Here is a 288358-nt window from a genome sequence, read left to right on the forward strand (position 1 = left end):
ATAACTCAACTGGTACTCCAGCTTGGGTAAGACATGCACTGGCACAAACTGTTGGGGTAGAAAACAATGGACAGAAATAAGGCTGTTACTTTCATACTTCAATATATGACATTACACTATGAAATTCTGGAGGATGTGTGCAGATGTGTACCTCATTTTGGTTGTTCGGGCCTACTTTTCCTGTATGGGTCAGTGAGACAGAGCTGCGCACCATGATCAACACATCCTGCAGACTGTAGAGCTTGTAGAGCAGGTTGCCTTCCTCTGGAGCTTTGTAATCTTGTTCATCTTCCGCACCAGCCTGCAGGTCCTCTGACAGTATTTCTGTATGAGGGTACATAATATACTATGGTTATCAAGCACGTAGACACAACTCAAATCCACAGAATGAAAATCAAGTTGACACTAACTTTTGTGCTCTCTGGTAGTAACGTTGACCACTGGTGCAGATTCATGAGCAACAGCGCAGGTCTCTCCAGTCTGGTTCTGGCTTCTCTCCAAATATGAGGACACACAGGGCTTAACCAGAGACACTGGATGGGAGTGACCTGAGAGTCCTGTACCTCGCATGGGTGAACTGGTCTCCTGGATTGTGGTGGAGCATTTGGCTGTGTCACTGGCAGAGCTGAACATGGCTGTCTGCATAGCCAGGATGTCACCCAGCTGGTCGCCAGATACCTTTGCTCTTTTGGACTGTCGCCTCTGCTTTGTGACTTTTTGAGGGGAAGATAACTCTGGATTTACAGGTGTCTGGGCGTCTGTAGAGCGTTGTGTGGTGTTAGGCTTAAGTGGTTTTGTAGGTGTTTTGGCCGGAGAGTCATCAATGACCAGCTTTTCCTCATCTGAGTCTCCTAGAAAAGGTATGTCTTCGTCACTCTGTTCAGTTTTTGGTGCAATGGCCTTTGTCTCCTCTGTTACAACATCATCTGCATCTGTCAGTGAGGCGCTCACCTCTTCTTGTGAACTGCTGCTAGTGCTTACAAGATGCTCACTAGACCTTTTAGTTTTACATAAAGCCTGAGAAGGTTTTTTACTTTTACTACATGTCTCTCCAAAAGTCTCCAGGTCAGTGAGGTCCACCTCAAAGTCGAGACCATTGTCTTCAAAAGGCTCCAACTTTCTTTGTGAGCTCTCCCGTTTTAACTGATTTAGAAACAGAAAACAAAAACTCATTGTCCTGATGAAGTAAGACCACAAACAAAATATTATCCACAGGACCACGTCTGTTTCTGCAATTACATACCGGCGAGTTTTGCTGCTCATCTACAGGAAGCTCTGTCACTAAATGGAACACATTTCTGCTTCCATTCTTGTTGATGGAAAGCTTCAAACTCTCCTCATGGTAGATGTGACTCCTCTCTCTAACTGTCATTTCAGTCCTCAGAAGGGGTGAGTCTATGTACACAGTCTTCTTCTGACTGCTGCCTGTAAGTAAGACATATGAATTAAAGGATGTGTGAAACAGTGCCACCATGAGGCCATTCAATGTCAATACATGCTGTGATTTATCTCAGATTTCCTAACTGCTGCATTCTGCATTTCTTTCACAAACATGACTAAAAATGTCCCAACCCTCAAAGACAGAGTCAGGTGACTGCCATGCAAAATCTTACACTGCCACTTTAAATGTACGGCCAATGTGAATCTATTTTTTTTGGTTTGTTTTTACAGGGATTGTTAGCAACCTTGTTTGGTATATATAGATCCCTATATTTTAAGATGAGACGAGACAAGACGAGACAAAACTACATAAAACCCATATTAATCTAATAAATAAAGATAAAGTAAAGCACAGAACAGCTGGCCCTAGATATCTGCACTGGATCTCTGAATGAGTGAAAGAGTGAAGAGTCTATCAGTAAACAGTCTATCTATCAATCTCTGTCTATCAATAGATATGAATGCTCATATGTGAATATGAATGAATATATGAATGAATAAATGAGTCCATGTGCAAATGTACCAAGGACTCAGTACTTAAGGGTCAAAAGTAAGTAACAGGTGTGCAGGTGTCCTGAACGTATTAAAAACTTTTGGAACATGTCAAACTCAAGTACAAATCCTCTCCTTTCCGATGTAATTGCTATTCAGCAAGCTAAACCCACATGGGTACATTTTTTATTCATGCCCTGAAAATTCAAAATCACTTATTGAGAAGAAATATAAAAATTCTAAGCGTCACTCAATCATAAAAAATTACACTGAACTCCTGGTGTAGGTTTTTTTTTTTTTTTTTTTTTAGCAATTTCTCATATATACACATTGCAAACTATATTATTATTATTAAAAAAGCAGGTCATTATTTAACTCAGCACATTGGCACATTTAAAAAAAATGTCTACATTTTGTTGTTAAGATGTAGGTTACTACATGTATAGTATTCAGAACACAGAGAAGTATTCTAATATCTTGCTTTAAATGGATAAAACAGGGTGATTATTTAGAGGCATTTTTGCCATATTTTGACAGCTGAAAGTGAACAACAATACAAAAAGGAAAGAGAATTGTTCTTAAACATTTTTACCCACTGCAAGTAAAGCCTAAATCGGCCCTTTTAAAACCAACTCACACCAAAACAGCCTGAGTGTCCAAATGATATTTGCTGTACCTTTTCCTGGGTTTAATTCGACCAGAACAGGAAGCTCCCACTGCTCTCCAAAGTCAGGGCCATGGTTGTCCAGCAGCCTGACCAGAGCATCTCGAGTCAGACACACGTGAGGCTCATACCGTGCACACAGGCTCTTGGCATTACTGTCACTGCTGACTGCCTGTGGAGACAAACACAACCAGGTCACACCACCAGAACATCTACTGTATCAGTCAAACACACACAGGTCACTGTCCACAATGAACTAGCCTTTGACAGTACTGTGTGTGACCTGGCATCTTTCAGAAACACAATTAGCACTGGTTTTGCTGAGCAAGACATGAACACCCTCTGGTGTCTTCTTGTGAAAACTGCAAGAGCCCAAATGGAGTTACAATAGACCTGCGGTCATGAATCCCATTCTAGCAGTAAAACATCTTTGTGACTTACTTTATTGGAGTAATTAAAAAAGCGAGACAATTGCTTACAGCGTGCATGTCCTTGGCTTTTTTAGCTGGAGGATTCTCTGATGAAACACTCTGATAATCCGATGCAAGCTGTGCATCAGCAGGCGCTATCTTGTGGAGGGTAATATCCACATTGCCCTGGAGAAATAAAGGGTACAAATATGGAAATACAGGAAGTGAATCAACAGCAAAAAGACTGATTCTGCAGTTCAACACTTCAAAGGTTGTAAAGGTTGAATAGAAAACTGGACAATGGGATTTATGAAGAACATACATATGATGTGCTAATCCTACATGTCTGGGACTGGAACCACTCCTGTGTGATATTAGCATTTCAAAAGTACATTACCATGATGAGCAGCTGTTTCTCAAAGGTCAGCGTCAGCCCTGGGTTGAATGTTCCCCCTGTCAAACTTGTCATCTCATGGATCTGGTAGACCTCAGGAAATGTTTTAATGTGCTCCAAACATGCTCTAAAGAACTCCTGAAACACAAAAAAACGGCTCTACGTTTTAACACCTATGAAAACACATCTCAAAGAACTGATGACAGGTGAAATCCTTGCAGCATCAGTACCTCTGAATATTGCATAGCTCCCTGTGATATGAAGTTGTAGTCATCAGCACATATTTTGGCCACATCTTGCAGGTACCTCGTGAACTGCATCACTTCATTGTTTACTCGTGCCTGTAAGTTCTAAAATATTACAGCGGGTTACTGAAGACGCAATGCAACAAGGACAGGCAGGATTAAAATACTATTAAAGAGAGAATATGGTACCTGTGGAGGATCCCTTGGTTTCTTGCTCATCAAAATGCCAAGATACGTCTGCTGGTCTTTGCTAGACAGGCTGGACATACACGGGTAAGGCAGTCTGGGTTCAGGATAAGCAGCACTTGCCACATCGTCAACCTGCTTCAGATTTACTCTTGATCTTTTTGTACTCTTACATTCCTCTGCACCTCCAGCAGCATTGTCTGCACTCAGATCATCACTATCACAGCTGTCCCAACAGGACTCGTCCTTCCTAATGCAACTGTTGTCTTTAAAGTCTGCGGTTTCTTTTGTGGAGGGAGGGCAGGAGGCTTTTGCAGCCCCAACATCACAGCCCTGTTTTATGTTCTCTACAGGACTGGAGGAGGGAGAAGAAATTGAGGGGGAAAACATGTCAGACAAATACTCAGTAGTTAGCCTTTAGAAACACAGCACAAATGCACCCGAATTGATCTGTTTATTTACTGACATACCTTTGGAGAGAGGCCCATAGTTCTCTGATATTAGGAGCAAGTGAGTATTTGTCATAGAGGTCTCTGGTAAAGAAAGGAGCCTCAGGGACTGGAGGGTCCTCCCTTAAATTAAAAGGAGAAAAATATATTAGAGGGCCTGTGTTATACCAAAAACATCCACAACTGGTTCTGCACTGCTTTTATACTGGAACAGACTTACATTTCTTCTGACATGCCAGACAGAAGAATGTAATTAGTGTCTCCAAGTTGCTGTTGTAGGGTAGTGCACATTATAAATGACCATTACTCTGAGTAATGGATGACTCAGGTGCAGTGGCTTTCTTTTCTGTTTTCCAAAATACACCACTGCTGAGTCTAAGTCTGCGTAAAAGCGATGACTTTGACATGAAATAAATATTTAGAAGCTGGCGACTCCATTTGAAAGGTTCACTGTAAAAAATAAACTACAAGAGCCATTTCTGGTCTGGTCTTAACTCATCTTGCTTAGAAGAATAATTAAAGGTCCAGTGTGTAGGATTTAAGGGGGGATATATTGGCAGAAATGGAATATGATATGATAAATATGTTTTCTTTAGTGCATAATAACCCGAAAATAAGAATCACTGTGTTTTTGTTACCTTAGAATGAGCCAATCTATTGACATCGGGAGTGGGTCCACAACTAGAGATCGCCATGTTTCTACAGTAGCCCAGAACAAGTAGGGCCATTAACATTTTTGTGTCAGCCTTTGTAGTTAGTAGCCTTTCCGCAACAAGAGCGTCAGAAAAACACTGATTTTTTAAATGAGAAACTGCTTTATTCATTGTTTTTATCATCTTAAATGACCAGGTCTGTTTGTTTTGGAGGAGAAGAGACCCCTGAGGATAACTCAGCCCCTGATAAAAACCTCCTAAACATCTGGATCTTAAGTTATCAGAGATAAAAGGTGAACACAGATTAGCAGGTTTGAGGTTAGCAACCCGTCTCCGATACCAAACAACGTTGGAGAAACACTAATTTGTAATGTGCAACTGCTTTATACAGGTCTGTTCTTTTTGGAGAGGAAGAGACTTCCTTAGCTAACTCAGCTCAGGGTACAACATTCCTAAATGTTTAAGTCATGAATAAGGTGAGCACATATTTGCAGGTGCTTTGCAAGCACGTTGTCTGCACCGTGCCAAACAAGGTATGAGAAACACTAATTTGTAACATGACAATGCTATTTTCAGTATTTTTAATCACTGGTCATTTTGTTTTGGGGAGGAAGAGACCCCTGAGGATAACTCAGCTCCTGGTAAAAACCTCCTTAACACTGACCACTGAAGGAATCCTAACCAGAAGTTTCAGCTGGTTGCAATCTGCCAGGTAGGTCAGGTAGGCTGTTGTGTTTAAACAATGCTCAGTTGGCGCTAAGGGGCCAAAGTGTGCCAAGAAAATCTCCCCCACACCATTACATCACCACCACCAGCCTGAACCGTTGATACAAGGCAGGATGGATCCATGCTTTTTGTTTGTCGCAGCAGAAATCGAGACTCATCAGACCAGGCAACATTTTCCCAATCTTGTATTGTTTCATTTTGGTGAGCCCATGTGAATTGCAGCCTCAGTTTCCTGTTGTTAGCTGACAGGAGTGGCACCTGGTGCGGTCTTCTGCTGCTGTAGCCCATCTGCTTCAAGGTTGGACGTGTTGTTGGTTCAGAGATGGTCTTCTGCAGACCTTGGTTGTAACCAGTGGTTATTTGAGTTACTGTTGCCTTTCTATCATCTTGAACCAGTCTGGCCATTCTCCTCTGACCTCTGGCATCAACAAGGCATTTTCACCCAGAGAACTGCTGCTCACTGGATATTTTCTCTTTTGCAGACCATCCTCTGTAAACTCTAGAGATGGTTGTGTGAAAATCACAGTAGATCAGCAGTTTCTGACAGACCAGCCCGTCTGGCACCAACAACCATGCCACGTTCAAAGTCACTAAAAATCACCTTTCTTCCTCATTTTGATGCTCAGTTTGAACTTCAGCTGGTCGTCTTGACCATGTCTACATGCCTAGATTTGCTGCCACGTGATTGGCTGGTTAGCTAATTGAGTTAACGAACAGTTTAACAGGTGTACCTAACAAGGTGGGCGGTGAGTGTTAAAATCCACGCAATTAAACTGTGTCATGCATGTTACAATTACAGGTTGTTTTAAATGATAGTACTATCAAATTACCAAGCTATTTACAATGACTTATTTAAACGTTTTAATACGGTTATTCGTCATTACGGAGTAACAAAACTAAGGACTCTATTTGTCGCTACAGAGCATCAAGTCAAGTAGAGTACATAACGTTACAACTTCCCGTTTCAACCTTCAAAATACAAGCTAACGTTAACGTAATCTTGACGTTAACATTTAGCATTTAAAACATAAATTAGGATAGCGCCCTGAGGCACGTATCAATGATTTACTTTAGTTCATTAACAGCTACAACAACAGCAACATGATGCTCCCGTTCAGCGCACGTTTATCATACGAGCAGCTAACGTTAGTTTGGTTAGCATAGCTTGCTAACAGTCACAACACAACTCTAGGGACGCCGACTAGCTTGTTAGCTAACATTAGCTAGCGTAAAGTTAATGTAGGTTGGTTGAATTGCCCGAACTGTCACTAAATCTATATGACATTGTCGAAATGTTCACAGCGAAAATATTACTTACCACACCAGCTCCATTATGGTCACCACTAAGCGGTCCACACGAATGACAACATTGAAGCTACAGTAAATACAGTGGTTAGCTTTAGCCTGCTAGCAAACGTTTGACTGATGACATTCTTCGTCTGGTGAAATTGTGTTGACATTAAAGCGCTCTGTGTGCATTGCTGCCCCCCTCCGGACATTGACTGTAATCGATCTTCCTATTTACTGTGTATTTGAATACAGGTCCATGAAACAAGAGGATCCTTTTGCAGCTTCATGTGTTCTCCAATAACCGACCTCCAACCCACCTGAAAGAGAAGTTGATGACACCCTTTTGTGTTCGCACCAGCACCAACATCTGGCTACAGCATCTTAACGTATGTTGAAAATAATTCTCTTTACTTAAAGTTATTGAGAGCCTTTGTGCAGCACTTTGTTTTGCATGCATTCTCTTCTTTTTGGGTGTCTGAGGAAGTCTTGAGATGTGATTTCCAGCTCCAGTGCAAACACTTTCTCAGCAGACCTACCTGGATATCCTGCATTTTCCACCCTTAATGATGCTCATATCCACATCTGGCTCAGACATTAACCTCAGAATACATGCACCATTGTTTTGGTGAAGTCTATCTAAAAATAACAAAAAGCATTACAAGTATCTGGACACATATACCTTATTGGTCTTGCTTATCGAAATTGGAAAGATGCTTTTTCTTTTACACATGGCTAACAATTATAATCTGACATCTTTGCAAATATTTTAAGATGTATGTGTGGAATAATTTGAATTTTGACTTATTTTTCCACAACTTTATCATAACCCTTTGTCAAATTGGCCCCCAAAAATTGAGATGAAACATTAATAGGCCTATTCCTCGCAGGGAAATTGGGCAATTTGTTAAATTAATAGCCATTTTCACCCAGAGGAAACTACAGACCTACGACCTGTCACAAAGTATTTGCCAAATCCGTGTCATGAATTGAGAACAGTGCTGAAAGTGATCCTTCAGAGAGTCTCTCCAGTTCCAGTCACCAGCAGATTTTACACTTAGAAGCTGCACAGATTCCTTTTTTAATTCTCTGATTGGACAGAGTTGCTCATTGTTTCATCAATCAGCACATTTAATTGATGAATTGTGTAACAAGAGCATTAATGCCTGGATTTAAAATTGATATCTGTCATTACCACTACGTTTGTTTATATGGTTAGTGATGTATTTACAGTGTTAAAGTATGTCTTAGATAATAATGTCTTTTGTAATAATCATTTTTAATGTGTGGTTAAAATATTGTCATACCTTCAGATTTTCGTCACCAGTTGCACAGGTTTAGATGTAATAATGAAATGAATTTAATTCTATTTTTTGTTCATAGAATTTGGACAATAGTTTCCATTGAAGTGAGGCTACCACCTCTGATTAAATATTGAAACACTAATTTGGACTGTAAGGCCCAATGGAATTATTGAGTGAGTGAACTAAAGAGAGAGCAGACAACAGAGACAGATAAACAGTCAGGAAATAAAAGCCCATTACAAGCGGTAAATTTTATTATGGGATAACAGCACATAAAGCACATCTAAAATCGATGTGTCCAATGCACTTTTAATAAAGGTAATATTAAAGGTACAGTTTCTAAGTACAATATAACAACATTCATATTAGAATGAAAAGTATTTAAAAGACAACATTAAATTTCTTATTTTTCTTTACAGCTGTATTTACAAAATGAATCAAAATACTTATTTTCATATTTAAGAATCAGACAAGAAGGAGCAAAACTACGTTTGTGAATAGACTACCTGCTAAAGAGAGTTCAAAAGAGCTGGATAAAAAGGTACATGATCATCTGTCCCCATTTTAACATCAGTAGCAAACATGTGACTTAGAAATTTGTGACAACCACACACTAGTTTCGGCTTTCCCATAATTTGCACTGCTTTTTGCATGGAAAAAAAAAAGAATCCGCCCCTGCTCCACCCACCCGTCATGTTAAGTTACCCCCAGCCGACTGAGCGCACATTGAACACAGAACATTAAAGAAATCCAGATGTGTTGTATGCCTCTTTTACAAACAACTACTCGATATACAATGCATTAGTAAATCTCAGTGAAAAAAAAAAAAAGTTGATATAAAACAAACAGAAAGTGAAGAAATGTGGGTCGCCTGTTTGTTTTTTGCCTGATAGAAAAAAAAGGTGAACATTTCTGCAGTATTGTCTGCGAGCATTTATTTGACCATTCAAGATCAACATGAGACAAACTTCCCAGTTAACGTTTCTCAAAAAAAACCAAAGGTGAGGGGTGACAGGTACACTCTAAACGGACCATCTATACATTGAAACCCTTTAACAAAACGCATCAACCCACGTGAAAAATGATTAACATCACATAAAGAAAGAATCTGAAAAAACATTTGAAGCATGTGAGAGCTGAGAATTCCTCCTCATGTACAAAATACATTGTCACTTCAGTACACGTGGGGAAAAAAAACACAAAAAAGAAAGACAATCGAAACCATGTATGCATCTTGTTACACCGAGAGGCACTCAGTGTGATACGTTGTGTATTATTGCAAGCATATTCTCACTGATATTTGCTACAGAGTGGAGAGAAAAAGGTCGACTTTGTCCTCGAATGGCAATTCTTTCATGTAAATTTGTAACACTTCATGTGGTGCAAGAGGTTTACGCCACTGGTCTGCAGACACCAGTGTCGGGATAGTCTAAAATGGGGGATAACAAAAGCATACAGAGGCTCTGTTTAATAAAATCCAAGCACCACTTCCCTGCATCAGGTGAAGAACTATGCAGACACAAGAGAGGTAAATATTTAGTATCTTAAAACCTGACAAACTATAGCCTCAGTGAGTGGTTTTTTTACAATCAGACAAAGGAAAAAAACACAATACTGCTGTTTCAGTTTGATTATTATCATTTTTCCACAAACCAGAAAAGCAACCTTAAATAGCTTGTTAATTAGCAGATACTAGCTTTGCTATAAGTCAGAAGGAAATAAGTGCCTTATCCCAAGACGAGCACACTGATACAGGTGCTGGCTGGGTAATTTTATCCACTATAATTTTCATTATCATTATCATTTATTGAGTCCTAATATCAATAATACATTAATATGCAATGAAATGAATGGACTAATAGGGCGGCCAGGCTTAGGAATCAATACTTTGTTCACAAAATTAACTTACCTAGCACCACACATCAGGGCAACACAAAATAAATGTCAGCACACCCTATCTCTATCAAACTAATCCTAAAGGAGGGAAGCAAACTAGAAACAGAGTTATCGTACAATATGGTGTCACTGATAAACAGATAAATAGTTTCACTGGGTAGGCCTTAGTAGCAGTATTTTCCTCTTACCTATACAGACAGAAATAACAAAGCTACCTTTATACACGTGATCAATAATAACATTAAATATGGTGAATAAACAGCCGAGAATGAGGGAGAGAGAGAGAGAGTGAGAAAAATAAGATATACAGCATACAGGCCATGTCAAGTTCTTAGTTCTCCACCTGGGAACAGAACTGGTCAAATATACAGATGAAACATAAAAACATCCACGAAAAATCAACACAAAATAAACCAAAAAAAAAAAAAAAAAAGTGATAAATAAGAGGTGTATTTACATGCAGATGTTCAAAGACTATTATGCACAAAAGAATCAGAAATAATACACAGACATATATTATTGCTTGACATTCGATTATGGCTAAAAGTTGCTTTTCGTTTTTTCTTCTTTTTAAACTATATTCTTAAACGTATTTTTAATCATAAATCCTTATCAGCTGTGCTTTGGAAAATGAGTTCTGTTTAAAAATGTGACGACTGACTCGTAATTCTGGGTAACACACCGACACTCCAGCACAACTTTTTTTTGAAAGCGTGACATAACACTGATCTTCACAATTTATGGCCCCTGAGAAGACTCATTTTCACAATTTGCGCTCCTGAATTCATTTCAGTTCATCTCAGCTCAGGCCCGTGGCCGCGCCGTCCCAACTGATAGCAAAGCGTGTTCTCGCTGTGAAGCTGGTCAATGTTGCCTCACAGCTCTCTGCAGACCGATGAATTGTCGAAGGCATTATGTCATGCTTTTTAAAAACCTACACCTATTATGGATGGATCAAGCTCAGCATTTCCAAAAACCTTTTTTTTTAATACTTTTTTTCAAAAGTCCAAAATAAAAATCCTCGTCCACATAACCCTGTTCCTCTGTAATTATTAAAGCCTTGTCTGGGGTTTATTTTATTCACACACTGTGAGAACAAACACATACGCACACGCACACACACACACTATTGCTTTGTACAAACAGACAACAGAGCAGAGACAGAAGGACCAGCACATTTTACTGTATACTATACACTGATTGAATAGCACACTTAGCATCAATCCCTTACTTAAACCGGGATTATCTCAAGTGAGAATATACAGAAGGACATCACTTTACAGGCCTGTGTGAAGGCGCAGTTTATAGTTAGACACAAGTGTGTTTTGATGACCAGTTTCTGCTATCCTGCCAGTATCGCAGCCACACCAGTACATAGGATGAAAACAAGAGTGATGGGGCTTTTTGTTCTAGACTGAGAGTAAACGTCATCAGCTCAGTGAGTAAAGTCAATTCAAAAAAAGGATGATGACTGCACTGTAGAGACCCGTAATTGTAACACAAGGCATATTGCTTGTTTTATACTGAACACATTACATGCCACTCAACCATTTCGACTTGAATGCAAATAAAAAAACATATTTTCACTTCATGAGAGCAGAACCGTTTTGGTGGTAGACCTCAAACTGATCATATCTGAGAAAATACTGAACTGTTTGATGTGACAAGCGATATTACAACAGTTTCAAAAAATGGAATCATTTTCAAGAAACAAACCTTTTTCTTTTTTGCAAATAAATAACAGGATATCAGCCAAACCTCCATCTTTTCTTAATTATTTTCTGAACAGTAAGTGCTGAACTGCGTGTTCAGTGTGCTACGCCACCTCTTCGTATTAATCGAGTGCTTTGAAGAGATTTTTTTTTTCCTTTTTTAAAGACCTCATAAATTCACATAATCAAATGCAACTGTCCAGAGGAAAGCGAGCTGCTTCTTCGGTCTACCTGTTACCTCCCTGAGCGTTCACACCTCATCCTCTTTTCGCTGCTCTCGCCGGGGGGCCACTGGGCCCTCTCAACCTGGATTGTCTAGCAGTGTTCCAGACTGGGTTTTTCTTTTGCTGGGAGACTGAGGTTTACTAGTCGTAGAGGGCTTGTGCATATCCAAAATAGCATTGGATCATAACAGAGATTATTACTTAGGTACAGCATATCTACTACAACCCAAACACAACAGATTTAGTATTGCATAAGAATATTTGGTTTTTCTAACAAAGAGGGTTATCATTTTTAAAGACCCTGATGACACCGTTTTAAAACCAAAACAGATTTTTTTTGTTTGTGTGTGTGACAGGAATATGCTGTGTGCTGATAAAACTGTGGTTTGTAAAAGTGATGGGCTTTGTTTTTTCTTTTAAACAAATGAAATTCTCTTGACCGTAGGGGCGCAGTGATCTTTGAGTGGCTTGGGGGCCCCGTTAAGGACATCCATAATGTAAAATTCTGATGAATATTCAAATGTTAATCTCAACCACGTCTCATGGAACATCCCTGACAAAAAGAAAAAACACAAACTAAACCTAATGAGTACAGACAAATGTCCTCTCAAACAGAAAGCGCAAAAGAAACTCTTCCCTGAGGGGTGACAGCACGAGGCATTAACGCCTCGTACAAATTGCACGGCAGAGGAATGATAGTGTGCAAACAGAAAACAAAAGACATACAACTGGATTCTATGTTACGGATGGTGACAGATGTATCAACATGCTTTGTTGGGTTTCTAAAGGGATATCATTTTTTCGTCTTTTCTTTTTCTTCTTTTTGCTCTTTTTTTGTTTAAAGATATTTCTAGAAGCCGCTACTGAGATTGCTGGAATGTCTTAGGAATCCATTCTACGTTATAGACGAGTAGACTGGAAAAAGCGGAAGCAACGACTACTGTTTGGCACATCCAGGGTTTTTTTGTTTTTTTTTCTACCACTTTACTACCACACTGACAAGAAAGACACACTCAACAAAACAGAAGCACAACAACAAAGCATTCTGAAAATAGCACTTGTCCTACCATTTTTATGTTTCTCCCCTAATCATACAAACAACAGCTAGTCTAATTATTGCAGGAATATAGTTAAGTGCTACCTGACATCTTTTTCTCTCCCTCGTTCTCTTTCATGAGTTTATTAACCAAAACATGTTACAAAAATAGAAGCTTTAATACCAGACAAGGCTTTGAATATTCACTTTCCCTTCACTGTTCCTTCTGTATCCTGTTGTGGCGTTGCTGAGGCTGTGGTGAGAAGGCAAGATAAAGTCACTCAAAAGAAACACTTTGACAGAGGCTCGCGAGTGTGCTTTAAGGTTAGACCTTGTGTCTTTGTCATTAGGCTGTTAGCTTGCTTGTTGTTTCTTTACCTTCCACTAGATGGAACAATTGGATTACAGTCTACGTGTGTGGCTCTTCACAGCCCGGCCATACGGCTATTCAACGTTGATTTGTGAGGCCTGGCTGGGGAAACGTTTGATTTTTATGTTTCACTGTGGCTTTCTTAACATAACACGAAAGGTTTTTCAAAGTAAAATTAGTACCAAATATGTAGTGAGTCTTATAAAAAAATATAAAAGCCAATGTGTCGCAAATGTCTCACCGTGCAATATGTCAGTTTCCTTGTATTTTTACACAACAAAAGATCAAGAAAGCCACGAGACTGCAACGTCACTACAAGGTTTGTCGGCTGTGTGCGTTCTCGCTAAAAGGAGCTTCAAAGCTACATTTTGACAGGTGTCGTGCAGGCGGTTGTTGAGGTAACAGGTGACGGAGCTCCTCTAACCTGCCTTCTCATGCACGCCTCTTTGTTCTCCAACCAGCAGCCTCACCAGCAAATCCTAACAGACAGCCCTTGCACTTCCAGACCAGTATCATCCGCAGCTCCCAGGACAAGCCTCTGTGACCATGGTTCAACTTGTATTTCTTGTGCACATGCAACACATCACTAGGTAAATATACAAGTCTTAAATTAAAGGAAAGGTGTAAATAAAAGTGCCTTATCAATTCAACAATTAAGAATGGTCTAACTACTAATATCATACATGTTATTTAAAATAGATTCTATAAACATTACTTTTTTTCTGTATAGTAAGTACTTATGACCATATACCCTGTAGTACATTATAAAACAGGTGGAATGGACCCTTTTCATTGTGTTGGTGCCCCGTGCTTCTCCAGGGCACCTGTCCAGAGAAGGATTAATAGCAGATGGCCTTACATGATTTCACTATGCAACAATGGTGGATGGAGTCTTTGACAGCTAAAATCATTGCGTTTGTCATTAGAATTACCAGAATTCTATGTTCCTTTTTTTTTTTTTTTAAACGATTGTCCACAGAGAGGTGCCGATTTGCATCACCATGCCGACAGACCCTCCCTCAAAGTCGCTGTGAGTTTTCATTCCAAGAACTGCGTCCAAAAAGATACGACTGAACACAAGAGAAAAAAGGGGCTGAACTTGACCAAAGTGTGCGCATTTGTCAGCTGTTTGGGAATATCAGGGGTAAAAGTGTTGAATGTTTTTAATGTGACAATACTGTTTTGGGAATGTAATTTGAAAAAAATTATAATACCGATGCAGATTTCAGCTATTTTAATCTGTAATTGACTCAGTAATTGTTTGTACAATTACAAGTCAGATACACAGATGAATCATTATAATGCAATGATGCAATAAATACTGGTGAACATTAAGGGATGACATTAATTTCCATGTTAGAAATGCGCAAAAGAGGGCCAAGTTCAACCAGACAGAAATTATTTGTCCCTATCTCCTCTTCGTGTCCCATGGGGTGTCGGGTCCCACAAGTCTTCCAAAAGAGAACTAAAATTCAATAAAGTAAACCTTGAGAATCAACTCTCTAAGCCCTCCCCTCCGATGTAAAAGAAGAAGTTGAACAGCGTGCCATCTGTCCGCTCTGGTTTGTGCAGGGCACCAATAAAGTGTCTCAGATTCCTCCTCCACATTCCCCTACGGTGGGCACACTGGCACCTGGCAGGGCTGCTACCCGTCAACGGGCATGGACTGCTCAAAGTCTGATCCGAACAGCTCCTTGTATAAGGGGGGGAAGTGGGCACGCACAATGTCTGGGTATATTGCTTTGAAAGCTGTAAGCTTCTCTGTATGCCTACTGCACAGCGCTCGCAGTGTCGACACTTTGCATATCAACTGTGGAGAGAGAGGAGACAGGCTGTTTAGATTCACAGGGAGGCAAGGACATGGAGCAATGGTAGCGAAAAACATTCCTCCCTACAGTGTATTCCCTCTCACACAGGGGCAAACAGACTTGTAAATATTGAGACAAGCGCTCAGGCACGAGGAAAACTTGACACTTCATATTATGGAGCTGGTACAATTGATAAATTGCCACTTCTCTGCTGATAAAAAGGCATTTCATGTAACATTATGAATGCTTCCCCTGAAATGTGTGTTAGTTTAATCTAATGCACTAAAAAATGGTTGATGGCCTGTGGATAAAGATCCTAAACAGTGGGAGATTACAGCGCTACAAGGGTAGAGCATGCTTAGCAAGACAGCCACTTTCAGGGATAATGGATGGAGTGTGTTCGGCATCGCACTGTACCTTTGTAAGAATACCATCCTCTCTGTGGTTCTTCTGCAGGACGTGCTGGAGGGCCAGTTGGATCTTCTGCTGGAGTTTCTCCACCTTCACTTTCTCCTGGAGCCAAGACCGGTCTGGAAGGTAAATGATGACAAGTTTTTGTCACGGGAAACACCACACACGCTTCTTACAGTCTAGCTCGTGTGACAAGGAAATGATGCAGTGCCACTAATAAAAGATACTAATTGACAGAGAAAAACAGGAGGGCAACCGCGTTTCCTGTCGTGGTGAATGTGCGTCTCCCCCCCCCCTTTTTTTTTCTCTTTGCACTGTGAGTGACACCTACCAGCAGACATCAACACAAAGGCGGAGAACAGGGCGATCTCATCCTCAGACAGGTGCATAGAACACAAGTTTTTCCCAAACTCGAAGACGGAGCTGATCAAGTCGTCACAGCCTGCCACAGCAAAGGACACAGAGAGAGAGGGCTTAGGATGAGGAAGACCAAAGAACAACATTCACTCTTGATCTTTATTGGGAGAGAGGCACACAGGGAGGGGAGAGGAAGGGGAAGGAATGAAAAAGAGCGGCATGCTGACAGCACATGGGAGCGTCTTAAGCAGAACAGGCAATGCTTTTACTGAGTTTTGCCTCCCAGACGAGTCACTTTTGGCAGTTGGGTGGTGTTATGCAAGCCAAAATGAGGTCACTATTGAGGCTTTTAGTTAAATCAATTATCAGGGATAGAGAGAGACAGGCGGATGCCACCGCGGCTCGGGAAGCCCATCACTCTGCCTCCCCCGCCGCGGACCCCTCTGCACAGAACACACAGGACACTGGGACTCTCGAAGCTGGGACAGATACACATGCTCACTCGCATACACACACACAAACAGGGAGTTACAAGGGATGGCAAACTTACACACCAAGAAATAGAATTCAGCATTTTTTTTTTACCGCCACCATGGGACGCATTTACATTTTTTCCGTCAAAAGGCAGTTGGAAATGTGAGGAAAATCCACGGTGGAGAGTCTTACTAATGTCATGGCAGTCAAACACGAATGCTATTTGCTTTCGCCTGAGATGTTTTATATCAGACTATCAATGATGGTTTTGATAGCGCTCTCCCTAAAGACACTCCGTCTGGCTTTATTTATTCCACAGTTACAGGAGCCATATGCAGCAGAGCCTCACTAACATCTCTGTTCTACCATAAATAACCATTGCAGAGACAGCAATGCCAGGTGAGGCAGGGATGAGTGCTCAGTGTTTGCTTCCAGCCCTTCAGCGTTGTGTAGAACAGAACAGCAGACTCTAATTTTGGCTATTACACCAAGGGAAGGAGTGAGACACTGTAAGAAACACACACAAACACAGCGGCATACAAATACACGCGTGCAAACTCATTCAAACATGCACACACCTACTCACAACACACACACACACACACTCCACTTACCTAATGACTTGAACACATCAGGTCCGGCATACTTTCCATCAAAATAGACTGTGTTGTTTTGCGAGTCAAAGGCACGGCACATTCTGACAAACACAACTTCCAAAGAGCCTGTGGAGACAGACAGGAACAAGATGCTGAATCTGAGTGTTGTTTCTTTTCTTTTTTTTTTTCTTCCTAACAGTTACACATCAGTAAGGGATGCAAAACACATGATTGTGCTTTGTGCTATTCTTCTACAATATGAGTAACACAACCACTTTGAAATAAAGAAGCCTGCCGTCAGAGGGAGAGAGGGGGGGAAAAAAACACCTCTGCAGATGATAATATCATAGACAGGAGGCTATTCTTCTATAATGACATGCCAGATAAAAATTGCGCTTCATTCAGTAGTGACAGTGCTTATTCATTCAACCTTTATTTAGCAAGATAGGTAGGGAATTTATTCTATCCTGCAATTTTGTACCACTCTGTGGGAGTGGATAAGAGGATCAAGAAAATGTAACAGAAGCCATTACTGCCTCTAAGGGAGATGCTACTGTTTTAAAATGTCATGTCTGACAAGGGATCTCAGTCTTTATTTCATTATTCATATTGGCTGTGCTAATGTAAATAATACTCAGGGAGAGACCCAGGGGAGGTGTTTGTTTGCCGCATGTGCGGTATGTTTGTATCTGCGCGTTTGAACATCTGTATTTATGAGTAAATATAGGTGACAGTGTGCAGAGAGCCATCGCTGCATTTAATATTCTGCAAGTATGTCTTCATGAGAGCAGTCTGAATAAGCAGACATCATCGGTGTCTGAGGAAAGAGAGGGGAATGGCAGCCGTCACGATAGGTATTATCTGAGCTCGGGAACACGTTGCTTATCTAACGCTGTGTCCATCGCTGCTATGTATGTAATGAACAGTAGAAAACAGAGAGCGACAGAGACAGAGAGAGGAAACAGGCAGGGTGGGGTCTTCTCTCTGTGACACTGTCTGTGCGTGTGAAGAAGAGGGCTTTGTGCAGTCAGGTCAGCTACGCCCTTGTGACAATGCCAGAGGGGGGTGGTGGTGGTTGTGGTGGTGGTGGTGGTGGGTGAGTTTGACGGCAGCAGGCCATGTTGACAGGCTGTCATACCTGCTTTCAGCAGCACTATCTGATCGTTCTGACACAGCTCCATGAAGCCGTCGATGCGCTTGGCGAACTCCACCACATACTGAATGGCCTCTGTTATTTTGATAGCGCACAGCTGCCACATGACTTCCCGGGGCTAAGAACAGATAGGACAGAGAATGGGTTATCTGCTTTAAAACAATGGATTTGATTGCTGTAAGTGCTGCGGAGGCCAGCACAGGCCCGGCTGTGGTCGAGGTACCTTGCTCTGGTAGCTCTCCACCTCCTCCTGCAGGAAGGCCTGCCAGGTCATCTGCTGCAGCTCCTCCCTCAGATACTGACATGTCTCCATGTGTGACTTGGAGATGTTCTGGGCCAGGTGCTCTGCAACACAAACCATCGTAGCATCGTCACAAACACAGAAGATCACAGCTGAGATCTGAATGTTACTCACAGAGCTATGTGAAAGTGAAGACCCTGCTGATGAAATATGCCACAGGAAAAGAAGATTTATTTACCGAGCTTTCAAAAAGGAGGAGAGGCGGATACGCGTGGGCTTTTTTGACTGGGAAAAGGCTTGTTGACATTTCCTTTTACTGCCTGCAGGAAGCTCATAACTTAAGGTTGAGGCAAAGCCAATCTAGTTATGACACAAATGCATGGAGAGGAGGAGGGGCGCCACGTTACTCACTGAAACAAAGGTCACATTTTCTCTGAGAGAAATATTGAGTATAAGGATTTAAATGGTTTTGAAAACACATCTGTTAAAAGGAGTTCCTAGGCACAGGGGAGCCTAAAAAAATGATTTCCCCAGACGCCTGCCCTGCTGGATCCTGATTGGCCCTAATTAATGGAAACTAATTACAAAAAAGAGGCTCTTTTAATGAGTGTTGGAGATGAGTCTCCAACCTCCTGCTATTTTAAGCAACCTTTGTGTCGTTTGCCCCACGGTTGAGTTGTTCTCCCCCCTCCTCCATTTTGCTGTCTCTCCTCTCGTCTCCCCCTGTCTCTCTCCTGCTCCTTACCTAGTTCAGCCATGGACACGGTGGGGGAGGTTTCTCCGTTGGTGAAGGAGCAGTAAGGGAAGAAGCCAGAGCCGGGGGCAAAGTCGCAGATGGGCTCCGGCTTGATGCCGTTGATGTCCAGGCCTGACTGGTCAGGAGATGGCTGGATGTCCAGGTAGAAGCTGCTGACCGCCGAGTCTGGTTTGCTGCCATCAGGGGTGTGACCATCCATGTAGCCGCTGAGGTCGTCATGGAGCTCTGTGAGGCCATTGGCTGAGAGGCCATAGCTAGGTGTGAGTGGCTCCGCCTCTCCAGGCTGTTGTTGGTGGTCACGCTGCTGCTGCTGCAGCCGGTGCTTCTGGACCTCAGCGTACAGGCTGTCTCGCTGCTTCTTGGACATGCGGCCGAACTTCACCGCTGTGAATAACAGGACAAAAACGTGAGAATCAAGTGAAACACCACAAACAATCAACCTGTGCTCAAATCATACATCCTTTAAAATGCTATTGCCATTTTACTGAGCATTTTTGTTCATTTTATTGTTGAGTCTTAACATTTTACTCTTCAATAAGTAAAATAATCTTACCAGTGGGGTGGATTACCAACATAAAAGGCTTATTTCAACAGTTTGCTAGATACTGACAGTCATGTCTAGGAAATGCCTGAAACAGTGGAAGTGGTCTGAGAACAAACTGTATTATCTCTCTTACTGCTGGCTAAATTCTGATTCCTTTAACGAAATAACTAAATCTTGCCGTCTGAGACTTGTTTAGACGAGAGGAAAGGATTGAATTGGGGATTTTTGGGGCACATTACTTCCCTACTTGCTATAAATTGTGTACCACATTCAAAGATCATTTTTGAATCAGTGCCCTCCCCTGACACGGCAATACAGCACTAATCTATGTTAAAGTTGTGCGTTACTATTAAACCAAAAGATGCCGGCTATTAGCATCACACTCCCATGTACTGATGTACAGTACATTACATTACAAGTGCTATACTCTTAACAGATAACACTGATGAAAAAAAAAAGCAAATCTCCATATTTCAGGAGGGATCAGTTATGACAGAGATTATTACAAAAATGAACAGCCTCATAAATACACAGGCAGAAGTGGGAAGTGACTAACAGCTTACCAGCCACTCAAACATGAGACAGGCTAAGTTGCTGCCTCCTGTTTCAAGGTTTCCAGACTAAACAATGTTGCTGAGAATGAGACTCCTTGGCCAGAGTTCTGGGGGCCTGGCAGTATGTCAGACGGTCACAGTGTGTGTATATGTGTGTCTGTGTGTGTGTTTGTCTACGCACAGTGGAAAGCGAGTGGAGCGGCGAGGAGGAGAGTGCGGGCAGATGGGCTCTGGTGTGTTGAGTGAAGGCAAGAGTCACCTTCGTCCGTCCTAAGTGTGTGTATATATATGTGTGTGTGTGCGTCTGGCTATGCAAAGGCACTCATAAGTGCTAATGTACTTCTGTGTTCATTCACTTTCATGAATATGTATGCATGTGTGTGTCTGAGTTTAAGTAACGCAGTGTGCATACAGATATGTATGCTTCTGTGCATTCATGTTCAGGTTTTCTCTTGTCTGTGTGAATTCCTGTGTGTGTGTGTTCAACAAAAAAACTCCATCATAGATCTGCTTTGTTCTGACATAATCTGCTCAGCTCATCCCAGTCTGGACCAGTCCAGTCTGGACCAGCCTGGCACAGCAGGAGCCCTCCAGCGCACATTCCCACCTGTGTGCTCCCATTACAGCATCTCAGCTGCAGCAGCACTAATGACAACCTCTAACAACCTCCTATTTCATCAAACCTAGTTTCTATCACAGCAACAAATTAGTCCCACAGACAAAGCACTCACCTGCTACTGGCAGACAATGAACACAGACTGGCGTCTTAGCATGTGTTCATGTCACCATTTTCTTGGGATATGTCTGCTGTGTCTCTTTGAGAATAATGGCAGTCATTATCTGTGTGAGTGTGTGTATTTTCTTTGTCTCTAAACCGAAATATCAGTATACAGTACAATATCAATATGATGAACAACTTCAACTTAAACAACTAACGGTGTGTTTTTTTTTTTTTTTCTCCACTGAAAAATACTCTGATTCCTACCTGGGCGCAAGGATGTTTGTGTAATTGATTTTTTTATGCAGTCTACACTCAGTCTTTTAAAGAAGCTGTATGCTATATTCAGAGCATATCTCTGACTCAGTCTGGGGCAGGATTGTCTACACACAGTTCTCACCATAGAAGTGGAAAAGCTAACAGTGTTAACTCCATAATCAGTGCTAACAATGGCAACAGTGCTGACAGAAGGCCCGTTTCCACTGAAGAAGTTCCTGGCTCTCTCAACCGCTGTGTCTCCACTGAGAGAGCGGAGTACGAGGAAGGTTCCTGTAAAATTACGGGCTCTGGATGTGACGTAATTGTTGCGCGACCATTTTGACCGGGGCGACGTAGGGACGTTGTTAGCTGTAAGCCGATAGCGGTGTCTGTAATAACTCAGTAAATGGCCCGTGAAAAAAATATTTTTTCCAGCGGATGTCTTAGTTACAACATGATTGAGCTAACTGGAGTAGTTTCATGTCGTATCCGACAACGGGAGGCTTTTAACAGATGCTGTTGTGAGCTGTCCCTGTCAGCTGCAGCCACTACTGATGCTTTCTAGACATCGTGACTTCCCATAACTGAATAAATACCACACATAGCAACACAAAACTGCTTTGCTAGCTCAATCATGTTGTAACTAAGAAAAAAATATTTTTTTCACGGGCCATTTAGTGAGTTTTTTTTACATGTCGGCGGAAGCTATATGAACAAGCTAACCCTCGTCGGCTGAGTTTTAAAAATGCCAGCTATTTTGTAGCTTTTTGTTCACATCACATCCCTCCTTGAGTATATCCAATCAGCACCAAGTAATCCCCAAGCCCCAGCCAGGAGTCTTTCGGGGCCGTTCTGAGTACCTACCCCGAGGCAGGGACTTGTTTAGCCCCTGTAAAAGTTCCGGAACTCTGTCCTTAGGGGGTGGTTCCTGCAGTGGAGACACGCACCAACGGCCCCGGCCCCGTAAAATTACCCCGAAGTTCCTGCGGTGGAAACGGGCCTAGAGCTAACATTGTTAACCAGAGGAAATATCGGAGGGGGGCCACCACACTTTGCAGACAATGCCATTCCATTATCAATGGTAACCACCATATGAGCGCAGTGTAGGGTGGTGGCGATAAGCTAGCCAGTGGATGCATTCACAGGCACTCACATGCATATATAGCCAGATTATCTACCACATGACTGTGCATTTCCATAGGTATTTGTACAAGCAGTGCAGTCATGAAATTAGCGCACCAGAATTCGTATAATGATCATCGTAATCATGAACTAGCAATTTGTATAACTAATCGTTAAGGCTACGATAACATGATAAATGCACGTCGGGTGTAAAGAAGGATGTAATGTAAAGAGCACAAATCTATGTAAGAAAGTAGGTTGGGGTGGTGGATTGGTCAAACAAACCTAGGACTTTCCCCCAAGAGACCTGTGTTTGTGTCCTGGTGAAACCAACAAAACACTGAGTCATTATAAGGTATGTTGCCACGTTGCGTTAAGCATGTAACTTTAGCTTAAGTACGTAACATGACGACTCCAAACAATGTTTCTTTTCCTAAACCTAACCTATGTAACTTTGCATCCCTAAACCTAACAAACATGACTTTACGCTAAGTATGTAACATGACGACACCTAATAATGTTTCTCTTCCTAAGCCTAACCTGCGTAACGTGGCAACATCAACCATGATTCTTTTCCTAAACCTGACCTAATCAGTGGGGGTGCTAATTTGCTGGGTGCAAATTTATTACATATCAAATAAACAATTGTATGAGGACACCAGACCAGAACAACTAACAGAGAAGTTTGGATTACAACACACACACACACACACACACACACACACACACACACACACACACACACACACACACAGGTAGCATGACTTTACTCTCTGCTCAGGATGCCATTAATCCACTATATCTTTACATAGCAAGTAGTTGTTGGCTGCTATATTAATGTTCTTAATGTCCCATACAGCTCATTTAAATTCAAAGCAATGGACTGTTTTTTGTAATAAATAATGAGCCCTAAATATACACTACCAGTAAGCTCTGGTCAGAGTCCAGAGCCGCATCCCTGAAGCACTGGTTCAAAGGCACTTCAGAAGAGCAGATTCTTGCCCACACAGGGGCTTGAACCTGGGCTCTTCACCTCTCCCTACTCACCATGCCACCCTGCCGCATCCGCCCACCTCTCCCATCAAGCACTTACCATCTCGTGACATGCCCACTGCCAGGCACTTCTGCAGCCGGCAGTGCTGGCAGCGGTTGCGGCTGGTACGGTCGATCAGGCAGTTCTTCTGACGGGGGCAGGAGTAGGCTGCATTGCTCTGCTGACTCCTCCTGAAGAAGCCCTGCACAGGAAAGGGGCACGGAAACACCTCGGGTTACTGTGTGAACCACAGTGAGTGGAAAAATGTCCTGGGACTGAAGGATCAATTCATGTCTTCATGGCGTTTCAGTGCTGACAAAATTCATTACTGATTGATAGTGATTTACTGTATTCCTAGTGGTGATATTTTTATTTTACTGCTGCCAAAATAGATTAGATAATAACACTGCTGCGATGGTATTTTCCTGGCTGTTACACTGTAATATCTGGCATTCACACAGCGCTGTATTTCAGCAGTGTGTACAGCATGAGGGTGGTGTGTTTGGGTAGGAATGATAACAGTGGATGGTATTTTTCTTCACTGGGGTTATTAGTGTTGATTAACGCAGCACCGGCATGTGCAGTGCTAAAGGATTGCGAATGCACACCGACTGGATTCCTCATCCTTTGACTTAATGAATTGATTCCAGCACATCATTAACATGCCCCACTCTACTGCTCCATACACATATGTCTTAATTAGCTGCTCATTGGCTGTTTAATTACAAGAAAACAGCTGACAGCTGCCAAGTTGCTTTATAATGGAAGCCATTATGGAAACAGGCTATAACTGCCAGTGACAAGCAGCACTCTTTAATAATGCTATGATTTATGGTGCAAACTTTTGTACTCGCACATATCATTAAAGGCCTCTCTGCCTTGGACTAATTAGCAATCATTAAAGATAGATTTCAGCAGTTTATTCTTTAGTGTTTTGTTCCTTCCAGCTCCTGTGTGAGGGAGAGGAGTACTGGGAAGAACAGGAGCTCTCTCTCTCTCTCTCTCTCTCTCTCTCTCTCTCTCTCTCTCTCTCTCCTTAACACACACACACACACACACACACACACACACGCACACACGCAGGAGCAAACAGCAAAGGTGCAGGCTGGCTGAGGAATGCTAATGATGTGCCTGGTGACAAGCACAGGGACAAGAATACACTCTAAGCACAAAATTCCCCTCACTGTGAATGGCTGGTGCATTTGAAACAGTACAAAAGGCGGCTTCAATGGAAGCAACACTGTAGCAAACAGCCAACAATCTGCTATAATTCAAAGCACTCTCCTTTTGATCATTTTATTTCAAGAAGAGCAGGCTGCAGCAGAAGCAAAAAACACAGTGAAAAGACATGTCCCTGGGAGGGAAAGGCAGAGCAAGGCAGAGGGATGACTTTGTCCTACTAATTGTGGTTTTCTGTGATGTCCTCTGTGGTGCTTGACCACTTTAATGATCATGCTCCGTGTGTTTACACTTCGCAGTCCCTCTCCAAATCGTCGTAAAACTTCAGCAACATTTTCAAACGTTTTTCCTAGCAAGCAACTTTCTTTACCTCCTCAATTTTCCCCCCCGTCTCTCCCCTATCAGCTCTCCTGTCCCTCTCACACACACATACACACACTCACACACAAACACTACTTCCCATGACACAAACAGGTTCAGTCTCTTGATGCTTACCTTACAGCCTTCACATGTTATCACGCCATAATGGATGCCTGATGATTTGTCTCCACAGATCTTGCAGGGAATTATTTCGATTTGAGCTGCAGAGAAGAAAAGGGAATGAAAGAAATAAAAAAAATCAACATTTTGCTGTCACAAGTCACTGTACAACACCCTCACCATGGATCCATGTTGTTACATGAAAGAGCACTGTGCTTCTAAAAACATCTCATCCGGTGGCTTTTGAATCCTCACTTCCACAGAGCATTAGCTGAATATTTACAGAGTTGTGTGTGTGTGTGTGTGTGTGTGTGTGTGTGTGTGTGTGTAAGGAGGCCATTTTAAGTCCTCACAAGCAGCCAATGTAAACATGGTGTCAATTTGCATCCTAAACACAACTTACATAAGGAAAAACCCAGCTCACCACAAACCCTAATACTGCACAGTAGTACTAATACTAGCCTTGTGCAATGACAAAGGCTCATTTAGCCACATGAGGAGACATTTTCGCCGTTGGAAAACTTGACTTCATGAAGCCTCTTAAACTTCAAAACCATAAAAACCTCGGGAGTAAATCCACTGCGGCCACAAAGAATCATAACACTGTGCCTGGACGGAGCGGTGGCAGCGACTGTGTGCATCTACAGGAAAAAGGGCTCGGCGGCTGTGGTGTTGTGCCGTTGACAGGCGTGTGATTCACCCGCCATAGAGGACAAAAGCGCAGAGAGGACAGGCCTCATCCATCGTTGGCCTTCTCTTCAGGAGCGGACCACAGGGCAACACAACAGAACACACAGACATCAGAGACATAGAACTCCCAGCTCGTCCCCTTGCTCTGAGCTTTATCACTGCAGCCACTGATGCTACATCCCTCTCCACCTCTACCTCCCCCCCTCTGTCTCCCCCCCAACCTCCCTCCAGAGATATCTATCTCACAGCCCTCCTCCACATCTCCAACATCTCAGTCCCACCATCCCAACAGTGCACTGCAGTGCCAGACGAACTCCGCTATCTGATCTAAATCGAGGAAAGATCACCGCGGGATATTTCCTCACAATGTAATGGTTTTCTCCAACCAGCCATGCAGCCAGCCAATGAGAGCACGTGGAGCTATTGCAACACAAGTCTATACCAATTAGCAGAGGAATATTATGATTTTTGCCTTAATAAGATGCAATAAAAATTATAATAATTAAAAAAGTGGTGGTACACTCGCTATGTCAAAGTGTTACATCAGCCTCTCCCCTCTAGCCAGGCCTAACTGTCTCTTACCAAGACTAGAAGCTTCAAATATCCCTTGTACACCTTAACAACCAACCTCTTTAAACTAGTTTGATCACATCAAAAGTACTTCTGCAAAGGTTCAATCCGGAGATCCCTGCCCATTTTAATCATCTGCCTAGGAGCTTGTAATGTGTCATGTGGATAATGTCCTTGTCCCTGAGGCATGCCCGGGAGAGGCCCTTAACACAGAGCCTCTAATCCACTAACCCCGGAGCCACACTCTATTCATTCAGGAATCTGTGTCTGTTCTCCTCGCGCTGCTGGAGTCAACAAGACCGGCCATGTTTACATGGAATTAGCCTACATTTTAGTAAAATGAACAAAAGGGAGTGGTGAAACATGCACAATTAATTCTCCTCCAGATAACACCTCCTGCGATTTGTGATTCTCACATACAATAGAGGGCACTGCACCTCGTCGGCCCGGATTAGAGTGAAATCCAGGCAGGAGGCGGGCTCTGACAACCTAACTGAGAGGGTTAATTTATAATTAATCTTTTCCTTACTGTGCACAGTTGCTTGTTATTTCGGTTAGGTCTATCTCTGTATGAGTGCACTCTATTGTTTGTTTTTGTGTTCTCCCTGCATGAGCATTAGCAGTGCAGTGTGTTTCGACTCCTATAGCGTTTTCAGCCTCATTACTTACATAATTTGTTCTGACATGCACTCACAACAACTGAAGCGTGCTGTAATTATGACTAGCTGTAGTTATGGTGAACTAAAGGTTGTAGTGACAGGCCCCAGCCATTGGGTGGCAGTGCAGGGCTGTGGCTATGGTTGTCTTGCCAAGTTAAGCCAAGCTTCCACCCACCCTATCCAGCCCACAGGCTTTTGGCTCTGAGCTCCAGCCTCTGATAGCTCCAGGCTTAGGCTGCTGCTAGCTTCCCCCACCCCCACAGCATAGCTGTGAGATGCCTTCATCTCTCCTGAAGAAGCGGAGCTGGCTAGGCGCTCGCTCAGGCCTGACAGAGGCTGTGCCACATCAGGTGAAAGCAGTGGGAGTAGAGACGCGGGGGTGCCAGGCCGGGCAGGGCATACACATACACGAGCATGCCTCACAAAGCCCTATCTGCAGCAGGAAGGCCCTGAGTGCACACAGCCTCACCAGCTAACACCCTCTCACTCCACTGCTGCACAAGCCCCTGGATGCTCAGTGCACTCAACAGTAAAAAGGGTTTGTCTCTGGACCGGCTGAGGCAGGCTCTGTAGTTTCTTGTATGAGAAAAGACCTCAGTCTGAACATATAGTAATTTCCACACTGGGATAAGCTGCTTTCAAAAAGATGTGGAGAGCGGGGTCAAGGAGAATGAAACCCCAGCACTGACACAATGGAGACCAAATACACCATGAAGTCACCTACACCCTCAGCCTAAGTCAATATTTGTATGTCTGTATGACTATGCAAGTTGTACTCTTGAGTGACTGGTCATGGGGCCCCTAAGCTACGCATTAGACACTGAGGATGATTTAAACTGAATTCACACAGGAGAGTCAGTCAAACAAAAAAGGCCTGCGCTTATAAGCACTCCCAATCTGGCAGTCAATATCTATTGACATGAGCTGCGGTGTTAACTGCCTCTTGGTGTGAAACAGGCAGCTGCTGGCTCGCTTGAGCTTGACCAGCGCAGTGCCACTGATCCCATTCACCGCGCCTGCCTGCCTGCCTGCCTGCCTGCCTGCCTGCCTCCCTGCCTCCCTGCCTGCCCGCTTCCCTGCCAGCCAGCACTGCCTGCTCTGTTTACGACATCAAAGCCAGGCACAGTTAGACGGGCAGCCATGCTAAAACCCATCCCAGCAGCCTGACGCTGCCTCACAGCACTGCGAGATGGCCTCTGCACGCAGGCCACTTCAAAGACACCTGCTGAGACGCCAAGATTATGTATGAATCACACTGCAGCACAATCGCACCATGCGCATAACCACAAGGGCCGGACAGCGGCTCAAGTCTGATTTCCTGTATGCAGCATTGCAGTCTGGCGTGGGTGTCTTGGACAATGGGCATGGCAGAGAGAGGAGACAGTCAAGCCGAATGCTAAAGCTTGTTCTTTGTCTGTCTGTGGTTGAGCAGTTCAAGGACACTGATTCACCACACTAGCAGGCCCTTTGAGGGGATGACGTGTCACTCAGAGCACATGTACAATAGGACAGCTAGGCCTCTGCATGTTCACCCAGTGCCCTTCGCTGTCTTCTCCACAGCCCTGAGATCAACCTCACTGCTAAAACTACACCACGTTATCAAAGACGTGGAGACTGACAGTCAAATGTGAACACCTAGAACAATTTGCCAAATGTGCACTAACAGCTTACAGGGGCCCTGTCATAGTTTATTTTATTAAGCGTCGGGGAGACAGACACTGTCAGACAGAACACTTCCCCCCTATGCAGTGCACATGTAGCACCGCTTCATTCAAAGATATAAGGAGTCATTCACAAGACATAATGAAACTGTGAAGCTGAGAAATATATTTGTGATGAGAAACAATTAGTGCTATTGCTATCTGCACCTGCAAGTGAGCTTTATTCTTATCAGATTATTTAAAAAAATCGCTTAGTTCCTGATATTGTTCTTAATTTTTTTATACCCTTTAGAGTGATTTTGTTTCAATTTAGCATGCTGGTAACACAAAATAAAATCCTACAGGCTTGTGCAAACATGGAAAATCACTAGTCAAAATCTCCTGGCTGTTCCCGCTGAACCCTTGGACTACTGACATAACGTTGAAGGATTAAGATTATCCCTTACATTACAGACCCATGCCCAGGCCACCGTCATAATGCTGAGAGCTTAACCCATTACTCGATTGGACCATTAAATCATTTTCTCATGGCCTGATGATTCATGATAGGTGTGCACAATAAATGAAGTCTGAAATTGAGGCTTCTATATGTCTGTCTGTCTGTCTATGCAGAGCCCTTTTTTTTTTTTTTTTTTTTTTAAACCGACTCATTTCTAATGCACATCATCCTGAGAGAAAGCATGTGAAGCAGTCGGAGGAGAAAAACACATTTGCTTCTCTGGTGGTGTGTGTGAGTAAGTGCGTGTATTTGTGTGCGTTGGTCGTGTTGTGTTGACAGCTGTCAATGACAGAGTGACGCAAGCCAGCGGGCTCATGTCAGAGATTATGTAAGGAACTGGACAGGGCAGAGCGTTATGAGCAGATTAACAATTCTTCTACCATCAGACAAACTGTGTTCATACATCCTCCTTTTATAATATTTATGCAACAAAACCAAACAAAAGCTTAGACAGGGTCATGTGGCTGCTCTCAGGACTGTTACACAAAAGCAAATGTTCTTAATAACAGCATTTACACATGGTCAACATTCAGACACCAGACGCACAAAGCTATGTTCCCTCTGTCATTATGTTCTTGCTATTCATTTTGCTACATGAACTTCCCATTTGGCGCTTGAGATCAGCTGTCGGTTGATAAAGAGTCTTCTCTAAACAGATACCCATGACAGTCAGATCTAGCTATAGAGAGACGACAGCCTAACAAGAGCTGGAATCAGAATTCTGCCTCTTTTCATCTGCCAGGGCTCTGCTGTCATGTGAAGTCGCACAACACAATACTTTTTTATTCCCATTTATGCAGCAGAAGAAAGGTTATTTGAATGTCAGCGGCAAAGGACAGTCGTGGCACGGAACACAGGCTGAATAGTATAAATGTGTTATTTGTTTAGGGATCGGAGGCTGTTGGCGTATTACCACACAGACGTTCTAATGGCATTTGCTGGGTTTGGAGCACAAAGAAAACGCACAGCGCCGGAGAGAAATTCACCTGCAGACCAGAAGTCTGTATCATCACTTTAAACAGCTTCCATTCAACCTGTAAACACGCTGAAGTCATCAAAAAATATTCTGACCAGGGGGATTAGAGCACGGAAAGACATAATTGACACATTTTGATGTCTCTGTGCTGCGTCTTGCTAATTCCCCCCCAATCATTTAGCTGCCTAAGCTGTGATCCCCCTTCACTGGAGACCAGCTATATTTGAAGAGATATTTCCGTTTCAAAAGATGGGCTCTTTAAGCCATTCCCTATTATTCCTTCATAGCAGTGCAGTGACTTTGCTAAAGCTCAGGTCTGGACCATCGCCCTGGGCTGCTTTTTGGATGAACTCATGCGTACATCTCTGTGTTTGTTTGTGTGTGAGGCCTATTAATATTTCAACACTGCCCAACTCCAGATGCCTGTACAACACAGCAGTGCTTCTCTCTTCATGTCTCTCCCTGTATTTACTTGACTGTTTTATTGAAGTGCATTCTGACACCCTCTATGAGGGGGAGCTGGAGAGGGGAAGATGTATTCCCAAACCGCAGCACAAGACATCTCTCTCCATGTCTCTTTCTCCACCGGCGTAACAGTAATTTGGGCACTAATTTATGTGTTGTTGTGGCAAAGATTGACGAGCTTCCTGACTGGGAGTCTGCGCGCCTGCACTCTGGGGGAAACAACAAAAGCCCGGGTTTACCGAGCAGACGAGCACCATGAAGGGTAGCATGTGTGCGGCGCTCCTCTCCCCTCCCTTGTCTGCCCCACCTGAGCTCAAATCTCTCTCCCCATCGCTCCTTACCTCCCTCTATCCATCTTCCCCCCACCTATCCCCTTCTTGTCTGTGACTGCGGTGACAAGTGAAGTTGTGCCTGGGTGCTAGGGACCGGAGGGCACGCCCCCTTCCATGTGTGCGAGCGTGTGCGTGCGGGCGGGTGTACATGTGCGCCAGGAGGGAGAAAGGCTCACACTGTTTACTCTGATGGCAAAATACAATCTGTAGACAGCACTCACTTATGCATTCTACCAGCCCCTAGTTAGTCATAGAGAGCCATGAGAGCTGAATAAAAAATCTGTGTTGCAAATATTTACATGCTTTGTCTAACTATTTAGATCATTCTAATGTGATACATCCCCTATTATAATGACATGCATTTTTTGAAGGGAAATAGAAAGTTTTCATAAGTCTGAGTCAGAGCTGCTTGTGCATTGTTTGCTTTACTCATGCATTGTGCAGCAAGGCATTGGGATGCGCCAAAACTCAAAATCACTGAGGCTGAAATCACACAGGACCGACTGATTGACTGGCGCAGGAGCTGCTGTTTGAATTCTAAGATTTAGCCGGGGATCATGTGATGCCTCTGAACCTTTAGTCTGGCCACTTAAACTAAGCAGGGAATGGTTAAAGCCACGATTGTGGTACAGTGCCTTAGTTAAGCACCTCTCAGCCCCTCATCTCCCTGCAGGGACAGCAGCCTAGTAGGCTCCTTTAGAAAAACACAGGAATATATAAATAATGAATCCCTCAAAACATCCACTGCAATTACACGCAGAAACCTTTACATAACAACAAAGAGCCTTGTTCCATTGCACCAGGGAATTTGCTACTGCCACACTGTACAACTTCCTTCCTCCTATAATTGCTGTATTAGTATGCATTTCTGTAAGACAACCAGGACTCTGCTGTGGGTTTTTGAATAGAATTTTTCTACTGTTCACACAAAGAAATCAAAACTTACACCCATAGAGCTTCCTGCATGGTCTTTTTTTGCCAGAGGGGTGACAGAGTATATGAGCATTTTGCGTGCATTTAGACACTTGCACAGCGCTTGCTTGGGTGCTTCAGTTTTGGAGGATACAAGGGGGAATAGAGGGGTTTGAGGGGCGGGGGGGGCTGGAGGTCTCATCTCATGCTGCTGCTCAGGGTCAGTGGGTCAGAGGCACGCAGCCAGAACACACATGGAGAGCAGGCTGAATAGTTCAGCTGACAGTAATTGTCCCTCTGTGGTCTCCTTAGGAAAACATGTTTCCAGACAACGCAGACCGGCTGCACGGGCCAGATAGTAATCATGATCTTGATTTGCTCCATCGAAGAGGGAAGCTCGGCATAAGCCTGCAGTTATGGCGCGAGTCAGTATTTCCATTGGAGCTGACATCAGCTGAAGCCTGCTCTGCGTGGGGACGCAGCACATGCGTTAATAGATCAAGTGAACTTTATTCCAAAACATTCAAAATCAATTTTTGGGGAGGAAAAAAAATGCTTCATGCAATATCTCTACAAGTAAGAAAATAAGGAGGAGACACAGTGTAAATGTGTGTCTCAATTAATAACTGTCCCCTAAAAATTGTGATGCTTAAATTTGTCTTAAATTACAGGGATTAGTGTGTGAGAAATACTAAACTGTAGGTAACATAATAACGATGCAGATGGCTTAAAGGTCCAGTGTGTAGGATTTTAGGGGGATGATTTTAGGGCCATTTGCAGCTTCACATCAGCCACTATAGTTAGCAGCCCCTCCCTGACAAGCAGCATTGAAAAACACTGATTTTTTTTATGTGAAACTTCTTTAAATCAACGGGTCTGTTTGTTTTGGAGAGGAGGAGATCTCTGCGGATAATTAAGCTCCCTGTAAAAACCTCCTGAGCAATGAACACTGAAGGAATTCTAACCAGGAGACGGTTCAGCTGCAACCTGCAATCCTCATTGCTAGATGCCACTAAATCCCCAAACAGATAAGCACAAATTAGCATGTGCTGGGCTAGCGGCCCATCTGCGATATGCCAAACAGCGTGGGAGAAACATTAATTTTTAACGTGAAACTGCTTTATTTAGTGCTTTACCAGTTTAAATCACCTAAAGTCTCATATGTAAACATTGTGTACGCACAGAACGAGGCCTGAATGAGGCGTACGCCACTTCCAACGCAACAGATGTGATCTATAAAAACAGACTTGATGGGAGAAACTTTGACCCATGCTAATGAACATTTTATAGACAGGAAATTGGCGACCCAGATGGTGAGGTGGAGGCCTGATTGTAGACACTATTGATCATTTTTTGGCACGCATCATTTTTGGCTTTTTTCTGTATGTACATTTTTAGTATAGATCTTAGGCATTGTTTTATAAATGAGACCCCTGCTCTGTTTGTTTTGTGGAGGAAGAGTCCTCTGCAGATAATTCAGCTCCAGGTAAAAACCTCCTGAATGATGGACACTGAAAGAATTCTACCCAGGAGAAGGTTAAACTGGTTGTAATCTGCAATCCTCACCACTACATGCCACTAAATCTTACACACTGTTCCTTTAAGCTATTCCTGCAGTTAGCTCCTGCTTCACATCATGCTGTTCGCTGCAGCCTGTTAATTATTTATGCGTAAATATTAGTGCACAACACCTTGAATCATTCCTTATATACAGTAACAGACATCAGACTGTGGAAGGAAACTTAAAATTCAATAAAGTTATGAAACCATATACACATATATCTTACTATTATAATGTATTTTAATCCCAAAATAATAAGTCGCTCTCCAAAACATGAGCAAGTCTGTCTGCCTTTGATGAAATCTGTAAAGTTATTGTCTGCGAGTTTTATGAACGCTGCACACAGTAGCGCCATTACTCAACAGTTTTTTACGGCCGGGCTGATGAGCACTTTTTACAGCACCTCTGCCATTCTGCTTGAAGGTCTTGGGTTTTCATCAGCTGAAAAAGAGCCGGCAAGGACAGGGAAGATGAATGACATCAATGGCCAGCCGATACTACCAGGGACGTGTGATTGAGACAAATGAGCCTTGTTACATTAGCTGGTGATACTGAATCCTGCTGCTCAAAGATCCAGAGCTTGATAGAGCTGAAACTAGAGGCACCCAACCTTTCCACAGATCACCGGTGTCATGGGGCCCCAGAAGAAGAGCTTTCTCAGAGAGGCTGCTTCACTGGGTTCGCTCTTTCTGTTTCTACCTGGACGACATTTGTTTCCCCTAATGTGAGCCCCTTTTTATGTGCATGTGCACACACACACACACACTATGATTTGGCCTTCAAAGATTTTCTAGTCTCTGTCTTCCAGGTGCAGAGAGAAATGAGAAATGTGCAATTATCTAATCCATACACAGTGCCCTTGGCCATTAGCGTCTCTTAAGAAGTGACTTTGAATCCTTCCATCATGCATCATTTATCTTCAATACTACTAAATGTTCAAAATGACTGAACTAGAATGTTATGATCGCCAGCCATGTTAAATATTTACTTGTGATAAAATTTGCAAGGCATTTTGAAAAATCAATCTGTTTATTTCATTTTGCCCCTGGCAGTATCAGGGCCATGATAAGCAGACTGAGGCAATGAATGTCAATGGCTTGCTTAATTGTCAGTACACGGCTATGTCACTTAATCAGGAAACATGTAAGTGTGCATCTGGTGATATTAAATGGACTTGCAGCAAATTATTTATATATTATATAGTTTTATATATGTATGGTTGCTGTGCAATCACAACATTGTCTCCAAGTTTGGTGATTATAAAGGGACAAAGTCCTTCCCCTTTCAATGGAGCACCATGGCACCTTGTTATGAAAAAAATATGTACGGTAGTTAATTGTGCCATGAATTACACATGTGATGTTTGTAAATGTAAAAGATAATTTTGCAAGTCGGCACAGTTAAAGGTAGTCATAAAACTGTTTAAGTATAGACAGTAAAAATACATAATCAGAAAGACTACACAAGTTGCGTAAGTGACGTCATAACTTTCTCCCTCACTGATGCTACAATGCCTTTTTGTTTCGTACTGGTGTGTATTTACATGAGCAAAGGGTCCTGCTTGTTCTTTCACTTCCCAGCTGATAAAAAGAGTGGGAGGCATGGAACATAGCCAAGCTACCTAGCCAGCAAGCTAGCTGGTGTCAGTGAGACACACTGTGCAAGATGGGAGATGTAGTTCACTGAGCAGTTTCACGTAGAACTGAATGGTACTAAAACAAACCTGTGACAAATTGCAACTTTTTTAACTTGCAAAATGATCTTTTAAATTGACTAAAATCATGTGTCATACATAGCACAATTTGAACAGCATCAAATTGGGGGGTAGGACTAGACAAGCATATTGCTTCTTCCTACTCCTTTTTCGGACATGATATGTAAATTTATATTTCTCTATGTAAGTCTGTTTATGATTTCTCATTTGTCTCTGTTTTGTAGGTTGTTTTTTTCCCTGCAATATATTCTATTTTTATCTTTTTTAGATGCTTGACTGACTATTGCACGTATTTTTTCGGAAACATGGTCCCATAGGGGGACATCGAAAGGGGAGGGACTTCACCTCAATATACCACTTTAACAAAAAAATAAATAAAATGAAGCATTATCTGTACCTTTATATTCTTTTCCTTTGGGGTTATAAGGGTTATAATACCCTTTTTAAAAATGCATTATCACTAAATTCAATGGGACAATATACCATTTTAAACACTCACAATAAGTCGATCGTGGTGAATTTCCATTATTGGGATAATCGTGAATTTCGTGTCCAGTGGCACCCAAAAGTTGCTGGGCTGCCAACAACAAGAGACTCTGCAAAAAAAGGCTGCATACACACCACCCTCAAAAAATGCAAATATCATGCATCGATATATTGAAGGATATGACGTTTAAAATTGTTTAAAAAAAACCCCCACCCTTTTAGGTTTGTGTTTTCACTAAAAAGGATGTTCACTAAAAAAAGATGTGTCCTATCTGTGATGCTGTAAAAATATTTTTGTCATAACAAAATGTAAGGTAAAGTGATTCCAGTATGTTTTAGTGTAATTTAAGAGTTTTAAGCATATTTTGGTTATTAATGAGATAATATTATGATTTGCACTTATTTTAGCCAGGATAATCATGACATGAAATTTTCACATCATCCCACGCGTACAAGGCTGTTTATATTAGTGTCTAAAACATGACCTGTTTCACAAATTTAAATTGAATACAGTAAAAAAACTACAGTAACTTTTGCTCTGTGGAGGAGCTGCTGAGCAACTCCGCCGTCATCCTCCCTCTCCTCCAGTTGTAGCAGACCGTATGAAAGGCATTCCTAGACGACAGGGGTGCGCGAGGAGTGTCTACTGCCACACAGAGTTCACAGACTGCTTACAGCGTGTGAGGCACATTCCCCCTGCACTGCTGTTTTCATAGTCCTACAAACACTGGCCTGGTTTTGTTTAACATGGCAGGATTAAGCAGCCATGCGCAAAGCATGCTTCCCTCCTTGCACGCTTTTGCTTACAGTGGAAGGCCTGAGCGCTCGCTGCAACCTTTTGGTGAACCAGCTTCCCTGAGTGCTGGTGAATGCGCTGTGGTGCTCTAATCCCAGGCAAATAAACAAGTGCCAAGATTAATGATTGCATAAACGCATCCCAAAAGCCCTGGAATAACAATCAGCTCTTCAGCCCTTTCTGCTGCCATTGCGAAGGCTCTTGGAGTCAGCTGACAGCCAGTATATCCCTCTCTCCCTTCCTACAGCCTCACAACAGCCAGGAATTGTCTGTGATTTGTTGCTTCATTAACGACAGGAAGCTGTCAATATTTTCCACATGAGAGTGGGTATTTGCAGCACTGCACTAGGAGGGAACTTCTGAGCCTGAGCGGGACACAGGGTCCTACACAGCTCTTCACTTCTTCCATGTTTTTTGCTAACCAAGGCCTCCACACAGCATGCCTGACCCTGAGCGCATGACTTAACGCACATGTCTGTCTGAGACCATAATGAAGACAGCATGGCTGGTGAAAGTGGACATCGCAGTGCAGTTCTGATTAGTTTGTCAACCAGTACCTTATTATATCCTAAAACAACAGCATCTTTGACTTGTGAAAAAGACAGTCAAGTAGACCTCTAGGAGGACATTAGAAGAGTGTGTACAGCGATAAATCACAACCACAACAGACCGAACAAGGCCATTAAAATGACATTAGGAGCACGGACGTCCTCTCATCCCTGTCATCCCCGGTCTGCGACTATAAGACGAGCTGCTTTGTGGCGAGAGGGAAGTAGTGGAGAGATAGAAAGTGAGGAAGAGAGAGAGCAGAGCAGTCCACTGGTCCAGGGCAGGGGAGCGTGGGACGTTCAGATGAAGTGGGAGGCCCCTCTCCAGGAGGTTGCTCCTCAGCATGAAGGCAGAGGCAGCACCCCGCCTAATGAGGGGTGAAGTGGAGCCCCCTGTGGGACCCCCTCAGGCACATTCATTAGGAGATGAAAAAGCGTTTCCCGCGGCAGAGCAAGTGCCTGCCTTGGCTCGGACATGTTTAATTTAGGGCCATATGAAAACACAAGGCCACACTGGCCAGGTCTGCTAGCGTGGGTCAGGGGAATCAACAACACACAGGGCCAGCGAGCCGCAGCCCGACTAAATGACTGTGTGTAGAATTGAATTATGCTTTTTTTTCTTTCTTGGAAAGGTTTAGGGTTTGATACCACCTTTTAAGCTTACAACATCCACATTATTAAAAAGGTCAAGTGTGCTCATACTTCCAACTATGAGTAAAAAGTCTGTTGTAGACAGGCTATTATAGAGAAAATGTGCGGCTTATCACAAGTTTCACTCCCTTCAATGCATTGCATTTTGTTGCATCTTTTCGGCTCCAGGCAAAAATAATAGATTCATTTAGCCAGTGGTGGTTTGTGGAAGGGAACCAAGGATTATGGTAATGCAGCATTGAACGCTGCAAGCGTAATACAGTAAAAGAGAAATTGCTGCAGTAAGAGACACAGGAAGAATATCTGAGAGGTTAATTTATATGATTGCACAAATCTGCATTCACAAATGCATCTCGAAAATCTCATATCGCACAAGGTGTGCTGTTTGTAAAGACAATAGAGGAGACAGTGCGTCTTTCCTTTCACTGTGCGATGAAGGGCATTACAGGGTATCAATCTATGGTGATTCAAATACATGTCCGCTTATCACAGCCGCTTATCCTTGTTCCTGATGAATCCTCACATTTATTAAGGCTGTCTCCTTGCCTTGTTAGATATGTATAACCAATCTCCTGTAATTAGCAACTGCTAACCTTTGGGGTGCTAATCCTCCATGAATTGTGGATTTGTACATCAAAGCCCACTCTCTCCCTTATAGCTGGTGCTTGAAATTACACTCGATTTGAAACCTGCAATTATTTGTATAGCATGGATGCAAACAGTCTCCTCTTTTATGTCTCTGAGAATCCCGTGGGTTTGCAGTAAAGAATCCTTAATCCACTCCAGTGGAATCCAAATATAGAGTTAACACTAGCTCCCTAAAATTTAGATGCACAGCCAAGTGCCTGCTGTGCACGTAAAGTGAAGAAAGCTTCTCTCTCTTTTTTGCATAGTTAAGATTAGATTTCTTTAGTGGCTTAGATGCATCATATAAGAAGCAAAGGGGGGATTGCCCAGGGGTATAACACAACCATGCTTCCACAATGGAGCCCGGCTACGCTTGTGATACTGTCCTTCTCACGAGCAATAATTGAAAGTTAATCAATTAATCAATGGTCTTGCCCCTTTGTTTAATGTAATCACATGTCCAGGGCTCTGTTGACAGGGTGAATGTCCAGCTGTTTAGAGTCAGCTGCAATTTGTACTCTCTCCCATTCAAGGCCAGGCTAAATCCATTGTGCAAGGAGGGAAAGATTATAGAGAGGGAAAACAACTGAGATAGCTTCCCACACACACACACACACACACTCCGGCATACACAAGCACACACACACACACACACACACACACACACACACAAACTTGATGCTTTTGCAGGGAGGATGCCTGAAGCATTTATTTTCTTTAATGAGAGACAAGAGTCTCACATGTGTCAGTGATGCACAGCATGGGAACAATAGGGTGGGCTTTAATTCCATCAATCTACCGCATTTATCCTTGTATCACATCAATACCTGTCAGTTAAGCAGGATAAGATAAATCATGTCAAGCAGACTGAGTCAGGGCCACACTGAGCTCAGTAAATATGCAGACTTAAAACTCGTCTTAAAACTCGGGGGGTGAACGCGGTTCCACACAGTCGGTGACAAATTTAGAGCATGGGTCTTAAGCAAGGAAATACAAGAGATTACCTTGTGAGACAACATGACACAAAGATCATCCTTCCTGCACTTACTCTGGTAAGTGATTAAATAGCTATGAATTAACAATGATGTTGTTAGGTATTTAGAGGAAACGCTACACCCCGGCTGTCACCTAAGCCTCCCATGGAAATCTCTTTACTTACCTTTCTGTAACAAGGATCCCACAGTTACACTTCTTCTACCATCTTAAATGTGAACTGACACCCCACCTTCCGACACCTGACATAAAATGCATGCATAAATGGGCAAGGTGCTATTGAATGACACGGAAAACCTGACTGTGACATGCAGAATCGAGATTCATATAGCTCATCCCTGTATATGTTTTGCATGCCTAAACTTACTGTACAGCATGTGTAAAGCTGAGAGCAGGCAGCGGGATCTTGAGCAGTCCTCCCCATGTATGTGCAATAACATCAGATTTATCGTCAGATAAAAAACACATAAAACACTTCAAGGATTGGCTTTGAGCGATAGCAATAACCCTGCAGGCGGCGAAATTATGATTTATGTACTTTGGCTTGAGAGTGCACGGGGCAGTAATGTACATGTCTGTGGTAGCCGGGCTTCTCACTGTAGCATAGGAGCGACTCAGAGAGAATACATTTGGTGTAAAATTGCTTCATCTGTTTACAATTCCATTTGGAGTTTATGAGAAAGACAGGCAAACACAGCCTGATATATTGCCCCTGTGTCACGGCATGGCAGGAGCATCCACACAAAGATTCATCTCTCACTTAGAAGCCAAATGATACGTCTAATTTGCTGCGAGCACAGTTATTTTTAACCTCTCCAGCTGTCAGATAATGGAGCTTGACTGTCAGCGCTGGTGTGTGTGAGTGTGTTAAAAGGTTGCAAACTCTTTTCAATTTACCATTCCCTTTGAGTGAATTACAAAATGCACATTCCCATTAGTTCACCTGATTGACATTGCTTTTTCTTTTATCACAACCAAAGGGCTGGTTCAAAAAGAGTTGACTGAATTAAGATGGAGACTTCCAACGGCAATCTAAATTTGTTTTTTGTTTTTTTTTTTCTATTTTTTTTTTTTTTTTCCCTGACGATGCCGTTAAAACATCTCAGAAATCACACGGATGTGAAGGTTGTTTTCGTGGTTGTAAATTGGACAATGTGATGTGTCTTTACGACTCCCCTGTATGATCCGAGTCCTTTTGTGCAGCACACCACAGCACCATCATGTACAAATCTGCTTCAACGCCTACCCTCTACAATTGTTCCTACATTATTCAATCTCAATTTAGGAAGGTGAGTCACTGGGTTTAAAAAATGTGCTGTTTAATATTGGCAGCTTTTATTTCATTTAGGCATTTCTCTCTGACAAGAGAAAACTGTTTTGCACAACGGCCCCTTCTTGCACTGTAAAATCTGACAAGTTGAGCTTACTTGATAAAAGTCTAGGAAAGGAAAGGAAATAAAACTATTAGACTTAAGTCATGTTTAAATTACATCTAATTGTTGAGTTTCCTTAAAATTGAGTTGCATTTAATTAATTCTGTTAAGTTGTATCAACATAAAAATGATGAGAAAATTAACTTGTTTTTTCAAGTGTTTGCAACTTAAACCAAGTTAGTCTGACATAACTGAACAATTGGGTTTCCTCAGTAGAATTGACGAAACTGATTGCCTTAGATAAATATGTAAAATATGTACTTTGTTTCATAACAAGATTTTGCGTACAGTGCAGGTAGGGTATCTGCAAGATCGTTTACATGTTTAAGAACATACAAAGGTGATTGGCTAGTTTACCGCCAGCAGAATACAGATATACAGCCATGTTAAGACCTGAAGTGCTGTTTTGTTTATTACAGTTTCAAGCATATGCATAATTTGGTGGAATTATTTGGATTATTTATCTAGGGAATCAGTTCCCTGAATCAGCGGTTACCAAGTGGTGGGTCTCAGTCCAAATGTGCGTCACAGATCCACTCTGAATGGACCGCAAGTTTGTAAAAAACACACTTTATTTTTAAGTACAGTGCATTTCTGGCACAGAGCTTTTATTTTGAAGTGCCGTTTCCTGCTGTAGAGTGAGTGAATAAAAGACAGCTATTCAACAGAGACGGCAAACTAGCTAGACGACATGGACCAACGAAAGTATGGCGCTGAAATTATTCAACTCTGTGGACCTTGAACTAATGGACAAGGAGAAACCTGGACCCCGTGGCTGGACCAGTTGGGAACCACTGCCCTAAATTACACTGAGTAAATACAACTATTCAGTTAAGTCAGACTAACTTGACTTACTTAAGTTAGTCACACTTAAAGAATAAATTAATGTTGCAACTTCACAAAATTAAGTAAATTCAACTAAATATTAAGTAAACCCAACTATTAAATACAAAGTAAACATAACTTAGAACTAATAGTTATACTAACTTTCCTTTTGCAAGGATTTTTTAAAGTAAGATCAACCTTTCAGATTTTACAGTGTGCCACTAACAGGAGAGCAGCACCAGCAGAGGGCCGGTTACATAAGGCCATTGGAAACAGTTCTTAATCAATGAGCTGGCAGTGGACTGCAGGCTGGTGTCAGTGGTTTGGCTGATGTAATTTAGATGGACACTAATGGATTCCCCAGCCTCTCTTCATCAAACATAGGTGTAAATCATTGCGCCGTCATTGTGAAGGGATGTTAGACATTTCTAACAGGCTGCACTGGTTAGATGGCGCTAACATGATACAGTAATAGAAAAACATCATGTCCTCAAGGCATGGAAAGATCCAAAGAACATAACAAAGAGCTGGGTGCGGGCAGTGGCACCGAGACATGGACAGAATAGAACAAGTCGCGTCAGTCTGGTTTTGTTTAACATTCGACATGCCCTCTATGTTGAGCTTTTTCGGCATTGTAAGGAATACAAACTACATACACACACAAGAAAAGTTTATTTTCATCTTAAGACAAATGGCAGGAGGAAAACCATTGTTTGCCTCATTCATTTTTCTACTGTAAATACTGCTCCAGTGAATGACTACATTTCCACTGTCCCAATAACCAGCTGACCTCTAATGTTTGCTAACTCCAGCTTAACAGCGTGTTATGTAAGAGAAGTGAAGGGGACATGTGGGGAGTGAGCTCAGTTTACTTCGACCAGGCCAGCAGAGGCAGCCGCCTGCCTGTTCTCCTGCCTGCCTTTGTGTATCATAGTGCTCTTACAAAAAGGTATAGCATGCTCTCAGTGGGCAATGACACTTCACACTGACCAGGTCTGACTTGAGCTCTGAGGAAACTCAAAATACAAACCACGCTCATGGCACAACCCCAGCTGCTCTCAGCTCTGCGCTTACATGACCAGACCAGAGCTCAAGTGAACTGTTATAGAATAGTTCCTGACCTCGGTGTTAAACTATAATCTGCAGTTGTTATTGCCTTTAAAGCTCCCTGCAAGGTGTTGTATCACTGCTAAGAACTGCTTCAGCATGAGAGAGAGAAAGGAGAGGAGAAGAGAAAATACTGTAGCACACTATAATGTGGCAAAATATCTGGTATAAAAATGTAATATTCAGATGTTATTTCATCAAGACTCGCTTCATTTGGTGTGAAATAACATTCGCCAATTATATAGAGCCTTTTTATTCCATGACAGAAATTAAAAAATCATGTGCTGGGCTTGGAAGTTAATGTGCTCCAAAATAAAGGGGAGCATCATCCCTTTTTTTCCTTCAAAAGATGCATGCTTATCAAAACTGAATTTTTTGCAAATAGGCTGATGCAGTACAATGCTGCTCTTGCTCAAAAAACCTGCTGAAAAAGCCTTTATGTATTCTAACCAAGCACTCACACTTCATGCTGTAGCGAGTGAGCAGCCACTGTATTGTTAATATGCTTCCATATTGGGATTGTGTCTCCTGCTTCACTTCATAGGCGGCTAAGCTTCATACTTAGGTGCCAACAGTAGTGCTCTTTAAGGGTTACATAATCAGCAGCTAATGGTGCTGGGTCAGTATTTGGGATCTAATCCTCAGTGGCAATGTGATCCACAACAACAACTTTCTACATGTTGCCCCAGCCCGGCAGGAAACACTCTTTATGAATCGAAACAAATTGCATACAGTGGTGACTAGTGAGAGCAATGATTTCTCTCTTTCTCTCTGCCTTCTTGACACAGTAGATCCATTTCTCTGCCTGTTCAGTTGGCACCAACATCACCCCGTCACAAAAGAACACAAGGCTCGGGGAATTTTCTAGAAAACCCGTTGCAGCTCTCCTCCATGCTAGTTAAATTACAGAAGAGGTCACAGCAGGGGACTTCGGAACACAGCTACCAATCAACTGCAGCAATTCTCCTGGTGTGTTTGTCAACACTGCTGCCTGGTGTAATTGGCATAATTGTCAGGTTAGTGCTCGGCACAAACTGGGCGTCCTCTTGGCGAGTACGGGCCGTGTCATTAAAGGGACATGTTTCTGGAGGCGCTCCCGGGGACACATAACACGCAAGCATGTTGGAGCGACAGCTCGCCTGATAAAATGGCTGCCTCTTATCTCTTCTATGCATATGAAAGGCTTATGCCTTCTCCATGACAGATTCTACGCCTCATCACCATGGGATTTGCCCAGATACACCAGAACAGAAGCTGGGAGAAAAACAATGTATCACATGTATAGCCTCATCTTAACACTGTCAACTGATCTTTGTGTGGATGTGTGTGTATCCTTGCGCGTATGTACACACACGCTCACTTAAGAAGAATGCAGAGTGAACATGAACTCACCAGACCGATTTAGTGCTAGTTTGCTGTGGATAACATAATGTGTGTGTTTCTCCCCTGCACAGTAATTCCCAGTTCACTGGCAGCACAGTCAACTTGGCAATCCTGGAGCAAGCTTCAATTATCTTGATAATCTGTAGTGAATACTTGATATAATAATGATATAGTATCTATAATTACCATGATGAGGTGGGGTAGAGTCTGCTGAAAAATAATCGTTTGTATCATCACCGCTGGGTAGCATCATTATTAATCTGACAGCACTCATAAAGCGCTTTGTTTGTTTTCTCTGATTGCTCTTTTACTACCAAAATAAACAACTTGGCTCCTTTGAGTTACAGTGGTATAATTTGCTGGAACAGCAAAGGCATTTATCTATAAATTTATTTTCAATTTGAGGTAAGCTGCAGTCATGAAAGCTAAATCACTACCAGGGAGAAGATTATTCTAATTACTAACCAGCTGTCGCACAGGCTGCATGAGCACAGGATGTGTCAGAACACAGAGCAACCAGTAATCAGTTTCACAGAATCATTTGAGCACACATTTACATCTCGCACTAAATGTTAAACATGAAATTGTCTTCATTTGTATGGTAATGTTGTAAAACTAAAAGAAGCATATGCAGTAACATGGCGTGACTGAATTTAGAAACACAAATTTTATGGTCAATTTGTGATGCAATCTTAAAAGCTGAGTGTTTATTTGCAGCTGAAATCAGGCTGATGGTATTTTAGTTTCCACTCAGATTATTACGGCGGATATGTTGACCATCTGACTGCATACTGTAGGAATGTAACTCATGTACTTTGACTAATGCGGGTGATGTTTATTTTAAAAAGGGAAAAGTGAGCCCAAAGGTATTCTGTGATTCAGCCACACAGTAAGCTAAGAAGGCAAAGTAGAGGAATTTTCTCACGTCTTTTCCGAGCTGTATCTGAATTAGACCATAATGCTAGCATGGCTTGGTCCCTGGGGTTTTCTTTGCCATTTGCACTGCTAGCGCTGCAATCCCCCTGACAGGCCTGTTTACGACTGCTCTGCTATCAGAGGGCTGAGCAGAGCCAGGGACGAGCCTTCATTAGAGATTAAAGTGACCGTCACAAAGTCCAAAATCATCACTGCTTCCCACAGCAAGGCGAGGGGAGACACTGAATGGGCTTAAGCTCATGCATCAACAACAACTCCCTATCAGACGGATCCTCTGCTTAACACACAAGTTCCTTTTAAATTTCAATGCGCATTCGTGAATGACATTTAAAGACATTTTTTAAAGTGGCTACAATCAATCTCCTCGCTGGCAAAAGCTGTCATGTTCGTGGCTTCGTTGCCATAAAACAGAGATGCATTTTGGCAAATACCATGCATGACATTTCCTTCTAAAAACAGCAATATTGGAAGCAGGAATATGTGTGCTGCAGACATTTATAACAGGAAAATAAGGACATTCTGCATCATATCAAGATCGGATGCAGTTTCTTGCTTATTACAGCTATCATGCATTATTCCAACCGACCGCAGAGGTTAGGCTGAGTGTAGCTTCTCGCCGTTAGTGGTAAAGCTGATCCATGCCCTGATCCAGAGCCGCTGGACATTATTACTGATAGGAATGAATAGAGTGAGACAGAATATGTGCAGCTGGATGGAATTCCTGGCTTTCTGACCATATCCACTCAAGATGTCTTCCCCTCCTAGGCATTGTATGCCATGTACTCATCCACCTCTCTCCCAAAACCCTCACAGGATTCACAGAGAGGAAGATGCTACTCTGTTATAACGCTGATAGTTTCTCCGTTGGGGAAACTCACTGATGAGTTTAAATTCAGAAAATCCGGGAGTTCTTTTACACCTACACTGTAGGTAACAAAGAGCGATGTGACGCATAACAATACTGCCCGGAAATAATGGCAGACGGAGGTTAAACAAAGCAACAAAGCCTTTATACACATTACGCACTCATTTCTCCTTCCATCAAAATTCTTGCTGTAACTCCAGAACAAAGCAGCTATTCTCAGAGGAACATGAAAGACAGACACCTGTCAATCACCGCTCCTGTGACTCCATATTTCCTGTGTCAGAGGCTGCAGGATGGAGAAATGTGCAATATTCTGATAATATTTCATGCAAACTAATGCAAGTCAGAACACTTCCCTGCTGGCCAGAAGGAGGGGAAATGAGAACAGGTAATTATCGGATTGCCTCAAGGCAAGAAATGATAGAGATTGCAGAGAACGGGGATATTTAGCCCTGCTAATGAAGGCCCATGTTGTGGGAGCACCGGGAAGGGGGAGCAGAGGGAAGCTAGGCTGTGGCTCAGCAGGAGGTAGAGCCTGATAAGACCATCTTACATAATGGCCACATCCAGGCCTGGCTCACTGTTTGGACTGAGGCTCCCTGTCCCTCACGTTCTCTCCCATCCTCTCATCATGTCCAGCTAAGGGAGCGTAACATTGCCTGGGTATTCCATTTCCCTAAACATTACCATTTAATATGTTAATCTACACCGAGTAGTAACATTTACAATGTTGAGGACTGGGGGTTGGGCCTGTTTACAGAGGCGCAGATGCAGTAGAATAATGGCTGTGATGCAAATCATTGCTGCGGCACGTTAAATACAGTGTCTTATGGTAAGTGTATAGATACAAATTACATTCACTGAGGAGATACAACGAATTGAGTGATTTGAGTGAAGGATCACCCCCCCCCTCAGTTGGCCCGGTCCATTTAACCCTATTGAAGGGTTTAGGTTTGCCCATCTCAACAGCCTTACTTAAAGTGCTGAAAAATAAAAAGAGATTGCTTATTTTGTATATGCAGCACTTCCCCCGGACGGATATGAAAGTTTAATCATGGCATTAGGATTCACAGGCATTCCCTTGCCAGACCTGCTTGCAGACATCAGAATTGCTAATTTGCTGGTTTGCCCAGGAAGGGCTGGCTGGTGGGTGAGGAGGGGATGAATGGAAACAGGAGTCTGATTTGTCCAGATAACCTTGAACCCCAACGCTCAGCTTCCTGTGGATGTACGGAGCTCAATCAGTCCCCTCTTTATCATGTTGATCTGAGCCGCTGTCCAGTGTAGCGGCCGGCACAGCGCCGCACTCGCTCTTACCTGACTGCTTTGAGAGTGTGTCATTAAGCCAAAATCATTTCCTGCTCTCTTCCCTGCCTGCTCCGACACAGCCATTAACTCGCGCTGAAATGTCATGAATGAATAAATACAGCAAAATAACTGCTTTCAAATGCAATCTTGGCTCTGCAGTAATGTCCCGATCAGATATCAACATTAAGCCAAAACAAAGCCTTTGACAAAAATCACAGTGATTGTGGCTCCGTGTCTAATCTGAATAATTAATTCCTATTGCTTGTGATGAGAGTCCACCGGAGACACAGACATGATAAAGAAGAAAGGTCCTGACAGGGTTATGAGTCAGCAGAGATGTGAAATTCAAATTGGCCAGGCTAAGCAGTTTGGAGCTGATGGTGATTTGAGTGGACTCACTGGTCAGCCCTACAGTACAGTACAAGAGCCCAGGGCTGAAAGATGGTGGAGTTACTCATGGGCACAGGTGCTTTATCAGCAGACCACATGTGAGGGGTGAAGCAGTAATAATTGTAAGCTTTATCGAATGACACGCTGTACTCTCCATGTTACAGTAAATCACCAAATATCTTCATACAAGCTAAGCTTTCCGCTCCTCCTTTTTTCCAAATAAACCAAACACATCTTTTTGATTAGCTTCATCTGGAGCGAAAAGGAAGGTGGAATAGCTGTTCATGTGCTGCTCTGAGTCCTCCTCGCTGGACTCGTGCTATTAACTAAATTAAAGTGGAGATCTATCATTGGCAGGGGAAGAAGAAGCAGCAGGAGCAGAAGTCTCACTGTTTTCTGTCACAGCCTCAGCTGTGTGCACACACTCTCCTTGCACACTGCCATCTTTCACTCAGCCAGGCACTTGCCTCCTCGCCCACTGCGCCCACCAGGCCCGGGCAGCACATGCCACTGCCAAACATCCATTTACTCCCCGCAGGACTCCCGCGTATCTGAAGTGGGCCTGTCATTGAGACCTGTTTAGATTTTACTACGCTGTACACCCAGTGCTCGGGTGAGTACGTGTTATTCGGTCAGCTACACACACACACGCGCGAACACACACAATGCACGTAATTAAATGCTTCGTTTAAAATCAGCTTTGATAATTTCTCCGGTAACACCTTGTCAAGCTGACCGGCTAGACTCGACGGAGGGTGGTAATTGCATCCCTGTAGAGAGGCCGGTAGCCTGCAAGGGTGTGTGTGTGGAATTACTGTACCACACATGTCCACTGGATTCAGCCAGTGAAAGCTCAAAAAACACAGCACACACGCTAAGTGCGCATTCGTGAGTCTTTGTTTACCTATGTGATCATAGGTTCAAGCTGTGTGAGCAAACATACAAACATTAATTGGCTAATATATGAGCAGTGTGACCCGATGACCAGAGATATGTTCTCTCTACAAAGAATCCCACCTCCAACATCTTAGCCTGGAGGCAGGTTTAATGCTTACCTGCAGATGCTGCCTTTGTCTTTGAAGTCGAGCGATGGATGCAGCAGAACAGATGGAGATGTTGGATGCTTTCAGGAATTATTAATGGCACGCTATGATCCCAAATGACCTTCAGCAAATAGTCTCCCAGCACTGGAGTACACAGGCAGCCCTGCACATCCATATTGTATTTAGACAACACACCTGGGTCAATGGAGAAACACCGAGCCATCATTACTGTACTTGGAGCTCTAATCCAGTCGGGAAACTTTGCTTCCCTTTTTCACTCGCAGAAGCGCCCAGTCGCATTCGACTTGTACGTGTTTCAGGAATAGATTCGAGATTTATGCAGCAAACGCACTAATTCCGTGAAGCTCAATTTGTTTCTCCCACAATGGGAACCATACGCTGGAATTAATCTGCAGAAAGCCTTTCCTGTAGTTTTAAAAATAAACCCTTCATCACTGGAGGCTTTTGTGGTTGCTCAAGGGATATACCATTGTGACATCAAATCTATCTTACGAACATACATCAGTAACAGCCATAAAATATCTGTTGCCTATGGATAACGTTCAGTTTACAGTACAAAACTGAACAATCACTGCATTGCCTCGGAGAGAGGCTGAGCTGCTGAAATACACCACCTCTGCTTTTGCCTTTTATGTGATAGAACCGACGTAAACAACTCAAGGAAACGTAGGAAATGTAGGAAAATAAAAGGCTCACAATGCTGGAATCTTTTTAAATTCTGGACCAAAAGAAGCACACTTATGCATCGAATTTATGATTTATAATTCACAGGATCGTGTAGCCTGATTTAAGAGTGTCAGATGTGTAGTTGGATGGCCTTCCTTCTACCACTTCAACATGAAAAAACAAAATATATCACTAGGATCTATAGAGACTTTGAGAAAACATAAAGTCCTCTAAAACCGCGCTGCTCTTTTCAGGACGTTCATTTAAAATGCGTGCAGTTAGCATGTGATTTACAGGGCAGCTACTAATTATTCCATCAGCTACCAAGACTGCCCTCCAGGCACATTCATGTAGTAACAAAATTCATTTACATTGGTTGCAATTAAAGCCTGAAGCTGTCGCCATATGATCACTTGCAGAATTGTTACGTGCCAGATTGAGCCATCGTTCTACTTTAGAGAAAGCCAGTATGTTGGATCTTACTGCAGCACTACTTCAAGTGTTGCATACCATTTACATTATATCTACACCAGCTGCGCTTGAAGTAGCAAGAAGTGCTATTGGGTAAGCCACTAAACCTAAAATTGCTCCCCATGGTCAGGCAAACACTTTGCATGGTAGCTCATGGTAGCTCACTTTGCATGTGTGAATGGATGAATAAGAGGCAAACTGTAAAGCGTTTTGGTCTTCTTATGGAAAAGCCAATATACTGTATTACTTCACGAACTGATTACATCATCTAGCACCACCAGATATTGTTTTTATTCCTGTATACTTTACAGCTGTACAGTTTTGTTTTAGTGGAGCTCTCTTGCAGCCCCTTTACAACCCTGTCCCTTAGAAATTACATTTGTATGTTACTAAACTGCTTTCTTAATTACAATGTTGTGGCAACTAAATCGCCGCCTGGTTTAAGTTCGAAGACAACTTCTTTCAAGTGACAAAACACTACATTCTTGTACCACTTAGGCTTTGGAAAGGAAGTGGTTGGGGCGGATGGCGGAGATCAAAGTGCAGGACTGTGACACCAGAACTTCGAGTTTGTGTCCAGACTCCTGTCTTACATTTCGGCAACAAAGGCACTTTGGATAAGGTTAGGGAAAGATTGTGATTTCGGTTAGCTGTTAAAAAAAGAAATAATGCTGGAGTCACTACGAGTGGATACTCTTTTCCAAGACTGAAACATGTTGTTAGTGAAGAGTTTGCTGATATGTTCAGTGTCAACATTTTTAATTAATAGTTAGTTAGTTAATTAGCAACATTTCCTCATTATGTTATGTTATCCTCATTAAACGTAATTTGCTTGGCATTACGTTTCGATCAAAACATATTTTCTGTTTCAAATCAGTTGTATATCAATGTAATTTTTAAGGAGACAATGCTGCCTTTAGGTGGTGCACTTACTATTCATCACTTATTAAGATTTTTACATGTTGCAACCTTTCTTTCTCACATATGCACCCACTTTGTTACTGCAAAACCTCCCACAGTCCTGTTTCTTGCACTCTCCTCTCTCAATGCATATACATAAAAGAAAGACATGTTTTTTCTGCTTTCATGAAGTTGTGCCTCAAAACATGAAATCATAAATAATCTGCATATCTCAAAGCACAGAATGGCACAAGTGAGGCACACAAAGCTTACTATCTGGCCTCCTGTATTTTCCATTCTGTAAACATTAACCATGAACTCTGAACCTTGTAGCTGCAGTGCTGCAACATAAGACAGCAAAGTGTTTTACACCTGTATGGGTTTAATTGGGGTGATACGGTTCCTGTATTTAGGGGGAATTGTGGGCTATTAGGATGAGGCAACAATGCCCTGCAATGTTTGTACAGTATATGCAAGGTCTGCAGCCTTCAGTTTCCAGAGAATAAATACCGTGGTGGTGCTCTCATAAGACACTGCATGTCTTCAAAGAGCTACATCTAAGGGAGGAATTGATCAGACACTTTTTTTCTCACACTCTGTAAGAGTAGAAAGGAATAAATTATTTGAACGGTGTCTATCTCCTTATATACCACGGCCTCTGATTAATTACCTTAGGGCTCGCTAATGAGAATGTGTAAATGAATACAATGTTAATCTACTACGTATACCGTGTTTACTCAAGTTTGCTGAGACTCAAGGAAAAAAAAACAAAATCCCTTATGTATAAATTATAATAATCCCACATCAAGAGGAAGAAAAAAAAATCCATGGTGAGATCAAAGCAGAACGGCCCGATGCAATCATGTGTCAAAAGATAAAAAAAACAACTTCCTTACGCACTCAAGTGGGCAAGGTATGTCAGACGTACAGTAGTTTGACTCTGATCATCCTCAATTTGAGGGAAATCTGCTTCACCTATCTCCCATCATTTTCCCTCTTACCTTTCGTGTATCCAGAGTGACAGCTAATGTGATCCAGAACAATGAGGCTGATACAGTACGTGATGAAAGGAAATATTAAAAGATGGAATGTGCCTGTGTAACAAAGAAATGTCACTGAAATAAAAATCTAAGCATGACAATCCTGACGTTTAGCAATTTATTCACTAAAAAAATTAATTACACTTAAAGGAGCTATATGTAAGAAATCTAAAGCAAATAGTTGTAAAATCATCCTAATATGTCACAGAGACTAAGGAATAATGTTCATATAAAATACTGATCTCACCGACAACAATAGTACAGCCAGAATATTCGCATTTAAAAAAAAAAAAATTACGGTCCACAAATCATGTTTATGTTTTGAATTTGTGTTCTGGCCTGTTGCGCCACCCACTGCTGTCTACCAGTCTCAGCATCAGTTACAGTTACGACTGAGCTACAGCAGCACGGCAAGCAGCATTAGCAGTGTCCCGGTACATAGCATTAGCAGCCGGCTCCTCAGCTGTATCCCGGCAGCAGCGTTAGCAGTGTCCCGGTACATAGCATTAGCAGCTGGCTCCTCCTCAACTGTATCCCGGCAGCAGCGTTAGCAGCAGAGAAGCCGGACTTGCTCAAACGGTCCGCTGGAAAACCGAAGATCAAGGACGTGGCGACGCGGCCCTGCCACGGCAGCCGCCCGTGGGCAAACAAATCAGTGTCCAGCGTGCCGCTGTCCAGCAACCTCGAATCTGTAGGGGAGGGGGGGCGAACACGACTCGCGGCAGTATTTTGAATTTGAGTGCAGTAACCGTTTTGGCCACATTCTTACATACAGCGCCTTTAAATTAAACTTTGCATAAACAAATAAAATCATGTAATTTTATATACACATAAGAAAGATTCCCTCCATAGAAACAAAAAAACATACCCACTGACAAACACAAACACACAGTCTGGGAGGACCTTCCCACCCATCACTTCTCAGACATTGCGGTTTAGACTCTTAGTCTTTCATCACAGCAGTGTAACACCTTAAAACATTTCATTTACACGAGGAAGCAGAACTCAGACAATAGCCATTTGTTTACTGGGACTGGTGGTGTCACATCTGGAACTGCATTAGCTTCACTGTTGACTGCAGATCCAGGCACGCTAACATAACAAGCCTTCAACTACAAACACACAACAGCAAATGACAGTTTTCTTACTTCCTTTATCAGACTATGTGTGTCTGTATAATGCTGCTGGTAATGTTTCTGCCTTAACTGGACAGCATGCAGTATATTCGCTGTGCTTTTAAGAGGTAACGAAACATTTCAGCATTAAAGCAATAAGCGGTAAAACTGTGGGTGATGCGTTTGACAGCAGTGGGCTGTTACAGCTTTGATAGTAATTGAGAATGCTCCGTTTGGGCAGATTCCTCCTCTGTTGCCCCAAGTCACACATTAAAGAGATTAAAACAGCCATCAGCGCAGTAGGAACAGGACTGTCTTCCTCTCCCCTCCAACTATTGACACAAACAAAACTTAGAGACGACAGCTGCTGATTTGTAACTAAGCGACAGATCCCTGCAAGCAAATAAAGCAGTCGTGCCAGTCTCTTTGCTAGAAAACTCTATTTGTTTCCTCGTGACAGAAATCCATTGAACGCCACATAAACCCTTAAAAGTTTACATGAGGACATATTTCTTGAGGAGCTATTTCTTTCAATTTATCTGATGCCTTTGTCCCATGTATTGGATTCTGGGAGCTCTGAAAATGAGCAAAGGGAAAGCTTTTTTACATCAGGGATGAAGATTCCTTTTTTTTTTTTTTTTCCCCCAAATTAGGCTCCTGTAAGAGGGTGATCATAAGCACATCCGGAGACTTTGAGCGAGGGTCTTTGCTGACGTTGCTGTTGTTGAGGCTGGACTAGGCTGAGCTGAGCAGCCAGGTTGACAAGGACCTGTGCTCAGCACTAGGAAAGCTCTCATCCAGAAACAAGAAGCCCAGGGGAACAAAGACAACAATATGCCAAAAACACCCACTTGAAAACAACAAAACAACCCCAAAAAGCCTCCAAAAGAGTCAGTGGTGGGTGATTGCCAGCTGCACTCCAGATTACCAGGCTCTCTGAGAGTCTTTCAGCAATCGCTGAGAGCTGTAGCATCATCTCCAGCTCCTTAATCAGTTCAGCTGGGGAGGGATGGATCCTGACATGCAAAAGGCTCAGCACGATGGGGAATAAACTCATAATCAGCAATCAGATATTCCACATTGCTGGAGGGGGCGGGGAGCTATCTCAGATAGGTCAAGGATCTCTCCACAGCCAGTTAACCCCTTTGCTCCAGCTGGGAAACACTCTCATTGTCTAGGACACGCATTGTTTAGTTGGCTCTGCTGCCTGACTCGCTGAATTAGGACGTTGAGCCCGACACGTGCAAAGGGGTGCATGTTTTTTTTCCTCTTGTATATAACTGTGTAAATACAATTTTAATTTCAAAACATACTCTACGAGTCCGTAAACGGAGTTGGATTTCATTAAAACACCATGTCCCTGAAAAAGCCATGTGCTGCGCCTTTAAACAAAGTTCATTGCCTTGCACATTCTACTTCCTTTCATCTTTGTAATTAGCACTGAAACAGCATTTCTTTTATTTCAAATGAATGCATGTGCATAAAAATCAATCTTAAGCAGACTGCTCCAGCAAGGCTGTTTTTCTTTGTTATTTATGATGATAAGATTCCTTTCATGCATCTTGGTTGGGGTGAGGAGGGCCTAATGCTTCCAACCTTGAGAGATAGTTTCCACTCCGGCCTGCACAGTCTCCTCTGGGAGATTCACGCATTCTGCCGCAGCAGTGACACTGAAGTTCAGAGTGTAGCAACTTCAAAACTCTGTAGTAGGTTATTCATATCATTTGTCATCTTGAAGAGCACCCCCTAGTGTTCAGGAGGATTCACAAACCTTTGTTTTTTCATCAGCGCAGGCGCCAGATCAGATGAGTGTAAATGATGCCATCCTACAAGTAGGAACCCCTAATGGCCTCTGCTGGGACGTGTAATCAAACGCCTCACACACTTCTCTCCCTTTTGTAATCAAGCGGCGGAGCACATGTTGTGACGATCTTTGTTATAACACTGCCTGCTCCCTTGTCTCATCAAAATTCCATGCACCTCTCATTTTTCATCCTTTGTTCCCCCGCCGGGGTCCCTGGATGCTGCAGTCGCTCTCCGTGGAGCAGAGGGGAGTGTGACTTAGTATGCTGTGACCTCTGACCCCTTCCCATCTCCCTGACTCTACAGCATGCTTCTGCTGAGACTCTGGCAATGCCATCACTATTTACAGCCTGTTAATACAAATTCCACAGACCTCCATATGTCCAACCTAGGAAATCACTTTCAATAAAGTTCACAGAACATGGCTATACCATATGTCCATTGCATAAGTGCTGAGTAAGCCGTAATAGTGACAGCTTTTATCAGCGCCTGTCACTGAGAGCTCCTTACTGGTCACCCCAGGTCACATTAACACTAGAAACGTAGTCCACTCTCATCTCACCTCTGCCGGGCTGACACAGGAGGAGGATAAAGGTGATAAACCGCACAAACAATACTCCTCTTCTTGCCTGCTGCCGGCATGCTTGCCTAGCAGGGAGATCTGATTACAACTGAGAAGAGAGCAGCTTGGTGTTTCATGGAAAAGCAGGTCAACTGGAGAGTGCTGTCAGAGCTCGAGAGTCACCGGCCTGATGGAGGAGGAGGAAAAGCTATCCGACACGGCGGGGAGAGACGGAGGTTTGTCTCCAGCTGTACAGTAATGGGCTTTATTTACTCTGCCATTAAAAAACGAAAGGAGAGGAGAAATGATGGAAGCGAGTGGACTGAGCATACGACTCCAGGGAGAGATGCATTAGTGTTGTCTGGTGTTCCCCCTCACCTTCTACCTCTTTTCGGTTTTCTCCCCCGCCCCCCCCTCCTCCATCCCCGTCTCCCTTTGGCTCACACACAGGAGACGGAGCTGCCCCACTGCCAACACCTAACTCCTTATGTGTTTTTCTGTCCTCAGTGTTTGAGTCAGACAAAACGCAAAATCAATAATGCTTTTTCTCCCCCATTTCCTCTTTGATGCAACTTCAAAAAGCCAATGGACAGCCCTCCAGAGGCCCACAGAGGAAAAAAGCCAATGGTACGAAACACGCTCAGAATGAAAGTACAGGGGGAAAAACTTCACCCTTCACTCTCTTAAAACACTGTTAACTTCTGAGCCCCAAGTGGCAAAGCCTATGAGGGTGAAACAGGGCACGGGAGGCTAAAGAAATGTTATATATTCCTATTATTAATCCATGTGTTTGCACTTTAGTCCAGTCCAGTGACTGACCACAATATTAGAATGTAAAGCAAAGGGTTTCTGTGAAGAGTGATATCCAATCCCTACTCCCTGTACATATTCGACAGTGGGAGCTACAGGAAGAAAGAGAGAAAAAAAAATGAAAGTGAAACTATTCTTTAACTCCATGGACTGTGGTATATGATTATCTAAGGAGCGCTGACAGAGGAAGTATTCTATCAGTAGCTAAATGCTGCATGACAGGAAGACACTTCAAAGGATCTATAAGTGACTCCTGAAATACTGAGTGAAAGTAAAGTAGGAAATTACCCTTAAGTTAGAGGCATTTGACTAAGCCCAGCTCTGTGTTTTACCTGACTGGGGAGCCAAATTGAGAACCCTGACTGAACTCGGTGTGAATGTTTCAGAATGAACAAAAATCATCTCGTGTTAGCCCGATGGTTATCTTGAGCCGCTTGCTGTTTGTTGTACCCTGCTGTTTGATTGGGCATGGGACAGGAGAGTCATTTAACCTTGTCTGTGATTGGGCTAATCTGTCAAAGCCACAAGGTGTGACTGACAAGACAAGATGACTGACAGAGCTGTCGGGCACCCTGGCTCGGATGGAATCGTAGATTAATGTTTGTGCAGCATAAAAAACTATACTCAGACACGGCTCCACAAAGACTGCTCATTTTTAATTGGTTGCTGCAAAGATTCTTACAGTTTCCTTTATGTACTATATGGAAAAATCAATTCTACAGTAACAGTAATACTTCCACGCTAAGTAGCCTTTCATTTTGTATCAATATATTTTAAGGTATGGACGTGGAGAATGTATTTTTGCAGCCAGCACATACATGACTGGCATTTAATTTCAAAAGAAACCAAATCACAACATCATAAACAATGACTATTGGTAACTCAGAACAAAAAAACAGTATCAAATTCAGAAATTAGTGCCCTCCTCTGCTCTCCTCTCCTCTCCTCTCCTCTCCTCTCTTCTCCTCTCCTCCTCCTCCCCCTCCTCCTCTTCAGAGTGCACCTCCCTATCCTCCCAACTTCTATGGAGCCAAATCAAAAATCCATGCTCTCAATGGGCAGTCAATATCTCATTAACCAGTCCCTCCACACACAGTCAGGCAGCCAGGATGTTCGTCTCAGTGTGCACAGCACAGACTGGCACACCTCACACACTTTAATAACCTGTAGGGACGCCATTCGACTTCCTCCACCAGCTAAGAGGCGAGAGAGAGGGCTAAAGCACACACCCTCAATCAGTCAGAGTTGTTTGTCTTTCCTCTGCTCTGATATTATCTTTTAAATTTGACTGTAACATGTAAATGATCCCTCAAAGAAGGTGAAATTAAATCAAGAGACATTTTATAAATTTAAAGGTAGAACAAAATTGGGTTTCGTATTATTAATATTGGCATTGGAGTTACATTCACACTCAAATTATTTAATCACACACTAAAATAAATATGAATACTTCCTCTTAAAATAAACTCTCTTTGTAATAGGGTCTTTTATTTTAAATCCTTGCAGGTGACTTGTGCTATATTTGCCTTCACCTTAATCTGTGGCCATTTTTTCCTCGGCTCTTCGTGTCCTCAGTCCCTAACTGGATAATAGCCAATCTTGTTAACCTCTTCTTTAATGTGCGAGAGCCTGCAGCACTGTGTGGTGAACACTTCAATCGGCCACTGATACAAAGAGACAAAGAGTACCAAATCTACAGCAAATATTTACAGCCTTGTTAACATAGCCTTAAAGCGCCTATCACAAGATATTTGGCTTTACCTTCTCTACGGGCCCCAGAACATTTTTTACAGTCTAGTACACACTCGTGCTAAATCACATATTTATGTTCAGTCTGCATGCACTGTAGTGGCTTACTGGGCCTTGCTTTTCATGATTTTAAAACACTAGTGCTATGCTGTAGTGGATGAGGTATGCAGATTTAAATAAAAGTAACAATAGCACACTGTAAAAATACTCTGTTACAAGCATTGGAAGTGTTACTTAAGTGTAAGTATGTAGATATTATGTGGAAAATGTACTTTGAGTATCAAAAGTAGGTACTCAATGCAAAGAAATAGCCCCTGTGGGTGCATATAGTACATCTGTTGATACAGTATACAATATGTATACACGTAAATATACTATTTTATAGTATATCATTAGATCCTCATTACTACTACTTATTATAATTTTACACAGGGCTGCAACTAACATGTTTTTTCATTATGGCTTAATCTGATGTTGTTGTTGTTTTTTCATCAATCCATTGTTTGTTAGTTTTATAGAACAAAAAAATATTACCCAGAGCTCAAAGTGACACCTTCAAATGTTTGTTTTTTCCCCGACAAACAGTCTCGACGTCAAAATTATTTACTTTACTTTAGTTTAAGATTAAGGTTAATTGACTAATCACGCTAAATCTTAATTTTTAACGCAATTAGTAACTATAACTCCCAGATAAATGTAGTGTATAAAAAAGTACAATATAGAGTATAACTATAAAATGTCACAAAATGGAAATACTCGAATAAAGTACAAGTACCTGAGTGAATGTGCTTTGTTACATTCCATCACTGCTGCAACATATACCTCACCACTGTCATGCTCTTTATGAAGGGTTAATTATATGTACTGAGGCTGAGACGCACATTTTTTTTTATCTTTTCTGTCAATCTACACATCAAACAACTTTCTTTAATTATGTAATTGGAATTTTCATCCTAATTGTGCTGAGTAGGCTGGCTAATTTGCATGGGGTAATGAGAGGGATGTTTCCATTACAGGTAATTAGGTACTTGAGAGGCAGTGGTGTGGTAGAGGGGCTGAATCGAGAGGGAGAGGTGGGTAGAGGGTAGAGACAAAGCCACAGAGACACAGAGATGTTTGGTTTAATATATCAGCGTTATTTTGTGGTGCACCGTATCAAAAACAATTATTTAAAATAATCAGCCCCCCCCCTCTAAAAAAAAGGCACGTACAGTATGAACAATATTAACATAACAATAAGGAAGTGCATGGCAAGGCAGCGAGTCATTGTTCTGTTCATCCATTTCACTGACCATTTTCAGGAAGAAATTACTACTGCCGTTTAAATGAGTTTCCAATTATACAGCTTGTTCACATTTTAATTTAATTTCTGACATTGTCACAGTGTCCTATCATGACACCAGCAGCTCCTATCACTCTGAAAGGACCAATAAAGGGAAGCTAAAAGAAGATATAAAGACTGGCAGATAGACAGGCAGACACTGGCTACTAAACAGGTTAACTTATAAATACAGAAACTGTCAACACGGCTCATCTTTAATCACATGCCTAATTATCACATTTATCAAATACAAAAAAACTACACCCAGTCTAGAGAAGAAGAAATACACACATTACAATCTCTCATATTCGCCACACTTTTAAAAAAGTCACAGAAAAGATACACAGCACTCGATTCTGACAAAAGTATGTGATTTCGTGAAGCCCTTCAGTATAAATTGCATATAAAGGACATTAGGTCAAAGGCCATTTTTCATATGCGTCTCGTCGAAAATAAGATACAGGACTGCTCTCCATTTCAATTTCATACAATTTCAGAACTGACTCTGAGCCTCACTTCATAAATTAATTCTCACACACTCATCGATGGGAAAAAAAAAAAAAGGAAATTAACACTATGGTCAGAGTTGCCAGTTTCACACAAAGAGCAGGATACTTAGCTGCATCTAGATCGCAAACTAACATGTGAAAAAATAAACAAAAATTATGATAAGCTGTAAGCGTCATTATCAATATTAGTGATACAGATAGTAATTTATACATTTAATCATTTTCACACTTTCATTATATTTCTATATGTCAATATATGTACACAAAGAAATATTTCACTTCACTGCTTTTTTGTCCTGAGAGTAAAAATGATTTTAAAAACAGCACAAATCTAAATTTATTTTTGGACAGATGGGAAGAAAAAAAAAGCAGCAAATCTAATCATTACTGATATTTTTCATTGAACACAGAATGCATGTGCCTCCTCATGTTTATTATATTTGACAGTATCACGAGTGCACATGAGCACATATGTTTGGTTGTTCACAATTCTCTGTATGGAAGAATGAGAGTGTATTCATATGTGTGAAAAGCATGATTATGTGTGCGTGTGCAAGCATGCGTGAGAGAAGTGTGTGCTGCACTGTATGTCTGACTGCACTTTCAGTATCTGTCTGCACGGATGTGTGTGTGCGCATGTATGCCTGTATGATGGAGGGGGTGGAAGAGCTGGGATTAAGCATACTAGATCAACATCACAGCGACTGGGAGGACCCAGTCCTGCTCTCATGGCCACACATGTAAACCCGACTACCCAAAAAATAGGTCAGTGGAACACAACACACTCTCACACACAGATGTATACACACACACACACACACATGCACCAGTATCAACTCAAAGAATCACAGTCTGCCAGGCGCGCCAGTGCCTTGTCGCCCGTCTGCGACCCACGTTCAACACTGCCACGCACATCTTTCCCGCGGAACAGACACATCCTCTGGACTGGAACAACAGGATTAAGAACGGGGCAGAAAGGAATAGCGACAAGAACCCCCCTCCAACCCTCGCCGACCCTTTGCCCCCCTCTCTGCATGCTACCTCACATCTATGCCAAAAAAACTTCTGCTCTGAAGCTCAGGAGCTGTTCTTGTCAGAGACGTGCAAAGATTACACCGGCTGTGGTTTCCACAGCACCCCACATAACAGCAGCAGCGAGAAAACACACACACACACACACACACACACACACACACACTGAAAATAATAAAATCAAAGCAAAAAAATACCTTTACAGATTTTTACAAGTTGAATAATTCTAACTCAGTTTCTCTCTTTGAATAAAGAAATAAAATTCTCTTCATGCATTAAAGGGAATATTTAAAAAAAAAAAGCTTAATTCACTTGCATGCATTCAGAAGCACTGTATTACTGTATTTCTCCCTCCCTTCCTCTCCCTCTCTCTCTCTCTCTCTCTCTGTCACACTCATGCCTTGCAAATGAAATGCAAAGAGTTGGCAGGCTATGAATAGCGGAGCCGTACTTCCCTACTTGTTACTCAGGGTGCAGGATCAGCATGCATTTTGCTCTTACCTTTCATAGCTGAAATCACAAAATACATCATTAAGCTTCGAGTCCATAAGAGAACAGCTATCACCAGCGCAAAGCCCTCCACTGCTGTCTCAGCAGCAGCTGGCCAGCACAGCTCTGTCTCTCAGCCTCCGAGCATGACCACACCAGAATCCATGTGACTGTGACATCAGTGTTCATGTCTGACTGCTCCCCACCCACTAGCCTTTGATTGGCACAGCATGCAGCCAGTAGGGGCGCTGAGAGCTCAGGCAGGGAAGCTGGCCCTCTTCCCACTGATTGCAGTCAGAGCCTTGTATACCGGCTTGCTAGACACAGCACACTCTCACTATCTCCTCTGTCTTATCTTTTTAGTGCAAGGATAAAGTCAGAACCAGTTCTAGCAGACATCAGTTTTTCATGCTCTTGTTCTGCCCCTTCTACTCTCTTGGTTTTCTGCCTTTAAAAAAAATGGTGCAATGTCAAGGATAAGAAAAAAGTCAAAGAGGGGATAAAAAGCTAGATGGGGATGAGAGAGGGGTGAATGAGAAAAATAGCAGAGGAAACAACAGAGAGAGGACGTTTAAAAAAAAAAAAAAAAGGAGAGCGGAGAGGATGGATAAGAGGGGGATCTGTAATTTTTCTGTGGCTCAAAGATCGAAGCGCTCCGCTCTTCTCCTCCTCCCTGTCTGTAGATATGAGTGATCAGTGTGAGGCCAGATGTCTGCGAGCAGCAGTGGGCCCTACACAGAGAGAAGATGAGTGGAGCCTCAGCTTCTTCCCCTGACCTCTCAGAGGACCCGCATGCCCCTCTCCCTCTCTCTCCCTCACACACACACACACACACACACACTCTGACGGCTCTCACACACTCTTTTTGACAGGTGAAGAAGGGGAGATAGTGACGGAAGGGTTTGGATGATCCCCTCCACCCCACAGCGACTGGGCGATGAGTTTCTCGCTATCATTTCTCCTTCTCTCCCTCCTGTGCCCCTCGCTCTCGCCCCCTGCTTCCCATTCCAGTCCCTACCTCTCTCCCTCTCTCTCTGCCTCACTCTCCTCCCCCTCTCCTCGCTCATCCTCTCTCATATGATAATCTGTTCTGACTCCTAACCAGCTGCCTCTCTCTGATACAATATTCTGGTTTTAGTGCAATCCAGCCTTGGCCAATAACCACGTTGCATTTGGCATTTCCATGAATAAGCTGGCGCTCATATCATCTCGTCTCAAGACAAACATCATGCAGCTTCGGTTTCAGGCGCTGCAATATTTGAAATCCAAAAACTAAAAGGAAAAGTATTTTTTTTTAACACCAGCTATATTTCAAATTTGGATATTTTAGAGGCTCGTTTCACATTCTCTACAATGGTTTGATATTAATAACACTACAGCAGCGGTGTATCTTTGCCACTGAGTTATGACGCTTCCACGGGGCAAGATTTTCATTTTGATTATTTATTTCTTGTTTTACACACTAAATATCTATATTCATTTGATGCCTTCCAATGTCTTCTGTTCATTGAATAAAGGTGTAAAATGGAAATGAGGACTCAGCAGCTTGCAACATAAATCTTCCCACGACAATGTTTCATTAGGACCTCTATGATCCATTAGAGACACTAAACACATTAACTCACGTTGTGTCAACACTGGTCTCTTATTGCACACTGTCTAATGAACAAAATATCATTCAGAGGCTGATAGCATCAAATGGAGCGTGCTCGGGATGCAAACTACACGTAGACAGGCCCCGGTAAACAATGTGATGTCAGAGACAGAGCAGTTGTCTCATTTCGGTGTTGGTGTCTCCCCGCAAGATCTTCAAAGTTCACCAGATGAGTCAGGGCCAAGGCCTACGCAGGAACATGTTTAACTGCCACTATCTGTGGTTGTCTCTCAGAAACTGGCTGCTGTATCAGTCTAGAACCAACCGTGGCTCGACACACTGTGGCTTAACACTGAGCTATGGTTAAGGGAGGAGAAAAAAACATAATACTGTAGCAGTTGAGTCTGTCAGCTGGTTATCCAAGAACATCTGAGAGGTGGATAACATCCATATTACCATCTGAGTGTCAGGAGAGAGTTGGAAGGAGTGCATGTTTTGTCTGCCGACAATCTACATGGTGAATAAATGTAGATCTCAAAAACTTCCTTTTTGCATCTACAGACCGTGAACTAAAAAATCTCAGTTGTCCCCCAACTTGTCCACTTTCACATTTGAAAGGTTGGTTCATGCAAATTACAAAAGAAAAACCAAAAGCATTCTACTTTCTACCAAGGAAAGCACTTCTCACAGGGACTGTCCCTGTGAGAAGTGCTGTGTGTTCTGCAGATTATCCAGAGTAACTTGGACACTTTCTGTGGCCAGACAATTTTTCCCGTGGCTTTGGGGTTAACACACTGACCATGAAACACAATGTCTGTGGTTCAGATCTGGCTGGAGGTCTTTGTTGCACGCCATTCCCCATCTCTTTGTCTCCTCATTTCCTGTCATCTCTCCACTGTTGCAATCCAACAACTGAATATGATGCTTTTTTTTCTCAATATGCACTACAAACAAAAATTTAATTAATCTCCACTGCACCACAATTATCTGCACAGTAGTGTTGTCGCGGTACTGGAATTTCTAACTTCAGTGCAAAACCTTTTAAAATACCGATATTTACTACAAGCTACAAACTATACAAGTTGTATTTTTTTTATTAAAAGATAAACACTTCGAAACGTCATTAATATCCAAGGCTTTAATTTGCTCCAATCACTGAACTCAACCAGCATATATTTGGGGCAAGTGTCTATATGGGACGAGCCTTTAATTCCTTCCACACTCAACTCTTGCTCAGCAAAGATGGGAAATACTATCAAATTAATTATTTAAACCCGAATTACTTAAATAAAAAATAAGCTGGGCGACACAGTGGTGCAGTGGTTAGCATTGTCACTTCACAGCAAGAAGGTGGGGGAGCCCTTCTGATTTTGAGTTTACATGTTCTCCCTGTGTCAGCGTGGGTTTTCTGTGGGTACCCCGGCTTCCTCCCACAGTCCAAAGACATGCAGATTAATTGGTGACTCTAAATTGGCCGTAGGTGTGAATGTGAACCTGAGTGGTTGTCTGTCTCTATGTGTCAGCCCTGTGATAGTCTGGCAACCTGTTCTTGGTGTACAACGCCTCTTGCCCAATGTCAGCTAGGATAGGCTCCTGCCGCCCCGGGACCCCTAACCTAAAAAACAGGCTATTGATAAGATATCAATTACGAATCATTCATTTGATCTAGTTCTGAGGGACAGAATTGAGGGAGATACCCTTTTTCCACCAAAATTAGCACATGTAAGCAGGTTTTTCAAACATAGGTTAACCGGCTAAGTCTGTCTGCTTGCTCATTACCAGTAGACCAGAGCTGTGTACATGGCTGTGTACTTTTTGTGTGTGTTCAACGTCACGACTGGCCGGAGAACATAGAGATGAGCATGGAGGCCATTGAAAATTTTATGGTGGTTTCTTCTTTTTATTAATTACTCTTTGGTGCTTATGGCTCTAGTAAAATGAACTGAATGATTGAACCGAGAATCTTACCAAGCTAACGATGTGTAGCATGCCCATATCGACAAAAGTTCCAACATTTGTATGTGTATGCGCCATCTAAGCAGCTAACTAATGTTGGCTCAAGTGGGTAACCGACGACCAGCGGGCTTGAAGAGGTTTTATACATCCAGAAAACCAGAAACAACCAGACGTCCAATTGAGACCTGCATTTATTTGTCGAAACCAGTTACCACACCCAGCTAGTAAAAGGGACTTTGTGTTTAATTCAGGCTCAGCTTTGAGGACAGCAGAATTAAAGTAGCCAATGTTAACAATGAGAGAGCGAGAAAGTGCAGAGGTACCTGTATTACGATACTACGGAAAATGAGAACTGAAACCGATGTGTCGATATATCAGTTTTTTTGACAACATTACTAATCCTTTGTAGTTGTGATGAACTGAACTTCAAGAAAAACATAAAACTAATACACCAGTCTTGATGTTGTTCTACGCTTTCAACTTTACAGCAAATATAGTTCCTCCAAATGTATATAATTGTGCTTAAAAGCCCAGGCCTCCCTAAGGAGAAATGTTTCTAGCAAAGCTGCCTCATTTGCTCTTGATCACACTCTCCCTTGACTGCTCCACATTACCAGTGACAGTATGCCAATACCCTGCTAATACTCGTTCATTAGGGAATTGATTAAGCCACAAAGGCTGTGATGGTCAAACGTCCGCGGGTTTTAATGTAGTGATTACTGACATGCAGCCATCAATAGAATCATTTTAGTCAATCATTTCCTTATATCCAAGTATAAAAGAGAAATGGTGATAGGGAAGTGGTGATGGCTTCAGGAGTGACCGAGTTTCTGAATCAGGCACAACACACTAAATTTGTGCATTTTAGGCCAGCCCAGTCATGTGTCTCGCACTCCTCTTGGATTAATTCAAGCAAATGTATTTACTGTAAACAAGCCCTGTGGAATGGAATTCAATTGAGATGAGGTGCAGACCATCCACTGGTGCCCCTGGAGGAGCGGAGAGGACTAGAGCTGATAATGGCCTCATTAGCAGTCTGTCAGTAGCCATTCCACGCACAGACTCACCATGCAGCTGATCCATGTTAACTCTTACAGCTCTGGACCAGCTTCAAACCTGCGGTCTGCATGCCGTTGCACTCTGTAGCCTTTGACCCCACAACACAAACACTTACACACTTCCTAATTTTGTGTCCCGGTCTCGTGGGGTATTTTAGAGAGTTGAGGCTTTATATTCCACCACAAGAGGCACCTGGATGTTTGGAACACCAGCCTGAAGCAGCAGTAGAATTAACAAGCTTCAACAGGCACTCCATGAAAACAATACAGATCAATTTAATATAGATGCCAAGGAGAGGAGGGCATAATATTAGAACCATAACAGCACCGGCCCACACCACACAATCATAAACCAATTTAGGGCCATTCCAGGCAATTTCCTGGGGGCTTCCACTTGTGGGAAGACTTCAATAAATCACACAGACAACAAAGGGAATATCTATTTCAGTGAAAATAGAGGACACTATTGGGTTGTGTCCAGAGCACTGCGGAGGGTTGCATTTAAAGGCAAGTTTGAATAAGGGAAGCGAGAGTTTAAAAACATACTACATGCCTCTGCTATGCCTGGGTTTACGGTATAATGTGTAGCTACAGGAAATGCTGTTAACTCATTACCACTAATGGATTTTCCATGGAGTGGAGCAGTGTGTCTAGTCTGGCAAGGTGGCAGCTGCAGGTAAGTCTTGTGCTTTTTACAATCTTAACCGATCACATGACTCTGCGTTAGTGACTATACACACTGCCCTTCATCCTTTATATACGCAGCAACCACGGGGCCAGCTCAGCACTATTACTACACCACACTCTCCTTCTAACTGTCACTCAATACACGTACACACAAGCACAATATTTATAGAACAGCGGGGTCAAAAGGAAGAAATATGAAAGCATATCATTCCTACACAGGTGAAGTGTACACCTGTCAACTGTCATGTAATCCGAATCAACAACACAGTACTTATAGTGAATGGTTGACAAGGCTATAGCCTTTTGTTTTACTGCCACGGTTATTTATAGAGTGAATTTAAACCTTTTTTTTTTTTTTGAACAAACACAAAAATAAGAGCCTGTGGTATTTCCAAATCAATTCAATCAAATGCTTTTGTCAAAGAAACAAAACAAACAAACAAACAAAAAACTACAAGTACTGTGTCACCGTGGCAGCAAAGCCAATTTGTCCTGCACAGACTGACCACGCTTCACATCTTGCATGCCGGCTCCACATTAAATGACCTCTCGCAGGTATGAGTGAGGTGCTGACAAGAGGCTGTGAACAATATTATAAGCGCTGCACTTCAATGAAAAACATCAAATGCCCTCAGCTACTTTTTAGTTGCTATTTTATTTAGTGGCAGTTTGGTTGTTGCTGTTATTTCTCTGCTGGATCCAAACTAAGTGAAATGCCAGGCCATTTCTGTCTGTCTTTGGGCACTTGAGCAGCAAGAAAAGTGTTTACAATCTGCCCACTGGAACTGGATGTTCAATTGATTGATGCAGCCTTGGAAAAAATATGCGCCTGGCAAATTCAACAAAGGTTGTCATTTAAGTGACTAGAATAAATCAGTTTATTTATCTGGTTTATCAGATGAAAAGGCAGTGGTAAGGAGGGATCATCAGCGCCGCTGGAGTGCTAGCATATATCTCACGGAGCAATTTTTTCAATAGATCAATAGAAATCAGATTTAACAATGAATTGCACTGCATCTCCTTTGTGCGAAGCTGCCCTTGGGGACAGAAAGGAAAGGGATAGGAGGATAGAGAGAGAGAAGGAGCGAAAGGGAACGAGGAGGGGAGATTATCGCAGGCATGGCAGCCTGTGTGAGAGGCTTAGCCTGGCTAGGCAGGGAGGTGGAACCCTGTGAATTCTAATGAACTGGCAAGACTCCCCCAAAACCAGCTCCATCTCCATGGCATGAGGACGACAGGAGGGAAGGAGGAGGTGATTAGGAAGGCGCAGCCCCTCCACGGCAAACCAAACAGAGCAGGTCATTTTCCCTGTGATAATTATGGCTATAACCAGGCATGAGGGATTGGTAATGGACCTGCTTATTCTTCATGCCCTGCAAAGGCAACCACTGAGCCTGTCAAGGGGAAAAGCATGATGATGTGTTTTTTTCTTCCTGTTGGTCGGGTGACTCTAGTAAGAGTTGCGATGGCTGTTGAAAAGGGCAGCAGGGGAACTTGGCCTTTGAGGGAGAAGTTAACGAATGAACTTCATTATTGAGGAGCATACCAGGGAGACCCCCCGGAGTGTGTGATGTATTACCTAGCGTCAAACTTACACACTCCCCCAACATCACCAATATAGCCCGACATCAGCTCTGGGGGGAGGTAGACGTGTAAACTAAAATAGTTAACCTTCTGGCTTAAGGCGAGAAGAAAAGAAGAAAACAGAGAAACAAACTGCGATGTACAATATTTGCTTCAATAAAAAAAAAAAAAAAAAAAAATCTATTTTAAAACCTCTAAATTAAGCAATATTTCTTCTGCTTTTAGGCTGAACAGTTTCACCATTATTCCCTCTATTGAAACACTAAAATGAGTAATGAGGCAGAGCCTTTTCCTGTGACTGCTCAGTGCAGAAACCCTCAGAAGAAAACTGTTTTAGCTTAAACTAACACATATTTAATGTTCTCTCTGTGACTTCAGGTAATGCAGTTGGTCCGGTGAGGCACTCCAGATCAACGCAATCTAGATTACTCTCATTTATTAAAAAGCAGCTCTGTTCATGCATGAAAGTAACTTTTCCTAAGTTCTATGAGCTCTATAAAAACAAGTGACCCACCGGAGGGACTAGTGCTTTCCTCAAGATTGAGGGAGATCTTCAGGCTATGCGCGACGAGCACCACTTAGCCTTCCCCCTTCCCCTCTTCCGCCGGGCCTGGATGGAGTTTCTCTATGGTGGACGGGACGAAGGAGCTCTTTTACTGTGCGCACTCTCAACACTTTTACTCTTGACTTATGAGGATGCCATGGGTGCAGGGGAGTGATTCATCACTGGGTGTGCTCCTCTTGCACCCTCACACATTAGTAATGTGGTCCGCTGAGGAGGAGTCCTGTCATCAGTCTGTACCTGGACCCTCTGAACAAGGTAGGTCAACAGGAGGCAGCAGCGGCTGGCCCACTTTTAGTCTTTCACAGCACCTTTAAGTTTCCTCCAGCTCTGCCACAGCTGAGCCTGACGGACACACTAAGACCAGCCTGGTCAAGGGGAGACGCTGCCTCGGTGCTGAACCGGTGTACTCGCTATATCTGTTGACTCAGTGAGGCTCGTCCTCCCCCAGTGCCCAAGCACAACAGGCCAAATGAAACTTGGTGAGAGATTAAGCGAGGAGGGAATAGTATCTTCATTCAAATATTACAGTGTATCAGAGCACAAAAAAAAAATAGAAAAACAAACAAATGACTCATAGTTTGGATGAAAAGTTCCCAGACTTATCCATCTGAAACTGCCTGAGGAAATTTCATCACAAGACTCCCTAGTCTGCTGTAATGCAACCGCAACAAAATAAGTGGCAAACACATGATCATCTGTTCTTTCACAAAATATAGAGCCACTTTAAGTCAGCGTAAGCCTTTGACCTTAACATTGCAGGTAATGCACATTTAAATACCTACCTCAGTATTCATGTTTGTCATTTTACTTGTGAAGATTAGGTGTAAAAAGGCTATTTGAAACCAAAACACAGGATTAAGGGATAATGCTGCTCTGTGTCTTGTGAGTCGACCTTGATTCTGTAATCCAGCACAATACTGGAGAACAGCATATTTCTCTCTCTTGTACATTCAATACTCTCACTGTAGAACAGCTCACGCTGATGTAATGGCAAAAGCATAATGGCACCACGCTGGAAGAGAAAGTAATCTGAATTAAGGGGAACTTCATTGTAATATCTGTGTAATAGAACTGGAAATAGTATTACAAGATTTATACAAAGAAAAATACCATTGACAGCACCTTTACATTGATTGGATATAAAGCAAGGTGAGATAAAAGTATGAGCTGACATGTTGTTGCACTGAAAGCGGAGAAAAAAATCCAGGCGGTAAAAAGAAAAAAAAAAAAAAAGAACATAAGTGAATTGATTTGAATTACGCAGACCTGCACTTTAATGACCATGGTGAGAAATGAACTTGATCTTTAAAGTGAACCAACCTGCAGTCAGCCACGGCGTTATTAAGGACTGTGCCACTTAATCAGAGAGGACGCCAATTTAGCAGGGAGCTAACTATGCAGGAGGGACCCTCAGTGGCAGCAAACACATTACAGAGCGTGGTGTCACCTGACTGGCGCAGGTACGTATACATGCTCCTCTCTCTTCTCCCAATCTCCCTTATTTTCCTGACTCCATGTCTCCTTTCCTGTGTTTTTTTTTTCTTCTTCACCCTGCCGCAGACACAGTAGAATGAAAACCTGCCTTTGATGTCTGGGATCCTATAATGCTGAGCAGTAGAAATCCGCATGCCTGTTATCTGTAGAATCTTAATGATGACGGCTAACTTCACAATGGGTTAACCACATCTCTCTGTTCTCACACTGCATACCCACAGAAACACAAATTAATAGCAACGGGGAAAAAACAGCATTTCTCTAATAAAGCAGATTCAACAAAATGTGCACAATGCGATCAGCACAAATGTCAATGTATAATATCACCGAAAGCTTTTGTGAGCACTTCTGCTTTCTTCTCTGTCGATGTAACTTTTTTTTCCTCTACTTTACTTTCCGAGCAGAATGACATTATTTGTCGGCGAGATGTGATCCTCACTTCAAATTTATCTAATTCAGTTTCAATAAACATTTGACGCCGGGTATGCAAACAGTCTGTTTTGTTGTGTTTTGTCCCAACACGTTTCTTTTTCTTTGATGCACTGTGACGATTATTATTGATTTTGAAACGGTGCTCACAGGATATTTCACAATGATTTTATTATGGGGGACGTCTCCTTCATTGCATGGTTTATTCAACAACATTCTTGTGAATAATTCAGGAATGAAATTATATATGTTAATTTTACCCACCTTTATTCATGCATGATATTGCATCAGGATTTTTCCATCCTAAAAAATCCATAATGGGATATTTCTGACAATACATTTTTTCTTACTCCACTTCAGTTTAGAATAATTTGTCTCAAAGTGCACTTCAGTGAAAAGGGAAGACCATCAATATCAGATACATGCTGGTCAGAGTGATAAGCCCTGCGCACGAGCGGACAGTCTATGTGTATGGCTGCGACTGAGGAACTTGATGATGGCACAAGGACATTTAATTATGGCCCCCATCTTAAAGCTTCCCCATCAGCATCAGTCAGGATCATATCTGGAGGAGCTCCATGACCTCCGCCTCTGTCGCCCTCCATGAATCAAACCTTTCATTACATGCTGACACTCTTGTCCTGCACTGAATGTGTGTTCACCATGGGAAAGTGATGAGGCATCGGAAACCTGATGAGTGACGGATAACCTGCACTTGTGCAAAGGCTGGCCGACTGTGCGCCGCGGCTGAGCGCAACGCCGGCCGTGCCCTCCCAGCCATGCCAACTGCTTCGCCTGGCAGACGCCACCATCTCGGCATGGCTCTTGGTCCCTGGCCCCTCTCACCTGAGGTGGCAGGCAGCCGGCAGAAGAGGAATCGCCCGCAGCAGATGGGGCCACTTACTTTGGCTGGCCCAGCCAAGCATTGTGTCCTTGTCACATGTCACTTACTCTTGTTTTCTGGTCTGACAACACTTCAAGACAGGGGCCTTTCAGTTCTCAGCGAGACACAAAAGAAAAAGGGTGAGGAAAAGCTGACGAGGCCTCTCTTCGCTCCAGCTCAAATTCTCTGAAAGAGCCGAAACCAAGAGAAGAACCAGATTAAGAGCCAACAAAAGCAGAGCTCCCCCACAAAAAGCTGTCTTGCACCCCTACAGTTCCCCTTACCATTCTCCTCCTTATAAAACACCCTGGGCCCCCAGGAGATGATAAAAAGAAGCGTCCATACTCACAGAAACGTATGCAAAGAAAGTGCATGTACAAAGGCCATTTGCAATTTTACAAAATGGCAGACATAATGCTTTTACTGAAAAATGAGGACCTGCCATATTGTGTTGGAGAGAAAAAAGTATGGCAGCGCACGAAAAATGGAGAAAAATCATGCTGGCCTGGTTTACGACAAATAGATAGCTCTATTGATTTCCCTTTTACAGTGACTGTCCATCCCTCACTGTTGTGATTACACTGACCTATTTCAGAAAAAAAATAGCCGTCTATTATAGATTATACCAAAATGTCCAAAAAGAATACTCTTTTTGAGGAACAAACAAATGGAGTAAGATGAAACATAACCTACAGTACAGAGGGAGAAAAAGATTGTGTCAATTTAAGCGTTCAATGCTGCTCTGGGAGAAGAGGAAACAACGAGTTCTTGCACCATGCTGAGAATCAAATAACTTTCAACAGAAAAGAGCGGCTGCGCTTAGTGGGGCCCTGCATTGTCAATTTCAATCATAACAAAAAGGCAACAACATTAAAATGACTGCAATATTGCTTAACCGACGTTTAGACATAATAATGGCAATTTTACAAACTTGGAATAATGTTCAGTAAGAACAACAGAGTCTAACATATTTGATAATAATCTAATGCACTGTATGCGCTACTGTATTGTGTTTCTTACTCTAATACACTACACCACAGTTCAGTGTTGTATGCTTTGTGCTGATGATTCCTCTGTGTCTGTGTGTATTGCTGTGTGTGCTCGTCCTGCTCCACTATGTCTGTGCCGCGCGTCTCACTAGACTATCTCTCTCCGCGTAGCTCAGGGGACTCTGGCTGGCTGATCTTCATTATCAGCCCTAGCTTAACAATGTACTGGATGCACTTCCCACATGAGTGCAACTAACAAATCCCCACAGAGCTGAATCAAGGCAACAATGTGATGAAATACCTTCAAACAGCCACTGAGCATGGAACACTGAGCTATGCAGAGACAACTCACACTGCCCCAGGCGATTCCACAGGAGTGCGCCTGTTGCCAAGCAAAATTAGACAGCAACTGGGACATATTATTCTCCTAAATTGGCAATGTACAGCACTATTAAGGACCATAAATCTCATGTTTGATTAACTGAAAATACCTCAACTCACAGAGCCAATGCGTTAGCACTCTACCACTCAGAAATCCAGGCGGGATCTGATGTCATTTAGAGGTAAAGCAGATGCTTTACAGAGGTAAAAGCTGTCATGGTGCGGTGTGAACACAGAGAGCATTATTGGGATTAATAATGCTGTTAGCATATTGTTCCAAACATACACCAAACTACTTTTATGAGAGATATTTCAAATGCACAAAGGCACAAAATCTTCAAACTCTGGCTTTATAACTTTGAGTTGAGTCTCGATGACGGATGTAATTTCACTGTAACTCTGCACTCTGTTTTTCTAAGGCAGTGCAGAAGAATCTAAATCATCTGGTTCCTTTAAAACAGATTGGCTGTGCTATTACTATGTGAGCGCAGATCTCTGACGAGAGAAACTCAATACAAGCTGCGAGCAAATAAATGAAGATGCAGGAGTGAGGCCATGTTTCTCAATCAGTGTAAGGAGTCTGTCACCGCAATGGAGATAAATACAGGGTGAAAAAAAAAAAGAAAAAAGTGAGACTCTCTTCAACGCGTCTGTAAGACTGAGGAGAGGAAGCCTCGTCTGTCTCCTTTTCTCTTTTCCCGGAGTTACATTTGTACTACTGCCTCCCTCTGGCCACTCTATTCCCAATGTACAGACAGGCACACACTACATATAATACACATCAATACAGGGGATTGGCAGAATAACACAAATCAAATACAATGCATAATTAGTTCTTGAAATATAGTCAAAAGTACATTTTTCAGTTTTTGTTGAGGCTGCAAATTCAGCTCTGTAGTGATGTTGGGGACAGCTTTTTTTGGATTTTATTATAATATTGTAAGGGTGTTTCTTTTATGTGGACATATTAGCATAGTACCAGTTATCCTGTACACCTTGTCAAATCTTTTACAAAGCAAGCTATAAAAAAACTTAATGTAGATACGCCAGCCTTTGTCTTGTTGTGTATCATAGTCTGAACAGTCAGTCAGACAATCAGTATATTGTACATCTACAGCTGCAAGAGAGTGAGAGGCTTAGCTCTAGGTAATCAGGAGATCTACTCTGTTCGGGGAAGAGCATCCTGGCTACACGACCTGTGTGCGTGCGTGCGCGCGTTAGCTAGCTCTTTGCTATCCGAGCTATGAGACAGAGCCCCAGACTGCTGATGGTAGATTAGAGGTGAGACGTCTAATCTCAGTGTAATCAGCTGCTGCATCTGATCCTCCGCTCCACACCATCTCTCTCAACAGGTCCAAACAGAAACTCATCTCACAGCAACGCAGCCTTGCTGAGGTAGGAGGAGGTGACGCGTGTATCTGGTGTCCGGCATCAAAGTAAGAAAAAAAGAAAAAGAAACTACAATTCAAAATTTAAGCCCTTGATCTCTCGCTGTCACCTCTGTCACAGGCAGTTTTAGGGATAAATCAAGTGCTACTAAAAGTCAGTATAGCAGGGTATATGTAAAACTGTCAGGGAAATGTACAGGAAAACCACAGCTGACTTCTTGCTGAGAATTATAGCCTTGTGGTTAAAGAAAGTGCTGGCAAGGGGCCGCCCCTTATGGGGAGTGAAGAAAGAAGGGGAGTCAGAGAGAGAGAAGAAAGGCTGCTGCCTCACACAGTAAATCTACTTAAGTCCTTATAACAGCCAGAATGGGGCGAGGACATCACAGTCATTGGCACAATGATATAAGTATCTGTTTTCATCTAGAATACTTCACCTTCTGATGGCTCGATGATTAGTCCAGTCGGGTGGATGGAATAGGGAAGGAGAGGAGAGGAGAGGAAAAGGAGAGGAGAGGAGTCTGCCAGTGAACAGCTGCCCCTGTAATTTATATTGATGAGGGGACTGGCATGGCAGGGAGCTTCCAGCAGTTTGATCACTCAGGCAGAGTGGGGAGTTAGTCAGAGACATGGCCCATCCCTGTGGTCTGGGTTAGACTAGGAAGACCTCCTAAAACACACACACACACACATACTTGCACACACACATACAAGCAAGACTGCCAAGCTCACATTACGAGTGGCAGTGTGGACCGGCGTAGTGGGGAAGCCAATGTTTTCACTCCGAGAACAGAAATAGATCTACAGCCTGACTATAACCATGTAGGGCAGAGCGATCTCCCTCATTATTACTCCACCAGCCATATAATCACCAGGCTTCTCTGAGAAAGACCTTCCCTCCACATCCTCAATGACCATTAACTGGCCCTTGAACTTCTTCTTGTGCACACAGCTCTGACGAGGTACTACAGCCGCTTCCTGTCTGTGAGGCGCAGCAATCAACTACTTGTTAAGGGGCTTTACTTTGATTTCCTCACATGGACAAGATTTGAATATTTCTCACTGATATGAGACAGCGTAGTCCAGTCTCTGCCCAGGGCTTTGAACCCAAGACTCCTAAATCATGCTCTTTGATTTGAGCCCCCTTCCGGTGTAGAGGTGCTTAGCGCCGCACTAATTAAGATAGTGGGGCGGTGGATGGTGGGTCAAAGCGTTTCTGTTCTACCTTGAAGATATCCTGACACAAACATGAACATGCACACACACACATCAAAAAAGGAATTCCATAACCCCTCCAGACAAGCAAATAGCTTAACACACAATCGTGCTGCTGTTTTGACGGGGCTGTTTGAGTAAGGTGGAGCTGTCTTGCATAGAAGATCATATCCTTTGCCCTGCTGTCTGATGTAAGAAAGAGCCGGGGTGTTTTACAGGGCGAGATGCAGCCTCTCACAATCTGAAACACTCCGACCGCTCTTACAGAAAAGCCCTCTGGCCTTCCCTCTCCACAAGTTTCATCAGAGTGATCAGAGGGAAAGGATAGCCTTCAGGGCTAGTTTCTTCCGTTCACACAGTGGGGTATGAACACACACGCATAGATGTACACACATACACAGACACACTGCAGTACACTACACAAAAGCGATTTTACATGCCTTTTCGATTGCACTTCACACGTGTCAAAATACAGTACAAATCTCTTGGAAATCATTGATTTCTACAGGTTTGACTGTTCATCAATTCTTCATGAGCACACTGAAATTGAAAAGGCAGTGGTGGTTAGACACGGCAAAGCCCGTGTACTATCGTTGTAGTGAACAAAGAAGTCTGGCATCTCACATGTGAGACGTGTCACATACTGAGTCTGTATCTTTCAATTGTAGTGATATGATCTGTGCTTAAATACAAACTCTTGGTAGTTAATGCCGCCTCAAAGGTTACAAACCACCACACAACACCACATCCGCGTTGCTCAGCTGCAAGGCCTTGCAGAAAACAAAGAGGAGCTTTAGCAGACTGCCTGCTTCAACTGTGCATGATTATCAAACAGTCATAAGACTGCAAAGCATTTTAATTTCCTCTCTGGGGTTATCATCATATTCTCTCCAGGATGGAGAAATACGAAATGGTGAAAGTGGATGGCACGGATCTAATTGAAGGTATTGATTTATTATAATACAAGTCAGGCAACAATATGCATATAGGCACTGATGAAAGAAGAGTCAACAGAGATAGAAACAAGATGATCTTATCATCTCTACTGTATATGAGGCAGGGAGAATTTGTTTTTTTCCTCACATTAAGTCCGTGTAGAATTTGTCTTTGAATTAAATTACATTTTAACAGCCTTGAAATTGAAGTGCAACAGAAATAAAAAGTCATAAAAAAATCTTTGTACTCACAGGTATGCGTCTTCTTTGTTACTGAGATACCTGCAGAAAGACATAAAACAAACCATAAAAAAACATATTAAAACAACTGTAAAATACCAAGCACAAACCATATTTTACATAGAGCTCTGCTTATAGCTAAGTGATGGTGATGATGATGATGAAGAGGCAGACCCTGTGGTCCAACAGACTGTCACTGTCCAAGGTTACTGAGGTGGCAGGCCCAGGGCAATTATGTGTGTAGGCTGGTGTCTGACCTACGGCCATGCTACATCAACATCCACGACAAGGTGGTTGAAACTCTATCCTCTGCGGGCGATGAATGAAAAATTATACTAAAACAAACAACATTTGGAATGCTAATGTGTTGAGCAGCCACACTGATTGGGCCCAAGCACATGACTCAGCCTGTGGCCCAGAGCGGGATGGAGGCACTTTGACCTTAATGCTAGTTAGTGAATCCTTTATTTGAACAGGTTGTCTCACTGAGATCAGGGCCTCTTTTCAGGAGGGTACAGAAAACATATATGGAATTATAAGACAAAAGTATATTAACGTACTTAACAGATTTTAAAGGTACGCCATGCTTCAAAACAATGTATTAACTCATTCAAAAGTAATCCCTCTAAATGATCACTTATGACCCACTATAAGTGTGTGGCTGTGTATTTATCTGCAGAGACTCTGCCCTTGCCTGTATTTTCCTTTTTTTTGCTGTGTTTGGTACGTTCTTAGGCAAAGCGCACAGCTGAGTCCAACAAAAAAGGCGATTCTCAGGTGGTATTTTGTTTTAATTTTATTTCAGTGTTCAGTTCTGGATGAAAGAAGAGCATGCAGGTCAGACAGCAGGTGCTGGATGATAAATATATTAAAATAAATGAGGATAATAGTTTAATGTTTAAATGTTTTAACCCTATGACTCTTGACTTTGTGTGTCAGCCCTGTCCCCTGTATCAACTCAAAGCTGCTTCAATCAGGTGAGTTACCAATGGGCATGTCAACTGTGGAGATGAGCTGCTCAAGGTCATGAGAATAAGCAAAAAATACTCATTTAAAATGTATTTCCTGAAATACTTTCCTCTCAAAATATAATATCTTAGATCAACTGAACATGCTGCTTAACACAATTATATGAAAGGCACGTATGGTTATTATAGGATTTGCAGTTTTGGGTTGGGCCAAGAATCCTGTGTCGGTGAGTTGGATTGGGTTGTGGAACTGATTGGTCATATGTGCAGGTGGCCAGGCCAGTGCAGTGTGGGAGCAGGTCTTGAAAATCAGACCTGAGCAGGACTCTGGTGCACTGATGAGGTAGCCTGGAAATCCAGACCCAAATCTAGAGAGATTTAGGGTCTGGCTATGAGTAATGCAAATGGCCCAACTCAAGGGGCAGCACCAAGCATGCATTTGAAAATATCACTGCATGCAACTGGATAACACTACGACCAATCAGAACAATACACGGGGTGACGTATCCGGAGCGCTACCAGCGGAGCTAACTGGTAGATTAGACTCTTGCCGTATCCGGTCGGCAAAACAGCAAAAGCGTCCTTCTTGAAAAGGAAAGATTCGAGCGCCGTCTTCTGTTCCTCTTTTAGAGAAAAAGCCATGTCTAACTCATTCATTGTAGCGGCCAAAGCCGTTTCAAACAACTGGTGTTCATCCATAGCCATCTTGCAATGTTTACTGACTGATTCCGGACTTCGTCGTCGCAGCGCTGTCATCATCTGTTTAGTGCGCCTCTGGCCCGCCTATATCAGGTACATCGATGTGATTGGTGCAGCTCGGCTCCAAGGGCATGGGTAATGAGCATCATTACTGATTGCCAGAGTGACTCGCTGAGCAAATTCAAATTGTGCTCTAGCAAGAACTCTGGATTTCCAGGGTGCTGATGATGGGGCTTTCTAAAAAGGTAGCAACAAGCTGCCAGATCGTAAGCATTCCAAAGGAAATTACAGAAATTGTGGACACGGTGCCAAAGAAGTGCAAGTATGGCAAGGTGAAACACTTCGGCAACAAAGCTTGTTCCGAAACAAGAGTGAACTTGGGTTGACTTTTACTTTCACTGGCAACACTGTTTACAAACGATAACAGCAACTCCTGCATAGTATATCTTAAATCCAGAATACCAAAAAAATAAAAAATAAAAACATGTAACATGCTGTTGGATACCAAATGAAGGTGAAATGCAAATCAATGACCTTGAAAATAGCCTACACTTTTTTGTTTCAATTATTATCAATTTAACAAACTAATGATTGATGAGAGAATAAAAGCATCAAATCAAATCTTAAGAATCCAAAGCGTAAAGTTGCAATTGTCAGATTAAGGCCATACCAAACGATACCATCTAACTTTACATTATAGTGTTGAGTGGCAGAGACTTTACGCCATTCTTGTATTGTGAGAATGAAAGAGGTCCCAGTGCGGACCCTTGTGGGACACCTTTACTAACTTTAAAAGCATTACATTTTTGTACCATTGCAACAGCTAAATTATTTCTGGAAACACTGAATTGAAAAATAATCTTAACCTTTAAAAGATGACTTTTTTAAGAAATGGCACTGTCCATAGTCTCAAATCTATGAAGTTGATAAAACGCACAACAAATTGAGGGTGGCTGTCCAGTGCACTGACAACAACATGAAGCTGTTATAGTGCTATTACATTGTTTAAATGCAGCCTGCTATGGCTGTAATATTACTAGTTTCCAGAAAGGCATGTGGTGAAGGAGTCCAATATTTTAGCCAAGCAGGTAGTTCTGAATTTGGATGGAAATTATTTTAAAAAGTAACAAACCTTCCATACATGTGGAAAAGTACTGGATATAAAAGTAAGCTCAAAATAGAGAATTAGCAAGTGGTTCTGCAATTAAATGAGCACTGAGGTGTAGAAGAGGAAAGACCTAAAATAGTCTCATCCTAACATTTCCTATAATCTAAACTGACTGGAATTTGTTAAACCCAGAAATGATTAGATAAACTACAGATAAGATATGAATAGTGTTGTGTGTAGTTGCATACTGCTTATCGAACAAGTGACCAGTCTGGCCAGTGTGAGTCAGACCTGGCTGTGGCTGAGGCTGGGGCGGAGCTGGGCTGCCGCTGTTCACGTTTCTGTTCCTTGCCCCTTTGGGTGTCAACTCATCGAGTGAGCCACTTCGGCTCTTGCTGTGGCTCTGGCTGTTTCTCCTGTCTGCAACATTGGTCTAATGCCCCAGGAGCCTGACGCGGACGAGCGCACAGCCAGCCGTGGTCCCCAGCGGCCCGCGGGATGCTCATGCTTTGCAGGGCGATAGCACACTAATAGATCCCACTTGTCATGCGGAAGCAATGGCTAATTTTTCTACGGCTTGCATTTGAAACTCGGGGGACGGCGAGCTGACATGATTCAATAACTCTTTGTGAAAAAGGCGTCTGGCCGGAGATAACAATGTTTCAGACACGTTTGAGGGGAAACGAGTCAAAGAGCAACGAGGGGGAAAACAAATAAGCCCTTCAGCCTCCTATAGACATACACACAGAAACACATAACTAATATCAACTCCACTGAGCAGAAAGAAGGAAACAGTCACCTAGGGGCCAGCAGTCTGTGATGGAGCTCTAGCATTGTTCCAGTGCTCAGGGCCAAAAGCTTCTGTTCTGTCCAACTGTGACATTACGCAAGGAGAAAATAAACAGTAATCCAGTCTTAATTCTACACTTCAATCAAATGACATTGAAGCCAGCAAGAGCTGATGGTCCATTAAGGAGCAGTGGTCTCAAGGTGCTGCAACACGAGGCAGCTGTAAAAGCCTATATTAAGCAGTTAACTGGCTCTTTGTTTTGATGGGTAAGACAACCTCTTAGACCATGTAAGGAACAGAGCTGGTGTGCTTAGTGGAAACTGTATTAGAAGGAAATAGCAAATAAGCAGCTTTTTCCTGGCTTTTCGTCAAACCTTACACTACAATTACAGACACATAAAGCAGACATTCACTGACTATTCGAGGGAAGTCTGGTGACAATTAGACAACCAGTATTACTTAATCTAAAGGTAATTTATTTCATATTAAATGTGCATGATGTACAGGAGACGCGAAAAGTGACAGACACTCAAAAAAAACAGCCTGTCTGCCTGTGTTTCTCCTCAGACTGACCACAGATCTTTAAGTTATAAACAACCACTTGCTTTGCAAAATGTTTATGACAGAGGAAGTGAAAGAAACACGTGTGTGTGTACAGTATATGCGTGTGTTTTCGCCGAAGGTTAGCCACACAGACCACACTGATAATCTTCATGAGCAGTTTTGCTGTCGCTGGCTCCTTCGCTGACAAAGTCAAGAAAGATCAATACATCTGGCACCGGGAAGGCTCATGTTTCTCAACCTCAAATGTGCAACTCTATATTAAAGACGCAGTATTGAATCATCATTATTCCACACTGACTGACCAAAAATTTAAACGTATCGCTATGGCTCCTATTTTTTTTATGCACACAAAAGACTTTTTGCCATTATATTTTGGTCGCAGATTTGTTCAATTTTGTGTTAGTGAGCACCTCTCCTTTTTCAAGATAATCCATCCACCTGACAGGTGCAGTGTATTAAGATATGCCTCATTAAACAGCCTTACATTTATTGGGATTTTACAACTAGCGCAACAACATTTTTTGGTCACTGATATCTCAAAGAATCAGTCAGTATCGTCTTCACAGAGTCAATCAGGTTGTTGATTGTGGCCTGTAGAATGTGCCCCACTCCTCCTTAATGGTCGTGTAAAATTTGTCACCAACATTTGAGAGAAAGAAAAAACCCCATGAAAGATGGAATCAGAAACAAAAGTGTAATTCTGGTACTAAGTAAACTTTTACCAGCACATGCTAAATCTGAATGCTCCAGTCTATTTAAGGAAGGATATCTACTGTAAAGGTACCCTGGGGAATTTTCTGTGTAAACAAAAACAGTTTTGTTTACTGAACTTTGGACTTTTCTTACTACAATATATTGTGCCTTAGGGTTGAAAAAAATGCATGAAAATTAGCAAATTTGTTATTAAATCTGCATTGTTTTAAATCACCCTGCTTCCTCTCTTTTTTTGTCCACTCTGCTACCTGTTGTGTTGTGTTACTGGCACCAGCGGTCGATATGCAATACTCTGCATTCAGCAGAAATGTGCACCACATCACCACCATGCTTGTGGTGTGCAAGTGTGTGTTCTCCTGTGCATGCTTCAAGAAAGAGATAAACAAATCAGTCCTCTACAGTGCCCCTGGTGGTCAAAAACTCCACACTGTACCTTTAGCAGATTTGTTATTGAGTCAATAAAACCAGATGCACAGATAGAAATATATATGTACATCACAAACTTTGGAAGAACACACAAAAGTATCCAACACAGCCAGAGCTATTAAGGAGCCTCACCAACTAGTGTACTACTTAAAATTATGAAAACTAATCTCTTCATTAATATTTTCTAAAGTACAGGGAGAAAAGCAATTCTATCTTTTTTACAGCAAAGGCTCGTGTGGCCTGTTGCTATGCAGGTTAGAGGAAGCAGGAGGGGCCGTCGGTGGGCCCACTTCCTCCTCTATGTGTCATTCAGAGCCCTGTGATCGGAGGTGGCAAGGAGAAGGGGCCACAAAGCCAATGAATGAGTCAGGCGGTGAGAAAGAAGGAGTTAGCTCTGGGCACTGACATTGGCAATGCCTGCCAGCTCATGTCTTCTCCACTGGATGGCAGGTTCAGAGGTCAGTGTGGAGGTGAAGCTCTCCTTGGCTGACAAACAGGCTGCCGTAAACACGCTTGCAACTTTGAAGGATCGCCCTTCATAGACATCTATGTGCTTTAATATTTTGTAATGAAAGGCGAGTTTGTTTTCTATATGAGCAGCTGAAGTCTGATTTCAACATTACCATTCGTCACGAAGGAAGGAGGGACTGTTGTCGCTGTGTGGCCTTTGATCAGTCATATTTCCCTTGCATTGGTAAACAGTTCAGCTCATGTTCTCATGAGACTTTGCCTATGCTATAGAGGAAGAGAGGAACTGTGCAGGCAACTGGAGGTTAACCTCCACCACATCTATCTGCAGGGGGGCACACATCCTGTAAACATGCCACTTAGACAGGAGGAGAGTGAGTCTGGGTTTTGGCAGCCATAGTGCTGCAGCCGGCTGTGGAGCACCGTGCCATCGCAGGCGACTCAAAGTGACAGCGCTGTAATGAACTCTGAGGCGCATGGCAGGCTGTACGTCATAATTTCAGGTTCCTTAAAGCCTGACAGGGAATGATTATCATGGATGGTTATTGTCACCCTGCCTCCCTGGGAGACGAGGCATGCTCTGGGGTTGTTGCACCGTGACATTCAAAGTTACAGTCTCCTTCATATAATGGAGCTGTCCTCTCAGCGCGCTAATGGGAGCGATCCATTTAACCTGTGCCAGAAACACACAGACGAGGAAGTTCCTAATGCGAGGCCTCTCCCGTGGGGACGTCACACTCCCCCCCTGGCTGCTCCCTTCCTGCTGCTTGATTCATTGACTGGCGCTCCTCACTTATCCTCATTCACTGTTCAGTCTGGGGAGACAGGGAGGCTCGCTTCCTGCCGCCTGCTCCACATGCCACTGCTGCACGCCCGCCGCACACAAGGACACAGCCAGCGCAACAGACCCAGCTGCAGGAAGAGCCAGCGAGGGCCCAGCGAGGGACGGGCTAGACACCTACTGGAATTACGGGTCAATACCATAGGCCTTGGGAATGCTGGCAGTACACACTCTCTACGGTTAATAAGGCCTCTCGGATAGATGAAAAAACATCAGACAATAATGAGAAGGTTCGGTTATTGTCCTGTCTTAATGATGGCAGTTGTACGGGACTGTTAATTTTAGGCTACTCCTGAGGTTGCTGGTTAATGATGGTGCCTATGCCATGGTCATCTTAAGAATGATAGATGTAGCCACATTCAGTAGTCCATCTTTCCCTGCCTGCCCAACTGACAAATTGCTGCTAGATTCCTGAGAGGAAATAATTAGAAACAATTAATGTGTTTCTCTTCTTGGCCATCACAAAGCTCCAAAAACATGTTTTACTGTGATTAATGGTGCTGTAAATTTAAGAAATTTAACATCGTGAAAATTCAGGCTTAAAGGAAACCGGAATATTCAGTAGGTGACTTGTTTGATAGTCTGTTGAGGCAATTCATACAATTATTTTAAAGAAATGAAGTAATGTAGCAGGTCAAAGAGTGTAAAGCACAGCCAAAGTACAAAGATATAATGCAAGGTTATTCTCGTATTAATGCTCATCTCATCAAAAGTCATAAAATAAGATGGATGAGTTGATTCAAGGACCTCTGTGCTGTTCTAACTTTGGCAGTCTTTGTGAAGGCCAAGTTTCATACACAAAGTCATTTAAACAATCTTCCCTTTTGCAGTGACACACTTAGCCTTATTAGCTATTATACTGCTATAAACTATACATGCAAAAATGTAATGATTAAAAAAGCACAATGATTCTAATCAGCTGCCCCCTAATATACTAAAACACTTAATCCATGGAGAGGCCAACTCTCTGGGGAGGCTCAAGAGAAAAATGACTTCTCTGTCTCCAGGCGCTGTTATTTCTGGTCATTTCTAATTGGTTTTAACTAAAAGCAACCACTCCGAGACTCCACAGGTTACTCCAATGCATCGCTATGGAATTGTCTGCAAATAGAAGATATACATCCAAATTAGTTTTAGAGGACACCACAATTGTCTTTCAGAAGACGCAAGGAGAAAGGGCAGAAAAAAATAAAAGCATACATGCCTTACTGAGAAAGGCAAGAAGTTATGAGATCCCAACGGAGAGGCGATGTTATCAGGGTGACCCTGAGATCACAGAAGCCCTGGCTGACTTGAGGTACCATGTCATATGCAGCTCGCCCCCTACAAATGTCTCCCAGGCTTCGTGTACAACGACTCCCCCCGTGCAGTTCTGCATTGCTGGGCCTGCGAGTCTCCAGGTGAGTCCTCAGTGCTGTTTGGTGGCTCGTGAATTATACATTGCAGCAGAGGAATTGACGTGGCCCAGGAGGGCCGAGAAACAGCAGGCATGGCTGGGAGGCAGATTGAAGACTCTGACGGAATTTTAATTGTACCGCAGGGAACGCTGCGATAAGTGCTATTGTTATTGGTAAGACACTGCTGCACAGGTTCACTTAGCTGAGAGCTTAAAAAAATGACAAGATACAACTCTGCTGTGCAACGTCCAACAACATCAGGACAACAGCCCTATTGTTAATGACTATTCTGAGGAACAGGTGTCGTACTAATATTTATCACTGTCTTCAGTATTTATCTGCAACACGCTCAGAGGGGCAGCGAAGGTCAGCTACAGCGAAGGAAGAAAAATTCAGCAAACATGTTAAAAAAAAAACAAAAAAAAAAAGGAACCGCTCAATCCGAAACCACTGAGGCATTCCATTCAGTTGTGTTGTTGTGAGATTCAGTACAGTACTGCAGGTGAAAAGCCAAAATGTTAGGGTATGTGCAGCTCTGATGTTGTTCACTCTGATCCTGGCTCTAGCTGTACTATACAGTAATTCTCCTCTGAGTGCGTGCCAGTCCCAGGGGGCCTGACGGATGCAGGAAGGCCCAGGGCACTGGTCAAAGTGAGGCCAGGGGCACAGACAGGCCTCTGTGTACTCTCCGCGCTGGCGGTTCCCAGCCCAGCGGTAATCTCCCAGTGATCCAGCCTCAACCACACATGAAACCCAATAGCCTCTCAGCCCGCACCATAAATAAAGACAAACCACATTCAGCAGACCACCCTGGTTTACTTTACTGTTACGGAGCTCCACTGAACGGCAGTCTGAAAAGGCCACCACTGGGTGTGTTTACACACTTAGATATAAAGGCTTTAACTACAGATGTGAAATGGATACGTTGTCAGAGGACCGTTTATTTCAAGTGGTGTAATTACATTAAACCATCATGGAGGCCTTTCAGTATTTTCTTATTTACAGAATGTATACAGAAAAACACATCACAATTCCCATTATTCCAATATAGAGGTTGGAGGTTGCTCTGCCTCTCAAGTAGACAACAGTAATGATCCCCAGAGACAACACTTGTGAATTTCTGCTCACATTACAATATATTACCTTAGCCCTACACAGGTTGAAATCTAGAGGGGGGAATACAATTACCTACAGCTCCTGAGGCACACACTCCAGTTATGCACAATAATAGGTTGTAAGAGTATTACAGTCAGCCAATAGAGATGTGCCCCTTTGGGCTAACCTATTCAGAAGAGCTTAAATATTCACAATACGCAGCACACGGCAGTTAAATAAAGAGAATCATAGATCTACAGTGTGCTCGCATTGCTTGTTTTTCACTTTTTGTTTTTTTTTTGTCTGTCTGCTGTTTCTATGCACGGTTGCAAAGGATGATTCACAGGCCATCTACTTCAGGAAACCACAGCGGTAGGCAGCTTTTGCCAAAAGGTAGATGTCATTTTAACAGATGAAGCGCTGCTCGATGTTTGTTTGTTCAACTCCCCTGTCCGAGCTCAGTATGCATTTCATATCATCTCAAGAATAGCAGTTACAAAAGATGGGATTAGAACAGGTGAGTTGATATGTGCTCTGACAGTTAGTGACAATCTGTTACCAGAGCTGTCCAGGTCTGTCAATAGACTGTACACACAGACCTGCTTGTATAATCACCTGGAGGGGGGAGAAGACTAGAGCTTTGATGACAAACTAATGTCAGCTAATATCAGCTCCATAAAGGCTGACTCAGAAATATATTGGAACCCTTTCATTACCATCACTCATTCAGTCTCAATTCTCATCCAGTAAAGTACAGTACAGCAGGCACTTGTCTAATGAACAAGGGTCTATGGGGAAGGATCACTCTGTGCAAGTGTGTTGGAAGTCAAGGTCCCACAACAGTGGACTCGTGGCTCTGCTGATAAGGACTTGGCTGTAATTGCTCAAAAGGGAGGGAACTGCAGCCCCATTAGGTCTGGTCTTAGCACTTGCCAATAAGCCAAACTGCCCCTCTGAAGCCTCCCATGTAATGAAAACTTCCTCTGAGATGAATTACATGTCTGTCAATCCACTAATTAATATCATGGACTTGTCTTTTTGGCTTCTCTGCAGTAACGAACTGAGTCAGAGAGACGGGGATTGAGGTATTTCTGAGCACTGGAAGACATAAAGGAAGGAAAAGCAGAGGCAAACTAGTGAGCGTGCTGCTACTGTGATTCACTGCAGTCATGGTCGGCACTTAGTGCAGCATCTATTTTTCATGTATTTCATAATTAAAACCTGCGAGTTCTGTAAGCCCTCCATGCTCCATGCAGATCAAAGGTAGTCCTATTAGCAGGGAGTTCATCAGTGGAGCCACTCTTCCATTTCCAGGCAACAGAGCCATGCTTAAAGCACAAATACCCTGTAATTACACACATGTGTGATAACGGGACAGCCACGGAGCTGGACTATGATTAATAGAACACAGATCACAGTTTCCTCCTCCTTTTTCAAAGCTAACACAACAGAGGACTTTACACACGAGGATAACCCATGCGTAGCAGATAAAGAGGTTGATGAAAGACTGAATACATATTTCACACATCGCCTCTTGTGGTGCAGGTGGAGTGTGATTCAGTTTGTTGCCTTCTCCCTCCCCGCTGCATTCTCTATGTAAATGTAATCGGAGGATAAAACTCTGCAGAGCGAAGACATGATGCTTCACTTCTGCGTGGATAGAGGGGTACAAACCTACTTCACATGGTGCCACCAACAGAGTGAACTGCATTATGATGTTCATTTGTCCCACTGACTCTTGGGTAACCTGATGCCATAAAGTGCCTTCTCTAGATGCTAAGATTCTTTCTACCAACACTGTTCTTTATTTTGGAAAAAAAATACAATTTAAAAAAAAAAAAAAAAAAAAAAATATATATATATATATATATATATATATATATATATATATATATATATATATATATATATATATATACAGTACAGGCCAAAAGTTTGGACACACCTTCTCATTCAATGTGTTTTCTTTATTTTCATGACTATTTACATTGTAGATTCTCACTGAAGGCATCAAAACTATGAATGAACACATGTGGAGTTATGTACTTAACAAAAAAAGGTGAAATAACTGAAAACATGTTTTATATTCTAGTTTCTTCTAAATAGCCACCCTTTGCTCTGATTACTGCTTTGCACACTCTTGGCATTCTCTCGATGAGCTTCAAGAGGTAGTCACCTGAAATGGTTTTCCAACAGTCTTGAAGGAGTTCCCAGAGGTGTTTAGCACTTGTTGGCCCCTTTGCCTTCACTCTGCAGTCCAGCTCACCCCAAACCATCTCGATTGGGTTCAGGTCCGGTGACTGTGGAGGCCAGGTCATCTGCCGCAGCACTCCATCACTCTCCTTCTTGGTCAAATAGCCCTTACACAGCCTGGAGGTGTGTTTGGGGTCATTGTCCTGTTGAAAAATAAATGATGGTCCAACTAAACGCAAACCGGATGGGATGGCATGTCGCTGCAGGATGCTGTGGTAGCCATGCTGGTTCAGTGTGCCTTCAATTTTGAATAAATCCCCAACAGTGTCACCAGCAAAACACCCCCACACCATCACACCTCCTCCTCCATGCTTCACAGTGGGAACCAGGCATGTGGAATCCATCCGTTCACCTTTTCTGCGTCTCACAAAGACACGGCGGTTGGAACCAAAGATCTCAAATTTGGACTCATCAGACCAAAGCACAGATTTCCACTGGTCTAATGTCCATTCCTTGTGTTTCTTGGCCCAAACAAATCTCTTCTGCTTGTTGCCTCTCCTTAGCAGTGGTTTCCTAGCAGCTATTTGACCATGAAGGCCTGATTCGCGCAGTCTCCTCTTAACAGTTGTTCTAGAGATGGATCTGCTGCTAGAACTCTGTGTGGCATTCATCTGGTCTCTGATCTGAGCTGCTGTTAACTTGCAATTTCTGAGGCTGGTGACTCGGATGAACTTATCCTCAGAAGCAGAGGTGACTCTTGGTCTTCCTTTCCTGGGTCGGTCCTCATGTGTGCCAGTTTCGTTGTAGCGCTTGATGGTTTTTGCGACTCCACTTGGGGACACATTTAAAGTTTTTGCAATTTTGCGGACTGACTGACCTTCATTTCTTAAAGTAATGATGGCCACTCGTTTTTCTTTAGTTAGCTGATTGGTTCTTGCCATAATATGAATTTTAACAGTTGTCCAATAGGGCTGTCGGCTGTGTATTAACCTGACTTCTGCACAACACAACTGATGGTCCCAACCCCATTGATAAAGCAAGAAATTCCACTAATTAACCCTGATAAGGCACACCTGTGAAGTGGAAACCATTTCAGGTGACTACCTCTTGAAGCTCATCGAGAGAATGCCAAGAGTGTGCAAAGCAGTAATCAGAGCAAAGGGTGGCTATTTTGAAGAAACTAGAATATAAAACATGTTTTCAGTTATTTCACCTTTTTTTGTTAAGTACATAACTCCACATGTGTTCATTCATAGTTTTGATGCCTTCAGTGAGAATCTACAATGTAAATAGTCATGAAAATAAAGAAAACACATTGAATGAGAAGGTGTGTCCAAACTTTTGGCCTGTACTGTATATACATTTAAAAAAATATATCGTAATTAAATAAGATAAGTCAAGATTAGAGGAAAGTCTGAAAATTAAACGTAATTTGGAGAGGCAAAATAAATAAATAAATAAATAAATTCACTCTCCCTTTAACATTTTTGCCCTTGTCACTGTCTCGAGGGAATGTCTGTGTCCCTTTAAGAGAGTAGCCTATTCTCCAGTGTTTGTTGCTTTCAGTGCAGCTTTTGCCCGAGATAACTGAATCAAACGGTATTTAATTTAGTGTTCATTTTTTTGGTCTATACATCTTTTGCGCAGATTAGGCTACATTAAAAAAAACCTCTCATTTGCTTATTTCACACTAAGCTGAAATAAAATGAGTGCTCAAAATTTGGGTAAAAAACACAAATAAAAAGTCTCGTATTGGAAAAAAACAAAATGTTTTGCTTTCCTGTTCTTGTAATCAGCCGGTGACCTCTCTAATTTGTCTTGCAATCCCTGTTGGGGGTCAGTTAGGAACCACTCATTTATCTGATATGATAGTAACCTTAAAAAAAAACAACATCTACGAATGCTAATACCTTTTAGAGTATTACCATGATTGTTATGTACTGATTTATGATTATTATTATTTTTGTGACTTAGCTATCTGTAGGGCTGTTCGGGGCGGCTGTGGCTCAGAGGTCAGAGCAGGTCGTGCACAAATCGGAAGATCAGCAGTTCGATCCATGGCTCCCCCAGTCTGCATGTTGAAGTATCCTTGAGCAAGATACTGACCCCAAATTGCTCCCGCTAGCTGTTAAATCGGTGTGTGAGTGTGTTAAAAAAGGTGGCACTTTGTATGGTAGCCTTGGCCACCAGTGTATGAAATGTGTGTGCGAATGGGTGAATGCGACTCGTTGTGTTAAAAGTGCTTTGAGTGGTCCTCTACTGGAGTAAAAATAACATTATCACAATATGAAAATTGCTCCATTAGAAGTAAAAGTTTTGCATTCAAAATTCAATTCAAGTAAAATCGTATTTTTTTACATTTTAATGCAGCTAATTGAAACTATCTTCAAGGTTCTGTACATGAGATTCAGAGTATTAATAAAGCAGCAAAAAACTATTTGCCATGTAAAGACGTAGTGGAGTAATGAAGATGGCACAGCTGCACATAGTGCATGTGAATCTCTGTGTGTGTGGTTAGCTAATTGCTGCTGCATTCTTACGACGGTTACCACTGATAACACCTTTCCTCCGGTTCCCCTCAGTTAACACAGTTAGTTCTGTGAGTACTGTCTCCGTTAATAGCACTGTTCCCAGTGTTAGCACCATTAGCTGCTAGCCACTGGCACAGCCATCTCCATGTTCAGAGCCGTGTGCAGACAAACCCGGCTTAGACTCTGAATCAGAGATATCTGAATATTGTATACAGCTCCTTTAAAGACTGCTGGGTGGTGTGATTTTGTCGTTGCGGGTTTTAATCTGCAAAGGGATGAGTAACTATGACAAAGGTAGCGGGCTATAAAGTACAAGATTTCCCTCTGAACTGAGATGAAGTATTGAAATATTCGAATAAAGTATCTCAAATACAGTTCTTGAGTAAATATACTTTCCATCCCATTCCTTGACCACATCACCACCCACGATCGAAACTGATCAGTAAGCTCATACAGTGATTTAAAATGTATCAATTTATATCTCAAACTCTGCCTGCTGTATCTTGCTGCTACAAAGCTTCCTGCTGTCAATGGGGTTATTCTTATGCCACTGCATAACAATGTCAGAGGAAGAACTTGGGGTGAAGTCATATGAAAGAGGAACTATAATTAGCCATACTAGCATTCGCACACTCATAGGCATTGCAGTTGAGTTGTTTATGCTTTCCTTTCTGAAAGCATAAACAACTCTCCACTCCAGAGCCAAGTAAACGGCAGGGAGCAAACCACTGAACTTCCTCGAGGCTCACGAGGTCAGTCGCAGTTCACAGTACACTTGCCCTACACTAACAACTGGACAAGGTAACAGGAAGGGCTAGTGGTTTATCAAGAAGGCAGATGACAATCCTAATATACACTCCTAATGTTACACAATAAAAACGGGGCACTTGTCCAGGAGGCACAGCGAGATAACACATCCTACAGCCAAGCCAGGTTACAGAGAGGACGGACAGAGGGCAGGGATTTTTGCACTTTACACAAGGGGAACATCCAATCAGCATCAGCAATCACAATGCTGGTCTGTAACAAAGGCAGTATCGTTTCCTATGGTGTGCAGGAAGGCTTTGTGGCAAACTGTCTACTCTAATAAATGTTTTGTTTTGAATCTACATTACATCATTCATGCAACCTTGTGATGTAGATGGCCAGACACGTAGTATGAGCGCACAGAATACACAAATGGCCCAATGCACACTACAGATATCCGCAACATATGCACAGACAGCCCACTGACACTCAGTGCAATCACAGAGTCAAGAGGGGTCTGAGGTTGAGGCTGAGTGCACGTCTATACTGCAGCCAAAGCCATACATTCTCAGCAATATGAAAGCTTGCAGCCGTGGCCAGCAGTAATAATTAATAGCATAGTCTATAAGCATTCCATTAGGTGCAAGCAGCTGTCATAAACATCTTAATTAATTTACAAAGCAAGCAACTGGGGAATTATGGCGACGTAAAAATCTGCTTCCCTCTGCCGCTCCATAGCACTGGAACAGATCGGGCTTTTAAATTTTTAAACATGCCTTTCATGTTCTCTAGAGCACTAAAAAGCCTTTGAACAGTCAGCTTGTTAGGAGATGCACCTAGCAGCCCAATACCTACGGGTCGTCTTGCTATTCTTTTCATACAGTGACAAGAGGTTTCAGGCTTCTCTTTGCTGCTCCAGCTTGACTCAAGGAATCTCTCTCTTCCTGTATGGCATCTGCCCTCCCTCACATTTTCTTTGTCACAGTGACATAACGGCACTGTGTTTTTCTGTCGAACACTCCATCAGAGCTCTCGCCGTCCATCTTTCTCAGTTAGGGTCTATGATTTTTTAAAATGTTACAGTGAATCTGTGGGATTAGCAGCTACTTTTGAACATTTGCCTTACAGATTTAATAGGAAATACGACAATAAGAGCATTAACAAGGCTTTCACATCCAAAACAAAAACCTCCCAGTGTGCGTCTTATGTAAGAGGGACATCCTCCTGAGGATACCGGATGGTGCAGCTGACAGTGGCAAAAGCAGGAGGAGGATGCCACTCTTGCACTGCACTGTAATCTGGACAGCATAGTGCCACAGCAAGGGTCAGAGTGTTGTGGTAAAAACTCCTCTCTTCCTTACCTGCTCTCACTCAGAGAGGGCAAGATTAGACCGGCCACTCCATTATAGGAGAAAGGCTTAAGAGCATTTCCACTTTCAGAGCGAGGATATCAGCAGCTTCTGACACTAAGCAGGGCTGACCCATCATTTTGGAGGGAGTTGAGTCGAGGGTAACGGCTGTCTGCCCGGCAATACAGTTGGGCTAAGAACCATTTTTTTCCCCCAACCACTACAGTTTAAAAGAAAATAAATACACTCAGAGACAACACTACATGTGTGATTTTTCTATTAAGGAACACCTCCCCCTGTCATTAATATATATATTCACCATCTGCAATTATGAATCAATTTAACTATGCATAACATCTACAGTATGCCATTTACCAAGCGGACATTGAATTTTAATGTGCCCATTACTCTCTGATGATAGCCAGGCATCACATATCCCTTTTTTCTCACTCCCATTCTAACCTGTCTCTTCCTCTCCATCTCTCTCCATTTCTGCCCATGCCATATTTGCTTAACCCAGCCAGTGTGACAGCACTCAATGCTAAAGCACTCCCAAGGCAGATGATCAAAGTCAGCAGTCAATTCACATTACAATGCATTGATTTGATGTTTCCTAACCTCCCAGGCCTTTCTCTAATGCTGCCAAGGACCTTCAGGATATTTCACAGTGTACCTCCTTTCCCAGCTTTTCTCTGTCTCCCTCTCTCTCTTTTCTAAGTGTGTGTGTGTGTGTGTGTGTGTGTGTGTAACTGAGAGTATGGTTGACAGAGATGTTTCCCTGGTCATGTTTGCATACGATTTGATATTCTGTGTAGTTCACAAGCGGACGTTTTAAAAATAACAGGCCCGACTCAAAGCCCAGCAGTGATTCATACGAGGCCGACCACTTCAAAACCGCCCATCCCTCTCACAATGTAATTATTGCCCTTCATTCACCTGCTGTTTCAAATATTGTTTTAGAGTAAATCACCCCCTTGTTCTCATATAGCACACTTCGTTTGCTTCTCATCTCTTATTCATTTGCAATTCTTTATTGAGTTGGCTTCTATGCTTTAGTGACTGCCATTTCCCTCTGAGGGGATGTTCAGAGCACTTCCATGTTTTATTCAATTATGAAAACCTAATATGGTGGAAAGGTGTGCACGGCGCTCACTCATAACCATGCATTATTTCACACGTATTTATTCTGTCTCTCCGTTGTTGTTTAGGGGGGGAGGACTTGAACAAGCGGCCTAAACAGATGCATGCATTTTTTGTTCCTGAGCGTGACCCCTGTGTGCAGGTTAATACAGGCCGCAGACGGGAAAAAGAGCCAGAGAGTTACCATATCTATGTATAACAACTGAAACTATCGCATGTTTTATGCTTTTGGGGGGCAGAGAGTTACGTTGTTTGTGTTGTTTTTTTTTCACCACTCAGTGGTTGTCAAAATGCATGAGCATCATGGCCCTGGCACAGTGACACACTGACCTACAAGCACAAAGGAGAACTTTGTCTGCCTTGATAAACACACACACAAACACACAGGGAAAGAGCCAGAGAGAGGAGAAGGAGGGAGAGAGTGCGTGTGTGTGTGTGTGTGTGTGTGTGAAAGAGAGAAAGGAGGAGAGAGAAATAAGAACTATTGATTTAAGTAAGAGAGGCATTCCTTAAGCAGCATTAGTCATCATGGTTGTGTGAAGCAAGCTGGCTCTTTAATTATTCCTCAGAAGCCAGACAAACTCAGCACGGCGTGAAGAGCGCCTATTGATTTCTGCCAGATGGGACACACTTACTTATAGCAATTCACAGAGCGTGTGGATGATCAGAAAGACAGAGATGGCACTTACCTCCTATTCAATCTACAGAGGAACAACAGAGCAACTGTTAAGAACGGCCATTACACAAGTGAGGCGGACTCGAGAGTACGTCTCAGGTCAGACTACAGAGGTAAGAGAACCTGTTGTTTCGTGGCGACTGTATCCGACAGGTGAACGGCACCTGTTACACATCACAGCGAGAGGTCCCACACACAGAAAGCGAGAGATGAGCTACGTGTTATTTAGTGTTAAGAGAGGGTTAAATCAGAGGAGGATGATGGGATATGTATTATTTACATTTGGCTTGTTGTTTGTGTTTATGTGCCAGTGATTATTAATTATTATTGATTATAATTCATTAAATATTTAGTCTGGAAATGTCGAATAATAAAGGAAAGGCTTTAAGTTTCTTTATAGATTATATTTTATGTATTATATTGATATTGTTCAACAGAAGACAAAAACCTAAAGATATTAAATCTCAACATTTGAGAAGCAAGAACTAGTAATGATAACTTTATTTATACAGCATCTTTAAAAACAGTGCTTTGGCAGACAAAACAGGTTACTTAGTGGAAAGTCACACAGTAGAGTTGCAACAGTATGAGATTTTCAGGATACGATAACCAACCTAAGATTTTTTTTTGGAACACTTTTTTATAACTGAAACTTAAAACCATTTCTTTTTTTGATGGAAGTATGTGTCAAAAGCCTGACAGACAGTCGATAAGGAAAGCGGATGTGCACGTGCAGGTGAGATTCTTCATCTAGATACATTTTTTTTTTCAGTACCATGGCGACAAAAATGTGCACAGCGCTGCAAACTAATCAAACAGTGAAGCCAAACAAAAGCATGGCAAAATTAAGGTAAAGTTAAGAAGAAGACAAAAGATGAAAAAATGGAAAACACAAAATGTTATTATAAAAAATCCAAATAAAAAAATAATAAAAAAGGCACAAAGGCATGTCTATAAAAACTGATTTCTATAGGTTATTTAAAAAATTATTTTGGATTATCTTATCAGACAGGTTGTTCCAAAGCCTAATGGCAAAAGCACGGTCACCTTTAGATTTAAGCCTCCACTTTGGAACGGACAAGAGGGCCCCACCTGTAGATCTATGGCTGTAAACTGGGTTATATGGGGTCACCATTTCTGCTATTTGTACGCATTTGCTATTTTTGCCTGATAAATGATAAATTGATTATCAGAACTGTTGCCTAATTTTCTGTCATTCTGTTGTATCACTGAGTTTCTGCTTTCTGTTTGGCTAGGCTTTTGCATATTTGTATGTATTAGTGTTGTCAACACTATAAATCTAATGATACTCAGCAATTGTGAGTATTTGAAATGGTTTCAATACTCATTTTCCACAGTATGGATCTGATCAAGAAAAGAAAATTGTTGTTGTCATGTTATAGCCTTGTTATATTTATCTTTTAATAAAGAAAAACAATAATAATTTCATGCACTTAGTGTCAACTTTTCCCTGCGGTATCCAAAATGGTATGTGAGTGTGTAAAGGGATGGGACTGAGAAAGAAAGACACACAAAGACAGAGATGATGTGTGTCTTGGCTGCTTAACACAGTTACATACAGTACGTTCTTTGCCCATGAAGAGCAGCTTTGAAGAACATGTAGAATACTTAGAGGACAAAATCAAAAAGAACTGCATATATTTAACTCTATGGTATTGGCTCCTTGATACACTAAATCTGCTGCAGGATATTAAAAATGTTCCAATTAAATATCAAATAATCCATAACAAATACCAAAAGCACATAGTAAGCTTTAGCATAAAAGTCCATCTGTCTTGCCTGCATGCCTTTTTTGGAGCCGACTGCTCATCTTCTGTGAGGTCTGCGTTTTAAAGTGCCACTCTATTGTTATTTTATGAGAGGGGCTGAACACAGAGCCAGAGCCTCGTCTGAGCTGTGGAGAGAGAGAGAGGGAGAATTCCCCTGCATGGCTACACAGTACACAGACAGCACATTTAAAGATGTCAGCCCCTAACTAGAGAACAGTCAGTGAGGTGAACCCACTAACCCCATGTCTTCACCATGTCTAGGCAGGCTGCTCTGGAAACCCCAGTTAAAAATGCATTTGGTGTCGCTGATGCGGCGGGCAGACCATGCTAGGGCATGGCAGGCAGGCGGGCTAGCGGGCTCACATGTGCAGCTCACAGGGAAATGCCACTACTGTATGCCTCATCACTGCTGCTTCCCCCTGCACTTACATAATTTACACAAGCAAAGGGAGGGGAGGACAGTGGGGGGGGTGGGGTGTCGGGTTGGCGGGGGGAGGCTGAGCTACGGGGAGCTCACGTCCAATTGCATTTGGCCATGTGGAGAGACAAACACGGCAGTATGAGGGGAGCTCAAGCCACAGCGGGCTTTGATGACTACATGCTGAGACGCCCCTACGACATGCTGATAGACAGCAGCAAGACCCCACCCCTCCTTTGCATTTACGAAGCCAAGCGGAATATAGACGCAACAGGAACAAGGCAGAGAGTCTGAGCACATTAGAGGTGCACTGATCCAAGACCATGGCATGGTTATTTATTAATCAGCTGAGCTTAGCTAACTGCCTGCTTAGATGAACAGCACAAGCTCGTGGTACATTGCAGCATCAGCCCCAAGACAGCAAAACTGTTGACATAATGCAACTTAAAATACATGATGCGTCAACTTCAGATAACACGGTTCACTACTGCAATGTTGCATTTCCTTATATTTCCATGTAGCATGTATCAGTTTCCCATTAATGATCACAGGGAGTGTGAAAATAATGCAATCTAACACCGGGAGCAAATAATCTAAAGCTTAGCACTGTAAATCTATTTGTGCTTATTTGGCTGCAAAACAAAACATTACTATGTGATCCAAAGTAAATACTGTCAGAGTGTACAACAAACAAAGAATGTTTGCCCATTTGCACATTATTCATCTCCTAGGGTGAAGTCAGTGATGAGTAACAGCGTGGCGATGTTGTCAGTAAATACGCTCTAACATACACAAAATCACCCTTTTCATGTTGTACTTTTGGAGTTCACTGGCACCACAACACCGTGCGCTGACAATGTTTTTTTTTTTGCCAATTTCAACACCTCACAGTTGGGGTGTCAGCACATTGAAATGGTGTTGAGAAACATAGCCTTTTAACTGAGAAGAAACATCTCTTGGAGGAGAAAAAAAAGGAGAGAAAAGAAAAACAGAATGGGATGCAATTCTCCAGAGTGTATCCCCCTCATGTCTCTTCCACTGTTTTTTTGGCAGGCCGGGTAATACACAGGAAAGCACTGGCACACAACACTCTCTCTACCTGAACACAAAGGGAAACATCTCAGCCTGGAGTTTGGGCTTCAGAGACTAATAGGAGGCTTGCACATCACCACAGGGAAAATGAGTGTTAGGCTCTCCATTGGCATATAGTGTTGATGTAAGCTTTACAGGCTGAGGTGTTTTTGCTAAGTTCTTCATTACTTCAGGAGCCATTTAAGGCGGCGCCGTGATAGAGACTTCTGAAAACATTTGGGGAACAGGCAGCGAACAGGAGAGGTGGAAACTAGATGTGGTCATTACTCGACACTTCCTTTCATCATTTCTGAGACTACCTCACACACTCTCTCATTCTCCCAGACTTCTGCGGCACTGAGCTGAGAGAGTCTAAGCCTCTTGGACAGTTCATTTAGGATAATGCAATGATGAGAAATGGGGAGGGGGGGAGTCTTGTGTGTGTGTGTGTGTGTGTGTGTGTGTGTGTGTGTGTGTGTGTGTTTGTGTGTGAGTGTGAGTGTGTGTGCATGTGCCAAATCATGTCTGATAAATGTATCTTTTCAAAATGTCTCCTCTGACTCAAACGCATTTTGAGCGGGATGCGAAACACGTCAGCAAAGACAAGAATGATTATTTTCATAACCTGCCGAAACATAAAAAGGCAATCTAAAGTGCAGGCATATAATTATTTTATGAATTCAAACAACACAAAAAGGATATTTCAAAGAAATTTTCACATAAAAAAAGATGGAACAGAAATTATCTGGGGGCTTCTTTCCCTTTCTTCAGACTTCAGAAAAGAGAAATTTATTTCTGCCTTCATCTCTAAATTGGATGCAATTTATTGCCTCTCCAAAGCTCATTTTTCACTGGCTTGCAGGATCCATGGGCCATGGCAGGCAATGCGTATCTGCCCGCCTCCCCTGGCCTCGGGTGCTAATATGTGGAAACTGGCCTGGGGATATGGAGCCCAACCAATGGAAGAGGAGGCAGAGGGACAGAGGAGAGAATCAATCCCTAATCGCTGAGGAGTAGGGAGTAGGAGGGGTGAAGAGGAAGTGAAAAAAAAAAATCGGGAGAGAGAAAAGACAGAAAGCAGTGTGTTTACCAGCAGACATTTGGGTGCTGTCAGCTGACTGCAAGAGCTCTGGGATGTCTGAGAGAGAAAAGGGAGTTATATAACCAGGCTGTTAAAGCAAGGGGGAGAGAGTTAGAGAGACAGACAGACAGAGACGGAGACAGAGAATGAGAGAAGGACCGGGAGGGAAAAAAAAAAACGTCGCCATTTAAAGTGACAGGGACAACATTATCAAAGCAAAAACAAACATGGTACACGGTGCTGCCTACACAGACACCAGGCAGAGAGAAGTGAGTGTCCGACGAGCAGACATCTGTGGTGGGTAGTTAAAAATGCAAGTGCCGCACAGATGTGAACACAGGTCAGAGGTTATTGCATCCATTATGTATGCATTATCTTGGCGCAGGGTCTCATGTAAGCAATGCTTGCATGCCCCTGGAGCTACACGGTTGCTTGGTTACCTCTGTGCTTTTTGGGAATTATCCAGCTCCACAGAAAGGAATCTCAGATAGTCCAAGCCGCACCACTAGCCAATACCCACTAAGGCCACTAATAGCCTCTTAAAGTCCACTAAACCCTGCAGTGGCCACCCATCGACTACCATTAGCTTTACACTGGACTAATTGTTGGACTCCATCAGCTTGGTATGTTTGTGCAAAATAAAAATTAATCTTATATTCTTATTTGTGGAGAGTGCAAAATAAGAGCTTTATTTGAGAAATCTGTTCAGTTGGACACCAAACATGCTGTGCAGCCACACATGAGCATTAAGTACAGTTAGCTCAAGGTGCATTCTGTCCTGTGACCTTGCTGTTACACTTCCGCAGAGCAATGAATAACTATCGCATTTCTTTGGCTGACAGCTGACACCAAGAGGCCCAGGTGATATACGAGACATGACAAGTGATTCTAATTAAATGTAGAGCTTGTGGATGTAAAGTGGCAGGAAGGGAACAAATCCTGTCCAGGCAGCAAGCGGCAAAGCGGCATGCCTTGCTCCAAACGAGATGAGCCGGGCTGTCAGGGTTGCCTCAGCTGTCCTGTAAACCTGGGCCCAGTTCCCCAGGGGGACTGACAGGTTTCAGCTGGAGGGGAGAAGGCACACCGCAAGCCTCCCACCCCCCCCCCCCCCCCCCCCCCCCCCCACAACAACAAACACATGACACACAAACAGGCAGTTCTGATGCAAAGCAAAAGCCATGCGGACCATGTGCATTTGTCACATAACTGTGTGCTAACAAGGTACAAAGCATGGTCGTCTGTATCCTGAGCCTAGATGAAGGCTGTCATCTAGGTTCCGGTGTGATTCGGTGACTAAATAAAAAAACAGGCTACAATCACAAAGAATCAATAGATACAGGAAGCAAGACACCTCTGTTGATGCTGCATCCCGCTTGTATTTTCACCATGACTGTATTCATCCAGCTCAGGTTGAGAACAAAGGACTAGACATGGTGAGAGTTTTTTTCACAGACAGCAGGGTTTTTTTTTTTTTTTTCAGGACACGGCAGAGGACCCACTGGTACTCAAGGCAAACACGAGTGTGTCAGTATGTGACACAGGACTGCACTTTGCAGAGGACACTCACAGGGCCGTCAGCTTCCCAATCAGACCCCCGGAGACAACCCTCACCAAATCAGTTAACCTTTGACCCATCTGGAACAACTTGTGGCCCAAGAGTCACGGTCAGCTCGCTGAAAGACAATGCGCATCACGCTCCTTTCGACTGACAGAAGCAGTCGTGTCGGTTGGCGTCCATCCACTCCGGATAATGAAGGAACATCGGTCTATCGTGAGCCCATCTAATACCAGCCAAGAAGTATTTCTCTGATAATACAAAGTCATGGCTCAATGCTTTCCTGTTCTCTCCAGCAAAGCAGGGCCTGACTTGATACATCTGGCTTATGACCTGTCGATTTTTTCCACTATGGCTGTATAATATAATGTCTTCAGCATGACACTGAAAATGATTTAAACACATCGTGCATTCAGACATGTGCACTTCATAGTTGTTGGTTGCTGAAACATGTTTTCCATTTCACTGTTTAAGAAATATACTTTTGAAAGCCTGGGAATCTCTCCTGCAGGTTATTCACCGAAACAACTGCACACACACACATGCACTGCGCCTGGCCAACACATATCTGCAAGACAGGAGGCTGGAAAATATTTAATACAGACTTCAATTTGAGGTAGTCATCATTTATATGTACAATTGTACGGGATAATGGCCCTTCAGTATACTGTCACTGAGTAAATAAGAAATTAAGAGGACTACTTGTGTCCTTAACTTTTCTGATAAGGTCATCAGACAGCTGTTTGCCTGGTGTTGCAGCATTAAAATCATTATTTTTGCAAGTTAGACAGTGTGCAGGAGTTTATCTACACATCATATGAGGCTAAACAGCAGGCTGTTCATTTATCTCCTAGGGGTGTATGGTACACAGAAGTCACAGTTTGTGTTATACTGGTGTAGGAGTCACATTCCAGTGTGAGGTTGGCACATCTCAGCAAAATCCAAAATGCATAGGGATACATTTCTTTTCATTTATTTTGAAAAGATAGCAGTGCAAGATGGACAGTAGTGCAAGTGTTGAAGACCGACAAAATCCTCTTGGTGGAGAATAAGGCAGCATTTTTCCAACTGGCACCTTTGGTGAACTATTTGCATTATAAAAATAAAGCACCTCTCCAAAAGGCAAGAGATCACAATGGGCTGTTAAAGGGCCAGTGTGTAAAATGGGTTGAAAACCGTTGGAAACAGTGACATCAGTGGTCAAATTCTAGATTGCAGGGCTCACTCGCTCACCCCTCCCGTCGGGTAAATGACGGTGGCCTCGTAGGGACAAAAAGCCTTGCGCACAAGTTTTTCAGGAGTAGGTCTATCTAGGGACGAGGTGAATGTTTATTTAGAAATCTAAACCATGTTACGATATTGTAATGAATCCCTCACGAGCAGGAGACCAGAGGAGCGTTCGGGAAAAAGGCCCGTTTATTTGAGCACTCCAGAAACTCCGGTAACACTCCACTCCGTCCCAAACTCTGACTCTTCTAGCGTAACAGACACACTTCATAACTTTACACACATACTCGTTTACGATACTAAGTGGGGACCGACCCCCCTCCCCTCTCTGCTCCGCCAATCTCCAGCCCGCACACTGACTGACAGGGTAGCCGGTAAACAGAGCTCAGCTGTTTATTTAGCCTAGCAATATCTCCGGACTATAGTAGCTGCAATGGACGACTTTGAACGTGATTTTGAAGAGTTTCTTGTAGCGGACACAGACCCAGAGCCATACCTGTTTGAGCCAGAGCACACAGATGAGGAACTCCATGTGTTTGATGCTGAGCGGGTGAGAAGAGAGGCTGAATGCACAGAATGGGATTCGGTGCTACTGCTACCATTATTGGGGAGATATCACCAGGAGGAAAAGGGCCGCAGAGAGTGCATCACAAGGAGTGAAGCTGCGTCTTCTTTTCCTCACAGATGACGGTTCGGGTTCATTCTCTCCTGTTGCGTGGTAAGTGTGGTCCATTTGCAAACTTTATAACTAAAAAAACTTTTCACTACTCTCTATCGACGAACTACTAACACTGCTGTTTCCTCCTCCTTCTTCCTTCCTTCCGCTGTCTTCGTTGGTTCATTTATACACGCGAAACGCGTTCTCTGGCTGGCTGGATTGTCCACTCAGTCTGCCGTACATACATGGCGGCGCAAGATGGCGACCTCTCTAAAGTAAGGCCCTTGATATATATATATATAAAAGCATAATTATAAGGCTACGAAAACCAAACGAATTTTATTTTATAGCGATCATACACTTGTATAAACATATTAATGGGTAGAATATTCAGATTCAGATTGACAATAAACCATGCCAAATATTACACACTGGCCCTTTAAGACTGAAAAGCATCTCTTTTGCTATAAAATTGTAAATAACAGTATACTATGGAATAAGAGAATGAGAAATGTTTCAATTAGTTCCACCTTAGCTATATTCATCAACTTGGCAGTCAGAAAATGTGGGTGATGCCACTGCATTTGCGCGAGCATGCTGAATGTGTTTCCATTCACACACCCCATTAATTCTTGAGCCTTAGTGGTGCTGTTTATTTGTACATTGGGACAGTCAGGCTAGCTGTTTCACCCTGTTTTCAGTCTTTATGCTAAGCTAAGCTAATTTGCTACTGGCTTCATATTTAGAGTACAGACATGAGAGTAATATCAGTCCTCTCGTGTAACTCTCAGCAAGAAAGCAAACAAGTGCATTTCCCAAAACTATTCTTTAAAGTAATGCAATTGTCACAAAAACCTGTGATTCTGTATGAGCTCCATGTACAGCAAACCTAAGGATTAAGTTAGCGGCTGCTGATAGGGTTAAAATACAATATCTCTGAAGACCAAAACCCTACGATGAAATGTAAATACATTTCATTTGTTTCTGGAGAATTGCTTCCCATTCTGTTTTTGTCTAGTCAACTTAGTTGCCCCTTTCATTTGCGACATCTGTCTTTTTCAGACGCTTGCCGCCAGGCCCCCGTCCATTTACTTTCTTTGGCCCTCAGCAACACAGACCCTTCACTTTGCCCCGCCTCCTGTCCAGCCCACAATCCCTCTATTTTGGGTGTCTCACAAAGCCACTGATGTGATTAGAGAGGATGATGATTACAGTTACATAACAGAATCAAATTAATTTGTGGCCTGAACACAGCGGTGGCAGCAGAAAATCACTCAAGCTCTCAAATCTCCCTTTCTCTTGGTTGCTCCTGTGTTCCCTATCTTCACTCAACAAAACCCCCGCCCTTCCCCTTCCCTGCACCCGCTGCCCCCTCCTAGAACACACAGACACACCCCTCTCTCCTCCCTGCCCCTCCCTCTAGTCAATTAAAGTCACATCGAGGGATTAAAAGGAAGTAGGTCAGTGGAGCATTGCTGGGGGAAAAAATGCAACAAACCACGTCAGAAGTCACTGTATCGACCTTGTGAAACACAGACCAAACTAGTGGTGGCTTGTGATCTCATCCTGTCTCGACCAATGCCGGGGCTCCACACAGAAGCCAGGTTCAAATCCCACAGACCGAGCTTTGCCCTCACCTTGATTTCTGTGCGGCTCACATGAAACCCCCCTGGAGGGCAGCCTAGGGAGCTGGGCTTTGGTGGCGGACACTTGATACCCTCTACAGAATGCTTTGTCTCCAGTCCCCCGAACAGATCCTCTTCAAATGCAGGATTATAGCAGTGCTACAGGCAGTGAGAGCCCCATAGCTCCACTGCGAGCAGACAATGCCAATAGCCACCATGCAAGGCAGAAACAGTACACATGCTGTGACACTTTCATATCCCTTTCATACAGTCCATGCACATAAAATGACTGAGTGCACATTCTGACTGCCTTTGACCCATTGATACTGTACAAGACTGCTGTCACAGGTTAATCCTGTGCCTGTACAGTTTACAGTCTCAAATCCTACACTGTATCTACATATGCATTACTGATAAATAACAGATTAACAATAACTCACATCACATACTGTAAGTGGTAAATGAAATGACAGGACTAACTGTGTTTGCATGTTTTAGCTTTGCAACTACCAATTAAGTATACTTAATATTTTAATAGTTATACATTTTTTAACGTACAGTACTACCGATACAAACAGCCACTGATTTCCCTTCTGTTCCATATGGTATAACAATCAATTAGCAGTACACATCAAGTCTGCATTTATAACAGTTAATGTTATTATTATACTGATTTATTTTCATACTGAGGGTATTAATGGAAACCAGTGAGTACTTAAAAGGAAGCATCATGGTTGCAAACAACAAACTGTGACGTTAAGTATGTGTTAATTGTAGTAAATGGACTGTCATGGTCTCCTGTTCTCCGGGTGCTAATGTTAGCCTAACACTGCTAGTAGCCTGGTAATGAAGCACTAGTCTTGTTTGATCATTTGAAACTTGTGTATGAATGGCGGGCATCCATGCTATTCAGATGCTGTTGCGTCTGCTGATGTACACGCCATCAACAACTACTAATCATGTATCAGGGTCTTGAAGGGATGTCCCATTTCATAAGGGAAAATTTCAACCACTACCCCTTATACAGTAACTGTGTCCTGAGGGGTAAAGGAGCACTTGAAAATGAAGGGTAAAAATAACACATGGGATGGTGGCTTGATCTCTTTCATACAGGTCGTGCACTTGGTCTCTCTCCTCCTTCCTCTAACTCTTTTTAAATGAGCCTGGGAGTTGGTTAAATGCTGCTTAAACATAAGTAACATTCATTTATTAAATTACACTCCTTAATATAAATGCCAACGCAGATTTAACCTGCCTGAATGTAGCATTAGAATTGGTCTCCACTGTGTGATGAAAACTCAGCAGGGGAGGTGAGCAGGGAACGGCCTCACTTGTGCTGCGCGATGACAGAGTGGTGCTGCTGTCAACATATTGTACTGCATTTGTCCAACTTAATCAGCCTCATATCACCACACACTATAGGGGAGTGAATAATAATGGGAAACAAAGTAACAAGCTTGTCACCGCCGCACATTAACAATTGAAAATTATCTTAGCTAGTTCCACTCTCGCCAGCTGTGAGCGACTTGACGAATAATGTAAAAGGGGGTTTTCTATGACAGTCACAGACACGAGACGACACATCTAATCGTCTCGCAACGTCGTGTGTTGAGATGACAAAGGATGTGAAGTAGAGGGATGCTGCAAGTGATTTGTTTACTTTCTTAAAGACGACAAGATTATTAGAGGAGACACTGAGAACAACAGAAAAACAGTAACACAATTTATCATGCATTTCAAATGCAATACTGTAAATGAGGTTAATGGAATACTTGTTGATGTCTGATGTTTGAGCATTGTGTTTGCTTTTTTATTCAGTTTACTTGGACATTGCAAGGATTTAACAGTAAAGATGCAATATATTTTTTGTGTTGTCAGAGATTTGCGTAGGTCATCTCATGCAAGTATCGAAGTTGTTACTAAAATAAAGTATTACACATTGCTACTTTTAAAAACGGTAATGTGTTGCTATACTACCCAATTACTCCCTCTGTATCATATCTATGTCTTATACACACAGGCCAGAAATACACACACATGTACAGATAGGACCTATACACACATTAAATGGAGAGATGCCAGATGCTCATGGACAGGCGCCCCGAGCAGTTGGGGGTTCGGTCCCTTGCTCAAGGGCATCTCACCAGTGCTCAGGAGGCGATTGGCACCTCTCCAGCTACCAGTCCATGCTCCATACTTGGTCTGGACGGGGACTTTAGTCGGCGACCCTCCAGTTCCTGACCCAAGTCCCTTTGGACTGAGCTACTGCCACCCCTCAAGATGCACTGTCACACAATTGCAAGTAATCAATATAACATTAAACCTTACACATGCCCACATATATCAGCACAAACGAGGATCAGGAGAATCAAGACGACACTGCAGTATAACTGCCTCTAAAAATACACAACAATAACAGAGATTATTTCAAATATTACTTGCCTCAAAATAATATATTAACAGGCCTAAATAAATGAATATGAGACTAGCTTTCCTAACAGCACTAGATGATTCCAGACTTAAAAAGGAAAACACACATTTAAATGGCATTTGAATTGCATTTAACAGGCAAAACAAACTAATCTGAGTCGCTCGCTCACCACACCATTGTTTTATACTGGGCTGAGACCAGTCCAGCTTATTTGATGTGTTTATCACTAAAGCAGCAGTTGTTCCTCATGAGGAGGAGATCCTCGTTTTTCAGACAACCTGTTCCTCCACAAAGACAGCATAAGACCACCCAAGCTGAAGAGCCTCTCCGCAATCCACCCACTATGAGGATAATTACTGAACTTATGTAATGCATGTAACCAAAGTTACATTGTACTCTAGCACTCTCACTTGCAGGTGCTAATTTGGAAAGTCATTTAACATTTAACATACAATTCCTGTGAATAAACTGACTTAATGTTACATGACGCATTGATTTATTGCATTTCTTTTTTCATGAGTCCATCTTGTGTTGAATCAAGTTTAAGAGATGCAAATTCCCACCACAGCTGCTCACAGTCTCAGGACTTGACTCTTAACCCACCTGTGCTGTGTGTTGTGGGATACAGTGTGTTGCTTCATGAGAACATAACGAAGTCTTACGTCATTTACATGCTTTATGCTTTTTATGCTTACTTTTTATATGCTATAGGCACACCCATCATATCCTTAGCTTACATGTATTTTACACAAGTACACTTTAGACAAGAAACATAGTACAACAGTCTCACTGAATACTTTTTTTTTTTTTACAGCAATCAGGTTTTATAGAGTTATATTACGTGTATGAAAAAATGTTGCTGCTGTGGAAACACATGCTACAATGTAAATACTTGAGCTGCCGCACACATTTATCCCATTACCACAAAGCCACCTGACTGATTTATATACAGAGAGAGTAAACTCAACATACATGTACAAACAGACAAAAAGGTACGGAAACAGTTGTCATCGATCTGCGGAGCTGATTTACAGAGCAACGCCGAGATCAACAGAGTTCATTTAAGGTGTGGGCAGATGAGCGAAGCTGCAGCCGCACTGAAATCAGTGGGATTTGCAGCGCCATGTCTAATGCTCCCTGATGACCACTAAAGGGCCTAGATGGAGGAAATGAAATAATTCCCTTTGACATCAGATAGTCCAAAAGACTTTCCCAAACTGAGCTCATAATGCAGCTCCCTTACTGCACATCTAACCCTTTCCAACATGCTGCAGCACTGCAGTACAACAAAACCACTACTGCTAACTACTGCTTAAAATACTATGATAGGTGCTCCAGTGACAGCCATATGTCCTGTTAGAAACTATACTGGATTTTTATCAATAAAGTCATATTTTACAGTGTTTTTCCTGCTTCACCTGAGAACCATGACTGAGTAACTAGCACAGTGTTGTGTAATTATCTCTGGCGATGAGGCATGAAGGAATCAATATCTCCTGTGACAACCTGGTTTGAGTAAACAGCAGTGTTTTGCTTTGTGAGTGACCACACTCATTATTTCATAATGTGGATACCTGAGGCCTGCTCAATCACTCCCTTTACAGCCATTAGCCTTTCATTATACTGCTGGGAGGATGGGTTAATGTAACACACTGAGTGCTGTAACATATATTAAAAAAAAGAATAGCACTCTTTCACACATTATTTTCCAGAAGGTGAGTGTCACAATGTCGGCTAAATAGGCGACTAAACACTGCTTTCAAAATGCAATTAAAGGACTTAGAGTACATAAGGATAACTGAATACAAACTTACAGTTTAACAGCTGAACTGCTGCTACTCTGGAGAAAAAGAAATAAAAATGGGTCTCATTCACCGAGCGCAAAGATTTTAACATGCACCAGTGCTTTATTTGGGATATGTTCTTAACAGAATCTACACACACTCAAGAGCACACTTAATAACATTTTGTGCTGACGTGATTGTGTACAATATTTAGTTATTGCGTTTTCTGCTATTCTACAGTTGTTTAATATTATATGAATTTATAAATTAAATTCTGCTAATATTTTTAAAAATTGTAATATTCTGAATAATTTTTTTTGATTATTTTAAGATAAACACTACACTAACACTTGAATTGATATGAGCTATGTTGATGGGAACAATGCCAATTAATAATTAGTGACTGATCACGTCAGAAATATCACAGGTGGTTCGAACGGGCAGGACAAAAAGTGATAAAGCAGCAGTTCTTAATAACTCTGCGTAAAATAGTCCACCTTCCACCTTCCCTCCCTCTTTCTCTGTCAATCTCTTTATCATACACAGACACACACCTTGAAGAGTGCTAGCAGTGTAAATCACTGATTTCATCACAACACAATATCACATCAATTCTTTGGACAACAATATGATATGTGCCAATATTACAAAGTCTGCCACGATACGATTTTGATACCCTGGAAATCCAGAGTTCTCGCTAGAGCACAATTTGAATTTGCTCAGCGAGTCACTCTGGCAATCAGTAATGATGCTCATTACCCATGCCCTTGTAGCCGAGCTGCATCAATCACATCGGTGTATCTGATATAGGCGGGCCAGAGGCTAGCTAAACAGGTGACAACAGCGCTGTGACGACGAAGTCCGGAATCAGTCAGTAAACATTGCAAGATGGCTACGGATGAACACCAGTTGTTTGAAACGGCTTTGGCCGCTACAATGAACAAGTTAGACTTGGCTTTTTCTCTAAAAGAGGAACAGAAGACGGCGCTCGAGTCTTTCCTTTGCAAGAAGGACGTTTTTGCTGTTTTGCCGACCTGATACGGCAAGAGTCTAATCTAACAGTTAGCTCCGCTGGTAGCGCTCTGGATACCCCGTGTATTGTTCTGATTGGTCGTAATGTTATCCAATTGCGTGCAGTGATACTTTCAAATGCATGCTTGGTGCCACCCCTCGAGCTGGGCCATTTGCATTACTCACAGCCAGACCCTAAATCTTTCTAGATTTGGGTCTGGATTTCCAGGCTACGATTTTGATACAATGCGAGACAATATCATCTGTCCATTTAACACGATCAGTTCCAGAAGAGGCTGCCATACATTTCTTTTTTACTTTTGGCCATAAACGACAGAAACAACACATAAATAATGAAAATAATTGTAACTGCTTAAAGGCAGTAAAATTTGCTTTATACTGACGCCACTAGCACACATTACACAGTACATGGGATAAGTTAGCCTTTAGGGCTTTCTGCCAGAAAGTCCTTTATGGAAGAAATATTTTCACTTTAACCCCAATCACCAAATCAAATTCAGCTCAGTAATAACTTTCAAGGTTCATGGCCATGTCAATTGTTTTTTGTTGGCCACCCATTGTTAGCTCAGACATGTTCAAATTGCATAAATTAGTCTAGCGGCTAGCAGACTTTTTTTCTCCTATCCATAACTTAACAAAAAATATGTATTATTTGTACTTTTTCTGACTCAAAGCTGGTTTAGCCACTGCCATCTCCTGACAGACTAGCACCATTGAATATCAGTCTGCATGCAGATTTTTTCAGCCAAACATTGTTAAAACAAAGTTGCCAAGTGAGAAGTTCAAAGAATGAGATGCCGTCCAGCAATTTTATATCCACTACTGACGCTACTAAATTTGACAGCTCGTTTGGCGCTCACTTCCTGCAGACGTACCTCCACTTCAAAACTATTCGTGGCGTCCAGTGCTCCACCTTATTTAAAATTTAGGTTGGGCATTCTTTACTTAATTTGTTCTCCCTCTCCCTCCCCTTTTTCCTATTAATCTTTTTCTTCTTCTGGCTCTGCAGTCTCGTGCACTTTTATGGGGATTGGTGGGGTGTTTACCAATGCTAATTAGGATCAAGTGGCACATGCTTTCAACTTAGGAGGTACAATGGGATTCATCAGTGTGAGAACACAGGTGCCAACAGTTCTGTGGTTTAATTACACGCCATGAGTTTTATCTCAGGACCTTTCTTACGAACAAATTTAAGAAAAATACACAATAAAAGAGCTATAAAAACACCCATGGCCTTTTTAATCATTAGGTCAGTGTGATATGATTCCTTATGTTTAGGAAAAACTTCCATAATCTGATGATCCAGACTGAATGACAGGAGGATGCAATCTACTTTAACAATTCACTTGTTAATGGCGCTTAACAGGGCTGTATCTCAGCACAAAGCTTTCATTAAGGCATCAAAATAAAAAGCAAATCGCTCCACTCCCAAACAGCGGCACATTGGGAACAATGTTGTTGCTAGATGATGATAGGCTAATCAGCTTCAGATGCGACTGGAGACACTCGCACGCTGACTCAACTTCTCCTCTGTCTATGTGTTGTAAGATGAAATACTACACTGTCGGAGACATTGATTTATGATAATAAAAAAAAAGTGGTCAAGCCTGCCACATCAACACTACATCAAGGCGAGGCCCTGGCAGGGATGTTGGCTCGAGTCCATCTCTTCAGACTTCCTCCATAATGAGCATGTTATCGCATCCTGATTTCAATTAGAGCAGGACACAGATCTAGACAGCTGCATGTTAAAGTGTCTGCACCTCAGGATTCCCCACCGTTATCAGATGCGGAGATGACTGAGACAAACCTGATTGGTTCCGTGACGAATCGCCGCGGGTCACAGTTTTAAAACTGATTTGAGAATCCATTTGTTGCGCCTATCAGAAGGATAAATCACAAAATTTGATGATATGAGAATTTTGATTAGATAAACGATGTCGAGGATAACATGAAAACTAATATCTAGAGTTCTCACATCTTGCTCTGTGAGGTTGAAGGGCCCAGCCTGTGTGAAGTGGATGCATTCAACCCCTTTCACTGAAAGAACGATTGTTGATACAAACTCATAAGAGGGATTATTATGCATTTCTTTTGATGAATATACAAAGAAACAAGACTTGGTGTGATCCTCTGATGAAAAAGATTTCTTCAATATGCGTCAGTGTAGAAAAACAGCAGCTCTGCTCTGCTAATTTATCAAAAGTTCACGTTTTTTTTTCCCGAGGTAAAAAAAGAATAAAGATAGCAATATTGTTAGCAAGATTAGCCACTCTGACCCTTTGTAGAAATGGCTGTGACAGTGTGAAATTCCACAGACTCGTCACTGTGAGGATGAAAGTCTAAGAAAAGCAAGGGATGAAATCTGCATCCCCGAAAGAGCCTGCTGCTCTAATCTTTGCATTGTGAAGGCAAAAGACGAGTGAGTCAGATTTACGTCACTATTTGTTTGCTCTTTTTTCCACCCACAAATGCTTCTTCCTGCTTCCTCTTTCAGACTTGCCTTTAGGAGATGAATCGTTTTACAGTTTAGTTCCTCATTTAAATGAAGTGGGCGGGATGTGGGGAGGGTATTTTAATCACTTATATAAATATTTGCATTCACATGGGCTGACCCTTGGAATAGTCTATTACTTCATCTCTTTCACCCGCTGGCCCCCACCTCTCATCCAGACACGCTTATTTACCTCTTCTGCTCACCCATTCAATAAGACTCCAACCAGCCTAGAGACATTAGCATAGACACACAGCTCCACAGACCAGACAGCTATGCAGCTTTGTTCTCCGCTTTGTTCTGAGGGGACAAATAAAGCCTGCTATGTGAGACTGGGAGCAGAGGAGGAAAGGGGGGTTGGACCACTCGGGAGACTGGCAAGTCCTCTGTTTCTACCCTCTAATGCTTTGACAGCGAGTAATAAATTGATCATAGTGTTGGGCATGATGCCGACCTTGAGATTTTCTCTTAAAGTAGTAGCTGGGCAGCGGAATGAGATAGGTGGTCATCATCGGGCTACAATGTGTGATTTGCTGGGAAGACTCAACGATAGTGATCTGGGATGGATCTCAGAAGAGACAGGGCTCCTGCATCTTTAATTGTTCAGAGGAACAGAGCCTCATCACAATTATAGAGCATTCAGGAAGCCTCCAAACTCATTTAGCTCTCCTCATCTGGGAACAGGAATCCACTAAACACAAATTCCTCTTCTGCAGCCTGCGGCAAAAAGCCTTCTTTTTTTTTTTTAAAGATTAATAAGATAAGAGATTTAAGAATATCCAAAAGACAGAGGGAAAGACTCATTGTTGAAAATGAAACATCTCAACGTGTCAGCATGTGCAAAGGGGAAGACAGATGCTGGGAAAAAAAAAAAAAAACTTGACAATGCTCTTATTGTCCATTTCGTTACTTTAATTAAAACTAAAGTGAGCTCTAAAAATACACTTTTTTTTTGGTCTTTCTGTCTGCTGATTGTCTGCCTGTCTGTAGTGGTCGCACGGGGACAGTCAGTGAAACATGAGCTCATGAGAGGAGAAAACATGCACAAGGCAATACACCCAACATTCATTATAAACCGTCTCATCTCTCTGTGCACTCATAATCTACTTCCCCTTCCAGTGCATGAGGTAAATTATAACTATAATTGAAACATTGCACATGTTTAGCAAATGTGAGCTCTCTCATCCATAAGGAGACGGAGGCAGGAGATGCATTAAAACAAATAAACTAATCAAGTCAATGCTCCGCGACACACTCGTCAAACAGAAACACATAAACAATTTGTACCAGTGCTGCACGTCAAGCTTGGCGGAAGAATAGCTGTGGGCCTGTGCACAAAATGCCAACGAGTCTTTACGGTGGAGTCATCTTCTTACTCATCTTAATGGATATTCGGCTGTATACATCGCAGCTATTGTGATGGATGTCCCTGGGCACTGGCAGTAAGTGCACTCTGATTCCTTGCATGGCCCTCAGTGGGATGCTGCGTCGCAGAATGAAGCCCAGAGTGAGAGAAAGGTGTGACCAGGTATCTCTCTCTCTCTCTCTCTCACACACACACACACACAAACACAAACACACGCACACGCACAAGCCCGACTCTGTATTTTACCCCTTCAAGCAATCCACGTTGAAGCTTTCAAGGGCCATGAGAGTGAATAAATATTTGAGGCAAAGTAAGCAGGCTGTTCCTTTACCTTTGACAGTGTACATTTTTAATGCTGCCACAGACTGGCCCACCACTTTATTGTTCCCTTTCAGAAGTACCAGTGTTTACCAGAAACTCTTTATCCAGGTGGCCTTTACTGATATTTAGCTGCATGTGACTATAAGCACGGAAAGCCTCATCTGCTCTCTTTCAGGAGTTTCAGTTGATTTTCTCGCTGTGAATCGCTGCAGGATTTTATAATCAAGACAAGAGCCATGTGTATTTTTTGCTCAGACTTAGCCAGGAAAAAGACTGTCACCATCATGCACCTGTAGAGGGCATTGTGATGCATGTGAGGAGTGGTGCCCCTGCTATGTGCCTCGTGAAGCCGCTGAAGAAAAAAACAGACACGGCACAACTGTCACCGCGGTGCGAGTCTCCCTCTGCGTAATCACATCACCCTGATGATCACGGCTCTTTAGTCATCATGGTCACATGAGAGAGGGGAAAAAGAAGTGACATAATTTCCTCCATTTCAGCACATCTGTTCCACATCTGACAGCCATCCAGACAGATTTAGTGAGGTTTTCTGCCCCTGCTGTGGAGATTGTAAACAGGCCATTCAGCTTGTGTTGTTAACTCAAACAAGATGTGAGGCCCCAGGCCAAGTCTGCGTTCAACCTGGGGCCCTCTGATTACGCTGGACCCGGGACAGATTCGGCCCTCTTGCCGAATGTCGGCCTAAGCCACAACACCTGGTCTGAGATCAGTGAGGGAGCACAGAGAAGGCGCAGGCTCCGAGAAGAGGGGTTTGTCCTGCTGTAAGCCAGGGCTGCTGAGCAGATAACTCAGTTGCGTAACACTGCCCACTTCAACACTAGCCTTAATGAGGAAAGAGCCTTTCAATTCGCCTCACAATGACGAGCTGGAAAGGAGAGAGTGAGAGAAGAAAAGCACGGGTCTGCAGGAATCCCATTTGTATTTTCAAGATGAGCTCTCTCAGACAAAGGTGTCGCTCGTAAGTATCACTGTGCAATGTGGCTAATCTCACGCCGAAGATATTGTAAATGACTGCTTAAGACCTCTCATTCATCTGCTGCACTGCTGGCACTCATCCATTTGATCAGCATCATTTAGCACGTAAACATGCTGCCGGTGACAGGTATCAGAGCTGCCTCTCTAATCATACACATACCTCAGCACTGTGGCGTGTCCTCATCTATCTCCCTCTCCTCAGAGGCAGCACAGCCTCCCAATCAGAATGGATAATACCCTGTGGACCAACTACCACAGTCTACACAGACAGAGAAACACTCTGCAGCTAAAAAGAAAAGACAGCCCGGGCCCATTTAGCATTGGTGTGTTGACACTAATGGACACACGGACTACACCCTCATGTTTGAGAATAGGGATATTATGCAGACATCCAGCTATCCCTTCGCTTTCCTCCCTAGAGCATAAGGTGGCGGGGGAACAATTGGTTTCATGGGTGCTGTGGGGTATCATTTGGTAAGGTCTCCCTGTCTCTGCCTCTACTTTGCGAGCTGGAGCTGGTGGAGTTTAAGAGGAAGGGGGTATTATCTCAGACTCTTGCCAGCCCAGTGCACTCTTTGGGATAATGTTCTTATTGGGCGTGATCCTCCAACTGCAGAAGTCATGCTGTCTTTACTCAGAAAAGCAGAGGGGGGACTGGAGGTGGGTGGCTGGCTTCGCCCCAACCGATTTAAAAAAGAAAAAAAAAAAAAAGTTTCCGTTACACTTGCTTGAACTCACATGTTTGCAGAAAATTAGAGAATTAGTAATAACAAGAAAGGAGGTTCATACTGCATAATTGCTCCTGTAAATGCATGAGAAATGCAAAAAAAAGACAACCCTCTTCAAATTTAGGATTTATTCTTTTACATTTAAGTCAATTTTGCGTTAAAAACCCACTTTCAGTTTATCTTTGCTTGATATTTAGTGGTGAAAAATATACTTAAAGGATTTCTTCACCCAGGGTCTTTGTGCACCTGTTTGACTCTCGCTAAACAAACAAACCACTCAGGAGGTCATGCGGACCGAAGGGAGAACACTTCATCTATTCTCTACACGGCAAACTTTGAAGACATTTTTTCAGTTGTAACTATAAGCTATGTCAATATTTGACTCAGACCCTGACAGGATGTTCAGGGGGAAGCCAGAGGGATATACAGTTCCATAAGTACATTATAACACAGGAATGCAATAACAGTATGAGTGTCTAATAACGCTGTCTGGGCAGATTGCAGAGACAGGTACAACCTCAGCAGACCAGAACAGGATCACAGGTTGGTGCCACGATTGTCTCTGAGCTCGCAGAATTAAACATAGCATTATGTTAGCATCTCCCCTCCAGCATCACATCAGAGAGTCTTTTGAAGAATAAATAAACAATCTACGAGGCTTCAGGTGACAACACAACGTACTGGCAGCTCCTCAGCATCTGATAAGGTCCATCTCCTTGCCCGTGGCTCACAATCGGAGAGATCAATTTCAATCTGGAGACGTGATAAAGAGAGATGACAATGCGCCCCTGCAGCTGTAAATACACAATGTCATGTCTGAAAATAACTGATGAGAAATGATCCAAGCTCAAAATGTGCATTGATTTCATTGCCCAAGCCCCGTCCCATTCCAATAATTTCAGCTATCACTTCTGTCGACTGTGCGGCTCCCCCAAAAAATCTGGTAAAAATCAACAGCAGAGCCTCAACTGCATAAAAAGATCACCCTTCCTCTAACATATGAATAAAAGATATTGCATTACAGTCGTTTTCTTCCAGTGTGGTTTCCCAGTTAGCTAATCAAAACGATACAGTGTCATTTCATACAACAAATGTGTTCTTTATTAACCAGCAGACATTCTAGTCAGACTGTGTTGCTTGCCAGACGGAGGTGATTGTGTTATCTGTGAGGCCGGCTGTGCAACTCTTCGCTGGGCTCCTGCAGCTCGAGGATTGTCCCTTACCTCTCCACTACCCCAAGCACTGCTTCTCCCCTGCACTCTAATTGCCTCCATTACTGTATCTGCAGTCAGATAAAATGCTAATTTCACAGCACATTAATTTCTCCAGGCTGAACAATAAGCAACACAAAGCCCAGGCCGCCTGTCTTTGCCTGGGCAAGCACGTCTGCAGCGCTGGGCTCCTTCCCAATGGTAGAGGAGTGAGAGCACCATTATGCACAGGTCAATGAAATGAAGGAAAAATCCATCGATTCTACATTTGAAAAGAAAACACAGGAGAAGGGCTGGGGCAGGGTGATTTATCAGTCTCAGACGGAGTCTGGCAGTCAGGGCTGGAAAATGCTGAGGAGAAATGCTCCATCCTCATTGGCCTGCTTCAGCCAAGCCATAATATAGTAACATCTGTCTATGAATAGATATAGCTTTCCAACCTTCACCTGTAACATTAAAGACTTTCTGAAATGGGATCGGAGTTGTAGAGATAAAACTGTTGTGGACATTTTGTGGATTTTTAGCACAACTATATCTGTGATCTACTTAAGCTTTATGGGATGATTTCACTAATTTTATATCCATCATTTTTTCCTTCTGGAGTTCATCGATCATCCCCATTTCTCTTGCTCAGAAGCATCCGTCTGTGTACATCTACCTAATGTTCTCATATTATATGCATGGCTTGATTCCTCCCTCCAGCATCCCCAACTGTCTCTGGATTAGCAAGTCCACACCCCACTTCACAAATCAAAACGTTTAACATAATAGCTCCCATCCTCTAATGGCTACACAACACACTTCATTTATTCAGCCACAGTTTTTTAATAAGTCATTATCAAATTCTGCTTAATTCTACTCAGCCCTCCAGGATAGCGAGAACAGTGAAGGAAGTGCTGTTAACCCTATGCAAAATTTGCGTTTGTTTGTTTGTGTGCGCATAGGGCGGCAGCAGAGTGAATCCTGACCCAAGGACAGTCTCTCTTCCTGGGAGAGGCAGATTTCCGCCCCGGAGTGGGGCTGGCCTCGTCACTCACTGATAAGCCCTTCACACTGGAGGGCTCGCTACAGTGTGCACCAACATAAACAAGTCACATCAAGTTACAATTAAACTCTGTGATTATACAGTATATCAACAAAGGCCGCTGAAATTCTAATATGTTACAGGTTGGTTGGTGATGAACAACCAGGCTGAGTCAAATGAGACCCAGGTGTTCTTTCATGAGGCTCAAGAAGGCTGAGTGCAGCAAAAAGGATGTGAGAATGTCCAAAGAGTCACCAAATAAATATTAGAATTGTTTCTGCAAACCACAGATATGTCACATTTGTACAGTAGTTATGTCATTTATGTTTCTTTATGTGGCAGCAACACTGTGTTAAACACATGGTTATGTCTTGGCTGAAAAAAAACCCCCACTTGGTTATGTTCACTGTAGGAGAAGATTGTGTTTCTGCTTAACATATCCAATTTTGGTGCCACAATTATGGCTGGAAATGCCCTACCAGGGCCTCGCAAAAAATCAACCAATGTTGTCGTTTGCTGGTGTCAAACAGTGGTCTGCAGTTTGTCAGTCGTCTCACCTACTGTATGTGTCATGCCATCCACCATTCCCTCCACTTCCAGATGACGACGTTGGCTACACATAATCAAAACTACGTCACTTTAGAAATGCTGATATTAGAGCTGGCATGATATCGGATTTTTACTACACCATAATTGTAGCCAAAAGAGTTACTGATGACAATATTATTGCTATATCCGTAGAAAAAATAATAATAATATAAATAATGAATAAATAATATTAATAGTCAAAATTGCTTTGTTTAATATGCGTTTTGTCTCTTCTTTTAGCAAATGAGTTACACTCAAAATAAGTCTGTCGGAAAGCGGAGACAGAGTCTCGTAGAAAAAGTGCAATTACACTTATTGGACCATGAAAAAGCAACCAGAAGGTGTTGGGGGAGGGAGGCAAAACAAGAACTTAAATAAATGGAAATGATTTAAGAAGTGCTGGATTATTTACACGGTATTATAGATTATGAACATGATATCAATATTTTTATTTTTAAATATCACAGTTATCGTCAAAACCTGTATATCAGGAAACCCCTAGGTGATATGATATATATGAAATGTACAAATATAATATATTCATGGTTAGCAGAAATATACAATGTCACTATTTTCTTCTGGCAACTGGGCTAAAAAGGTAAATGGGAGATATTGGGGGCTTGGTCTTTAACATTCGTGTTTAAGAAAATAAACATAAAAACACATGAATGGTGGTCAATTGATAATAATACTTTTTTGGTATAATAAGTGGAGATAACAAATGAGCCTTTTGCACATCAGGTTTGGATCATGGTTGACCTAAAATATGCCAATGATAGGGTTGTTCTGCTTGCGTGACCGGTGTTTGTAAAATATAATTCCGAATCACCCAACAGCCAACCAGAAGAGCAGGACTTGGAGTTAGCGAGGTAACTTCAGGGTTAACTTCAGGTTGTCAGTACTATGAAGCCACTTTTACTGAGATAAATCACTGTGGTCACTTATGCTGAACAGCTAACCTGCTCCTGGGCAGGTTAACTTCAGAGTATCGGATCAAAGCCTGTCAACACCCCAACCTCTGACCAATCAGATCACTGAAGAAAAAAGTTTCCATGGAAGAAACTCCGGAGTCTTGGGGTTAAAAAGAGGAGCCTATATATTGTTACAGGTCAGTAGTAGTAGTTGCAGGTCATTTCAACGTTTTAGGCTCTATTTCCACAGGCTTTAAAAAAGAGCTTCCAACAAACACAGAGATTGTTTGCAACACTAAACGTGATTTTATCACTATTTATCACAGATCGGTATCACAGTGATAGTGTTAATATTTTACACTCCATCACTACAGCTCAAAATAACATGAGACACCTGCCTCATGACAACTGGGAAAAATAAATGAATAAATAGATAATATTTTATTAGAAAAATAATCCACACACTGTTAATTGGCTCCCATCATTATAAATGTAACAACAATACTTTTCCACCCTTTACTTCTGTAGCAGATAAAGTCTGGCATCACTTCAAAGTGTTTTATGTGACATATTCACCATCATACAACTAAACCTATATATATACATCTATACTAATGTCACATGTAACATAGTGATACCTACATGTAATTTAAGTCTCAGCCGACTGTGTCTTTTTGGAAGTATTTTAATATCTCAACATTTCTGTCATAAGATTATTAAGAGTAAGATTAAGATTATTGTTTACATCTCACGCCACTGACATTTTACGGTCTCGCAGTCATATGCTGTATTCGAAACCGCATACTACATACGGCCATACTACATACTGCCATGCTACATACATACTCAATCAACAGACAGTATGCAGACCGTTTACACTGTAGCATACTACATGATAACCCACAATGCATTTCGCTCCTGCCCGAGCCGAAATCAGCCAGCCTTAAGCTGATTTCGCTTAAGCTCTAAACTCTGTAAATATATAACTTTAGCAACATTTGAAACATTTTTAGGCGAGAAAGTAGCCGTTTAGATCCACAACATGTTGAAAATCTGACCAAATACCAGCTGTTTAATTTTGTTTGGACGATTTCGGAGATTTCGGCGCTACTCAAGCTAGCCGTAGTGAGCAACGCACTTCTGGTTATTTTCACAAAATAAAACACCCGTTGCCCTTTCTTATACAGAAAACCATAACGATAAAATTTGTGCTTTTACTTTGAAAACGGGAGGCGAACCTACCCCTGATGTAGCTAGCTTGAAACCGCCGTTTTGACCGATCTCGTCCCGTTAACGGAATTTGACCGTTAAAAATGTCTCACCGGAGAGTCTTGTCAGCTCTGAGACGAAGATCGGCCTGCCGTGTTCGGTACATCATGCTCGCAATCGACTTGGGATTGTTCTCAGATTTAAGTTTCCTTTTTAATCAACTATAAATCTAATCATAATATACAACGCAATATAACATACCTCACAGCCTGAAAATTGGAGGGAAAAATGTACATCATTGAACAACAAAGTCATTGTGAACTGAATGATTTCATAAAGTTTCATAAGTTATAATATACAGTAGTAATAAATATAAATAAATAAATAACTACTTCTTCTTTTTTCTTTTGTCCTGTTCGCGGCAAGGAAGTGGCGATCGATGACATCACGTTACATTACATCTTGGGTAATTTGAGTGTGAATAGTAAGCTCATGATGTATACTCAACATTTCTTGTGAATCTAGTATGCATCCGGGAACTTCTCACATACTCAAAATCGCATACTGCGCAGTGTAAACACACTACATACTCAAAGAGTTAGTATGAGTAGTAGGTAAGTATGCGGTTTCAAACAGACCCATAGACACTTTCAGTACCGTTTCATATCATATGAAGCAGCCTACTTCATTTGTGGTTCTGATGATGTCACTTGTGATTAACACCCCCGGCTCTTTCAAATAAACGCGCTAATGGCTGGATAGGAAAACCAAGAGTTGACTGAACTAGTTGATAACCAGCTCTGTAGTACAATTTATCCAGACGGCTATGTTAGGGTTAGTCAAGCCAGATAACGAAAAGATATCCTGGGTAAGTTGAACTGGCTTCGTAGTACAGGCCTCTGGTGTGTCGGGGCCTTAACCCCACCAAGAATGCCTTTCCCAACTACAGTAAATGAATCAAAACCTCTTTAAATGAATTATAAGCATTTTGCTTGCTCGTTTACTAATTTGCCATTCAAACTATGCCATGTGATTTCAATAGGTACAATGCAGCACTTATGTCATTTTCAGCCCGCTGGCTCATTACTAGGGTTGGGTACCGTTCATAATTGAACCGATACGGTACCGGTACTGGTATCTGGAATTCGGTACCGGTACCAAACAGTACCTTATTTCGGTACTTTTAACCCTATGGGCCCTAGGCCTTTTTTTGGGGTATTTTTACTGCCTTTACTTTTAAGCTCATATCACAGTCATTATAAAGGCTACATACACATGCTATATCTTGTTTTTTTAGGACAATCTGGGCTAATCGGATTTGCCATCATTTCATGTTCGTCTATGTGCTTGTATTTTATATTAATTTTTATATCAATGAAAAAAAACAAATCTGCGTGCCTACATTCTTACATTTTTACATGTATCTCACCATAGCAAGTTGGAAAAAGACATATTCTGCCATATATGAAGAGGGGAGACTCTCTGGAATCTGGCAATATAACAACCATGATGCTGGGACATTCTGTCACTTCACAGTTGTCCAAAACATGTGGTTTGTGCCAGGCGGACATGATTGCCAGTATTTTTTCATTATTGCAAGAAATTCCATTGACTCATTCACAAGTCAAAAATGTGTTTTATCTGAAAGAAACATGCAATATTTACATCTAAGATCATAGAAAAATAGTCAACCAAGTGCAATGATGTCCTCCAAGATAATATTTGTTTTTCAGTTTCAGTTATATACTGGGGAGACATTTTGGGCATTGGTGGGGGGGCACGTGTCCCCCTCAATGTATATGGTGACTACGGCCCTGTCAGCATGCATTAGGCTGCAGTTGTCTGGGTGCGCAAAGGTGAAGTGGCTGGTCTTGTCATACAAATTTTGATGGAGTGTCAACTGGACAATATGGAGATATTTGCATCTAGAAAGCCAGGCTACAAATGTGGATAGACAGGGAGAAACACACGCAAGCCTAAGACGTGGTAAGATACGTTATTCCTCACTATATGAAGTGACTGACAACAAGATCTGTATAATGGATTGTAAAGAAATTCGTCAAGTTTTTATTTTGTAGACAATTGATCTGGATTTATAGCGTGATGGGATGACAGCACAATGATGTGTGTGGTCCTGCGCTTTCATGTGATGTGTGTGGCATTTCTGTGTGAGCCTGCGTTCACGAGTAATCCATTCAACAGTAATGTGTGTGCAAAGCTGTATGAAAGCTCTGTTATACATCATTTTATTGTATTTTTTCGCTGTGAAAACATTGAATTAAAATCCACAGAGAAGAACGGGTGTGAATTTGGACGCACTATGCGTCGTTCGGGCCCATAGTCTAAACTTCTCAGTTTCAACATTTTATTGAGAACATTTAGGAACAGTGCTGCACGTTAACTTTTGTCTGCACATTGTTTTTGTCGCCATTGTTGCTGAGTCTGAGGTGCGAGTCATGCGCTTTTGCTCCGCCTCCACCTCAGATACCAAAATTTGGCACTGTTTCATTTTAAGTGAATCGGTACTTGGTAGTACCGACGTGAATCGGTACCAAGTACAAAAAGTACCGAGTTTCAGTACCCAACCCTACTCATTACAGCAGCTTGGAAGCTCTGCCAGGACAGCAGACGGTATAATCAAACTTCATTCAGGAGCAAACTATTTGTTGCAAACTGCAACAAATAGGAAGGTTGGATAAGGTTTATCTTGACACTATTGAGAATATGTCATTTAACAATAAATACTCTATCAGTTAATAGATATCACTCGTCTGGTTGGACCAGCATGAACCACTGCACCAAGTCATACCAGTCTGAATAAACAGAATAGAAGGCACTTTTCATGATGGTCTAATTTTTAAGGCATTTTACTGCACTATTAAATTTAATTTTAAATATTCAACACACAGGGTTTTAAAATCATAGCTTAAGTTGAAGTATTTGAATATTAAATACAAACCAGCCAGTAATTCTTCTGTATACAGCTCGTGCAGCTTGGTGGTTTAGACCACTGAAGTACAAATGATGGTTCGTGATTCCTCATATAACAACAGCAATCCCTCAACGTCTAATGTAAACCTGCACAGTGTTACCAGTATAAACACTCTTACTTAACAATTTCAAAATGTTTACCATCCACACAACTGGAATGGAAATGAATATCTATTAAAACACAGGCGGCTAGTGAAAGGCTTAAGTGTAGCAGACCGAGTTACATCACACACTAGCTGCTATTAACCCCCTGGTTTCTGGGGCCTGTTCTGGCAGGTCTGTATGGTTTCCTCCTGTTTCCATTCAAACACTCTGCGTGCTGTGGAAGTGTTGACAGACTGAGCACGCCCGCACTGGCTGGCTGGCTGGCTGGCTGGCTGGCTGGCTGGCTAGGGACTGGGTGGGGTGGAGAGAGAGAGAGAGAGAGAGAGAGAGAGAGAGAGAGCCTGCTGGAGGAAAAAGGAAAAAGGATAGGAGGCTGGGGCCACAAGCTGCACGAGGGACAATGAACAGACAAGCTCTGTTAACTCTGCATCTCGGTATGCATCAGCAGGCACAATGCTAACAGCTTAAAAAGATATCAATCAGATAGTGTTTATCAAAGAGTGTGGAGGACTACTGATAAATTGAGAGGTGTCTCTGGTGGAGAAATCACTTGGTGAATGTTTGAGAAGTGATGGCAGGTGGGATGCCATGATGCCTGCCTCCCCTCCCCTAATTAAACCATTACTGCAGGGCGTGGAGACTTGGAGGGGATTACATAATGCACTCCAACGTGCTGGAATGGGCCAGTCCCAGTGGGCAGCAGGCAGTGAGAAAGACAGACAGAGAAAGAGTAGAGGAGAGAGGCATTTGAGGCATTTGAGATTAAGTCCCTTTCATCTTCAACCAGACTCATATTTCCTAAAGTTAAGTACTAGATGAAGACTGTGCGATTACTCTCTCCCTCTCCGTCTCTCTCTCTCTTTCATTCTCTCTTTCACACACTTCTGCACACACACTCCCTCTCTTGGTCTCTCTCTCCCTTTTTTGCCTTTAGTGTAGGACTCACAAAATGTGCATTCAAATGCCTGTGGAAGACTCAGGCTCCCAATCCCCAGTGCTAAATACAGGAATTTCTAAGAATCACAGTTCAAAAAGGAGACACTTAGCTATCTGCTCTCACATTTTGCAAGAGAACCAGAGTCAATGGCTTGGCTAGGATGCTTACAGTAGATGCTTCAACGTGGAGTGTATTATCTCAAATGTTTCGCTGCAGTGTTGTCTAACTGCACAATAAGGGGTGGATGTAGCAACACTCATTGTTACTTCTTGGAATTAAAACAGACACATGGAAATAAAGTGCATGAGCAAGTGATGTCTGGTATCCACTGAGAAACTATTTTGCACTAATGTAATCAAAAAGAGGGGAAAAAGACCTGATGGAAAAAATGTGTTGTGGTGAGAGGAAATACAGGCATGTGCTTGTATTTAAGGAACCATTTTTCTGATTAACACAGAGCAGATGCACATTACACTTACACAGCCTTTCAAACATTCGTCGTACTGAGCAAACACCTTTACTACCCACACAGGTCATAAGTCATGTTGTGGGGTTACACCTAAGAGAGGCTGCTCGCAAAAAAACATCTTTCCCAAAGCAGCTTTGTGCTCCGCTTTTGCCTCAAACACTACTTGTGAGAAAAAGCTGATCACTGTGCACATATCTAAACACATAGATACCTTTTGATAGGAACTCGTAAAACAAGCAGCAAAGCTCAGACAGGTCACATGTGCGCGAGTAGATGGATATATTATTCCAAATCTCATGTGTGATGGAATTGTTTCAGCAAGATACGAGGCAGGAGAGTAAATCACTATGATTGCTCACAAACAGCCAGATTCAGCCGAGATACGCTCAGGTTGGGGAGTTATCACTCAAGCCCCGAGAGACAGAACACTCAAATCCGCTCTCTCTGAGCCCTCTCCATGTCAAGTGGATGGCGGGGATATCATGACATGAAAAAATGCCTATTCTCTGGCTCCAATCACACGGGCTCTCATATGGTTAAGGCATTGCAGCAATCAAGCAAATTCCTGGTTGTGTGTTTGTGTGAGGAAGGAAGAGATCTCCACCAGGGCAGGGCTTCTCCACTCAGCAGTGTTTGCTGAAATAAATCCTGCATCTCCAGTGGTGCCAGACAGCAGACGCCGTCTTTGCCAGCTGTCTGCCATGCCGCTGTGCTCCATTCTACTCGCCGTTTGCTGCCGTGACTGCTGTCCGACACTCAGCACTCAGCCCCCTTGTTTTCATAACAGTTCCGGCACGGACGGCTGGCACAGCTGTTCTGTGGGTCCCCACGGCCTTTTAAAAAAGGCAATAAATCAATCTAGGCACTCAATACAGGCGGGAAATTGACCAATTAGAGTGGCCCAAGATGCTTATGTTCAGGCGGACGATTTTACAAATTGGCTATCTATTTATACCAACACAGGCACTCCACAAGAAAAATTCACTGGCTGCAGTCAGTGCATTAATGTTTTTTTTCTCAGGCAGCAGACACCACATCTTAGTATTCTGAGGCCCTGCTGCTTAATCACACACCCCTCATTCAACACAGCCTTTGTATAGCTACTACGTTCTTTGTAACGCCCACTGTTTCTATTAGCAACACAGAGAAAAGATCTGATCAAACATCAAATGGTGTAATTTTCTGTTTGTTTTAATACTTCATGTGCAAAAATAAAAATGGTCTTGTGTAGACCTTTAAGTAATGAGGTCTTATTAGCATGTACACTCACTTGCTCTGACAAAGTCTAATGAGGAGAGGCTGCCCAAACTAGTACTTAAGTGCTACTAAACAATTGCTTGAACAGCAATCATTTATTTGGCCTATAAAACACACAGGGGCACATGATGCCGTGGTATAGTGTGAGATTAAAAAGTGATGTGACTTAATGATTATTATGAAATTATGTTTGAATACATGCTGCCTCTTTGAACTTATACAGAATGTTTTTAAAGTCCCTCTACAGACATGTTTTTAAGTAGGCTATGTAAGAATACATATGGGCCTTTTCCACTGTCACTTTTTGCCGCGCCGCGTAAAGCCATGCCACGCTGATTTGCATTTCCAATATCAGTTTAGACAGGCTGTGTCACGCCGCGCCGCGCCAGAGATAGACCTTCTCCAGAGTAGGTCCAAAAGCCAGGCCGCCCACCCTCAAGCGGGTAGCGGTGACGTCTCGCCGACTGCAGCCAACCCCTGATGACCCTGTTCTCCCCTCAAACAATATACTAATATTTTGTTTAACACATAATACCACATAATAGTTAAAAAAAAACTCTGAAAAGAGGCTAGAAGCAGGTACTTCCTCCCATATTGAGGAAATCTGTACGCAGTAGGTTTCGTTCTCTGCTTTCTCCAGGGCTGCTCACGATAGGTTGACCGGTGAAGGAGCAGTGCTCATTAAGATGGTTAGTGTTAGTGTTACAGAAAACATCAGAGAGATTCAGCCATAAATGTTTGAGCCTCTGTCAGAATAGAATGAGGAGTCAAAATCAAGTCACGAGTCACAAGTCACAAAATGTGAAAGTCCCTTACGATTGTGTTAACCACAGACCTTGTTTCAGGCATCTAACCAAAAACCCTTTCAAAAAAATCTATCAGTCCCTTTTCCACCACAGGAACTTTTCTCATTTACTCTGGATTTTTAGAAACCTCGGCGCATTTCCACTGAAATTACCCGGGGAAAAACTTTCCCTCAACCCCAAACTTTCCCTGAAAAAAGTACCTAGCAGGGGGGTAAGACTTTTCAGATTACCTAGAACTCTTGAGGGGCGGGGCTGTGTGCTGAAGAACGCTGATTGGTGGAACACACACTTGCAGCGTTCCGCACTTCCGTGTCAGTGTGCCTGCAAACATTATTTCATTTCTACAAGCTTCGCTTCGTTTGTGTTTTGATTATGGATGGGTAGCGATACCCGGTACTAAATCAGCACCGGGGCTAAATTATCAAAGACTATAGTATTGATAAGCGCTAATGGTATCAATTATTTTGTGCCGGCGCTGAAATCCTCCACACACACACACACACACACACACACACACACACACACACACACACACACACACCAACACGTCTACACGACACGGTAACCAGTGAACAGCCAAGCGGCCATGGTGTACACGAAGAGAAGATAACTCGAAAAGGACTCGAGTTTACAGCAGCTACACTCGTTACTGTAAGTGACATTAAACCTTAGCGAGTAAGAAGCCAATACTTTATCAATACATGTGTTCAGCAGCATGAACATGTAAACATGTAGACAGCGATATTAAATATGCTCCGTCCACAGTCTCTCATCTACTGACACTAACATTATGTCTTACACAAGGACAGCACACTAGTTCAGTTGATAGCTAATTGTTACTAATAAGCTCAAATGACAGCTGTCTGGATGTAGACTAACTTAGTTTGACACTTATCTTAAAATACATTTATTAAACTGAGCTGCTGACTGAGACAAACAGCCCCAACTCTTTACCAGCATGTAAGCAGCCAAGCTGGCAGAGCTAAAGACAGGACACATGCCGAATCATCTACGTCACCAGCCTGATTTTTGAATACGTTTTCTGGAACTTGAAGTGAGGTGGAAACACAAACCACACAGATTACCAGGAATTATTTTACCCAGGAAAAGAAATTTCTGCTAATAATAAATGTTCCTGGAAATGTTGGAGGAAAAGGGGCTATTGACTTCATGATGACGGTACCGGGAGTGCTAAAATGCTAACTCATTTTAAGGTTTTAGGACTCACTCCTGCACCATTCTATTGGCTTTTGTATTAGTGACGTACCCAACGTAGCTTGCCCGGGTACGTTTAAATAATGGGGAGATGCAGAGGCTCTACAAGTCAGTATAGTCAAGGTCGGACATTTTAAAAAACATGAACATAAGAACGACACATTTCTAAGTGAAGGTAGATCTTTTATGTAAGCTTACTACAGTATGATACGTCAAGTATGTACATCTTGTTTATGATCACAATTAACTTAATTTTTTGCTTCATCAACAATATTCGTGCATCATTTTTTGATCTGGAGGCCTGTTGCCTGTCTAACACCTTTCTTCCCCCCAAAACAGACAATGAACTCGATTAGGAGCTACAGGTGCGCTGGCATCTGTTAGCAATCTGTCTGTGTACTGGCAGTTTTTTTTTTTTTTTGCTCTATCTAAAAAGCATCCAGACTGAACATCATCCTGATACCTTTGTTGTGTGATTATCAATCTCTAGGTAACAATCAAATAACAGGCTGCTTGCACCTGCACGGCAGTATCTCCATATGCTGCTCTCATAAGAGCTAACAGTAGAAGTTAGCATTCATCCCCAGAACTGGCTGATGCAACGCTCCAGCTAAATCATGCACAAGATCCAGAAACGAGCTACAATGGTGGTTTTTGTAGAGCTGCTGGCTAAACGTGGTAAAGCCTAATTAGTGCTACTCTGTAACAAAGTCCACTGACTACGTTCTGAAGAATGCCATGAGCACAAGCAGCAGTCCCTTATGTTATGCTAAGCAGAACTCCTGAGCATCATTATCATTCACAGTCTACTTGCCTGCAGACTCATTTATGCTTACATGTCACTTTCCTTGCATACAGTCTAATCAGCTGATTAACACACACACACACACACACACACACACACACACAGTGAAGACCTTAAAGGTTACTGTCCTTTTCTGAGTACTTAATCTAGATAACCCTGCATAGCTGCATATATTAAAATAAACAGTGTTGTTTTTCTCCCCCATTCTTTCTCCAGAAAAGGCTGGCCTGTGGCTCTTTAGCTGCAGCAAGGGAGAAAACACCACTGCTTACGCTATGACTCAATCTCCTCTGCTTGGCACGACTCATCCGCCAGTCATTTGTGTCTTTCATTCTTGTCTGTGACCGTGTACGTCATTCACAACAAGGTGCAAGGGTTAGATTTCTCCTCAACAATTTGATCACTTAAAAGAAAAAAAAAAAAAGGAGGATTGGTTTAGCCGCATTTTTAGCACACATTGTAGCAGGGTTCAAACATTTCCATTTTGATGCTATCAATTACCCTCTTTATTTCTCAATTCCAACCCCTTAAATATTAATATGATTCCATAATGAGGCTGAGTGGTCGGAATCACTCACTGTCCCTCAAGGCAGCTTCGCAGTGGACGAGTGCACAGACCTCGCTTGATGAATAAAACCATCCCATTAAGCTACACTTCACCACTCATACATGCCTCTGTGGAAATTTTGTCTTCCCCTTTGTCACAGGAACAAAATAAAAGGCTCCATGCTCAGTCTGCAGGTGCCTCCTCTAATAACTACATTCTTCATGCGGTGTCTTAGAGCTGCACGCTGCCAAGTTAGATTTAATAAATCGTAATAGGGTATGTGTGTGTGCATATGTGTGCTTGGACATGTATGAGTGTTTACATGTGGTCTCTGGTAAGAGTGCTCAACCGTACAACCCCAAAATAAACACATCAAAAACTCAGTGTAATAGCATCTAAAACGAAACCCACAAGATATTTTCTTCCATTCTTGTTTGAGGCTCCTGACAGGCTGGAAAAACTGTTTTTCATGCCTCCAAATGAACTGCATGATAAATTCTATGGGGTCAATGGTTTACAGGCAAAAGGAGGACCTTTCAATTACTGCCTGATGAGGCCTGAAAAGAGACAGCCCTCAGTGGAGTGCACAGAATGAGAAATGAGACGCTTAAGATCACTGAAATTGTTACATTTCAAAAAGCAATTTTCTTAAATTGCTGAACAAGTTACTAAAATCAGACACCCAATTAGGATCTGATTTTTGAGAGTGGAATTAAAGGAGTGGCTCTACTATCAGCACTGTCTGGGGTACAGGCAACCGTTGCTCATCTCCACAGCGAGGCTTTTATGTGTAGGACCCCATATCATGCAACTCACACAATCTAATTAGCTCCTCTCGAATGGAAGAACGCTCATTTTGAAATGCAGCTAAAAAAAAAAAAAAAAAAAAAAACTGCACAAGATAACTTGGGTTTCTGTTATTGTTGCATTTATCGACAGATCCTCCCTTTCATGTGTCATGTGACTGCGTGTAGCCATGCTACTGAATCATCACTATTTAGACAGTCAGCTAATACACTGTGAAATGAGCACCACTTCACCATCACAGGGCAAAATAAATCACGCGCTGAATAGAGCCTCTGACAAGAGCGTTTATTATTTCTATAATAGTAGCAGCTTGATACGTCTTGTAATAGTGCATTAGGAAATGATCCTCTCTTGGAATTGCACTGACCTTTCACTGAGCAACTTAACATAATATCCTTCAGAGAAATTAACTGACAGCAGAATCTGCTCCTCACTTACAGATTCAAATAGTTACATAAAGCACTTCCTTATGCGAATACATGCGCATACATACACTGTGTATGTGCACTCAGAAGCATACAGACGTGCGGATTCACCCAGACACACACACATTTACACACGCGCACACGAGCAGAGACGAGGCAACCAGTGAACCATGAAACATCTTCATCCATCTCTGTTCCCATGGCAACAAGTGAAATCATATTCCTTTTACAACTTTGTTCTCCACTCAAAAATGTAACCATCTGCTAAAAACATATAGTCACACAGAAAAGTTATGTGATGAATATTTCAGGGGGCTTTGCTAGCGGCTGCAGGCATTATGGTCCCTGGCCAACGTCTTCCTTCGAGGCAGAAAACAGCCACATCCTCCCCCACTGAGGATGATGCTGACGGTGGGGGGGGGGAACGTCCTTCTTCAGGAGAGCCCTGGCTGCTCGCGCTCCCGTACGGCTATAATTCTTCCACCAGAACGCCACGGAATTATAGCTGACCTGTCCTTTTTTTTTCTTCTTTGAAAGCCAAACGCAATTTGTATCACAGTGTGTATATAAATAGTTACAGGTTTATCTTTCCATAGGGTGAGTTTTGCTCCCAACTGGAGTACGTGTTGTAATATTAGCTGTGAGCACTGAATTTGATGCTGAAATTTTAAAATAAATTCTTAAACATTCACTTATATCTACTTTTTGGAAATTCAGCTACGATTGAACTGAACGAAAGGCTTCAAATCATGACTTAAAAGAAATTACTGCTCTGTGATACAGAAGTTCAAACTGCAGCCAACACTTCAAAGCCATGATTTCAGATTCAGCTCTTTAAAAACGGCAGCAACATTCAATTGATTTTTGTTTGACTATTTAGTTTGTGTGTGAGAGAGGGGTCTCTTGGTGGGTCCATGCTTTGTTTTGTTTATTTTAACGTTAGCTAGGATTTAACAAATATATATCGACTTACTAACAGGTGAAAAAATCACCAAAGTTCACCAATGTTTTAATCTTAAAACATTTTCCCCCATGCCATATTGGAATAAACACAGTATATTTACCCAGTCTTCAACAGTTTCCTTCCACAGGGCTGATTAACAATCATACCATCATGAAGATAACAGCATTTTTACACCTGAACAGTCTCAATGATGCATATTTCACAGAGACATAATCAAAGAAAAAAAAAAAAGGTGTCTTTTTTCACTCTCCCAACAGCATCTACATTGGGACTAATTGAAAGCACCAACTTACTTTCAGTCATCCTCTGAACCATGAAATTATCTATTCTCTGCTACTAAAGACAACTATTTAATGGTGTTTTTTTTTTTAAGAATCTTCACAAAAGATGACACAAGCATTGTTCTGTGGACCACAATAGACTGTCAAACACAGTAATTTAGAGTATAATTGATTTCACTCCACGCTGTTCTCCACTAGTTTCCTTGGAAAAAGTAACTACCAGAAAAAATGAAGAAATTAAGTTACTGCTTGTGTCGTGCATTGCAATTGTGAGCCTTACCACACAAGACAAAACAAAAACGTACCCTACCTTATACCTTTTGGACAATAATATGCTAGTATCTGACAATGACTTGCAAATCTTGAGCATGTTTGCATGTTAACCTGCAAATGCGGTAAGGGAAGCAACATGATATGTGAAAAACTGAGGAGAAAATCACACCATTGCTAGTTGTCTACCTATTTTTAGTGAGCCAGATATATCACATATTAACTTCTTCAGGATAAAAAAACACAAGTCATTTAGCTACAGTGTAGAGGCAAGGTCATTCAAATCCATATGCACACAGTGCAAAGTAGATTAGATAATAAAAATAAATAAAATGACATAAAATACACAGTAAATGTAAGTTGTTTGATTTTTTGTTCTTGAATTTTCCAACATTAAAGATGCTTTTTTTGCAATTTGGAGAATCAGGACAAGCTAAAAACAAATAAGTAACATATTATTACTTTATAAAGTTGTTATAGCAAACATTAGCCAACGCTTGCCTATTTACACAGCCGATAGACTTAATTTCATTTCAAAGCAGAGGCTTTTGGGCACTGTCTAAGATGGTTTGTTAAAATTGGAAAATTAGTGCAAACCTGACCTGAATCACACCTGGGGGAATGTTGTGAAATTACGACCCAGCCTGGCCCAATCCCAGTAGGTGGGTTCAGGCCCAATCAAGTTCAGGCAGAGAATGAAAGCTCTAATCGCTAACTTCATCCGTCTGTCATTTGGTACCAGGCATGGACATTTCAAGCACAAATACTATACACACATTCACTGAGAAGTATTCACCATTCTTCGAAGATCCCCACCCCCCGCACACACACACACACACACACACAAAGAGAGAGAGAGAGAGAGAGAGAGAGAGAGAGAGAGAGACATTCATGATTCTAACAACTCTGGCAAATGTGCTTTCCAACATTACTGAACACTGGGGACTAAATGGAAAAGTCACAGCATGCTTTCATAACTGCGCTAGCAACACAGTGCTAGCCAACACTGAATGCCTGGAGTGAGACTCTCAGCCTTGTTTTGCACCTTCACTTTAACTCGCTATAAATGCTGGATTCAAGCTTCAACACATAAACCATGTTGTTGCACCTGCCAGTGGTCAGGTTCCTTATTTCCATCACAGTACGATCACACTGCGCCCTTTTTTTGTGTATTTTTTGATGGAGTTATTCAGAACTTTGCGACAACTGTAGTAGTCTTGCATGTTTCTCCTATTTATACAGTAGCATCTAGCCCACTCACAGTGCTGTAGCAAATGCTAAACTGCCCTGGCTTGGAAAAGAGGTAAACTGAATGTGCCAGACACATTTTTTTTACTAACCTGGAAACCAGATGAATCTTTAAACTCATGTTTTATTTGCTTAGGAAGATGCATCTGGTCCCCCTCCTGCTTTGGACCAACACAACTATTTATCTGATATGAAGCGTGACTGTGACAATGACTTGTGAAGCCTTTTTGCTTTATGCAAAATATGCGATGAAGTAATTTTTGGCTCCTGCACTCTTGTGCCCGGGACACTAAAGCGAGCATAAACCTAGCTTAGTAAAGAGGAGCACCATTAATGTTTTTTTTCAAAAACAACCCTGGTGGCCAATGTGGAACTTTTTGTTGAAGCAGTTTTTTGAAATTTTGATGTCAAAAACGGCAACACTTGATATACTTATGTTGCAACATCACAGCTAATATCTGCACACTGTAATCTGTTTACATGTGTCACAAAGCGCTATGTCACATGTTCAGTTACTCTGATTGGTTGTATCCAATTGCGTCCAGAGGTATTTTGATCTACAGCCATATATAATGCTCCTTAGAAATCGAAAATGAACTGAGAGGCTCCAGAATAACTCGCATTTGTGATTTGGTCTGGCCATGTCAGGCCACCAGGGGCTGGTGCAAATAAGGGAAATTTATTTTCATATAAACTATCAAATTGTTTTTAAAAAATATTTAATTACTATTTAAAAATTTGAAAACACATAATAACCCATCTCTATCTGGTCCTTGGCAGGTAGTGTACAGTGGGTTTATCAGAACTTAGTGCTGAGAAAAGCTGTAGCTGCAAATGGAGTTGATGTCAACAGACCGGTAACATGTTGGCTCATAGCACTGAAAAGAACAAATTGCATCTGAGTTATAAATGTGTGGCTCCTCCCCGTACATATTTATATTTAGAAAGTTTGCATGCTAACATTAGCAAGTAAGCAAGCACAGCTGAGGTTGACAGGAACTTGGTGGTTAGTCTTAGATACATCCTGTCATGAACCAAAGTGATACTGAGTTGCAGACTGAGTTGTAATGAGATTAACAAGATAAAATGAAATTAATTATGATCAATTAATAAAGAATCATTGAATCATCAAAATAAATTCAAATGACGATTATTCAATGTGTATCATTTCATTTTTTTAAGTCCAAAAAATTGGATCTAATTGTGCAGTGCAAGTGAATTCAACCCATAAATCTTATAGATCCAATTTGAAATTTGGAATTGCATTTCTTCTTAGAATAAAACGTAAAAATCTGGCTGTTAAAGTTGAGTACAGTTTTTAAATTTGTTCATTCATTTTTGCAGAATTTTACTTCACCGTTTTCACTATGCAATTTTTTCATCTTCTTTTTTCTCACAAGAATGAAGACAACTGAAATATATCCCAAACTATAAAGCCACCATAAAGGCTCCTAATTGATGGCGATGCTATACAGCAGAGAACACGCTTCAGACAATACAGCTCAGACTGCTCTCACTCCCAGTCTGGACCAGTGCCAGAGAGCTTCACATGGGTTGAAACCCCATTGTGTACCAGTGGGTTCGCTCCTTGTGCAATACATCACGGGCAGACAGGACACTGCCGAGGAATAAAAGGGACAACTGAACCGGTATATTAAGTACAACAGCATCCAATCCATAAAAGTCAGCTTTAATGGCCAGGCTCGCCATTTAATATTTCATCTACAATGAGGCCAATTTAGAGGAGTTGAAATGAGCTGTTGGAAAAATGCCCATTTTTTAGCACCGTGTCACAAGACACAGCCACATTATTTATTCCCCCCTCTGCCCCCTTCACCTGCCAGAATTAATGGCTCACAAAAAGCTAATTATCCGGTTTAATCTGGATTATAATGTATGTTCTCCTGACCAACAGCAACAGTTTGTGAAGCATATGTAGCGAGTCTGCGGTGTTCTGCTGACCTCGTGTCGAACATTACTCTGGAGGACTGACACTCCACACACACCAGATGGGGGAGGACCGAGCTCACTGTGTTCAAGAGAGTAAAGAGACTGGCTAAAACAACTCACATTAACACCACAGCCAACACATCTGCTTCATCCTGCGGCTGCACTTGAATTCCGTTCATTTTATCCTGCCACTTTTTTCGGTTGTCTGGGAGCAACTTTCAACATGACTGACCAGGCTCAAGAGGCGGCATGTGGTTCGGGGGAAATGTCTGCCTTATTTTCTTTTGGGTGTAATGAGAAGTTCGAGTTCAACCACAGACGTGTGATGAGCACTATTGTGAGTTTGTGGCTCTTTTTGTTTCTTCCTTTATTTGTATATTGGAGAGTTGGAATTTGCAATCTCCTCTTGAGATTCTCTAAAAACACTGCAACCAAATGTAAACTCACACCCTTTTAAAAACCCAATCCAGCTCACTAAGAATAAGAAAACACAGAGTTTCGTCTGGTGATTTCATAACATCGTGGCAGAGCTTCCTTTTAATTATAAAGAAGAAGTCTGCCTGTGTTTTGGCAGGAAATATCATAGTTAAGTCACTAGTTTTGGGTGCAGCATCATCGCCACCTGTTGAGGAACTATGTATGGACCTGCTGCTCAGAACAATTAATAACACGTGTCTAAGGTGTAGCTTTAAGACATTACAGTGCTCAAGAGAGTTGCCTCCCTTTGTGTTTTAACAGTGACATCTTCTTGTCTCTAGTACTAACACTGACACCTGCTGGGAGAGGAGTGACTCCTGGTTGAATTAGGGGACAGGTAGAGGAGCCACCTGTACCTGAGAGGAACAAGTTCAGAGCTTTAGAAGTGTCTAAACTAATGGCATCATAAATTCACGCAAACCCACCGACGCACACTCTGTAGACAACAAACTGCGGTGGGATGGGGGGTTTTGCTAAGTGGTGGGCGCAGGATTTTAGCTTAAATACAAATACTATATCTATCCTTCCCTTGTTGACTGCATCCCCAGGCTTAGAGACAACTTAAAGTAAATCTTACCCCTTCCCTCCACCCCTTTACCATGGCTCTGGAGAGTGGAGGTGGCAGTGGGGGGAGGAATAAATCATTTGGCACTTGAGGCCCCATGAGGAGACCAACTTTGCCTGTAAAATAATCACAAATACAAGTGAAAATGTTCCATTTTGAACAGCATGCTTCCTAATGTAAAAGTGGCAGGTGGCATATTTCAAGTGGGCTTTGATTGATCTCCAGCTGTTTGTAAAATTGTCTGTCGTCACAGAATTCAGGTCAGAGTGATAAGCATTGTGGGCACTCCCTCTGGGACTGCTGTTCACATGTTCTCATTCAGACGTCTGAGTGGTACACTGCACCACTGTGGCAGTGGCAGGCCGGCGCTGAACGCTGCTGAACACAGCAGCAGATCGAGAAAAAGAAGTTTAAAGGAAAAAACAAATTATATTCAAGATATGTAACACAAATTAACCCTACTGTTATGATTATATATTGTTGTTACGTTTTGGAGACAATTTCCTCTTTTCTGTTAAAGAAAAAAAAAAATAAAAGTAATATATAGTGTGTGTAACTTTAAAGACAGCTTCAGCAACATCTTCACACATATGTATAAGAAATAGATTTTATCCTCTCCAATGTGAGTTTTCTTCAGAGATAACCCGAGGAAAAGAAGCTAATATCATGAAAAGCAAGTGCATTTTAAAACAAAGTAATATTAGAAAAGATGGCAGCTGTTACTTTTTTTTCTCCACCATTTCTTTTTTATTTTTTCTGCCAACCTGGCGAATAATCAAAGCCTCCAACAAAAGAAGGGGGGGGGGGGGGGGGGCAGAAAAATGAAATAAAAACTACATGAGCAGTCATACATTTCTAATGGGACTCTTTTAATCTTGCAAGGGAGACTTTCAATAGTGAATTAGTCTTTTTTGTATTCCTTTAATGCTTCCAAGAGAAATATATGCAAATCTCTGGCTAATGCTAACAGCGGTGACAAAGGAGCCAGCTCTTCACTGCTACACTGTGTTACCCAGTCGGCAGTGCAGCAGTGGCCGGCATAATGCCTCCAGATTTCAACAAGGCCTGCTGGATCAAAACCAGTAATGAATACATGTGGATGTTCTCTGCGAGAGAGATATCTATCTTTTACCAGCCAGCACCTTGGTCAGGGCTTGCTGTGTTTTTTTAAGCATCGCTAGGATGTGATTTTTACCACCAGAGAAGACATCTCCATCTTCTTTTTTTCACCTCTTAAAAATCTTTGGAGTGGGAAAAAGTCAATGTGCCTCAATTACAGGAAAATGAATCGTCAAGAGAGTGAGAGGAAGCTTCCCTTTAAAAAAATAGCTCATGTAAATTTTAGGGAGCTAAAATAAACATGCATATTAAAATAAAAATATCATGCACACCTCAATTAAAATATCATTATAATTAATATTCACCTGTAAGTTGACTTAGCTTGTTTTCATCCAGCTATTATACTTATTGATAAATTGATAAATGCATTGCCACATGATGCTTGATGACACACAATCAAAACACATTGATGTAGGCATTTGAAATCCATCTATTTTCATTTTGAGGGCCTGCCTGGCAAAGTCTAAACGTGGTTAACTAGTAGAGGCAGAGTTAATCCTTTTATCTAGATCCCTGCTGCAGGGGATCCCAAACACACTCTGATTAAAAAAGGAAACGTGGGCAATGAACAGTTTAAGAATCATGGGCCCTAAACAGATAAAGGCGGAACATCTTGTTGCTATGGCAGTGCATATGGAATGACTGGCGACAGTTCTCTCTCTCCCCGTCTAATATATTCACATTATTTATGAAATATTTTATAAGTAGCATAGCAAATGCTAAATATAAATCCCAAGGAGATGCTCTGTGCCTTTCCAGCTGGAGTTGTGGAATGCCAGTGCCCGTGTTACACAGCTTCTTCTTTGGAAAAGGCTGGGTGTTTGTTCACAAGACACACTGCTTTTGATTCCCCGATCCTCCTATTCTTCAATAAGTTTTTTTTTTTTTAAGAGAAAAGAGAAGAGGAAAAAAAGAAACCTCGATCTTTTTACATTGGCAGATAGAAACCATGAACAAAAGAGACAATTTGATCTGCTCATGTGGGAAATCAGATTCCCGTCTGAGATTTATCCAATGCACTCCAGGATACAAGTAAAGCACGGCCAAAAAAAAAAAAGTGCAGGAAATTATAATATCATATAGAATAGGTAGTTTGCATAAGAAATAGAAATGCCCATACAGTTATTATTCTTTAACGGCGAATAAAAAATCATCAGAAGCAGAGAGTACATTTTTTTAACACACTCTGTATGAGAGTCAGACAGATGTGAACTAGACATCCAAAGTATAGGACACGTCACCCCCCACCCCTCCTTCCTCTATATGCTGTGACAGAGCAGGACAACTGCACTGCTATTTCTCCTGTCAATACTCTCCCAGCATCCATTTTCACCTGGCTGACACCTTTTACTGGTCAAGGGATGAATAAATCACACTTAGTGTACTCCCCTGGTAGTTTGACTAAAAAAAGGATATCAACATGAAGGAGGACTGCAGTGTTTTCCTGTCATCGCTGCCCCTGAGGTACGGTGAAAAATTACCGTTGATAAAATATCATTTTTCAAAGAGCCTTATTGCTCTTTTAATCTATCCGCCACAATGGATGGCTTCTGGGATGTGTTTCATTTCATCTGAACACAAACAATCTTTCAAAGGGCTTAATAACAGTTACACAAATGAGAGTCATTAATTACCTGCTAATGGAATAATAGATGTGCCATCGAGTGCCGCTCTACAACAGGAAAGGTGTGGGGCTTTAAAAAAAAAAAAAAAAATTATCTAGGACTCCACTTGTCTTTGAGCTTCATTAGTGCCCCCAACACAAGCACCATAATGCAAATACAGGCACAAAAATATGCTGATCATATTCTCCCTGATTCTAGTTATCTGTTTACATAATGATAGAAAAATTCACGAGTGGGAATCATTTCGGCTGCACGGAAAGGGCGAGGTAAAGAAACAATGCAAAATGTGCTCTGAATATTACTGCATAGAAATGTTTAATGGCTATTTTTGTTTCTTCCTCCGTATTAATATATGTTGCGGAACTGCTGCCATAAAATGTAATCGCAGTTTAAATGCATTCCCAGCATTAATCTAAATAAATTACTTGAGTCTTCTTTTTTTTTTTTGCAAATGATAGCAACTGTGTGCCACTTTGGCTTCCAGACAACAACAAACTCTGCGACCGAGGGAAAGAATCCCACTCGGATTATCAAATCAGATCTGACTGATGTGACACACTTGCCGTCAGAAATCGCATTAATCTTCCCGCAGAATCAAAAACTAACACGCAGGTATTTTTCATCCTAACCTTAGTGATAAAACTAACAAATAGAGATGGATTTGGGGGGAGAAAAGAGTAGTTAATGAATGATGAATTAGAGACGAGGGGAAACATCATAAATTCTGACAGGGCGCTGTTGTCTGCTGGATGATAAACAGCGCTGTTGGATGGAATCTGCCTCTCTGTGTATCTCTCAGACGCTGGCTGCCACTTTATCTCTTCCATCCTGCTAGATTACACCTCCAGGGTTCAGGTGGGAATCAATCATTGCTATTATTACCTGAAGTCACAAGATGCATCTATCACCACTAAGGTTACCATAACCTCAATATTAACAGAGGAAAAGCCCCTCTAATAAACAGCAGAAAGGATGGGCTGGCTGGTGGGATTTCATCTTCCTTTCACTTTTAATAAGGCACTCAGAGGAATAAAGATTACAGGCCATATTTAGCATGCAGAACAAATCAGGCTCTTCCAGGCTCTTCCTCTCCTCCACTTCTCATTCTGGTTAGTCATTAAGACTGAGGAGGAGGAGGGGGGGGGTTCTAGTGAGGGGAGGCGTTCCCTGGTTCAACACTTATATGCTGCCATGCTCTGTGTTCTCCTACCGCCTGCAGCTGCTGTCAATTCTAAGGCCCAATAAGTGTAAACTTAGTCATGAGTCTGTACATGTCTCCACAAGACCAGTGGCACTCTCAGGCCTCTGTAGTGCAACACCAGACAGAACCAGTGGTGGAAGAGTGGTTAAAGTCCTGGGGACACAACCCTGCTAATGTTCATCCCCTTTTATAAGCCACCATTACACAATGGTGTCTCTGTAAAACAAGATGCAGAAAGAGAGTGAGCATCAGGGCAAAAATGGCTAAGCTTCTTTGAGGATTAATGGAATTTAGTCAAGTAGGAGTCTGTGAGTGCATTAGAGCAGCTGACATGGGGTCATGGCACTGCCGAGTGTTTTCACACGCCACCCCTGACATGAATCATTCATTGCCATTCAAATGAATATCATGAGCCGAGTGAAATATCATTAACTGCCGCTAAAGCCATTCCATAATAATATACCTCCAATTAAACTATGATCAGAGCATCAAGTCTGATAATAGATTCATACCAATTAAGTTAGAAATATATTCAAAGGACTTTTCACTTTGAAACCAGTCTTGTTATTCCCCTCGACATCCAACAACAGCACTCATTACAGTGGCTCCAAAACTAGAAATGGAGAGACCATGTAAATATTTAAAACCCTCACAAATATATAAATATTCATTCCAGAATGATTTGATGCGCTAAATAAATAATCCCTTGTTAAATAAATGACACCCTAAATAAAACTTTAAAAACAGGATCTGGGGAAATGAAGATGAGATGAATCAGAGGGGAGGATTCTGGAAAGAGGGGAGTGGGGGGGGGGGGGGAAATGTCAGCTATCACTCCACCCTATTTGAATTCCTAATGGCAGCCATGCAAACGAGCAAGGCTAATTAAAGCCCGGCAACCAATTAGGCGAGCTTTAGCTGCACCTTTCGGGGAGGTGCTGAGGCTGAGCCACAGAGGGGGGATATCTGTTTGGGAGGTGGAGCCACGCAGTCGACTGAAAAATATTCCTCCACTTTTATTCTGCAACATGCTACAACACAGGTTTTTTATTCCTCTGCAGCCTCTTAGATCAATAAACTGTAGGGCTTTTTCTGTGTGCCAAGTGCAGCATCATGCAGGATGTGCAGGAAGGAGGTAGGAAGGGAAGGGGACGTAAATAAACCAAATGTGAGAAATCTCCACCGTTTCGCATTTTCACTCTGATACTTACCAACAACTTTTGATAAAGAGCCCATTGTGAATAATAAGAAACGAGCCATGAGGGGAACATTATTCATTTTACTCTAACGTCACACACATCCTCTGTAAAGTGTGACGTTACACAACTGTTATCGCTTAACTTTCCTTGTTCTCATCAGGTGTTCTGAAATTATTACTGTTCTATTGCTTCGGCCCCGAGCCTGACCTCCTCTGATGGATGTCTGGTCCTACAGGCCTGCGTTCTCCCCGCACGATGGAGGACACATAATCTTGGGTGTCTCCTGGCCTATTCTGCTTCCCATTTGACTGCTTCTTCCAGCCTCCTGGCTCTCTGGAGGGCCAGGCCTTTATGCTGCCGGAGCCAGTCCTATCACACACTGGGCTGCAGGAACAGCCCTTTTGTGATGGCTGTGATTAGTCTTTTGTGTTCCCAGGTAGAATTAAGATGAAATTCTACAGGCAGTCATTGTGTTCCTATCTTCAGGACACTCAAAGAAATATGTTGGGTTTTGAAGGGGTGAAATGAAGCCCGCGGGGCCTTGGCAGACCTTGCTCTGTGGGGAAATACACAGCGGAAACACAATGGGAACAATCTTGTCCTTCAGTTTCCTTTTGTGCTCTGCTGAACCTTACTCAGTGCTGCCCATTTACTGTAGCCTCTTTTTAACAGAGCAGTATTGTCTCACTCCAGTCTGCCTTTCCCTTTTTGCTAGCTTCTGAGAAAGACCCAAAGGCTGATGAGATGACAGCCGCGACTTTGCCAGAGTCTGGGAGACCCTCAGGGTTTATTACCCACATTCCTCCAAGTGTTGGGTATGCAAATAAAGTTTGGGATGGCGGCTTTCAGATGTGATAATTATGGATTTATTTGTAAGCTGTCACTTCCCTTAATGCTCAGGGACATCAAAATAAGTTCAAATGCAACCATCAGAGAGGATCACATTTGCTAGTGTACCAGAGATTCAAACAACATGTGATTCTCATGACACCAAAGGTCTGTCAATAACCACTCATTTAGACAGCAGTGTGCTTTGGAGACCTTCACTGCATGCAGTCCCGCTCAAAATGTCTGGGAGAAAATATTTACATTTTCTCATTCAGTTAGATATTCAAACATCAAGGCGCTTTTATCAGCGGGTAACGCACAAACAAAGACAGAGAGCAAATTTTTATTGCCACTTCATCCCCTGAAACAGACTGGAGCTGTGTACAACTGTTTCAATCAAACCACTGATTAAAAACAGGAGTAGCTTTTTAGATAGACACTGCACATCGAGCCAGTTGGCTTACTGTTGCAACAGTTCTCAGTAAATACCCTTACCCTTTAACATCTGTAGATTACATCAGCGAGTTTATTGACGAGAGGACATAAATGAACAAACACAAAAAAGGGATCAAAACCTCAAAAAAAAAAAAAAAAGACGAACTATTTGAGTCCTGCCAGATGTCTGAGAAAGACAACAAAGTGCCTCGCAATGAATCGCACATCTATTGTCTTGCGTGAAGTGTTGCCTAATGGGGCGAGAGTAGGTGAGGTTTTCCAGCTGCTGTTTCAGCAGGAGTGGAGAGGCAAAGCAGAGCGCCAAGCGCCGTTCCTACCTGAGGAACAGCCTCGCTGCCAGGGCTGCCTCACATCACAGACTCTCTGATGGAAGAAAATGGCTGGGGCCCGGAGAGCGCTATCTCCTTCCAGCTCAATTCTCAAACATTGGTCTGTCCGCCTCTAGGAGAGTTCTCTGTCATTGTATAAGTGCACATTAAGGCCTGATAAAAACTATGGAATCCAGCCATCCATCTTGATTTGCCGGCGTTAGCGAGCGGGGAGTATGAGCACTGAATACCTGCCACTCAGTGGAAGAATACTGCAAATGAAGGTGGTCGGCTTTAGACAAATACTGACACCTACCTACATGTACACTATTTACATATTGATTAAGGGGGTGAATATTGCCTCTTACATGTATTAAAAACATTTTGGGGGGATGTGCAGGGACGAAACTGAGGGCAAACATCTAATTCCCTTTTCATTTCCCCACATTTCAAGCCCACAGAGGTGAATATATGTATAAACTTAAATATAATCGACCACATTAAACAAATTAAGCATGTATTTATCTCATAACAAAACAAAGACATATTTTTATGTCTACAAATGTAATTATACTGGTGGTTCCTACCCTTATGATGATCACTACCTTCAGGTTACAGACATTTAACGTGTTTCTGTGTCTACTCAGGGTACTCTGATCATGTTGCAGGTCAGCTGCCCACTTACCTTGTTTGTCTTTGTCTTTAGAGGACAGGGAATAGGTTTCAGGTTTAAAATAAATGGTTTAAAACCGGTCAGCTACAGCTTAAACAAGACAAATACATCAAACCATCACAGTGCAAACAAATGCAAAAGGTAGTCCTGTTGCTGCACCGTGTTTGGTTGATGTATTTAAACCACCAGCAGTTTAAAGAACAGTCTGATGTGCGGTTTAGTAACAGCACTTACCTTTAAAATGTGATGACAATCAGATACAGAGAGGGAGGACACAGCACCGAAAAGAGAAACAGACAATTCATATTTTAATACATAATTTCTGGACATACTAATAGTTGTGACAGGTTTTAATAAACAGATCATTTACAAATTAAATGTTCAATAAAGCAACATATTCTGTGTGGGAGAAAATAATAATTTCACAACTGCACTTTTCACACATTGCAATAAATCATATGAAAGCTCACGGAGGACAAGCGGTTGCCTTGTAGACAAAGACCTTAAAACACGTCTGTATTAGCCCTCTGCTGGTTGCTATCAGGAATTCAGATGATAAACGATGCACAAAATTCATCCTCTTATTACAGCGCGGTCTGTTCATTTCAAACTAAATGAAATGTAATGATAAGAATCAGCGCAATGACAAACCGAGGTTAAATACTGTACCCTACTGGCAAATACGTGTGTTATACTGATAAATAGAGTTGGTTCCCAGAGTCTGTCTCTCTGTCGGTCTGTTGGTCTCTCTGTTCCTCCAGCTCTCTCTCTCTCGCTCTCTTACACACACACACACACACACATACATGAAGATACACAAACACACAAAGGCAAACACAGATAGACAGAACTCACACACGCACACACGCTGAGACTGTGGCTCTCTAGGGGCTGTTTCACAGTGGTGCTGGGCTGCCTCAGAGCACATTCTATCACCAGCGCAAGATAGCATCTGATGACTTGTGCGATGTAATTGAAGTGTAGATTACTATCTCTCATGTGCTTGCCAGATCAAAATAATAAAAATGCAGGGAGGGAGCGATAGAGAGTGGAACGTGAGCGGGCTACTCCGCTGTGGCAGAGTTGTACATGCCTCTCCACTGCTGGAGACAGAGAGAAACCTCACTATACTTCTCAGGAGGACGGTATGCCACTTAGAAAATTGAATCCCCCCCCACCTCCCTCCCTAAACTGCGCTCTGGATGAGTGTATGACAGGCCAGGACATGTTCCCCTCATACAGAGTGAGGCGGAAGCCTGGGTGTTGAGAGATGGAAAAGTGTTGGAGGACATGGGCGTCACTGAGAGCTGACTGACAGCTGTGACAGCGCTGAGATGTCAGACGTGGGCTTTACAGGAGTCAAACCTGGACTAACAGTTCAAGGACACCAAAAAGCCTGGCAACTTCCAGGCACATGACGACTGGCTATGCGGACGGTCATCTTTTTAGCTTGGAGACATGTAGAGAAAACAAGCGACACAAACGTTAAAAGGGTAAATAATTGAAGATAAATAGCAGCCGGAGTGATAACCTAGTGCACGACCGAGGAGGAATCTTACATCTCGACTTAGCTGAAATAAAGAGGGGATCAATGAGAAGGAAATCTGAGGGGAGAGATGGAGAAGGTGGAAGGAGATGAGAGACCGCGAGAGGGGGGAAAAAAAAAGAAAAAGAAAAGAGAGTGCGAGAGGAAGCAGGAGAAACAGAGTGGCAGAGAGCAGGGAGACAGAAAAAGAGCGAGCGCACACAAAATGAGAAAATGATCAGGTTCACATGAAGCGAGGCCACCAAATTTGTCGTTGTGTAGAAGAACCCCTCATTACTGCACCTCATGGGCACTCGGCGTGGCCTTTGAAGTGCTTTGAGGTACATCATCCCATGAAACGAGCATAGTTAATCCACTTGTTAATCAAGTGTGCTCATGAGCTTATGTCTGAAGTGGCTCTTTCTCCTCGGAAGACTCAAAGCGTTCAAAGGAAATTGTGGCGGGGTGAAAAGACGACGTATCGAAAAATTTCAGACAAAATCCGAGTGCAGCTGTGTCAAAACACGCACAATATCCCACATTTGTTGCACAATTCTGCTTTGCAACAAGCCCTGACTTCTGAATGGCTTGCGAGGTTACATTTTATAATGTTAAAGATATTCTAAGCAGGATGTTTAGACTCTTACAGAAGTAATCCCTCTCAATTATCACTTACGGTGTATACTAGAAGTGTGTTTTTCAGTACAGACTCTGCCCTCTGCCTGTAATTTCCTCTTATTTTCAGTGTTCGGGACATTGGTGTGTTCCCCCACAGCGCTCAGGTGAGGTCAGGGCTTTATAAAAAGGTAGCGACCAGGTGTAAGCAGCAGGCATCCAAGAAATACAGCACAGAAAAAATTCAAATATAGTGAAGCGAGGGTTGGCTTATACTTTCATTTTTGTTCGCAAGCATGTTTTCAAACAGTAATCGACAACCCTGCATCGTATACCTTTAAAATTCCCTCAATTATGCTACATATAAACTTCAAAATCCATGTGAATGTTTTCTTTGCACTGTCGATTTAAGATAAGCATCTCCCATTTATCACAACAAACAAGTGTTTTCACTCCTTAGGTTCTGTGCAAGCTGCAATGTTAAAGAGGCGAGTGGGAAGGGTGGAGGCTGGCTTCTCATGCTTGTCTTCCTCTTTCACTCCCCATCCATTCCTGATGAATGGTTTGTCTCCCTTTCTCTCCACAGCAAACAGGAACTAGACAGAAGTGAGGGAGGGATGGCTGCCTCTCCTCTCCTCCTCTCCCTCTCTCTCTCTCTCCCCCTCTCTCCCCCAAAGCCTGTGGGCCGCTCTGAGGCACAGCCACAGAGGCCTGGCGCTGCCTCCCCCTGCTGCGCCAACAAGTCTCCTTTTCACTTCAATTAATGAGCCATAAATAACCCAATGAAGGTGTCAACAAAGAGCACCATTTATCATGGCTTTCACCAACTCCACTTCATGTGACGAGGAAAGCTCATTCCCAGCCTACAGCTCGCCCAAACAAAGACAATGCAAAAAGAGAGAGATTTATTCCTGGACGAACACTCCAACCTAGAATTCATCTTGCGCGGGGACTCTCACAGGTGCAGTGATTTGACAAATATACCGGGAACAGTGGGCCCGTGCCTTTGTTAGATTTCCACAGTCAGACTAGCAATAAATTTGGTTAAGAGTGGGGGGACAACACTCTCACAAAGCTCCCAAGAGGCTGCCAGGGAGCCCATGTTAAAGACACTTCTTTCTGTCTCAGTCTACTTCGGGGCTGTGGATCACAAAAGGCAGCCTGGGTCTCCCGGAGAAAAAAAAAAAAAAGTGAATACAAATGAATGAGAAAATCTGTTGAAAATACCGGCCTGGTCTGAGCAGCAGGAAGAATTGCTTTATCAGTGTGTCCCATAAATGTCACTTTGAGTCAACAATGAGGAAAAAAATATACAGCACTGAATCATAGACCCTCCTCTGAACTGCATGGCTCCTCGAATCATGCAGCAAGCAGAGGTACAGTACTATAGTGAAGTGCTTCGGAGAAAAGACGAAAACTCCCTGAATAATATATGACAGCTTGGGTTTTGAATCCGACATTAAAAGTGATGACGTGAGTACAAACTCAGCTCTGCTTCATCTTGGATCCACAAATCAAAACCTAAGGCATAAAAGTAAATGGTAAATAGTCCATCTTCACAGTGCGAGCACTTACAGTGTGAAGAAAATAATAATAATAACAACAAGCAGGAGCCTTTGAATACATCTGTACGCAAGCGTTTTTCTGCCTCGCAGCTAAGCCGGAACTAGTGTCTATATGATCCCGCTAAACCAATTAATGGTTCCTGTTAACCCACTCATCTTTGGGGAGGATTGTCTTTCTAAATAATACAGCAAGATGTCCCCTATCCACCACGCAGCCCACACACACGCGCTCCGACAAAGACTAGCAGATTGTCACATGAATCTCGGGCTCCTCTCACACCACAAACACACACACTTCAACTCATAGATTCTGCACAATACGGAGAGCGGTGGAAGTCTTTGTCTGGGTGTGGAGTGAATCCCCGATCTAAACGCCTCCACATGCCAGACACTTTGATGGTGTCTGATACACGCTTCATAAAATAAACTAGTGTTGAGACTATTCAGACGAGGGAGGAGAAGGTAAGGGAACAAAATCAAATCCATTACAGCAAAAGGGATATTAAGTGGCGTTATCACAGAAAAACATAGCATTTGTACAATTTTCCAAGCCACCCCCAGTGATATAAATGTCCAGCAACCATAATCAGTCTGGGTTACAGACACGGCCAGAAAGCCGCGATAAATGACATTTCCCAAAATCACGCTGACATTTTCTCTTATCAAGCAGCAGGCACTGGCATGGTGAGAGCAGGCTTGTCAGTCAGAGGCAGACAGGCCTCACACCTTATCACAAGGGCACTCAGCCTCTCTGGAGCTAATGCTGAGGCTGGGGATGGAGTTTAGAGATGGGGCTAAGGGGCAAAGAGCAATACTGCAGCCGAATCTGGAGCCACCCCCCCTCTACACCACCACCACCTCCCCAAAAAATTGGGCAGCATAGTTACACCAGGTCTTGGATCTTTGGGTATTTAGAAACGGTAGCTCGCAACTGGACTTCAGATGGAGCCGATGTCGGGAAACACTGTTATACTTCTGCTTTGGTTGGAGCTGACTTTAAAGCAGCGGATGCAGATAAGGCTGACGCTACAGCACGACTCTTTCCATCCTCTCTCCCCCTCCAACCCTCCTCTCCCCTCCCCTCGCCACTGCTGCTGCTCTTCCAGTCAGCCTCCCTCGGAAGCAGACACAGAGCGGAAAATTAAATATTTAAGGTTGATAATGACGCTCTTCATTAACATGTGATTCCGAATAAAAAGTGGAATACATAAATAAAGAAATAATAGAATGCCTATAAGCGGACATGTTGAATGAATTTCGGTGGCGATAAAAGGGAGCGAGCGAGAGGGATTTCTTGGTTGGGGAGAAAATGATTGAGGCAAAGGGGAAGAGATCAAAAAGAAATGGCAGTCTGGGGGAAAAAAATTGAACATATAGTGTGCATTACTGATTGTCATGGTTTTTCTGTTAACTCCATATAGATTATTTTGCCTCTGTATTTATTTTTTTTTCCGTGTGGCCCAGCTTATTGTGGCCTTGCTGTTTTCTATTTCTCTCTCATTATCATACAGTCGTTGCATTCCTTCATTTTCGAAGCCCAGATGGCACATTTCTCACTGTCAAAACTAAGACTGGACTTCTAACTTTGTTAAAGCAGCTGGCTTGGCTTCACAACAACTGTCTCCGAGACACCTCTCTCCTGACAACGCGCAGTCACCTAACGCAACACAATGTGGGAGAGAACCCGAGACGTTCTCCTGGAAATCTCACCGAGATGCTCAGATTGCAGTCAACAGTCCTGATTGGCCTGTGTTCATGAGGTAACAGACTCAAGGGACGAGTTATGTTTTTCTATGTGACGAGGGATTCGGTTGGAGATGGCTGTCTGAGGCAGCATTGTGGCAGTGAGACAATAAAAGTGGGGGAGAAAGCCTCTATCCCTGGCAGCACATGTTTGAGTCAGAGCAGTAGATCCTGCTAAGCCTCAGTGACTCACTGCACAGCTCGCGGTGCAAATCATCAGCTGTGTTTCTCTGGTGTGTAGGAGCTTTTCAAAGTCAAAAGCATTACTTCAGGAATGCAGGGTTAAAATCTGCATGAAATGAAAGACTGAGCAAACAAACACCAGTGTTTATGAGGAGAGCGCATACAAGACATATGATGTTATGAAGAGAATTTACAGTACAAATGAACACCATTTGGATTTTTTTTTTCCTGTAGCTGAACAGCATGGGGAGCTTGCAGTTAACCGTATGCAGGGAGGTGATGGATGGGTTAACAGGGTATAAATTATATAACAGCAGGTAAACGCAATACACTCATTAGATTCCAATGCTTTTATTTTCCCCAGGAGTAGCTACAGTAATTGATGTCTCGCTCTTCTGTCTGTTTGTTTTACCCTGACAGAATCGGTGAGATAATTCACACTCGGCAGCCACACTGGCACTAAGTACAAAGCAACAGTGTTTTCCCCGACTGCATGGAATAAAAGGCGACTATGGAGAAAAGTAATTTGGGATATGATGATGAAGCATGTACTCATAACAAATAGAGGTCAAACTGGGGATTTAAAAAAAAAAAAAAAAAAAATGAAAACAATATCCTGCAGCAGTGACCACATGGACGTTACTACTGCATCAATGCATGTGGTAAAATATAATAAAACTATTGTTAAAGGGGACCTATCATGCCCTCCCGTTATCTCTGTCATATTTTATATTGTCAGATGGTTATATATTGAGCTAAATGTATTTCAAAGTCCTGAATACTCATTTTCACAATGTTTTTTCTACTTTCGCGACAAGCTGACATCAACTCATGACGTATTTCTTCATACGGTCATCTGTTAAAGGCATGCTATTGTAAGCATTTACATTACATAGTCTACGCTGCTATATGTAGCTACATGCTAACATCAGAGAAACATGTAATCTTGAAGGCCAATGTTGTAAATTTCTCCCCGATTTCATCATATTCCTGCTAGAACAAAGAGACAACCTCGGTGGGCTGAAAAATTAAGGCAAATCATAAGTGCTAAAAACTGCAGTTCCTTGGTTTGTCTCTAGAGGCTGCCTCCAGAAGCGAGTGAATCCCCATTGACCCCATGTTAAAATCTGCATTTTTTTTTTTTTTTTTTTTTAAAGGTTATTTTTGAGGCTTTTTGCCTTTAATGGACAGGACAGTGTGTGAAATGGGGAGACAGAGAGAGAGTGGGGACTGACACGCAGCAAGGGGTCACAGGCTGGACTCGCTGTAGTGAGGCAATGCCTCTGTACATGGGGCGCCGGCACTATCCGCTACACTACCGACGCCCCAAATCCGCAATTTTTAAGCATAAATAAATAGGGGCGTAATGATCTATTGATCTGGATCGATACATCAATTCAATGATTAACGATCAAGTGTCAGTACAATCATAGATCCATATTATTATCTTTAGGATACCTCTTTATTTTGAAAGTCTGTGTCAACGTCAATTAGCGGCAGGCAGATGGCAAGCAGCGAAATCCCACTCGGGAATGCATCAGCAGTGTGGAAATATTTTGGATTTTGGAGAAAATACCAGTGAGAATGCAACAGTGAGTAAGAAACATAATAATGTTATATGTAATGTGTTAAGCCATGCGTAGAGGGGAAGTGCATGCAATGTAAACATGCTTTAGCTAATAACGGGTCATTAGCAAAAAACATGAACCTTGACAGTTACTACTGAGCTGAATTTGAAACTTTTGTTGAACGATGTTGTTGTAAATTCATGTTTTATGTCTGTTGGGAGAAGTCTGCCTTCAGGGCTTTAAGCCAGATAGCCTCAAAATTTTAGGAAAAGATCGTGGTTTGGGTTAAAATGAAAAGATTTCTTTCAGAAACGACTTTCCCACAGTAAGCGCTGAAGGCTAACTTATCCCATGTTTTGTTTTATGTGTGTTAGTGGTGTCAGTTTAAATCAAATTTTACGGCACAGTGGGTACAATTACTTGCATTATATATGTGGTGTTTTTATCTTTTATGGCCAAAAGCAGAAACGAAAGAGGTGGCAGTTTCCTCTGTAACAGACTGTGTTATATGGGTAAATATTGTAATATTGTACCGTTGCCGTATCCTTGCAGACTTTAATATCGGCAAATATCATATTGTTGTCCAAAGAATCAATATAATATATGTATCATGATAAAACTGGTAATTAACACCCCCAGAAATGAACATGTTAACAGCTAGGTACAAAAAAGTGGTCTTGGTCACAATAGCTAATTTCACCATTCATGACAACTGTACCGGGGGTGAATTTTGATATTACTCATCAGTTTACATTTTATTAAGGCTTAAAATGACTCATAATTAAATAAAGTTGAAAGGCTAGTGTCCTCAGGGCCTCAGTCAGATATAACCCTCACTCCTCCACCAAATACCGAATACACCAAATATGGTCACTTCTAGCTCCAAAAAACCAAGACAGGGACAGCTACAATGCCAAACTCAAGACTTTAAAACAGGAGTCTGCAAACCAATGGGTGACGTCACGGTAGCTACTACTATTTCATACAGTCTATGGCTCAAACATGTCTGGTTGTAAAGGTTTTGGTTTAAAAGCTTTTATTGGTGATTCAGAAAGTGCCACTATATTCCAATCCAGTCTTCCTCTGGCTGCAGTGATGGTGTAGAAACATCAGGAGCGCAGACACCCAAGGCCCAAAAAAGTTAACCAATCAGAGCAGACTGGGCTTTTTTGAGAGGGGGGCTTAATTAAAGAGACAAACGCTGAAAGAGGTGTTTTAGACAGAGGGTGAATACAGGTATTCCAGCACAGACCGTGTGAGGAAAACATTGTTTTACCACTGAAGGTCCATTGTGTAGAATTTTGAGGAGGATATATTGGCAGAAATAAAATAATATTCATGACTGTTTTCTTTAGTTTAAAATCACCTGAAAATAAGAATTGCTATGTTTTGTGACCTTAGAATAAGCTGTTTATATCTACATACGGAGCAGGTCTTCCTCAGTGGAAACAAACACTGGCTCTACATTGGGCAATTTGCGTTTTTGTGTCCGTCACCATATTTCTCCTACAAGCTTGGCACACAGGAGAAGCTCCAGTTGGCTGCAACCTCACAGCTAGATGCCACTTAATCCTACACACTAGAACTTTAAACCATGTAAACGTGTTCTAGTAGAAACCCAAAGTCCAAGCATGAGTCTGAATAATAATAAGCATAATATGTCCCCGATAAATAACTACAGGGTGAACAAATAAAACCTTTTATGCAGCCACTGTAAATTGATGACAAAAAACAAACACAACCGGGTGAAACCATCAGCTGACTTCCTGTCTAAAATCCCCAACTGAACAGGTCACACAGGAGTCACCAACAGACTCCACATGTAATGAATCCAGATTCCAGTGGAATGAATTCCTGTAATGACCTACTGTGCTGCAGCTAAAGACCCAGTTATGGTAAAGCGTACGCACAGGAACATAATTATTTGTCTACTCCTGCCCGTCTCTGGAGTCTGTGAGTTATCTTGGTGTTTATGCTCCCTTTGTGCAACAGTGACTTCACTGCTATTGTCATCTCATACAAAAAGACACACAAGGAGAAATTATTCATAAAGCTGTGAGTGTGTCCATGGCCAGCCGATGTACTTCTGAAAAGAAACAGCGATTATATGTATGTTTTGTTTATCACTGTCTTCTCTCAAAACAGTCTACGACAACATAACTTAAAGACTCTAAACAACAGGAATGTCGAATTTGGCTGCAATATACTGATCCAAAATATCAATAAGTGTCAAATATTAATCACAATGAAGACAGGGATGGGCATTGAGAACCGGTTCAAAAATTGGAACTGTGTCTCTGGGCTTATCAATTCCTTTTATCGATGGCAGGGTGTTTTTCTGATAGCTGCACTTTGTAAAACAATGACGTCAATCTCATGCGGCTTCGCTACTGGAAACTTACAACAAGAACGAGCCATGACGGAGAGGAAGATACAGTGCAGAGCCTCAAGTACGTATGGAAACATCAGCAATATGCTAAAGCATCTTTCTATGCAACACAGGACTCAGTTCCAGGAATGCTATGTATTTGACACTCCATGCACAAGTGCCACTTCCTTCCAACCACGCAGTAGATTCTTTACCCGATAGTTAACAGTCTAGATTATAATGACAGCGCCACGCAGGCAGGTTTAGCAGATTCTTTCTTTGATAAAGAAATCCTAAATGAAAACCAATGCTGTACAAAAATTCTCTCATTTCAAAGTTGCGTTGATGCTGAGAACCTGTGACAACCTACTCTTGGTAATTGGTTCGATCCCTGGCTCCTCCAGTCCGCATGTCGATGTATCCTTGAGCAAGATACTGAACCCCAAATTGCTCCCGATGGCTATTCCATCGGTGTGTGAGTGTCTTAAAAACTTAGTGGCAGCTAGCACCTTGCCTTGGCTACCAGTGTATGAATGTGTAGCCCTTTTTAGACAGGAGTTGTGCAAATATGCAGGAAAGCCCAATCAGTCTTTTTTCAGCATAAAAATCAGTATAAAAACGAAATCGGGGAGTGCGGCAAAATGCCGCCTACCTACTTTTGTTTATACAGAATGCGCCTTTTTTGGGGCAATGGGGGGCGTGACCAAGTAACAAAATGTGTAGCTCAGCATGTGACGTAAACAGTGACGTGAGAGGGAAGCCGCGGCTGGTCAGTCCTTCAGTGATTCTCTCGTAAGTCGGCCCATTCTTCACTGTCCCCGTCATCTGACGGTTAATGGCCTCTTTGTTTGCGAGGACAAGGAGGGCGCACAATTCCTTGTCTCCCCAGTTGCTCATCTTTACAGTGTCTGTCAGGTTTGTGTTTCCCTCTTGCTACTAGCTGCTCGCTAATTCCTGCTATCAGCTGTTTCCTGTTTATCCACCGCCAGTGGCTCGCATGTGTGGCGTCATCAATAGCTCCTCTCACAAGTCTTCAACAGCCCCTAAACTAAAAGGGTTCCCCCAATATGACTACCCTACGAGGCGGAAAATTGGGCACCTCAGATCAACTCGCCAGTCGGGCTCTGTGTGTCTAAATGCTCGCAGCTTGCTGGCAAAATGGCCCAACATTCGCGGAAAATCTGGCAGTGTAAAAGGGGCTTGTGTGTGAATGGATGAACGTGACTTGTACTGTAAAAAGCGCTTTGAGTGGTCGGATGACTAGGGAGGCGCTAAAAAAGTGCAGGTCTATTTACCATTTTCCATGTGAAAAAAATTCTATGGGTATCAACAAGGGAACTGATAAAGAATCGGACCGACAAGCAGAATCGATTATGGCATTGGATTCAATGAATTTGACAAATTAAAAATTAAACAATACTCCAAGTTTTAATGTACAGTAAGGGACCACTTGTTATTTTATGTCAGTAAATCTTCCAGCACAGCTCTCAATCGTTATCATTGTTTTCCCATTGGTGGTCCTTAATTCACTCTCTTCAATGAAGCCATCATTACAGACAGACCAAACATAACAACGCAACAACAGAAAGGAGTTATTCTTATTGTTAGGAGCATATGGGCTGACATTTCTCTTCACAATCTTCATGAAAGTCCTCTCTAGCAGTCTATTAAGGAGACGGGGCTACTCAAAAACCCCCGGCCTGTACGCTGGGACACTGCTTGGGACATTGGTCCTATTTATTTCCCTGTGACATTCTTTCTTCATTGTGTAGTGTGCTGTGCCTCCAGCCAGTCAGCCGGCTCCCTGTCCACTCTCTAAAGTCCTAAATGGGACAGTACAATTTAGAAGATGTAAAAAAAAAAAAAAAAAAAGTTATTGGGACCATACTGAAGACTGGGACAGGACATAAACAAGGCTGATCAGAAATGATCACATCAAAGAGATTAAATTATAGCCAGAGACTCACTAACAAAAAAAAAAGTAGACATTTTCTATTAAGAGCCCACAAAACACATGGCTGTGACGCTGGCCTCTTTAATAGAAAAAAAAAAAAGAAAATAAAAAAGTAGAGATGCTTACCATTTGACATTCATTTTTCAGGGAAGATATCTGACGCCCAGCACACTAGCTGTGATCAATATCTAATCTGGAGAAATAAATTGCCCCTGTTTGTCTTTCATCTTTGAGGAAATGTATAAGCATTCTGACAACACCGTGGAAGCATTAATCAAATAATGAAATAATGATTTGGGGAGGAGGGGATGGAAAAAAGAAGCATACTGTAGCCTGCTCTGATATTCACCACGACCCAACGCTGTTGACATCCTTGCATCTTGTATCACATCTTGTTACTTCAGTGCAGTCGGGGAGGGGGGGACTTCAGCTGAGATCATCTCCTCTCTTTGTCAGAAAGCAAAGCGATGAATTGGATATCTAAGAAAAGGTATCGGTCCCCTGTGTACACTGTGAATAATACACTGTAACATGCATGGATGTCATACACTTGTGCTTCTGACCTTCCTCTATCTGACAGTAAAGAACTCTTTTTTCCCATTTATTCTCAGCCCTTGTCTTTGCAATTACCATGTTCCAATCTTGCCTTGTCCCCACAGTCACCCGCAATACCCAGAAGGATCGGCAGTCTTTCTTCTGGTGCAGCAATTACCGCCCCTATCTCTTTGAAACAAAAAGTTTGGTGTAGGATATTAGAAAATGTCAAATTCAGGTTATATTTCACTTAAGTCCAAAGGCGATGCGGTGTGCTCTCAGGAAACACTATTTTCACAGCCCTTGCATTATGCATGAACCTTGAGGTCCATCATTATTTTCTTGAGGAGGCAAAGGAGTACTGTTTGCTATCAGCAATGTGTAGAATACATGATTTAAAAAAAAAACCACACACACACACACGTCAGGTATTGACATTCACACAAGCATGTCTTACCCTATCAAATTCAGCAGCTCAATTAGCAAAGGAAACGTGATCAACTTCAACGTGCATCCGACTTTATTTTAGCAAGTCTTTATTAAGTATCACTTTCTGAGAGTCGAGTCAAATAGTTCCTCCTTCGCTGATATGCATGAACTGTGGCCTCTTATCACAATCCTGCAGGACAGACTAATCACATTCCAGTCTTTCACCTGCATGCCTGACATGCTTTGCTAGAGCTCATGATGAACCTTCTCAGGCAGGCATGACACCACTCTGTCACTGACGGTGCCAGACTTTCATCTGGAGAATAAAATACTGCCACTGCTAGTTCTACTACCACCACTACCACTGTTACTACCAGTAATAATAACAGCGATAATAAGAATTTTCCCCGCCCAAAATATGTAGAAACATTTTGTTTGGCTGTCACACCCCGTCCTTAAATTAAAGGATCAGAAAGTACGCGTCACGATGCAAACACACAGGGACAGCAGCAGGCCAAGTGTTTAAACAGGGGGTCCATATAGAAATAGCAAGTTTTAAACTAATCGCTGAAAAACACTTGCACTTCTTGTGGCAGTGGATTCTTAATCAGCAGGTTAACTAGATAATTTCTGCATGTTCAAATGAGCTAAAAGAAACAGAGTGGCTCCACAGACTTAATAAGTGGTGTCTGTGTGTGCCGATACACTAAATTTGTTAATTTCTTTGTCCATTTTTCTTCACCTACAACTATATTTTTTCTCAATGCTTTAATCTAATACTCTGCTCGCCTTCCTGCAGTTTCCGTAATTATGTAAGTGTAATGTTGTACACCAGACTAGTAATTTGCCTTAAAAGGAGCAGCAGCTGTGCACTGATCTGGTTTTATTTTGCATCTTTCTTATAACGCAGTGTTAGGTCGGCTCTTTTAACTGTCCAAATCGCTGTGTTGTTTGTGACCAAGTGGGAAGACAGTGACACTGTGGAAAAGCTGCTTGTATGGCATCTGTAAATATAAAGCATTTTATCCTAAATAAGAGATTTAAGGAGGAAAAATTAAAAAAAAATGTTATAACAAAAATATATTGAGACATAGGGCTGGAAGATACAGAGAAAGTCAAATATCACATTATTTTTGACCAAATACCTTGATGTCAATATTGCAATGATACTGTAGGGTTGACTATTGGTGTATTTTTGCAAAATATTTTAAAAATTAGTTTGTTTTTTTATCTAACTTTTTATTTAGTATTCAATTTTTTCAGATAACATGAAACTAAGATTGACAAACAACATTTTTACAACAGAGTGGGTTTAGTTACAGAGGAACACAACACTCGCATTTTGAGTGGTATTCCATTATAATACAATCTATTATAACAACCCATTCTATTCGATAAGATCCCCATATATAAAGTAACTCAAGTCCATTTTCGGTTGCAAACTTGTTGTCATTCGTTCCATCGTGTAAACTATTTTGAGTCTCTGCATCCACTGGATTATAGTTGGTGCTTTTGCGTCTTTGCAGTTCACCGTTACCACTGTCTTGGCAATCAGTAAGAGTATCCTTAGTATATACGCCTGATCTGTGCTATATCTATCTTCAGGTATAACTCCTAACAAAAATATTAATGGGTATGGCAACATCTACCATCTATTGGTCAGTTACTTTTTTAACACTTCCCCAGAACCCTTAAATTATTGGGCAGTCCCAAAAAATATACGTGTGATCCCCAATCTTACCACAATTTCTCCAAAACAATAAGATAAGAGATAAGATATACCTTTATTGATCCCATAATTGAGAAATTCCAGTGTTACAGCAGTCAAGGAAAAAGAGTCAGATTAAAGATTTCAAAATTAGACTTAAAAAACTTAAATAACTAGGCATGCAAATAAGTACAAAAATCCAAGAGTCGGTGATAAATGCCACTGAGGTTTCTTTCATATAGGAGGAGATAATGAGGGGAGTATTCAAATATCTGCATTTTATTTTCCAATCAAACTCTTACCATAATTGACTTGTGACAGTTTGCACACAGATCTCCCATATCGATGGCCAAAGCACAAAACCTCCTATCTGCAAAATTATCAAGGAAAAATGCGTTTTTTCAGATAGGAAGTATTTAATTTAGTATTTAATTCTAATTCCCATTTTTCCTAAATGTTTCAGGTATTTTGTGAGACATCAGTGGTACGCCTTTTATATATACATACATATATATATATATATATATATATATATATATATGAGATAAATGTTTTTTTATTTGGAAAGCATTTTTCTGCGAAACTGATAAAATATTCTTTTTTTTTATTTGGGCTTTTGCTGACCATCTCTCTTTCTTTATGACTTGTGATGTAGTTTCGTATTTGTATAAATCATAATCAACTGTATATAAAGGGGGTATAGGAAAATAATAGAACGGCTAGGAAAATACATCACATTACAGTAATGCAGCCTTTAAAAAAAGGAAACAACAACACTTACGTTTTTACGGTATCCACAATCTGAGATATCTAGTCTCATATCACGATAACTATATTGATATATTGTCCAGCTTTATTTCAATATTTATATAAATGTGCTTTCCTTACTTACGAGACAGTTCTTCCAGCACTTTTCAGTAGTTAAATTAAATATATCCTGTATTATTCTGAATATTTGGTGCCTTAAACTGTACTGAACAATCCCAAGTTCTAAATCTCTGACAGGTGTTTCAAAGTAAAACACTGTATTTTAAAATACATGAGACTGATATAAAATAGTGGCAAGGTACATTTTGAGACACTGATTTTCATCTGCTCTTGGTTTAATGTCTTGAATATCTGATAACAAATACAATAAACGGTGATTAACTTTCCTTCAAAGTGCCTGTGTTATCTAATAGTGGCTCAGTGGTTAGCACTGACACATCAAAGCAGGAGATTCAGTAGTTTATGTCTGGATGGCTCAGTTTTCATCCACTTCATGCAGGCCAGATGGATTTCAGATTGCATCACACAAGACCTATCCGGAATGTATGTATTCAAGTATGAGGAATTTGTCATTTAGAATAAATTTCTAAATATGATGACTTTACTTGGGACTCTTTTTTTAGATTTCTCAACGTGTGCAAAAAGAAAATGGTTTACACCAAATGTCAACCAAAAGTCAAAGCCAAACTTCTGTTAACATTTCAGACCAAAATCCTGAGTCTGCTCAGTGACTCTAGTCATATGGGTTTCACTGCGGTAAAGTATGTGTGGCCTGATGGAAAAGTGGAAAAGTCTGGTGATGTAACACCCTCTGAGGCTGAACGCTCCACACCCTGTTCCTGTCTCTGCTGCCACTGTGACCCTCCATGAGACTTCTTTTCCTCCCCGTTCGATTGCTGCGCTTGCAAACACTGACAGAGCACAAACTGAGCATCACCCATTTTCTGACAAAGTATTCTCTTTCCTAAATTCTTTTCATGGGTGGCATATGCAATGCCTGCAATCTAATTAAAAAGCCTCTCTGATGAGGTCACTCTTCACAGTGAAAGTTGAACCTGCTTGGAAACGAAATTGTTGATGAAGTGTTATGAAAAGGGAATAAAGCTGTGTAACAAAAATGACTTTGGAGTGGATCTGGCAAACAGTCCGCGGACATCTGTTTTCTACTAGTTTAGCAACTTTATACTTGTTCAGGCTTGGTAAGGCCAAGTTAAGAGCTGCAGTTGCTATAGAAACAAAACAGGATGGACAGTATTGTCTGCGCTGTGGTTGAAGGTCTGGGATGAATAGGCTTTCATTGTGTCTGGTTGGAGATTTGAGGGAGCTTAAACTGAAAGAAAAAACAGCAATATCCTGTTTTGGCGGTAGCATAGCTTGTTTAACCTTTAACCCATCGCATAATTTGTGGAGAGGAAAACGAACAATATCCCACCAGCCGACTCCCAGTTTGGGACAGTGCAGATGAACCTGAAAACAGAAAGGGTTCTGGCCCAGAAAACTGTACTCCAAAGTCAAGGTGGACAGATGGTGGTGCTCCGGTTTCAGCCTCATCATTTTAGGGGAAATCATGCAAAAGAAACAAGAGCGTTTCCCTCAAAGGAATGCTGTTAAAAACATGGGAGAGACAGGTTGCTCATTTTCTCCAGGTTAGCTCACACTACAATAAGAATGTCTACAAAGTCACTCTCAATCCAACTCATCTGAGCAAAAAAAAAAAAACCCACAAAGCCTTCTCATTACCTGACCTCTGAGATGAGCTGTATTCTCTACCATTACTGAACGCACATTCAATTACACAGGCTGGAAACAGCTCCAGGGTGCCGAATGGGTGAGGAGAGCCAGACAAGACAGAAATTAAGCTTGTTATAGACTGATTTTCAACTTCACTTAATTCAGCTTCTCTTTACCCTCTCATACCCTAGCGTTTCTCGCTTTTTTTTTTCCTCCCTCCCCCCGCTCCTCAACATGGAAGCAGGATTTACATATTGCAGGTAAACTGGGGAATAAAGAATGCAGATCCAATTAAACCTCTAGGGAGCTAATTAGTTACAATTAAGTTTCTGCTTCACTTGTTGTGTGGGATTATTTGGTAAACACCTACAGAATATTGAAAGAATCTTGGCCTTTTCCCTGAACTTGAGAAGTGCTCTATTCATCTAGTGGAAATTTAGCCTTTTTTTAATCACATTAATTAATCTGTAAGGATCCTGTGGTGAGTTATTGACATCAAAGTTGATAGAGAGACGTGGCGAAGGAGCAGAGTGTTCGCTCCGTGGCTTTTTAAGGAGTCTAAGAGGTAAACGAGGTGCATAATCTGACACTGTGAACACAAAGAGTGGCCGGTGTTATTATCAAAGAGGGTGAAGAAGTCATTGTACAACCAAGGCCTGCTTTGAGTTAATTGCATGCTGACTTCATTAACCTTGATGCTCAGTATTAAGCACCACTTCCACACTCATTATGCCTAAATCACATCTTACCGAGAGCAACCAAAAACAGCTAACGAACAACACAGACAAAGATAACGGGGGCTTTTGTATCTGGCTCACTGCTCAGTTGAACTGTTAGCAACGAGCAAAGAGCAATGTCACATAACATTACACAACGATGGCTAAGGCATTTCACCTGCCTTTGCAGACTAGCCTGCAGCCAGTCATAGGTGTGTGCAGTGGCTTTGTCCTGTCATCACATATCACCATTCATTTGTGCATTACAAGGTTCCACACGACATGTCCCTTTTTGTTACACTGTCCACTAAATGACAGACAGAGTTTCAGCTGGCCTGTCAAAGAGTCCCATATGTATCTGAGATAAACAGCAGCAGAGTGGAGCATTACAACAACGCAGGGGGCTTCAAATGAACGGGGGGCCTGCATTTCTCCACATGGGGCTCGTCGTGGAAAAATGATTCAATATTAAAGTATTGAATTTCATCATGTATAATAATAGTAATTGTATGAATGTATGATTCATCCAGGGTCATGGTTCAGGTACTTTCAGCCTCAGAGTTATTCACCATCTGCATGCAGGTGAGGAAGCTCTGAGTGTCTGAAGGTTAAGACAGTGTAAGATGAAGACCTTGTAGGTGTTTAGACTCCAATGTTAGACGCATCTGTGCGTCATGTCAAATCACTGTAAGACTGAATCATTGTTCTTTCACTTTACATCTTTGGTATGTCTTTGTCCACGTCGTGTGCTGTGCCAAAAGCTTCTCTATCAAATTTTTTAATAAACATATATTCAAGTAAGATCAATTGTGGTTTTTAACTTTAGGCAGAGCATGAGCTCTAACTCCGCTATTGCCATTGTTGGTCTCAAGTGCTTGTCCTGCATTACGAGCTTGCTACTATTAGCTGTCTCTCTTTCATGGGCCAAGGTGTGGAGAAATGTACAGAGTGCTCAAATCAAAGGTGCTTCATAGGCTTACAGCACCCGTTCTCCTTCAAAAGTGAAATTCTGACTTATTTTTCGTGTCTGCCTTGTCTGACCTGGGGCTGGCACTAGGGGGTGTCATGTCATTTTGTCCACAATAATACGGGTACAATTTCTAATATGATATGAAAAATTCATATCCTGATACTCGCGATATTTTGACTTGTTGATATATTTACTTCATACTGTTACCCACGGCAACAACAAGCATGGCTGAAAGTGAAAGCATTATCGACTCTGCGGTAATGGTGGTTTCAAAAAGAGGAGCAGCTTCAGGAGTGTGGAATAAACTGCAGCGTCATTAGGCCTAGGCTGCGTCCTCAATGCTTTATATATAGCCCTGGACTTCTCGGACTCCTTAGCTAGGTACTGTGAGTTACCCTCCCTGCAGAGGGAACTCATTCAGCGGCTCCTCCCGCAGCAGTACAGCGTCTTTCCCTCTCCTCTCTCAACGGGAGTATGTGTCAAGTGATTCTGTCATAAACCTTTGGTAATGCAAACCTACATGACGCTCGCAGCTCGACAAAAACCTACATATATGTGTATGTGCAACAGTTATTGTAGCATGACAACCTGTCACAGGTTACAGTGTGATGATTAGAGGAGAAAGAGGAGGAAAAAAAATTTGTGGTAGATCTTATTTTGTTGAACTACTAATATTGTAAACAGAATCTGAATGTCACTGTACAGTAGTTAATGTTGTTGTTTACAAGCTAAAGAAATAACTATATCACTCATTTTGTTGCAATTCTATGTTCTAAAATGAATAATAACTTTTTTTTTTTTAATTAATTTGTCATATCGTTAAGACTATTGTTATCGCAAAAATACCCTGAAATATTGTGATATTATTTTAGGGCCATATCGCCCACCCCTAGCTGGCATGATATCAGATATTCACTACATTATTATGTTGGCTAAAAGAATTCACATTAATAATATTATTGTGATATTTATAGAATATTTGAGAAAAAAAAAGTTATGTATGTAATGATAAAATGTTTTGGCTCTATTTTCGCAAATGAATTACACTCAAAACCCGAGTGTAGGGAAGTGGAGAGAGAAGTGTACAAAATCGCACAAATAGAGCAATCACACTTGATGGATAGTAAAAAGGCAACCAGATGGCGCTGGTGGAGGGAGACGAAGCGAGACTAGGAAGAAATGGAAATTATTTAATAGATACTGAATTATTTACATGATAATCATGTGTGTATTATCAAAATGACATCAAAATACAGTTTTTAAGTATCGTGGTTATTTTTAATTCCAGCGAATTGTGTCAGCCCAATTCTGAAACACAAGTTAAAGCCCCTGGAAGAGCACTGATGAAAGGGGCGCTATCATAGCAGAGAACGGTACAGTTAGCAAAATACATTTTAATTTCAGTTCAATGTCAAATATTTTGGCTTTATTTACTTAACTTTACTTAATGACTAATTGTCATTCTGTGGCCACAGTTTGGAAGTGGCCCTCGGCATCAAACACAGACGCACATGACACACAACTCCAATGTAAACCCACTTGTGTCATTATTAGCTGGTCAGAGCATCGGATTTTGTATAAAGAGCAAGAAAGAATCCACTTAAGTGTATGGGTCAACCAGCACAGAACTTTGACCTAGGAGACCTGTGTTCATATCTCGTGTTAAACTAAAAGTCAACACTGAGTTATTTTATCAGCTGGGTTGTCAGTTGTTAGTCACGTGAGTTGACTCAAATACCTGACGTCAACCTTGATCTTTTCCTCACCCTAACCTACTAGTTTTGTTTCCCAAAACCAACCGCCAACCCTGGGTCAAGATACAAAGCACAAGGCTTCACTATTATGGTGCTAGGGGCTCCTGTTCATGCGTCAAAACATGACATGTAGGGATGAAATCACGTTGGGTACTTGTACTCTAACTACTGCCTACTCTGTACGTACAACACATGTTGCATGTTTTTCTGTCCTGGAAGTGGAATCCCTCTTTTGCTGCTCATCAAAAGCCTTTCCCATCAGAGAGTTAAAGATCGTTTTTATATGAAAAGATTTCATTTGAGGTGAGGGGAATTTAATTTGTGGTGCTCAAATAAAATAATAATTCAACAGCTACGTACCTTTAATAATCAGTGTCCCTGTTTCTGTGGAAAATCCAGAGAACATGATGTCAGCAGTTTTCATTGGAACTACTTTGCAAAGAAATAGTCCCAGAGAAACAGTTCACAACGAGGTCTGTGGATTTTCCACAGAAACAGGGATATTTTTTTTCTTTTCTGGAATGAAATGTTGCTGTGCAATTTATTGCATGTCATTTATCTAAAAGCTGTTTGCAGCATGAATAAAAATTCACTCACCTCCATTGAACTGGGGTGGAGACAGAAATCTCAAAGAACCTGAGCAAATAAAACCAAAACTATCTCTAAAGCTTGATACCATTAAAGGTGGGAGAGAAAATGTTATATTGTAATTTGGGTGAGCCTACCCTTTCAGAGTCAAGCACTAATAGAGTTTAAAACATCACCTTAATACCAACTGAGCTTAACAAGCAGCACATTACTGAAGCTTTTTTCCAGGTGGTGCAGGAGGTGTTTAAAGAGGAGCTCTGTGAGCTACATGCTTAAGTTGACATTGGCATTCAGTCGGCTAGCAATGCAAAGTGTTTCATATTACGGCAGAGAGGGAAATGGCACCTGCTGGGCAAACACGCCATATATTGTAATGTAGCTTAGCAGCACTTGCCCAGCTCCTTGCACTACAAAGCAGTCCATCAAAGTGAGATCTGAGAGGGAGAGAGAAGAAGATCATGACTCTTTTCACACCTTGTCAGACTGACTCGCCTCTGCCAGTTCCAGACCGGTCAGTGGTTTTCCTTCTGCACTGGAGGCTGTGCCGCAGCCAAAAAAATAAACTACAGACAGTGGGATAGTTATAATCAGAGCATTTTTTAATACAGGGGTGGTGTGTGTGTGTGTATGTGAGTGGTGTTTTTTCCTGTGGTAAAACATTTGAAATATACAATACCATGCCTTGTTTAATTCACAAGGTAAATTCAGGTGCAGTGCATGTTTTTTCATGTTTATTACATTAGTGTACATAAGCAAGTAAGTTTGGTGGAGGGAGTTAAAATATCAGCGAAAAAGGAATACTAAAATTCGCACCTCAGTGATATTTGACAGGCATGGAAGGCGCATATCATGTACTCTGATTTTATCCTGTGCATGAACTTATATTTTAATAAATCAAAGCAGCATATAATCAGGAAAGCAGTGTAATAATCTACCCTGTAAACTGAGACAAGACTTGGATATAACCAGTAAAAAGTCAGTGTGAACCCGTAGTAATGGTTGGCTTTTTCACCGGGCTTGGAAAGGGTTTGCAATAAAGCCAAAGGAGGGTAATTTCCATATTAATGACCTGTTTGATGAAGCTCATTTGAATGATAAAATGTTGTGGAAAACCCCTCTCATTTCCTCTTAATGAACAAAGTAAGATTGGGGTGTTCATATAGTTTGGGGAGATTTTCTAAAAACTACATCCTGTCGCTGTATTGAATCTTTTGGAAGAAATCGTAAAGTAATTATATATTCAGTTTTACTGGTGATAACATTTACTGATACTATTGGAAATACATTTACACTACAGTACAATGCAATCTAATACATAGCACTGCAATAAATATTAACTTTGCAGAACCTGAGACTGTGTCAGAGGGTTTTTATTCATCTCTAAGTTGATTCCTGACGCTGTGATTTGTACTGTAGTTATGTTGTACTGGACAGCACTGTATTGAAGGTGTTCCTGTTATTTTGTCCACTGCTGTAAATGGATCTTTTCTCCACTGCTGCCATTTAGGATTTTGAAATTAATCATCCATACAGGCTCGAATTGCTCTTTATGACTTAAAACATCAAACTGTGCCACTGGAGAAAACTCACATACAATGTTAAATACCCTCCACAACAGGCAGATTACAAGAGATACTGAGCACTCCTGCTGTGCAGGGGCCTCATAAATGTCACAGAAAAAAGCTTTGCCACATGCCAAAGGCACTCGTCTCCATTAACACTGCACCAGGGGAGACTTACTTAGACTGACAGGCGGCAACAATACTGAAAACTCTCCCAACTGTGAGAAGAGAGACACAAAATGAAGAGAAGTGAGAAAAATGAGTTTGGAACTTTCATTGTCCTACGCCTTCCCTCCGCACAGATGCGCAGCTGAGCTGGTGCAGCTGGCCAACTGACAAATGGGAAAAAATAGTCCAATTTGAGCTGGTCGTTAGCAGTCGGAGCGCAGCATTCCAGATAAATGAGCGGCTGCCTCAGGTATGGCAGGAGATCTTCCTGAAGCATTCCTGGGAGACCGGTCCGTACCACTGCAACCCCTTAGCCATGCCTTCGATCCGACAGGCCCGACACCACAGCAGAGGTGACCTTGCAGTGCCGCTCCTGCCGGGCTTCTTATTTTTACACTCCCCCTCACAGCCCCCTCTTCTCCCTTGGCCTGCTCTCCTCTTTTTTCTAATCCCCACTTAAAGAGACAGTGTGGTGGTTTTTATATCATTAACTTCCCCTTCCCACTACTTTTTTTGTCTACAGACAGAGGCAACGATCGAGTGAGCGCGCGTGGGAGAGAGGTAGTGGCGTTCCATCTGGGCTGGATCCAGGGTGAAGGGTGGCGGGAGAGCCAACTCCATTAAACGTGTCTATGAGGGGTTGAGCTGAGTCAAACACTTACTACGGATGTTTGGACTCTGACTCTCCCCTTGTTGACGATATGTAAGTCTGCCTCTCTTGCTGCTTGTGTTTGTGTGTGCCTGAGTGTGTGCGTCGCTGTGTGCCAGCGTATGCCACTGTGCCTAAGTATATATGTTTCAGTGCCAGCTGCCAGAGCGAGGCCACTTTCTTCTGCACACCCACTGTGGCCTGTGGGACCGTAATCTTTGTCAATGCCACGCTGGTTCAGTTTCGCAAGAGCCCTGAACAGAGTGGGCCAAACAAACACAGACATGGTTGATTCCGCTTGTTTTTCACTCTATTTTCAGGACACAGCTAGTGAAACCCTGATCCAAAGGCAGTATTTAGACATTACCAGATTAGAAATGAATAGCAGCCAATTTAGAGAAGTGGTTAGATGCCCTCAATGAACTGTCTGCAGGAGCAACAATGAGACGTGCGCTAAAACAAAGTTAACAGTCAAAGAAATCTGCCTTTTCACTTTGTAGCACTTGATCTTCAAAATATGTTCATATCAGAAGACAATTTATGTCCTGATACGGTAATTTGCCGCTTATATTCACTACATCTGCACATTACTCATTCTTGGCTTTGGTTAAAACAAAACCTCTCCATCTCTGTGGACACTAATACAAACCAGTGTGTGCCTCTCATCAGCCTCTCCACACTTCACACAACCACTTCCTGACAGCTACTTCATTGAATAAATCATGACTATTGATTAACATGCACACAACAGTCTGCACAGGCACATTCTGAGGTTTGTTTCTTGAGTGCCAAGCTCATTTAACATGGGCTCTTTCATGTGAGTAATTGTGAGCGCTTCCAGCCATCCACAGCCCCCCCTTCATATACAATAGAAAATCCCACAGCTATTTCTCCCACAGAAATTAGTGAATTGTGATGAGGCAAACTGAATCAATTATTGCCTTAAGGTCAGAACCTATTAAAAACATTTTCCCCCTGTTGCCATCAATTATCTGTTCTGATGTACGCAATCTCATTTTGTGCGCTAAAACAAAGTGTGACACACCTTGTGATTGTAATTATCTATTAGTATTCATTGTTCTTTTTCTTGAGATTTGCAGCGTTCCTCACAAGCATCCACGCCTGACTTGACTACGATTGCATGAGTAAATGCTTCGGTGAGAATTTCTAAATATTCTCATCATGTCGTGCCTCTTAACAAAGACACACTGTGAATCATCTCACAAAAGCTTCATTTTTGGAGAAATAACGGACAAGCGATGCAATTTTCTTTTCATTAAAATAAAAAAGATCTAACAAAAAATGTTAAATATTCAACTTTTTACAATATCAAGTCAGCCAAGGCATGAAAAACATCTATTATATTGATGTTCTGTCTACAAAGTGCACAGAAAAGAAACACCTCTTCACCTCTGTATTAGTGCACAAGATAAATATGTTGTTAAGATGCTTTGCAGACTTTGAGGAAAGGAGAGGAGAGGAGAGGAGAGGAGAGGAGAGGAGAGGCTGCAACTGTCACAATTTGGAAAAAGGATCCCAGAGACAAGGTGCGCTCTGGGACTTGTTCAATCACCTCGGCGCTACAGTGAGTATGTAGATCCCGTCAGCCATCCATAGGTGTCCCTGGTCATTCCCTCCCCTAACCAACAAATGAGCCACCACTCTGTTGGACAGGCACGCTCATTATAAACGAGGATGTGCATTTGTGGGGGGAAATAAGGGAGAGCCTAGGCAGGAAGGCCAGGACTTTCCTCCCATTCTGTCCATCCCTCTTTCTCTCCCTTTGCCTCTTGTGGAAAGCTGAAGACCAGTAGAGAGGGGTGAAAGCATCTGGATCATGACCTTTCCTCAGGCGCGCTGAGACAAATTAAAGCGAGACATCTGATGAGAGGAGACTGAGGAGACCTTCCAAGCTGCTCCAAGAGCAGCCTCGATGCTTCCACACTTTCAAGTCATTGCACATAGAACAGGTTACATTGTCTATTTTAATACCAAGCTGGGGGGCTGCATTGCATCGCACTGTTTTCCAACAGATCATGCGAATTACTGGAGAAGATCACAACTAAAATATTATATTTTATGATTTATACAAAAAAAAAAACCTAAGCTCTTTGAATTCACAATGTTGGAAACACAAGAAACAAACATTTAACTCTAAGAAACTGCATCCTCTCTGCTAGCTTCCAATGACACAGCAAAAGCCTTAGACTCTGAGGCACAATCCAACCACACAACAGACTACCTCAGCTATGGAACTAATTGTTTCCATTTCAAAGCCGATTAGCAGCCTTGGGGAAACTCTGACAGTTGGACACCACAGAACCAAACATCCAGGAAGAGGAGCTGTGGCTGAGGCTCAAGCTGATCACCCAGCACATCTGCTTCTCTGCACTCTGGCATAGACAAGAGACTCACTTAGCATCATGGTCCATCTCAGTCAAGACCAACAGAAGCTACGCATTACAGGCTGGCTAGACTAAATAAAGCGTTCTCCCTGAGGTCTAAACGGAAAAAGACTCTTGGAAAGTCTTTTTTCGCACCGTCTTAATTGCTGAGAAAAACCAAGAGACAGAGAGGCTATTGCTTAATACATCAGAAACAAGTGCCGAGATTGGCTTGACGTCGACATAATTAACCGTGGATACAGAGCTGGAGAGAGGACCTGCTATGCCCAGTAACAGAGCATGCAGATTTCGATTTAACGTGCAATTTTCAGTGGAATATGACTAAAGTAATTGAGCTCAGTGCAAAATGAATTAAGCTGATGAAACATCCAGGGAAAGTTTTTGGAAATGTGTTCATGTTATTGTGATAGGGCTGAATTAAAGCTCATGCTCTTTGAAGCCCTTTATTCATAATGGACTGCTCATGATGACACATCTTCCATGTTTCATTTCATTTGTGTATATATTTCCAAAAAGAAGGAAAACACACTGTATGGGGATGGAAATGTAGACAAGACGTTGCTGCTATAACCAGATGGTTTCTATATTGCTTCACAAAATTATAAAATTAAAGGCCCAGTGTGTAGGATTTAGGGGGACATATTGGCAAATAATAATAATATAATAAGCATGTTTTCTTAGTGTATAATCACCTGAAAATAAGAACTGTGTTTTTGCTACCTAAGAATGAGCTGTTTATATCTACATAGTAGGGATGCACCGATATAGATTTTTTTCAACCGATATCGATATCCGATAATTACCTTCTCATGGCCAATAATTGATATGATAACCAATAATTTCACATTTTTTTTATTTATTTTAGTTTATGTACAACTAACTGGTGGGGCAGCAGTGGCAGTGGCTCAGTCCATAGGGACTTGGGTTGGGAACCGGAGGGTCGCCTGTTCGAGTCCCCGTCCGGACCAAAATATGGAACGTGGACTGGTGGCTGGAGAGGTGCCAGTTCACCTCCTGGGTACTGCCGAGGTGCCCTTGAGCAAGGCACTGATCCCCCCAACCGCTCGGGGCGCCTCACCATGGGCAGCCCCCTCACTCTGACATCTCTGTGCATGTATAGGTCCTGTTTGTGCATGTGTGTGTCTTTCGGACCTGTGTGTAATTGACAAGCAAGAGTGAAAACATTGAATTTCCCCTCAGGGAGATTAATAAAGTAAATAAACTAAACTAAACTAAACTAAGCATAAAAAAGGCTAAGATGTAGTTAGAAAATATGGATGATTCAATATCCCATAGCCCTGACCTAACCAAATCAAGCTGACATCACTGAACGATCATCACAAAACGATTAACAGTTCTGACTTTCCAATACCTGCCAACATTAGGCTACCCTCAATGTCCCTTCCCCCATAAAACCCTACACTACAGATGAACATAATAAATACAAAAATGTTAAATTAAAATTACTTTTAATCAGTATTAAATTTACAATTAATGGTAAGAGAGAGGGAGATTTTGAAACCCAGTGTTAGAGTGTATTTATCTGGTGTATCAGTAAAGTGTATAAACTACACAGCGGAGTGGAGTCTCTACTAACAGAGACAAACACTGACACTTGACTCATATTAACAGGTTGAACATTGGCGGCTCAAAAATAAAATATTAAGGTACATGTACTGCCACCCGCTGTGTCAGGGTATATAAATGCTGCCTTTGTTAAGTCATTGGAAGCAGCTTGGCTTCACATTATCAGTGCTATTTATTGACTATAATTCTAATTATCAGAATAATGCATAAGCGATATATATTGTGCATCCCCACTACATAGGGAGCTAGTCCTTGTCCATGTTTCTACAGTAGCCCAGAACGGACAAACCAAACACTGGCTCTAAATAGGGCCATTTGTGGTTTTGCATTTTCATCTTAGCCACCTGCAATATGCAATCCTCACCACTAGATGCCACTAAATCCTACACACTGTTCCTTTAAAAAGTGAAAATTTAAACTATTATTTGGAATCAATACAGTCAAAAGTGAACTTGCCAGAGAACAAAACTGAATGTTTGTTACATTTCATTTGTTTGTGGATGGATAAAAGATTAAATAAACACTTTCTTACCTGAGGTAGAGAAGAAGGAAGAGACCACCATCAATGGGACAGAAACATGAGGAGAGAAAAGAGAACAGTTCTAATTAGGCGAGCTGTGGTCTATTTTTTTCTATATGGTCGTCAGTTTAAACGTCTTTGATCACACAGCACTGTGAACATTTATGGGACAATAATGTGTAAACAGTCTCTCAAGAACTAAATGTATTACAGATTGTGTGGCATCCACCAGAATGTGTTTTGACCAAATACAGATAAGTGCTCTCATAAAATGAAACCATCATGATCCCCAGGGGAAAGATGGGAAACATTTCAGCTAAACCACAGCTTTCATATGTCTGGTCTACGCCCTATAGACACAGGCTCATCTCCTCAACATGCTCAAAAGAAACATAGCTTGTAAGGCATAAACACTCTCCTGGAAGTCTTTTCGCCTCCCTCTGACTCCCATATCCATAAATCTATACAGACAATCAAAGTGGCACGTTAACACAGTGGAGTAAAAGTCAATGTAGGGAAAAACACCATTGTTTGAAGAACAGATTATGCGGCGAGGGCAGCTGTTACACTAAAGTAAGGTTTGTAAAGCTGTAATGGAGGGGATGTCTCTGCTGGAGAGCCTTCAGCCAGTGCTGAATACTGATGCGTCTGACTGATTGCCACGTCTGTGGGATCTAATTTGAAAGGTGGACAGTGATGAATGTCTTTCCTCCACTTACTGGCCGTCTGATGTATTATGCATCCCCATCTGATCAGAGAGGCTGATGAGGCGCGGGGAGATGAGGGGTGTCCATGTCCGACGCACCCTGACATTGGTTATATAAATGACTGCACCTCCACGCCTTTCATTTCCCAGCTCACAGGTCACGGGAGGAGCTAATAGGGCCATCGTTAATAGGGGATGACTGACTTCAGCTGGGGCCGCCCGTGCATTTTGATGGGCTACACATTTGACAAAGTCTCTTAACACAGTGGCTGAACCATGCTCCCCTGTCAGCCTGGAGTCTAATTGTCAGAGACACAAACGTGGGCAGCAGCCGGAGGATAGTGCTATCGGCTGCCCAACCACCACTGTGATCATCTGTCTGTGTACATCTTGGCTCTGCATGAGAAAAGGTATGCTTACTTCAGTTGTTTGGCAGACAGACGTGGAGGAAAAAGGACCCTTATTGTTGCAGCCTGTCAACGCCAAAACCCATGATTTAGGGCTATTGCTTTGATCCGTGGCTACCGGATAGCGTATTGTGCTGCTGACATCATGTTGCCAGCTGTATAACTGAAGGAGTGAAACCCTTCTATTAGCCTGTAGGAAAAAGCCTGAGCGCTGTACCATGTTTTGTTCTCTCCCCAGGAAAAACAGCATTGGTAATTGTGCCTCTGCTGAGGGAGTGGAGTCGGCTCATTCTTTGTTTAAGTGTCCACCAGGAGAGCACTCTCTGACACAAGCAGGGCTCCTGAGCGCCCATCAACTGCACATTTTAATGTGCTGAAGCAATATTAACCGCAGTGGCAAATAAAAAAGCCCCGGCCCTGGTGGGCACGACGTGGGCCCTAACGAGTTTATGGCTACCCTAATTGAGCCATTTTCACATCAGCTGCTGTTTTTTGTCAGATCAGGAACTAGTCTCCCACTCCCTGCTGTGATTTTCTCTCCAACAGTCAGCTCACGGCCCCCATGTCAACCCCGTGCAACGGAAGGTCGCCGTTGGTACAGATAAACCCATTCACACAGGCCCACACACTGACACACACTTCTCGACACACCCTGAGAAGGATTTGTAGTCGAGAAAACATCTCGCGGAAAATACAAAACAGGATGTATGATCACTTCTCACGGCTGATAAGACCGAGCACAAGTACAAAAGTTGACAGTGATTAAGAGCTGCGAGTGTACCGCTCTGCATCTGATTCCAGATCCACTGTTTTTAACATCTTTCACTTCCAACCATTATCTGAATTTTGAATTTAACCATGGCACTCATTTGTGTAAATCCGTATGCTGATTATGCGGCAAACAGCAGTGTTTACCAGCCAGAGAGCAAGGAAGCCATCTTTAATTCATTAGAAAAACACACTTTGCGGGAAGACTTTCAGTGGAGGCTTTACATTACTCGGGCTGCTTTAATACATGCTCAGTATGCAGAGGAGGCCTATGTTAAAGTAGTGGATAATAGGTGAAAAAGGCTGGGGTGAAATTCAGTCCTCCTCCAATGAGCCATTAATTAGTGCTGAAGGAGGTGAACGACGTGTTCAAAAGCTGAGGATTCTTCATTAGTCATCCCAGGGCTGCACACTAGTCATACAGACACACAATTAGCCCTCCCACCCCGCCAGCGGCAGCTTCTCTGCAGAGCGAGCCATAGGGTGGCATTGTCACCGTTTGACAAACACGACGATGCCAATGTCCACGCTGTCCATACATGGTGTCACTGTCAGCGCTACTTCCCCATCACCCTTCTCTGTCACACAACCGCTTTGATTTAAAATACATGTGTCCCATTACGGCATATCTGGCCGTTATAATTAGACGATGGGAGCAGATTTCATGAGGAGACACTGCATGTGATCTAATTAGCATTGTATTAAAGCGCTAAATCAAAGTTGTAGCGCATGTGCTTTTGTTTGAGAGTTCTTTCATCTTTGGGGGATTGTTGTAAAGATTGTTCATGTCATTAATCTCTCTTCAAGATACTAAATGAGCCAGAATATTAAGAACATGATTGACATACTGCAGCCCAACCGGATTTGGTACACATGGTTTTTGAAGATTTATTGTAATCTTTCAGGGGAATTGTGAGTTTTTGTAGTAACGACAGTCACTGATAGATGCAATGGATCAGACATATATCCATTACAAAGCTTCTGCAAACAACTACTTACTGCAAAAAGTACATGGCTCTCAGTGTGTATGGTTAAACATCTGTGGACAAATTTGTTGGGACTTAAAATCTCCTATTTACTACTACAGCCAGCATGAGTGTTTTCCTCTAACCATGTTGTATTATATGCACATTGTAGATTAATTTGTCGATTTGTATTTCTGATTAATCAATTAGTTGTTTGGTCTATAAACTGTCAGAAAATAGTGACCAATCAGTGTTTTGCAGTGGCAACCTAAGGGAAAAAAATGAAGCCAAGACCAAGTGCCAAAAACTGCAGTTCCTCTAACAGCCACTTGAGGCTGACTCCAGAAGCCAGTCAATCCCCAAAGACCCCCAGGTTAAGATTCCTAGCTTTACAGCAGAAATAAACATGTTCACAGCCTGCTACAAAACTGGTTTTGGTCTATATAGCTAATTTCAACATCTATGACAACTGTACGGGGGTGTATGTTTTTATAACATTTTATACATATATTTTATTAAGACTTAAAGTTACGTATAATAAAGCGCAGGCTATCTGCCTACACTGTCCTCAACCTCTTCAGATCCACCCCTCACTTCTCAACAGCTCCAGCCTCTTGTCAAAATATGGTCAATGCTGGCTCCAGAAAACTAAGATGGAACTCGAGGCTTCGACACAGGACTCCACAAACCAATGGGTGGAAGTTATATCCATTATTTTTACAGTCAATGAGTGTTTTCCAAAGCCAAATTAAGTCCTCATATGCCTTACTTTGTTCAAAACTATGGATATTAACAATTAACTGCCAAGAACACTTTTGACTATAGCTATAAGCATATTGTTCTAAAGGTCAATATTGCTAGGGTCAGGTCTGGTTGGAGCTAATTGGCTAGCAGCACTACTGATTTTGCGATTACCACTACTAACACCGTCCCGACCCAACAATGTTGCTTTGGAAACGTGCATACTGTCCAGTCACCCCTTAGGTCACACTGGAGAGTAAGTGGCTCAATTTCAAGCTGTAAACCCCCTTTATCATTGTTGTTAGCTAGGTTAGCACCGTTGGCAGTGTCAGCACAGCAGGTGGTGCTAACATTAGGTAACAATGCTCATTGGTTTTTGTGGCTCCGGGGTTAGCTGGGGTGAGACTGGAATGCCACTAGGACAGCAGTGCCGGCAGTAATCTCAGAATGAGCAGCGTGGCAAGCTCCCACCCAACCTGGGTGGTGCACAGTGAGAATTAGCCAAGGCTATTGTCAGCTAAGAAGGGGAGACCTAGCCTGAGTGTCAGACTGAAGCTCCCAGAACCTTCAGTCTGACATCGCCTCCATTGAAGGCGATTTACAAGGGGGAGGGAATTTGATTTTTCCCTAACCAATCAGTAGAGATCAACTACTCACCCAGAATCTGACCTCATTAGTATCCATGCCGAAAACAAGCGAGCATTGCCGGTTTAAAATGTCTCCATCGTCGTGCACGCCCAGCTGCATCGCCGTTAAATCCAGTTTAGCAGCTTCCTTAATTTGGTCCTCCATTAACACGAGTAGTGGCGAAATACCTCAATAGCATCGTTAATGTGGTCTATAGGATCTGTAGTGGTCGCCATTGTTGCTATCCTCACCAGTTACCCACCGGCGCACAGCTTGACATCAGCGTGGCGCTGATTGGCTAATCACTAGACCCGCCCCCACCCCCGGCGTTCATTGGTCCTTCCATCATTTGGATGAGATAAATCGCAAATTCATTGCAGTATGCCAGACCAGAGATGCAAGCCTACTCAGTTGAGTGGGCGCGGTCTATGGTCTGGAACCAGGCTAGGGGAGACCAGAGGATGGGCAACATGCGCTAGCCTATGTTTCTGCATTGTAACACAGCTAGCTGACTGTCTGTCAGCAAAGCCAACAGAAAATAAAATTAAAGCCAAGACATTTACATCACAAACATTAAAATTTCACCACCTCTAAATGTATAGTGCTTTAAAATGCAGCGCTAAAGCTCAAGAAGTCACCTGACAAAAAGGAAAGGCCTCTTGTATTTCATGTCATTTTGCTTTCTTAAAAATTAAGTGGTTAATTACCATATCGGAAGCAAAATTAACCAAAACTGACATTCAAAAGGAGTACATTAAAGAAACATTAAAGAAACATACACGGCCACGGACAATATTCACATATAAGAAGCTGCACTCAGAGAATGTTTTTTCCTTAAGAAATTACCCAAACCAGTAAATCGATAATCAAATTAGTTGGCAACTCCTATAATAGTTGATGGCTAATTAATTGACCAATTAATTGTTGCAGCTCTACTCTGTAATAAATGACGAACTATAATGTTTTGTTTAGCCTACTGGCCCTTTTTTCAGTGAAATCTGTACGTAATGTTTCCTTTAAACACCACAAGCTATGAGCAAAAATAAGCTACTACAGAATAAACTACATGTAAATCAGGTTTGAAGAGAGGTAGACCTCAATGGTAAACTTCAGAAGGCAGCGCTCTGGACAAGTGTGGCAGCAGCAGAGACAAGAGCAACATGGTAGAGAGGACGGGGGGGGCGGGGAACGACAGGCCTTACTGTGCAGAGCATTTTCTTCCACGCTCATGCAAAACACAGGCATGTGCACACAAGCAGATTCACTCATAAACAGGCTCCTGTCACTGATAGCCCTACAACTTATTTATTTTTTTATGTGCTTCCTGTCGTGATACGCTGATAAGTGGCAAAGAGACCAAACAGTGAAAAGTAAGAAAACAACAGCAATATAGTCATTTAAAGGGAGTCTATTTTGAGTCAGGGACAGCTTCTCTCTCCGTTACTGAATTAATCAAATCCAAAGGACATCATCTTCAAACTCGACATCCCCCTAAAGGCGAGCATCTCATTCTGTATGCAGCTGAGGAAGCTTCACAACATCCTAAAAATACAGCGCTCCTGGAAGAGAGGTGCTCTACCAGTCTGAAGGGAAGCATGAAGAACTAGCAGGCCCATGGGAATAGACATTGTGATTAGATGCAAAAACTCTGCTTTCATAAACAGCATTAGTTCTTGTTAGACATCCCACCCCTCCCACAGATGCAAGCCCTCACTGTTTTGCAAAGCAGGGAGAAGGCATTATTGTTTTATTTGCATTTTCGTTTCCTGAGCTCTTTAACCCCACATGTTAAACACTAGTGGGCAAACGCTGTTGCTGTCAGACAGGTGTTTGGACCGAACGCTTGATCCACGTTCATCACGAGCCAGTCCCCGTCTCTGGTAACAAGCAGCCATCTGAATAGGGATTTTTTTTACCCCCCTATTTTACCCACTGCCTCTTTGAACTAATCAATTTGCTCCAGGCTATTGCTCTCCTGTGATCATATAATATGAGTCCAATAAAAAGGCCTAATGCTGCGCTTGGACAGGGCATCAGTTTATTTTGCTGTTTCATCATCAGTGTTAGCTTGGTGTGCAAAGGAAAATTAAACACACACTGATGGGATGCTTCACAGCAACGTGTGAATAGCTTCATTTACTGCATGTTCAATCACAGCATTTCCTGTGTTTTTAAACAATAAAAGCACAAATTACATATTATCCTTGCAATAATAGTTTTGTGATTAAAGCTTAATATTAAATTATTGATACTTAACTCAGGGTCAGTTGAGGTCTATTAGAGGCTGCACACCATTTTTTTCCTATTCAAAACAATTTGCTCACCAATAATCAATGCCGGGTAATGTAAAAGTTGTTTTTTTAATGTTGAAGGGCTGCAGTTGCAATGAATACAAATGATACGACACAACATGTATTTCAATTCTAAGAGGTAATGGGAGCAGACAATTTTGCTACCCATCACTCAGTGTCAGCTCCAGTTATCAACAAATTTGTCTTTCTGCCAGGTTGTCACTCTCTGGACTCCCCTATTACTCTTCTGAGTAAACTCAAGGAAATATATAATTTCAGAGGCAAAGTGACACTCTCTGAAACTTTACCAACAAAGGGAATATAACTTCTGTGCCATGATTATAGTTCATCCAAATGGAAACTGCATCACTGCACAGACATATCATTGTAAGTCTTTCCGCAGTGATGCTGTTTGCTTTAGCTACTTCACACAAAAAATATTATATATAAAATAGTTGATCAATGACCAACTGCTTTTTTTTAAATTTCACATAAATTTACTTTTAAAACTATCGATCTGACTTTGGGCCACCTAACGCTGCACTGCTCTTTTGGAAAAATCTAAGACCATCATGATATAATGATGATGTATTTGCCATCAGATGGCGCTGTGTAGTTTGGCTACGTGTTCAGTTTATCATACACTGAGACTGGCAATTTTAAGACAGCAGGGGTCAATTTTCCACCCAAATGATGTGCAGATTTTAACAGTTTTTTTTACAGAAAACCGGCAAAAGAAAATACAAATAAATGCGCGTTTCCATCTACTTCTGTTGGCACTAATTCAGGGAGCCAAACTATAAAAAAAAAAAAAAAGAAGACGGTGCATCGAGAGAACACCAGTCAAACCCCAAATGGACATTTACCATTTATGTTTGTTTCTTGTAATTTGGAAAGGTTAGAGTCTCCTCATTGGTCCATGCCAACCAACTGTTTGCCTCTATTTTTATCTCTCCAGTAGAGTGGAATCTTTGTTGTGTTGCCTCATGTACATCACGGTGTATTCGCTACATTCAATGCCATTATTCTTTGTCACATTTTAAATGCTCTTTCATATCTAAACAACAAAACAGTATAATTTCCACAGACTTCTGAAACAACTTATATGATCGTTCCAATGGTCGCAGTTTTAAAAATGTCCTGGCTGTCATGAAATTGTTACAGCTCCACTACAACCTTACTGGTTAGCCAAAAAACATCCTGGTTAGTTTTAGGATAAACATCATGTTTTGGCATTTAACAAGTGCTTTTGTCACTAATGTAATGTGATGTATGTGACATAACATGTGTGACATACAACACATCACATACGTCACTACCATAGCATGCTACACATACTAGCATACTAGGCTATGTTGTTATTTAAAGAAGTCAACGTTGACTTTGGGACGCGAACAACGGTCTCCTGGGTGATAGTGCTTTTTCGATCCGCCCACACCACAAGTGCTTCTTTGATAATATTACGCAGACTTTGTCGCTTTTTATGCTACATTGACCTCCTCCTCTGCTCGTGTAATAATAACTATGGCCACTAGAGAGTGCTGCCTTACAAAAACAAAAGTTTGTGTTGTAATAAGCTGCTTGCACTGTCGGCTGCACATTTTCCTTTTATCAATACACCAACCTTTGAGCCTCAACCTTTCCTTGCGCATTTTAATTTTCAAATTTTCATTTAATTCTCAGGGGTGTGTGTGTGTGTGTGTGTGTGTGTGTGTGTGTGTGTGTGTGCGCGCAAATTGAAATGCACCATTTTGCATCTTCAAGGCAGGAGGACATTAGCTCTACTGTGTTAAATAAGAAATGCTTTTCAACATGAACTTTAGTAGCAGTGTCGAAGAAATTACACATGAATGTTACTTTTGGCCAACTGCTTGTGAGTTTAAGTTGCTATATGATATCAATTTGCAAGAGCGTTGAAATGCCTTCCATTTATGCTCACAAGCTACACCCTTTGGGCTACATCCATACTGTTTCAAGAGACAAATCTCGGCCGGACTAAAAGAAATCCTAAGCACCATTGCGGTTTCAAAACAGCCAGAAGGAGTACGTATTAAATTCCCTAATCCATTTTGATTACAATGTCTTTTCATCTAACTTTAAGAGCCATCTAAACAAATACTGCTCCTTGCTTTTCACATTGAGGCAGCTACACTGGTCTAATGCGTTATGAATATGGGTGAAAACTCATTCTTGTGGCCTGCAGTCAAGACATGCATTGTCTCTTGCATTACAAGCATTTTTTATTTGTGCACTGTAAGGGAAGTTAAACAACTATCAGTTTATGATGATCATCATCGCTTAAAGGAATTATTTAAATTAAAGAAAATATTCAAAATGGGCATCACCTTTGAAATTAAGTTAAATACAGGCTAGATTTCAAAAAGACCTCTAAGGATGATTGAAGTGTCAACGGGACATGAATATTTCAGTGTTGTAGGTTGTTAAATTCTTCCCTCCAGTTTCTGGGAGCAAGTTAACAGCTCTCAGACTACCGAGACATATCTCTCCTCTAAGTGACAGACTCCACCGCGTGCAAACCTGCCGCAACTTTTCTGATACTTTGGTCGCTTTATTGTCTGACCGCCACAGATTCCCCTAAATGTGAACGCATTTGGTTGCGTGCCACGTCCCTGCCAGTGACTGTAAAACCCTTTTGTCCATCAGTATTGTGACGCTTCTGTGGGATATGGATGAAGCCATTTTGTGAGCATAGTTCTTGTAAAATGAAGTGTATATAAAGTAATAACATGCAGGAGGGTCTCCTCTCTGCACCATGAATGAGTCGCTCCTGCCGTGGGGAGTTGGTGACATGATTGTGATTGGACGAGACACAGAGAATCCAGATCAAAGCAATCTCTAGTGTTTTGGCCCCCAGCGCAGTGTAGAGCAGGCCCACACACACACACACACGCGCGCGCACACACACTATACTGTATACAGACAAGTATGTACAGACACATGCGCACACAGCCTTGCACAAACACCGAAACACATGCATCCTCTCTACCTTTTCACTCTCACACATGTATGCTCACACATTCATGCACTTTGCCTCACAAATGCAGTCTCTATCTCTCCTGACACATTCACACATGTAGAGCCGACACTCTAATGCACTCAGTGGCTGTAGAGTGTTGATTTGGATGAGTAAGCTGCGAGAGCTGAAGGACACTACCATGTCTCTGCAGAGCACGATATATTTAACCTCTCAGGATGCAAATTCTTAGTATTTAGTATTAAGTTTTTATGTAGTAAAAGAAGTATCATAAATGTGTATGAAATTGTTGTTCTTAGTTTTCTTTTTTCTCTACATTTTTGCATGTGTTATTTACAGCAAAGCATTTAATCATGAGTACATTTCCATCTACAGTATACACCCCATAGCTATTGGCAACAATACTACATTAAACACAAAGTGTCATGTTAGGGCCTCCGGGTGCACCTTGCACAACAAAATAGATGCATTTTAAAAATAAACAAATAAATAAATACACTGTTTAAGACCTGAATTAAGTTTAAAAATTATTACCAGATTTTGTTTTAAGATCAAGTCACATCAAACATTCTTTGTGGGCTGATGAATTTCCCATGTTACACAAAATAAATTTATTTATTTATAATGTTAAAAACTGTCCGGAAAAATACTGCATATATTTGAAGAGCCATTGAAAACATCAACTGAATTTTTTAATGACTTAATCGCATTTTATATGCTGCTAAAATGTGTGGCAAAGATGACATAAATCCAGTAAATAACAGTTAACAAATATAAATTATTGACAACAATATGCTTTAGGGCAATGGATCTTTGGGAAACAAGCCTGGTTATTACAACAGCATTTTCACTGGATGAACCCAAATGCATAAAATAATAGGGCTGCCCCCTAATAGTCTACCCAACGTCAGTCGACCAGAAAGGTACACTAGTTGACAAAAATTTCATTGGTTGCATAGTTGCAGAAAAAAACAAACAACAACAAACGTGAAACTCTATTCGGAGCTGCACCTTGTCAAAATAAATCAAAACATATGACTGGACCGTGTGTGAATTTAATTTGAAAGGACAGACACAGGAAGTGGCCACGCTCAGCAGCCAGACAGGAGTCACGTTAATTTCCAGGGCTGGTACCTGTGGTTATTCCACAGGCTAGTTAATAACATGTCGGGCAGGAAATCCAAAATGTGGGATCATTTTGAGAAGGTGAAGGACGAACCCAAGGTGATATGTAAACTCATCTTCATTGGTCGACTACAAACATGACGTATCATCTGAAACATGTCAGTAGCTACATGCCCATTAGCCACTTAGCACAATCATTACTGCTTTGCCGACAGCGTCATTAACAGGCGGCTCGCTCAGTGTGTGACGTGCACTTGTAGATAAAATATAGGCCTATATTAATGAAGGTTCAATACGGTTTTGTATTTCTCTGTAATGTAGCACAGTGTTAACAATGTTACTGATACTATTCTTTCTCACACCTTCAACTCAAACCATTGTGTTGCCCCACCCAAAATATATCATTCAATAATTACATTAATATCGTAAACTAGTCGACCAATGACCCTAAACTAATTGTGACTTTTTTTATTTTTGGCATTAAGATTGAATTGTTATGCCTTAAGCTCCAATGTGCATTTACTTTATAACATTCGTGATTAGTCTCAGAGGATAAGTTTGGCGTTTCTAATTTGTCTTATTGTCAGCACAACAGTGAAGTGCACAGCTGTGCACATCCTTCGTGCATAGCCATTTGTCGAGCCAAAATGATATAATAGTGATCTGTTTCCTAAAAATCTGCACCTTTAGTGGGAACGAGTGAGTTTGGGGCTGACAGTCAAAAGTCAAAAAGTACTGAGAGACTGACTGACACTGTGTTGGCTTTGGTCTTTACAGTGGATACGTTTGTTGACACTATGGAAAATATAGAAGATGGCCACAGCTTTTAATAAACTGTCTACATTAAAATACTTTCATGTCTTATACTGAGGAAAGCAGGATAATACAAAGGGTGATATTCACTGAGTGTTTACCAAGCTTTCTCCACTACCTGTTCAGCCTTGTTGTTTGCCACCCATCAGTGTGTTGCCCTGACCTCCCACGTGTTTGACACACACAATCAAGCCTATTGCTGCCTGCACCCATCACAAAAAAACAAATCCTCCCAAAAATGTCCCAATCATTTAAACACCAGTTTCAAGTAAAAGGAATTTACACGTACAAACAGAATCACACAGGCAACTTCATTGATATTATTTGATATTGCACATAATAGGCAGCTCATTTCCTTGTTTAATGACATGCAATGATCAATGTAATATTCCCTAACACGTTAAATCTTTTGACCTCAGTAATACCACAAATTTGCAGGTTACAGCCTTCACAGATTGAAAGCATTTCGTATTTACAAATTGAACATTTAATTAAAATATAATTGTCACAAAAATAATAAAACTGTTAGATGCACACCTCCTTTTTACAAGTTATTTGTTGCTCATGTGTTGCTTCCTTCAGTTTCACGTCTACAGGTGCCTCTCATGTTGTTGCCTCTCAGATGTCTGGTGAGTGAAGAGCTGAGGTGAATCTGAGGTGATGATGAGGAAACGTGCTGCCTGTGGCACGCAATAGTAGCACACACTCACCACACTGCAGTTCAGACTATGAATGCAATTACTTTACAAATATATTTAGCATGGTGGGTAATGATCTCACCATGGCGAGCTGCCATGGTATATAAACACGGCATCGCAGTTTGAGACTGTAGTTATGAGTAACATCACGAGATGTAAGTGTGCCCTGGTGTGCGTGTAAACAGTCTTTGTCTCGCCTGCACACACACTGTCACTGTGTCACATTTGTTGTGAATACACTCATGCAAATTCTCTCTGTCTCTGTCTTTGAAACACACACAGAGGCATGCACACACACACACAGAGGCAGAAAACACTCATCCAGTCATTGGTTGTAGAGTGTGGGTCTGGCTGCTGAGGGGTGGGGTAAAACCTGGAGCTGAATGGGAGGATGTAGTGCCTTCTATGTGACCTTGCTGGTGACATCAGAGCAGAGTCTGTGCTGTGTGCAGGCAGAGACAGACAGCTTCAGACTGACACACACATACACGCAGACATACACACCACGTTGAAATAGGAGCAGAGCGTGGTTACAAGACTCTCAGTCTTATTTCATACTTTCCAGTGGTAACAGTTAAATTGACATTTTCTGTTCCCGCCATCCCATAAATGGAAGCCTCCGTTTAATTGCTTTCATATGGTTAATCCAAATTAAGCATGCCCACAAAATAAGATATTCCGTTTCATTTGGATAGCTGGTGATTCCAACAAATCTTTCTTTTCCTTCTCCGTGTGCTCGCAATACCACGGCACTTCTGAATGAATAACTTCAAACCCTGGAAAAGACCCAATTTTGGGCAAAACTGTTTGTACAAGACAATTGTCTATATTTGCCATGGCATGAATGCTGAATACAGCAGTATTGAAGTGTTATAGTGGCTTAGAGAAAGTACATTTCAGTTGGAAAAAGTTGCTTTAATTGAACCAGATACACTATTGTGTAACATTCACGTTTCGTCTCTGGAACCAAAAGAGCAGAAATGAATGTGTGAAACAGCCGAAAAGAATGACAGAATTATCTTCATGTCGTAATTCAAGCGGCTCTTTATGCCTGCTGATTTATCTCAGCAGTGGTCGGATACATTTCCTCCTTCATAATCAGTGGTGAAGAGGGAATTAGAGCTGCGTTCATTAAAATCAAACAATTTCTTTATTCTAGCTCTACTGCTGTGCGCCTTGTTTGAGATCCCCCCCCCCCCCCCAAAAAAATGTATAGATACTCCAGAAAAAAGCATGTATAGATATTCAGAAGAAATACTCTAACTGTGTACTTTTTTCCCATTCAGTTATTTTTAACTTATTCCATAATAGTCAGCCTTGCTAAGCTGTATCAGGTGGGAAATTGTCTCTGCAGTATCTCATTTTGATCGTTTTGCTGCACAGCTTATGTCACTTAAGTAAACTGAATGCTGGAAAGAAACTGTGAGCCAGATGTTGGAGTAACTGAAGACAAGACCGACTATAGTTCACAGATACTCAGCGTGCCTGTCTTTACTTCCAAGATATAAACTATTAGTATTAGTTCTGCTGTCAGCTCTGTCTTCACTCTTGCAGGCAAAAGAGGGGGACCTTTTTTCTCCTCACAGAGGACTTGCATTGTCACACAGGGAGTGCTACCACTACTCAAAAAAGGGACAGGGCCTTCAAGTCGGAAAGCACTCCCTCCCTCCCTCCCTCCCTCCCTCCCTCCCTTGCCTCTTTTTCTCCCAGCTTCACACTTGATTCCCACAGGCTTCCATTGATTCATGTGCTACAGTGTTGATGGAGAGCAAACAGATATCCCCTTCTTCAGTGTACTAAATTCTGCATTGCCTTTTTAACCTGTCTACTGATAGAATTCCCTGGTTTGGAGTCCTAGGCATGCTCGCTGATAAAACAGAAAGGCAACCCTTATATTCTCCACAAAACTGCTTCATTCCAACCATAAAATCATCCCTGTAAGCACAAACACTCAGCCAGTATTTACACTACTGCCGAAGAGTAGGGTCAAATGAGAACAGGCAAGCAAGGTGAGAGAGGTTCTTTCTTTGTAATGTGGACAACAAGAGACACATAATGTATCTTTACTAAACATCCTTGGATTGTTGAATTGTTGAGACGTCTGCACGTCACTCTGCCGTCCCGCTGTAAAGAGGGATTTTGTGCAGACAAGTCGAAGAGAAAGCCAACGAGCCAGTCTCGGGGGGTGACTCAGTTTGTTCAAGTTCAAGTCAGGACACCGTTCGACAGCTGGCTCTACGGGAGCTCTTGTGCAATTATCAACAGCAACAGCAGGGAAAGTGGAGAAGGGGCCAAACTTTATGTCATCCAATGGGAGAGCACCACAGCCAATTCCAGTGTCTGAAATTTATGATGAAGTGTGCTCAAAGTGACCATTTCAATTGACTAAAAATCAGCTGGAGATGGAAATGTCTTTGAGGGAATTGTTCAAGATCCCCAGAATGCATTACACATGTGACGGGGTATTTTGATGAACAGCCTCCACAGTATCTCCATATTACCAAACAGTAACACCTTTAAAACCGATAAGTGTAATTGCCTCACATTAACTCATTGCAGATCAAGACAATGCAGCACAAACTTTGGAGGGCTCTCAGCTCTTATCTAGTGGGGCTGCGTAGTAACAGCAGCTGAAAGCCATCTGCCGTGGAGGAAGAACTGGCTGCCTTAACAAGTAGGCAAACTGTCAGAGAGGATTAATGCTCTACCTTAAACCTGAGTTAATAATAAATGGGCTGTTTACTTGTTCAAGGGGGAGGCCATAGATAACAGCACTCAAAACCCCTCCTCTTACTGCCAAAAAGATAAATTCTGGTTAAGTGGGGACCTGCCTGCATTGTGGCCTCCAGTTCCCCAATCATTATGAACAAAACAAGAGTTTTACTCTCACTTACTAATGGAAAAGGTCAGATTGCATGCATGTGTACGCCACATTTTGAAGACCCTTTGGGATACTCTGCTTAGTGTCAGAAATTCTCCAAGCTGAACTGGGCCTTCTCAAAGTTGAAAGTTCATGGGGAGAACCATTTTTAATTTGTTTCTTACTGTAATAAACACCATTTTCATCTTGATAGCTTCACCACATCTGACCACCAGCACAGCACCCAGGACTGTGAAACCCCCCAATAAAGAGCTTCAATAGAATGCTGAAGGCAGCTTCAAAACCGGCGACGTGCATCACCTTCTTAGCTGCTGATGTATGCAAGAAAATGTGGGAAAGAAACCCCTGAGAAGGAGTCAAAGAAATGTCTTCCTCTCTCCCCCTCTCTCCTTCGCTCCTAGAGGGCTGTATTAGCCCACGGTGGGGATTTAACTAATGAGCCTAGCTGCTCTCCACTGAGGGCATCCCAAGACAGCCTTTCTCCTACAATTGGTTCCAAAGGGTTTAAATGCGCTGGTCGCTGCAAAGCTCCACTCTGTCCATGAGATTATAAGGTAATAAAATAGATGGAGGAGATGTGGTAGAGGGGTAACTTTTCACATTATTTGCTCTTATGATGATTGCTGAGGATACACGGGCAGGCTGGTAAGTCAATAAATTTGGTCACTGGACAAATTTTACACCTGCGTATCTAATTTCTATCACTGTTTTAGATGCAAAATTAACTTTAGTCTCTAAAGTACTGTACACTTCATATAAGCAAGATGGAAGTCTTGAGAAAGTGCACAGAGAAGAGGAGAGAAAAAGAAGTTAATATTCACTTAAGTTGAAAAAAAATATGCAATGCTCATTGTTGGACTGAAATTTTACCCTTCATGCCCAAACTCCTTTACTGCCTTGTGTGATCACTTCTTGGAGCCACTGCTGCTGGACCGCAATGGTGCATATAGCCAGTGCTTCATTTCCTGGCCACTATATTCTGGCTGTACTCAGAATCAACGAAAATCCTTCAACTTCCCTCTAAAACCATGGATTAATTATTTCTAGTTGTAACTTTCAGCCACTGTGTGCATTGTGGGTAATTCTGAGGATTACTGCTGCACTATGAAGACATTAAAGCTGCAGTGATGGGCTTTTTTTGGGCTACATGGGGGCAGCAGACCAAATTATGAACATAACCTTAGCATGTAATCACTCTGTAAAGTTGATATGGCAGACATTACAAACAACTGCTTGGTTACACATCCAGTAGACACTGCACGACGTTAGCATTCATTTGGAGTTGTGTCTCTGTTCATTATGTCTACCAGCTAGACACTAACTTTGGCCATATCCACACTGGGACTGTCACGTTCTGGCCGACTGGTTGATTGGTTGGTTGATATGCCCTTGTCTGACCAAATTCTCGTTGATCAGACAATCACTGGTGTTACTTTAATAAGGCTGTGTGTCCATCAAGTGTGTCTTTTTCCAGCTGAAAATGGCAATGTTGTTCATTGCTTGTATTTGTCCTTTGTGATAACTGGGTCTTTGTGGTATTTGTCCCGCCCCTTCTCCACTGTGATTGGAGGACTGGTGACATTGGCGAGTGCATTGCTTTACCCAAAGTTAAACATTTTTCAACTCGTTTTTAATCAGGAAATGGATAAATAATCACAGAAGACATTCCCTGTCGGATTTATCATTATGGATTAATTTCACTAAGTCTCCAAAACTACACTGCAGTTTAAGGCTGGAATACAAGGCTTCTGAAAGGAACAGGATCACACTGGAGCCCGGGAGTGACAGGATAGCTAACATTAGCTTCTTGGCTAAAAATATAAGTCTCTCTCTCGCATGCAGTGCTACTAAGATATATATTAAGTTCGTAATGTTATGTTGTATACAGACGTTGCGCTAGACTTTTTCGACAGGGACATAATCTATTTTTACCGGTCATTTTAATTTTCGTTTTTAAATGATAATAAAGATATTCAAAGACATTTAGTTTTCATTTGTTCGTTTTTAATAAATCCAACAAGCAAGTTATAAAGTGTGCAATAATAAGGACATGATGAAAAGATGAACAGACATCCACACACCCGTGCCATTAGGCTTCGCCCTGGACACACCGGACGGCACTAACGCGTCACTAATGCGTCCAGTGTGTCCAGGGCGTTATGTAGTTATGCCTGTAGGCTCGGTGACACAAAACTAAAATTGTAATGCAGTGATTATGGTATTGAAAAATGTGTTCAGTTATGCACTGTTGTGTTATTTTAAATTATAAACACGGTATTTTCTCCTCACGTTCCTCAGTGCGTGCTGTTATTTTATTTTGAAAATTGGCCGGATTCTCTCGTCTTTTCTGTGTCCGACTTCCTGTTTGGTACGATCCGCTCGATCCAGCTTGACAGAGGCGCTTGCAGCTCCCATGAAAAATAGACCAGACGCCGAACTGAAGCGCTGCCTCCGCTGGCGCTCCACTCTGCTCAGCGGCCTGTGTGGACAGTCAGATAGGTTAACATGGGCACTGACTGAAAACTGCCTCCACTGCTGGGTGCTGTGCTTCGGTTCCGCATCCAGTGTTTCCAGGGCGTTATGTCAACAACGCTACATGAAGCAGATGAATGACTTTTTCTCTCCAGTGTGAAAACGGCAGCCACTTAACCCTATGGGCCCTAAGCGTTTTTGGGGTATTTTTTACTGCCTTTACTTTTAAGCTCATATCACAGTCATTATAAAGGCTACATACACATGCTATATCTTGTTTTTTTCAGGACAATCTGGGCTAACCAGATTTGCCATTATTTCATGTCCTTCTATGTGCCTGTATTTTATATTAATTTTTATATCAATGAAAAAAACAAATCTGTGTGACTAAATTCTTACATTTTTACATGTATCTCACCATAGCAAGTTGGAAAAAGACCTATTCTACCATATATGAAGAGGAGAGACTCTCTGGAATCTGGCAATATAAGAACCATGATGGTGGGACATTCTGTCACTTCACAGTTGTCCAAAACATGTGGTTTGTGCCAGGCGGACATGATTGCCAGTATTTTTTCATTATTGCAAGAAATTCCATTGACTCATTCACAAGTCAAAAATGTGTTTTATCTGAAAGAAACATGCAATATTTACATCTAAGATCATAAAAAAATTGTCAACCAAGTGCAATAATGTCCTCCAAGATAATATTTGCCACTGTGTTTGCAGTAAACAAAGTTTGTTGTTGTTTTTCAGTTTCAGTTATATATTGGGGGGGCATTTGTATATGGTGACTACGGCCCTGTCAGCATGCATAATTAGGCTGCAGTTGTCTGGGTGCGCAAAGGTGAAGTGGCTGGTCTTGTCATACAAAGTTTGATGGAGTGTCAGCTGGACAATATGGAGATATTTGCATCTTGAAAGCCAGACTACAAATGTGGATAGACAGGGAGAAACACACGCAAGCCTAAGACGTGGTAAGATACGTTATTCCTCACTATATGAAGTGACTGATAACAAGATCTGTATAATGGATCGTAAACGTTTTTATTTTGTAGACAATCAATCTGTATTTACAGCGTGATGGGATGACAGCACAATGATGTGTGTGGTATCATTGGAAAGCTCTGCTCCTGCGCTTTCATGTGATATGCGTGGCATTTCGAGCGAGCCTGCATTCGCGAGTAATCCATCCAACAGTAATGTGTGTGCAGAGCTGCATGAAAGCTCTGTTATTCATGATTTTAGTGTAAATTTATCATTTTTTTTCGCTGTGAAAACATTGGATTACTGACAAGTGCTTGGCCTTGTCGGAAAGCTACAATTCCGCTGTTTCACGTGATATGCGTGGCTTCTCGCTATGACGCACAGTCGCGGAGAAAATCAATAGTGAAGAACAGGTGTGAATTTGGACGCACTATGCGTCGTTCGGGCCCATAGGGTTAAACCACTGACTGTGCACTGTACCGCCAAGTGGGCAGGGGTGGTAATTGTAACTGGTCAAAATGACTGATGGCCTTCAGATTTTCCGGTCATTGTTGTACAAAAAAAGGTCAATGACTGAGAATATCCGGTTAACGCGGCCCCTGGTTGTATATGACATTGTCAACTTCTATACTGTCCAGTATGTCAGATTTTCTCATCAGTCCCGTTCAACACTTGATGATGAGATAGACTTGTGCATGCAGCTCAGCTGGACAATCCCAGCAATAGAGTGCGCAGTTTATTTTATTTTAATTCCATTTGCCAGAACACAGAGTTTACTTGTGTTAACGTCAAGCTCTGTGACTGGAAAAAAAATCTTTGGTGGACACACACTATCAGGTAGCGTGCACTCAGTGCATTGTGGCCAATTTAGTTAACCTAAAGATAATTTGCAAAAAAAAATTCCCCCCATTGACCAATGGATTGATTGAAGAGGAGGTAGAATCAGTCAACCAAGATTTTCTTTGGTTGAATACAGCCCTAATCCACATTAATCTGTTTTCACTTTAAAACAGCATTTTAAAAAAAAAAAAGATGACTGTATATGCAAACATTTTAGCATAATTTCAGAAATAATCTCTATCCATAATAACACACCTGAAAAACTTATTGTACAACCACATATGCGGTTGCCAATGTCAGCAGGAGCTGGACTTACAGAAAATACTACTGACATGTCGAAAAGTCTGACGAAAGATTTCTTTGCTTTGACTGAGGACGAGATGGAGCTGTTCCTGAAAGTAACATGAGTGTTCAAGGCGGCAGAAAACAGATCAGGGTTGTTGCAAAGCCAACATGGCAACATATTAGAGAGGTACCAGCCAGGAGCATTACCCATCACCTGAGTAATGGTAATGAGTAAGGAATACCTGCATAAGAAGGATGAAATCAGAGAATGTATATAGGCCTAGCTATGCTTTGGCTTGACACATTGTGACTAATAAGACCCAATCAGAAGGTGAATATAAGTGTCTGCATCACTGCCTCTGTTTCCACCTGTCCAGACTAAAACCCAAGCCCAGAGTCCGTCGTTCATTCATTCATGCATGCGATCAAGATGAACTATGACTAAGAAAATAGTACATAACAGTAAAAAACACTGTGCAAGCCTGGAGTTCAATCATATGCAGTTAAATACAGTTCAATGGTGTAGCTCCGAGGATTAACCAGAGAAATGTTTTTGGGTGTGTGTGCTTGACTGACAGGTACACTGCCGTCAGCTGTGACGGCTGCTGCTTGTTGATTCCACCTCAGCTCCCTCCTCCTCCCCTTTGTCCAAATGTGGAATATTTGGCAACAAACAAACATGGCAGCAAATCCATTTTTTTTTTTCAGTTTCATTCAGAAAGCTTTGGGTGACATCACACACACTACACCCATATTTTTATACAGTCTATGATGTCACCCCATTTCATCAGTGCCACAGATGTGGTGATCCAACATCTTTGGCATTACAGAGCAGACTGTAAACTGACTGAGGATGGCCTGCGTCCTGCAGTGACGTCAGGTTTAAAATTAAGGGTTTTTTAAAGACTTAGGCATTGTTTCAACTGGACCTCATTACAGTTGCATCATCAAACAACCCTTCCACATGCACACCACACTGCACAAACTGTATATTATTACCGATTTAAGCTGTTTATGGATGATCGAATAGTTACAAAGGGTGAAACTGGAAAGAGGCAATAATGACAGTTGGCACACAGCAAATGAACAAATGTCAGATTGTTATCAGTATCACATTCATGCTAACAAACAGCCACAGCGAGCTGTGAATTGAGGGGTTTTTTTTGCGAGAGAGAAAAATGCCTGAAAGCTGTTTAGTGTGATACCATTTGTCTGCTGTTGTAAACATTCAAATACAAAGCTGCGCTGCGCCTCATCTCTATCCTGAGTGGCACCGGTGCACTCTGCATGCTGGTGGTGACCAACACAGATGGGCTCCACTCTGAATATCTGAACAGGAGCTCTCTCCGAAAACATTTCACAAACATGAACATGATGTTTGGGTGCAAACAGGAACGATATTACGTCAAACCAAGGGGTTGTTTAATTATACCCATATGGCACTGTAATTGTATAACAACACTAAGCGCTCTACACGTGATTCCTGAGATCAAATGGAAGATATTTTTACTTAAGCATCCATCTTGGCAAAGACCCATTCATTCAGAAGGATCTATTTCAATCTTGTGGCCAATGTGCAAACAAAACCTGCTATAATCCTGACTGTGGCGCGTGTGTGTAAGGATTGGATTCTCTTGACTGTTCCTGCAACATGAACAGCTGACAAAGAGCTTATCACAGAGGATTAACTACTGCTTTTCAAGGTGTTTTTCCACATCAGAACTGTAATTTTTGGCTCTCCACCAAAGAGCATGGGTGTGGCATGCAGCAAATCTCTTTCTCTTTGAAAATCCCCCTTGTGATGGTCGAGCCCAACATGACAACTTGTCTAACAGCAAGCAAGGTAAGCACTTACAGTAAGTATTATAGGGTAGATGGAAAATGACACTCACCCTGATTACTCTGTGTACACAAAGCCGGTGAATATACTACCCTGAGGAATCACAAAGAAAATGCACTGCTCGTAAGCACAGATGTAAATTCATTCACGGTATAGTCATCGCTATCGAACAACCACAGCTGACTTTATCCAAGCATTACTGTAACACGGGTGTGCCCCTGAGCAAGGACGTCTATTCAATAGCTACTGCTTTGTTTTCATGACAACCAATAATAAATAAACGCTGAACACTGACTCACTCTTCGCAAGCTTGAGTTACTCAACATTGTGACAGAGGTGATAGCTCAGAAACCCAAACCAAAGTGTTTAGGCTGTCTCCTCAGCAAACTAGAAACAAGGGAGTATAATCCCTTCTCTCAAGACTGGTATCATTTTCCTAGGGAAGCCAGCAAAAGAGCATCTCCTCACTTTTCTCAGTTCGTCTTGCTCCTCCTATTAGGCATCCAAGGGACACTCATTTGCAACACTGAAACGACGGCGTGAATATCACCCTCAACTGCTAATTCTCAGAGGTCTTTGTGGCGGTATAAATCATTACGACAGATACTCCTCAGAGATGCGATGGTGGTCATATACCTCTTGCGCCAAAATGCATTTGATTTCATTTGTTCTGTGCGCCGTCTTTGGCAAACCGCATAACAAGCGGGGTGATGTTAAATTTAACACCTTGTTGAGATCATTTGCATTATCTTCAGCTAATTTACAAACCCTAGCAGGATCTGCAAAATGAGTGCTGGCCAGGGAGTGTATATCAGATTAAATGATACATAGCATGCCACTTGAGTCATTAACAATCCAAAGATTGATGAACAAACAGAGTAAATTCAGTCTAATTTGAATGCTTCAAGGTGTGCCTTCCATCTGCAGCAGATACAGTGATGCTATATGGAGGATGCTCATTGTGAGGGAACCATTGTTCTACTGCTAATCCTGGCTCAGCTTCTCAACCAACCAGCACTGGAGGCTTAAATGCAGCAGCCCTTTTAATTCTCCACTTTGTGCTGCCGTTGTTGTGCTCCCCTCGTAAATAATACCAACAGGCTCAAGAAAGAGGCCTGCAATTGAATATGAAGCATGTCTTTAGAAATGCATTGTGACTTGCAAATTAAGTTTTCTTTTTCCTCCCTCCTTTGGACCGGCTCTTGTCGTCTGCCAGGAGATGTGCGGTGGCAGAGATATGACTCCGGTGTCGAAGAGCACATCAAAGACGGGGGCCTATGAGAGGTCTGCTTTACCTTTGAACATAGAATAGGATTGGAGGCTGCGCCAGCTCTCTGCAGGCAAGGCTCAGGCTGATCAGAGGCTGCCCAGCGCAGCAAATGCAGCAGCAGTGGGCACAAACACTCGTACTATAGTCAGTTTCAAAGGAGCCCTCTACCCACCACTGATAGCCTACACACAGAGTGAGCGCGAGCTTCGCCACTGAGGGAAACTGAGACTGCATGCCAAAGCACAACACCCTGCAGAGCTGAGGCGGTGTCATATGGAACAAAGTTACTGATTCAACAGTCTCTCACATAGTTCCTCCTAAATACTGCATTTCCCACTACGCCAAGCCAGCATGAGGAGAAAAGATAAGTGCATACTTGAATACAGTCTCTCAGAGGGAGGTTCAGAGTGTCCACAACATTATTCAGAAAAACAAATCACACGCACACCTTTATGTCTGCGCCGGCCAATGGGAATCGGATAGCAGAGATAAATTCAGCTTTCTCCTCTGACCTGTTCCCAGGGATTGATTCAATTAAAATTAGCTTTATGGGGTTTTTTTTTCAATCCTTCTTCCACTTCTTCTGAAGAAAATATTAATTACATGAATCATAGTTCACAGTCTCTCAGTTAATTGTTCAGCAATAGAGCATTTCACAGAGCCGCAGCTGAAGCCTGGGAGATGAAAACAGGATGGAGGTGGGGGGATGTGAGGGGTACGGGAAAGGGGGAGGGGGCACTAATGCTTTGCCACTGTCACTGGACTGTAAAACGCAGATGGGACCCCCGTCATGTGTTGCTTGCTCAGCAGAGACACAACCACCTTCGCAACTATTAAAAAGTTCACATCTATTCTTAATAAATAAAAAACTTATATTAGGTAAATGCCGAACAAACTCAGAGTGAGAGGTTGCCGGCATTGTAACAATATTTAACTGTTTTTAGTCGTTCAGTTAACGCTGCCGAACTCCTTCCTCCTCCTCAAGCTCTGATTTTATTTTCAGTAACATGATAAAGTCCCCAATCTTAGCGGATACTCGTCACTTCTGAGCAATGTGATTGTTTTAAAATCATTTGGCAAATTATCTCGCAAAAATGTGCGTGGGCAGGAAAGTGTTTATGAGCACAAACGATTATCAGGTTAAGCAGAAGAAAGCCATGAGCTGGCGCTTTGCTTGCTTTGTAATCTCTACCCCCATATCTTTGTAACAAATTTAGTGTGGACTCCACAGCTTACAAAAAAAGGACCGTACGCTGGCAGTAGCCCGCCAATTAAATAGATAATTATGCAAATGTAGCCTTTACTTAGTCAGCGAGTGGGCAGCAGCAACAGCCAGCGCTTTCTACAGGGCAAAGGGTACCACTGCACTCACACAGGAGCGTCTAGAGTTGAGCAACATACTCATGATCCAGCCTCCCTTTCATTTACAAACACGCACGCACACACATTTCACCTTTAATTATCAGAAACAGGAAGCTTACAAGCCGAAGTCAATGACCACAGGGGGAAGACGAGACATCCCTGCTGACTGTGCACGAATAACATTTGAATGTTACAATACTGTAACTGTGTACTGAAGCACTAATGGCTGTTTTCCAGAACTGATAAGGCAAATTTCTCTCCCAAATGTGTACTATTACTTGTGTCAGTTTGTCAACAGAGAACCACTCGCTGTGATTTAAATAAATGAGGTCGGTAAAACAAAGGCGAATTGTAAAGTGACAAAAGTGCCAATGCAGTTTTAGTATGAAAGCAGCCTCATTAGTATTGGATGTATCGCCTTTTTAAGACGCCTGCCAGATTGAGCGTTTCTAGAAGCGTACCGAGCCATTCAAGATGCACACCACAACAAAATGCTAATGGAAGACACAAAGCACTGTGTTGACAGGATTTCGATACGGGGATTGTTAACAGTCAGAAAGAGAGAGAGAAGGCTGGATGCCCGAGTGCTCTAATCCCACCTGCCTCTCTATACACTGGGGTGGGGGGGTGGGGGGGAGAAGAGACGAGCACAGCCCCCAGGAAGTTCAATATCTGCATCTGCTTGACCACACCTCAGCCCCCTTGATGAGAAGCACTGTCTCTGTGGCAAGGTGAAGCAGCATGGCTCAAGGAGTGCAGGATTAGGCCAGACTCTCCAGGCAGACCTCACAGCACTTCACTGAAACATTCATGAGGTTGCCAGCGTGGAGGCACAGAGACAGAGGCCGGCGTCTGATCCATGGGCAGAGCCCCCTGCCTGAACTGGACCCCCAGCTGCTCCTCCACCAGGACGAGTGTGACAAGCCCTCTCACATAGCCCATCAGCCACCAGCTGCGGGGCTCTGTTGGGACTCTGGTGGGCTCTGCAGGTACTGGCCACTAACCAGTTCCCTCCTGGGAGGGGCTGGTAGCCACACTGAGGTGCTCTTTAAGCTGAGAGAACTCACACTCCTGAGGCGGAGGTTGGAGCTTTCCTTTGCTACGCATGTGTTTGTTTCTCGGTGACTAACAGAGAGCTGCTTGTGCCTGCGGAAAAGACATGGTGAAGCTGACATGTTTAGATTGGAGAGCAGTCAGGCCTGTCTACATAGTCGCAGTGAAGCGACAAAGGGCTGCTATAGAACTAATACTGACAGAGGAAACAGGAAATAGACTGCAAAGACCAGGATGTTTTCATACTGCAGCTAGGTGCTCATGGATACTGTTAGAATAACACAAAGGTCAAACGCTTACAGTAACTTGGCAGTAATGCTAATTGTTACTGAACTTGAAACCAAACCTTTTTCCCAGCTCTGAGGGCCTCCACTATTGATTCTTCTGAACCTCTTTTTTTCCCCCAAAAGGTCTCCATCAGTGTCATAACTGGTGATCGCTTGTTACACAATTTGTAGGATGCCAAATCATTTCCTCTAGTTTCCACAGTTTACCTGACCTTGGTGAATAGATGTGCCAGACATGTGTCAATTACAGTAACATGAGTCATTTCTGCCTCCACACCAACAGCCAACTCTGGATGTCTACCACTGAAGACTGAAGCTCAGCTTTGTCTTCTCTTTCTTACTTGTTATATTCACTCTATTAAAAAGGAAACGAGCAGTTAAGGCATGCCTGGTCTCATGTTATGCATCCACAGAAAAAGTAGAGGAAACTGCATTGGTGTAGCTCAAGGATGGATTTAAACAGATTTTGTTTTTACCTTTTTTGCATTTTGCTTGATACAGAGCAAACAGACAAAAAACAATTAATAGATTTCATTCGCTGCGTCCCAACGAGGGAATTCAGTTTTGTTAATTTTGCTTCCAATAGCCAGACGCCCATTAACCAGTAACTAGAATAGAATATAAAGAACTTTATTCATCCCCAGAGGGAAATTTACTCATTCACTAACCTGTTAAATTGGAGGTGGTGACATTTTCAATTTTTTTAATGTAAATGTCGTAGATGTCTCTCGTCTGTCTTTACTGACAGACAGACAGCCATGTTAACTTGCTGACACATGGTGCCCACTGCCCACTTTCTGGTCTCCACGGGTTAGCTACCGTTAGCCTTGGCCACTCTGCACTGCGTACTAATCTATGCTCGGAGGAGCTTGCTAGTGGCGGCGCTCATTCCCAGTTACTGCTGGTACCGCCACACAGACATCAAACTGAAACATGGTGGCCACCCTCCAGTCTCCTTCCAGGTAGCGCCAGTGAGTAAGTGGCTTCATTTTAAACTGCAAAACCCTTTTAGTATTGTTATCTAATATGTTAGCATAGGGCTGGGCGATATGTCCTGAAAATCATCACAACATTTCTCAATACACAATATATATCTCAATATTTTTAAATCTCCTCAAAAGCACTTCATTAATGCTAGGACTGGGAGACGAAATCGAACATAACAATATCTCTGGCTAAACACCCTTGCTGATGCAAAAAAAAAGGTTGTATGGATGACTATTGTTTTGTTTTGTTTTAACGACTAAGTAATTTGATAACTTTACATCACTTAACTGAAATGCAGCCTTTAAAACAAGGGAAAAAATACCATTTATACCATATCACGATACAACGATATCCAAAATCTGATACGATATATAGTCTCATATCTCGAAAACGATATAATATTTTCATATTGCCCTGGCCTATGTTAGCACCATAGGACGTGCTAACACTGCTAATGGGGCTAACAGGGCTAACAGCTAAAGGGGGTTTGCGACTCAAAATTGAGCCACATACTCACCAGGGCAACCTGAAGGCAGACTGGAGAGTGGTTGTAATATTTCTACAGCAACGCTGTTGGGTCGGGATGGCATTACTAGCAGTAATTGTCGAATAAGCAGTGCCACTAGCTAACTCTCATCAGACCCCGGTGCTGTGCAGTGCAGTAAACTCAAGAGTAGCAAAACTAACTAACTAATTACCGAAGTCAATGTGACGTCACAAGATCACATCATCTTTTTGGAAGGAAAGATGGTGCGTATTCTGTGGTCTGTACACTGCAAAATCTTGACAAAGCTACTATTTTTCTCCTTTCTGGTTAATTTCTCAATCTTGAATTCCATTTTAATTGATGAATATTAAGGACAAAATGGTGCTTGATTACTCTGAATCCTTTCTGGTGATCTAAGGCAAGATATGAGAGGAATATCGCCCTGATCTGCCTTGAATCATGTCTTGGGTTGTCGTATGACACCACTACCTTCACTCTAGTTTGAGTAAAGTACTTCAAACTGGCCAAGCCTAGGGTTATAATGAGCTTTTTAATCGTACAGCCAGTCACCCATCAGACTCTATGGCATGTTGGCGTGTTGATGTCATGAAGAAAGCAACCTTTATTTGCCGCTTTTCTGAGCAGTTCTCTGCACTGCTACAGACGGTACCAGAAGTGATCTTTCCCCCAAAGCTGACTTTGAAAATAGTGCAACATGTGTAACCAGTAAAAAATATTTTTGGCAGTCAACTGATTTCTGGTTAACCATTGACATCCCCGAGCCAAACTAATACAAATTGTTGTTACAATTAAACTCAATTCAATATCATGTGTTGTACATATACATAGTATACAATATATACAGTAGACGTGCAGTTCTGCAACGTGAGTACAGTTAAACTACGACCTCAGAGCAAAGGTGTCTGACAGAGCAAAGCACACACCGAAGTATAAAAGTCACAGCGTCTCCCGTTACCTTGCCACCACCACACTGCATGACAATCACAGCACTACAGACATAAAGTTGGGCTGTGTTAATTTGAGCACTACATATCCACAGGCAATCTGCAGAAAGACACCAATTACACAGAGTTTTAAAGTGTCTAATTGAGGCCCTTCAGTCTGAATATGTTATTGCCTGTTCTGATTCAAGGATGAAGACAACATGCTCGGCTGCAGCCTGCTGCTTACTCTTCAAGGGATATGTGGTGTTAATAGGATGGATGCTCAGCCTTTGGTTCAGCGTCCTCCTACTGAACCAGCACGCCACAGGGTGATAATCCTTATTTTGTTGCACTGGCTTATTACAATGCTAGCAGTAAATTTTGCATTTAACCACAGGCCCTAGCTGCTTGATGTGAGAGCAACCCTCTGGAGAAAGTGTCAAGTCTACAGCATATCACGAAACGGCCTATTATGCTGTTAAGAAAACTTTTTAAGTTAAAAAATTATGCTTGGAAAAACTAAGCATTAAGATTGAGGAAAACAGCAGCAGTTCTTATTTCGGACATGAATTATCATCATCATCCCCTATTCTGATGTTACATTAGACTTAAAATAATGACTTATGAGTGTAAAGCCAAAACTTTAGGACCGACGCGACATAAAAGACACACAGCTGTGATAAATGTGACTGATTCAGAACTTGAATCAAAACTCATCTAAATTGGAGCACTGATGAACTTGGTTGGCCTTTAATTCCACTTTTACTGCACCACCAATGCAAAGCTTTGTCCACAGACTCAAGTACGGGTCACACTGATTTCCATGACTCTAACTCCAAAAACAGCCACCAGACTCTCATTAGGAACCCCATGTTGGAGAACATGAATAATGCAGCACACTTAGAACACTGGCCAGCGTCTGTACATTCACCAGTGTGTTTGATCTTGTCAAGTTTAGCTCACATTTCTGCATTTATTCTGTGGCGTTTAACTAAGCAAGTTCCCCGAATGCACACAAGGGTGTCGCAGGCAGTCACTGGTATTTGATGGGTATAAATATGGGAACGTTTGAAGATTAACCCAAAAGACTAATGCCGCTGTAACACTTGCAACGGGTAGATCAGCTAATGAGAAGCCAGCCCTGGTCTTTGGCATCATAAACATTTTACCAAATGTATTCCAAAGCCCCCTGGAAAAGCATCTTGAGAGTTCTTCCCCTTATGTACTGTACTTCATCTCATTACTAGAAGGAGTCAAAAACATCGGCAGGAACTTTGAAGCTCTGAGCTCTTCTGCGAACCAGAAGGCACAGAGGTGAGAGTGGGCATATTAAAAAAATATAAAAATATAAACTCAAAAATAGTCCCTCCAGTCCACCCACTGAGGTGTTACAAAATACAAAATAAACTGCAAGTGCATTCACCCAACAAGTGCTATAAAAGGTAACTTTTAAATGAGATTACACAGTGTGGTTTAGAGTTTAGGGTGCATAAAAAGGGTCACACATATTTTAGCACTTTATTTACATGCACACTAATGTTCCACTTGTATTCTGAATATGACAGTATTCTGAATTTGATACGGGTTGTGCAAACAGCATATTACATTTGCATATTGCAAATTAGTAATTTTTCCAGAATGTAGCATTTTCTGATTAAGATGTGGGATATGCCGGTATTATTAAGGTTTTAAGAACATCGTCAGACACAGGGCACGCAGATTATGCATCTCAACTGAGGTTTTTACAGCAATTTGTGACATGATTTCTTGCCTGTTTATGGTCAACTCTGTGCGTTGTACACAAACCTACAGTTTGTAAGGCTGGGGTAAAGACGCAAGCCCAAAAGATAAGCCCACATATCTGGCCATAAGGAGAAACACACCATCTTTTAAACATTGTAAAGGACTTAGATATCAACAGGTTTTTGGATTCTTGTGAATATCCCAACGCTGACCTTTTCAGGAAGTTGGTTAAAACAGTGACTGGCGATCCAAAAGTGGGTCGTGAGTCCATTTTGAAAGGGCCGCAATTGACTCTACATGTCAAGTCTGAAAGAACACAATTTATTTTAGTTCAGTTCAGTGGATTTTTGGCACAGAACTTTTAATTTGAAGTGTCGTTTCCTGCTGTAGAGTGAGTGACTAATGGACAGCTGTTTGACAGAGGCAGCAAAGTAGCTCGACGACCTGGCCAAACACAAGTATGACGCCACATGTATTAAACCGTGTGGGACTGAACTAATGACTAAGGAGAAATCTGGACTCCATGACCGGACCAGTTGGAAACCACTGGGTTCAGGGAATTTTAAAAACAGGGAGGCCGTGTTAACATGGTCAAACAAGTCTGCCACCGGTGGAAAAATGGTACAAGTGGCTCCAGCCATTCCACTTCTCCAAATTTTGAGGTCATAAAGACATGTTAGGGCTTGTTAATCGTAGTATGCATGGCAGGAATATTAGTGGACTATTGATTTTCATTAGCCATGTACATAACAGCTTATTATTTAAATAAGTGAATATTTTGTGCATATAAACTTGGTGAATCACACCAAACTGGATCTAAACACAAAGAAAAAAAAGAAACTTAAACTCACAAGGCAGGGCTGTGGTTCGCTTTTACATAACTGTTCCCTGCATGTTAAGCCATGCAAAAAGCCAGATCATAATTACGAACACACATCCCTGTTAAACACTCACAGTCAACTCAGATATGTGATTTATATTCGACCTACGTAATGCAGTGAGGGTGATAAAAAGCTGAACTCAACAGCAGACGAAACAGTGGAGGCCTCTGTTCTCTTGAGTTCATACTGTGGCTGTTTCTTATACATTTATCTAAATACTGATCAACTGAAAATGTGCAGCGTTTATCATTCAGTGGTTCAATACTTCATTCCAATCAATTTGGAGTGAAATGTTAATATGAAATAGAATAAACTGAGATGAAACGTCACTGACTTCCAGCAAAAACAGACCTTGGAGAAATGTAAGAAACTGATGGCAGTTAATACCGAGCCATCATGTTACAAGCCCGCTGATTTGAAAAGACTTGAGCAAAAAAGAGGCGAAATAGGCATGTCAAGCTTAGCTTTATTGAAGGTCAGAGTAGCCTACTTGCAGTGTGGGCAATCTTCCCCTTAAGTCATTTAGCTTTAATTTCCACATCTGATATCACAAAACGTGCTCCCTGTAAGAGGGATAAGCTTAGCATTGGCCAGAGCTAAAAATAATAAGTCTTAGATGTTAAGAGACCAAGGTTTGTTCTCCCAAGTCATTAGCTGAGATAGCCGTTATACTGACTTTTATTCCCTGAGAGGAGCGCAGGAGGAATGGTGCACTGCCCGCTCTTGCCTTCAAAGTCATTCCAAAGAGTTCGGTCTCCTCGAAATTAATCAAGAATTTCCAAGAAATATGATTCCACAATGAAATAAAAGAAGAGATCGCCGACACGATCGAGGTCTCTCTTCATATTTGATGCTGAAATAATACAAGTTACTTATTTAGTCACCGAGTCAGAACCTATCAAGTCAATTTAAGGATGATTATCCGAGTACACTCCCCAATGGATGACAAGCTGCATCGGCTGCACGGAGATAAGAGCATCTTCAATGCACACTGGGGAGATACTATCAATGCCCCTGTGAAAGCAAAGATGAGAAAGTTCAGCAGAATTACCAAGTACTCATCGAAGAACTCAATTACAGTAAACAAGAATAGTTAATTTGTTGCCAGCAGATAATCAAACTGGATTAAGCTGATAAAAACTGATTTTAAGGTGCCGTGGCAGCGAATGTAGTGTGTGAGCCAAAATGTTTCCAGCTTGATAAGACAGCCGGCTCCTCCTTAAAGCAACACATTGGTATATTTGATACACAGTCACTCATCCTGCCCCTTTGACAGCAATGAAGGTAAAAAGTTAGGGGCTATAAAAATGATATACATGACAACGGCATTTCATCATGTGTTGTACCAGCTCCCAGATACTCGCTGTTAGCTCAGGACCCAGAGGAGCTTCTGTATCTCCATGATAAACTCATCTGGCATGATTTATTAACTAGTGAATCACACTCTGTTCTCGCTCCGTAACGCAGTCACACACACACATACACACACACACACACACACACACACGCTACAACTTCTCTGGAACAGTAAGCCTTTCCACAGGGACAGTCAAAGTCATTAGCACCTCCAAACTTTCTCCATGCTAATTTTTGCTTTGATATACTGTCTGGGTAGCTCATTTAAAACATAGTTCAGAAACAGTGTGCTAATGTTTAAAACTTTCACAACCAATACAACTTCTCAGCGCTCTCACATAACAGAGCTCACTCACAATTTGTGCAAACTTTAATAATGCTTCGTGGAGAAAAAGCATCTTTCAAGTTCCACGGTTTAAAAAATCATGACTTGTTTCACTTTCAACTCATCCGTCTTTCTGTGGGTTCGGGGTGGCCTCCCCTCATCAGCGCGATGCTCTACTCTGGCCAAAATGACCTTGTGGAGGTTAGGCTAAGGCAGCTGTCTTATCACATCGGCCCTACCCCGGTCTCAAGCGGTCCGTCGAGTGCACTGCTGGCACCAGACTGCACAAAGAATGCTGGCATCATTTCATTCTTTGAGCCTCCATCTGCCACGACTCTGACCAAGGGGCTACTTCTTATTTTAGACCATCTATTCACATCCTCGCGTCCGTGTCTGCTCATACAGACCCCCACCGGCCCATCACCCCCGTCCCATTTACCCCTCACATCCACTCTTCAAACGCAAAACTTGGGCTCCCAAGGCGGAGCTAGCCTGAACTCTATGAAGTAGACTGGAAACATCCGTGTCCTTTCCCAAACTTTGTCAGGTGAAGGATAGTGGTTCTGCTCTAATGGACAGAGGAGCAGCTTTGCCCTCGCACTTACACAGCACTTTGAAAAGGAAATCCCACACAGCCGGTACAAAAGCAACATTCAGATGCACTTATCACTTTGTAATGAGCACGATTTGTAAATGAAGTGGCAATTTTAATAGCTAACAACATGTGTTTGGGTTTACAGCTGGGCACCACCTGGCAATTCAATATGTTGGAATCTATACATCTGTCTTCCTCATTGTTTAAACGTAGTAAAAAAAAAAAAAAAAAAAAGATATATAATCACTAACGATCAGTTTGAGTACCTTAAATATTCACTGTGTAACAATACAGCACAGTTTTTTTTAAACTGAGAGAGATATCCTGTCGTCTACCCAAAGCTCCCCGTTTCTCAGTATCACTTGCTCTCGCTTATGCTCACTCATTATCCCCGTTCACGCACACACATACATACAGCACCTATGTACACATACGCCCATTTAAAAACACACACTGCGCATATGGTGCTGGCTCTGTTAGGAAATGCATCACATCATTTTCTCGACTACTGTAACTGCCTGACACACCAGGCTGGAGACCACAACATCTGTAATGATGGATGGCCTTCATATTAAAGATATCAAAGTAACCCCAAAAGAAATACATTCTAAGTGACATCTATGTATTACCGAGGGGGAATGGGAATAATTGACTTCATATGCAGCTGGAGTGAGATCTGGCGTGCAGCTGACAGCTCTGCGGAGATAGTGAAATTTTACACTGCGCAGAATGTGCCGTGGAGGATGATGGACTGTGAGGGACCAAATATTGGGGTTTGGACTTGAGAATATGACTAAAAACTTTTATTTCTCTACCACTAGCTTTTTATGTAAAGACACAGACTAGCACGAGAGATGAGAGTCAGTCATATGCAAAAAAAAAAAAAAAGAAGTTGGAATTTTGATCTGACACCTTCTGACATGTGTATGCTTCAACATTGTTGCTTCTGTAACCACCTTGTTGGCTGGGGCTGGTTCGTGCAAACTCAGAGCCAAGGCAAGTAGTGAAAGATTGCCAAAGAAATGTCTGGCAGAAAAAAATATTTCTCTCCTGCTGGATGAATCTCCACGGTAGAAAAGTACACCTGAGGCCACTACTGTACCAGAACAGTTGACTTTGACTTTTTTTTGTGTTTGTGGTCTCACAGGTGGGACCAAATTAACTGTAATCATACGACTTCTAAATTAATACATCTCTGAAAGCAAAAGGGACATGGAAACTTGATGTCTTGAGCCTATCTTTGTTTGGTATTTATCCAAATGATGGCCAAAAGACAAGAGTATGCAGTCACGGATGAATTGCTGAATGGGCCAACCAGGCACGGGCACAGGGGCCCCTCAGCCGTCACCTACAAAATGCCACTTACATGAACACATACTGACCAGGAAGACATTCAAAATGACCAGAAAGAGATGCAAATGAACTGCAGAGTGATAAAAAACAACTAAAAAAGGGGAAAAACAACCACAAAGTGACCGAAAACAACCAAATAAAGATGCAAAATTATCTCAAAGAGACACCAAACTACTACAAAGAGGCACAAAGCCACAAAAAGATGCATTGTGACTATAAAAAGATGCAAAATAACGACACAAAGAGAGGCTTCACAACTGTAAAGTTTGTGTCCCTTGCTCCTGTGTAGAGGAGATGGGGGAGCTTTTGCATATCTGCGTCCAGAGGCCCAATGACTGATGGTCCGCCCCTGTGTGTAGTTCAACTGTTATTACAATGGCTTCTTGGACAAAGCCATATTGAGCAGCTTGTTGCTTAGAACTAAAATGTAGTTCACTAACAAGGATATACTTCAAAGTTTTTGTCCATGACCTCCACTTTTTGAACTTTTGGCTCCGGAGCTTTTGTTCCTCATGTCCCTCGGCTGCTCTTCACCAGTATGGTGTCTATTCTCCAGCGTTTACAGAAGACAGGACTTTGGTGAATCTGAATTCTTCTTTGTTTTAAGATTACTCCCCGGAGTGTGCATCACAGCCCCACGCCGTTAGTTTGGAATTTAAAGGAGTGCGGATTAATAAATCATAATCCCGAACTCAGCACTCCTCAGTCACCTTTTTTGTTGTTTCTAACACCCTAATTCCCTGAAGGCTGGGCACACAAAGGCATGTAAGATCTGTGCTGCTCGGGAGAAGGGAAACAAACAGGTGGTGTAAACCTCGGCGGGCCCAGCATCTCCACACGAAGCCTCCCTGACTCTGTCCTATCAAAGCAGGTTGTGAGACCTTACTGCAGTTCCCTGGTAGTCCCTTGCTATGCACACTTAGTGGCCTCTGGGAAAAGCACTCCAGGTGCTCATTGACTTGCATGAAGGCTGACTTTAGTTCTCACGCTGGTGCATTCGAAAGACTGATGAGCTGCTATTGATCTCCTGCAGTAGATGCTTTTTCTCATGTACAAAGAAGATTATATAATGAGTAATAGCAAGAAAAGGATTTTACCAATTATCTTCACTGGTTAAGCCTGAAAGAATTACAGCAGGAGAAACATTTAGCATCCTTTTTTTAATTTATTTTTTTACCACCATCTCTTGTTAAGGCTACCAGCGGAGGAAGCATGTGAATCAGCCTGAAACGATGTGCAGAGTTGAAAAAGTACACTGCTATTACCCACGAGTGCTGCAAGATGCCCAGCGTAAGTGAGATGCCGTTTGCTTTCAAGGACACTTAGGATCCCAAGGTACTTGTTGAAGAGGAGGAATATTATTAACCCCAGTGGCATGGCCTTCCATTTCTTTATATTTCACAGGCAGAACCGTCAAACCATTATATTACAACATTTCTTTGAATGGTGAAAGCTAATTTGACTCGGGGAAAATTGTTCTGCGTAAGGTCAAAACAATGCCATAACAATGGCGGAAATGGGGCATTTTAAAAATAACTAGACAGGAGAGGAAACTTCAGCAACACAAGCTGTTCTTTTTTTCTAGGCCAGTGTGCACCAGCTTGCCATGACTAGACACTTGTCGAAGTAAAAAAAAAAAAAGGGAAGTAACACACTTTTACTTTAGAGAAAAGCCAGATGAGAGTTGATAGATGCACAACTTGCTTTTACATTTTCGGCTTCACCGTTCACTTTGGGAAACTTTGTAAAAGACCTTGAAAATTCTCAGATGACAAATTTGTCTCTCTTGCAAACCAATTTAAGCTTCGATAGTAGATCTGGTTGGAGCGGCTAGAGCCCCTGGATTATCAGGGAATGCTGTAGTAATCAGAAGCAGTGTCTGAAATGACCTTTTTGACTCATCTAACAAGTGCTGACAAACTAAACGAGACTAAATGTTGAAGCCCTGGTAGCCCTAAGGAGCTGAAATGCTCATTACACCCCACAATACAAAAGTGTTGGAGACAAACATACAGATGTTGTTCGAGCCTTGAAGCCAGGGGGGCTGTAAAATGTAAAGTCTGACCTCAGAAAAGCACGAGAGAACAGGTCATTGAATCACAAAGTTCATATGTTTTTTTTACTGTAGATGGTATGAATATGCACAGAAAATATACTAAGAATCAGCCACAAATCCTATCAAGTATCTTACAATGAAGTGCATTTTTTTCTCTTGGGGGTGCACCACAGGAAACACTAACCAAAATCAACAGTAATATTTAAATAATCACAGCAAAAATCAAAGTAATACTTATTTTGGGGACAACGGTACTAATTTGGCACAAAGGTGGCACCAGAGAAAAGGTCACACTATGACCAAAATGGACAAAGTTCCTCTGGGGAGTATGAAAGCATACAGTATTGTTCATGGTAATCTGCCCTTTACATTTTGAGACATGTCATGTACAAGTGGAAATTTTGGCCTTGGGGTGGTGGTAAAGTAAAGGTCAAGAGGTCACCACTGTGAGCCATGAATGTGCTCCCCAGAGGATGGCAGGAGGGTACGACCGTGGAAATGTGGTCTGACGATGTTGGGTCTTAAAACGACAAATGTAATATTTTTTTGCCATAGACGATAGATTTTGATATCTTTGAGCTTACTTCTCTGTGTAAAAGGACATTTTTCGGTATTTCTTTGGTTCAAGTGGAAATTTTGGCCTGACACAGTGTTGCTGAGAATCTAGCCATGATGACTCTTCAATATGTCAAGGATTAAAATGTTGGTCAAGGAAAAATATTGGTGCTACACGAAAGGTCACCAAAATCATTAGGAACCATTGTACAGCGACTCAAAAATACACCTAATTGCAATTCTGCCAGCATTTGTCAAGATACTTGCTTGCATCTGGGACTACCTGCCAAGACAGCTGTTTCCAAATAAAAAAATAAAACATTCATAAATACAAATGAAAGACACATGGAACCCCACTTGGGTTTGTATGGAAGGCCTTGTTCAGACTGCCAGCCCAACTGTGTTTTTTGGCATATCCTGATTGTATCCAGATTGATTTTAGAAAGTCTGGACAACAAATGAAAAAATAAACATAAAATACAATTTTTCCAAATTGGATCCAAACTACATTTAGAGGTAGTTTGAAATGCAATTCCAATTGGAGTCCTACAGATGTGTCTCAGTGCAGGCACTCTGGCTACTCAAATCAGATTTCAAAGTGTTTTTTTGTCACTCGTAATGTGACACACGATGACTACGTCAGATCCAGAGTGATGGAAGTTTATCTCAACGTGAGTCCTCCATTGCTGGGTTTGACTGGTGCAGTGGAGGAATTTTGCACTGCTATTGTTTGGCGGGAGAAATCATGGACCTCCATTTCTCATTCTTCCACATTGGAAAGCTGCATCATCAGCATAGCTACCATAGTTACTGATGCCTACGTTGTTACCACAGCAACCCATGCAGTTAGGTTGGTGATGTCCGGACACACATATCTAATTTGATCACCTGATTGATTTGAAGATCTGCTTTGAGAAACAAATCCGATTTGCTTGCAGTCTAGAACAAAACATTTAACCTCCACTTAAAGAGGAACCAATTTTACACATCAAATTTTGTTTACAGGTCTTGGCGAGTACGACTGCAGAGTGAGCTGTGTGAAGTGATAAATTGTGCTGTTACTTGAGCCAGTGTCAGTTGGGTCTGAAGACTACCAGTTTGGAAATGAAAGAAAAAAAACTTGGCGTTGCAAAGAAGTGAGCTTACCAGATCACTGTAGCCTGCTCCTCATCTCAGCTTAAAAACTCGAGGCTACATTAGCCACCACTAGTATAAAACCTGAATCTCTGACCAGTGGTGTTGCATCAGTTTTGATACCCGTCGACTGTGCAATGCTAAATCAGTGGAGTGCTCTTTTAATTTCCTGATCCTTAAGAGAGGTGTACAATGGCAGCCAGGTTCATTAGTTTTTGTATATATGCCTACATCGTCCTTGATACCTATCTTCAGGATGAGCTTGTGACATCCCTAGTGACAATACCCTGCCAGTAATCCATTGTAATGTTATCATCTCACAAGAGCTACTGATCAGTGTATTGGAGTATTACTACTGATTTATCTACCAAACACATTTTACCAGCCATTTGGCTCTTGGCAACTGTTCATTTCAGACTTGGAGTGGAATGCCTGTGGAAGAGAGAGACGCTGTAGAAACTCTAGTTGAGCAGGTGTGCTCTTACTCGTCTTTTCTGTATAGGACATGGCAGTATGACAATATTCTGTCTCCCATCCTTAGTGACACAAGACTCTGGAGCTCCCCTATAATTAACCCTGGCTGAGCTCCAGCCCAGGTAGTGCAGGAGAGAAGGCCCACTGACTGCCAGCATGTCTGGCAGACACCATCCATTCCCCAAACCTGGAGATGATCCTGCACAGGAGACACTTTGACACTCTCTACCGCATGCACCGTGGACTCAGCAGAGCGTCAGCCAACAAACCCATCTGTGGAACTCATTATTAGATCACTGCTAAAGACTCAAGCAAGACCCTCCACACTGAAGCTCACTTCTGCAGATATTTTTCTAAGCTGCCTATATGCAGTATTACTATTCCATCAGCACATTAGGTGGATCATATTTTTCCCTTTATAGTCCTCGTTCACGTTTCTGTATAGAACAAGTTGGTGCTCCGCCTTTGTGGTGGTCAGTATGATGAATTTGGAAAGCTGTTTTCTTTGTTTTGATGGTAATGAGCAAATGTAAATAACACACAGCAAAAATATGCTCTCTGTACGATGAATAAACATAAATATGTTAATGATGTATAGCTCGTAGAGTTCCGACTCCATACTGTATATAGAGCTTGGAAACATTTCCACAGCATCCAGAAGTGCTGAGCATTATTGTGCATCAGCATTTCTTAAAAGGGCCCATAAGAGCTCTAACATTCTAGGTATCATCTCAGTCGTTGTTGGATAAAGAGAATCCATAAGCCCCTCATTGTTTGCAGTTTGACCAGGTGCTTGGCACATAAAACCCCTACATTCATCTGCCAAAAACTGCTGGCTCGCACACAAGACTGCAAACATCTCCTCTTGCTCGCTGCTCTGAAAATCATTTTTTTCAAGAAACGGCGCTCTATGTGGAAACACAAACTGTTTGTATTCAGATGTCTCTGTTAAAAGAGGAAGAAATTAAATAAACATTTATCTTAGCTGTGGATAAAGTGTAATGGTTTTATAACAACGACACGTTATCTCTGTCTGTTTATCTGTCTTTTGTCAAAATCTGTTACTCACTTCCAGTTAATAAAATGCATATCATCTCACATAAATCAAACTAATCATACATGCCATTTTTTAAATGCTCCTGTACAAAAAAATACAAGACAGCCCAGTGCAATCTATTCTTTTTTTCCATGTCTTGTGATGAATATGAACCTGGGGTTAACCTATTCCTTACAAAGACCAGAAATCAATTAATATTTAATTTGTCTGCAAATTAAATATTGAGAAAACAGGAGGGCTTTTCATAATGTCTCTGCAAGTTTTTTTTTTTTTTTTACTAGATTAATTTGAGTGTTTTTCATCAAAGGCAACGTTACACCAAAGCTGCCACATCCCCATACTCTTCCCAGTTTTGGCTGCACTTTTCTTTCAGAATGATTGATTCATGAATGGATGACTGCACAAGCCTGGTGTGCAATATAGTGTTTCTTTCATGCTGCTAACACAATCTGGTTTTAAACATCTTAAAAGGTTCCTCGTATAATATTTTACATATCCCATATGACCAGAACAGATAGGGTGGATAATTCAAATGCAAGCTGTGTTAAACATCCACTGTATGAGGTGCAGAACCTTTTTGTGTTACAGACCTTCTCACAATTGTGTGTACAATAACTTATGGTTGGAAAATCCTTCCTTCACAAACATAAAACAGCTGTAAGCCATAAACACTGCCTCGACTGGTTAGTTTTTAGCCACCTAAAAAAAAAACGCACCTAAAAATAGTATCAGTTTAAGTGTAAGCTATATTTAGTATATATTTTCACCTCTTAATCTTGCTGTCAGATGGCTCTTTACAACAGGGAACTGAAGCCGTTCTCTCAAAGACTCCAGTAACAGTGACAGTAATTTTACTTCACAGAACACAGGAGTTTCTGGTCTACTGCTGCCTTCATGTACAGGGTAAAGTGGTGAAAATATTCCACACATAGTGTACACTTGAACTGATACTGATTTTTTTAAGTAAGTCATTTTAAGCGGCTAAAATACATTTTGCTGTGGCCCATTCTACAGCTGTAAATTGTTGAGCCTCTGTGCCAGTAGATTTGATTCATTAAAGACAATAGCAAAGCAGCACAGTACGTAAAATAAGTACAGCAGAGAGGTCCGATAGGTCAGACCACCGTGTTAAACGTGTATCTTTAAACATTACTGTTACGGTTAATGATGGAAAATGACAACAGAAGTAAACAAGTTCGCCGATTTCACATAGCTCCGCAATTCAAATACATTGCCAGTTGTCTTCCCAGAAGTGATTGTTCTTGTAAGCAGGGCTGCCCCCTAATAGTCGACCAAACGTTAGTCAACCAGAAAGGTCATTGGTGGCCAAGATTTCATTGGTCGTTTAGTCGCAGAAAACTAAACAAACAAAAAAAAACCTGTGAAACTCTATTCGGAGCTGCACCTCGTCAAAGTAACTCAAAACCTAGATGACTGGACCATGTGGGAATATAATTTGAAAGGTACAGACACAGGAAGTGGCCACGCTCAGCAGCCAGACAGGAGTCACGTTAATTTCCAGGGCTGGTACTTGTGGTTATTCCACAGGCTAGTTAATAACATGTCGGGCAGTAAATCCAAAGTGTGGGATCATTTTGAGAAGGTGAAGGACGAACCCAAGGTGATATGTAAACTCATCTTCATTGGTCGACTACAAACATGACGTATCATCTGAAACACGTAAGTAGCGACATGCCCATTAGCCACTTAGCACAATCATTACTGCTTTGCCGACAGCATCATTAACAGGCGGCTCGCTCAGTGTGCGACGTGCACTTGTAGATAAAATAAAGGCCTATATTAATGAAGGTTCATTAGTACAGTTTTGTATTTCTCTGTAATGTAGCACAGTGTTAAAGGACAACTTCGGTATTTTTCAAGCTGGGCTCTATTTCCCCATGTGTATGTGTGCGTATGATTCATGGGTACCACTCGTTCTAAAATTGGTTCAGTATTGAGCCGCGAAACGAGCTAAAACGGTAATGGGGCAAATGCGTTCCGTATAAAAGTGTTTTGGTTTTTTTTGCCACTGACCGGTTCAGATCGCCAGTGTTACCTCTGTAAATAGCATATAGTAGCGGCCTTGGGGGAATGGTGAGTGTGAATGAGTGGAGTCAGCTGTCAGTCAGTATTGGAGCAGAAAGGCAGAAGTTGTCCCCGCTCGGTATTGTAATTGAGTATGTGTGTGTGAAGTGTGTGTTTTTTCGCCACTGACCGGTTCAGATCGCCAGTGCTATCTCTGTAAATAGCATGCTAACTTTGCCTTTCCCTTACCTCTAGGCTGTGTGATGTCACGAGCTTTGCTCCACTGTGTCTGTAGCTCTCTCTACTCGTGGGACAGCCGTTTTCTTGAGGAAGAGGTGTTCCGGGATTGGATGTCTTCTCTGCTTCAGCTGGCAGTAGTCATCTTGGGAGAAGTGAGCACTGCAGACCCAATGGTCTGCAAGGCGCAGTGTCTGGACAGGAGTGTTAGCATCCATTTGTAGTACTACTAGCCACAACTTCAGCATCTCGCCGTCCGACAAAGGCAGCCTGTGAAAGCTGTACGGGGTGTTGCGCGCCATCCTGTTCTTGCGTTCGGGAAAAAGGCCTATTTATTTGAGCACTCCAAAAACTCCGGTAACACTCCAGGGGGTAGCACGTAAAAGACTCCGTCCTCTGACTCTTCTAGCGTAACACACACTTCACACACACATAATCATTTACATTACCAAGCGGGGACAACTTACGCCTTTCTGCTCCAACACTGACTGACAGCTGACTCCACTCATTCACACTCACCACTGCCCCAGGGCCGCTACTATATGCTATTTACAGAGATAGCACTGGCGATCTGAACCGGTCAGTGGCGGAAAAAAGCACTTTTATACGGAACGCATTTGCCCCCATTACCGTTTTAGCTCGTTTCGCAGCTCAATACTGAACCAATTTTAGAACGAGTGGTACCCATGAATCATACGCACACATACACATGGGGAAATAGAGCCCAGGTTGAAAAATACCTAAGTTATCCTTTAACTAGGGCTGACCTTCGAATCCATTTATGGACATTCGAAGCTTCGGAGCTCAGAACGAATTTAATTCGAAGCATTCAATGACGGGGGGGACCGGTGGAACTGGAAAATGCATATTAGGCCTACTACTTACTACTTACGTCTTTCAAGTGATTTCCCAAATTTGTTGTTGAGTTGTGATATGCCAATTGCTTTTGGCAAATCTGGCACTCTGCTTTCTGGGGGTTGTCGGGGCATATTTTAAAGTGCAACCACACATCTGATGACCTCTTGGACATGTCTGCCAGCTCTGAGTGCGCTCGTTGTCAGTATCGGACTCGTGGGGGTTGGTGTTGCGTTTAAGGCCTCCCCTAGGGTTGTGCTCAGATCAACGCCTCCGCCCGCTCGACACAAGCATACTCGGACGTACTATAAGCGGAGTGGACTCCGCGAGGAATGTCTGCAGTCATTCGGGCTTTCATAGTCGAGCGCACTTCCGCGTTGTAGTTTCCTGTAAAAATGTCCGTGAAAAATCCCCGCGATGTGAAAAATACATGCCGAGCAGTCACTGGTGCGTGGAGCGGAGTCCGCGCAGTCGTAAAATCTGAGCTTTGCGTGCACAGGGCTTGCGGACGTCCGTTTTGAGTCTGCGCGGACCTCCGCGGAATCCGTTCCGCGTATGTTCCGCCCGAGTATGTTCGGGCCGAGCGGTGAACAAACCAAACAACACAATGTCAGGAGAAATTGAAAAGATATGCCGTCTATGTAAAGTCAACTTGCTAATTAAGGAGCCATTACATGTTCAAGAGTTTTATAAAGCTGCTCCAACGCCAAAGAGAGGCTATATATAAGTGAATGTTTCAGCGGCGACGCGTAATGACCCCCCCCCCCGGGAGATGACATCGTTCATCGGCGATTTCACTAGATGGCGATAGGACGATAGGATATGGACAAGATCGCCCAACTCTAGCCTCCCCACAAAAAACGGAAAAAAAAGCGCAGAAGCTTCGAAAAAAAATTTTCACAAATCAAATCCTGTGCCATCAAACGAAGCTTCGAATTTTTTGGGTCAGCCCTAGTGTTAACAATGTTATGGATACTATTCTTTCTCATACCTTGAACTCAAACCATTGTGTTGCCCTGCCCAAAACATATAATTCAATAATTAAATATAACTCGTAAACATGTGGGCGACTAGGCGACTAATGGCCCTAAATGACGACTGCTGGTCGACTAGGAAAATTCTTAGTCGGGGCAGCCCTAGTTGTTAGTGTGACGTCGCAGAGATTCAACTTAGTTTAAAGTCACATCAGGTGGGATCACGTTTTTTGTTGTTTTGTTTTAAATCCAAAAGCTTATCGTCTAACAAACTTACTAACAGGTTATCATTTGTTATTAGTGGACTTATTGAATACAAAATGCACTTGCAGTAATTTAATATCATTAATTTCTCAATTACCAGCTGTCACTTAACAACGAACGGTAAACGATTTCATTGATTTTTTTAAGTGTTGAGGATCCTCTGAGCGAGTATGACACTAATTACTCCACACAAACTCTTGAGTCGAGCAACAGATAAACATAAGCGACATCTTGGCATGCATATCCACGCTGCTTCACACTCAAGAAGCTCACAACGTCTGACGGGTTTGATGTACTTCAGTCACCCTGATATTTCACTTGTTTAGACAACCTGCTCCGGTTTAATCATGTGAATGTCTAAAATCATACAAAGTAACCTTTACAGTCACATCCAGGATCCTAGACTCAGTCATTACTTGCTGTTTGAATCCCAGCCTCAGAGCCTCTACAAAGAATATAACAGCATTTCAATTACCAAAAGACAAAATATTCCTTTTACCAATGCTGACCTTATGCCTTCAAGACAATTTTAAGATTAATTTCAAATCCCCATTTGTTAACTTTTTAACAAACTGATTTTCAAAGGCACCACAAAGAACGGGACGGTCTGATTTGTTAGGAAACAATCAAAAGCCAGCGATGATGCTTGTTAAGCTTCAACATGTTCAGCATATCCAGCTGGCAGACCATCATTACACACAATCAGACTTGCTGGCAACATCCTCTCCAAAAGCTTTAAAATGATTGTCATCTCCTTATATTTAAATCCCCATATCTACATTAAACAATCAGAAATGTGAAATATAAAATATCATTAGCAGATGCCAGGTTTATATATCAGCGATTGCATCTATTTTTCTCCACGTGGTTTAAAATTAAAATCACAGTTTCCATTAAATACAGAGTGTATAAATCATTTTATGGAATAGATGGTTGAACCTGAGCTGTCGTTAAGGGTCAAACAATATCCAAATGTATGACACAGGTTGAAACCACCCAGTGCTCCGCAAATCAGCTGGGCACAAAATACCCTTCTGTTCCCACTGTCACCTCCTGGTACCTTCACGCTTTGTGGATATATCTGGGAGGGAGGGGGGGGAGCAGCGGAGAGAGCCAGGAACCAGGGGCTGAGGCCGAGGAGCCTGGATAAATTAGCCAAACCACTTAGGTGATTTCAACTAAAATTAGCAGTGCTGCCTGTGGGCTCCATCAATTCTGAACTTGCTCAAACTCTGACAAGCATGGGGGGAACTTTTCCCCCTGGCCCCTCTATCTAGGAGCCCCCTCTGTCTGACTCTTTCTCTCTTTCCTCCTTACACCCTCTATTTTACTATAGAGAGCTCCAATTAGGAATTCCAACCGCTATGCATAGCCACGACTGCACATCCCGGCATTCCAAGATATTATTTTAATTTATTTATTACCTCATTCATGTCGGAGCCAAGAGTGGTGATTCAATTCAATGTTTGTGCTACTATATATTAATAAAAAATGATAAAATAGAGCATTATTTCAATTTAAGAGCACAAACAAACGGTGTTCCAAAACTGTGCTGTGGCTCATTTTCAAGGTTCAAGCTCAGCAGTTGCATGGTCACAGGTGCTCATACTGTCTGTTGACACACAACAATGTGGTAGCTGAGAAACCACATGATCTGAATAGGGTGGAACACAATGAGCCCAAATTTCAAAAGGGTTCCTTTGCCAAAGCTGTAATTCAAATATTAGCAACATGGCAACAGAGGTTTTTCTTTCATTGTATATGCAGGACATAACGCACGAATCTTGGAACATATGTACATAAAATTAGAGCAAATGTTGCAATCATTTGTGTGAATGCACATGCATGATGAATAGACAATTTCCTTTATAATCTGATGACATGTGTGCAACATTTATCTACACCTGGCTCCTCCTGGCACCAGGTTCTCTCTGCCGGCCAAATCTACCTAAACTGACAGGTGGCCACCTTGAAATGAGAAATTTGCAACACATTTTTGTATTTAGTCAGAGTTAATTGTCTCTCTGGAAGGCAATTCCACAACAGTGTTATTCTAAGCAGAAGTTAATGTGGAGAAGCTGTGAGCGTACGCACACACACAGCGACTGAATTTTGTAAAAGCAACAGCGAATCCTGAATTCTCTCACGAGCAGTAGGGGTAAAAAGGCTCTATTTAGCCACGCAGAAACAGCATCCGTTCAGCCTGAAACATCACAATAAAACCTCATGTTTGATGTGGGGAACATTTTGTGTTTGCACATATGTTTATGAAATCAACCGCACAAATTTTAAGGTGATTTTTATTAGCGGAATTAATTGCTCACAGTAGTTCAAGCTGCAGGGCGAACGGCGCTTTTCATTGCTAATCAGACAGCAACTCATCAGCAACCAGACAGCATGCGTGCTGAAACAGAGCACAGGAGCATGAAAACACATGTGTACGCAGACACACACACTCAAACACCAATAAAAACTAGATGACAACATTTAAAGGACGCCGCCGTGGCTCACTACGACGTTCAATCAGACATGTAAACATGCATAAAATAGTGACGAATCATATTTGCTGTTCGAGTGACTGCCCGAGCCCACAGAGCCCGGGCAGATGAAGACAAAGACATTTCATAGTAGGAAGTGCACGGTTCCAACCAGCCAAGCAGACTAAATTGACCTATTCCTTAATCGTTTTTAATGAAGACAATGTGAGCCCTGAGTGCTGCTGAGACCCCGAGCGCTGGCGCTGCATGCATGCGCACGCTGCCGCAAAACTGGCTGCCACACAAACAAAGCCGAGCAGCTGATTTTTAATTCTAAATTGTGAATTCCAAAACATTTCTCCCAGAGATTACCTTTCCCCCAGCAGACTTTCTCTAATTTGTTCAATTAATGGGAATAGTGTTCCAATTAAAATGTCATATCCAAATGAATTTAATTTGAGATGAAACTGCCTGTGACAACTGGTTGGTGAGAGATCTCTGACAATGGGACTGAATAAAGCAGTTATATTAACATCCATCAATCCAGTTTTTGACTCAAGCTTTTTCCTGATCATATGCTTTTTTTCATTACTTCACAAGATACCTCAGGATGCTGTATCTTAACATGGCCAATAAACTGCATCTTCTTGTGAGAGCTGCATAGTTGGACCTGGTCTAACCTGTCTGATGACACTATTTTGTAAGCGTCCACCACCACGAGGCAGCTCAGAGATACAACTGAGACAAAAAGGTCAGATCAAATTAAACTATTTGATCACACCGCTGTACAACACAGCCGGTTGCTTTTTTTCTTGCCGTTATGCAACTGCTAACATCTGTTACTTCTTCATAGACATTATGTGCAGCCTAATAAAGCTGCAACATTATATGTCGGATTTGAACAAGAGCTTAAATTTACATCAGAGCAGACCATTAATGACCAAATCAAATATCACAAGCATGACAGGTCTATCATGCAAATTGGATGACTCTCTGAATCTCCCTGAAATAACTTATTTCCTTCCATGTTAAATGAATTCATTTTGCCTCAGCCTCCATTTTCTGCCGGGCCGGGATGTATGCAAAAATGTATGCAGACAAATGTTCTCATCTCTTTGGGGAACGTCTAGCGGAGGACATTTCTCTGGGAATATGCGGACATTCTTTATGCCGCATAACGGCTCCTGCAAACCTATTGTTTTGAGTTGACAAGGTGCTCCACGGAAGCACGTCAGCTCTTATATCAAATTCGCCATTCTGACCTTCACCCTAGTTTCAAGTGGGGCAAAAAAAAAGAGTGCACGTGAAACAGGAGTGGGAGAGGGAGAGGGATAGAGCGAGTGAAGACAGGAGAAGTTATAAAGAGAGGAGATTTCCAAGGACGACTCCAACTTCCTAATGGAGTCTCCAGAAGCTAGAGACTGGTACGCCGGTGAGGAGGAGGAGGGCAGCAGAAACAACGGCTCCCTCTGGGGTGAGAAGACAGGGCAGCGGTCAAGGGTATCAGGAAGATAAGAAACCACAGAACTGGAAGCTTTACCGATCCATAACCGTACCAGTGTTAAAACACCCAGCGAGTGTAGGTGTCTTTATAAAAATACCAGCCTACTCTTCACTTTTAAAACTGCTGTTGTTTCCTCTTTTCTAACAGTGGATGCTCTTGTCATCGAGCTTGCTTTGTGTATATTTCTGAACTGTAGAGGATTAACAGGCTGTAAAAGTATGCAAACTGTCAAGGGGCCCAATTTCAAACACAGCTGCTTATTTTGTTATTACAGACCTCCCGGTTCTAAGTTGTGTTAAGAATACATCTCCTCGCGACTGCTGCCGGAGCCACTCTCATGCAGCCGAATGGCAAAAATACCTTTCCTTAAATAAAACATAAACTAGGGGAATTTAATTGTTTCTGCCTCCTGTCGTGACATCACAGCACACATTGGCCAGCCATTACATGAGCGGATACAGATTAAGCTTGTTGACATTAATGTAATGCAGCCTTTAGTGTGTCCTCCACCATATTGATATTGATGGCACTTTCTATACTCACATGTTCACTTTACACAAAACTATGGCCACACTATTCTTTATCAGAGGAGGTTCAAAAAAAGTAAAAAGCCAAATCTCTTTTGTCTTGTTATTCTGAGCTGAAAATGTCGCTATTGCAACACATTCTCCATATGCCTCCAGACATCATCAAAAGACTATTTTTACTTTTTATTGGTAAATCATCAACTTTTATTTGAAAGTAAAACAAATGACAGACGTTCCAGCCCCTTGGCGCACCATCATGTGGGCAGGACAGCAAAGCCAGGCAGCCTGACGAATGCCCAGCCAAGGCAAGCTGGAGGGAAGTAAAAGACACTCCTCCTCAAACGGGCCCGTCAGCTTTCAAAGAAGCAGCCATTAGTGAGTGCTCATCAAGCGGGAGCAGGGGCCCGTCCATTCCCCTGGTGGAGCAGAGCAAACGGCAGGCCACAATGCCTCTACAGGAGGAGGGGAGGCGGAGGACTACAGAGATGAGCCCTGGACCCAGTGGTGTTTCCGAGCGGAGTCAAGCCGCACGTCCCCGGCACACTCAATTCCCAGCCCAACTGTCACTGCTGGCACTCAATTCAGCCCCTTCAAGCACATAATCTGTGCTCGTATGGCTGTTAAACACCACACACTCCGGTCCTTCACTCATCCCGTGCCATGGTATTGTTGTGTCTGCCGTCTTTCTGTCTATTATTGAGCCATTAAAGGATTTGGATGGAGAGCCATTTCTCAGCATATGTTATCTTGATCAGCGACAAGACAACTTAAGGACAATAGATTCCTTGCACATTTAGAAACTGATCATTTTGTGCAGCAGAGGTAATAGAGGAAATATCAGTAGATGTATATCTATTATGTGCTTTGGAGCGTGGTGTAACCACCGCATTCATTTGCTCACTGGTTCATGCAGCGAGGAGCTGTGCGTGGCGCTATCACCGGGAACAGGTGAGAGAGCTGACTGAGATTCTTGCAAGTTGGAGGGAGAATCATTGCATTAATCTCAGCGAACACAGTGGGGTCTAAGGTGGCACGGTGCCATGCCGGAGATTCCCACTTACGGCCATCTCTCCCGATGACAGAGCGATAATGTCACATGGGTCCAGGTGAGCGAAAAATGGCAGCCTGCTTGATGCTCAGCCGGCTGCTTTAATTGGCTAAAACAAAGTAATTTGAGAGCGGTATGGGGGGCACGAGGGGGTAAATGATGGGACAGAAGGTCATTGCTTCTCTTTTACTCTGCTGTGTGCCATCCACCAACACTCCCAGCATGTGCTACGGTTAATATTGAGATCTATTATACACTAGCCTTTCACCATCTGCTTCACACACTGAGAACCAGTGCTGCACACCTTGTTATTGAATTTAAAAAAACAGAAAATGTGTTTTGCTGCACTGTATGTCTGTTTGAGGATGTTGCAGCATACTTTGATTTGTGGGGATCACAAGACACTCAGATGTTACTGATGGCTGGTGAATTATAACAAATGATGTAATAGCATCAAAGGAGCTTTTAAAGCGCAGAGCAGGGTATTAAAAGAGCTGCCCTCTGTATCCATACGGTGCAGTCAGAGCACGAAACAAGCAAGTTTGATGTCTATATGAGAAGTCGTCTTTGTACTCTACACTTCAAATAACAGTGTTGCAACTTACCAGCATTCACAACAACCCTGATATATAAAAAATGTAATTCTGATATCATGTTAATTATACACAAATGATAATACTGTGTAAAAAAAAAAAAGCCTCTTAAATCATTCCTGTTTCTTGATGTTTGCGCTTTGGCTCCTTTCCTAATGTCCCCAAAACACACACACATACACCTGATATTATGCCTTGACGCAGTAACTAGCTAGCTACTACCACAGTATGCAGCTACTGATGCACAAAATCATATCAAGGGGGACATACAAGAGCGAGACTCTCTACCCTGCTACTACTCATATGAAGCCAGGATAAATAACAGACTTAAAGACTTAAAATGTTATTTTAGTGGAGCCTTGATTGTCTTCACAATTTATTGTTTCTCATTTGTGAAATTAAAGTAAATAAAAGCTTCACTTCAGGTATGCGGCGTTGCGATGCGTAGTTACATTTCTGGGGAGGTGCACATCAGGCTACGCTGTAGGGTATGGCATAGGCTCTACATTGACGCACAGCCTATGCCGTAGGTACGACGTCGATTCGATGCAGAGGTAACACTGCTTAACACAGTGTAGGAGTTTTTGGGATCCCATAAAATAGACAAGGTGTCGGTAGACATCTCTGTCTGCAGGAAGTGTGATCAACAGTAAAGGAGGGCAGTGGCAACTTGTTCACCTACTATCGCCCCCATCATCCTGCAGATTTTGCCACAATAGAGAGACTAATTTGCACTTACTTTTTTTGCCCTGAAACTGGAAACATTACGTTAAGGTCTTAGTTGTGTACTGTTAAAGCTGAGTTATAGCGGACTTGAAATATTTTCTCTCTGCTGGTTATTTGTTAGGCAGAAGAAGCAAGAGAGAACCAGGGATTCAGGTCAGCTAACACTGTTGGAGTCAGTAGATAAAAAATAAAAGCAGACATGGCTAGTGTTAGCTCTTTTATAACGCTTTTGAATAGGTATTGTTACAGACTTCCTTTCCATCTTCCCATTTTCATTTTTTGAGTGTATTTGAGTGTCATTTGCCAAAAAGGAGAGAAAAATTTGTCTGATAGCTTTATCTTTAAATTTTTCAAAATTTCTATAGACATCACAATAACATTGTTATTATGACTTCTTTTGGCCACGATAATAGTGAAAATCTGATATTGTGCCAGCCCCACCTCAAATTATACTGGAGGTACAGCCAACGATTATTTTCATTATGAACTGATCTTACAATTACTTTTTTTCGTCAATTGAATAATTATTTTGTATCAATGTCAGAAAATAGAAAAACATTCCCAGAGCCTGGTGACGTATTTAAATAGCTTGTTTTGTTCCAATTAAAGTACTGATAATCAAATGATTAGAAAATTGTTGTTGATTCATTTTCTGTCTATTAATCTCTGGGAAAAGGATCTCAGGAGCAACAATTTGAAGGTTTAAGTGTATTCAACATGAATCCAGTGTAACACGTACTACTTATGAAATACTTAAGCATGTGTTGTCAAGACAACTTCATTCCTAACTTCGACACAATACCTTGAAAAATATCCATATTCAATTCCATTTTTGATACCACTGGAAAAATTGGCATTGAGGGCACAAAATTTTATCAAAAGAAAAACATACCAAGCCTATAACATGACAATGACAACTTTTCTTTTCCTGGTTAGTAGCAGAGAACAACAGCGCGACTGTAGTAAACATTAACAATAAGAGAGAGCAAGAAAGCACAGCAGGTAACTGTGTATCGATACTGCAGAAAATTAGTGCTAAAAACTGTTTCAAATATTCAGAATTGGTGCGTTTTGGAAGAAAAAAGTGACAACATTAGCATGTACTGACATCTAATGCTGGTGCAGTATATTCATAATTAATCAAAAAACTGCAACTATTTTGATCACACTCCTTTAAACATTGTTTCCTGAAGCACACAATTTTTAAAGTACTTTTCTATTACAACATATTTTCCCTCGTGATATTCCATCAAGACTTCCAAAACTGAAAAAGTGACAGAAACAACAGGTCATAACAAAAGGTGATGCACTGCAGACATGTTTCCAATATAAAACCACGTGTGCAGACAGCATTTCATTAACACTTGTGTGTTTGTGTGTGTGTGCGCATTCAGGCATGTGTCTGTCTCTGAGCGTGCGTTCAAGCGTGCAGGTATGTCTGTGTGTGTGTGTGAGCTTGTTTGAGTGCGTCGAGATACATGATGCACCTGTGTTAAACAAATGACCCCCATGCCTGTGTGGGTTTCTCCCAGGTGTGGCTGATGCATGGATCATGTGGTGTAGAGTGCTCGGGGCCACATTGGCTCAATCGTCCTGGGATCATCTCTGAATGTGGCCCCCGAATTTGCATTGAGTGAAGGAACGGTTCACCTCCTCACTACAGCCTTCCACGCGTCTGAGGTGCAGGGGAGGAGTGTGCTAGACCAACCCCCTGCAGGCAGAATCAGGTGTTATCTGTCTGACTGGGGACACCGCCATCAATCTCTCCTGTCCACTTTCCTTTGCCCAGAATCAAATCAGCACAGGGTAATACATCTGCGCTGACGACGTGCAGACAAGATAAGCAATCGAGTATGCCAAAATTTTGCCAAGTTTGGCTGATGTGTGAAAGGAGCAGCGATAATGTATTTATAACTATGCAACTGGTTTCCACTATCATACTGTCATCAAATGAGATACCGCTGCTCATTTAATACTGCAACTAATTCCTCAAGCTTTGCTTTCACATCAGTAACTAGAGCCAGAGCAACAACAACCCAGGTGCAAAGTTGTTATAAACCAAGTAGCAGCTTTTGTGCACACAAACAAAATGCAGATCCTCTCTAAAGTAGGGATGCACCAATCAACTGGCTGAACATCAGTATTGGCCAATATTTTCCTTGCTGATTGCAGCCTGTCAGCAAATAAGATGACATTCACCAGTGGCTGTGGTTGATGTTTTTCTGTTGTGTCACATTAATTTTGAGCAGGCTAAAAAAGCGGACTTGATATCTAATGGTGTCCCCTCATTGCAGGGAAAACACAAAATGAGTTTGGGACAAACAGATCTTCCCTGAGCAGCCATGGGGAGGAAAGGATGGAGGTTGCATTGAGTTACATTATGTTGCGTTCAAGTTCTACTCCGTAAAAATGACTATTGGGCGATTGTAATGTTTTCGTGATGTGTTCAAATGTCATCTTGTAAATTTTTGGGGAGAAACTTCAATAAATCCGTTTGTTTGAAGGACAAATTTGCCGATGTTTTCACAGCAACATAAAACAGATATGGAATGAATTAATGAATGACTTTATTTCGAACCAAAATAAAACAAAATAAAAACAAAGACAAAGACAACTGTGTCCGAGTATTATTATTACTATACTATATATATTACTACTATACTATTATTACTATTACACAGTATTAGAGAGGGAATTATGAAATACATAATAGGAAGGTTTTGAAAGCAGTTTTTTAAATATGTTTTTCACGTGAACGGAGGTTATATGAAAGGTTGTTTCATAAATTTGTATGATTGGATTTGTGCTCATTCAAAGGCAGCGCAATGAACAACTGAATTACTTGAAAACAGTTCAATTATTTTTGAAGATTTTTTTGTTTCCCTGGCACAAAAGGGGTTATAAATAACAACAAGTACAAAATAACAAAAACAAAACAAAACAAAAAAAAAAATATGTATCTGTATCAGCTATCGGCCAAACTGTTATTTTCAACATCAGACCGATTCACAAGCAGTGCATCCCTACTTTAAAGGAACCATTAAGCTTTGTTCAAAAAAAGAATCAGGTTTCGGGTAGATCTCCTGCTTTGACACTAAACGCAGCTGAAACTGACAGAAACACAATACTTAGTGTAATCAGTTCAGTTTGTTCTGTCTTTCAACACACATTACCTGGGCTGCTTTTCAAGGTTCAATTTTATACACCATCTTATTTTCCATTAACTTTCATACTACCTTTCATACAGAACAGAAAATATTTCCTCCAACTGCTGCACTCACAACACACAGATGTACTGCACCACTGAAGGCCAGTGATTCAGTGGACATTTGAGAGTCAAATCTGCCCTGGAAAATTTTGACAAAAGCTTTATTTTTTACAGTAAACTGTCCACAAGAGTTGGTATACCTCCTTTTTTACCACTTTTTTTTCTAAACTTAATCTGTAAAACATATGATCGGAAAAAGTCTTTTATCTTCTTGTGTTTAGACTGCCCTTACATCAATCACTAGTCTGTTTCATTTCCACGGCTCATTCAAAATTCAGCAGTTATGCTTTTGACTGATTCAAACAGACTAAATAACATCAGATGAGCCCTGCTCTTTCTCTATGGTTACCTGTTATGTGAAGAATTGATCTGAAGATTGCACCTATTGCTTTAACAACTTCAGTGAGGTCTGGCCCCGAGCTATACTGCAGACCTTAAAGCCCCCTGTGAGCTAGCCTGCAGCCTCACATACTCTTTCTGGCTGTTGCAAAACGTTTCTGTGCTTGAGAGAAAAGATGACCAAGCTGTTACTTTAAACTTAGGAGGGATGTGCTTGAGGGCCTCAGGCAGTCATCTTCTGTTAAATCACATGAAAATTACTCTGATATCTCCTGGTTTTAGAAGATGTCTTTTGTCCGACCGTTGCCCTACAATAAAAGCTCCAAAGTCGAAATAACAAGTGCACTTTCTTGTAATTAATCTGTTAGACAAGGCTTATTATGCCTCGGGCCACTAGGCGGCAGGGAGTTAAACAAGCGCCGCAGCACAGGGATGACCTGAAAGTCGACCCAAAAGATGCACAAGAGAGCAGTAGGGGAAGAGGGAGGTGAAAAACCTCTGTTGACACCTGGTCTGTATGATAATCTGATCTGTGTATGATGGCTCAGAGTTTGAAAGGCACTTTGTCCAATTAGAAGTGTGCAGCAAATTTCCACCTGCCCCTGACAGAGATGAAGTGGCTCTTTCAGAAGACGCTGTGGCACTGAGCCAGCGAAGAGAGCCCAAACACCGCAAGTGGAGCAAGCAGAAATTAATGAGCATCACAAGCCACACTTGTTTAACACAAGATGACATCGAATGAATATTCCCTCAGTTAAACTGTTTCATACTATATTTCAATTACTCAAACCCTCAACAAAGGCTGAATGAAGACAGTTTATTAAGAGAGAATAAGCTGATGAAGGTTTGGCGCCAGCAGAAATTCACAAAGTAGATGCTTCTTATTTTTATTTACCTGAGATTTTCCCAAAGTACTCTCCTTAACTTAGCTAAAATCAATACACTTTTTAGTCATCCCTAACCATTTATAAAATATAAAATATATTTATGTTCTTGACTGTTGCATTACTTTGCTTTTATTTTTATTCCCTCTTGAAATGTCAATTTTAGGCAGTAAGCAATAAGTAATTATAATATATATTGGGGGGGGGGGGGGGGGGGCACATCCCCTCAATATATTTATTTATTCTTATTTTTTATCATTATTATCGATTAAAAAAAATTAAGAAAAAAAATCCATCTGAAAAAATAATTAGCAAACGTAATTATTAGGGCTGTCAAGCGATCAAAAAAATTAATCTAATTACATGCTCTGTAATTAATTCATCTAAATTAATCGCATACATCAATTTTTGTTGTTAAAGTATTCAAAAAAATTCAGTTCAAATGAATTTTGGCAAATTTGTCGTAGTAAAGTTGCTGGATTTTGGACACAACTGTCCCCCTGTCCTCTACCACCGAAACTGGTCTGCAATCCATTTCACAAGGGTGTTAGTTAGTCAGTCACAGGTAGACTTAATCAGTTTGGGTCTGAAAGCCTGGTCAACTGGTCGCTTGATGAGGCTGGCTGCTAGCATTAGCGTCAGACGCTGTGCTAGCTTGAAGTACTCCGATAATACGAAAATTCCTTTACCAGTTGCAGAGGTGCTCCTATCAACAGTTCCATCTGGGCCAAGCAGCGTCGTCTAGTCTGCCTCATCATGTGACAAAGCTACTGTGGCCTTCAATGACACACCAGGTCAAAGGGCACCTTGGAATGCCATTAATCAGCGTTCATTTTTTGAACGTTATTTTTTCTGCGATTTACTAATCAAAATGAACATGTTTTTTTGACCGCCCTAGTAATCATATTCATAAATATACTGAACAAACTGTCACTATTATTACTGGTTTTATTATTATGATAAACTGCAGTTCTGCATGCAGTTTGTCCAAGCAGTGTTACCGTACCCCAGCAGAAGCCACTGTTTGACTGCTGTACTGTCTCCATTAAATTACTTTCAAATGCATTAAAATATGGAATACAAGAAGGTAATTTGAGCGTAACATGTCACTATCAGCAGTTCTTGTAAAGTGTTACTAATTTTAAAAAGTCATAAAAATGTCACAAGGTTTGCACTTTTCCTGTGCGACCCTCAATCATATGCTGGCTCCCTGAAATGGTTCGTAGTCATCAAAACTTTGAGAACTACCATCAATGATTTCTGTTTGATTTCCCAGACCCAAACAAACAACAAGGCGAATTCATTTAACTGAAGACCTACTTGGTAATAAATCCTATTCTGCTATTAAGCAACAGTTAAAAGTGGAAGAAAATTTGAGTTTTGAGCATTAACATAACTTAAAAGCAACAGGAACTGTTATGTGCGCAAGTTCTTCATAAGTTCATAGTGCAGTGTATAAGGGATGTCTGCACAATGTGCCACTATCAACATCAACCAAAGGCCTTCATCTTCCTATTTCTGTGTGTCTATTTCTGTCTGTCACATAAAAATAGGCTTTTAACAACCCAGCATGGCGTTAATTATTGCCTCTTAAGCACTGCATTAGTAAAATAAAGCTGCAAATATTGATTGATCAGACAGCTGATATTTGTCAGTGAATGAGAGCAGGATTCGAGGAGCATACATGGCGAAGAGTGACTCTGTCTTTCAATCACTGTCAGAAAGCAGCACAGCGGCAGCATTGCTGCATTGATTGAGCCCCATCGTGCCACACTCTGTCTTAGTACGCCTCCTAAAGCAATCAATCCACAGACACGCAAGAACCAAATATTCATTAGTGACTTATTCATATTCAAAAGCCGCCTTTTGAAACTAACAAAAGAGCAGAATTGTGTTTGACAGGCACACTACAATGATTCTATGACATACTGTGTGAGGCATGAACAATCGTGATCATCTTCTATTATTTTACGAGCAAATGACTGTGTGCATTATTGTCGTCTGCCAGATGAGGACGTCTGTACAAACAGCTCTAAAAAAGATTATAGTGTTAGGATGTTACACTGTGAAACAAATACAAACGCCGTCTTTGATTTCACAAATAATTCTGCTCTCAGATTTGTTTAAAATGACACAAAGGGTCAGTAAAAATATCCGTGTTTGGACAACACACAGACTAGTGTGAGATTTTTCAATAAGAAGAAGCTAATAGTTTCACACTGAGTGATTCAACATGATTAATACTTATGGGTATTGTTTAAGTACTCCAGCCCATTGGCCCTCTGTAACTGGCAAAAAAAAGAGAGAGAGAGAGATGGGCTGCGATGTTAATAATTAGTTGGTTCTGCGCTCAAAAAAATTCTGTCCAACCTCACCAGATTTTAATCAAAGGCTGAAAATAGTAGCTGATTGTAATCGGCACTCAGAAGTCACCAGGGGTGTTTGAAGAGCCCGTCAAGCCTGAGAGTGGAGCTAATTCGATTAAGTGGCGGCAGTACCTGGAGGGGACGGATCTGTATCTCTCCCTTTTTTATTTATGAGATTAAGTCGCGCTTGTTATTCCAATATAAATAATCAAGCCAACAGAAATGACACTGATTTTCAAGTCGTTTTATCTCCCTTGTCTCTAAAAGTTTTTTGTTTATTCCAGGTGACAAATAAACTTTGTTGAGTAATACTCCGGCGGTACTGATGTAACGGAAATAACGGCGAAGGATGTGATGTGCGTGCTTCGCCTTTCCTCAGTATTATTACCTTACCCGGTGTGAAAAGAGCAAAGGAAAATCAAAGTGTAGGCACTAGAGAGAAAAAATGTGCTTGCTCCTGCAACTTTATTATTTATAATATTTGTTCAATTTGAAGATGGATTTGTGCAAATGAAAAACAAAAACTTCATGTGGTGAAATAATGATGCAGGGACTAATGATGCCAGACTGATGTGTTTGAAACAAGACCAATAGTTTCAGCAATTCCTGCGACCGTTCTCTCTCCTCTCGACTCTTCTAGTTATATTTAATACATCCTGAGAATACGTGTGCAGACATTGTTAACTTTCATTATTAGCACTCTAACTAAAGACGAAAGCACATGGATTCTTCTGCATCTGCGGCTACACATACTTCCATTTTCATCTTCGCCTGATGTCGGAGCACACCACTCAACAGCCCTTCAACCAGCTGCCATGAGGGCCATTTAGCCTTCAGAAAGCAGGATAAATAATAGTTAAGAGGCTCTTGAGGTGAGGCCGTTTGACTAACATACTTAAGATTTTACAACGTTACTTTTTCCTGATTTAAAGCGCACACATGCACAGAAGGTCTCCGTGGCCGGGAGATCATCTTGATTTCTCTCTCAAGTGTTCAACACATGTCAGCACCCCGCAGCCTGCATGAAGCCGTAAAGGCTCTGTGGTAATATTTACTCTGAATGTGCAGACACTCACGGCTTTATGTTGACATGACTTGACATAAAGCAGCATGAATGTATGTGTCCGGTATGATTCAAAGGCGCAGGGATGATGGCTTCACAGATACTGCCGGTCAAAGTTCCTGATTGAGTGCTGAGGGGCTTACCTACCTGCTTGGGAGATTTGCACCCTCCACACTGGTGGAGATGTGAAAAGCTTGGGTCTAGATGCGACATAAGAATCCTCCCGAGTGATCCTTCAGACCCCTCTCACCACCTCTCTCCCTCCAGGCCTCTTCTAAGGGGGCTATTTCATATCAGAGAGGCGCAGAGCAGCGCAGAGCCAAGCAGCACCAGTACTTAGGTCACAGTGTACCACATTAAATTTAGACTCCTTTAACGCCCTCCAATAATGCATCTGGAGTATTTCCGGTCATTACTATTCAGACTTTTCTATCTAAGATACAAACTTCTGTAAATGGGCCATAGATCTGAGCTGTCGTTCACCACAGGAGATTTCACATCAAATCTGGTGTCTGTCACCAGTTGAAACTTCCTCGCCAGCCCCAGTTAAGCCACTGGTGATTCAAACTCCAAAATAAAACTGTCCCACAAGAATAAAACTTTAGGATTTGGTCTAGGGTAAGTTTGACATTTCGAAACTTTTTTTAATTAATATAGCCTATTAGGGCTTGCATCACGTTGCCTACAGTATACACCCGATAAATCTAAAAACTGACTTACAGGTTACCAAAAGATGCAGCTACACTGGAACATCTGTGAAATGCATCCTTGTAGTGGTGTTTTTACTTTGTCAGACCCTTGCACTTTTTGTTCTGCCTCTAATGTGTGTATCCTGAACTGTTTTGTAATACGTCAGCACCAATTAACAACTGGTACAACCACTGCGCTTTAGAAAAAATAAATCCTGCACTGATTGAAAACACATGGACTCAAAATACATGAAGCTTGAACCCTGGTAAACCGAGTTTTCTGCATTATATTAGTTGCAACAGAATACAGATGATGTAAACGTGATAGAAATGAATGTAGATTTCAGCATGAGAAACTTAAAAGCTATTGGTCCAGATGTTTAGGTTTATAGAGAGAATCAGGGGTCAAGTGTTGAACTCTGGTATGCCTCCAGACGGCCAGCAACGTCCTGTCAGTTTCCTACAATAAAAACAGGAGTCCTTTCATGCAGCATCTCTCTTATCTGAGACATTCCACTTTACAGCATCACGGATCACTGCATGATTTTTAATTCCTTCACATCACAGATACGGACGATTAAATACGTGATGACAAAAAATGTATTAAACTCTCATAGATGCAGCACAGTTACACCAAACTAAAACAAGCGGTTAACAACCTTAAAATGTCAAAGTTGCCGCTCAGTCTCGCACTTTCACTTTTTGAGCTCAAAACATTCAAACGCCTGCTCTTTAAATATATAAAGCACCAAAAATATTTCATTTAAAAGGTCCCAGAACATGCCTCTGTGTGTGTAATTTTCTTGCAAAGTATGACCTGTTTCCTAAAACCAGGGGGACTTCATTTAAATATTTGAATATAATGAGTTTAAAAGTAAATTTGAGCCATTTATATCACAATAAAGACACTCTGGGAAATTCAAAGCAAGTTTCTGTAAAAAGACACAAACACATCCAATCTGTTACTTCAGCTAATGCTAGTTAGCTTTGTCACGAGGGTAAACTTAAAAAATCAAATATCACGTTTATTGCTATATGAATATATATGCTATATATGATGGGTGAAAGCAAAAGACTCCATCGAGGAAGACACATATGAAAAGGAGTCGAGGGATTTTTAATTTCATAGGAGCTAAAAATTAATTCGCATTTTACAGCTCTTTACAAATAAGAAGGGAAATTTCAGCCAAAAACAATATTTCATTATTTTATATATTTTATACCATGTTATCTTTACCTGACGGCGAGAAAGAGCCTCACACCTGACATGATAAAATCTCAATCACTGCTCATTTAACTACTAATATTGACATTCACAGCTCCATCCTCCTTAGATAAGAACACTGACGCTGATATGTAATTTGACCTTTGAAGCTCATAAAAACAGAAGACCTTTTTTTTTTTTTCTCCAAAGGTGGCAGTGCCAAAGTCTAAACTGAGAGCAGATGTCACCGTCTATGTAACAGCTCAGTGTACAGTCAAAGAAATACTGTTTATCCTTTCTAGTTAAACTGTTTTGCTAGTCTTTGGAGAACTTCATGTGAATAGATCAAATACTGAGCTTTGACTTCAACAGTCTGATTATTAACATTTAACAATGTTGACTGTGTGACAGCTACCAATAAAAGGCTTGATGATATTATCACCTCTGCCACATTTAAGGATTGAAAAGCGCAGGAGGACTGAAACTCGATATTATGTTACAGGCAGCCAGCCAGAAAAAAAGAGACACCTAATGGAGTTCCTCTCCCGGATCTGTCCGAGCTGAAGGCTCAGCTATAAGCCTATACCTGTATCTTCATGCTCTCCACCGGGCAGGGAGCCCTAATTCATTGAATTTGAGAATGCCACAGCCTCAATAATGTTGCTGTCCACTCGAGTGGCGTGCAAGCTCCCGTGCCAACTGCGGGCTTTCTGAGATTTTGTGTAAAACCTTTTTTTTAAAAGCCTCTGCATCTCCTGCACCTCATCCGTCTTGTGTCGACAACAACTGAATAAATGCTGCCACTCTAGCCGAGAGCTCTCGTTTCGCTGCCCAAAAATAAAACTGCCGGACGAAAGCGTGTTCATTAAGAGGAGACTGAATGTTTTATACTCTGCCTTTACAGTGTGGATTAGTGGAAGTGTCAGGTAAGATTTGCTTCCAATGATGAAACATTTAAAACGGGACAATCTACAAATGTGACATAATGGGTTGAAGCTGGTGTTTAGTATGAAAAAATAAAAGAGATTCAATCTAGATATGACACGAGGCAAGTTAATAAGACGTGCTGGAATATTTTCTGCTGCAGGAAACCACACTTTACCTGGTGACAACTTTCACAATGTTCAAAGCAACATGATCTTTCTATCCTGTTCTTACTCTGGCGTGAGCACCAATCAATTCCACCTCTTTCTCCTTAACGAAGGAACATGATGTTCAGATGACTCACTGTCACCGTCAATGACAATAACAAGTGTGTGTGCGGCATGAGAAGACAAGTGCAGTGGTCAGTGTCACTCAGTGCACTACAGCACTACAACATGTACCGTACGCACACCTTCAAACACTCTCATGTTAACACAGGATCCAAGACACCGGAGCTCTTATCAGATCTGCGGCTTCACGGCTTCCCTGTGCAACTGTGAGGTTTCAAGCCTCTGCAGAGACCGTGACCTTATATAACCAAGCCATTAATATTGATTGTTTCCAAATTTGCGAAGCGAGGGGATCTTGCAATATGAAAATAACACCCTTTCTTCTTTCCAGTAATGATATCCACAGCCCTCCAAGGCCTGTTCTCTGACCCACTCAAGTCTTACAGCGGAGCTTCTGCTGAAGTAAGCCCTTTCTACTTAAAAGGTATTAGCACTCAGGGTTAAAACAGTAAATGCTCTGCATGCAGGATAAGAAAATGTGCATCCTCAGAAAGTCTAATACAGCTGGCGTAAAGAGAGAAACTGCGCTTGAGCGAGTGTCTGCCGCCTTTCAGATGTTGGTTTCTGCGGTTGGCCCGAAAAGTCTCAGCGTGGAGCTGTAATCCTAAAGAGTGTCTTACAAGACTGTAACACCACCATGAGCCATAAACGTTTTTTTTTATTGTTTTATTTTTTTGAGTAACCCTGCTCTGAAGTGTGCCGACACAATAATCCAACTGTAGTTACTTGTCAATGGAGCACTTGCACTTTAACATCAGTGCTTTATCAAGTGACGCAATTACCCCATCACTGCTTTATGAAACTTTCCCTCTGTTTTCCTGCAATGTGAATATTTACATTAATACATAATCTGCTTTGTGAGTGTCTTTTAAAACAGCCAACTGTTAGGGTGTTATAATGTTAACGTCTGTAAGAGCCTATAGATTAGATGGCAGACCATAACAGGCGTGTTTCTATGTAACTGTGCATCAAAGCTACAGATGGCAACTCTCTGATGCTTAAAGATAAGATAAAAAATTAATAGCCTGTTGTTACAACAGTAAAAGCTGAGCAGGCGTCCTGTGTGACGACACACACCGGAGCTACACAGTTAAACATATCAGAAGAAAATTAATTCAGGATATCATTCAGAACTGATTTCTAATAAATTCTGACTTCTACTAAGTTTTTAAAAAGTTCTCAAAACTTTTCTTGAAGCCGCCTGCTGCTAACGCTCCCCAACAGTCGTTCTTATTCTTTGCACAAAGGTCAAAATGAAGTTTCAGTGCAGGGAAACTCCTCTAAAGCTGCAGAGGTTGTCCCACTGAACATGTGTTGTTTTTTTTCACCCATTCAGCATTACATAACAGACCGAAGGCGTTCTTTTTCCTGTCTTTCTCTTTCCCAGACGCACTTTAATCCTGTGCATAAAAGGGTGGGGTGAATATGGGTCAGCAGGTTAGGAGTGTCTCAAAGTCAGACTTGCGAAAAAAGAAATCAATCCACGAAGCCTCCTAACTACCTGTCTTTGCCCCGCTATTACATAAGTGCTCCGGCTGTGCCAACCCACAAAGTCACACAGTTTCCCTTCAGTGGTGTGTGTGTGTGTGTGTGTGTGTGTATAAATACACGCTCAAGTGCAGTGATTTCTCTGTTTCTTTTCTAATTAAACAACCGCAGTTTTTCACGGGCAGTGGAGGAGTGGAGGTGTGGGGAACTCTTGTGTAAAGTGAAAAGATCTGCGATGATGATTTCTGTTCTCAGTTGCGCGCCTCTGTTTATGGCTAAACCTGTTACATAACCAGCTTACATTCCACATTCACCATATCACACTCTAAATATACTCTGGCGCACAGGAAGAGTGCGCACGCAAAAGCCACCGTTCAATGAATTAATTGTCCACAGCTCGCCTCGCTGTCATGTACGCACCGAGTGTGTTTGTCAAGAATCAGCAGAGAAATCAGTATTTCTTTGAACTTGGATGAGCCCGGTTAGCCTGTGCTGGAGACAGCCGAGAGGGGGTGTGGTTAAATACTGTCTGTACTGTACAACATGGACGGGACGTGGTGGGTAAATCATGTACAAATGAACTCGTCCTCAGCAGCGATGCAGACAGACTTTTGACAGGCTAAATTGACAATACAGGCCCGGTTAGTTTTTTTATTGTGATCATGTGGAGGTTTGCAGCGCCTTCATGCTTGCAACAGTGTTGGAGAGCTAAACAAAATCCAGCTGCTGGGGCGTCTCTTTTTTGTGCACACAGGAATAGCCTAAAAATCTGAGCTGGAGATGTAAAAAAAATCCAGCCAGACGGCGCTGTGTGCCGGATGAGGAATAGTGGAGGACACGTCCCCTTACAAAAGGAGAATGGGACTGATCGATAAACTAGCCCACAGTTTGCCAAAAAGTTCACTTCTGACACTTAGACAATATCGCGTCTGAGAGGACAGGTTGGCCCTTTTGGCACCGAGACACGCTCCCGTTGGTCAATTCGAAGTTGCTGGGTAATTGATTTATCTTGCAGTCAGAGTAAATGTGACATCTGTGACCGTATCACCCCCCCTATGATTTGAGCTGTCAGTGGAGCCTGAAAACCAGCAACACACACCAAGGCACTAATTACAGCCGAACGCGTAAAAGCCGCGGTGGCACTAAATAAAGAGCCGTGTCTCCGTGGTTGGGTGAATTTAAGACACTGTGCAGTTATTTATGGAGGAGGGAAGCGATTTAATTCATTTTGAAGTTTGATTTGAGGAAAAATCCGCCATCGGTGTTGATTTCCCACACAGTAAATAAAGCGAATCACGGTCCGCTTACCTCTGTTGGTGCTGGAACAGGTCTGCCTTCGAACCGGGGCTGGATGGTCCGCTTTCCGGAGCGTCTCCAGGTTTACCGGGGTTTCCCTGACCGGGGTAGCCGGCTCCGAGGCGCTGTTGCCCGGGTCGCTCGCTGGATCTGGAGGGGACTCCATGTTGAATTTCAGATTTACTGTTTAACTACCGCTAGTACTTCAAACTAATTCTATGCGATCTGTGAGCTCCGGCACTGCGTCTTGCTATCTAATTTAGAGTAGAAGTAAGAAATGAGAAATGCGAGTGTGTCTGGAGGTGGGTGTGTAGGTTTGATTGTCCACTAGCAGCGCTAGTGAGAGCTCCAGTCATGCACACTGAAAAGGGAGAGGTTGTCAATAGCCGAAGAATAGATGTAGGCCTGAAAGTAATCCATGCTGATCGACCCTGCGCAGTTTTACATGGGAATGGCAATATTTTATTACTGTCTAACCTTGCTCAGCAGCTTTATACATGTGTGTATTATCTTACTCACAACTTGGGCACATTTAATAACACTACATGTAGGCTGCTGCTGAATCTGACCCTGAAAACTGGCCAAAAAATGCCCAAATGCACCCACAGTGACATGCATTTGCATCATCCCATGATTTCATTTTAATAGGCTGTTAAACTGAAAATAATGAACATCATTACCATGAAAGCTGCAGGTCTTGTGCTTGTTATTTTGGCTTTAATCTGCAAATCTACTCCTGCTAAATATAGTCAGTATCATGCACGTTATTATATTGCATTATAAACACACAATGTCTGCAAGTTCTCAGTGAAAAGCTGTGGAGGTACAGAAATTATTTACTGCTAAATGATTCAGTGTGGGTGCCTGGCTGCAGCTTACAGCAGTCTGCATGCTGCTCCCGACCATACAACAACTTTCATGTCTGAGAATTCAAACAAGGAAAGCGCTCTTCATTATTTTCATTATCATCACCACCATTATCATCATCACCACCATCATCATCACCATCTCCCACCGTCCTATGGGAGGAGCGGACTGCATTTCTGAGTAGTCTGCTGCCTCTTCCTCCCTCACTCACTCACTCACTCACTCACACAATAACCTGAGAGTCTCCCGCCCTCCTCTAATAAAACTTTCACATTGGCACCAGTTTGGAGATCTTTAAGATACACCGCCGCGTGCAGTTGGTATCAAAACGTCACTCTGGCAGCCGGCACCCGTGCACCGCTTGTTGCGCAGCAATTACAAACACCATGCTTTCTGCATGTGATCAGTGGGCGAGCTGCGAGGCGGAAACCCCGCCTCTTTAAAGCGGTGCACGTGGACTTTGACATGGTCCTGCCCTCTCTGTGCAGAGCCAGACTGCTGATAGACAAGTCGGTGATAACACAGAGAGCACTGAGCCAAAAACTATTAAACTTATACAGTGATCAAAAAACACTTTGTATATTCATAAGGCTGACCTTACAAGGTCTTTCTTATTGTCTGTGAAAACTACCTTCGTTCACACAACCTCTTGTAACCTCTTGATGACTGCATTTGATTGGGACCAGTATACCTGCCTTTACACATAAACAAAGTTAATTTAATAAGGTTTAAAAAACTATCTTTTCCATTTCAAAGCTCATGCAGTGTCAGCGGCTATTGTGATAAATGGTAACACTTTATGTGAATAGCCCGCCTACAGAAAGTTTATAGAGCCTTTTAAACCTTTCAACAGCTTTTTAGTTGCGATTCAACGATTCAAGTTTTTCTCTTTGTCCGTAGATGTTCATCCACACACAAAGCAACTATATATTCTCAGAATAATTTAGTTCAGCTATTTACTGAACCTGCTGCAGTGAATAGTTAAAGTTCAGCTAAGTTATTCTGAGATATGTATGTTCATGAATCCTACATATAAATCTCATATAGAATGTGTAAAGATTTTTGTTTCGAACAAAGCAAAGTACGTGTAAGATCACATGGCAATGATCACTTATTCTGCCGTACTTAAATTATTGTGTGGACACTTGGGGCAACACATACATGATACAACGTAACATGAAGCCACTGGTTACATTACAGAAAAGTAAGAATTATTCATGAAGTAGATCCAAGAGAGCACACCAACAGTTGTGTTTATCAAGTCAGGATTATTTAAACTGAAAGACTAATTTGAGTTACAGACACTGTTAGTTGTATTTAGAGCAAAATGCAGAGTGTTACCAGAACATTTATAAAAGTTGTTAAAGCACCAGTTTGCACGGACTACAATAAAACAGATGTGTGTTTTGGTGGTGGGCGTTAAACTGTCAGACCATCTATTTCTTATGATTATTTGTGTTTTAAGAGAGGGGCAGGTAATATGTCATGGACTATGTGTTAAAAAAAATTGATTGTGACTCTAATTGCTGCATATAGACATGAGCGGAACAAAGAAAATGAAAATTGTCAAATAAACTCTCCAGATAATCTATTAAACATCTTCAAAACAAAGCCAAACAGCTGAACTGATGAAACTCAACTAATAAGCTGCTAAAATGTCACAAGTGATCTAAAAACTATCCGTAGGCGGACACTCCAAATAAAGTGTTATTGTTATAGTGATAAATTATGTAATTCAGTCCTATATTATCATACTGCTACTTTCTTTTCTAAATAAGACATGAACAGCATAAAAGACAACAAATGTAAGGGTTCTGTCACAGACTAAACACAGCCAAAACAATACACATAAACACTGTATCTGACTGCATCCACACCCAACAGCTGTGCTACATGACTGCTAAATGTTACGTTATAGGTGATGTACTTTTAGCAGAGTCTTGCTGATGTCCTCTTATTTCGTCTTGTCCTTTATTGGGGTTCAGTGTCTTAGGTTTGGTCTCCTCGGCTTAGCATGGGAGTTTTGTGCAGCTTTTATTAATGGCGTTGACCTTTCATGTATTTGTTTGTTTTCAAGCTGGATAAACACTTCATTAGTCAGGTGACATTGTTTACATGAAGGCAAATAGTGTCAAACATGGCTGTGAGACAAGGTGAGAGACGCAGAGCACGATGGTTAGCAAAGCTTTTGTCTAGTAGCTAAGTCAACACATTTTTAAGTCCCTGAGCATGTGGCAGATTTGGAAAACGTAAAGACATGAAGACGATAACGTGAGATATTTAAGTCATATTAAAAGATACTGAACACACTAAATCCTACACAAACTAAAGTCAATATTTGAAGCTTGGACTAGTCACAGGGGGAGACTGTGTTTTCATGTTTCCAGTGCAGCACTCTTTGCATGTAACTCACCAACAAGAGTATGATATAACTTTTGGAGCCGAGGCCGACTTTTTGACAGAGAGCCAGAAGGAATCTCTCACTGCCAAGCGAAGAGGCCAAGTTCCATTCCTTCTGCTCGGCTTTAGCTCCTCCAAATTTCCCTGACCTCCTGACCCACTGCAATTTGACCGTGTGAACCCTACTCTCACATTCCACGCCTGTTGCATGTTCAGCATCGATGCCGAGGATCTTGAACTTGAGAGAGAGAGATGTGAGCATACTCAGAATCCTACCTCCGAATAGCAGAGGAGCACATAACATGCGCATAACCGGCATGAGAAGTGCATGCTTGCATGTGCACACCCACGCTTGTAATTTAAAATATGCATTGCAGGTGAATCTAAACACTCCTTATACTGTGTGTGTGTACGTCTGTATTTAATATGAAGAGATGAGATTTGCAGCTACAAAAACCAGAGTAATATTACAAACAAAAGCAACATGAACACACATTGAGGCCAGCACGCTGCGCTGTGTTTAAGCCAAAAGGATGCAAGGACAAGTTTGATGCTGCCTGTTTAATTTTTGAGTTAAAATGAATTATGCTGCTGTCACATTGTTGAGCAGGGGAAGGATGTGGCGGATGTGAAGCGAGTAGAGTAAGCATGCCTGCCTGTGTTTAAAAATGATTGATTAAGCTGACACCGGCTCAGGGGTGCAACACCGCTCTATTTTTCTCCCTCATTATGTAAGGCTATATTTCAAATCAGGAGTGCACTGGAGGAAGACACCAGAGACACTAGACAGGACACCCTTCAAATAAAAAGTTTATCAGACAACAGCCAAGAAGACTGATGAGTTTCTCCTCTAATCTTGTCTTGGGAGTGGCGATAGAAAAGAGGGAAAAATGTGTTTGTCAAAGCACGAGGTGATCTTTAGAAAAAACACACAGGAAAATGCGTTTGACCAGTTTGGCCACAAGCACAGGATTCATAATGTTTGTACAGTTCATTTTAGGGAAATGTTTGTTTATATCTACAATCAGGCAGAGTACAGAAGGTTACATGTAGGGCATGAATTTTTAATCATGTATTAATTTTCCTTTAAAAAGATACATTCAGCTGTGTTTACAAAAAAATAATTAATTCAGATGAGTGCAAAAATGTTGCTCATAATTTAAAGCAGACACGATGAAACCCACTCTACTCCACGCTCTGCACTAGTTGTCTATTTAAACAGCAGGAGGAAAAAAAAAGTATTCTCAGAATGACATTTTTTTTTTATGCGGACATGGTGACATATCTTTGTTGCCTTACAAATCGGACATCAGAACCCGAGCCCAGCAAACACGCTGCTCTTTGCATGCTCATGCAGTGCAGAGTGCCAGAGTGTAATGAAAGAGACATATTAATGGCCTTTCACTTATTCATGCGTCGGAAATGAAGAGGCACAGTCACATTTTGAAACGGTTGACAGAATAAAGAGCCAACATTGGGGAAATGATTGTATTTATGATTTCACTCTGACAGATGAAGGTATCAAGAGAGAGACGGAGTGACACATTTCTGACAGTTCAAAGTGTTAAATGATGTGATGTATGGCAACATACTCGAGCATGGGGGCACATGCTCTTATATATTTTCACTTTAAGAATCAGCGCCTCACAAGTGCAGACCCGGGAGCCGGCTGAAAAGTCATTGCTGTTATTTCAGCAAACATGGAAAGTGCTGTCTATTGTACAGTGTGTACACATAATGCAAAGGAATATCCAAAGTGAACTACAGGAGAGCTACATGTTGGATTAGCTTTACACTTTCAGCAAAGACAGATGAGTCCACAGTGTTGCTTCCCTCTCAGTGTGTAGCCCCTCGCTCAGAGACAGTGCTACCAATAGCACCACCTAGCAGCAGCTTGACCACAGTAAATCACTGTGTCCACACTGTGCCTCAGGTTGTTAACACATTATGTCCACATCTCTGTAGAAAGAGGAATTCCTTTGCATACTAAATCACAAGTGCATTAATGTGAGTCAATGTATTTAAATCGACCATTTCTACAAGTTTTTTTTTCCAGGGTCATATTAGCAAAGATGTAGAAAACAAGAGTGTTAATGGGGCCTCATCTGTTCTGCCTAACCCACATCAAAAGCTGCTATGACCTCTGAGATGTACACTGATTCCCGATAGCAATTATGCATTTCATGCAATTAAATAATTTTATATGTACTCCTGAGGAATAAATAAGGACATCTGATAAGTAACAGACAACTGCTATTTATTTTTCACAGTCTTACTGCATTGTGTAGCATGAAATCAAGACAGCCAGTGCAATTATTCTGTCTGTAGTTTATGATGATATACTATGCTGGGCAATATATCTATGTTCTATTGATTTTGTGATGCAGGACTAGATACTGTCTTAGATGTTAGATATCGTAATATCATAAGCATTCCTAGTTTTAAAGGCTGCATCACAGTAAAGTATGTAAGTAGTAGTATAGCAGAAGACTGTTCTAGCTGTTCTATTATTTACCTTTACCCACTTAGTCAATATATCCACAGTACTGATGATGATTTATTAAAAATCTCTGTGTAAATATTCAGTGAAAGCACCAAGAGTTAACCATATAGCATTGTTGTAATATTTTTTTTTAGGTATCTAAATATTGTGATATTTGGCCTATATTACGCATTATATTCCAAAACACTGGACTGTAAAAAAATAAGGTGAGAAAATAAAGATTTGCAGGTTCGAGTGAACTCCTTTCTGTCAGAGCCAGAATTGACTCATGGCATGTGCGTAGAGTTCATATGACTGGGGACCGGAATGATTTTCTCAGTTAAAAATCAGGAGGTGAAAAATGGCGTGGTTATTTGTGCCTGACAGAAGTTAAGAGCTTTTCCCCGAGGCCCTCTGCCTCCCTGCTGACCGCAAGGCAGCCTTCTCCTCCAGCAGCATCCACTCACCTTGTGAGATCACACCTCTACACCGGCTGCTGCGATGGCACATCCCGCGACTCCACGGCAGTTCTGTGCACGTGGTGTAAGGACCCCTTGTGCTTTTTTTTTTTCAATTTGCTCTTACAAGTTTGTGTATCGCTGTGTCTGTTTTTGTTTGCGTGCGAGAGGTCTTGCAGAAGTTGGCTTCTGAGGCGCAGCACAGAGGCAGGTAAATCGAGTGCAAGGTCAAGGTTTTGTACTTGTGTAATTAGTAGTGTAATTGCTGCCTGGTTCTAAGGCTTATCGGAGAATCCTGTGTGGCACAAACAGGTCCCACAGGAAGAGATCAAAGCAGTGTCTGGGGAAGGAGAATCTCGATTAGAGTTTATGTTTTAAAAGGTTCAGAGGAGAGAAAACAATCCCACATCCAGGATGGAATATTTCATATCTGTGTGTATGGATACAAACGTAGCAGCAGAAGTTCATCTAACACTAGTAAAGAGTGGCGGTCCATCCATGCTTTCCACTCTGTTCATTACAGACCTGAGTAACGTACTGAAAATGAAATTATTCTTATTGCATTCCAGAATTAATACACACTGGTTGTGTAAGGAGGTACAATATGGCAGATATGGTAAACAGTCATTACATTTATGTCCTGCCACTTCCTTGATTTGATGTCGATTAACATGTTAACATGAAATCACACAGAATATAATTTGCAGATCTTGCATTACAGCGAACATTATTTTGACTCGTCAGTCAACAAAGCACCATGGTCGCCAGCCTATACTGTTGCATGTGATGATGAAAACAAGACAGCGGCACGCTGCCTGCCTGATCCTATCTGACAACCCTCGCCCATCCGACATTACTGTGCGGTCTCTGATGTTGGGCGGCTGCTAATTTAGCCTTTAGCTCCATGGTACCGTAAATCACAACACTCAGGAAGACAAATGTCAGAACACATGTTGCCAGACTGTGTCTTTGAGCAGAAGATTCCTTTAATTGGGTGTGCAGGGACTGGGTCCAATCCCCAGCACCCTCCTCTTCTTCCTCCTTCCCCACTCTCCCTCTCTCTTTGCCTCTTCTCAACATACTAACAAAAGGCAGCGAGATGAAAAAGACAGCGCCAACCCATCCCTACTTTGTGCCATTATAGAACAGACACGCTAGGGGTAAAGAGGTACGATGCTGAACATCAAGGAGAGCTTTATATAACTCTCTTTTTATTCGCCTTGTTTCATGTTTATTTTACTTCTTCAAGCTATCATGTCTGATTGACACTGCTCCCTGTCATAACAACCATTATTCATCGAACCAGCTTATGGAATACAGTGATAGCTTCTGGATATATTTGTCTGAGTTTAGGAAAATGTGTAAAGAATCAAAAATGCTCTCCAAAGTATGTTCGGTGTCATCTCATCATCAGTGTTATGATTCCACCCTTCCCCTTCCTCCGCTCACGCACACTCTGAACTTCAGCAGAGGGAATAGAGATCATAAAGAATAGATATTCAAAGGCTTTAACACAAAAAGACTTTCCTCAAAGCCTGCCTCTCTCTGGATCCGCTGGGCTAGGGAGGGTGAAATGTCCACACAGAGAAATCACAGGGCTCAAGTCAAAAGAAGTCATTTTAATTCTGTTAAAATGTACTGTTCACAATTTAGATGTTGTTAGAGCGGCAAATGTTTATTTCATCATTTGCTGGCAGATCTGAAAGTGTGTACCAGTGTAAGAGTTACAATTTTGTTAAGATTGAAGTTCAAATGTGGAAACATCCTAATCATCATAACCCACACTGTGAAACAAAATCATTTAAAAAAAAAAAAACAAAAAAAAAAAAACATGGTATACAAGGGTAGTAGCAAATTTGCCTCATTAGTTGGGAGACCAACTAATAAAGCACAGTCAGAGGTTGCAGGCACACAAAATTAAAGCTGAAATCACTTCAGATGGTATCCAGATACCAGAAAACTATCTTTTATACACCCCAGGACCCAAGATTAATTATTAGATATACTTTTCTCTGAGTAAGGCCTTTCCCAAAGTTCACGATTTGTAATAAAAATTCTAATAATTCTGCATTTCTTCACTTTAAGTGTGAGTTAATTTAGTGGAATTATTGTCCAGTGTGCATGAAGTTTCACGGCTCAGTCTGAGTCAGGTCATGCAGATTACAGGCTGATGGAGCTGTGATACTGCTGCAGGTAAAAGGAAGTCGAAAAGCAAATTAGATGTTGCATATAGGATAAATGAAAACTGCACTGACAGAAAAGTCACGACCATCTTATACTGTCATTCTCAGAGTATCTTATTTTTGTTACTGTGAGAAAAAGGGGCCTGAGAGGTGATGCTAGTTACTCTCATGTTAATGATTTATTGATTCTTTGAACAGAAAGTCACGCACGCTCTTGCACAGCTTCACAATTTATTAGTAACACCAACTTTTCGGTCCTGCTGGACAACAACATTGAACTTAAGTAGAAACTGCTCCACCCATTTCACAGGTTGTAAATAATGCTGTAAATAATGGCGTTGAACCCTCTTTACAAAGGTCCAGTAAGACAAAATGTGAGTGTTACTAATAAATTGTGAAGCTGAGCAAGAGCAGTGTGCAGGATTTTCTGTTCAAAGACTTAAAGCGACACTTACCTTCGCTTTTCTTTGTTTAGGTTAAAATGCTATTAATAAGCTGATGGCACACTAAAATGTAAGTGAATTCCACCAGAGATAAGAACTCGTAATTATACCATTCTCATGTGGTTCTAAGAAAACTCTGACCAATCATCGCATTCGGCCGTGCATCCTGTCTGTCTTCCCCATGTGGAGGCCTCCGACTGACGTAACCGCTCGCTTAACATCTCTCACCCCACAAGCTACCACTAAGAGAGAACTCGATGCTACAAGAGCCAAAACTCAGGCCAACTTCGACTCTGCTTTCGAGCAACGGTGAAGACGTGATGCAGCTTCATCCTGAGCTAAAAAGGGACGAGATGGTCGCAGAGTTTCTGCTGGACAGGTATTTTTAGTTTGCCTCTAATGTAACATAGGCTAAAACGTTATATGACAACACAGCATCCAGTTGCTAATGGATAACGTTAGCCTACTGTAGTGTAGCCTCTGAAACATTAACGTTATCTTCCTTGTGCGTTTCCACTTACTAGTAACGTTAACGCTCCTATCTAATGTTAGCACTGTAACCTTATTCTAAAACTTGAGTTTTAAAACTCCAGGGTTGCGTTTGACTGTCTTGGTGGCAACATTACACTCGCTCTCCTCTTTGGTGTATCTAACATTACCTTGCCAACGCCTACCTCTATCATAGATGTAATGAGGACATAATTTAGGAGGAAATGCAAGAAAGGTAAGAGTTGCTTTAAGAATGTGGTCGGACAAAAAAACAACAAAAAAACCTCTTCGGCCATCTTTCCGAGCTTCCACAGAACTCTGAAACAAGAAATTCAAAACTCTTTTTCAAAGGGGTGGCCAGGTGGAGCTGCTGAAAATCTTTGGGTGACACACCAAAACCAAAAGGCATGACTAAATTTTGGTATTTTGAGTAATAATTGGGTATTTATTGGCCTCAGCTCCAATGGCAGCGATGGAGATACGACACATCAGTGGACGCAATAATTCTAGCCCCTTTTGCTATGCGTGGTGATGCAATGATGGACCGCCACAAAAATCTGTCCGTCTTCATCCAAACAGCACTAAAACATCGTTCAAAATGTATTCTGTACTGAGTTTGAGAGAGTGACTGAATAAACATTTTTACTGGCCTCCATGCTGCTTTCTATTTACTAACTAACCCGTTTTGCAGCCCGTGACACACCAGGGGGAAAAAACAAAAAACAGAGAGGCTTGTCTGCTGAGTTGTGTACGTGGCTCTGGTCTACTGGCAATGGGAACAGAGTTTATGGCCTACACACTAATTTGGGTGGGAGTAAGGTATTAGTGAAGAAGGACAATAGCTCATAATACATAGTGTTTTTCATAAAGCCAGCCATACACAAATAAATATAACTTAGTATTCCACTTAATCTACGTTCTGTTAGCTTTGTCACTGGAAAAGTTGCAGTCCGGATGTAGAACATATTTTATTGAATAAGAAAGCACTCACAGAGCGGCCATTAGTTTAATGAGTTTACAGCACTGTGGGTTGGTCACTAAGATAAATAGGTCTCTTACTTTTTGGAGCATTATTATGAATAATAAATTCTGGGTCTGTTTGAGGACTACATTGTATATTTGCGTCACGTTCTATTCCATGCAGTTGAGTTTTATTTGTTTAGCAATGTGAGATAGCTCTATAGCTATATTGATATTTCAGGTTACAAAAATCTGATAGCACGTTAATGACAGCTGATAGTCCTTGTCTTTACTGCAAGACATAACATTAACAAAAAATGTTTGAAGAGGGTCTTTTAAATTTCTGTTTCATTTTAAGAATTCTGACCAAAACAAATAATGGAGGAGACATTTCTCTGTTTAAAAATAAACTCGCAAATTATGTAACGCCTTATTTTCTAAATGAACTTGAACATATCTTTGGTACTTCAATTTCTTGTCACTTATAGTGGTCCAAAAGTGGGTCATGGGTTCATTCTGAATGGACTGCAAGTGACTCATGAACATGTCAAGTTTGTAAAAAACACCTTTTATTTTCAAGTACAGTGAATGTCTGGCACATAGCTTTTATTTTGAAGTGCCATTTCCTGCTGTAGAGTAATGGACCAATGCACAGCTACTTAACAGAGACAGCAAACTAGCTAAACGGCATGGCCAAACGCAAGTATAACGATGAATATATTAAACTGTGTGGACCTTGAACTAATGACCAAAGAGAAATCTGGACCCAGTGGCTAGACCAGTTTGGAACCACTGGCTTTAACTACCTACTAGACTGGTGCATCACTAATACAAATCATTATATTGAACAAATTGAAACACTCAAAATGAATCCAACAAGAACTGAAACTAATCCGATTACACTGTTAGTTTTTAACATGCAACACAGTCTCAGTGCTGATAAGAAATTTGAGCAAATATAAATAATCTTGCCTGGACTTAAGTCATTCCTCACATGTATATTGTGTTGCAAAACCCTGAGCTCTGCAGAAACTCTTATTTCCTGCAATCATCTGACATGTGATTCACATCATCTCTGTTTGTTTAGGCAAGGCCCTGCATAGCAGTGGGGAGCGATGGGCCATGAGCTGCACAGCACCACTCTAATGAGCAGAGCTGGACACAGACAAAGAGAGTCTGGACTCTGTTCAGCATCTCTGCCCATTATCTGGCTCTGGTCCAATACACAGATATTAATTCCTGTTCCTTTTAGCCACTACAGTTTCAAGTGCATCACTCTGTCCACAAAGGCTGCGCAAACTTTAATTAACATGCCTTTAATCAATATGACATTTTCTGTGTAAAGCTGTTGTAATCTAGAGAGAGCGCTGATTTACTTTAGTAAATTATTTCCACAAGAGATATAACCATCTATCTAGACGTGTGCTTGTGATATATCTAACAACTAAGATTTATAGGCGTTCCATGTAATCAGAGACTGAGTGAAAAAATGTAAAAATAATATTGCAATGATTTTCACACTGTGATTATTTAAAAAAAAAATCTAAACATAGTCCACATCCTGATGAAAACTATAAACAGAGCAATCACGGGTACAATGTCACACTGACTGACAATCTATTTCCTATCAGTTAAATGCCGCATATAAATAAATCCTGACTGAAGCAATGCACCGTTAAATTAATTTGTTCACATATTTACAAGCTTCAGGAATGGATCACGGCATCTTTATTCTCTTAAAACACATTTCTTTAGGTTAAAGTGTGATAAAACTGAGTTTTTGAGACTATGTTTTGGAGACTGTGTGCTGCTAAACGTCAGTCTGAAATTCACCACGACTAAAATAGACATCCTGTAAAGAAAATTACACAGAGACAACAGCCAAAGCTGTCGTTTTCCCGGTGGTTTTATAAAGCCTGAATTGTTCCCAGTAATGTTTGTCTTCAACAACAAAACAAGTCTCTTCTCTTTTTCCTAGGTGGGTTTTTTTCCCCAGCCAGACCCCGTAGTGAGCAGCAGGCACCTTTTATTGATCAACACAAAGTCCCAAATAAATGAGCGCAGAATGAGAGCTATGCTCCAGGGAGTTCAGGGGAGCTGGAGCTCCATAGGTTCCCATCAATTTTAATCACTCCACTAATGAAGAGGCTCCTCTCTGTTGGGTGTCCATAACTCACGGTGCCAGAGCTACCTCCACTACCTCAATCAAATCATTTCTACACAGCCCGCTTCTCTTCACAACTCTAATGACCTTTTCAAAATAAACAATGCCTGCATTAACGGAGCTGAAAAATTGTTAGATATGAATAGAAAAGTTAAGTGTTTTACAGAAAGAGTGCACGCGGGACGGAGTGAGTTAATCAGGCTCACTTCAACTTGTGTGCCAGGACACAAAGCATTTCCGTAATGCATTCACAATGAGTAAATCAGTATATTACAATATATTCAAATTGGGAATAGTCTCAGGTAAGGTGATCAGGTTGTAAAAACAACCAGTTTGTCACTAGCAAGAGCTACTTAGGAAAAATATTTATCAGTTGTAACAGAAAAATCAAGTAACTGACTGTAATTTCACTACGAGATTCATATGTTTTATAAAAAGATCAAACAATATTCCACCTGGGTAACACAGTGTACCGCAACTTTTAAATATAATATGCTGTTCATTTCATCTACATGCGCTCGCAAATTCCTTTTGTCTCCAATGTGTCAATAAATAAAACCTCAAGCCCTCAAATGTAACTTAAGAGATCTGGGCCTTCCTGGAGAGAAGCTCCTCGTGCCATGACGGTGTGTAATCTCCTCCGTCTCATCCTCTTTTACCCTCCAAGTATTTCAAAAGTTATTGAAACTCCAGAACTCTGTGAACTAGTGCTTCATGTACACACACATACACACACACACACTTGCGCTCATATTTTACTTCTTGTGACGTCCAGAATCTTTCTCCAGCATCTGCTCCGCTCACTGTAGGTAAGGGAAAAAATCCATCACCTTCCCCCTGGGTTTGCATAAGCCTCTCAAAGAGGTGAGTCACTGCCATTGGGCTATTTGTTCCCACGTTCGGGGATTTGCCCCGTCTTTTTGAATTTGATATCTGAACTCTCCGTTGTGGGCATCTTGGCGAATGCTCAAGTTCGACCCAGGCTGATGAGAGGCGTTTGGTATTTGCATCAAAACATGTTCTTTCCTTGCAAATGCACTGTGATATTTCTATATTGTGTGACTTGTGTGGTTTAAATGCACTGGGACTGTTTTTTATTAACCAATATGTATACTGTGAGACTTTAATATAATGCACAGGGAGAGTCACACAACATAAAGAACACCATTGTGTGCAATTTCGTCCAATTCTTCTGTGGCAGTGCAATAACGTGTACATTATTATTATGTGGAGACATTTTAAAAGCAAACAACAAAAACTCTTCGCTGAAAACACACAGTTTAACTGTAGTACTCTCGGGGTGATCTCTCAACTGGAACACATTAAATTCACTGTGATTAACAGCTTGCTCTGAGAGCCTATGGTGAACATTGATGTTTGATCTTTCATTTGTGATGTAGCACATGGGGCACTCTTTGTGTGTTGTTGTTGTAGCCTGTGGGCACACTGCGCTGTGTGCGCAGGCAGGGGCAGTGGGCCAAGTGGACAGAGACTCTGCTCTCGTCTCCGCAGCTGGCCTGACCTGCTCATACATCCACATTAAGAGCGGATGTGACCGGCTCTAGTGTTGCTCTTAGACGTCGGACTGGGAATACTCATGACACATTGTTGCATTAGAGAAAAACAGAGTATTACTGTGCTGTAGATTCAAACAACAAATAAAAAATAGCTTTACTGTTGTAAAAGCTACACTGAGATCTAACATATTCAGAGGTATATGGCTCTCATGGCAACAGATATGTTGTGTTACATGCAAGGACAAAGGCAATGGAAGGTTTGGCCTATCCTCCACTTGACAATTGCCTGCAGTTTCGGGGATATTTTATGCACCAATTTATGGTGTAAATGTCTTTAATTCTGTCAAAATAAAAGTAAAAAATAAAAGGGTGGGGCAGGGTAATGAATGCACATGGGTCCCCTGCGTCCCCTCCCTTACCTGTAGCAAGGGTGTAGCTTTCATTTCAACACTGGGGGGGACACATATGTAGCAGGGGTGTCAGGGGTCCTCCAACAGACAATTCTGAGCATTAAACACTTAATATCCTGCATCCTGGGGAATTTTTATTCACCAATATTTGCCTCTTCTGCATCAATTTATGGTGTAAATGGTGTAAAGGGGGACATGTCCCCTGCGTCCCCACCCTGGAATCTACACCTGTGGCGAGGGCATAACTTTCATTTCAACATCGGTAGTAGTATCAAACACTTAATTCCTGCATTCTGGGGAATTTTTTATTCAACAATTTGTGCTTTTTCTGCATCAATTTATGGTGCAAATATCTTAAAAAATAAAAATCCTCTGCTAGTTTCATGTTTTTTGGGGGGTTGATGAGTGCACATGCTCTAAATTTTGAGATCTACACCTGTGGCAAGGGCGTAGCTTTCATTTCAACACTGTGGGGGGGGGCACATATGTAACCAATTTATGCACCAATTTTTGCCTCTTCTGCATCAACTTATGGTGTAAATTAGGGCTGACCTGAATGCTCTGAATCTTTAATTGTTGCCACGGTAATCAATGTTAAAATCAGTACTCAAACGTATCGATTTTGTTTTGTTTTTGACCACTTAAATGGTGGAGGAAATTGAAAGGAGGTGTCAAGCGTCAGACAGGAATGAGGCCAGTGTTCTCAGTCATCGACCCCCTTCTCAAGCATTATACTGCCGGTCCAATGAGGAAAAGGAAAAATTGAGACACATTGTGGACGGTTATCTGTGGCTGCCAACTGCAGTGAAGCACTTGCTTAGCATCTGTTGATGAGGTCCGATTCATGGCATTCTGATTTATTAATATCTCAGGGAAATATTGCTTGCTTTAGTCCACATTCCACCTTCTCTTCCCTTTCTATCACTCTTTTTCTCATGCACACAGCAATGTTAAAGTGGGCTCGGGTGCTGATGGTTTATTAGCGTATATGAATATGATTGATTACTATTATCCCCCTCCTCTCCCAGGTCACGTTGCATCCTGTCAGAGCTTCAGATATTCGCAGGTAATTATCACAGACCCTAAAATGATATCCAGGACAGCCCTAGTGTAAATGTTTTTAATTTTAGCAAAAGTCCTTCACTAATTTCACGTTTCGCATCCCCTCCCCACACCCTGAATCTACACCTGTGGTTACATGCCTCTGACAGACAAAGATGAAATATCTCTCTCGGTTAAACTAAAATTAAAAGACTAAGATAATGACTGCAAGCTGATGAATGAGTTTGTGTGGCAGGCATGTCTATGTTAAAGATGCGTTGGTTATTATCGATCAAACTGAACAACCTGATGGAGCTGACTGAAAGTCACCTTGATATAATTCTGGCTATCAATCATTTGGAGTGCACTCTTAGTCATGGTTGGCAGTGCCATTAGCATCACCATGGCATTGTTTGGTGAAGACGACAGGGCTGTTCCGCTGTGATTAACACAATGAAGAATCATATCCTCCTGTCCCGCTGCAGCGTCTATTGTTTCCCATTTAGCTCGCTAATCTCCTCTGGATGTTTCATCTCTGCATTATAACCATCCCAAAATGTCTCAAATGTCACTCGCAAAGTGTTTGTGTGTGAGATACATTTACACTTGCCTCTGCGTTTGTATCTTTAAGCCTTGCATTGTCAAGCAGTTGTATCACAATGAGGAAATCTACCATGGATAATTAGTTGAGAATAAGGTGCGGAGAAGCTAGGAAGATTGCTTAAGGTTTTTTTTTTTTTTTTTTTTTTTTTTTCTTAAACAGACCTCTTAAGCTTTTCCTTTTTGCTTTCGTAAACAACACTAAAAGCTCAAAAGGCACTTACATTAACTGAAATTAGCCTGGACCACTGCCCCGGATTGATTTCCATGACTTTGTGCTTCATCTCAACAATTACAGTATCAGACCTGAGCTAATGTATATCCACAGCAATATGTAATCAAGCTGTACAACTATTTACAATGCTGTACTCCTCTGGACATAAGGCCTGGCAATGTCTTTTAGTCACGATCATTACCTTTACTATACACCACCATCCAATTATTTGCTGATTTGCTGCCAATGTTCACAACAGAAGCACAGAGAAGAAACTCGCTCAACACCTGGTCTGGGATCAGGGAGCAGAACACATTTGCCCTCTGGTCTCACATGGACTTCATTCAGAGACGAACTATGGGCTTCCTAAAGGTTCTGTGTGGTTGGGAGACATATGGCTTAGCCTGGTGTTATGTAACCCTCAACCCTCACCATCTGCCTGGAGGCCCAGGTGTGCAGAGCTTGCCAGCCACCAACTGAATCCAGCACCACTGGAGCTCTGTCATTCATGGGTTTTTAATCTCGCCACCATCCCTTCCCTTGTTCCAATTACCAGACATGCACGTGTACAAATAAGCTGTATTAATAACTGTGGAAGCCCTTTCCCAATTTGGCTCGACAGTGGAAGGAAGCGCCGGAGAAGCTTCTGCTGCGGATGTGAGAGGGAAGGTGTAGGGGGATAGTCGTGCCCGGCGATTGTTGACAGGAGGGCCCAGTGCACAGAGCAGGCTGGGAGTTATTGGAAAATAAATCATAAATCATCTCACCTCAGTGACAAGGAAAGGCCCTCACAGAGCACATCTCCTGTGTGGCCAGTCTGACTCCGTCTGATCGCCGGCTCCTGTAATACTCATGCTAATACAGCTCTAACGAGTATGCACACACCGCACCACGGACGGATCATTAAAGAGAAGAACTGAGACATGGATGAGGAAGAAATACTTGAGTCCCACTAGCAGGAATAACTTTGACCTCTCTATGAGCACCACTAAGAGTTCATCCCACAAACCTGCTCTGTTCCCATGAGGCTTCAAGGCTCGTTTCTACCCCGAGGTGATTTAGCCAGCAACTCATCCCTTCAGAATATTGGGGGGGAAAAAATCTATAGTGGGCCCAGACACGTTGTGGGTGGCTTTATATCCAAAGCACTGACAGGTTTCTAGTCAGAGTGCAAATGCTGCAAAACCAACAAATGTATTTGCCTTTACAAATACAGTGCATCCAGTCAGGTGATCGAGCCTTTAGTAAATATTGAGTGGAGGGGTGTCCCAGCAGCGTGGTCTGCAGGTTTATCTGCAGAGAGAGGAGTACAAAGATGAGCCCCCATGAGGATTCAGGGAGAGATGGCTCGTGTTTGATCACCCATCAGGTGTCAGCGATGTTTCGGCTGTTAAAAACACAGGAGAGGCTGCCGCTCTTGTTTGTGCCAAGCACATCTCTTCAAAGAGCCTCGGAAGCTCTGTAGCTCCTCATTTAAATGGGAAAGTTTCTTTCAGCTGATAGCGAGCGCTGGTGGATCTCCTGTTGACACAGGACATTTTTTCCTGTGAAAACACATCACTGTTGTTTTTCTGCCTCGTGGTGAGAAGGTGATTAATGACCAATTTTGAGATTCTATCAAAGCAACTGCGCTGCTCTGCAAATCCACCCTAATTACTACACATTGTTACAAGCGTAGGAGAAAGAGAATATCACATGAATGCTGAGACCAGAGGAAAGAGCGACTTTTTGTATTTGAAATATATATTTAGAGATACTTTAAACAATGCTGAATCATTTCTACCTGGATAATCACTTAATTCTTTTCTTTAGTGATGATTTTCCTTTTTTAAAAAACCCACCATCTTTGTAAAAATCCTATGTAAGCATGCTCTCAGCACATACTTGATCAATTTTAATTGCCACGGTTCTCACCTCTCCAATATAAACAGAAAGTTGAAAGTAAAAGTAAGAAAAAAAAAAAGAAAGAATGAAATGTATTCCCGCATTCTATGATATGGTAAATGTTAGCGCCTGCTGCATCGCACTCCATATCACTTCGCTCCATATGAAAAATAGTTTGCTATTTTGGAACCCCCTGGCAGCCATAGTGGATCACCACAGACGCAGAGCTCATTTATCTTTTGTCAGAGATGAAGCCAAACTAACGCCATCTCCTGAAGCTGCTAAAGAATGAGGAGGGACGTAGGGAGGGTAAAAATAAACCCGGAGCCCAGGTAGCTACACAAAGAAGTCACTCTACAAGTAATGGGCGGCTTCTGAAAGTGGAACTCCGTTTGGAACTGTCTCTCTGCTCAGAAATGATACTGTTTAGTGTCCAAGTTTACTCAATTACCTTGGCTGGTTTTTATGAGATTGGAGATGTAATGAGAATGAGTGGAAGCATCCAACTTCACAACTGACCAATGAAATTATGACTTTGTTAGGTCCCATTTTAAATCCCCTGAAGGTATGATGAGGTTAGGAGCCAAAGTAAAGAAAGCTTGTACATGTGTCATAATGAGGTGCTGTCAGACAAGCTCCAGATATTAATCAACTGAAAGAAAAATATATTACTGATGTTCAACACTGGTGTATGGCACTGTTAATGCTTTATAGCTGGCATTATTATGTGTTCTGTTAATATGAAAATACTTTGTCAGTCTAGAACCATGAAATTCTAATTATAGAAGTATTTAATAATACAACTATAAGTATTAAAATCATCATCTTTCTAGATTATTTACCAATACTATTCAACAATTTAGTGACCACCTGAAAAAAATCCACACACAATCCATAAATCTTATCTTTGTATGCTCCTTAACTCTACTAATGGAGACACAGATACATTAACAAACACAGTAAGAACATGTTTTCTGTGGACTTCTTCTGCCAAAGTCTGTACCTCTGTTTCGAATCAGTATAACACATGCTGAGTCATAACATACTCCCAGCACTCTTCACCTCAATATCAAGACAGTCAGAGCAATCACCCTAATAGAATCACAGTACATAGAAAAAAAGCCTGTCATTAATGTACAAGGCAATACAAATGCTTTACAGCATCAGATATCCACAATTTAATACATTTCCATGCTATTTTCCAAATTAGGAGCTTCATATTGAGGTTTTCAGACAGCAGACAACATCTGTGTCTCCCTCACATCTGTAGGGCTGTACTGAATGTCTTTTTCTCAACATCTAAAGCTTCTATTGAGGCTTTTGAATCGAGCTTCAAATCTCCAGTGTTATATATTATGACGTCATCAGCCTAAGAAATAATAATAATAATCCTCTAACAGAATATTCTATTTCAATAAAGTGATTCATTGGATTAAATGAGTCTTGTTTTTCGTTAAATCAAAAGTCTTTTATGAACAAATGTAATTTATGGTGCTGTTAGATTGTGTCTAGACCAGTGGTTCCCAACTGATGGGTCGAGGTCCAAAAGTGGGTCGCAGGTCCATTCTGAATGGACTGCAAGTGACTCTGAAAAGTGTCAAGTTTGTAAAAGACACAGTTTATTTTAAGGACAGTGAAATTCTGGCACAGAGCTTTTATTTTGAAGTGCTGTTTCCTGCTGTAGAATAAGTGGCCAACAGACAGCTACTTCACCGAGACAACAAACTAGCTCAATGCCATGAACAAACACAAGCAAGATGTCGAATATATTAAACTGTGGGACCTTGAACTAATGACTAAGGAGGAATTTGGACCCCGTGGCTGGACCAGTTGGGAACCACAGGTCTAGACCATCCCGTCACGCTAGCATGGTCAGGATAGCTTGTTGCTAGTGGATCTGCTGCTAGCATAACCTGGCTTGTTTAAGCATGGGAGCCAATGAGCCAATGGGGACAGCAGATAATATTCTCGTTGTTTATCACCGCCAACACCTCCAAACTGGAGGAAACCCTGGCTACCGAGCCTGCTTACTGATCTGTTGTAGCTGTCTAACGTTACAAGTGTACGTCCGGCTGTGGCATCCCATTGTGAAGCCATCAGAAGTTAGTCTTGACCTGTCTGCAACTGTGTAGAAATAACTGGTTTGAACAGACAATAGACAAAATAAAAAATATTTTAAAAAACCTGTGCAGCATTCAAACGTTGATTTAGAATTCAAATGTCAAATAAATGACACTTTTAAGTTTCAAACTATTCGGTGCAGCTCTTCTCACCTCTACCTGACCAAATCATCTTCCTCTTCTAGCACCAAGTAATGTACAAGGAACACACCAACACAGGAACAGCCCAAAACATGAAAACATAGTAACCTGGCTGTCAGCCACACTCTGCTAAAACTACTACCACTCTAAAACTACTCTTGCTTGGCTTTAGCTGTTTATAAAAACCTTTGATACCCTGCAAACGTATATCCCAGTTGCCATGAATAAGCCAGTTAAAAGAATATTCCTTTGCACCTGTGGTGCCCCAGATACAGTAGATCGGTCTGCCAGCAAAAAGACGTAGCCGCCAGCTACAGCCTCCCTCTTTGACTCAGCTCGAGTAGAATTCTACTATAACAGGGAAAATAAATGATAAACCTTGTGGTAATCGTAATAGCAAAAACTCCTCACCACAGAATGCACTATAAATAGCACAGAACACAGTTAGCATTCCAGAGGATAGAGTCGAAATGTGTACAAGTATAAGACATCTCAACCAGTTTTCTCATTCTGATTGAAAGATGAGCTCAACCAGGTTATTTTAACATAGTTTGTATGTGTGTCTAATTAATACTGGCATACTTGTATGCAAACAAAAACTGACACCATCAACTTTTTCGCTCTGAAACTTTAAAGGCACATTCACAGAAACACAGCTCTGCTTTTTTTGATCATCTCTTCCAGGCCTCCAAGTTGAGACGGCAGCAGGCTTTGGGGACATAAACAGTGCAGATATATGCAAACAAAAAAACATTGTCAGGTCTCAACAGGAATTGACAGTTCAACATTAAAATCAGGGCTCCAAACCTTTTCAACAGTCCTTCCTAACAGCTCTATTACTGTGTTTCTTCCTGCTCTTTCTACAGGTTATAGACACAAATGGATTGGCTTTCATGTGATAACAGTTATCTGGAAATAGCGTATGCACTTGGGGGAGAAAATGCCCATAGAAATACTGTATGTCACAGTATAAATCATTCTCTGCATCCCACACAGCCACAGGCCATATGATTAGCCATCCTGTGCATCTTTTCAGCTCTCTCTGCATGATTGACCAGATCTGTGGCGCAATAAACTGTAGCTGTAGCATATCTCCCTGACAAGGCAATGATAGACCAGTCTGTGTCTACTCAGAATGAGCCATCTGTGGGACTTGGTGCCGGGCTGCTTTGCGGACAATATGACAGTCCTCAGGTATATCTCTCAGCATGGCGCTAGCTGATAGCGTAGTGGGCTGGTGTGATACACTGCCTGGTTACTGTTACAGATGAATGACCCTGATGTGCCTGACTCTCCGCCTGTCTCCACCCCTGTCTCTATCTGTGTACCTCGGAGAAGTTCCACAGTGGAGGCAGGCAGACAAACGCACCCAGAACCAACACACAGCCAGTGGGCTTGTCATTGGGAGAACACACCATGACTAAAAAAGGCCCAGCTGTGATTGCCTCTCCATGCCTGATGTGGTCTGATGATGGCTCATCCCTGGCCCGGAGATGAGAACCTGATGAACTGTCAGGAGGCAAACAGCTTTAAATGAGAAATCGACAGACAAGAGCTGCATATAAGGAACATAATAGACGCATTGGGATGCTTGGACATCTCCTCGCAGGTGGTAATGTGATGGCTTCTCTGTGTCTCCCTTGAATATACAGTACAATGCCATACAACGCCAACAATACACCCAGATAGTGTCTTGTACCCTCTCTACTTAAATACAAAAACTGGCCATATTTCCATTGCACTGTCTTGTTAATTATAAAACTGCTGAAACAGACAATGCATTGTTTCATGTTGCACAGCTATTATCAAAGAAATGTATTATTCTTCCTCGCGGTAAAAGATTTCATCACATCTGCAGCGCTCGAGAGCCGTTTGACTTTGATCTTAACGTGTCTTTTTAATCAAGTTCCAAAAGAGACGTCTTCATTGTTGCAGGCCCTGGCCAGACAGCACTGGGAGACATATGCTAAGTTTATCTTCAGCAAATAGATCAGCAGTGCTTTAATATTTTTGCTCTATAATGGTCTTCTTTCCCATTGCACTGGGCCCATTTGGCATTATTTGCTGCTGGGCATGACTTCTTAATAGAATCGGAATTCCAATTTGACTCTCCCGCTTAGCAGCCTAAATTTGAAGACGGGCTGTCCACAGCCTTGGAAAGTGGAAGCCAGTAATTTGAGCAGACCCCCCCTAGCATTACAACTGCTGCATAAAGCATAATTCCTGGTTAAGTTTTTTTTTTTTTTTTTTCTTTGAAGGCTACAAATGAAATAACATAGTTTTCACTGTTTTCACATCTATTCAGTAAGATTAAACTGTACTGTCTTGTGATACAGGAAGTCAATCTGTTTGCTTGCCTGCCCCCTGCAGAGTGGTCAAGGTACAGGGTCAGCAACAGAGCGGCAGGGCCGAGGTTGTTAAAGATCCACACGTTTGCTCAAGGACACTTCAAAACGATGGATGTATTCTGTCATGGGGGCCTGAACTCAGACCCCCCTGGATGAAGGACAGTCTACACCATCACAAACGTCTAACTAGCATTTAATTTCACTCAGCACAAAGACGTCCAAAAAGATTGTGCACCTAAGCTGTAATAGCAAGGGCATCAATAATAAAATATTAGCTTTAAGGCAACAGACACAAAGAGGCTGCTAATTGAGTGTATAATTACCAGAACATGAAGGGAGGCAAAGTGGCTCATCAGAGCACTAACAAGCATGTGACCAGTGGTTTCTCAAGAAGCTCTTTGAGAATTAATTTCTTACACTTGCCCTGGAAGTGACTACCTCCTAATGGTGCGTGTCACACGGAGCAAAAAGAACTCAAAACATTACATTGCGCGGGCCCTCATGAAAATAGTATTTGGATGTCTGACGAAAGAGGATAATGAATTCAACACGGCTGCAACTGCCACTCTTCCAGGTGAAGTGGAATATCTTTTTTCCTCCTCACTAACTGATCATTTAAATATGACTTATCCTCCCCATCACACACATATATTTACACATAATTAACCAAGTTGATATACTCTGATATGATCTGCTATGAATCTGAAAAACAAGGCAGTTCAGTGTGTGTAAAGTGGATGGATAAAGAGGGAGAGAGGAGAGAGATGAAGATAGAGATGGCTGCCCAGTCTGCTGGCACTCAGACCCAGCTGGGTTATGGGGAGGCAGTGGCTGCCTAATGAGCCCCTCTTACCCTAGAGAGCTCACCCCACTCCTCCCCCTAGAGTCCCTAATATAAGGATGAAGGACTGCACACACTCCATCACTATCACATGTGTTGCTTTTCCAACACGCAGCGGGGGAGCTGATGAAAACACAATCTTCGCCTATAAAACGGCCACTTGCTCCACCAGTTAGCGGCACGCTCATATTGTCTTAAACCACAGGAGAAACAATGATACCCATCAGCACAAATACTTGCGCGTACAACTGAGCCGTTTTTAATCACCTCTCTGTTTTCCTCTGTGTCAGCTTTCACCAGGATTCTGCTCGTGAAGCATACTCAGGGGATCTCTTTTACAATAAAAGCACCATAATGTCATTACTAATGACCACCAATGCTACTGTGGCAAAGGTGGATGCCGCTTTGTGTTTAACAACACTGTGAACACATTTTCCTTGGCAGTTTTAAAATTCATGGCTTGTCTATGAAGTCCATCTCGCGTTCTTCGGCTTGTAAAAACCCTGCTTAATGGCCTTTGCTTTGTGAGGCCAAAGCCATAGTTCAACCTCTGCAGAGGAATACTCCCCAGACAGTTGTAAATTCCAATAAAAGGTTCATGCCAAAGTGAGCGTGAGTGAGTTATTCTGTTGAGGAGGGTGGTGGGCAGAACTCCAGTGAGCCCTCTTTCCATTACCACAGCTCCCCAGTGCATAATGGTCAAGGCCCGTCTCCGCTGGGTAAATGTTTACCCTAAAGAAGAGGCTCACCACAAACAGGAATACAGAGGCCAGCATGGGCAGGGAGATAATGAGCTACTATCAGCCTCCCTGCCTCCCTGCCTTGGCCACAGCCAATGCTCATTAGAGCCGTGGTGATGGGCAGGAGAGTTGAATGCACTCAGTCAAGTGGTTCTCCGCTCTTCCACAGAGAAAACTGCCTTCATATTCAAAACGAGAGAGAGAAAAGAATCAACAGTAAAAATATTTGAACAATCTATTCAAACACCTTGTGGATTGTACTGGAGGCAGGCGGCCAGAGAGCAGTTGTTGAGAATGGGCAATGAAGAGATGGCGAAGACTCGCAGGCAGTTCAGTGGGTTTTTTGTCATAGGCTGCCAAAATGGCTTTGATTTACTGAGGGACCTATTGATAATTAATTGTATCATCTGTTTCCTCCTCCACTCAAGCCAAGAAAAGCGAACCCCAACTCTTCATCAGAAGCCTGGGCACAATTCATACCATCAGAGAGGGTGATTGGACCGAAGCTGGCTGTGCAAGCTGTCAGCAGATGGCAGCTAAAAACTAAACAACTCTCAGCCCCAAAGAGAACACAGACTCATGAGCCCAGAACTTTGCCAAGGTGTGGAGGAAACAATTAATAGTCTACTTATGAATCTACCGCTCTGGATACTGCTTACCTAATTAAATAAAATTGGAAGGTGTGGTGCTTCCTCATGCCTGCTCTATTGCAATAAACTGTAATAGTTGACACTGCAAACTGTTTTCTTGGTTTCATCATTCAGCCAGTTAAATGTGGTATCACAGGTTTAGGCTATCATCTACAGTTTTGACTGTCCACAGCTTTAATAGTTCCTGTCTGCCCGCTATTTCACACCCACACAGATCTACCACACATGTACGAAGTGGGCGCCGTCTACAGCAAGCTACAGCACATGGCCGTATATGGAACATACTTTTAGCTCAATAATTCATAATCTTGGAGGGATGCTGAATAATTGAAGTGAACTTGGAGGCCTTTCAGCTCAGCGGAGCTTTGCATGTAGCTGATGGATCTGTGGGATTCAATACACATTACAGGGGGAGAGGGGAAATATAGTGCTAAGCTGTGTTTCTGTTTTCACTGCACATTCATTGATCAATTATTCAGCCGGGCCCTCTGACTGTGACCTGCAGTTCTGAGAAGAGGCCCGAGCCTTCTCAGACTAAGACGGCTCTGTGACAGCGTTTGCTTCTCTTATTGTGCTGCATTTCATGCTCCAGCCAGCATGCTCTTACACAGAGTATCTCATAAAACGCACTCAAACTCCTCTCTGAAATGCTCTCATGTTGTTCAGCTGCGGTGGCCACCGCTTCAAATATTACAGGAACCGTCTTTCATCTTCTTAAATGAGTCAAAGTGGCGAGGCTGCTTATGAAATGAGCAGCATGGCCACTTCAGGCAACTTTGTTCTCTCCTTGTTCTCCTCTAGTCTGGGGAAAGAGGTGAAAAGGGGGGGGGGGGTTTGCTTTTAGAGAGCTGGGGGGTCCCCCGACTGAGCGTGGCTTTATCACACAGGCCTTCTCATGAGTGCTGGATCTTTTAATCAAAGACATTATTTCACAGCAAAACCAGCCTCGCAGCCAACATGACTGGGAGTGTCTAATTAACACAAAAGAAAAACGCTGCGCTTGGGCAAAGTCCCTCAAAACAGCGACCTCCATCTCTGCATCTGAGATAGCCTTACATTCCCCAAGAATGCTGTTTTTCACCATCTGATGAATTTACCCACTCTGGCTATTTCAGCATGTTGAGCATAGCTTTCTATGCGGACAATAAATATTGCAATGAAGGCTTAGTCTATAGTAAGTCCGTCATTGGCTGATTTAAAGGTCCAATGTGTAAGATTTAGGAGGATTTAGTGGCGTCTAGCTGTGAGGATTGCAGATTGCAACCAGCTGAAACTTCTGCTGGTCAGAATTCCCTCAGTATTTACTGTTTAGGACGTTTCTACTGGGAGCCAAATTATCTGCAGAGGTCTCTTCTCAAAAACAAGCCATTTGACTGAAACTGGTAAAAACCCTGGGTAAAGCAGTATCTCATTTCAAATCAGTCTTTCTTGTACACTGTTTAGCATGTTGCAGACAAACTGCTAGCACAGCACCTGCAAATGTGTGCTCACTTATTTTCTGGTTTTACTGCATGCATAATTATCTACAGAGGCCTCCTCCTCTCAATACAAATGGACCCGGTGATTTAAACCTGTAAAAACAAGACATTGTCACTCCAACCTCGTCACATTTCGATGTTTGGTCATGGACTTTCCACGTCAAGATACGATGTGCAAGGTACCCTGGGTGCATTGGTTGTTGATGTTACATGCATTGTCTCCTTTGAAAATACACTTCTGTTTTCACAGGAAATTTATTGTTTGCATACAGTCTCTTTCAAAATAAATGCAATACGTTGGTACAACACTGCAAATTGACCTTCTTCTTCCTTCCACAACACACGTTTGGATTTAGCCAACAAAAATACATGGTTGGGTTTAGGAAAAAGAACAGGGTTTGACTTTATGATCTTATGGGACACGAACATCGCTCTCTCGGTTAAAAGTCTGTGTTTCTTGAAGCCATCAACCCCCTTTCCCACCCACCCTACTCTGACTTTTGGCGCCTTAACTTTCGTTCTTTCCCCTCGTGTTTCCCCCTTATGCTGGCAAGTGCCGTTAAACTATAATGGCGAATGGCTGCATGTAATGCCAGCATTAGAGGACGGCTTATTTCGTCGGTGTCTGATGCCCAAAGTCACTTCCCAAGCGCCGGATTTCGACGACTTCAGAGTGAGACCGGGTTGGTAAAAACACTGAATAAAGCAGTTTCACATTAAGAGTCTGTCTTTTTTCTCCACTGCTTATTGCAGAGGGACATTCAACCACGGTAGCCGACACAAAAACATGAACGCGCTAACACGCGAATGACTCCATCCACAGCCAATGTTTGGTTTGTCTGTTCTGGGCTACCGTAGACACATGGCGGTGACACATAGCAGGCTCTGTGGATAAGGACCTGCACCCTGTGTCGATTTAAACAGCCCATTCTAAGGTATCGAAAACACAACCATTCTTATTTTCAGGTGATTGTACACGAATGAAAACATACTTTTTATATAATACTCCATTTCTGCCAATAGATCCCTCTAAATCCAACACACTGGGCCTTTAAATACAAAAAAAGAACTATTAAGTTCACAGTAGGACTTGAAAAATGGTGCGGCACACTCTCACTTCTCAGGTCTATCTGAAAAGTACAGAAAGCGCCGTTGGACAAAACCAGAGATTGTTTGTTATGCAGAATCAGCCCTCTGGGATTAAGTCGGCATTGTTCAAAGCTCAAATAAAGTAAGTATACCTATTGAGGCCAAAAGACATCCACACTGAATCAGAATAGCCTGATATACAACCGTTTAGAGGTCAAGCTGAGCTTTGTCTGCTATGATTTATGATCCACTTGCTCACCTACAGCTGTAGGGGAGAATACATGTCATATAACATTGCTTTGTTAGAAAAACACAGTTTGATACCGTTTTGATAGATGGATTTGAAGTTACCCGGGCTTTCTGACATGAGCCGAGTGTGTTTTAGACAGAGGTGTTTAATCTTCATCCTGACTGGTAGGCTCCTCACGTCCCCTGAGCTCCTTGTTTTCCTGTATTGATTAAAATCTGCCCTATCCACCTTCCTGGTGTAAGAACTCCTTCAAAGAAGGCTCAGTGGGATTATTCACTGAGAAAAACTTACCCCAGTCTTTGTTCTACTGGTTGCTTTACGTTGTTCAATGAGGCAAGTCTATGGGCCAATATCGGCATGGGAAAAAACACGGTTATGAACAAGTGAGCCCCTCTGTGACTGGTATATTTTCATACTGTATATCAGGTAATTTATCATAATGCTACATCACAAAGAAAATAGATTTGGGAGATCTGAAGTTCAAAGAGAGAAAGCCAAAGGTGACCTTCGTACCGTATGGACAGCTTCCCTGTTATTTCAGTTTGACCCTTGAAGCAGCGGTCTGCACCGAGCAAATGAAGCAGGGATTGAGACAAGGGATTAGTTTGGAAATGAGCCCTGCCCTATCTTTAAACACGGACTGGCTGAGGACTGGGTAGCTTACCTCTTATCTTTTTTTCCCATTGTTGCCGGAGCTGAAGAAATAATTTGAACACACACATTCACAGGTCCGTGTCTGTGGGTATGTTCTACAAAGGTATGATGGCAACAACCACTTAATTCGTGATTAGGGCTTTATTCAAAGGCGTGTTTACTCTCCCAGGAATTCATTAGATCCAGAAGCTGCTTCATTTTTTTTTCTTTCCTGCGACTCATTCCCCCAGTGAGGTGATTTAATGCTAGTCTCTAGGTGATAAAAAACTGAAGAGCATGACCACAAATACACTGAATACATTAGCTCTTTTTTTCCCCTACCAAACACAAGGAAGGTTATTCTATCATGCAAATTACCCAGTGCACCAACACATTCCTCTTGCGTCTCATTCCACAGACATCAAATTATTTTAGGTTTAGTGCCAGGTGACTTACCTGTAGTGTTTTAATGTTGCCATTGAAAAAAAAAAATAGTGCTGTTGTTGTGGCAGCTGAAACTATTTGAAAAACATTCTGTGCCATGAACTTTTCAGTGAGGATTAATGTAATACATGGGAGAGGAAGTAAATACTTTAAAATAAAGAAAAATACAGATTCAGAATACAGATTAAAGGTGATACTTCCAACTTCCAAGCAGCAGTTAAAAATAAATTCCCTTCAACGCATCTTTATTTTTTCACTTGCTTCCCGTAACATTTTAACTTTTCACTTAGCAAATGTTGACATGAGATTAATCTATTTATAATTTGTATTTAAACAACTTCTAATTTTAATATTTTGTATTTCAATATGTATTTTTTTCTCTCAAAAGGACTATTATGTTCAGTGATTGTCATATTTAAATAAAATACTGTTTGTTGTTTTAGACTGAGAGAATGTAATTTGGACTCCAATCTCAAAGCCTTAAAAGGTGCACTATACAGGATTTTCCTTAAAAAAATATGTACAGGCTGCTCTCTGCCTGTATTTTCCTATGTTCTTATTATTTTTCTGTGTTCCTGGGTAAGGTCAGGACGTTATAAAAAGACAGCAATCAGGTGCCAGACTGTGAGCAGCACGCATCCAAGAGCAAGCTATGAAAATTGCGGACAGGGCATCTAAATCTGGGGTTAGCTTTCACTTTCACTTTTCCTGGCGATACTGTTTACAAATAGTTACCGACAATTCTTGCATAAAAAACTGGCAATCACAGAGGAAATTATTTTTTTGTACATTAATGAGGGAAAGATTAGGTTTTTCTTGGGGCTGTTTTGCCAGGCAGATACACCGTTTACCAAGAATTTATCTGAATAAATACAAAAGTAGAAAACTGAGCATCTGTATGGCTTCCCATGTGAAATCTATTTCTGTATGAAGATACACATACATCCAAGAGCGTATGGGAAAGTAATTATTTCGCACATAATGAAATGCAGTAAGTTTCTAAGGTGTAATTACAATGAGAAAGACTGTCACTACAGTCAAGGGCAGAGTGTTTGGGACTTGGGACCATGAAGCGCTGCACCTGCTGAATTCAATGAAGAACTTTCATTAGTTGATGGAATTTCTTCTTTTTCTTCCTCCTTTTGGTGAGTATCATTATAAAGTCAAACTATAAGCTGTTGTGTGTACAAGCTGTTTTAAAAGCCACAGAAGTTCATTTTCAATTCCAGTCAGGATCAAAATGTTACAGGATGATTCACAGTGAATCAAAGGCAAATGTATACAGACTGATATATAAGTCCTTTAGAATATTCCTCTTTGATGTGACAGGGTTGACTTCATATAAGCACCACATAGAGTGCATAGTTCTCGTTTCATCTCCTAGAAATTCACTTTGTGTGTTACTAAGTTGTTGTGGCAAGTAGGGGTGTGCCATGTCATTTCGTTCAAGATAATACCAGTATAATTTTGTATATGATATGAAAAATTCATATTGTGATACTCACAATATTTGGACTTGCTGACATACTGACTTCATACTGTTACCCACGGCAACAACAAGCATGGCTGAAAGTGAAAGTGAAAGATGCCGCACAGAGGGAACTCATTCAGCGGCTCCTCCGGCAGCAGCACAGCGTCTCTCCCTCTGCTTTCTCGCCGTGCACACACGGGAGTCGGTGTTGTTAGGTGATTTTGTCATAAACGTTTGGTAATGTAAACCTACTAAACGTATGTGAATGTGCAATAGTTCTGGTATCATAACATCCTGTCACAGGTTACAGCGTGATGATTAGAGGAGAAATGGCATTGGTGGAAAGTAACTGAAATAGGTTTTCAGAGAACATTTTGCTGATGCATTCAGTATTAACATTTTTGCGGCTTGCAAGATATGTTAATTAGCAATATTTTCTTATTCTGTTATAGGGTTGTAACAGTATGAGATTTTTATGGTATAACGGTCTCAGAAAATATCAGTTTCACAGCATCACGGTATAACAGAATTTATATTATTATCAGTCAGAATGACCCTTAAAGGAATAAAAATGGAAGGGTTATTTTTGGTTAAACAAACATTTTTTTTACTATAATTGAAACTTGAAACCAATTTGTTAATGCAAGTATGGGTAAAAAGTCTCCCCTTTAAAAATGATTAAGTTAAAGTGAGAGTATTCATCTAGTTGCATTTTTTCCAATAATGTAAATAAGCAAATATACACGCTATCATAGCCGTCAAATTTTATATCACAGTATACCTAAAAACCGGCATACTGCTGCAACTCTATTCTGTTAATGGACAATGTCATTTGTTTGGTATTATGTTTCCCTCAAAACATATCTGCTGATTCAAATTAGGTGTACATAAATGTAATTTATGATGGCTGTAGTTTCTCAAGTGATATACCCTGTGATTTTCTTCTTTTAAGCTTTATACACTTGATAAACTAAGGGACTGTGGGGGGAGTTAAGGGTAATACTGATAACATCAGCAATCAAATCAGAGGCAGATGTCATTCTGCCCTCTCCAGATGTTGTGCAAGACTTTTGCTGTTGTTGTCTATAAATACTGATTTTAAAAAATGTATTAAGTTTCACTTCAGACTGAAACCAATTTGTAATAAATCCACTTTGCACCTGTACAGTGTTTGAGCCTGCCTATGTTAGGGATGATATGTGTGCTGTGAAGGCTATGTTTCCAGACGGCTTTGAGCTGAACTGCAGTGCACCATCTGTAGCGGCCAAGGGGACAACTGTTGCTCATTAAATTAGCCAGTTCCATCATCCTGATGCATCAGAGGAAGACCTGGGATCTCTGTGACCTTTCTCTCCCCCACAACCAAGCCCTTTCCTTCACTAATATAGATGCAAACTCAAGTAGGTCAAACACCAGGTATAAATCTTCCTTGGCAAGCCGCTGCGGCGTTTGCCAGGTATGCACTGCAGGCTGGCGTGACGGACTGTGAGTGGAGGTGTGGCTCAAGCATGAAGTGGGCACGCTGTTGCTGCTGCCAGCAGGCTGGGACCAGCTTGCCGCTGGCCGAAGGGTTTGCCTCCTACATGGGGACCAGTTGGCTGCTACAATGTGTTTCTGAAAACAGATATTTGTTATCAGAATCAAGCTGACGGTGCATTTATATGAACAGTTGGGAATGTAGAGTTGCTGTTAAGGCGCCAGTGAACAGATTCTAAAGTTTAAGGAAGAAAAACTCCTTAAAAAAAAAAAAAAAAAAAAAAAGAATATTACGCATGTATCACCTATGCAGCATTAGCAGGAGTAAGGTCAAGGGTATGACTTGTGATTTCTTTTTATAGATGGCCTTTGATATGAGAAAATGAATAACTGGCATGGCTGTAAAGCTTTTATATTAGTTATACAGTCTGTTTAATACAAAAGCAATCGATTTTGACCTTTGACGTTTTACTGCAGACAGAAAGGTCCTGCCCTCGCTGGGTTATAATATAAAAATGAGGTAAATCTCTTGTGTGATTAAAAATCCCACAGAACACACCACAGAATAGGAAGTGAGGATACCAATTCATCACAGTAAAACCTTTCCAAACTGTTCATTGCATTTTTTAGGTAACTTTCCAACAAACCTTCCCTGTAGTGATTTGTAAATTGTACCTGCTGATTTAGGCAGACAGCCAGCTGTCATACTTTGATGACATCAGCTAATTAAAAATTGAAACGGCAAAATGCTGAAAGTTTAGTGTACTGTATCCAGTGTGACATTGGCAACAAACGTCCTAAAATAATTAAATCCAACAATATGAATTTCTGCACCCATATTCATAATGTTTTCAAATTACTATTCAGACTAATTTATGTGTTCAACCACAACACAGATGGATTGTAAGGAAAGAGGGAGACATCTTTCTTGGGAGAGCATTTCAAACGAGAACTACCTTTCTGTCAATTTCTTGTTGTCTTATGTCATTCTTGTTGAAAAACCTGCATTAGTGTTGCCTCAAAGTGGTCTGTGCACACTGGCCTTTCTCACACACGCACACACACACACACACACACACACACACACACACACACACCGTCTATGTAGTCTTAAATTTCCAACCCTCTCTGGGAAAGCTCACACCTGTGGCAAATTCATTCTCCCCTCTCCTCTATTACACTCACACTAAGGCTCACAACAGGGCCCTCAGTGGTATATGGTAATGCTGGTTGAAAAAGTGGTGAGCCATTTTCACCCCAAACTTGGAGGTTTTCCTCAGTAGCTAAGGATACTGTGTCTTAGCTTAAAAAAACTTTCATATTTCTAAGCAACTAAAGTGAAGCTGTGTTTATTTCTATTTTACTTAAACATGCTGTTATTCTAATGTGTGCTTTTAATAAAGTTTTAGTTAGCATGGCCTTTAAAACTGGCAGTATTTAGGCTTTAAGCTCATCCAAGCAACATTCTTCATATAAACATTATATTTTTCATGCAAACTTGTAGTGCTGCAAATGAAGTCATGTATTCATTAACAAAGTGATAGACATTTTTACTCATGTTGCATGTCTTTTTCTGATCCACCGAGATCCGCGAGCATCAGACAGCATGAGATTGTTTGTTGTCGAACATCGTGACAAGTGCAACAGGCTGCATCTGTCTACAGTGTTGCTACTGTGCCAAGTAACTATATAAAGCTTACTTACAAATACTTCATAGAGAGATTTCACCCATTAAAGATTTTAAGTTCATGCAAGGTAAGTCATAAGTCTTGGGGCTGCTGGTCTCCAATTACTTTAGGGACTGGAAACCATTAAATTGAATGCTATACTTATGACAGCCTGCAGATACTGAGCAGTTTGGGCTTTTCTAGCTGTTTTTGTGGGCTTTTTTTCTTTTTTAAGGAAGGAATACTTCTTAAAGAATACTTTAATTTTTCTAATGAATTTCATATTTTTTAGTGGCATGGTGGTGCAGTGGCCAGCACTGTCACTTCACAGAAAGAGGGCTCCTGGTTTGAACCCCACATTGGGGGAGCCCTTCTTTGCAGAGTTTGCATGTTCATGTCAGTGTGGGTTTATTCCACGTGTTCCGGCTTCCTCCCACAGTCCAAAGACATGCAGGTTAATTGGTGACTCTAAATTGTCCATAGGTGTGAATGTGAGTTTGAATGGTTGTCTGTCTCCATGTGTCAGCCCTGTGATAGTCTGGCAACCTGTCCAGGGTGTACCCTGCCTCTGGTCCAATGTCAGCTCATGGTGGTGAATACACAAGTTTTGGTTGGTTTATTGTAATTTATTTAATGGAAATGTAACAATTATTAACTAAAAATACACAGGTGGAATCACTACAGTGATTCGGGTACAACTCGACAAAGAACACAAAACTATAAATGCTGATAATAATGCTAATAGAATAATGTGCACTAATAACCATCTGCCTCACCTTCCTACAACAGTAGCTACAATGTTTTGTGTAGAGTGTTAAAGAATAACTTCGAGCAAGCAAAAGAGACTGAGTTTTAGGTATTGGTGTACAAAACCAGAACTAGGGTTAACTAAGGTTAACAATACAAATAATGTACAGGCCAGTCTAGTTTATTCTGAAACTAATCTGCAACTGCATTTTTGATTTCTTGAGGCTAGATCCATTTCGGAAAGATGTCAACATGCATGTTCAAGGTACCTGAGGTTAAGGCCAATCATGAACCGTAACGTGCCTGATAGGAATGGGAATTGAAGATTTTATTGAAACCAATGCTATTATTAATTCTATTTGCCCTTATTCAATTCTTTGGTGATTCTCTTTTTGATTACTGATCAATTTCTGTGTGGAATAAAGTAGGCCTTAACAGATTTTCAGCTTCAGCGCAACTGTTTAGTATCTCTGAGTCTGAACACTGTGTAAATGAAATTGAAGAATACTTGTACAGCATTCGTATTCATTTAGGTTTTCTTAGCCAAAGAAAAAATCTAGTGAACCTGCAGTTATGTAAGAATTTTCCTAGTTGGGGCGTCGGTAGCATAGTGGATAGTGCCAGCGCCCCATGTATAGAGGCGATGCCTCGCTGCAGTGGTCGCAAGTTCAACTTTGGCTTGCAACCCTTTGCTGCATGTCATCTCTCTCTCTCTCTCTCTCTCTCTCTCTCTCTCTCTCTCTCTCTCTCCTCATTTCACTCTGTCCTGTTCATTAAAGGCAAAAAGCCCAAAAAATAATCTTAAAAAAAAAAAGAATTTTCCTAGTTGACCAGTAGTAGTTATTTAGGGCTATTTATCGACTAGTCGCCCACATGTTCTGTTTAAGGTCTGAGAAAGAATAGTATCAGTAACATTGTTAACACTGCACTACATTACAGAGAAATACAAAACCGTATTAATGAACCTTCATTAATATAGGCCTATATTTTATCTACAAGTGCACGTCACACACTGAGCGAGCCGCCTGTTAATGACGCTGTCGGCAAAGCAGTAATGATTGTGCTAAGTGGCTAATGGGCATGTAGCTACTTCCATGTTTCAGATGATACATCATGTTTGTAGTCGACCAATGAAGATGAGTTTACATATCACCTTGGGTTCGTCCATCACCTTCTCAAAATGATCCAACACTTCGGATTTGGACCAGCCCTGGAAATTAACCTGACTCCTGTCTGACTGCTGAGTGTGGCCACTTCCTGTGTCTGTCTTTTCAAATTAAATTCCCACATGGTCCAGTCATATAGGTTTTGATTTATTTTGACAAGGTGCAGCTCCTGACAGAGTTTCATGTTTGTTTGTTTTTTCCTTCGACTAAGCGACTAATGAAATCTTGCAGTATCAAATACATGGTATTCCCTGGTATTTTAGCCCATATTGCATAGAGGGATGTTTCAGCTTGTGGCTGGTGTTTCCACACTTACTTGAATTGTAATTTTACAGACATTACAAGCAGTGCTGAAGCCACACATTAGACCGTTTCTTCCTCTCTGTACCAAGACTCCTTGTTGCAAGTTTACATCAGCGTAGAAGCATGAGTTTGACATCATTGCAACTGTCAGAAGAACATGCCCGCTTTGATAAAAGGAATTGATAAGCTCAGTGGTATGCGATTCAGACGGATTGGACAATTTGGAACCAGTTCTCAACTGTGACTAGTTCTTGATTCCCATCCCTAGTCCCCAAGTACCTGGTTGCATGACATTTACCATCTGTTTTTCCACTTATTCCCTGTCATGCCTCGACTGTAAACTATCTAATAAATGCAAAAATGCCCCTCAAAAAATATTTAAAGTACTTCCTTTTAACAATGTAAAGACGGTGTTATGAGAGATCATCATTATGCATTACCAACAGTGTCACAGCTGACTGGCCAGAATGTGATATTTCATAAAAGGCAAAAATCTGTCTTTATACTTTTATGCACACAAATAAGCTGGCAGATAAATAAGCCCAGTAAACAAATATTTCTTCCCTTTTAAGTTTCTCAACTACTTCAAAATGGAACACTGACACAAATAAAACATGTCTAGAGGAGTGCTCCCTGAGTTTCAGGGGTTGAGGAGAGTTAGCAGAGGTTGCTGCGCTTAGCCAGTATAAAAAATGGAGGCCTGTATTGAGTTTGTAGGCCTGCAGCTCCAGGCAACGGTGATAAATCCACCTGTGAGAGAGCTTGTATCAGACAGGCCCAGGCCACTGGCAGATAAATCGACTGGCCCGTGCCCTGACTGGGAGACGCACCCCTGTGGGCTTCCCTGCCACTGAGAGTTATATTTCCAGCTCTGTCCCTCGTAGGCTGGAGCAGCGCTTCAGGATACGAGCAAGCTAAATGAAACACTAATGCACCAAGTTTCCCATCAGAAATTTCCATAATTCATTTCCACACATTTCCTTGAGAGCACACTGTGGGATTTGAGGGAGGGGCTGGGAATCTAAATGTGCCAGCTGTGTGAAAAGAGGAGTCTGATCAACAGCTCAGTGGCTGGAGCCTTATGGTGAAAGCCAGCCACCTGACCTTACAGGTGTATCCCCTATCTTTCTAACAAGGAGGGGGTTTTTCCAGCAGAGTGCAGGCAGAGTTAGTGTAGTCAAAATGTGCTCTGCCTCCTCCCTCATTCTCTTTGGATTTAGAGTTTATACAGTTGAGAAAATCTATTATTTTATGTTGCGCATTTCAAAGAAATCCCCTTTCTCAGCCATTTCATTTTCATCAATAAATAAGCCAGATTTTGCTCTTTCATTCAGCGCTTCAATCTATGTTGAATGATTTGAGGGGCTTAAAACTGCTTCAGCAGTTCTCTTTGTGTTCCTGGTTAAATGTTTCTCTCCAGTTTGTTTTTGTTGCTGTTAAACTACTTACTAAAACCATGTGTTCTCTGGAAAAATAATTCTCTCTTGGATTGCAGAGCAATGAAGATATTACTTTTGATGTCGTTCTCTCAGACCAAAGGCTGTTTGTGTCTGTTGGTGTATTGAACCATAGCCTGAGATGTCCAATATTACACTTTACTCAAAAAAGTTTAGAAAATATTTCATAAAAGGCTATTTTCAAGTTCGGGATGCTTTTGAACCGAGGCTGTCCCTAACTCTTTGTTCATGGATTATTACTTTTCCATCCAGCATCCAGTCAGACATCATGTTAAATAATGGTGAAAGTGAGTTACCCTTTTTTCAGACTTCCAGACAGAATGCAAATTGAAAATAACTAATAATGTGTTCCATAACAGTAATATTTAAGATGGGTGCAAAATCCTCCAAGAATAATGGAGCCGTAATGAGGCTTTGCAAGCATTGTTGGATGGAGAACAAATGGTTTGTACCAACAGTGTTTAGAACACAGAAATAGTCCTGAACACCAGGTGCTGTAGAACAATATTCCCTGCAGTGTGATGAATTGGTTGACTAAAGAGGGTATTCATCCAAAAGCACCATAGTCTGCAATATGTGATTGCTAAACCTGACACAGTCTAAGAGAAATGGCATGTTCTAACAACTCGCAATACATCAACCTTATTCTGAGAGATTATAATGACACATCTATTTCACGTTGTCAGGAGCAAACAGAGTAATATTTTCTACATCAAATCTCAACAACCCTCATGATTGTCATCATAAATGTTCAGAATCAAAACCAGATAGTAGAAAAAGTGTTTTGGGTGATGGGATGTCATTAAAATGTCATGTTTCTTTTTACAACTTGGTGCCAAAGTCACAGACAGACAGCGGGCTTTGGTGGCAAAATTAAGTGTTCTATTGTCTAGAAAACAATCCTAATAGTCTTTTTTTTTCCCGGGGTCGGTAAAGACCAAGAAAAAAAACAAAAACAATCCTCCAGGGGAGCTTTTGCCCGAGGTAAGACACAGGTGGATGGAGCCCAGAGCAGGGTCACAGTAAAGATTTATACTATGTACAAAGTAAAGAACAGAAGAAAAATGGCTGTTCATGTAGCGTCTCAGTGAAGCGAGTGAAACAGCTGTTCACGGAGTGAGGAAGTGGTCAGGTAAGACAGGCCTGGAAATAATAATCACAGGCCCATCTGCTGACCTGGGACTGCATGGCCCCCGGGCTCCCAGCACAGGCCCTCCGTATGGAGCACAGCACAGCCCTCGCCCCAGGAAACCTGGCCACGCCGCACTAGGCTGCTGACACTGCCACATGCTCTCTTTCTGTGGCCGAGCTAGCCTGCAAGCCTGTGTACTCCGTCTATATGATACACTCACGTTAAGGTGCCACTGCGGATACTATCTATAACCAACTGACTGCTGTTAAATGTACTCCAGGATCCTATTTATACTGTGCGTGTACCTCAGGGAGGATGTTTAAACTTAAAGGAACAAAAGATCCCCAAACAAACCTCTGTATGATGAATTGTTGTTTTATCATAAGTTCCATTTAAAGAAATGGGTTCATTAGATATGAGGACAAAGTTTTGGAGCAAAAATGACCAACAACAGAGGATCGAGGGCCAGTCTCGTTCCAACTGCCAAACTAGTTAATTCTGATCATTAATTTAGTGACTAATAGCAGCGTAAGATGGCATTTTAATGTAACGAGGGATTAAAACACATTTATCATATTAGAGAGCATATCAGTGATTTCCTGGCTGTGCATCCTTGATGGTTTCTCCAGGAACAAATCAATATTGTGCTGTAATTGAGCGATGAGGAGGGTGAGAAGTGTGAACAGCCTAATCATAATTAAAGAGCGGGCTGCTGAACATGGGGGTGAACTAAGGCTCTGGAAGATAAACAGTGTCAGCAAGAGACGAAGGCGAGCTTTGTTACAACTTTCCTGTGTTGTCTGAACTTACATCAGAGACAAAATTATAAAGATCCAGGCTCCAATCAGCCACCTTGGAAATTCTGAAAACACTGCTCTGATGTAGAGAGCAACTTAAGAATGCAACGGTGACAAACCTTTAATTGATGGCACATTTATAATGGGTGAAGACGAGGTATCAAAAGGGTAACAACATTCTTGATATTCAGTAGTACTAAACACACAATACTAATCACAATTAGTCCCTATATTCACTTCACAGTCTGAAATGTGATGCAGTTAAACTTCAAAACCACTTAAAGAAAGCAGATGCTTCCTCAAAATCCACCTGCTCACACTTAAAGCAAACGCATATAAACAAGCTCCCACTTAATCACTCTCTCTCTCTCTCTCTCTCTTCCTTTCTGTCTCCCTCGCACAAACGCGCACACATCACACACACACATTCTTTGCTCTATGACATGCCGTCAAAGCATGCTACACAAAAGCACCTTTAATGTATTGGAAGAAAAGTGGTAAACAGATTTGCATCACTACCCCACATTATCTGCTGACACCCAGAAATGATTTGTTTTATGCACACTTGGCCTTGAAGTTTGCAAGCAGGTTGTCAGTGATGATAGAATTGAGGTAAATGGTGTAGACTGAGAAAACAACAACTTTGCTGAGGTCCCCACTTTGAGTTGGAAGGCGAACTGCTTAACGCAAAAGGCAATTTTAATTGTATCGATTCAGCCATACAAATGTAGAATTCTCTTCAAAAGTGCGTAAGTCAGCACAGTCTCTGTCTTCTAATGCAGCCAAAGGGAGCTAGTTTATTTTGTAAAGCCCCTGAACCCAAGTAGACAGCGCACAATCATAGGATGGGGTTTTGGTTTCGCATGATCCGACACAATGCTCGAAAGTTCTTTGACAGAAAAAAAAAACCTGCAGATTGTTCAAAGCCCTGTTTAAATGTGATCAGCAGTGCAAAATGCAAACAGCGAGATAAATATGAATTTTTAGCACTTGCAGTTTTATGTCATTTGTCAGGTGGCGGAACGGCAAAGTGGCCTTTGTTGCTCTTTTAATAGCTGAAAAAACATTCTTTTGTTGTGGAACAAATGATGAAGTTTCAAAGATGTGCTATCAGAAAATAAACCCTGCAAGGAGAAAAATGACAAAAGCCGGACAAAGAACCTGCAATTATGACTTCAGGCTAAACAACTCCTTGTGCATTACAGAAAATAGGATTTCTAGTTTTCAGCTGTAAATTATAATAACATTCATCAGCTGTTGCGGAGTGATTCACATACCAATGATCTATGCCCTTTTTTTCTGTTCCATATTATGTGTCAGATGGTTCCCTCCACCTGTTAGTGTGCAGATACAATCATGACAAATTAATGCCCTGGGCCATGTGGCTGCCTTGTAATTGACATATAAGCAAGCAATCAACAAACACTCAACAGGAGTCACAGACTAATCACATATCCCATTATTAGGTATTTGAAAACAGATAAATTGACAAACATTTTTTTTTTCGGATTATAAATGTGTTGTTTTAACAATTAAGGTTCAGATTAACAAAAGTTATAAATAAATATCTGATTAATAGACACAAGAATTCTATCACACTATTACTACTACTGTAATCAATTCAGAGACTATTTAAGTTCAATGGGCAAAGAACATTTTTATATACAGCTGCAACTGACGGGAATAATCTTCCAGTATATCTGAAACTTATTAAAGCAGAGAAAAACACTGGGCAGGCTCTGGAGAAAAGGTTGCGATATAGTTTCCCAGAGAAGGAAATGAATAAAAACGTATGTGATAACTGTCATCAGGTGAAACAGTTTGTGTATTTTATGATTGTCAAATAAATCTATCTATTTTTTAGGGGAGGGAATCATCAGAGAATCCATGCCACAATATTTTCACAATATTTAAGTCACAATACAATATTATTGGGATTTTAAACATGTTGCGATATGCTTAGCATTGCAATAAATTACATTATGATGAAGTTTTCGAAGTTTTCAGTCTGTTCATCTCACCTCAGTCTCTTTTTTGCAGCAGCAAAATGTATCTAGTGGACTGAAAAAGCAATTGATCATATTATAAATTCTATAGTTTAATTTAAATCGATACTTGGCACTTTGGCACAGATAAGATTTTGCCACACAAAAATATGGCGACAATATGCTGTATCCCACCCCTACTATCTATCTATGTATCATACCTGTGAGCTTCTGAGATACTGTTTATATTCAACTCCGCAAAAAAAAAACATTTATATAAGGACAAGTGAGAATTTAAACTTCATTACATTTATTGCTTGTACAAATGCAAATGAACACAGTCGCTGCAAAATGTAGTTATTTATTAATGATCATATTAAACTCTGGAAATGAACCAGTGTTAATGCTAACTGCTCTGGAGTTTCAAAATTCATGAACAAATCAGTTATGTCACCACGAAACAGTAGTTAACAGTGACATTTTGATTTTATAAGGCATTTGTCTCATTATTTATTTAAATCTATTTATTTAACAGCTGCCAGTAAAAGCTGTAAAAAGGGTTATTTCCAGAGGAAGTGTTACTGTTCCACAGCGACGCACATTCATACTGCGTGGCTCCAATTCACTGCATACCATTTTTGTTATTAGTCCGTTGTTATAGGAGCAATGCATATAATTATGGTTTATTATTAGGGACATTTATGGTGTGAGTCATTCCTGTGCATGAGTTTATAACGCTTTGTAAGCATGTAAGCCCGGGAATGTTTGTGTCTTTGTTTACACACACAGCCCATCTGACCATATGAGGCTGCCTTACATTGACATGTAGTAGATGACAGGCCCGGTCTGATGGGGATGGTCATTTCCCAGGTAGATCTGGGCACACCGTGAGGGATGGGCTCTGTGTGGCTGTCACAAGACATTACCAGACGGCACATACTGCTCCACACACACCACAAGCCCATGAAGATGATCACATTTGATACACAGATGACATTCTTTCCCTGCTGTGACAACACGGGCTCATTTTTCTGCTCTGACATCCGTTGCTGTGTGGGTGTTATTCAAGTCAAATCTATCATTTTAATGGAGAAGTAGTCAGACCTGAGGATTATTTGAGGGATAAATATATCATCGTCTGTTCGTTCGGTATCGACCGAATGTCATTGTGCCCTGACTAACTCTTTCAAGACGAATGCCTTAAGATACCGTAAAGCATACATAGATGCAATAGGCCCCATACCATAAAAACACATCAAGTGAACGAGAGCAGCGAGCTGTAGAACCATTTGCATAGGCACTGATAACAGGCTCTTTAACATAACCGCAGAGGGATAATGAACAGGGTAATTATGTTATCCTTAGTGAGTACAAAGAAACAATAGACCCATCAATTAAAAATCCTCAGGACTGCTCTTGTTTAGCGCCATGAGTGCAACAAAGTGAATTGTCCGCCACGATTTTAGCTTTTTGTAAATGTCTTTAGCACAGTAGATCTGATGATACTCCAATTTGCCAGTAACCAGTGCACAGGGGCACAATGGAGTATTCCAGCATATTGCTTAAACCATGGCCTCTGAAAGCACCACTAATTGCATCTGGGATTTGGTTATCCAATCCCACAGTGCATTGCAGCCGGGCGAGGAGCAGGGGGGTGAATTAGAGGCTGGCAGGGTGAAGCTTCTGCTTGCTGAAGCCTTGACAGTGCTTTGTACTGAATGATTGTTCTCCAGACAGCTGACGGAGGTAGCGGCGCACGCAGAGTTGTTTGAAAGCCCAAAAGGATATGCGGCTGCATCATCAAAGTCCAGCAAGTCTTCCATGTGTCAGGGAGAGATTAAGCTCTTCCAGAGAGGGCAACGCCTCTGATCACTCTATTCAATCGATGGGATTTGAATAAAGGAATAAAAGATCAGGCATTGTGTATCTGGGTGCTGTGCAACCGCTGGATAGGATTAAGGCATGTTGGAGCTGTAACAGTGACAGACGCCATCAATCACAAGTTCCCTACACTAGTTAGCTAAAGTTGATATTAGCCCTAAATAGGACACATCTGTTTGTTGCTGCACACTCTCTGACTTTAATTAATTCTCAAGTCATTTTATTTTTAGGCACGGGTTTTTTATTTGTTGCTGCTCCTGTACATGTGCACAAAAAATGTAAATTGCATCCTTCCTTTGCTCACAGTGAGGGGCTCACATACACTGTGATACTGCGAATTACGCACGCACACACACAGACACAAGTTCACATGCACCGCGCAGCACGCAAACACAAACAATATGAAAGTCACTGTGCAAACAAACTTTGGTCTGGTGGTCTGCTTCGGCCTCATTTTCCTGGCTGAGTTCTCTATCATCGCCCAGCGTCTCCTCCACAGGCTGTGTCAGATAATAGCTTCCTTTCTCCACTTTTCAAGAGAGAATGAGTCTATTCCCTGGAAACTGAGTTCAAGGGCAGGTCTGTGTAACCCAGAGAGACAGGCTCTTGCCAAGACCTTGGCATTAGATCCTGGAAATGGCCTAGCACGTTTTATGCCTGATTTGAACGTGTACGCTGCACTGACCACAAGCCCCAACTCTCCTACATCAGGCTGAGGTGTGTTGATCCAGTTCAGGTACTTGGACTGTCCTTGCCTTCTTAACCTCTAAGTCTAACCTACCACTAATTGTTCCGACTGTCATCCTCTTGCATCAGAAAAAGTGGTAGTTTCTCAAGTTGCAACGTGTAACACCGACTCAACTTGCTCTTCTTCCCTCACTATTGTCTTCTCTCTCTCGTAGCCTTATCCTCTCCTCTTTTCACCCATCATGTCCCACAGTGGGGCATAATTACTAGAATCCTTTGCCTGGCTATGCTCTCCTATTATTAGCCTAGCGTTTAAGCCCTCTCCCTGGTCAGATGGTCAATGCTTGAGGGCAATATGTCACACTACATGGGCACAAAAGGTAGCCAAACAATGCCTATTGAGGACCAGGTGCCATTGCAGTAATACCATTTGGCTACCATTCACTATTGTGGTGCACAGCGCTTGTTCATACAGTACATTAATTGCTAGTGGTTTCAAGCAACCATCTTAATTAATGCACCCGTGGACAAGGTGTGTGCACTCAACTGTCCATGGGCGCTATTATGACTGTTCTCTGGATTAGCTTGTTGGCATTCTTGAATGAGTCATATAAAGACACAATGACAGAGAGGAGAAAATATGACTGCAGCCCTACATAAAAGAACATGCAGCAGCATCGTTGTAGCATCATAACGATGGCTTTTCATCATTATGCTGCATGAGAGAAATGGATGTGTTTTTTGTTTTTTTTTTTTCTGCAAAAGATATTCTTGGCGATTAAGCCAGCCTCTTTAATGATGTTTTGGAGCTTAGTGTTCACTGAAAAGAATGAATTTGATTGGTATTTTTTACATTCGGCCCCTCTTTTATTTTTAAATGGGTCCTCTATTTTCAACATGGTATGACATGGAGCATCAAAATGTTCCGCTCTTGATGCTGCAACAGACCAATTGTTTCTCTGTTTGCATCCAATTTAAATGCGAATCTGTTGATTCAGCAGCTGAATGAAACATGTCTATCGGTTTATTTATAACATGTGAATAATGTGTTGATTTTTCTAGTATTTATTGATTAATCATAAAAATGTGTTTGGCACTTTTGCTTGATAAATGACATAACAACTGTTAAATTTGTAATTGTTCTGTCAAGATACTCATCAATTAATCCGCTCATAATGTCACCATAAATATATATTAATGAGAGTAATTAAATAAAAAAAAAAATGCTACCTATTCCAAACACTGTAAATATATTAAAATAAAAATACATAATATTTTATTTTATATGATTTATAGCTGGTAATCTTCAGTACTATTGTTGGGTATTTAAAAGCACTGCCATTCATTTATTGCTCTGTTTTCTGATGCTGAAGTTTGGTGGTGACTGTGGATTTTCCGAAGCCTCCGCAGACTCCAAAGGTGGAGGCAAAGGTGGGCTGAAGAGGCCTCTCTCGGCCCGGGTCAGGCCTCCTGCAGCAGCAGCTTGCCTCCTGCATAAGAGCAGCAGACCCCAGTCTCTTTACTTACAGCCCGCTGGAGCAAGAGGTCGACACACACCTGAACCCTCCCCAGCACACAGTGGGCCGCGGGGCCCCAGCAACACACAGGACAGCCGACCTGCTTTGACCTCTCCTCTGCTCCGGGCCCCTGGGACCCCCGCCAATAAGCTCAGGGACCACTCGCAACCTCTCTGTTAGCACACTGTGCCCCCTCAGCACCTCAGCCGGAGAGCGCTGCACTATTCAAAAAACACACACCCACTCAGGCACGTACACTGTACACATAAACAAAGAGACACACTCAAACATTATACAGGCATCACATACTGCCTCATGCAAACACAATCTGTCACACACAGCCATGTAGTGCATCTCTCCCTCTCTCCTCCTCTCTGTCTGTCTGTTTCATGTGGAGCCAGCTGGGAGCTCAGCATTAAACTGGTGAATATCTCCATCTTGTGGACAATGTTTGTTTCATTATCAGAGATGTCTTGGGGCAAATGTTCATTGTCTGTGTAAGTACCGGTCAGACAGGGTCAGAGCACTGATTCTCTTCATGTTATATAGTTATGTCTTTATATAAGCAAAGGCATATCAGTGAGTCTGTATGGTAAACAGCAGCTGTTTTCTTGAAATGAGCACGTGAGCCAATTGTCTTTGTTGTAAACAAAGTATGTTCATGTGTGAAATAATTTGTCCACATCCACAGCCTCCCAGGGTCAAAGAGGCGGCAGGGTGACTTTATCTTGAATGTCACTTTGTTTTTGGTTGGTTAGACAGTACCCTCTCTTGGATTGGCTTCTCGGATGAAGGCACAGGTGAGGCCCACAGAGGAGCAGCCCCCTCTCTCCACAGCATTTCCTCTGCTAAAACAGCCCTACATTTTAATATGCAACATCTGTGCCGGGAGAGCCTTCCAAAATGGCTGCTCCTTGGAGGATGACGGTAGAGTCTGCTCAAACTTGGGGTTGGGGCATTTGGTACTGCAAGGTTCTGCACAGATGTTAGCATTCACAATGTCACTCTGTCCTTTGCTTCAGTACCCAGGGAGGTCTATTTTAAGGGAGGGTGGTGTGTTTTCTTCCTTAGTTCCCTGAGATCACTTTATCTGTAACTGTCATTGTAACAATTCTACATAGACCTGTTCAACTGAACTGGGACTGCTGTCTCTGATCAGTAAGGTATGAAGGAGCTTTCTGCCTGTTAATTTATCATTCGGTCTGGTCCTACTATAGAGGAGCAGTGCCACGAAGGCAGACTTGCGAAGGCAGACTCACTCGGTGGTAGTCGCGAAACACTACAGAGTTACAACCCAATACAATACATCAGCCAATCACATTAAAAGCCTTCGAAGAGATAAAGAGAATGTTAAAGGATGCCACGACAAAGCCCCTGTTGTCTCCCCAGTCATTTCAGTTGCATTCGTAGAGGAACATTAGCTCAGTCGCACAGAGCCGTGTTTGTGCTGTGCTTTCACAAAGAATTGAGAATATTTTTCTGAACAGAGATACCATGACCTAAAGGCTGCTTGTCAGTCGGATTATTCAACTGATTCTCAAACAAGACTCGAGACAAGCCTGCGAAGAATCAGGGAGGGAAAGACGGGGCCAAAAGAGAGAAAAAGCGAAAGCAAGGAGAGGGACATGTAGGACGCCTAATGCATCGCTTACACAAAGAAGATGTTCATATTTAATGCTCATCATTAAGGCAGGGTTTGAGCATGGAAGACGCTTATGCTATTTTCCCACACCCCTTGAGCCAAGTCCTTGTGACAGCCCTCCACTGCATCCCGGCAAATTATCCGCATGAGCTGCGGCGAACAAAAACAGCCCAGTGCGGGGGAAGTGAGGCCCAGCCTCAGCTCCACTCCTGTGATGGGGAGACACGTCACTTTGCATCAGCTCCAGCCCTCCAAACCACATCATCTGCAAGTGAGGAGAACAAGACCACTCCGTGGGGAGAGGACAGTTGAAGAGAACAAGGCAGATATGAATAAAGGAGATAAGAAGCAGGAAGGCTGGGAGGGTGAGAAGAGAAGAGAAGAGAAGAGAAGAGAAGAGAAGAGAAGAGAAGAGAAGAATGTTGAGGAATTAGGAGACACATTAGTGTTCCCTAGGTGAAGTCACTGCTCATCAGTGGAACTGAAACATTATGAACTAGCAGAGCCATGATACTGGTTTCTGTAAAATGTTTTGGCCAAATAATTTGGCTTTAAACTGCATGACAAATAAGTTATGTCGATTTGCTAAGTGAATACTGTATTCCCCTGAGCATACATGTACTCAAACACAACATATATGCCCATAATACAAACTAACTAACTAACAACAGAAATCTGATCCACTTCCTTGTAAAATGCAGGATGTGGCTAGTTCCAGCCAGTGGTTAAGCACTCCAGTGTTAAACAGAGTCAGGGCACTCTCTGCTGGACATTGCTAAACTTGCAGGACCTGTAATCTACCAGAGGAAGACACTATGGGTTTTCTGCCAACTTCATTTTCAATGTTTAGAAAAGTACAGACGCCTATGGCCTCTTTCTCAAGGATACATCCCGACGGCCAAGGAGACTAGAGAAAAATTGACTTACACCAAAATAAACCTGTCTTCCAAGATGCATGTGCTCCAAGCCTAAATTGGCCTATTTAAAGGCATAACCATAGACAGCCTTTGAATAATATTGACTTGCAAACTATGCTGAGGTCAAGGACAGGAAGCTAGACCATGTTAGGTGGCACAAGAGTGATGGGAAGTAAACCAGATACATTTAGGAGCGGCGCAAAGTAAAAAGTCAAGTACTCTGCTATTTTTACAAATAATGAATGATTGGGTTTCTGGCATTGGAGAAAATAAGCTCACAGGGAAAACAAAAAACATTAATTATGAATATGTGATAGTATTTTGTAGTAAAATTCAATCAATATTTTAATGCTTGTGTTAAAGATTTAATTGAATTTTATATTTAAAGCGAATTAGTGTGATATTTTTTTCATTTTTTTAACAGTGTATTTCTGCATCATTACTTTTATTGTGTGGTGGTGCTATTTTCGCAGGCTCTAATGATCACAAGAATTATGTGCTTTAGAGGAGGATAAAAATATTGCAGCAGGCTGCAGAACCCTAATATGGTAACTGAGGAATCTGCTGTTTCATGAGGTTGAGCTTCTCTTCTGTGATACAAAATGTGATTTTCATACCTTTAAGAATATTGGAATCAAATGAGTTCATCATCTTTGAAAACTAGTCACTTAAATCACCAATAAAACAAGTGTAACTTTAAAAAAAAATCTATAATAGACATAAAACAATATGACGACATTACCGTTAATATGCTGTAAATGCATGCAATAAATCTAGATTTCTACACTGCAATTTTCTTATGAAACAGCACTTGTTTAGCATCCAATCAGCCCTATTTTATTCTTTGAAAGCTTAATGATACTCCAACACTGGTCCAGTATTTATTGAACACACACAGAATACGTGCAGGCTGTCTGTCTGAATCATTGCTCTCTTGCTGCAAACCACTCCGTACAGCCGAGCACACTATCCATATTCATGTGATTTTTGCCGGAAGGCATTGGTGTCTACTAAAAATAGCATGGTGAGAGAAAGGGTCTCACACTGTGTATCCTAACATTCATGAGCCCAGTCCCTGTGATTGGGTGTAAACAAGTGTCTCTTTGCAGAGACCATACTTCATGTTGTTGAGTAAACACTTGTAAATAATTGCTGTGGGCCAGAATGAAGAGATATTCGAGGTGCGGGGCGTAAATCAACAGTCATGCATTTCTCAATTTTCTTTTATTTGTTTGCACACCTCTGTAAAGTGATCTCTGGGTGGTTGGTGTCTTTGTGCGGAGGGGGGACACTGGTACTTGTCCATTACTGTCTGTGTGTACCAGTGCATGTGTTTGTGCTTTTGTACGCAGCCTACGTTTGAGTCTGGGAGCAGATGTACCAGGACAAAGGGATGGTTTTGTTTAGAGGTTAAATTTGCAATTCTAGCAGTGGGAAACTGGTTACATTTAAGCCTTTTTACATACGTTTAGCGGGCAGTGAGAATGCATTTAAAATCCCGATCACATGTGCCTTGTGCACTATATTTGCACAAAGACAAATTGGTTTTGGTTCAGACTGAGTTGAGGTGTTATCACCAGCAGATGGCGCCACACGTCAAGCTGCTGCTGAAGTACAATCTACCTGCTAACATGAGTCTGGTGTTCAGCTGAGAAGTAACTATACTGACATTTGAGATCATTCAGATCAATAGGCAATCAGCTCAACATACAGCATATCCATAAATAACATTAAGTGCCAAATATGAAGTAAACCAGTATGTCTCAAAATACATTTAATTCCAGTAGATCACTATGTCTCTTCAGTCTCTTCAGTGTATCTCATCAATAAACATCATATTCTACTTTTAGCTTTGTTTCCTGATCACTCAGATCTACTCACACGTAACTAACAACACAGGCAATTACCGGTAGCAATGTGAAAAGGAAACATTCTCAGCTAAGTTGGTGGTAGTTTGCTATTCTGAGCCAAATACTTTACATACAGACTTTCTTGGAAGTGTGTTCAAGTGTATGCAGGTCCATGCTAATGTGGCAAAGATGCAGGTCATTTCCTCTTTGAAGACATGAAAGTTGCCTGAGGCTGTACTCTGACTTCACTAAAACCGGACATGGAAACTGTGACAATGTGTATGTGAGCCTGGGAGAATAAAGAGGTGGCTGTGTGGGTGTGTATCAGCTAATAAGGACCAATCACACAAGAGTAGGTGAGGCACATTCAATATTGAAGTCTTTAAAGTTAAGGACCATATAGCACCGAACACTAATGTGGTAACGTGAACTTTATATCCTCATCTAACAAGGTCAGCTGCAGGAGGTTTAACGATACTGACTTTTACTAGGTTGACTTATCAGACAACACATGATCTATATTTCAGCCAGTCAGACTGCTAGGGAGTTACTGATGCAAATGATGTCACTGTGACTGTGCAAGTTTTTGTCTCTTCCAACAACAGCTGTGGTAGGTCACTGACACTCGAATAGTCTCTTGCATGTGTTTCTTCCAAATCTCGCTTTGTTGATGAAGCAGCGTCATCATTACACCACACACTTAGCCTATATAGGCTAAGTGTGTGGTGTAATGATGACATCAGTTAGTCCAAACAATGGGGACACCACCACACTGCATGCCATTTGTATGTGGACAATTATGACACTGTCACCACACAGTATGTCCTCGACTCCTCGTTGAGCTGCATACAAATCCTTAATAACGGACACTGAATAGTACAACACTTCAACAACAAACAAGTTCCTAGGGATGCACCAACTTATTTGCTGAACATCGGTATCAGCTGATATTCACATTGTTGATCGTCATCTGTCTATCGGCAAAAAAGACGACATTTCGTCATTGTTTACTCTAGACTGAGGGCCACAAACCTAAATGAATGAGCAGGTACAAGAAGAAAACAATGACTGGCAAGTAGGCAAAGGTAAATTATAATGGTCTTATGATGCGTTCAATGTAATCTTGTAAAATGTAGTTTTTGGTGAGAAACTTGAAAAATAATTGTTTTAAGGAAAAATTTATTGATATTTTCACAGCCATAAAAATAGATATTAGAGAGGGAATTATGATGAATAGTAATACGGCTTTTGAAGCAGTTATTTTAAAAAAAAGAAGACATTTTTCATGTGAAAGGTTATAGTAAAGTTAGTGTTGTGCTTATTCTAAGTAGTGTAACAATGGGCCTGATTACTTTAAAAGCACTTAGTTATTTTTTACAGTGTCAATTTGTTTGTTCCATGGCACAAAAGGGGGAAATAAATATCAACAAAAACAAAACAAGCAACTTAAAATCATTGGTATCCTTATTCGTTGAATGGTTATTTAAACACTGATAATGGTATCAGCTGAGAATTTCACAATGATTGCATCCCTACAAGTTCCCTGTTGCTCCGTTATGAGGTTGCCTACAACATTCATGCTAAATATACAGCTGATATGACCTGCTACTGATGAAAGTGATCGTCAGTGGCGGCTTAAAATGATGTTTTGTACACTGTTCTTTACTGACATAAAAGGGAAAGGGGAGATAACAGATGATGAACTATTTTCTTACTGGCAAACTAAGCCTGCCACGTGTATCATCACAAAGAAGGACGTGAGCATCTACTCACCTTGCACCGCTCAGCTAACATTACAGCTCAGCCAGTAGGACTGAGAATAGTTCCTACAGTACATGAAACTGCTCACAACAAGGTCTGTGGATTATCTTCAGTAAGTGGGTCGTGATTTCTGGAAAGAGACATTGATATGTATTGTGTTTTTTGGCGCTCTGAGCACCACAAGCTGAGCGTTAACTGGTTACATTAAACGGAAGAAAGGGCAGGCATCTCTACAGCTTATATCTCCAACACTTGGCAACTCAAACCAAAACAATCTTGATACATTAATAGCACTACAGGTAAGAGGAAAAATAAGTATTCATGATTTGGGGTGAACTTTCCCTTTAAAATATCTCCTGATCATCTTAGGCCATCTCTATGTTAAAGTAATCTCACTACTAACTGGCTTATCTCAGCTCCTTTTGACTCCAAAATGTGCTCAGAAGTGATCCTTTTGCCACACCTTGAAGCACAGGGCAGGCACTGCACAGACTAACTTCTGCATGCATAAACATAGACCACACACACGCGTGCACACACACACCCTTTCTCTGAACTGTAGTACTGACATGTGTACCAACACATGCAGCCTCACATGGTGAGAAACATGTGCCCTGCTGAGATCTGAGCTCTGTGGCCTTTGAAACTCTCGCTTTCAACTCCCTGCATGAAGCAAAGGATGCCCAGCTGTGGAAAACACGCAGCATTGTAGCTCTCTGAGACAAACCAGGAGCAATAATTCACCAATTGAATCAATTAAATTTTAATCACAGAGGCAAATTAGTGATTCACTAAGCTTCCAGCAGATTAGGACGCCTGCATTGCTAATCAAAACACTATTTTTTCCATTGTGCATTGTGACAGTGGGGCAGAACAGCAAATGAAGCGAATAATTATCCAACACTTCACAGATACAGTGGTGTGTGTGAGGCTATGTGGTATGGAGACTTTGTTGTACTAAATCAGTCGACAGTCACAGCAGCTTCAGACATCTTTCAGTTTGTACTTTCACTGCCAGCTCCTGTTGCAAAATACTGAATATAAATACATGCCATAACAATACATCACTAGGCTACAAGCAATAAAAATGTCAGTAATTGAGCATATTAGGTAACCCTCATTACTTCTTTTTCACAAGGCTCAAAACACTAATACATTGTTCAGTCAGTCAGCCAACTCATACGGCATGGCTTTCTAATTCAGTAAATAAAGACTATGTACAGAGTTTATGTTTGGTATCCAGGCTCTGACCTCATCACTCCCCATAAGCATACACCAGACCCAGCACAGCAGAGACATTAAATGTAGACATGACGCCAGCTGCTGTTATGTGGATTCTACAATGTGTGGGGAAAAATGAACACTTTCTATGTGTACACTGGGCTTTAGCAACCATAACGCAATACCCCAACAACGCACCGTCATTGCAGGGAATCTAGTGAATTGAGATGGAACAAATCAAACCCAAAGTCCACCTTAACTGCAGCAGAAAGCTTGGCCACATCAAGTAGGGCTGAAACGATTAGTTCAATAGCTGTATGAATGATTTGTTGTACATTAACTTATTAACAGCAAATGAATAGACAACAATTTCCATAACTGATTAAATCATTTAAGTCATGTAGAGAGGAAAATGCCAACCACTCACTGGTTATAGCATCTCAATGTGAATATTTCCTACTTCATATCATTGTATAACGAAGATATTCTATGGTTAAGGACTGTTGGTCAGACATAACCTGTATCACTGGAGCCCAGCTATTTAGTTAGATGTCATTTTGAAATGTAAAAAGTACAGAAAATTG

At 41.8% G+C, this 288358-nt stretch overlaps 2 protein-coding genes across 5 annotated transcripts in view; both read right to left on the reverse strand.

The window, feature by feature from the left end:
• ice2 (interactor of little elongator complex ELL subunit 2) overlaps positions 1-7097 on the reverse strand; it is a 12944-nt gene extending 5847 nt beyond the window's left edge. For all 3 annotated transcript variants that reach the window (XM_033635426.2, XM_078167878.1, XM_033635425.2), the window contains exons 1-11: positions 6978-7097; positions 4302-4403; positions 3835-4186; positions 3631-3750; positions 3404-3538; positions 3076-3192; positions 2609-2768; positions 1244-1425; positions 411-1143; positions 152-324; positions 1-48 (exon numbers count right to left, since the gene is read on the reverse strand). The exon at positions 1-48 is cut by the window's left edge and continues 82 nt beyond it. In XM_033635426.2, coding sequence (XP_033491317.1) covers positions 1-48; positions 152-324; positions 411-1143; positions 1244-1425; positions 2609-2768; positions 3076-3192; positions 3404-3538; positions 3631-3750; positions 3835-4186; positions 4302-4403; positions 6978-6991 — 2136 coding nt within the window. In that variant the 5' untranslated portion in view covers positions 6992-7097. The remainder of the gene's footprint in view (positions 49-151; positions 325-410; positions 1144-1243; positions 1426-2608; positions 2769-3075; positions 3193-3403; positions 3539-3630; positions 3751-3834; positions 4187-4301; positions 4404-6977) is intronic.
• A 7432-nt stretch (positions 7098-14529) lies between these two features.
• Positions 14530-235577, reverse strand: roraa (RAR-related orphan receptor A, paralog a). Of its 2 annotated transcripts, XM_033635427.2 has the most exons (11): positions 235264-235577; positions 76499-76528; positions 25189-25274; positions 23575-23716; positions 19274-19669; positions 18511-18632; positions 18273-18405; positions 17153-17260; positions 16039-16149; positions 15714-15826; positions 14530-15298 (listed from the first exon to the last, which is right to left on the reverse strand). In XM_033635427.2, exons 1-11 carry the CDS (start codon positions 235415-235417, stop codon positions 15134-15136), a joined length of 1560 nt encoding a protein of 519 aa, XP_033491318.1. In that variant the 5' UTR covers positions 235418-235577; the 3' UTR covers positions 14530-15133. The 2 variants fall into 2 exon arrangements, with proteins under 2 accessions (XP_033491318.1, XP_033491319.1); XM_033635428.2 differs by lacking the exons at positions 76499-76528; positions 235264-235577 and adding an exon at positions 61104-61259.
• Positions 235578-288358: the final 52781 nt, after the last annotated feature.

Source organism: Epinephelus lanceolatus, chromosome 5 (genome assembly GCF_041903045.1).
Source record: "Epinephelus lanceolatus isolate andai-2023 chromosome 5, ASM4190304v1, whole genome shotgun sequence".
In the NCBI taxonomy this organism is placed as follows: domain Eukaryota; kingdom Metazoa; phylum Chordata; class Actinopteri; order Perciformes; family Serranidae; genus Epinephelus; species Epinephelus lanceolatus.

Bases quoted from the DNA above. Each gene is read 5' to 3' on its own strand.
- roraa (XM_033635427.2), bottom strand. From the start codon at position 235,417: ATGGAGTCCCCTCCAGATCCAGCGAGCGACCCGGGCAACAGCGCCTCG. The intron at 18,633-19,273 runs GTAAGGAGCAGG...TTTGTGTTGCAG, and splicing joins CGTGTCCATGGCTGAACTAG to AGCACCTGGCCCAGAACATC. The intron at 15,299-15,713 runs GTACAGTGCGAT...CTCTCTCCACAG, and splicing joins AGGATGGTATTCTTACAAAG to TTGATATGCAAAGTGTCGAC.